This window comes from Strix uralensis, chromosome 28 (assembly GCF_047716275.1).
Source record: "Strix uralensis isolate ZFMK-TIS-50842 chromosome 28, bStrUra1, whole genome shotgun sequence".
NCBI lineage: Eukaryota > Metazoa > Chordata > Aves > Strigiformes > Strigidae > Strix > Strix uralensis.
In genome coordinates, this window is record NC_133999.1 from 3265474 (window position 1) to 3543373 (window position 277900).

The 277900-nt window shown below is 41.8% G+C and overlaps 6 protein-coding genes across 14 annotated transcripts; 3 read left to right on the forward strand and 3 right to left on the reverse strand.

Annotated features, from left to right (window-relative positions):
* The first annotated feature begins 60983 nt into the window (after positions 1–60983).
* On the forward strand, positions 60984–65784 carry NEFM (neurofilament medium chain). Its single transcript, XM_074852255.1, has 3 exons — positions 60984–62069; positions 62483–62607; positions 63855–65784. The coding sequence occupies exons 1-3, from the start codon at positions 61008–61010 to the stop codon at positions 65212–65214; spliced, it is 2547 nt and encodes an 848-aa protein (XP_074708356.1). The 5' UTR covers positions 60984–61007; the 3' UTR covers positions 65215–65784.
* Positions 65785–71430: 5646 nt separating this feature from the next.
* Positions 71431–76111, reverse strand: NEFL (neurofilament light chain). Of its 2 annotated transcripts, none has more exons than XM_074852260.1 (4): positions 75017–76111; positions 74362–74486; positions 73151–73401; positions 71431–72015 (listed from the first exon to the last, which is right to left on the reverse strand). In XM_074852260.1, exons 1-4 carry the CDS (start codon positions 76070–76072, stop codon positions 71837–71839), a joined length of 1611 nt encoding a protein of 536 aa, XP_074708361.1. In that variant the 5' UTR covers positions 76073–76111; the 3' UTR covers positions 71431–71836. The 2 variants fall into 2 exon arrangements, with proteins under 2 accessions (XP_074708361.1, XP_074708360.1); XM_074852259.1 differs by having other exon boundaries at positions 73082–73401.
* A 41228-nt stretch (positions 76112–117339) lies between these two features.
* On the forward strand, positions 117340–203557 carry DOCK5 (dedicator of cytokinesis 5). Of its 4 annotated transcripts, XR_012626598.1 has the most exons (53): positions 117340–117421; positions 134791–134874; positions 141788–141828; positions 142858–142913; positions 143774–143870; positions 147668–147816; positions 148668–148803; positions 148950–149107; positions 149819–149900; positions 150650–150779; positions 151488–151560; positions 153109–153251; positions 153961–154086; positions 154649–154773; positions 155144–155242; positions 155395–155467; positions 156327–156430; positions 157057–157249; positions 158625–158722; positions 159677–159766; positions 160880–160980; positions 163344–163478; positions 164213–164324; positions 165474–165544; positions 166504–166610; positions 167055–167191; positions 167913–168008; positions 168922–169020; positions 171755–171849; positions 172903–172981; positions 173530–173630; positions 174732–174790; positions 175284–175438; positions 177067–177152; positions 177656–177812; positions 178363–178403; positions 178516–178606; positions 179491–179610; positions 180380–180469; positions 181260–181364; positions 182699–182840; positions 185249–185330; positions 185532–185616; positions 186407–186493; positions 186963–187139; positions 189191–189274; positions 190035–190172; positions 190281–190447; positions 191241–191418; positions 193750–193888; positions 195374–195489; positions 197438–197898; positions 201534–203557. XR_012626598.1 is itself a non-coding variant. In XM_074852048.1 (52 exons), the coding sequence occupies exons 1-52, from the start codon at positions 117379–117381 to the stop codon at positions 197537–197539; spliced, it is 5634 nt and encodes a 1877-aa protein (XP_074708149.1). In that variant the 5' UTR covers positions 117340–117378; the 3' UTR covers positions 197540–203557. The 4 variants fall into 4 exon arrangements, 3 of the variants coding, with proteins under 3 accessions (XP_074708149.1, XP_074708151.1, XP_074708150.1); XM_074852048.1 differs by having other exon boundaries at positions 197438–203557; XM_074852049.1 differs by lacking the exons at positions 117340–117421; positions 134791–134874; positions 141788–141828; positions 142858–142913 and adding an exon at positions 143152–143642 and having other exon boundaries at positions 197438–203557.
* An 812-nt stretch (positions 203558–204369) lies between these two features.
* GNRH1 (gonadotropin releasing hormone 1) lies at positions 204370–207759 on the reverse strand. Its single transcript, XM_074852196.1, has 4 exons — positions 207713–207759; positions 207112–207253; positions 206350–206445; positions 204370–204411 (listed from the first exon to the last, which is right to left on the reverse strand). Exons 2-4 carry the CDS (start codon positions 207250–207252, stop codon positions 204370–204372), a joined length of 279 nt encoding a protein of 92 aa, XP_074708297.1. The 5' UTR covers position 207253; positions 207713–207759.
* Positions 207760–210534: 2775 nt separating this feature from the next.
* KCTD9 (potassium channel tetramerization domain containing 9) lies at positions 210535–219532 on the reverse strand. 3 transcript variants are annotated; one of them, XM_074852183.1, is made up of 12 exons: positions 219415–219532; positions 218213–218334; positions 217520–217563; positions 217243–217339; positions 216687–216745; positions 215965–216093; positions 215315–215382; positions 215117–215212; positions 214512–214661; positions 214033–214138; positions 213626–213759; positions 210535–212810 (listed from the first exon to the last, which is right to left on the reverse strand). In XM_074852183.1, the coding sequence occupies exons 1-12, from the start codon at positions 219460–219462 to the stop codon at positions 212694–212696; spliced, it is 1170 nt and encodes a 389-aa protein (XP_074708284.1). In that variant the 5' UTR covers positions 219463–219532; the 3' UTR covers positions 210535–212693. The 3 variants fall into 3 exon arrangements, with proteins under 3 accessions (XP_074708284.1, XP_074708283.1, XP_074708286.1); XM_074852182.1 differs by lacking the exon at positions 219415–219532 and adding an exon at positions 218807–218943; XM_074852185.1 differs by lacking the exons at positions 215965–216093; positions 219415–219532 and adding an exon at positions 218807–218943.
* A 365-nt stretch (positions 219533–219897) lies between these two features.
* On the forward strand, positions 219898–233728 carry CDCA2 (cell division cycle associated 2). Of its 3 annotated transcripts, none has more exons than XM_074852267.1 (15): positions 219898–220102; positions 220868–221460; positions 221977–222107; positions 222719–222872; positions 223682–223884; positions 224739–224817; positions 225629–225876; positions 226244–226331; positions 226845–227065; positions 227494–227572; positions 228213–228262; positions 229281–229421; positions 229998–230172; positions 230697–230911; positions 231316–233728. In XM_074852267.1, the coding sequence occupies exons 2-15, from the start codon at positions 220929–220931 to the stop codon at positions 232159–232161; spliced, it is 3162 nt and encodes a 1053-aa protein (XP_074708368.1). In that variant the 5' UTR covers positions 219898–220102; positions 220868–220928; the 3' UTR covers positions 232162–233728. The 3 variants fall into 3 exon arrangements, with proteins under 3 accessions (XP_074708368.1, XP_074708370.1, XP_074708369.1); XM_074852269.1 differs by having other exon boundaries at positions 228216–228262; XM_074852268.1 differs by having other exon boundaries at positions 222722–222872.
* Positions 233729–277900: the final 44172 nt, after the last annotated feature.

Consider the following 277900-nt stretch of genomic DNA (forward strand, 5'->3'; position numbering starts at 1 on the left):
TACAAGAACAATGCTCTTAAAACTATTCTGTAGCTACCCTGTAATGCTCTTACACCATCAAAAACAGGATATAGGTTGGTGTCTTATAAAGGTTAGATAAGTGATTTTGCATTTACCAAGGTAAAAACACATGCAGGTGGACAGTTACTGAGTTAGCAGTATGCTATGTGTTACTGTAGAGAGGTAAAGTTGTGTAAAACAACCTAGCTTAGCGTGCAGTGAACTTATGAGCTGAAGTCCCCCTGGATGTCATCAAAACTTTAAAGAGTAGATTTTCAAAGATGCAGAGAGTTTAAACATTTTCCACTGAAAGCCAGTGAAGTTGAGGAGAGATAGGAAAAAAAAAAAAAAAATTTAAGTTCTTACAGGTACAAATACCTACCAAGGGAGAACAGAGCACCAAGACGTTACCTGAAGCAAATGTGCCTTTGAAAAATCCCTTTTGTACCTACATGACATGGGTAACTTTAAAGCGAAATAACTCATGAAAACTTTATCTCTCATCTGATGCGAAGGCCTGGTCTTATTGAAGAGAACAGAATACCTACAAAGAAGGCAAGAGGCAGCCTTACATGTCACCCTCTTTTCATGTGTGACAGCTTAACCTGGCTACGGGGATACCCCTCTCAACGCAGAGCCCATACGCAGCCAGAGATACTGGAATGCCACATAAGATCACAAAAACAGTACTCAAATCAAAGCAGCCGCTATATAATTTTAAGGCATTTTGTTGCATCAGGTTTTGCTCAGCAGTGTGGTATTAAATCAACAAGAAGAGGTTTTTCATTTTATTTCTGAGCATGAAAGAACATGGGAGTTATCCTGCACTAATCAACCCCCAACCTCTACATGACAGGTTTTTTTACATTATTTCTAAAGAATCCATTTTGTTTTCCAGAAAATAAGCCCATTTGTGATAGTTAATAGGTATTGTTTTGTCAGCTCTCAAATGTGTGAGATTTAGCTAGGCAAAATGCCAAGTACTGATGCTTCCAGGCAAAGCCAGCTATTTAGCCCAGTGATGATGAACTTACTGATGCTCCTGAACTTTGTTTTTTTTAATTTTTTTTTTTTTTAAATCAATCTCTCAAGTCTGTCTCTGTGTTCTTCCTCCAGATTCATGGCAGAAAACTGAACTGTTCACACTGTATAAAACTGGTGTGACAGATTGGAGTAGCAGAATGGTGGAATTGCCATTTGGAGCTGTAAAGTCACATTTATTTTCAGCTGACTCCGACCTTTCAGCAGTTAAGCCTTCCTTCTTCTGTTTGTAATACGCAGTGCTGAGCTTTTATTATCAATAATGCAAAAGATGCGAGTAAAGCAGAAGCTGGCTAAGAATGGCCAAAAGCTGATTAAGTAAATTTGCAGATTTACTACACCTCTGACACTCACGCAATGCCTTTTACAACCATTTCATGGTAATAGGCCAAAACACACACACAAAAAAAATTGTTCTCAAGCGTAGTTCAGTGAGATGATGTGCTGAAGCTGGACAAAGGAAGCCCTAGATGAAGAGTAATTAGTATAAGCAGAAAAGGGAAAGTAGAGAGGACTCTTTCACTCAAGATCATTTCCAAATCCATTTCTTAAAATGGTGGAAACAACTTGAAGCAGTTTGCAATCAAGATCATTTCCCATATTTCCTTATCAGCATTCAACAACTATATTGTCTCGAGAACAAGAGTTTCCATTCATAAATATCATCACTAAAAGGGATTATTATGAGCATCTAGTTACTAAAACCACATCTTTTCAACCTGTATATAGATTAAAACATTTCAGTTCAGGATGAAGGAAGCTGATTTTTGCAGAAAATGAAAGTACAAGAACTCAACAGCTCTTGTAGGTTAGGATCCTTTTGGAAATTCATTCTGGAAAAAAAGCATATTAACAAAGTCTCCTCCAAAATTCTTTTTGGCCAAATTATTCTGGTTTCAATTTTTCAATGAGGTTATTTGCTCAGATCCATTCTGAAATAACACTTTTGTTAGATTCACATCCCATCTTGCTCCAGGATAACTTCTTTATAACAAGCTCTTGGAACATTTCTTTAGCAAAAATGCTACGTGCGGTACATTCAAATATGTAAATTATATTATTTTCCTACAACACAAGTAAAATTCTCCCCCCATATGAAGAGGATTCAAGATGCATAAGATTGACAGCACTGGATAGCGTGTATATAAAGCAGTTTTCAATAAGGGCTATGCATATGCAGTAGTCGCTGCCCTCTCAACTCAGATTCTCCCCTAAGAATGCTTTTATAAAACTTCAGCCACATTTCTCATCAAAAGGCAGTCTAACCTTCATTAAGAGAAGGGTGTACTATTTGCTTTCTACAGCAAAGTCATGTCTCCTCTAAGGCCACTGCTTAAATAATGACAAACAATGTGTTTGTCGGGGAAGAAGGTTAAAATACTTCAATTAACTATATTACTTTAAAAAATCCTTCTGTGAATGAAGAAATTTGTACACTGGGCCAATTCTGCCAATGCAGTGGAGTTCCGCATTCTTCACCCTTACCATCAATTATCTGATTGCAATGCCCTTGGCTTGACCACTGCTTTTCCCTGCTCAGCGCTGGACACTGACTGAACTCCTCAGCCCAGTGCTAAGCAGCCCCTCATTGATTATGTGCGTATTATTATTCCCTATAGCCATGGCACGATGTACAGACACCACAGATCCAGGATGTTGGCCCTAGAGACTTAACAGCCATCCTAAAACAAGACAATAGCAAAGGTGAAACTGATACAAACTGTGATAACTCAGCACGATCCTCAAGATGTAGCTGTATATACGGATAGCAGAGCCATTCAGATTTATATCAGTTACACATGATTTAGAGTGGACAAAACCCCTACCTGCCTTAGAAAAAGAATAAATAACTAAGTGTCAGGAAGCAGCTTTTCCTGAGAGCGAGTCGTTGTACAGATATTTCTCAAAGGACTTACTCCACTTTTTGCTGAAGCAGCAGATAGTGACCACAGTCACAGCAAGGGTATTGGACTAACTGAAGCACCGCTTTGATCAATATGGTAATTCCTATCTGGCTACTCACTTTACCCAAGGTGAGTGCTAACGGGTCCACGCAGCATTTTTTGATCTCTTGAAATGACAGATATTGTGGTTCATCAATTCAGTAATTTTATCAGGAGTGCCAGTGAAACAAATGCTTTCAAGAATAAACAGCCATCTGCTGTCTGTCAAGAAACGATCTAAATGTAAAACAGGAATAAAATTAAATACTCAAAAAAATCTCCATTAAATTAATTTTTATATCTTTTTGCATGATGGCCTAAATATATAGTATAAAGATTTTTAAAAATGCATAAGCATAGTACCAATTGCCCTAAGTATGTCCAGTGAATTTATATTATCAATGCAAAATGATGTAGGTATTTGGACAACGAGTATATGACATTTATGCATAGCTGATACAGGGCTTGATCCCGAGTAACCCGATGAACACGAATAACTAATTGACATGGAATTTCAGTCGAACTAGAAGTTATTGAGGGATACTCATACAATGAAGGAGTTGCAGGATTTGGCTCAGAGTGTAAGGGACTGATTTACAGCTGATTAAAGTCAATAGAAATATTTCATATGGCTTCAGTGGAGTTCAAATGGACTGTCAAAGCAGCCTCCTTTATTGAAGTAACTCAGATACTTTCCCATAATTTTGTCATTTCTTTAAACTAGCGAGGGATGATGCTGAAAAGGAATTAATATTTCTCTTGCCACTTTGATCCCAATTATTAAGAGTCAAGTGAGTAGGTTTCTGCAACATTTATACATAGGTGCAAAGCAAGAAGAGGAATAATGTAGCACATATATCTTCATTAAAAATGGTACTGACTCCAGCAATTTTGTATTGAAGCTGTTCATCCATGTTTATAAAGTGTGAAGAATATGTATATGGAAGGATAACATACGATTAGGACTGAAATGCAGTGCTGAGTAATCATCTTTCATACATAAATATATAAATACGTATGTGCATGCACACTGACATGCTATACTGAAGTTACAGCACCAGGACTGGCATACTATACAACATAAAAAGCATATTTGGACACTTTAGTGGAAAACATTTCTCTTAAGAGATGGGAGATAATGGGACATGATGTGGGAATAAGGACTTGGGAAGCCTGTATTGATTTAGCTTGGCTGGCTCTGGGAGCTATCCACGTAATCCTATTACTGCATTAAGGGCTACATTATTTTTTCTGTTGGAATCAAGTCTATATACATTATGGAAGTCAAGTGAGAGACCGAGAAAGTCTACGGTCCATTATAACATGCTTAGACCTTCATGCTCCAGCAGACAATTAGCTACAGCAACTCATTAACAAGGGAAGTCGTGACAATGCCTTCCTTGAATCGTAGTAGCCCTTCCTCAGCTCCCTCAGGCTGGGCATTATCATTTTACAGCCCTTTCCTTGTCATCTTTATATTTCAATTGCTGAAGCTAACTAGATAGAAAGGAGGCTAAGACCATGCTTTGACATATTAGAAGAAATGACAACAGAGAAAATAAGTCACATAACAGGGAGGAAAAGGAAAAAAAATAAATTAAGTTTAAGACTACTATCCTTTCAGCCACTTCAGGAAGCAGAGTTCAGTAGGTAGAGACAGGAACCTCCAGACAACAGTATGAGATTTTATATAAACTAACTTAGAATAGATTTTAGTGGAATATACCTCTTCTCTGGCATCTAAGAAGGAATATGTCACATCATTCCAAATGCCCTTAGATTTCCTTCCAAATTATAACCTGTATAAATACAGCCTTTGCATTTTTGCCATGGAGATAGAGAGCAACTAGATACCCAGAAATACCCACTAAGTGCAGCACACTGTTTCCTGGTTCCCTCTGAAAGATCACCATATTCTAGATATGGTAATTGAAGTTTAATCAAACTCAATATTCCCAGAGTGTTATAAGGACCTCCTGGCGGTGTTGGGGGCAAAAGCAGCTTAGAACAGTGTTAATAAAATGCTTGGGCATAACATTACCTTCATTCTGTCCTTGAAGGTCACTGACTATCACTCTTGAGCAAAGCTTCTGTCCCCATTAACCAAATTCTGTTCCTCAGGCCAGATGACTATAGATCGTCACCTTGCAGAGCAGGATTTGGCTTGATTTCTACTTCCTTCAGGTTTTTAATCTCCCAGAGGAATTTTCTCTGGCTACCCTTTGAGAATGTGTAAATAAGATCAAAAACATGTGGCAGAAACCCCATAATATTCTCTCACCTTCCAATGAGAAATGTTTCACTGATGCCAGTTTGCCTCAGCTGAGAAACCTTTGCAAATTACTATTTCAACCCTCAGGAAATCTCTGATCCTGGGCATTTCAACATGCTGCTTATTAAAAGCATCTTCTTAACAAGAAATTGAATACAAATATCTACAATTCTACCTGATTATCTGAAATCTCTGAAATTTAGCTAGGGTAAGAGATTTCTCCCATTTGTAGCACTTTTACAAGGAAGTGGTAACAGACTGGAAGAAAACTGTTGCCATAAATAGCTATTTAAAGATTCCCCAAAGAACTCCTTTTCTATACAGCGAATGAAAATTCAGTATAAAGACATGACGGAAAATCTCCAAGAGAGTTTTAAAGATGCTAAACAAGAGTTAAGATTTAACCAACCATCCCACCAGCTTTTCCTTTACCAATAGTTAAGGCCAGTGCAGGGATGCTGACTTGGTGCTTTTTCAGAGAATAGTGTTGCTAACTTTAAAGTAAACAACAGGGCTGATTAATTCATCACATCTCCCAGTTCCACTATAGAGTTTTTCAGTTACACACCTATGATACATGGCTGAGAACAAATGCAGAATCAGCAAAGAGGCTTAGATGTAAAATGCATGCTGAGGGTGTTGTACAGAGGCTTGTACAATGAAGTACAAGTGCATTTTTGGGATTGCTACAAAAAAAAAAAAAAAAAAAAAAACGGGAAATCATTAACAATGGGCTGAAAGGGCAGTTTCTATTTCCCATAGGATGAAGATAGATTATATTTTATGAGCACAAAGAAAAAACATATGGCTTCAATTTGAAAGCCTTTATTTATTCTAGGGGAAGGGAAAAAAAAAACCCAGAGCAAGAATCTTCTTGAAATAGCACAATATAAATCTGAGGGACAATATGCTGCATCAATTCCGCCTCGCACAAGATAGCTGTCCTGGAGGAACGAGCTTGTGTGGAAGTGCTGTAGAAAGCCACAGCACCTGTACACACAGATAGCATGAGCAGACCGCACTGCTGAGGGCTTTTAAACTCACTGCCCGGCCCAGATGAGCAGGCAGAGCACAAAGATGCACTACACAGAACACAGAAGACTATTTTGAGCATGAGGATATTGATCCCTGTCTCTATCAAAGCAGATCTAGCTTGTCATCCAGGTGATGACAGAGACAGCGGAGCCTTGGGTAGTTCCTCACAGCCTACCTGCACCTCTTTCCTAGCATCCTTTTTATAGCATCTAAAAATACATTTCTACTTCCAGCTCCTTCTACGCCCCGCACAATGTGCTGTGAGAAGGATTGATAGAGTGCCATCTACTGTTACAATTTAAACTTTTCCTGCGGTTAAAGGGAGCAAACTGAGAAATAAAACTAAAATCAGGAAGAGCCCCAAAGCGAGAATAAGCTGGGCTGGGGGAGCTCCAGAAATTTATGCAACAGGCAGCTCAGCACACAGGTGGCTGAATTCTCCATTGAAGTCCAATGCAGATGAGGTAACAGCAGAGTAAGGCTGGTTTTTGTGGCAGGGACTTAGAAATGAATGGTGTGCTGGTTTGTGGTAGGAGAAAGGAAGCTCTAAGCAAGGGATCTGTTTCCCAAGCCCAGCCTGTTTAGGCTTTCTTTCAACCCAAAGTTTCCCAGGCCTGGGATTGTCCCATCTGATAGATACTTTCCTTGTCCAGGTAAAGGACAAAAGCTGGTACTAGGTGGGAGTGGTGCAGATGGCTCAAAGTCAGACACGCTTCTCAGACTCAGAAAGCAGAAGCCAAACTCAGAACAGGCCTGAGGGCTGCCCAAACCACCAGTCCTTCATTAACTACACAACTCTGTCCATCGCTTAACTGCATCTCTCACTGAGACGGAAGGAGAGACAGAGGAATGAGACATGCTTGAACTAGAAAGACCCATTCTCTAGTATCTATCAAGGCACCGATACATCTCCAAAAGCCTAAACGTGTGATGCAGATGTTTAATACGGTTTTCATACATACAGGGTCAAATTTCCAATGGCTTAAACAATGCCCTTGTTTTCTAGAAGCATGCCATGTCAAAAACAACAGCAGAGCAGATAACCAAGATATCGTGCAAACAGCCCAAGACAGACCACTTGTACAACAGCTGCTTATGCTGTTTTGGTGCTTTGAGGCTAGTCAAAGCTTGCATAATTTCCATCCACTGCCTGGTCCTTCACTTTACCTCCTTTGCTCCCACTTAGGGACAGAACAGAGGAGCAGTTTAGTCATAAACAGTTAAGCACTCAGAGCAATGATGAGCCATATCACCAAAAATGGACATCTTGGCCCAACATGAACTGCTTTCAGCATAAGAGGGGATTAGAAGCCATGCATGAAGACACTGTTCTCCACCAATTCTTGTTAAAGCTGCTTCATGTCTTGCTCAGATGTGCTCCATTTAATCAAAAGAGAGCTAAATGATACTCTGCTGCCAGCATCAATCTGAAAATTTGCATGGCAAGATACACTGCTAAGGCTCTGAATACAGGAGGTCACAATTTTCACTGCCATATCTGTGTGTTGACAAAATGCTTATCGCCTGATATAATTCTGAGGAAAACAGAATTATTTGCTAAGTATGAGAGAATCCATACCAGCAGGACATTCAACATCTTCCTTCCACCAAGCCTTATTCTCTCTCTGAGAGGAGAAAAAAAACAAGATTAAGGTTCCCAGAGCTTTGAGAAGCCTAACTGGGAATTTGGCTTTAATTCTGTATATTGATTTGTGCATTAATATGCCATTATCTCCACAATATATGATAGTTGAAATCTAGACAATGTTCAAATTTATTGCTGCCTTTTTTTTTTTAATCTTGTTAAATCACTCTTATTATTTCTTCTATCTCCAGAGATACCTAACGAACAACCTTCAAGTCAGTCATTAAGTGTTCCAGTCAGGAAAAATGTTAACTGTGCAAAAAGCACATTGGGTTTTTTTATATCATAATGTTGTAAATCTTAATAGACTTAAACATTTTCGATCTTCAGGGTCCTTTGCCATTAATTTCATCTTGGCTTTGAAATGCTCAAGAGTTCTGAGGATCAAGGAGCTGGACCTGTAAGGAAACCATGGGGTGTTTTCAGGGAAAGGTTGTAAGTGAACGGATTGTTTATTCCTAAAATAGCATTTTGGAAATACCACTGTCATGATTGACCAGCAACACACAGAAAATTATTGACTTAAAATCCAAAAAGGAAGTTTCAACAGCTCCATGGTGTGAAGTAGAAAAGTATCTACATCAGGACTGATTTACAGCACCTGGGGATATGCCCCCTCGGTATTTTAGGTACGGATTATATGTAATTGTTTCTAAATCACCCTAGACGTTGAATACAGCACTTAGATTTGGTGCTTTCTGCAGGTTCTATTAAATGAGCCTAATTCGTTACAAATTAATCTAACCGCAAATTACTCAGCCTCCAGCAAAGGGAAATAATATTGGTTAGGGCCTTTCTTTGATATTAGTCTTTCCTACCTCTACAGCCTCCAGTATGATTAGGGTTATTTCTTTTTAAGTAAAGCTGTCTTTACACTAAATGCAGTGAATTTTCTGAAAGGACACTAAGTTTTTCGAGAGGCAGAAGCGGTGGATTGGGAGTGTCAGCTGAAGACTTTCCTACTCTAGTTCAAGGTTTCTGCTGAAAAGCAAAAGTCTTTAATAAACCTTGGCTTAAGAGCTCAGGTATGCATCTAGGTATAGCATCAGTTATTTCACTGAATTTACAAACCACATAGGCAAATAATTCCTGCAGCCTTTTCTGGTAACTCTTACTACCTTTATCATTTGGTACCTTTAAAAAACAGGACTCTTTGCCTTGATTTCCTCATCTAGACTTGAAGTGTTTTATGGGTGAACTCACAAATGGCCAAGAAATTGTTCATTTGTTGAGAGAAATGGATCCAAAGAAGGTCACAGAATTAACATGCAAGACACTTGACAAAAACCTGCCTGCTCTTCCTCCAGTTTGACAGAGATTTCTCATCACAACCACATCGCTTATGATCAACACAATCTGGGAGGTCAGGAAAAATAGTAGTTATGCGTTCATGAGCCTCAAACATTAGTGAAGGCAAAGGATTTCTCGTTTTAAACACCCAAGAGGCTTTTGATTATTGTGTTCCTTTGTTTTTATCTCCTTTTATATTCTGTGCTATAAAATAACCAGGTTCATAAAATGCCAAGGTAAATTATATACTGTGGCTGCCTGTAAAAGGGGCGTATTACAAAACCCAGGGTATTTGGCAAAGACTATAACCTGCACGAGTTCCATCACCCTGGTGATCATGCCTATATCTGTCTATTTATCTGGCTCTGGCTTACAATGCAATCTTAAACAAGCTAGGTTTGAAACTCAAAGCTCAGTTCATAAACTGATACAAAGTTCCAGCCTGGACCATCTTGTCCCATTCAATTCTTTATTCAACCAGCTCCCAGTTTCCCTTTCACTAAACCCTTAGTTGTTTCTGGGTTAACATAAGATCCATGAGCTCTAGCATTTTACAAGCAATGCCATTTTAATCCCAGATTTCCACTCTAGTTAATATTCCTCTATTTCACCTAAACTCCTACAGCAGATCAATGACAGACCAAGATGCAACCCATTCTTCTGCTCCATCTTTGGGATTGCATCACCTCTTAGCAGCAAAGCCAAAGTCAACACCCTCTCCAAGCACCTCCTCTTTGCTATTTATAAATGATCTAATACCTCCCTGAGTGTCTCAGTCAAATTCCTGGGATGCCATGACGTTGCCTTTCGAACAGCTCTGTGTCCACAGCAATCTCACATCACACCCCAAGTGCTGCTCTGAAGCTCTCCGTTTTCCACATCCTCATTAAACACCTTGGTGGGGTGGGAAGAAGCAGGTCAGCCACTTCAATATGGTTCAGCAGCTTCCAGGCTCTCCACAACACTATCAGCTAAAGCCACTCAGACCAAGCAGAGAGTTGCACTGTTCGGCGTTACCGTGACGGAAAGTCTACCAGGCTTCAATTCCTTCTTGTTTTATACCTCATCCTCCCCTCAGTGGGGAACAGCCAAACACACATTTGCTTTCTGGTTTATGCAAAACATTGTAATTAGGCATTAATATCTATTAGCAAAATTTAACCCTGATGAGGTAATGGGCTAAAGTCTTCCCAAGTTTACTTCAGCTCCAATATGAACTTCTCTAAAAAGTTTTTCCATATCACTATGTAGTTAAAACCAAGTCTAGGCCTCATGGATCTCATGGACATTTGGGAACAGTCTTGATGAAGTCCATGGCATTTGCACTGAGCTCTGCCTGGCCCCCACCACGAACTATGAAGACCTACATGCAGAAACTTTTTCTTTATTGCCTCTATCACACAGTTTTAATATAGTTTTAATAAGTGCAGTGGCACATAAAACGCAGCCAGTTCTGTCTCTGCAGCAGCATATATTAAAATAAAAAATGCAGGATATCTGACAAACCTGCCTTACGATTTTCTACCTCCTACTTTTACCCTAAGTCCTCATACTACGGTTTCAACAATCCCCAGAGCCAGCTTACCCTAAAAATCAAGCTTAACTGGGTGGTTCCACACACAGTTGCAGTCCCATCTCTCACCAGCAATTCAGACGTACCTTATGCAAAACAGGTAGGAACAAAGCATTCAAATGGCAGCAGATTTAGATGCACAGAAGCATCGACAAAAGATTTACATTTATCTCTGCAAACCATGTAAAATATGCCATTGCTCTGACAGAGCAATTCAAGGACTTCTTGATGCATTGGGCAGCCTTCCATTTTCCCCTTTCTGTGCTCTATCATAAAAATACTTCTACAGATAAACAGCGTCTCCTCATAGTTATTGTAATTTTCAGATAAGCTCAACATGCAAAGTTTTCCTTCAGGTAAAGACGCCTGCCCTTTGGTTTTTCTAGAGCACAGCAATTTGAGCACAGGGAAGCATCGGTTGGCTGACACACAGCAAGCCAAGAGTTACAGATGAATGCAGCATTTTGTTGGGGCGGGCTGGTGAGGTTGCATCTATGCACAGGCAATCAGAATAGTGCCAAAAAAGGGCTGCACAAACTATTGATGCATTGCAGATAAAACGTAGATCAGCCGAGCTGTTCTGGCAGCAAGCCTGTTGGAGTGGAGAGCAGGAGTTCTGTCTCTGGGGTGGAAACACATATGTTCCTGCTTCTCCTCCCTTCCTCGTCTCACATGGCCAACATTTTTTTAAATACCAAAGATTGGCTTTCTAAAGTACATATGTGCAAGTACCCTATAGCCATTTAACAGAGCTCGGACTTTTTGGATATTCAGTCCAGCTTCCCTTTCATATTAATGTAAATACTCTGTCTTTAGGAGAGATATAATCATTTAATTAGGCAACACTCCTATGTAGTTATATTAATTGCCCATTTTATCATTTATATAGCAGCTAATTGTATACTTCAGGAGATGGTATAAAAGTATCTTTAGCCCTATTGCATGCACAGGGAAACCAAGACAAAGGACTACAAGTGACACTACAGTCCTCTCCAGCATCCTAGGTCAAACAGAGCCCAAACCTGATGTCACTGAATTCAGGGGCAAAATTTACTGATATTAATAAGATCACAGGTAAGAGAACAGATAACATGGCTCACACCAGCTTTTCCATCTGGTCTCTGGGTCATGATGCCTCCCCAGCTAGAGTGAAGCCACTCAATAAGAAAGTGAATACAGATTTAGCTTCTCCAGTATTGCTTGACTTGAGCTGAAGACAACTTCCAGCATCTCTTCAAGCCCTGGGGACCCTCAGAAATACTGGAACTCCACAGCACCCGGCCTGAACAAACAGCCTAGTGTGAAGTCAGGTTCCACTTACACTTTTATAAATCAGACTGAAGCAGGTTTATTCACAATTCTTTGGCTCAGGGTAATTTCTTTCCAAATGCTCTTTGCTTTCCTAACATGTAGGCCTGAGCAGAGCTTGAAAATTTGATTTCAAGGGCTCCTCTGCATCATTTCCACCCCAATTTTGCAAACCCCAAAGGATCCAAATATTCAGAATACTGTTACTTTCAAAGGAGAGTGTTGTCCATCAAGACTCTGGATTCAGACTCTAGTGTATTGGAGAGATTTTAGGGCTGCTAAAATGTTAGTATTTTACCCTTAGCTTTTTTTTTTTTTTAATCACTTATGCTTCCTATGTGATTTTTTTCCTACTTTTCTTCATCAGAAAAAACCTCATGTAGTCTTACAAGATTTCAAGTTTAAGAAAATTAATTTTTCCCCAAACATCAATGTTCCCTACTGTTCTCCAATTAATTCAGTGAAATTCTAAACCCAGACCCACATCTAGAGGTCAACTCTGCATTTCATATGTAACACCACAATGTGCCGAAACAAAACTGACGATCTGAAAATAGACATCCTTTTAATCTGCAGCCAGAAATGTTTTCTCAGAGAAAAAAATCCTATTTCCTCACTTTATACTTGCTTTCCTGCCTCATGAAAGCAAATGAGAAAAACTGAGAATTTGAGAAAAACAGACCTACCATTTAAAAAAAAAATCTCTACCGTTTTATGACACCTGTCACAGCTATTGTTTCATATGATCTGCAAAGTCACAAAGAAGGGCACTCGGATTTCAAAGATTACTCTAACTGGAAAGCCTGGCAAGTTCTGAATTTGGTGGTGTGGTATGGTGGGGAGGTTTTTTGACTAGTGTTTAAATCTCACATTCTGCAGCACAAGTTAATAATGACAGCAGAAGAAATGTTCACTAGCACTTCACTTGGTTTTCATTTGTTCAAATTCTGAACTCTATTTTGCATGCAGAGGATTTATAGCAATTGGCCCAACCTGTTATTATACCCTCATGAGCTCAGCGGTAGCCTTGACTCATTAAAGGCTTTTCAGGATTCAGCTCCTGCTCCTTCCCATGCTACCATCAATGCTTTGCTCCATGGGTTCGGTTCTATTTGTGTAATGTTCTAACTCAAGTTCACTTAATTGCAGCATCAACCCTTCTGTCTGCCTTTTCTAGTAGTCTATGCAATACCTTGTGGCAGATTCCCTTATCTACTGTCATAAAGAAAACTTCAAGCGTTATTTATGTGAATTCCTTGACACCAGCCAACTTGATACGAAGGTTTCTTGCAGTGTTCAAGCCTAGCATGAGCACACCAGACCAAGATCAGATTTGAGGCAAAAAAACCCCACGCATCAGCAAAATAAGATTTCTTTAAAATCTCTTTCAAATGGCTGAACATTAGCTTGCTGTAAGAGCAATCAATAAAACCTATCTCCAAATCCTGGCATCCACAGGGTGATAAAATGTTGTAACCAGCAGAGAGATGTAACAGAACTGTAGAGTCATGCTGCTGCAACACATTAAGTTACATAATAGTGATAGCCCAGTCCCACACAACTTCTCTTTAAAAACTCCCTTTTACCCAAAGACTGTTTCTATCCATGGCATGAAAAACTCACCTCCTAATTGCGCTGATCTGAGAAGCTTTTCCACAGGAGGATATTTTAGCTGCCAAGCCTTCAGATGCTCCTGCTACACCAGAGGACCAGCTAGTATCTGCTCTGCACTGGGCACTGTATAGCACTGAAGACTCAATTTTCATCACAATAAGGCCCTTTTCACTGCTAAACTGCTGAGAAAAGACCCTTGCACCAATAGAAACAATTTCTCTCCCAAGAAAGGCCGGTGGAAACAGGTCAGACAATTACAGGTGTGATGGGTGGGAGGAGTGGAAGATTATGAGGTCCATTTTACAGATAAAGTAAGTGTAGAGAGACTAAAGCCCACAGCCATAAACTACTTTGGCTCTGAACTGCCACTGACCTCTTAGTTTGATAACCAAACAGTTCATGCCCCAAAACACAAAACTACAGGCATCACAATCTCATTGAAAGCGACAGAAGACAGAAACCTCTCAGGGACAGTTTTATAAATCTGGATTTAAGTTGCTCAGGATAATGAAAGAATTTCCTAGCAGAGCTGGTACCTGATGCTTAATGCCAGTGCTGCCTGTTTTAGGGATTTGATGTACTCCAAACATTTGCTTTGTAGCCTAAAATCCAAATCACTGACCATATCTGGAAAAAAAGGAATAAAAGCCTAGCCCGCATTATGAGACTTGAGTCTTTGCACAGAACTGAAGACATCTGATGTACAGGGCACATTAGGAAAATTTGGCATTTATCCCTGGGGAACAGTGACATGAATACTGCTAGAAAATGGACACTTTAGGAAGACTTAGAGGAACAAAGGTGGTATGGCAGGAGTTAAATCAATTTTTCAGAAGGCTTTATTAGTTCTCACGTGTCCCTATCCTCCTCTCCATATCTCTACAGGCTTGTTATCTCTTTACTGTGACTGCCTTTCAGCCATTTTGTACCATCGCCAAGTACAAGCATATGGCCAACGAGCCATTTCAGCCGGGGGGAGATGCTGCGTGTCATGAGGGTTGTGGGTGCTCAGCTTCCTGCCTGCTCCATGAACACTCTCCCCACACCGCAGTAACAGTCTTTCATACCTGCTGAATTTTGTGCCCTGCAAACTGGGAACGCAGTGAAAGGAATGACAAGAAACAGCGCTGGCAGCAGCTAGCATATTTCCAGTGCCAGAGGAGTTCTTCAAACATGTCCACGAGTCTGTATTTATTCTCTTGGCTGCCCAGATTAACTCCTGCCCCCGGAGATGAATGAGCAGAGTGAAGGGTAGTGCAGCTCCTGACTGAACCTCTGTGCTGAGGGCTCATTTGTGACAAGGAGTAGGTGCAAAAGGGGCAAGGGATGGACACCTTTGTATCTCGTCCAGCATTTGCTGGCCAGTGTAGAAACTCAGCGTATACAAGACAGCTTCTGTCTATTGCCACTATTAATCAGTATTAAATTTCTACTCCTGTGCAGGAGTGAGGAGAAAGCTGGGAGGACACTGATTATAATAGACAGCCCATTTTTGAGGATGGCCCAGGAACAGGTTCATTTGCTATAAACTATTGAAATCCAGCACTGGCTCCTTGGAGGAGATGGTTCTTCCTTTGTGCCAGCTGAGGATTTTCCCCAAAGAGACATATTGGCTGGGAGCAGCTGGTATATACCTGTGCCTATTAACATTGCTGGAAATACATCTTTAAAATATGCCTAGTCGATAAGAGTGGTTTCACTTTCACTCAGACTCTTCCTTATCAGTGATTGAATACACAATACAGAATTAACCCCAAACTTTAATGTTAATAAATACCCTACCTTTAGCTCTGACAGAAAGGTTTTCCTCCTAAGATTCTCCCCCACCCCACTCTTCAGAAAAATTGGTGTGTTAGTCACTTTCCCAAATTACACAATTTCTCTAATCTTGTTTTAGACTTTCTTACAAATTATTTCTGGTTGTTTAGATCACTTCAGAAGAACACATGTGCAGTTGAGAATCTGATTTTGAATTATACATCTCAGATTACTTCATCAGCTTCTTTTACCAGCACTAATACATTCTGGCCCAGATCCTCTCAAAGGTATTAGGAACCAAATCAATTTATGAAAAGGGTATTCTTCTACCTCATGTCCTTCCAGCTCCTTCAGGGAAAGGGCAGCCTGGGAAAGTCCTACCACAGGATTTTTCCACCATCACTTTGCAGGGCAAAGACTCTCCTCTTCCTCATTTTCCTGCTCTGCATCTTTCATACCAAAAGAAGCCTCCCCACAATCAAACAAAAGCAAAAAGTTCTGCACGGCCATGTCAGAATTGCCGATAGCCATTGTAATCACTCTACCTCTTTGTAAGGCATCTCATTGCAAAGTCATAGGCCAAAGCACGAGATCTGGCATTCATAACCTTAACAAAATTACACACAACACACCACACACAAACATAACAACGTCCTGACCATTGCTAGAAGTCAATGAAGTTACTCAAATCCACTTAGTACAACTCCACATTCTCTACCTAACGCCTTGAGGCAACCAATTCTCCCAATATAGTTCTCTGATCACACAATGGCATTGTTTTTCATTTTTAAAGGGCTTTGCTAAACTGTATGTGATAAGCCTCAAAACACCTGCGTGGCTGATCAAGCAAGTAACAAGGTCCCTGTTCAATATTGCACACAGCTAAAATTTTTGCCTAAAGAAACTGCTGCTACCAAGTCCAAGGTAATCTTTCTTGGTAAAGGAACTATTCTGTGTGCTGGTGAAAAAATCTTCTAAGGGGAGTTGCTTAGCCACCCAAAATACAATATCAAAAGGAAAATGGAGACCAAATTACAGCATAACAATATGACTACACTACTTAAAATATATAGCATTCGATTTCACGTTCAGAATAATAACCACAATAACTATAACCACCCAAGTGCCCTTCTCAATTCTGATTTAGACCAATCCCTTTTCACAAAGTACACCCATACAAAACCAGTGGTAAACACAGTGAAGGTGGTCCTGCAACACAGCCTACGAAATATCTATCAATGCAGTCTAAGTGTACCCCAAGTAGACAAAACTGTTACCCTACATGGTGCTGAGCTGAAATCCTTCAGAACAAAGGATCACATCAAAGAATTGGGGTTCATTGTGGGAAACTCGCCCTTTGTCTGTCATATAACCACCCTGCCCACTGATGTTCCCTTTTTGATACACAAATATTCTCCTGTATCACACAAGATGCAGAATGAATATTCATAGACCGCTCTCAGACCTCTGGTGAAGAGGCATTATTGCTGTATCACAATCAGTTCTGCAATTCCCTGGAGCAGATGGAATTTCAGATCATTCCAATAACCAACCTTATAAAGCCTTGTCCAGTCCTATTAGGGAATGGCGCATTTTCTTCCGCACAGCCTCTCTGTTTTAACAGCTTGAAATCAGACACTTGACATTCAGTTTGGCTTACCCTGTGCTGAAACATGATGGATTCAGATCACATTTAAATTGCTGCAGCTCAGTGTATGACTCCCAGTTTCTACAGTAGGTGTGAGAAGAATCAACCCCACAGATACAGCTAATTATAAGACTAAATAAGTGAATTTCACATTAAAGTCTGAGCAAGCCTCTCTGTTTCGCTGTTCACAATGTACAGATAAGAATTCCTACCACAGGAACAAGGAGGAAAAATTCCTCTGAGAAAATACATCACACCATCCCCATCTTACTATTACTCCAGTCTTCGAGCCTGTGATGACAGCTTAGAGGTATCTCCACTTCTTGTCAACCAGAAGTTCAGGTAACATTTGAGAAAAACCATAGGAGCTATCAGATAGATACTCAGCTGATACAAATTGGTGTTGCTCTGTACATCAGTGGACCAGTTGCAGCAGTTGTGGATTACTCCTGGTATCAAGACAGCTATTTTCAAAGCACAGGATGCCCCAAATGATGCTTCAAGAAATGTCAGGTAGCAAATCATCTTGCTAACGAGGGAGATGATATGCTAGCCTGCTAGACATGCCCACATTGAAATTGCCCTCCACACAAAAGGGATTTGAAGTCCCAGATACTGTATGCTTAGGGGCACAGCTGTGTTCTTTCACAGCTTCACCCTCCTAAGCATAGATTAACCCGCTCTTGCTCTCCTGACAGACAGGCAGCCACGCAGACAGGCAGCCAGCTCAGGATGGCAGTTACATAGATACCTTTGCAATGCTGCAAAAATACCTCTTGCTGAACCAAATGGGGCACAGTGCAAAAGTGTTGCCAGTTTGGCTGACTTACACACTTTACGTGATCTAGGACCTTCTAATTTTGATGTTCCTATTTCAGCTGCCTTTGAAAACTCAATAGATTAACAGAAACAAGTCAGCACTGGCTGGTGACCTCCCTCCCTCACTGCCTGCTTCATAAAATTGAATGACAAGCTGTCCAGAGGTGAGGAAAAAGATGGCAGCTGCCTGTTGAGTAGCCCCAGAAACACTCCTGGTTGCTCTGATCAGACTTCGAGTCAAGCAGCTCCGTTTGGAAGGAAGTCCTCTGCTCAGCAGAGACCGGTGAGTCAGAAGCGTAGGCTGTGCTGCGCTTGCAAAACAGAGCTCTGAAGAGAATAACAATGGGCTTTCACTTGTCTTCTTTTCTGTACCTAATTACAGCACCAAAGCAAAACCCACTGTGCCTGCATCCCTGCCCTTCTCCCAGTAGCCCTCAGGCCAGACACCTGCTTAGTGCTGTTCTGCCTAAGATGCTACCTGCAGAATTATTTCATTACTTTTTTAGACAACTGATACATATCCCTCCAGGACCAGAATGCTCCTAACAAGGGAACATCTCTAAAACCCCTCCAGGAGTTAGCTGTAGCAGCGAGAGTAAATAAACTCAATAGACAGGGAGAGGTAATGCCTTATACCACAGGGTCTACGAAAACATCGTGTTGCAGTTCACAACAGCCAGGAAAGCCAGACACCTACATTCCAGCTGCAGACAGGCAGTGGGAAGGCTGGAAGAGTGTTCTTCCGCATTTCACCTCTCTGTATCTGCTCGACTTGCAAGTCAGTGCTCTTCAGTAGCATCTGCAAGGGTAAAGTCAGCTCTGAAGATACTGGGGAAAAAAATGGAAACCCAGTGAGGTTGGACTTATGCTGGGCCCTTGAAGAGGCTATAGCTTATTCTTCTGCCTCTAGGCAACCAGTAATGTAATAAAAGTAATTACATCAAAGCAGAGAGGATAGAGGGTGCTATCCATCTTTAAGCCTTTTGTGTCCACACAAAGTAGAGCATTCAGGGAAAAGGTTGGTTCTTCAAAGATGACCTAAGATATGACTAAAAGGAAGTCAGGTCAGACAAATTAGGACAGTACTCCTCCTCTATCTTATTTCCTTGTTTAGAAATTAAGGGGCAATTAAAGCCTTAAATAGCTCTTTATTAATCCCAGGGGGATGGGAGGGGCTGCTGAAGTCACTGGGCCCCAATGCAGATAAATGAATTTGTAGCAGCTGAGGGTCTCACCCTTAGTTACTGCAATTCCTAGAACACTCAAAAGAGATAAACTGGCTGTATTGTAACTTGTCTTCAAAATTACAAACCTGTTTCCCCTGCAAAATGAAATTAATCCAGGGAGATCAATCAGCAGAACATTTTCTGTCAAACCAGTAACACCTTCTTATGTAGTTTATCTGGCTGCAGCCATTTCTGAATAAATTACCAGCCTGGATGTTATATGCAATGTTTGCCTTTCTGTCCATTTAATTAGAGGCATCATATATTTTGTAAGCCAGTCAAAAGCGATTTTGACAGCTCTAGTAACGAATGCCTTCCAGATGGAGGCAAGCCTTACCCATTATAAATAAAGCAGCCTGCCAGGGTGGGTAACACAGAGCCCACGGCCCTGCTGAAGAGAAGTTTTTCTTAACTACCATCTTGCCTGGACTCATACCCAAGATAACACTATTTTATTACAAAAAAAAAGGTGCTGGAGTCCCAGAGGCAGGGTAGGGGAACACAGTGCCAGATGAGGCAGCTCACAGCCATCCCACTCGCCTGCCCGCTCTGGAGGAGCTCTCCTAGGCCCGGCTCTGGCAGACCCCGAGCTGCTCCACACCTCACCAGCAAAACACCTCCCGTAACACCTTCGCACCCGCTGCCGCTCCACACACCGCCAGGACCTGGTGAGGAGAGGCCGGGGCCGCCCCGTGCCAGACGTGGCCGGTTCCAGGCCACAGGCTGCAGCTAGGCCCAGCTGAGGGCAGCTCTGTGAGGGCGCGTTTCAGGCAGGACCGAGGGCTGCCTGGAAGTGCGAGAAGTGAGGGAAAAAGTGTGAGAAACAGTCCTGTGAGCAGCGGGGTGAGAGAGGCAGTGGGTGCTCCAAGTTGCCATGGGCAGTATTGCAGCCCCTGGAGAGGACGAGGGGAAAGCACGAGGAGGAAGGAGAGGCAGAGAGGGGCTGTCAGGAAATGGCTGCAGGCCCCTTCCCTGTCCCCCCACACCACGCCGGGGAGGCAGAGGAGCGGGAAATGAAGGAGGGAAGTTGAGTCTGAGGGGTGGAGGGGAAAGTATGTTAGTGTTTGTCTTTGCTTCTCACCATCCAAATCTATTTGAACTGGCAATAAAGCACATTAATTTTCCCTGAGCCGAGCCTGTTTTGCCCATGGCGGTGATTGGTCAGCGATCTTCCTGTCTTGACCCCAACCTATGAGCTTTTTCATCTTATTCCTCCCCTCATCCAGTTGCTGATACGCAGTCTTCAGAGGTGAGCACTGGACTGCATTGACCCTTCTCACACCTCACCTTCCTCTTTGTTCACCGTTTTCTCTAGGAAAATCTTTCATGTGATTATTGGATTGCAAAACCTTTGGACAAGAACATTGCAGCTGAGTTGATCAGTTTAACCTCCAAGTCGTTTTCAAAACAAATTTAAAAGCACATTAATCCTCTTGTATGATGGATTTTTTGCAAGCTGCCAGCTCCAATACCTTGTTTATATGAGGCCTTTGCTAATATATCCCCGATATAAACAAACCCATCAAATGTAGTAGGTGGTGGAATACACATCAATCTGTTTTACTTCTGTTACTAAAAAAAAACCTCTTAGGCATTTCAGGATCACAGAAATTGGATGAATTATCCATATTTCCTCATATTTTTAGAATCAACGTTGGGCATACAAATGAAGGAGGCTTTAATATATTTATTTCTAATAAGAGTTTTATCTAATGGTCTTAAAAACAACTACAAAAGCAATTTCATCATCAGCTGCACTGGATTTTTGGATCCTGTGGCTGGAGTGCCTCATCCCATCTCACCCCCTACTCCCAGCTCTCAATTACTGCAAGTCCCATCATGATCTTCAATTAAAGATTTAAATAAACCCTGAAATACAAGATTTATTATTCTTTCTGAAGCATTTATCAAACTGCACTGTAGTAGTCTAGCTACTCATTTCATTTCCTGTAGTGCAGCACATCCCTTCTTTGAATCTAAGTGACAAACAACAGTCCAGTCCCCTCTTCAGATCCCAGCAAGTCTTCATATACTTCTCGACTTTCTGAGGGCAAATGTATTGCTTTTGAAATGCTCAGCTGGACACCAGTGACATACACCCTTAAAGCATCTGTTCCTGGTGAAGCTGATCCTGGAGTCCTAACAGAAGGATTTTAATCTCCTCTTCACTTCTTAAAACATTTACTTTGAACATTGGTGCTGGCAAACAGTTGTTTGAGAAGTTACATCCCATTTTGGCATCTGATAGGGTTCAAATCTTTTGAAAATCTAGCCCTAGTGAAGAAAGTTTGAAAACAAATTTGGGTCTTTATACACAATTTAACTCTTACTGGAGCATTCAACACCTCAGTGAAACCAAGACCTGGCCCATGGTGGAGAAGTTAACAGATCCCTGCTGTAGATACATGGAACGTCTGTCACACAAAGTCAAGGTGTTCTCTTCTTGATGATATTCTTTTTTGCCTGTATATTTTTTCTTAGGCTTTATATTTAGTCTTTGGCTGCTTCATGCCTGACTTGTTCTGATATTTATAGACACTCTTAGGCTGATAATATGGGAGAGAAAAAAAACAAAAGAAGATGTTAAAAAAAAAAAAAAGTTCAAATCCCTGAATTCTGCCCAGAATAAAAGAAGGGAGGAACAAATAAGATATAGGCATTAGGGCATGGCTGGGGATAGATACCACCCAGTCTTTTATAACAAAATGTTACAATGAAAGTATAACATTGGGAAATAATTTGCTTTAAGGCTGATGTATTTCAACTGCTTCAATAAGCAATTGAGTTTAGGTGGGTGAAGTTTTATGGCTCTAATAAGAAAGGCTAGTTTTCTGGCACTGCTAAGCACTGGAGACTTACATTAGCTTTTTATAAAGAGCATAAAAATTGTAAAAATCTTTGCATCAAATTCTACACAGGAAAAAAAGCGCCTTTCATTATATGTGCTTTAAAATGGCCTGTTTATGGGATTTTGATATAATTTGTTTACATTTTGGTTATTCTTTCAGGTTAGGTATAAAAAAAGAATCTATAGGCCTTCTAAGAAGACCTAAAATAATATATTTCTAGATCTTTTTTATGCATTTCCATATCTTTTATCTTCATAATCCCTCATACAGCCATGCGACCCTGAATCAGATCAGGATCCCGCTAAGACAGAGTGAACTGTGCAGATATTTCTTTATATTAAGTGTCCAACCCCATGTGATTAGATAAGCAGTATGCAGCAACTACCAGCTACTAAGGAGATGAGACGAAGATGGTCGTACTACAGTAATTTTGGTTATTGTGTAGGGATTTCTTAAAGAAGTCATTTATACAAATCTGCATAACACCACCAACTTCAGAAAGCCCAGTTCTGAACAGAAGCTAAAAACCAGCAGATCCTGAACTGGTATAAATTGCTGTGACACTGATTTTGGTGCTGCTGGATTTCCAACAGCTGCATGTAGCATACATCAGTGTCCCTCAGTAGAGCTTCCCCAACCTGTGGCTGCTGAGCATCAGTCCCTCAGTGCCCAATTTCTTTCTTCAGAGTATGACACCGTTCAAGATAAATGTTAGGATACAGGAGATACCGGTGTGAGCATGTCTGAGAGCACGCTGGGGAAACTGCCTGTAAGGGCGAGGAGAAAAGTCAGGTATCAGTCATTTCTCTTATCTCTTTTGCAGGCATTAATAATGCTAACAGGGTTGATGGGTCTCTGCCTGTCCACTAGCAGCTAAGTGGAGAGGTATCAAAGAAAAATCTAGGTCACAAATAACCTTTACTTATGCCTTTTCTTTAAGCCTGTTTGAACAGGACATACAGGTATGTTCCTTTATCTGGGGAATTATACCTTTCAAAAATATAGTCCTTGTAAAGTCTCTGGAATATCAGCTTTACTTCTCCTTTACAAAATGAGGACACCTGATTCTTCTCACTTTCTTTTCTGGTTAAAAGGACACCAGTTTTTATTAAGCCTGCACAAGTTGGGACAGTATCAGTTTGCAGTAAAACTGCCGAGGATTGAAATTCAAGTAGTTTCTTAAGAACAATTCAACTGCAGCACAAATACCACTCAGTCTTTCAAGTGTTGAGTAATGCCAGTTGTTTTATCTGACTTCAATGGATATGCAGGCACTGTAAGAATAAAGAGCCAGAACACACATTACTGCCTTAGTAGGACTTTGAAAACTTCCAGTGGTTTTCAATCATTTTTATATTTCAGCAGCAATTATGTTTCCAGATCCAGTAAAAATTATTTGGCAGATATCTGGCATATGATCACAATTATGCATTTAATGTCCATACACCAAATCTCAGTTAAAAAAAAGTAATGGGATTTCTAGCACTAAATCTTCCAGATTCACAGAACTCAAAGTCTTCAGGATGGACCTCACTTTTGAGAAAAAGAAAAAAAGAAAAAAAACAAAACAAAACAAAACACATTCTGTCATAAAACAGCAGAGTTTCAAGTTTTATTCCTTTTAAAATTTCAGGCTCAACACAGTTGCTCATGTTAGACAGCGTTAAAGTAGTGTCTTTAAGACTTGTTTTTGTTATGGTTATTTTCAACTTATGTTGACATTTTTCTTTTTCTGAGAAATATTTGGTCTTCTGTGTACATTTAAAAGTTACATAGCTTGCTGGAAAAAAAAAAAAAAAAAAGCAAGATTTATCTATTCTCTGCAGCACTCCATGGCGCCTATAAAAAGTATTCATCATTATCAGTATATGTAACAGCCTCAGAACTTGTAATAAACAGGGTGTTTAGGACAAGCATTGGCAAATGCTGCGGTGGTTTTGCAGAGAGCAATGGAGAGGAAACATTAAGCATGTTCAGCTCATACAGCATCACTGACTACTGACACGGCACCAAAATCCACGAGCTCTGGGTCCGGCCCTTGGGTCAGACTTATAAGCACACCACTTCAACAAGTGTGAATTAAGCGCAGTTCCAGAGAAATATGGTATCGCTTCAGACACTCAGGCGGTAAAACTTGTTATACCCCAGGGTAAGGAAGAAGCAAGAGATGTTTTATACAGATGAAAAATCTACGAAACTCAAATGCCTCTCACGGCTGCTGCCATCTTGCCAAAGCAAACACACCACCTCAGGCTTTAAGCTTTAGCTAAAAGCATGGCCTCGTCCTGCTTGGTTAGATTTGCAGCAGTCTGGTTTCTGTCTTCATCCTCTTCTGCCATTCTCTCTGCATGCCGCCGACTTTTACCTTGTTTTATTACTCTATCGTCAGTCTGGCAGTTTCCTCCCTCAGTAAATTTCTACAAATCAAATTTTGCTTTCACAACCAGAGCTATATTTAGCAACAGATCCAGAGCTTTTTTTCATCTCGTGGTTCAAAAGGTTTATTTTCCATTCCTGTAAATTGTGTCCTGGGTCTGAAGATTTATCAGGACTGAGTCACCCCTAACACACTTATCATGTTGCTGTGCTCTCTGCAATGACACCCAGGGTAATAGTGGTCCAACCCATGCATAGCTTTGGTGATCACTCCTCAAGAAGCAGAATATAGTGTCTGAGTTGGCATCCCCTGGAAAACAATTGCAGAATTACTTCTGACTTCACAGGGGGACAAAAATGAACCCTTCACTAATGTTACTTGTTCAGCACCATTTTTTGTTTCTTACCTGTTAATCTAATCGCTTTTGTTGTTAATCCCTTGTTGCTGAGGCAGGAAAAACTCATGTATTTAGAACTATCATTTCTGGCATTTCTTTTGAGAGCTAACCCCCAGAGGCACCATTTGCCTCTATCACTATATGTAACTTTTTTCTGCTCCTCACTGTTCCTTTCAAGGGCTTTTATTTCCCCTGCATCCGAGACAGATCAATCTAGTGGCAGCTAATGTCTGGTTATAGGAAAATCTGATATTGAAAGTCTGAAGTGATTTGTAAAAAACACCCTGTACTTTCTCTTCTGTTTCTTGCCCACCAGCACTCAACCTCCCACTCCAGGCAATAACTCCACTCTGCTTTTCTCCTCCTGCAAACAGCTCATTTCAGTTTGTGCCCTACTTGTTGAGTAGCAGCAAGGTAGCCTGTGGATTTGTTCCACTATAGCTAAAGTGGTCAAGCACGTGATTTTTATGCTTGCAGCACTATCCAGAAGTTTAGTTAAGCTGGGACAGCACTATGTACTGGTATACTGCATCTTTACAGAGATACTGATCACTTTGGGGGAAAGAGCAATAATTTTACTATACTAAATTGAGGTTGTTCGCCCCTAATTGTCTTCCTCTCTGAAGTTTGCTCCACTGACCTCCCCAGCTCCCCCTCCTGCTCAGTCAGAAGCTGCTTCCTTTGCAAAACCAGGAGATAGCTTGTGTGACAAGGTTTATCATTTAAAAAAACTCATTTCATTGCTTCCTTGATTGAAAACAGTTGCATTTCTATTACCCCTTCCATCTGTCAAAGGCCATTAGCTAGAAATCTCATCATAATTCCTTGCATAGTCCATGAAATGAATTTCTTTTTATGGCTCTGCAGTCTGAACGTTTCTATTGTAGTTATTGTAGTAGACAAAGAAAATCCATTTTTAATAATCTCTTTCCTTCCTCACTGCAAGGGAATGCAATTCTGCTACATCCATTCCTTTTGCCTCCTGAACACTCCTAGTTTACACAAGCTATAAGTGAATTTTGCAGTCAGGTCTTTGTTCAGACTTCAGGGCTTTGCTGCAGCTGGAACAGTAGTAGAGACCGGACTCCAACCAGCAAGTCCCCACAGCTTGTGATTTGAATAGCCTACCAGCTCTTTCACAGGGGCATGGACTATGCTACCATGGGCCTTAAGTCCTAGAGGATTTCCCTCACCTGTCAATACCCCAAATACTCAGGAATAAGAGAGTTTGGACGACTAATTCTAGCATTCCCTCAAAGCTAGATTTCTAGAAAATGCCAAGCACTGCTCCTAAAAGCCTTGTGAGTTATATTTTTAACCGAGAAGCACATTGAACACATTCTTGTTTCAGCTGATTCCTAAAGACGTCTCATCTAGACATCGGAAAACTGCTAGGACCCTAAATATCACTTCAGCCCCTAAATATTCTTTTTTTTTTTTTGGAAACTGAAAATCCTAAGCCGCTGAGAAAGAATTTTAAATGGTTACACCAAATTCCCAGCTGATAGCAAATGTAGTGGTAAAGTCTCTGAAGGAAAATCTTTATTAAGCTATTTAAAAAGTAAAAATCAATAGTACCTCCTGCCTTGGTTTGCTATCTCAATTATTTTGCTGTAATTTTCTTGAGCACTACCAGCCCAGTCACTTTTTATCAGATCTCCCGACTGAAGCACTCCAGGAGTTTAACTTGGAAGCCAAGGTTACCTTAAACCACATGCACAATTCTGTGCCTGCTTCAGCATTATTGAATGACTACTCCAGCGACTCGCACCATTTGCTGCACACACAGCTGGTTTGTCAAAGGCCGTCTCGCCAGACCCTGTAAAAGTGTTTCCAGCTCCGACGATCTGTGTGTGTTAAACACTTGAGATACCAGACATCAGGTTTTTACATTTGATTACAACACATGAGTAAATATGTAATGAGGCAGGACATGAGGATTTTGCTCTGGTTGAACCGGTTGTCTAAGATGAGAAAGCAGAAAGATCACCCTTGCTGTGCTCTTAGCAGATGTGCAGTCATCTATGTACTTTTCTCTTTGGTAGCTGAAACCCCATGGAAGATGAGGAAGATGAGGTCCAAGATACAGAAGCACTGCCAGTGGAAGCTTCCCCAACACATCTTCACCCCTTGGGTTTTTGCACTAGCTGGGCGGTGGCACTGAGTTTTTTCATAGAGACTCTGAAATAGAATATTGTTAAAGACTCCAGAGCTTCTGAGTAAGGCTTAAGACATCAGGATCTGTGTAAACTAACTGCAGCTCTTGCAGTTCATATATTTTACAGAAGAATTCTGCCCGCCAAGTGCCTGGTCAGCTTTAAGAGCTTGGCTTCACATAGCAGAGACTGAAAACAGTCATCAGATTTCAAGGAGGGTTTTTCCAGTAGTGAGAGCTTTTCCGAACACTTCAGTATGTGCTGAATTCCATACATCATAAGACTTCTTCAAGAGCAATCTGCACAAGTATTAAAAACACAATATTCAAGGCCAGTTGCATTCCAGTTTATTTTCTGACTAAGGGCTTTCAGAGACTCGTTGTTTCTGCATGTGCTTGTATGGAAGTGTTTGGAGTTGTAAGCAGGCTTTGATGGCTGTCGGTGCTATTGCTGTCCTGTTCTGAGGCTGTTACAGTGGCCAGAGAACAAACAAGGTATCTGTAACAGATATGGAGCACGCCAGTCCGTAGATCCCCATCCAGAAGTTTAACAAACCACTCCCGTGTGGTTTAAATCACATCTGAGTTCACATGGCCTCTGGTTAGACTGATAGGTAGGAGCAAGTGAAGGAAGAAATCAAAATAGGGTCTAACCCCACCCAAATATCACAGCTTAGAATCCTCTAGTTCATATTGCCATCTCCAGAAGCTGTAATAATGTCCAGATGAGTAATCTGTTTCAATTCTTCTTTATCCGCACAGCACACGTTAAATTCTACATTGCCTTGCTGACACCTCTGGATGACAGCAGCGTAAACTCCCTTGAACAGCTCATGCCTGACATTTTCTAGCAGATTTGCTAATTAGCAAGGGGCAAGGCTATTTGCCATGCAGGGCTTATTTCTGTTGTTTCACTATTGACATGTTATCTGCTTGCCATGGTGAAGCATCTTTCAGAACTGCAATTAAAATACATGAGTTGACTCGCCCTTCTTCCTCTTTCCTAGAAGAATTATCCTGCTGTCTAGTGTTTTCCGGCTGCTTATACATGCTGCTCACAGTTCTTGCAGAAGGGAAGATCAAATCCATCCTGAAACAAAACAAATCCATATTGCATTCTGGCAGTATGGATTTATTCCATCAAACACTTATTTCTGTGTCAACACTCAAGCCCACACGAGACCCTGCTTCAGTCTGAGTTGTCCAGGGCATCTTGGCCATATTTGAAGTTTCTGATGACAAGATTAAGCTTTTCACTAGAGATTTGAATGGCCATGATGTGTAGGGAAGCACGAAGCAGTCACTGTTTGGACTAGAGAGTCTGGGACTTTAAGGACTTCACTTTTACCTTAGCATAAACTAAGGGCTACATGTTTTAGCTACACTTTGTAATTAGAAATACACTGGAGCTCAAACAAATACAATTACTATAATGGACTGTATTACATTACCTGTCCTGTCTTCAGTGTTAACAGGTCTTTCCAGAAGAGCAGACATTGCTGAGTCTCTTGCAGAGACCAAGGACTATGCATCTCCTGAAGTTACTTCTGAAGAAATGACATGCTCTGAGACTCCAGAATGTTCAAACCAGTGTAGTGCTTCCTATTTTGACAAGGAGAAAAGCTGCAGTTGCACAAATAACCTTTGAAAAATGGTCCAATAATTAATTAGCCTGGATTTACTCCCATATACTTCATTTGCCCTCGGTTTGTAGGTAGAGGACAGAAGAATATAACTAAATCACTTAGCAGCATCCAGATACAGAGCACTACTAGAGATAAACATCACAACAGAATGCTTCCTGCTTGCCTCAATAAAATTAGATCATTCTTTACCTAATAAGCTAGGAAACAGTCCTGTCTCGAGACTTATCCCTTAGACTGCTGACTGAAGAGTTTCTTTTACTCCACATATCATTAACCTAAGTATATAAAGTCCTTTCCTGGGGGAAGAAGCATTTGTTTGCTGAGAAGTAGCAGAAACAGGCAGAAAAGATCAATTTTACACTTCAAGATTTATAAATGAATTGAAGAAATCCTTCCTGAAGGCCATGTCAAATAAAGACATCAACTGTAAGTCAGCTGAAGCAAGCCAGACACTAAAAATAGCCTGCTTTATGAATTGGTGTATTTATCTGGGTGTTCAACTGTTACTGCAGGTGCCAAATATGACATACACTTTCATGAGGAGAAAATCAAGACTACAGTTCCATTCACTGTTCTGAGCAATACTGCAGCAGCCTATTTTATGTATAATATATATTTTATTGTCTAATGAAAGAGGTCTGGTCCTTCAAGTCTCAAGTGAGAAAAATACTAATGACGTTTGCATTTTGAGCAGCATGTCCCTCAAGCCAAGTACCTAATCCTACAACCAGTGCCCAAGCGAGGGCAGATCAGTGTTCAAACATACAAAACCTGTGCACCTGACTTCAGCTGAGCAACTTTGCAGATCCACAAAGGTAGGTGCCCAAACGTGGAGAGATTGCTAGTGTTAATTTACTACCTTTTTCTTATATTGGAGGCTCATTTCAGAACCAAGACCAGCACCTACGCATGAACATTTTGCATATGGTGAGTCAAGCAAACTGAGAGAAACACCTCATCCATCCTTTGCGTCAGTACAATCAGGAAAACCTGATGGATGATCCAGAAATAAAAAAAAAAAAAAAAAAAAAAAAAAAAAGTCATTTATCAGCTTTCCTCAAGCCTGAGATTTTTAGCTTTTTCCACAGCTACTAATCTTTCCTGACAAGAAGCTTTTGATCAACTGCTTAGACAACAGAAAGTCCTAATTTGCAGTGCCAGCAGTAAAGCTGTCTGTTCTGGAGGACCAACACTTCCACACACTCCCGTACGATATCCTTGCTGAGATGGTGATAAAGGAAGAGCTGGCTTGTGAAATCCTGCTAGCTTGCCTTGCTAAAGAGCCATATCCAGCACTTGTGATCACAGTTGTGGCTTTTTACTTTGAACTAGAGCGTTAAGCATGTTTAAAGATTGAAATCAATGCAAGTTATCCTGCTAGCACAAAACAAAGCAAGTTACTTTTAAGCAGGCTCCCCTAATAGTGTGCATGAACAGAGCAGGGACAAGAATAATTTGGATCCTGTAAACAAAATATAATTTCCCAGCAGATCCTCAACAGATACCTACTGATCTGATACCATCTCAGACCACCCTGCCAAGCTGAAGTGCAGAAGAGAATTGTCATTGCAGCAAGGCAATCCTTGAGCTCTTGGCTTCCAGAAAAAAAATTACCTTCCCCTCCTCCCCACCCCCCCCCCCCAAGAAAAACCAAACTTGAAACAGATTTATGAAAGACTCCTGAAGATTATCTCAAATTGAAGAAACGGAATAAATCTCTGGATAGGCAAGTTGCTTGTGTGTACCAAGCATCTGTTTAGGGATCATTTATTTTTAGATGACTGCTAGCCTCAGGCAGGATCCATTTTAGATCACACTGTGAAGAACCATCCCTTATCTCCCATGGCTACTTTTTAATATCTCTCCAGGATACTGAGCAGGAAGCCATGCCAATTGCTTCTGCAATAAGTTGCTGTAAGAAGATTCAAAGAAGGTGAAAAGAAAGCATTATCACATAAGTCGAAGCAATTTTATTCAACCTTCAGGATGTCTCACCTGAAGTGAGCACCAGGGGCTGGGAACATAAGGCATCTTCACAAAGGTATCAGCAGTCTTAAACTTCACAGCTGCTCTGTCAGGGCAATAGCAAGCCAAAGCTCCAGGAAAGTTTGGTTTCGGTCTCAAATCCAGCGACTTTATGCTTACTCAGATCTTGCTTTGTCACCCCTCATTTCCTGAAGCCTGATCAGACACTACTGTGATTACATTAGCACATTTTCAGAGGTTTACAGCTCCCACCACGGGGTCACAGCGAGTCTCCGTTTGCAGTACAGATGAGTTAAAGCCAACCCCCTTCTCAACAAGCTGCACCACGCACACATGGAAGTCACCATCTCTCAGCCAGAAGGACAGAAGCTCATTAAAATATGCTAACAAGGTCTTCTTACTTTACCTTTAATCTAGGAAGTTGCTTCTGTTTTCTCAGTTTCCCTTAGAGTCAGTCACTCCTGCCTGGGAAAGTATTTGATTATTGTATCTTTCTTCCACCATCTTTTAATTTCTTAATGTTTGATTTCCGTCTTGGTAAAGAGAGAAAAGGCCAAGTTAAAACAGACAGAAAACATTTCCCCAGCGACCTGTGAAAGAAAGCTTAATTAACACTTGGAAATTCCTCACATATCTCAAAATCACCCAGCATTTGTGGATAGGCTGCTGCTCACAGCTGCCTTAAATACAGGCTTGTGAGTTGATTGTTATAGTTGAAATTAGTATTAATGTGTCTGTTCATAACAGCATCCCACTAGCCCTTGTAACCCAGCTAGCATTGTCAGCACATTTACTAGGGCTAACGCAGTTAGAAGCAGAGGAAGTCTTGGGTCAGGAAAGCAAAATAAAGACAGAAGTCTCTGGGTCCTGCTGTGAGATCAGAAGCAGTATTGATCAATTTTTTGGCCTTTAAGAAGCCCATGCCCCCAGCATTTGGCAGGATGAGTTATTCCTCAAGATGAGAAGCCCGTAGCTCCATTATCCTCTGTTCTACTGCTACAAAAAAATCAGAGATGACCATTAGCCCCTACCTGGGCACTACTGAAGTGGTGGCTGCTGCTTGTTTCCAAGCTCTTCCCTTGATGACAGCCCACAAGGTTATGAATGTCACCGAGCTAGAGATCAGGGCAAACATTTCATACTAGACTTCAAAATTTACACTATAAAAATTAGCCACAGATTACCCAGAGACACTAGCTCACCCAAACACCCCAAGGCACAAAGGCAACTCCTTCCTTCCCAGCAAACCCCTCAGGGATACATCACAATTAGCTGCCTCCTAAATTGCACTACCTAAAAATCCAGACTGCTTTAAGGCGGTGTAGCTATTCTCAGAAAACAAACACAGAAAATCACCTCAGAAAAGCTTGACCGCATTTACTGATTGTGCAGCATCCCCCCAAAAGAGAGAACTCCTGAGACCACAGAAGCAAATAAGCTCCTGTGCATGCAGGGGGCTTAAACAGCCAGAGAGCAAGTGTGGCTGGGTGAGACTGGCCAGGAGGGAGGGCACTGGGGAGGTCGGGCTGGGCACGAATAAATGCAGGTGGTAATGTAAGATGGGTCCGAAGTATCTGTCCTGGAGCAAAACCCCCAGCTGCTAAAAATTGGTTGAAGATGGGACTGCAGTTTTTGTACCGAAGAGATTATGAAAAGTGAACCATAAGGAATATCAAGTGCTTTATATGAAACTTTTAAATTGCTTTAAAATACAAATGTCCTTGATATGCCTTAGTTAGAGTCAAAATTTAAATTATCATCCTGGAGCGGGTTTTTTTTTCAAGGTCAGAAGTCCATTTATGATCTGAACCTTCCCAAAACTGAGCTTTGTTCTCTTCTCCATCTCTAATCACCTTTTTTTAAGCTTTCATGGCTCAGTCAAAACACATTGTATTTTAAGCCAGACCAAACAAGAGAGGGGATAGAAAATGCTACATTCAGGAACTGGCATTCACACAAAGAAATAAACAGAGGAGACTGCAGCTGACTTTCTGGTTTACTTCTTTTTGATTAGTTTAGAAAACAAAATAAATGCAGTATGTACAAAGCAATACAGGCTTTGTAAATCTCCTTTCATTCCAATGGCGTAGTAAAGTGTGTCACATTTTCCTTTATTATACTGTTTCCTCACGGACTTAAAACTTGGATACAATAAGCAAATCCACTCAGAACTGAAAGCTGAATCTTGGCAAACAGGAAAGATCAGTTTAATATTAAAAGAAAGGATTTTGGCTTGCTGTATAAAGAGTGGTGCAGACAGAATAGGAGTGAACGTGTCTTTAGCTTGATTTGCATTTCCACAGTCCTGAAATGTTCTCAAAGTTGCATTTTCCAGATAATTAGTATAGTTGCACAGAGTTAATTCATCATGGGATAGATATCCAAGGCTTCTCCATAGAATTAGGAAAAATCTGTGTCTTTAAAGACACTGAAATTCAACTGAAGGTCACCTGGAATAATAAACTAAGTGTAAGGAACACTTGAGGCTTTCCGGCAAAGTTCACGTTACTGTTCATGGGGTGGCTGATCTGGCCTTATACTGACCCAGTAGCACATTAGAAGCCCACTAAGGACTAGGTTTGGGCTTTTTGTCTCGAACAGTCAAAGAAGTGTATCTGCATACGCAGCCCCTAACTCTCTGCATCTCCTCTGCTTGTCATGTCCTGTTCATTTCTCCTTTTCATCTCCAGAAAAAGGTTATAAGCCTCATCCCCCTTGCCAGCGATGATTTTGCTATAGTCCCAGATTGTCAGGGATAAATATATTTCTTAGAAAGTCCCTGGGGTCTCATTCCAGCTTTCCAGTTGAGTTTGTGTGGGTTGAAATCAGGTTCTTCAGATTATTCTAATTTCTGGTCTTTCTCCATCTGTGACTTGCAGATTTGTCCCTCATAAAAACGGCAGTGGGGCAGTGAATGGTATTAATAAAAGCAAATGATATTACAAGCTTCAAGAAGTGCCATAAATCTAACCCTTAGAGCTAAATTTTCATAGCAATCAGAGTACAATTACAGCTGGGAAAGCGACTGTAAAAATGAACCCTTTTTCCTCACTATCTTTGTTCCTGGAGGATGAAATTAATACCTCCAGACCAGTATCTCTCAACAAAGAGCTCGAGTAGGTCCTGCAATATTCGGTCCTCAAATTGTGGCCAGGCTCCTGACCACCCCCGATTCGACAGCCCCTGTTGTTCCTGGGCTCACGAAGTCCTGGCAGATCAGCCTCTGGCCACACTTGTCATGCAAAAACACAGACCCACGAACACGCCCCGGCTGGCAAAATCTTACTGTGTGCAGTCCCAGTCCTTATGGGTTTTCTTACCTTCCAGTGCCTTGTGCTAAAAGAGAAAGAATTTACTTCTCTTTTATGCTATAATCCCTCAAATTACCATCAGGAAAAGGCCCAGCATGGACAGCTGCAGTCCCTGAACACGATCTGAGATGCCGGCAGGCTCAGAGAAAGGTCCACATGGAAATGAAGTGGCAGCACGGGTCAACATACGGATCATCATAACACAGCACAGAGATTATTCTGCAGATGCTTTAGCAAGAAATAACAGCTTGAATTTTTGTCTCCTGAACAGGAGCGAGGCTTTGGTGTCTAACCCTTGATGCTTCCACTTACAACTCAATTTTCAAAATGTCTTGTGTGTACCAAAACACTTCCAACTGCATTTTATTTGTCTCCTGAATTCAACACATCAGACAAGTTCAAGAGCTGCAAAATAAATTGCTGAAACATCCTTGCAGTTTGAAAGCTGTAGCATTTTTACCTTCAACTTCATTTCATGAAGACAATAAATACTTTCCTATTCCCATCAAGCCTCTGTTGAAAAGCAAAGCTGATGCTCCATTAATCACTAGCGTGATGGTTAGTCATGGGAAAGCTAACATTTCTCTCCCTGTTATAATCACTGAAACATCAGGGGACAAATGGCTAATTGGGAGCTTTTTACCAAATAGTAGAAACCACTAAGTGGCCAGCTGTCTATTAAAACTCTAATTCCATCTGAAAGTGATGTTGTTAACAAGGCTGATTTTCAAACAGCAAAGAATTTGAACTAAGAAGTTAAGAAATAGAAATTCAGTAGGAGAGCGACTGGGTGAGGAGCCTGGTTTGGAAGTCACAGCTCCCGCAGCCTGGCTACGGCTTCCAGCAATTTAACACTGCTGAAGGGAGGTTTCTCAGTTCCCGATCCCAGAATGTTTTACAAATATGATGGAGTGCTTGCAAGCAGAACAGCTGATGCACAAGAAGGGGATCCGCCTTCCCCAAGGTCAGATAATAAGGAGACGATGTCCAAGCACCAGCAGCAGGTGCCAAGTACTGCTAGGACTTGCCATTACTTCAGGACGGGCGCTGAATTACTCCATCTCCCTGTGCTGAATAAGTGATGTCCTTTTGCTCTGGCATGGCAAGCAGGACGTGTACAACCATGCGGGTCTCTGGGAGGGTGCAGGGAGAGGGCTTCAGCACACGCTTTCACCTTGTTCAAGACGGAGCGGATCTGCATGAAACTTTTATTTTGTTTTGTTGAAAATGCAGTCTTTGAAGTCAGATCGCCTTGATGGCATTTGCTCTTTGCCCCTCGTTTTAGTTTTTCTGCAACTGAGTGGTTCTGTATCAGCCCTGAGTCTAGTGGGGACCCATGGGTGCTCCCAAATTTCTACAACACCGGTTTGGGATTTGAGACATTTGGAAACAAACCCTGAGATGCCGTTTACTCCGTGTAGGAACTTTTCCCGTTCTGTCACACGCTGACATTTCTCACCCTCCAGATTTTCAGCACAGGGTTTTTTGTCACTTTGCTTCAAACGAGCCCACATTCCAGTGGTGCTAAATGCAGTTTGTGAAACTTGGGATCAGAGTTGCACAGGAAACAGCCTGGAAAACCCTGCTGTTGGCTGATATAGCAACAGGGGGACAAGTGGGAAACCTGTGCTGCCTTCAGAAACACCCTGCTCCGTGTCATCTGCTGCCCCAGTCGCAGGGAAGCGTGGCTCCACCCTGGTCTGCTGGTTTTCTGGCTTTACAAAAAAAGCAGTATAGCAAGCTGCAGTTTGACCTTCCAGATCTTACTGGGGTTGGGACCGAGGTAAACAGTTACTTTGATTGAACGTCAGTCTTTCCCATTAGATTTTCCGAGCGAGGTACGCGTGGACTAAGCAATTCTTTTCTGTAGAGTTCAAGGTGCCTCTGACCCAGCTTGCTTTCTTAGAAAATCAGAGATATTTCTGCACACAAAAGAAAATGAAGGAACACAAAGCCTGGCACAAACACTTTCTAATCTCATTGTTTCTATACCAGTTGGAATCCATTGCCTGTAGAAAACCAGCCGGTAAGAGGCTCCTTTCTGTTGGAAGCCTAAAACACAAAGCTGCAGATGAACAGGTTTCATACATTTTCTCTTTTTTTATGTGTGATATGGAAACAATAGATGCAGGCTCCAAAGTACAGAGCACATTTTTCATGATAGGTATAAACTCAATGCACTTATACTCACTTTCTGTTCCTGACAGTAATCCCTGTGTTTTCAACAACCAGACCCAAAATTAGGTTTTATGTTTTGCAAACACATTTATTTTTTCGTGCTTTATATGCTCCCCATGCTGACTACTGACTCCAACTTGCGTTAATATTTATGAAAAATCTCTTACTGATGTCGGAAGTACCTGGACAAAGCACAGGCTTTCTTGACAAAAGGGGTTTGCATTTTTGTATTATACTTTGCAAATATGTGACCTAAATAATATAAAGTGTATTATAGTGTTTATGCCACATTGTGGACCAATAGAAATATAGGATTCCTGTGTGCAACTGCACGTACATGAGCTTATAGAACAAAAAGGAATATTAAAATATGAACACCAGTTCTGGTGATTTAACATTTAGTACCAAATAAAAACTTAGGTTACCAAAGGATATGTGTAAAGTTGACATGAATTTAACTTGGCAAATAGCTGTACGAGAACTGAACCTGGTATTTGCACACAATCTTTTACCTTGATTTTTTTTTTTTTTACATTCTTACTAGGCTTGAATCTATGAAGCAAAATCTTAAAACAGGAAAGTCATTTAGGAACAACTTTAAGGCTTTATTTTAAACAGGTTTTAGAGTAATAAAAAAGAAAACACATTTTGAACAGAACGTTTCACCCTGAATGTTTTACTCTTATTTACTTATTTTTACCTACATGGGCTTTCAGAGAAGCTGAGGTTTCTGGGAGTAAGCAGCTCTCCAGGCTAACTAGTGAATATGGAGATGATGTCTGAGAAGAAAACATCCCATACAAATCCTTGTGTAATTATTTTAAAAACATGTTTTAAGCAGGAAACGGGACGTTTAAGTCAAACTAGACTATTTTGAAAGTCAGTGGATGAAACCAGCCACAGTAAATGCAGTGCTGCATCCCCTGCAGTGGTTGGGAGTGGCAGGAAAATGTCCCTCGTGAAAATTTCCTTTGGGCCACGAAGGACACGAGCAGGTAGCCATGTGCGCTGGTCATGCCAGCCCCAGCAGCTGTGGTTCGGTCGCTGCACGGCACCTGGCCAGCCCACGCTCCCGCCTGGCAAAGGAGGGACCCCCTGCGTTCCCCAGGGCAGCCCCTGCACCTCGTCCTGCCGGGGCACTCGGTGGTAAAGCCCAAATTCAGGCAACTTGGACACATGGTTTCTGCCTCCCTTGGAAGTGAGGGTGGGAGGAGGCTCGAACGCCTGATCAATATTCGTAGTCATAGCTGGGTTATTTAATTAGCTGGGGATGGGCTTGTTTTAAACCCGATTTTTCAACTCAGGCTATTAAAAAGCTTTTTCTATAAATATCCCTGCTGTATATCAAGACCCAGGGGAGGGTCTCTGCCCTCTCATAATCTAATTTGTGGGAGTGGGAGTTCAGCAAAGAAATGCATCTGAGCAGGAAGCTTTTCAGCCTGAAAGCCACCTTGAACCCCCCGCTACACTCAAAACCCTCCATTTAGCCCCAGCCTGCAGAGAAGGTGCCTCCTTTTCCAGGCTCCTCCGGGCCAGGCGCCTCCGGTGAGCCATGAGAGCAGTGATCCATCTCCCCCTGGGAATGTGGCCCCCCGTACGGGGTTGCTTGGAAGGCTGTCAAGAGCCACTTTGGCTAATTGCAATCCTGGCTTAAAAGCATCAAGGGTGCAAAGCAACAGCAACCTAATGCAGGACCAAAGGTTAATGCACAATTACACGAAAGCATTTAATCTTACAGAAAAAAGAAAGGCGCATTTTTTTATTTATTTGCTTGGGTTTGTCCCTTTAAAAGGAAAAATCTGCTCCACCACCAAGTAACAACACATTAAAAAGGAACCACCCCCTTTATCCCCAGCTCCTGCGTTCCCTGGCAGATGCCTCTGCTCTTTCTGCAGTGTCCTTGGCGTTACGGCCACATCCCCCGTCGCAGGGCACACTGACGCAGCCCCGAGCAGACATTGCCTCACTGGGCTGTGCCCCGAGCTCGGGGGTCCCTGCGGAGCCCAGGGCACCCATCAGGCTCTGTCTCTGGATAGCATACAAAAAACCCCCAAATGACAGTCAGCTACCAGGCTGCAGCACAGAGGAGCCTGAACTATTTTGATTAATGAGAGCTGATGCACATCCAAGCCCCACTTTCCCACTGAGTGATGCACAATAAAGAAGACTCCCTGCCAACGACGTGTCGGGGCAGGAGGGGGAATGAGAATAATACATCAACTCAGCAGCAACGCGCAGAAAGGGCAGCACGCCTAAAGAGCAGGCGAGACCTTTAATAACAGAAATGTTTTCCTGTGCAGGAGGCTTTTGCTTTTGTGACAGCCCACGCCAGGAAGGCGGCAGGGAGCCGAGGGAAGTTTGTTCTTAGGTGAGGTCTGATGGATGATGAACCATGCTGGCTGCAGCCGGCAGCTCTTGTGGGGACCTGCCACCAGGCTGGGCAATGACGTCTGAGCTGCAGCTCCTAAGTAGCAGCTTGGCTGCTGCTCTCCTTAAGGAGTTTATGGGTGCAGAGCCTGATCCAAAACTTAAGACTCACTGAGACTGGCAGCTCACAGATATTGGTCCATGTGGGCTTGATATTCCCCTGACATAAAACTGGGAAGTCCTTGGAACCATAATAGATTTGCAAACCAAAGCTAATTCGCACCAGCTAAGCATCTGCTCCCTCCAGCAGATCTGCCTCCAGAGGAACCAGGCAAATTTATGCTTTCAGGGAATCTGACCCTAAATACATGGGGGTTTCTGAGGTGGCAGTCATTCCCTGGTATCAGGGCACTGGTCTGTCTCCTGCATTCATCTTAAAATCTTACCTGCTGTGCCCATCTGCTCCAGACATCAAGATCAATATTGTCAGTGAATAGCATTGAGATTTGCACACAAAACCGTGCAGTCAAACAAAAACTTTGCAGAACTGGTTTTTCCCCATGCCTTGTCTGTTGAAGTGCCTGGAGGGTGTTAGCAGTGGCTAAAAGCACTGACCTCTCACTTCTGCACAGCTGCCGTTACAATGTGAGTAGTCTTATTCACCTCCCAAAGGGCCATATCGCATCAAGGCACTGCCTCGGCGGCACTGGGCAGGGGAGATCTGGGAGTCAGAGGTGGGAAGAACGGCTTTCTCAGACCCTCTGGTTATCAATTATTTAGTAAAAGGTGAGGCCCCAGCAGTACAGCCAGGGCAATTCTTGCCTGACAAAAAAAGCCATGAAGTATGAAGAAAGGAAAACGCCACGTGGTGCTCAGCACCTGGTGGAAAAGAAGATGGTCCAATGCAGGCCAGGCTGCAAAAGGGAGACAGAAACACTCTGTTGCCTTGACTTCAATCTTGTGCCTGTTTCATCCTCTCCCCTAAATTACCGGTCATTGATTTGTGCCCCTGTGCACTTACAGGCAGACAGTTTATCTGAGCCGGTGCCAGCCCTGGAGCCTTCCCGCAGCTGGGTTTTTTGTGGTGGTCAGCGTGCTGTGGATGACTAAGATATTTCTGATTAATGGGAGGGGGTAGAGTCTGCTCAAGAAAGCAATAAAACACTGAGCCAGGAAAGCAAGTTTTGGCCTGACACATGCTGTAATATTTCAAGTGGTGATAATCTACAGGAATGAGATATACTGTAAACCTGTGATGGGCTATGCAGGGAACTCATTACAAAAGCGAGTAGGATTCAGTGCCTTCCAGGGCATCTGGGGTCCAACACTGTCTAATGCATTTCTCCTCCTGGTAACTCTCTAAGGAGAGAATTACTGTTACATGCATTTTACAGGCAGAGAATTTAGGTTTATCCCGAAGAACATGTTGAATGGAACAGAGAACGAAACCTCAGTCTCCTTAACCAGAGCTTGGTGTCCTAGAGGCAGAGCCATCCATCTTTCGACAGGTGCCTGCAGAGAAAGCAGAAGGTGAGCAAGCTGTGAGCAAACTTTACATCCTTTCCTGCATCTCCTTTGACCCTTCACATCCAAACCATGAGCAGCACATCACGGGGCTGCTGGGGAGATGCCTTCCCAGACGCAGGGTCTGACACGTCAGCTGCATCTCCTGGTGAGCAGAGCTGCCAGAGCCCGCGGGGTGGGCAGGGACTGGCACCGAGGCCGTGGGGCTGCAGGATGGGGTGCAACGTTCTCCACTCCCCATTTTGTGACTGATGTAACGGAGCTAAAACAGAGCTGCCTTCAGGCAAAACACAAGCACTTAGTGGCTCAGAGTCCACTGGGTCTGATCTCATCTACAGCAATGTCATTTGACATCTGCCATTGTGTCTGACTTCTTTAAAGATCTTGCCAGAAATAAGAAAAACCCAATAGACACTGTCTGTACATACATATCTCATCCTGTCTCTTTGCCATATCTGAAATTAATATTACCCAGCTAAAAGCCAGAGGTTGAACTCCCCTTGAAGATCTTGGCAGGTACCGTGCTTGCCATTAGTGAAACATTGCTTTTACCAATAGATTTCTCATCAAGACCCTCCCTGCAATGCCGTATCGATCGCCGAGCAGGCGGAGGGGCCGGGGAGCACCTGCGCTCCTTGTCTCAGTCCCCGCGGCCACGGAGCCTTTATTAGGATGTACAGGAGAGGCTGTTGATAAGTGATGTCCGGGAGCCAGGCAGCCCCTTGGCTGATCACGCCGGGCGTCAATAAAGCTGTTTTAGCAGCACAGCTGCCATCTCCCCGGACAGTGACTGCCGAGCAGTGAGGCTGTTTCTGGTGGGGGGGGAAAGGGGGAGATCAGCTGGGCTCTTTTCCTCTGCGGTGCTGTCAGTGGGTCATTTTCGATCAGGGCGTGAGGCTCAGGGCACACAGGGCAGTATTTCCCAAAGGACAGTCGCTGAAACAAAGGAGACTCCTGCAGTTTCAGATGAAAGAAGGAACTGAGCCAGTTTACTTTTTAAAAAAAAAAAAAAAAAGGAAAAAGACACACTTTTGTGGATAGTCTGTTTCTAGAGGTGCAAAAGATAACAGCAGAGCCATTACGCCCACACAGAAACGCGCAAGCCAGCAACATCCGCCGATGGGAACAGACTGCCCACTACCCACCGCAGAATGCCTGTGATTGCATTTGTCTGTATTTTTAGGCTCTCAATCTGAAACAACTCAGAGAGAGTCGACTGTCGGAAGAAGAGCACTTGGGGTTTTCAAAAATGCGGATCTCTTTAATAGCCACAAAAGGCACCCACCTGATCTTAGCAGCCACCTTAGTCCTGGACCAGACCCAGATGAAAAACGTGATGCTGGACGTCTCTTTTAACCTCCCAGCTCCTCTCTGAGCCCATGGGGCACCCAGCACTGCTCCATGTCTGAAAAAAAAAATCAAAATGAATCAACAAGGAAGAACAGGGTGACTCTGTCATCTATATATAGCCCATAAGTGGTGCCAAGGCAAATGTAGGTTACTATAACATGTGAATCATCCTGCTTTGAAGAGCAAGGATGAAAATAAGGGATGCGAGAAGGGGGTGCGGGTAGAAGTGGTTATAAAATCCTGCCTTGATTGATTACAAGTTGTGGTTTGCCAACAGCCTCTAGACAGGAGTATGTAGCATGTGATGTGCCTGTTCCCACTATGTTGGAGAGGATCTGCCTGTAATTCCCAAGCAATGTGCCAGCAAAGTACTGTAAATATGCCAGCACTGACAAAAGAAACCAGAACAGCTTATCTGGTTGAATATCTATGGCTGGTTCCCCATAAAACAGGTGGAAGTGTTTCCTAATGGGCAGAGCAGGAGACTTGTAAGGCTCATTTCTTTCCTAATTCTCATTCTTCTCTTAGCTCCACCTCTATGTGTGGAAGGGGCTTAAAGACGGTGACCCACCTTTTAAATCTCTCTGAGACAGAGAAACGAAAAATGCAATAGAAGGAGGTAAGTACCACGAGTAGTTAGTGTCAGTGGGTACCTGCAGTGCTGAGAAACAGATCCAGAAATTATGAGCAACTTGGTATTTTAGGTTAAATGCATCCCCCTGCAAAGGGCAGCATCTGCTAGGGACCTCGTGCAGGTCTCAGTGCCACGGTGTGATGTCTGTTCTCTTATGGATGTTTTATGACCCATGTGCAAATGAGGTGATGCAGGGGGTTACTGTGACTGTTACTGGGAGTTTGGGGCGAGCAGTCCCTGCTCCTGGTGCTTTTTTAATTGGCGTAGTCAGTAACATATAAATGTGTGTGCTTTCTCCCTGCTCCTCTAAGTGTGATGTTTTTCACACTTAGCAATAGTACAAAGGTCCCTCGAGCTTTGAGCACCACTGTAAAGGTAGGAGAGAAAGACAGCACGCAGGGTTAGCAAAAATAGTGGTGATAAACAGCGAGGGGAGTTTCTCACAGGGAGGCAGGAAGGAAGCGAAGAAATGTTAGTGCTAATGTGCCAGAGCACAACTGTATAGAAGCAGAAGGAAAGAAAAAGGTCACTGCATGAGCAAGTAACATCCCCTGCCAGGAGCATCACTGAGTTTTCAGAGAGGTAAAACAGACAGGTCTGCGCCTTTCCTGCAAGAAAACACGCCCTGAAAAGAAACCAAGAGGCAGAAACTAGGACACAAGTTTCCCCTTCGGTAACATCTCGCAGGCGGAGGAGAAGGGGGAGAGCAGAGCCTCGCTGACATGCGGGGGCCCCCCGGCTCCCGGTGCCGTGCGATCCCCATCGCATCCCTCCCACTCGCCGTGCCGCTCTCTGCTCCGCAGCGCCGAGGGCTCCGCATCCCGCGGGCCTGCCCTTGCCTGGGCAAGGTCACTCGGGGTTTGGTGGAGTGTGTCCCACAAAGCATCACTGATTTAAAGCTCTTCCCCCGGATTTTGGGATTGTTTGTTGCTAGAGGCTCCCCGACAGGGAACTGAAAAGATGTGCCAGGAGAAAGGACAGACTGTATCTGGGAGAAGAGAAAAAGAGAGAAAGAGGGAGCACATTTGGGCTAAAAACACCCTCTGGAAGTGAGGGTTAGCTCACACTCTTATATCACAGCCCTGTTTCAGGAGCGCCGTCGAAGCAAGCTACTCTTAGAGGCAGTGAAGGGGATTTTTGCTCCTTAGGGGACTCCAAGATGTAGGACTGCTGCAAACCTTGTGGCTTTTGGCATTTTCCTTGACAGCTACCCAACAGCTTTCCATGCTCCAACCTTTAGGGATCAATCACCCACTCCAATGCTTAAGGTAATTCTATTCCTGCCTACATCAAGGAAGGTGTGCCATTAACCAGGTCCAAGGACTTAATTAGCACTTGTTCTGCAAAACTGAAGTCATCTAATGCAGCTGGTGTTAAATCTGAACTCTTAATCCCATCTCAAGCTTTGGTCTTTAGGGTCATTGCAGAAGGGGACTGTAAAATGCTAATGGTCAGAAACCTGATGGGAACCATCAATAGAAAGGCAAAAGGTCTGAGGAGTCTGATTCAGCCACCAGAAAAAAAGACCTTTATGGTTATTTGTATCACCTGCTTTTCCTGGACTACTTTAGCCTTTAATTATTTGTCTCACACATTAATTTCCCTACATATTAATAGCAGCTCACCAATCTAGCATGATCTTCCTCCATGTTTGGAAGAGGAAGTGCACCTCGTAGTAAGTGCCTTTTCCCTCGTGGGGTTGTCTGAGGAAGGGAGGAAGAAATACAATCTTGTGGTCTGCAGTGCAATAGCGTAGGAATAAAAGCTCTTTGGGGCACACCGCGTGCATGAGGGACCAGCACTCAGTACTTGTTTTTCAATTTTTTTTTTTTTTTTTTTTTAAATCTCTTCAGCCCCATTTGTGTAGTCCTTCCATAAATAAACAGGAACCCTTGCTTGCTAGCATACAGTCCCTTGAGCAGGGGTACAAAGATTAGCATCTGAGTTGTTTGTTTTTTCTAAAATTATATGAAATTAAAGTTCTGAAGAATTCAATACAACAAAAAAAAGCCCATTCCTCTTAATATTCTCATAAAGCTCTGTGACCATTTTTCTTTTGAAAAAATCATTAGCCCTACACAGTAGACAGCAAAATTCAATGTAATGAAATGTTTGCCATAGAAGGGAAATAGCCTGGAATATGGATGGTAAATATTCATGGAAAGTTGCTAGTTATGAAATATTTGGTGGAAAATATACAGTGAGCGTTAATAAATTTATACCCAAGGAATACAAATCAAGGCAAGTAGTAAGTATTTGTGCAGTCTAGCTGGAAGTATTTCATGATACAGACACACAGATCTTTCTCTCCATGTCCTGTTACCAGAGGAGAATTATTCCGTATCTATAAATACCGGGCGATGCCCGGCCAGCCAGGGCGGCAGCACTGCACAGGTACTACAGCACAGTCCCTCAAGAGTTGTAGCATCACTGCACATGGGAAAATGATGTTTCTAGTCTCACAACTGCTGTGATGAATCATGACTAGTGCTGCATCAGAGATTTCCAGCCCCAAGAGCATCCCCATCTGCCATCTGAGCCAGAGGGGAGGCTCCACTCCCTTGATCCTTCCGGGGACCGAGTCCCCAGGGGACCGCTCTGAGAGAAAGCGGCACAACCAGCACTGCCAGAAGGGCACGAACCGATGAGTATTTGCAATCACACAGCCTCATTTTACTAGTTCCCTCCTCGCAGCTGTTAGTTACTGCCTCCTCCCTGACATTTCATACCCTTTGCAGAACACATCTTTATTTTTATTATTCTGCTTCTGATCGTCTTTGTTGCTGGATTTCAATGCACAAAAATTAAAAATTTTAGCCTTACCAGCCTAATGATACTGCCAGGTAGATGGAGCATCCCTCATTTGTCAGGTTGTGAAAAAAATTAGGCCACACATTTCTCAGTCCCCACAAGCTTCTAAAGAACAAGGTTTTTCTGTAGATAGAATGCATAAAATAACTGCACAGTAGTTCCCATGCCTAGTCCTCAGAGCTTAAAACTTAATGTCTTAAAAAAAAAATAATCTATTTTTGTACCTATCTTTCAGAACGTGTTCTCTGCATTACATATAAATGCTAGCCATTAACATTAATTATGCTTCAAGCCCATTATCACTTAGACATCCATTATCATCCAGAACATCCTCCACACCTCTCTTCTTCCTGTCTTCTGATTCACACATGTCTTTAAGATGTGCAGCAGCACCACTCAGCTGTTCAGTTCAGGAGTTTTTCACAGTTTCTTAAGGATAAAATGTATAAAACCCCCTTCTGTAATCAGGAATTTAAGAATATACCCCCCTGCCAAGCACACCCCTGCACGTAGCTGCCTTTCTTCTGAAATCGGCATTTCCCTGTAACTTCCATCTTCACAAATGGCACATCAAGGATTTCCCAGTTTCTGTCTAGTTTTCTGAAGGTGGAACATAAAAAAAGCCTCGAAAGCAGTCTATGGGAAAGCACAGCGCTGAAATGAACACTTGGACATGTTTAATTCATCAAGCAGTAGCTGAAATTTTTGGAAGGAGAAGCTCCAGCACAGACTCTTGCTGACTCACATAAGTCCAGCTTAAGAGCATCTCAGGCTTATCCCTGCAGAGACACAAATGGGAGAGGGAGAGGAGTGACCCACATATCCACCCATAGCGACAGCAACACTCAAACCTATCGGAATGGTTGGACTAGGTGATCTTCAAGGTCTTTTCCAACCTGGGTGATTCTGTGATTCTGGAAGGAATCAAGTGGGTTTCTTGCTCTTGGGGGTGTCCCTTTACCTGAACCTTGATAAAAAGTCCTTTTTTTTCTTCTACTCCCCCTCTACAGATAAAACCTACTTATTTCTGATGTTAAACAAAAATTGCCTTAAAATGGCCTGATACAAAGAAGTGTCTTCAGGTAAGGGGAGTAGGGAACTCAGACTCTCCCCAAAAGTGAACTCCTCTGACGTGTCACATGTGTGGAAATAAAAATGATCTCTCTCAGCTGAACCTGTTGGGCAAAGCCTCAGGTCAAGCCTGAAGCCCGAAGCCCATCCATCCTGCCAGCTGCTGCGGGACGCCGTCCTCCCGCCAGAATGCCTTTCTACATCATGAACTTCTCTGGTTCTTGGTTTTATGCAGAACGATCCTTTTGCCAGCACATTTTAATCCTGTTTTTCAACCAGCCATGTTAAGCACCCAATTTGCTCCAAAATCACCCAGCCTGAACAAAAGGCAATAAACCCTTCCAGACCGTTCTGTTGAGGTAGCACAATTACCTGTAGCAAATGGAAATGACTGTGAGAGAAAATTGCTCTGAAAAGGGAACTATGTTGGGAAAGTCTAATGAAAGTGTAGAAAATAGAAATGAGCCCCCAGCTGCTGAAGAACAGGGGGGAACTAGCAAAGCCTGAGGACAAGCAGGGTGAACAATAGGATCCTTGTCCAGCATTGAGGCCATGGGTGCTGGCTTACTGGTTGGACTTGGTCAAGTCACTTATCCTCCAAGATTTCCTTCAAGTGCACGAGCTTTTGGATGTGCAGCGAAGGGAAATGTCTCATCTGTGAAATGCATCTCTAATCACACTGGCTTGGAAGGGGGGTCTACTAGCAACTGTGCCATTTAAATGTCCTGAAGTACAGATAAAAAAATGAACACAGTATTCAGAGAGAGAAACGTGCCGCTCTGCTGTGTAACAAAAGGAAGGAGAAAGCAAGGCAATTCTTTACAAAAATTCCCAAGACCATGGTATACTGTCAAGTCACCACGGTTTTGCTTCAGGGACTGGCAGTCTCACACGCACCACAGGAGTGCAGTGCTTTGCCGTGTAAAACAGAGGCTCCAGATGCAGGATGCGATGCGGAAGCTGGCACCGTGGAACGAGAGCTCACCCAGCACGGGGGGCTTTTACCGACCCCACTTCATTTGTCACTGCTGATCTCACACACATTATTTATTTAGAAAGAAAAATTTGAAAAGCACAGAGGTTTTTGCCTTGACCTCTGGAACCTATTGATTACTGCTCTGTAAAAGAAATTAGGCTCCATTTATACTTATAGAATATCCCTCTGCTGCTGCAGAGCAGCATTTGAAGGTTATATTGAGCCCCTACATGCCCAGAGTTATCACACATAGCTGCTCCAAATGAACCTGCCTCCATTCCTTTTCATATCGCTTTCCAAACGTCTTCATCCTAATTAAAAGACATTTTTCACTAGCACGCAAGGATGTTAAAAACTGCAAATGAAGATAAGATCTGGCATGTAGAACATTTCTTTTCTGTGTTTAAAGGAGGTAATGCAGTTCCTGTGGGTGAAAAATAACAGTCTGAAAAGAATCCAGCTCTTTCTGCGGAAGGAAAAAAAAAAAAAAAAGCAGTTCTTGGCATTCATATTTTAACGCTAAGAGTGGCTATTCTCAGCCTCAGTCCACAATGTCGGTGTCATTAAACAGGGGATCTCTGAGCAGGATCCTGGGTGACCCCACAGCCCGGCTCCCCGGGCAGCACCGGCGGCCCAGGGACTCGCCCGGAGCTGCTCTGCTGCATCAAGGACAGAGACAATGTTTAAAATGGTGTCAGCCATCATCTTTGTCTCTTTTATTAATGGTGAAAGGTATGGGATCAAGGAAGGAGCCCAGAACTGTCAGGAAAGAGGATGGGGATTGCTCCAGACAACAAATAAATATTATTAATCTATTTCTATAAACAGGATTCAATGCAAAAAAGAAGCTGTACAAGTGTGTTGGTCACAAATGGGGGATTGAAGGCTCTTCGGGTGTGAAACCAATCAACCTGACCAATGCAAAATGCTAATGAAGCTTCTTTTGGAAAAGGCAAAATACTTTGGCATTAATCCCAGAGTCGTTTCTCCTTGTGACCAGCCTGTATCAGGACAAAGCATCAGAGAAGCCAGACAACTGATGAGAACCATTAGCTTTTCATTATAGCCTTTCATCTTGACAGAAATTTTCATATTGCATCTTTTGATTTAATGACCTGTTCAAACAATTAGCTGAAACAATTAAAATCGGGGACTAGAAGGGGTGTTTTTGGCTTATGATGGAAATGCACTAAAAACTCAATCCAACAAATTTGTTCATCCCCCTTTTCCGAAAGTTTCCGACACCACTAAACTCACAGCGAGAACTTTCTTTTAATATTGCTATAATTAGGGTTAGCAAAGAGGTGGAGAACATTAAGATCTAATAAATGCACCACACAAGAATAAACAAATTACTTTGTTGGATGCTGCGCAGTGGAGTTATTAACTCAGCAGCCTCAGGGGCAGCGCTGCACTGCTGGGAATGCAGAATAACACAGCAGCAATTTCTTGGGGCCAGCTTGGAGCTGTGCTGGATCTGTGCTTTAAGTATAGATTTTCTTTACCATATTTTTTTCTGTTAAGTAACAAGATGTCTGTTCATCCCTACTTCTGATGGGAGCAGTGGGGATGATGTAAGACTGTTACCAAAATATTCAGGAGAAGAGAAAGCTTTTTTTTTTTTTAAAAAAAGATACAGATTTCATTTTACACAGCCCATGGATCCTTAGCGATCATTTTTGTTGTAAGCTGAGAAGCATTGGGAACACCAGCCTATGGTCATAACTGCGCTCATGTGGTTCTACAAGCAAGTTACACAAAAGGCAGCACCTCTGATGCATAACCCAGCCACTGTAAGAGAGAAATATTGGAGACATGATAGAGAAGTGGCATTTCTTCCAAAGGAAAATTGCTAGGGTTGTTGATGTGCCTAATAAATCCAATATTTTCAATTTTTTCTCTTTTTTCCTATTGCATTTAGCAGCCTTAGCTGCATGGCATCGTTAAATACACCCTTCTAGCCCACGCAGCAGCCAGACCATGTGGCTGCTTGTCCCTGAGACAATCAGCTCCCAGAGAAAGGTCAGACAAGCGAGCAGAGGAGAACCAGAAGGCCGTTGCCCCTGCGCCATCACTCTGGGCAGGGCTGTCTTGATGAACTCAGCAGGAGCTCTGCATACGAAATGACGGCAGGTTACGGCCCATAAAATTCTGTTTTAATAACATCACGCGAAGTTATCCTTGGTTTATTGAAAGGCATTTAATCACCAGAATGGGCACCAGCATGGCAGCCAGTTCTGCAAACCCTACTCAGAGAGAGTAAAATTGACTTTGTTGTAGGGGATCAAGACGAGACCGAGCTACAACTTAAAGCAGAGCATTTCATACATGAGCTGTTCTCATTACTGAGAGATGATGAAAAACACCTCCCTCTTATCGGGTAATTCTCATCAGTGGATCTCAAATGCATTGCAACAAAGATGGTTTCATTAGTTTCATTATCTCCACATTCATTCGGCAGGAACAGAAGCACAGCAAGATGAAATGCTGCAGCCACGGTTCCCCAGTGAACAAGTGGCAGAGCTGGGAAGAGGGGCCGTATTCAGAGACCACACAAACCGTGCTGCCTCAATACTGGGGGAAAGATTTTATTAGCAAGAACTACAGTTATTGAAATAAGATCTGCTCAGAGAAAAAGTTTGAAGAACAAGCAGGCTCAGTTGTTTTGCACCATGCACATAAAAAATGCGCCACGGATTGCATTTCTGTTGTACAAATAACACTCATGCCACAAACGGAAGGAAGTGCACAATTAGGCCAAATTACAGCCCACGGCGGGTGCTGCAATTAAGCAGCTACGGTGTGCAGGTACTACTGCTCCCTGGCAGACAAAATACATGGAAGATGAGACTAATCTGTGCACGCACAACCAGGCAGGGTTTTCTTTGGCAGCAGCTGGTGGGACGAGTGGCTCTGGGTGCCGGTGCGGTGCTGCAGGCCATAAAATGGCCCAGAATTTGCTTCATCTGACGGGACAGACCTCGCCCTGGGCTGGCGCCTCCAGCACTGGCACCACGGTGTATCTGGGGGCTCCAGTGGGCTCCCCATGACCCATACCCACCCCACTGCGTGACCGTGCTCGGTGTTAACGAGTCAAATGAGTAACGAGTGGGAGTGTAGAGCAAAAGGCGGCGTTAGGGAGTGTGCTCTGATGGGGAGAAAAGGGCCGCAGTGGAGAAAACAGGGAAACAAGCTGGGGAAGGTAAACTATGAGGTGTGTCCTGGGTAAGGTCCTCATCCAAGCCTGGCTTAAAAAGGAAGGTTACTTTCCTTTCCTTCTCATTAGGGGGCTAACGAGGGCATGCCTTTTCTGCCCATCTCATTGACTTGCCAGGCTCCCACGCCCCTGGAAGAAGCCGCCTGGGCAGGAGGCTGCTCTCATTTGCACCAGTGCCACTGACGTTAGCAACCAACCCCTGGGATTTTGTTCTCTTTCCACTGCGGCTCTGCAGCATGTCACTCCTGGCAAGGGCATAAATTTGCTCCTGACTTTCCTTGGGCTGAGCAGGAAGACTCTGTTCTGATCCCCAGCGCCAAAGTCAGTCCCATTCGTGACATCTCTTTTGCACGACGTGATGCATCAGACCCCTTCCTGGAGGGTATGTTATCACTGGCTCTGGGATATTATATTAATGCTTCTAACAAAATAATGTGTAAAGATTGCATTCCCCAAATGACACCGATAACAGAATACAAAATTTCATTTAGAAAAAGCTTTTGAAGGGGGGAAACCTGGTTAAGGAGACTGATTTATGGCAGTGCGAGATGTGTCATATCAGAGGTGAGTTTTGTTGATGGAAAGGATCATTAAAATCCCAGTGAAATCTCGCTAGCTGCCCAAGTCTGACCACAGGGAAACTCCGACTGGATTCTGTTCGAAGGAAAAGCTGTGTAAGGCTGCCCGGTCTCTGCCCACTGTCTGGCTGACTTGGGCAATCGATACCACGCTGCGGACAAACCAGGGAGCTGGTGATCCAGGGAGAGCTGTGGATGAGAAAAGGTGGGAAAGGTTATCACAGTCAGGCTGGGTGGAGTTTTCTATAAACTGAGACCACAGCCTGATCGCTGGTTTGTGTTCTGAAATTATAACTATTAGATGCAGCTAAAATAGTGAAACATGGTTAAACTTTATGGGGGACCAAGAGGGTACAGCAGCATCTACAGACTGGGTGTTGTTTCTGCCATTTACAGGAGATGACATTGCATTGAAATAGGAAAAAAAAAATCAGTAGAAAAACCAGCATGAGTCACTGGAACAGGTTTGTTGCAATCCTGACTGCTGGCATAACGATGGAGAGGTCACTGCAAGGCAGAGACATGGGGGAAATGGATGCTTTGATGTAGAGGGAGCAGACTGTGGCATCTCAGAAGAAATGAGATTATTAGATAAAGCTTTCTCTCATTCTCCACAAACATTAAATAATTCCCATCGGCTATTTAAGAAAATCAGGTTAAGAGATGGGTTGGGAGAGCTTTGTTTGCTTTATTCTTTAATTCTAAAACCTACAGACTTTACATCTGACAAAATTTCAGACATAACCTGCACTGCCAAGGCAAGGAGCATTTCAAAAGATGATGCAGAATGTTCTGACCTTGAAATTTACAGGTGATAACTTTTAAATTCTTTTCTCAAAGTGTTTTCTAAATGCATTTAATTGACACGGAGTCAGTTAATGAGAGACAATGCTAATCTGAAGCTCGGAAATTAAAAAGAAAGCAATGCAGCAAATTCCACCAAGTTTGCATGTCATGGTCTTGCGGCATCACTGTGACCACAGCGTTACTGAAGGTCACTTGAATTTCTGTACGTTGATATCTTTTCTACTCCTGTAGGTCCTTCTCACACTCACCTCTGATGGGAGTAGGAAAGAAAAAAGTCTGAATGGTGAACTTGCTGACGGAGGATCAGCTAGACAAATACTTACAAAGCAGAAATGTTGGAGTCTCGAAGCAATGAAAAGCCTACAGGACTGCAATGAATATAACCCTTTAAAAGAATATCGAATTACATTTTATGCTGGCAAATTTAGAAAAACACATTTTTGATGACCTTTCCTGCTATTCCAAATGGAAAACAAGCTCCTGTCTTATCACAAACTTAGAGTCACTGATATAATCAAATGTACAGCTGTCCAGAACAGTAATTAATTTAAAAAAAAAAAAAAAAAGCACTAAAAATTACCTTTGTTTTTTTCCATTTTTAAATCACATTATGGAACAATTTGCAGCTCCCTATAATCATCTCTCTTCTATTTCATCCCTTCAGGATGGGTGGCCTTCCTAGCCCGCCCTGTGTGCATGTTCTGTACACTCCAGCTTTTATTTGGCATAAACTGACACCATTGCTTTTAAACTTTTTTAAAAACCTCTGAACTTTAGTGCGGCTAAGAACCTTGAGACAAAAAAGGAAGACTTATAGGTCCTGCTTAATCAAGACTTCAAAGGAGCTATATATATTTTTTTACAATAAAATGAGTTTGCAAAATGTATTACTAAAATTATTGATTTTCCTACTGTGAGTGTCTGCATGATTCGATTTGATTTGTATTTATTGCTTCCCTCCTAATCGGCTTATAGTTATTTCTACTAAGAATATTCTTTAGATGTTATGAGACTGGAGAAATTGAACTGACATTCCAGCCAAAAAGCAGCTCAGATTTCTGTATGTAGCTTTAAAAACATCAGAAACATCTTACAAAGCAAGTCCATCCCCGTAATTCCTTATCCAAGTCAAGGAGAGATCATGAGCGTGAGATGCAGACTTCACATTTCTCTCCTAAAAGCCCCAGGGTGATCATCTCGGGCCATGGCGTATATGGAGCAGTTGCACAAGATGATGCAGTAAAACACAGACTCTGTTGTTGCATTTTGTGACCACATATAAGAAAGTTGGTCCAAGTGCTACAAAGAGCCATCTGTGGTTAACTAAGGCCCTCGTACAATTTAACGTTTGCATTTTAACATGGCGTTCTCATCCAGCAACATTTGATAAGCTCTTGGAGGAACGTTTGAATCTCGCAATTTGTTTAGCCCAGAAAGCTGAAGCAGGTCACAGCAAGGAGTCCTAAGAGATGAAATGCCACCATGCTATCGTAATTCAAAGAAAAGCAGAATGACTTGGCTGCTCAGGCTCCTTTGAGCTCCTTTTCCAAACTGATAATTCATATAATGAAATTCTCAGATTTTTCACCCATAAAGCCTTCGCGTGAGGTAAGTCCTCCTAGCAGGACTGCTTTAATTGTCCCTTCTTTCTTAAATTTGCTGTAAAACATTCTTACCTGAAAAACCTCTTCAGCTCTTCTCAACATTTACTATCTACATCATAAAAATAAACTATCTTTATATACAGCATCTAAATGATAACTGATCCCTCGGAGATCTCAGTAGCCTTCTGCAAGGTAGACTCTTCCTTTAGCACTAATTAAACAGAAAAATAAGGAGTCATTGCAGTTATGTAGAGCCATCACTGAGCTACAGCCTTTCATTGGCTTTCTCTACACAAATCAATTAAACATCCAGCATGAGAGCAATTAACCTAGATACAAATTAGACTAGCAGGGAGAACATGTTTCCTTGTATCAGGCGTTTTATTTTAGAAATAAGAATCATCCATATTTAAGTGCACTTTTTTGCCTCAATTAAAAACAAGTCAATAAAGGAAAGAAAAGTCAAATGTCACAGGGAGGAAGCAGGATGCAGCTGTTGCTCTGTGAGTAGTAAGTACTGAAGTAAAGCGGAGTGGAAAAGCTGAGTGACAGTAAACAGAGGAGAGAAACACAAATGCATATGGAGGAGCCAAGCCCACAAACAAATTAGTAACAGCTGCCATATATCGTCTAGTAACTGCCTGCAGAGTTAGGTCTAGGCATTATAAGCATAAATCCTCATAGATTATAGGGTTTATTCCCAACTAGAGCCAACATAGGCATCTCTCTGAAACGAGCGGAGCAACACTGATTTATATTTGCTTTCAATTCGCCCAAGAGCTCCCCGCCTCCGAGCCTCGACGCTACACAGAGCTCTCAGCCCATTGACACGATCAGCAGCTTTGCTGTCTTCAAACCCACTGAGTTTCGGGTTCTGTGTCCTGTGTTCAGGCCCAGGATATTCCGAGCAAGCTAGTCCAGAGAGGAGGTATTTTGTAAAACTGAGCCTAAACGTAGGTGCGGTTTGCAGCTCAACCCCGCGGTTAAAGCAGCAGGGAGGGTTCCTTGGCAAGACCTCCCCGTCTGTGTGCTGCCACTGCATTGAAAAATGGGACTTCTGCCCCAATAACACCTCTAACTGCTAGTGTGACATATGTGTTGTGATAACCGATGTCAAAGTTAGCTGCTGCTGTGGCTAACTTTCTCTGATTTCCAGGCTGCAGTAATTTTTCTCTATTTTTCCTGGGAAGCAGCACTCAGAATAGTTTTGCCCTATGGCGGCGTTGTCATGTGGTATGTACGACTCCAGGAAAAGTGGTCATAAAAAGAAGCATTGTGGCTACTTTTCAAAGTTGTATTTTTAGAAAGGGAGGGCTAGGAAAAATCCTTTCAAAACAAGGTAGGAAGAGCTATTTTTGATCACTTTATCACTAAAAGATTGCTATCCTGACCTGTGCTATTTTCTGGATGGCAACTTTCAGAATAGTTCAGTTTGAAACATCAGATAATACACATAGGAAAAATGACAAGTGAGCCATAAAACCAAGCAGAGCGTAGAAGCATCAGGGACAAAGCCATGTTACTTCCTTTGCTTTTCATCTGAGCCAATTAAATTCGAGTTTTTCTTTGCCTGGGCTGTGGCTCAGAGCTGATCCTTTGCAGCGTCTGGTCTATTGTGTGCCTGAATCAGCCAGTTCTACAAAAGACAGAATTGGGTGGTTTAATGCCTTGAATACAAACAAATTTTCCAAGAGAGACCAGAAAATCTGAAATCAACCATTTCCTAACTATTGATTAGAGCCCACCAGTATACGATCCCATCTCACTTCTCCGCCATCCTGCTAATCCTACAATTCAAAGTTACAGCCACCGACGACAGGTTACTGCAGACTGCATACAATTCCTGCTAGAGTTACGGCTCTTAGAAGATGTCAGATGTGAAATTCAGCATGTAGTTCACCATGGGATCAAGAAACTCTCGGATTTTAACCAAACAGGCAAGGCAAGTTAAGCTAATGGGCCTCAGTTGTGATGTCCAGACCCGATGCTATTCCAACCCTGGGCACATACCTCTAAATGTACCGTAATACCCCAACTCCCCCATCGTGTACCCCCATCAACTCCAGTTCTCTCTGACAAATTAATTTGCAACAACCCACTGAAACTGGTTTTAAGCCATGTAAACTCTGCAGATGTATCTCTGCTATGAACTCTTTTGCCAATCCTGGGATAAATCAGTCTCATCAGAGGCTGCGCTGGATATTCACTGGGGTTGAATATCCATCTGAAGCATCGGGACACTCTCCACACTCATTTATGCTGCTCCTGGATCGACTCCTCCCAGCTGGCACGCAAGTTAATTCTACTGAGGTACCTGGATAAAGCTGGCTGTGGTGAAATGGTACTACTACGGTTAAAAGACAGTAATATTAACAGAAATACAATCAAAGTCCTTAGAGCGGTCTTAGAGCTGCTACATTTTTTTCAGTATTTTCTGATACATGGGCAGAGGATCTAAATCCAATCCTGCGCCCAAACCCACCTACACCACTCTGGCATTAGAACAGGACCCCAGCATCAGAGGTGTCCAACTGATGGAATAGAAGAATAGTACCAGAAAGGAAACTGAGGCTCAGTGTCTTCATTGAAGCTCATCCCTTTCTCGAGTAGGTGCGAGTTTGTTTCTGACTATCTCATTAACTTTCACCTCCAAACTCTTTCTGCCTAAAATAAGCTGTTCTAGGCAGTCTTATTTCTGCTGTGCCAGTTTTTTGCTTCTCTGATAGGGGAATCTACAAAGCAATTCTCTGGTAGGAACCAAGTTTTCCAATATCTGTCTAATGTACATGGCCATCGCTTCAGAAATGTTGTCACTAAGAAGGATCACGTGTTCGTTTGTGTGCTGAATCTGCTTCTCCCAGAGCAAGTTCATCACCCATCTGTAGTTAATTGGTCAAAGAGCAGTTTAAAGAAGTGGCAGAATGGAGTTCAACATCCAGTTCAAGTAGCATGGACAGCGGTTTTGCTGGCCAGGGATTCCATATGTTGCTTGAATATAGTTGTGAAAACTGGGAGACAGGAATAGCTCTCATGGAGATGGAGGCAAAAAATCTCCCTTCCCTCTCACCCAAGTGCGTGCATTATCCCATATAACACCAGAGAAAGATGCAATTATCTATAGCAGGATCTGACACTTTTCTTGAATATCTTCCTATTATTAATCATAAGACTCTAAGCTAAGTCCTCCGCTGGAGTAATTTGGCATTCTGCTCTGTGAATTCACACAAGCTAAAAAATTGGCCCTTTGAAACAAGGCAGGAGGTGGCCGTGAGAGAGAACATTGCATTACAGGCATTATAAAATCAGTGTGCAATGCAGTGTTTTAAAAATGCAAGAAAAACACCACTGAACAATGTAGGCAGTACGGTAAATGTTTAGCTTTTTTAAGTTAGTAAATGACTGAAGTACGCTTGTAGCTGTGAAATCATCCTTGGTATTGACACTGAAGGAAACTTAGGGCTGGACATTTAACTGCTCTAGCAGCAAATAAATCCGGAAAAGCGAAAGCAGCAATAAGCTCAGTGATGATCTGTAGGAATTTGCAAGAAATTTTCATTCGCTGGTAAATTGAATGCAAATGCTGCTTTAGGACTGTGTTTTCAGAAATTTATTATCTTCCAATGTAACACAAAGCATTTCTGCATGAAGAAAATAATGCAAGCATCTGGAAATGTTTGATTTAAGGTCCTGAAATACAACCGTTGGCTGAATGGGAATGATGAAAAGGGGGACGTGTTAGGAAAATGTTATTGTGTTACAGTTCTGTCTTGAGAAAGTGCAGCTGAGAGTGGAAAGAAAATGAACATATAAATTTTTCAAAGCAGAAGCATTGCCCAGTAGTACCTTTGTGTTTTATGCTGGGGCACGCTATCCAAAAGCCTGGCGTAGCTGCATGAGGCTGCGTGGCCTCACCATCGCTCCCTGCATGTCTGAGAGAGATGGAGGTGAAATGCCCACGGTTCAGTCCCCTCCCCTCCGCTGCCTCCCCTTTCCTGCCTTGTCCCAAGTGTCCCCAAACGATGCTGCAGATAAGTTGTGAATGATCATGATAACCCACCATTAACCACCACCCCCCCGGTCTGATATTTCAAATCTCAAGATCCTGAGCAAATTACAAAAAGAAAAACAAAAAGTAAATGCTTTTAAAAGTTCAGCTTCCCACGAAGCTGGACACCAGCCCTGCTGATCACGTCTTGGCTTCCTTAGGAATGAAGGTCCTAAAGCCTTTTTCAAGAAGCATCCAACACTAGGCCCTTCGTGCATAAATCAAAGTGCTTTCTTCCATAGCTGTGGCTGTGGAAGGATTATTAGGACACACCCTCAGCTGGACTGAAATGTCCGCCCTTGCTCTCTTGGCTCTGCCAGAACGAGACCAATTTACGCCAGCTGATTATCTGGGCCATTATTTATTATGAGTTTATGGCGAACAAATAAGGTTCTAGGACATCAAGGTCTTCAGCTGACAAAAACCGGTACAATTTCCTTGGCTTGGAGAGTCACGCCAATTTACATTAGTCTGTGGTGTGGAACATAAAAAGCGGACCAGATTCTCATTTCCTTACTCTTTTTTCACTCTGACAAAATTCCTTCTGATATTACTGTTTGCCCTCCTTGCATGGATATCACTAAGACCTATTCAGGTTTAATTGCTTAAGCTTAAATCAGGCTTATGCTGAAAACAGGCAGCCACTTACCAAGAGAAACCCACTTTAAGCTGATAAATTTTTTTAATAGTTGCAACCAACTGCATTGTATCATCTCTCTGGTCGTCTTCATTCTGCTGTCTTCCTGTAACATAAAAAGCCCCACCCAAAACTCCCTTTTCTTCTCTTCATCTGATTCTGTCATTTTAAAAAAGATATTGAAGTTAATTCATTCTCATTGGATATATTGTAAACTCCTTTATCTGGAAGCAGTCAGGCTGTTGTGCAACTCCACCTTCTGCATTTTCTTTCCTTTTTTTTTTTTTTTTTTTTAAGGAAGCTGCAGAACTCAGTCTCGTCCTCCTGTAGTACTTCTTTGTTTGTCAATAGTGTATAATCAAGATTGAAATCAATGCTGCTGCTTTTCCATTCTGTGGGAGCGCCTGGTCCTTCCCTGCTTCTGCTTCAGAGCCTGAGACATCAGGTTGCTGTTTGCTCCAAAGTAGCAATGCTTGTTTGTTAAACTTTGAGGCAAAAAGTTCTCTATAAGCAGAAATATTACTCTGCATTTCAAAATCTCCAAAGTGGGTATGGATGGAAAAAGGGGTTAGTTGCTCATCAGAAAGAAGGCAACATTTTCCTGATTTCCCTGACTCATTCTAACCTTCAGATCACCTTCAGGATAACGTGGCAGGAGTACTGTCCACCTGCATCTGATTATAGATCAGAAACAAACATTGCAAAACTGTGGTTTAAATTAAAACAATGAATTTTATTTCAGAAGGATTTCTGTATGTCCTTGTAAATGCCTTTGTGAATGCAAACTTTTTCTCATCTAAATATCCTGATTTTTAAGGTAATCAATATGTATTATGAAAATTACAGTATTTTATAAAAGTTTGCATTGCTTGAATTTCAATATTAAATAAAGAAGTCAAATGCTACCCCTGCTTGATTATAAAGCAACAATTTATTTTGCATACTGGGTAAATGGATTTAAAACAATCCATACATCAAGGTATTTAATGACAGGGAGTTCTATTACAAAGTTCAATATGCCCCTCCTTACTTGCTGTTCAGCACCATTCACTTGTTTTCAGAAGATTAAAAGGATAATAAAAACTCCCAAGCACCTCTGTTAACCATATGTCTTCTTTTACAGTAAGTTTTGCATATGTATAAAAGCATGATCTGTTCCCCCTTCCCAGTCTTTACTTAACAGGGAAAAGAAGCAGTAATAAACCAGATCGTAACGTATCTTTTTCCCTAAAAGGAAACAAATGCAATGCCATAATAGACAGTAATTTTGTTTTGACTTCCAATTAAATCCAGGGGGATGCTTTTTGCCTGTGGAGAAAACTCTGAGTAAAATTAATGGAACAGATTTAGAACCTGTGATTGCTTCAATTATAATAAACCCTTTTCTCTGTGTTTATCATCTAAAACTCCGGCGAGGGGAAGCAGTGGATCTCACCGTCTATGTTTGCAAATAGAACCCAGCAGATACCTCGGGTAATCCGGAGTTCTCCGCTGACTGCAGTGCTGCAGTCCTATGACAGCATCATATTAATGAGCCAGCATAGGACGGGGCTCCATGTGGTTTGCAAAGTTTAACCCTGTCCCTCAGACTTCCCCAACTCTCCACAGTGAAGGCACAGCAGCAGCAGCAAACCCGGGAATTGTGCCTGGCCCAGGCTAAAGGCAAGAAGGATTTTGGAGCAGGATTTTGCCTGGGAACAAGATCAGCTGCTTAAAAATTCACAGACTGCTGAACACGGGCGGACCCTTTTCAGCACCTTTCTGAACGAGGAGTTAAAACCTCCCCCCTCAGCATTCCTCCGCTTTGAACCGGAGCTGTAGCAGGGCTTTTTCTAGCACCAGCAGGGTTTTTTTTTTTTGTTTGTTTGTTGTTTTTTTTTTTTCTTTGCAGCTCACTAATCAATTGTGCGTGTAGCTGTAATCCACCCAAGAGGAGTTCAAAGTCTGGATGGCAGCTAGTCACTGTATCGCAACCCAGACAAAGTATATGGTACCATGTCAACATCGTTTTAAACAAGGTTTCAAAGGAGAATTTATTTCTAAGCGATGCACCAAGCGTTAGATTAAAATGTGAGGGTGGGAGGAAAGGGGAGGAAGAAAGAGAGGGAAAGAAGAATCAAAATCAAGGATTTTGGATGCCGGGGGTGTGGGGGGGTGTCTTTCAAACTCTTGTTTACCGCCCGGCTGCTCCAGCACCGCAACGGCTGCACCCCGCCTCCTCCTGCAGCCACCCCCCCCCCCCTCCCCGCACCCCGCGGAGCCGAAGCCGTTGCCGGGAGCTCCGGTTGCCGCAAAGCGCCCGGCGAACCCCCCCGCTCCCCCCCCGCCCCCCCCCCCCCCGCGCCGGTGACCTTCAGATGTCAGACCCCGCCTGGGGAGGGGGGATCCGGGGGATGGGGGGGGTCTGGATACACCTTGGGACCCCCGCTGCCCCTCGCTCGCCCCGGGGCTGCCCGGCGCAGGCGGCCCCCGGCGGCCCCGCGGGAGCTGCCCGTGGTGCTGCAGCCGCCGGCCCGGCCCCGGCCCCGCCACCGGCCCCGCCACCGGCCCCGAAACCGGCCCCGCCACCGGCCCCGGCCCGGCCGGCCCTACCCTGTGGGCTCCGCCGCCCCCGGCAGCGGCCCGGTGCCGGCACCGCGCTCCGCTCCGCCATGGCCGCTGCGGGAGGGGGGGCTGGGGCGGGGGAGAAGAGAGAGAAGAGAGGGGAAAGAGAGGAAAAAGAGAGAAACGAGAGGAAAGAGAGAAACGAGAGGAAAGAGAGGAAAGCGATGAAATAAAGAAAAGAAGGAAAAGGAATTAGAGGAAGAAAAGAAAGAAAAGAAAAAAATTAAATAAAGAAAAGAAATAATTTAAAAAATAAAAGAAGGAAAAGAAGGAAAAGAAAGAGGGTGATGGCCTAGGGAAGGGGAGAGAAGGGAGCAGGGGCAGGAGGGAAGGAGCAGGGGAAAGGGGGAGCAAGGGGGAGAAATAAGGGAATGGGGGAGCGGGGGCAAGGGGAAGGGGATGGGAAATGGGGGGGGAGGAGCAGTGGGAAGGGAGAAAGGGGGAGCGGGGGAAGGCAGCGAGGGGAAGGGAGGACGGGGAAGGGGCATGGGGGGGCACCAGGGGCTGGGGGCCGGGAAGAGGAAAGGGAAGGGGGAGCGGGGCCGGGGCGGGAGGCGGAGCGGGGAGGCGGGGCCGGGGCAGGGCCGGGGGGGGGCCGCCCCCCGCACACGTGTCGGGCCGCCCCGCCGCCGCCCGGCCGGGCTATATAAGGGGGCGGCGTTGGCCGGAGCAGCGCTGCGCCGCCGCCCGCCACCCCCCGAGTGCCCCGCCATGAGCTACACCATGGAGCCCCTGGGCAACCCCTCGTACCGCCGGGTGACCGAGACCCGGGCTACCTACAGCCGCGCCAGCGCCTCCCCGTCCAGCGGGTTCCGCTCCCAGTCCTGGTCGCGGGGCTCGGGCAGCACCGTGTCCTCCTCCTACAAGCGCCCCAACCTGGGGGGGTCGCGGGCCGCCTACGGCTCCACGGTGCTGAGCTCGGCCGAGAGCCTGGACGTGAGCCAGTCCTCGCTGCTGAACGGCGCGGCGGAGCTGAAGCTGAGCCGCTCCAACGAGAAGGAGCAGCTGCAGGGGCTGAACGACCGCTTCGCCGGCTACATCGAGAAGGTGCATTACCTGGAGCAGCAGAACAAGGAGATCGAGGCGGAGCTGGCCGCGCTGCGGCAGAAACACGCCGGGCGGGCGCAGCTGAGCGATGCCTACGAGCAGGAGCTGCGGGAGTTGCGCGGGGCGCTGGAGCAGGTGAGCCACGAGAAGGCGCAGATCCAGCTGGACTCGGAGCACATCGAGGAGGACATCCAGCGCCTGCGGGAGCGCTTCGAGGATGAGGCGCGGCTGCGCGACGAGACGGAGGCCACCATCCGCGCCCTGCGCAAGGAGATGGAGGAGGCCTCGCTGATGCGGGCGGAGCTGGACAAGAAGGTGCAGTCGCTGCAGGACGAGGTGGCCTTCCTGCGGGGCAACCACGAGGAGGAGGTGGCCGAGCTGCTGGCGCAGCTCCAGGCGTCCCACGCCACGGTGGAGAGGAAGGACTACCTGAAGACCGACCTCACCACGGCGCTGAAGGAGATCCGCGCCCAGCTGGAGTGCCAGTCCGACCACAACATGCACCAGGCCGAGGAGTGGTTCAAGTGCCGCTACGCCAAGCTGACGGAGGCGGCCGAGCAGAACAAGGAGGCCATCCGCTCCGCCAAGGAGGAGATCGCCGAGTACCGCCGGCAGCTGCAGTCCAAGAGCATCGAGCTGGAGTCGGTGCGCGGCACCAAGGAGTCGCTGGAGCGGCAGCTCAGCGACATCGAGGAGCGCCACAACAACGACCTCAGCACCTATCAGGTAGCGGGGAGGCCCCCGCAGGGTGGGGGGGATGGCCGGGTACCACCCCCGGGAGAGCTGGAGGCGATGGCTGCAGCGGGAGGGAGATGGCAGCGAGGCGGGGGGGTGTCCGGGTACCACCCCCGGGGGAGCCGGAGGTGATGGCTGCAGCGGGAGGGAGATGTCGGGGAGGACCCCCGGAGTGGGGGGAGTGGTGTCCGGGTACCACCCCCGGGGAAGCTGGAGATGATGGCTGCAGCGGGAGGGAGATGGCGGGGAGACCCCCCCAGGAGCTGGGAGTGTGGGGGGGGTCCTGCTCTGATGCTGGCACCGCCTCTCAAGGTGGCGGAAAGAGTTTCTGAAAGTCCCGTCCGGGAACTTTTCCCACGAAGCGTATGTCTGTGTCACAGAGGGTTTCTGCATCTCTGTTGCAGGACACGATTCATCAGCTGGAGAACGAGCTTAGAGGAACGAAGTGGGAAATGGCACGTCACTTGAGGGAATACCAGGACCTCCTCAATGTCAAGATGGCCTTGGATATCGAAATTGCTGCATACAGGTACAGTAGGATCATTGCAGACATGTCTGGAATATTAATAGCACTGCAGATGCTGCTGGCTTGGGGAGCTTTACCACAGATAGGAAATATCCGCATGCAGCGAACAAGTAAAATTAGAGCCTGACTAAATTATTACAACCCTCTCAAAATCTACACAGACCGTGGAGTAAGCACCCAGAGGTCATTAGCGACCAGCTCGCTGGTCATCGGGGGCGAAGCTCCCGGCGAGCTCCGTGGGCACAGGGTAGCACGACTGAGTGCAGTGGCACCCCGCTGCCGCATTCTGCCCTTGTTTACAAAAGCAAAAGATGCAGCAAAAGACAAGTTTATTTTTAATTCGTGTTTGCTTTGTATATGCCGTGCAAGCTGTGCTTGTCACTTGAATTCCCTTTTATCGCTCCAGAGAGACAGCGCACTTGCTTGATCATGGTTTCAAGCGGGGAGTGCTCATCTGCTTGTCACAAACACTTTTGCTTTTCTTGCTCAACTTTCCTTTAAAGGCAGCCACTCTAATCTGGAGCAGGAACGTTGCTTGCTATTGCCATCACCTGGCAGGTTTTTTTAGTCTCCTTTGCATCACTTCAGAACTCTTATCAGAGAACTACTGATTTTTCTGGGTCACAGGCTTAGATGAAAAACATGCATTTGAATATAAGAAAAGCAAAACCAAAGAACCCATCTGCAGATCTGCCTAAATTCGTGAGGTTGTTCAGGCAAACACACAGATAGCATTTGCTGCCAAAGTCAGCTGAACAAAAGTCTCCTCTGTTTTCATAATTGCACAAGGAAGGTGGGTGCCCAACCTATTGACCTAGGACATAGGGTCTTGTTGGCTTTGAATGTCTCGTCCACAATATTTGATCTGGGTCGGTTGGCTGTGTCAGATTCTCACTTTGCCAAGGTCATAATGCATCCTATGAAGTTAATCATTTTTGCCATACTCTGTGCTGACTTATGCCATAATGAAGTTTTTGGCGTTAAGGATGAATTTCAACCGATCAGCGAAAGGTGTTACACTTGCCACATGCAAGCCAAGCTAAAAGCTCTTTGCTGAATATGAATTTTGCAAAAGAGCTGATTCAAGGAAAGCTGAACTGGGGCTGTAAGGGATGGATTATGCTGATCAGCTCCAGCATATTCCACATACAAACTGGTTTCATCCTGCTGACAGGGAAATATTCTAATAGCTGTCCCTTACATTAGGTTTCTATGCTCATTTTTTTTTTTTCTCCTTCTGATTCCCTTAGGAAGCTACTGGAGGGTGAAGAGACAAGATTCAGTGCCTTCTCTGGAAGCATTACTGGACCCATATTCACGCACAGACAACCATCTGTCACAATAGCATCCACTAAAATTCAGAAAACAAAAATAGAACCACCAAAGCTGAAGGTCCAGCACAAGTTTGTAGAAGAAATCATTGAGGAGACGAAGGTAGAGGATGAAAAGTCTGAAATGGAAGATGCCCTAGCAGCTATTGCAGAAGAAATGGCAGCCAAGGCCCAGCAAGAAGAACAGGAGGAAGAAAAAGCAGAAGAAGCAGCTGTAGAGGAAGAAATTGTTTCTGAGAAGGCTGCTGCAGAACAAGCAGCTGCACCTGAGGAAGAAGAAAAGGAGGAAGAGGAAGCAGAGGAGGAAGAAGCTGCAAAATCTGATGCAGCAGAAGAAGGTGGTTCTGAAAAAGAAGAAATAGAGGAAAAGGAAGAAGGGGAGGAGGCTGAGGAAGAGGTGGAAGAAGCTGAGGCCAAGGGCAAAGCTGAAGAGGTAGCAGCAAAGGTGGAGAAGGTCAAAACACCTCCCGCAAAGTCGCCCCCTAAATCGCCCCCTAAATCCCCTGTCACAGAGCCAGCCAAGGCGGTCCAGAAAGAAACAGCTGCAGAAGCAGGAAAAGAACAGAAGGTGGAGAAAGGTGGTGAGAAACCAGCCAAGGAGGAAGAGAAAGTGGCATCTCCGGAGAAGCCAGCGACACCAAAGGTAACCTCTCCAGACAAGGCAGCAACCCCGGAGAAGCCTGTGACACCGGAGAAGCCTGCAACCCCAGAGAAAGCAGCGACCCCGGAGAAGCCGGCGACGCCGGAGAAGCCCCGCTCCCCGGAAAAGCCAGCGACCCCAGAAAAACCTCGCTCTCCAGAAAAGCCAGCGACCCCGGAGAAGCCCCGTTCTCCAGAGAAGCCGGCCTCCCCAGTCAAAGATGAAAAGGCTGTGGTGGAGGAGACCATCACTGTCACAAAGGTAACAAAAATTAGTGCAGAGGTAGAGAAGGAGTCCAGGAAAGAAGACATTGCAGTGAATGGTGAGGTGGAGGAGAAAAAGGAAGAGGAGGAATCCAAAGAGAAGGAGATTGAGGAGGAAGACAAGGGAGTTGTCACCAATGGCCTAGATGTGAGCCCAATTGATGATAAAGGTGAGAAAATTGTAGTAACCAAAAAAGCAGAGAAAATCATTAGTGAAGGTGGGGACAGTACAACCACATACATCACAAAGTCGGTGACAGTCACTCAGAAGGTAGAGGAACATGAAGAAAGCTTTGAGGAGAAATTAGTGTCCACCAAGAAAGTGGAGAAAGTTACTTCACATGCTGTAGTAAAAGAGATTAAAGAGACCGAATAAAATAAATCATAGCTAAATTAAAAAAAAATAAAGAGCTTGGGTCGGTGCAAAAGGTTAAGCCATATGACAGCTGCAAAATGCATGTGAGTGACGGCTTCAAAGCAGAACGGGTTCTCTCATGGAGGCTCCAGACACACAGTATTTTACTTTTTTGTGCAATATAGGGGAGGGGGGGGGAATGCATGCAGGCTCAAGATGTACTCCCTCCACAGAGCTTGGGGATCTAAAATAATACTAATAATAGTGCATGAGATGAAATGTGCAGAGGAAGCTTTTGAATTTCCTGAGCTGTTGGAGGGACATATCTGAGGAACGACTTAAGATGTATTATGCAAAGAACCAACTGAGCCAAAAACAAACAGAAAACAGTAATAGAATATTCATGAGAACCAGAACTCTCCTAGCCTTAAAAAAAGCTACTTATAAATAATTATGTTTACCTCACTGGTGCAATTAGGGTGGACTTTTGCTCATGGGAGAACCTAGTTGACATGCACAGTATGCAACCTTTTGTTGTTTGATGTAAAAGTCACAGCAGTTCTTGCTCAATAAAGGTCAATACTGAAAACATGACTTGTCTGGTGACTTTTTTTCCAACTTGGATCCTTCCCTGAAGTTCCATACTCTGTCCTGAACAGGAGCACAGTTGCATGGCTTGAAAAGTTGCTTGAGTTTTATCTTGGTGTCCTCATTTAGAAAACAAGTTTGAATGGGATATGCTGAACAAATTTCTTGTAATGTAACACAAACACTTGAGCTGGTTTAAGCAAATAATTAAGAACCATATCCCATTCTTTCTAGAGCAAAGAGGACTCTATTGAATCCCACTGCCTGGCCTTCAGGTGCTTGGAGGGCTTGCAGTTGCTTTTGCTAGCAAGGGGAGGGTCTCTCAGCCATGTGCTGCTAACATCACTTACCTCAGCAATGCTGCTTGTACCAGGTGTAAAAGTGTTAAACTCTGCTGCAAGTATAATTTTCCTCCCTGCATGCTAGTCTCAATGTGCAAGGAGAGCCTTAAAGATGTGGCAATTTCCAGATCATTCCTTGATGTTCCTGGGAAGATTGCCTGGCTGTGAACCACAACTGCTCATGGTATCTTCTATGACACTAGCTTGTCACTTAAGTGTGCAAAGACTCATTAAGTAATCTCAACCAAGACACCATGTGTTCATCGAAATGGGGCAGTGTCTGATTATTTTTTTCCCCTCCTGCCTTAATTATATGGGAACATCCTTATCAGTTCTTTGCCTCAAATGATCAACAGGTGCAATCTGCCTCTAAACACAAAATTCCAGAATCAAGAGCAAATAAATTCCTGGAAAAAGGAAACTCTGCCAGAGATGATACTGATATCATATATCAAAAATATTCTTAACTCCTTTTTTATATATTTGTTCATTTTTCAAAATAGCTGTAGAAATGAGACCCTTCCAGAATCTGAACTGAGGCTGGGAAGGGCTCAGATTATACCTGGTATGACTGACAGATAAAACCAAACTAATGTATTTTAAAATTTCCAGTAGAAAGGCCTCCCAAACCTTGGCCTATCTCTTCTGCCACAAACAGGTTGGCTTTATTAAGAAGAAAGCCAATTAAAGGGCCCTCTAAAATCCCACCAAATGGAAAATAAATGGAGACAAATGAAACCAAGGGGAAAAGAGGAGGGCCCCAACTCCAATTTGGGGAACTAATAGGTCTTATTATGGGATTAATAGGGTGTTTATTTCTATCATGTTTCAAAGGGAAAATGAAGAACGCTGCTACTGCCTTACCTCCTGTAACTAGCAAAGAAGTGCAAATAATTTTTACACCTGGGTTCAGTCCATGGACTGTCCTGAAATCTGTTGGCTAATTGAGGGTCTGATCAAAATCTATGATTTGCATATGCGTTCCAATTCTTTACCCTATCAATAATTGAAGATCAAGTAGTTTTTAATTGAAAGGGTTCTGCATGTTCTTCACTGGAGAAATTGTAGAAAGCCCACAGCAGATAAGCCTTTCAAATAAATCTGAATGTCTTTGTGTAGCAAAGTAATGAATGTTTCTCCTGCTGATATCAATAATGAAATCTGTGCTCAACAGCTTGCTGGTTGAGTGACGTTTAATTAAAGCAGAGGTAGCCAATTAAGTGGCAGCTTCTCTGTAGCGAGCTTATTTGTGAAAGTTACATGTGCCTGTGACATAAAAACAACTCTATCTTTATGATTAAGAAGTTAAGTAGCCCAGTCACACTCACCTCTTGTCTGTATGTGTTTGCACCAAGATATGCTTAAATATAGAAATGCCCAATGGTTTGTGAGCATCGAACCTATTTTCTCTTGGGTTTAATCAAAATTATCACAGAATCGCAGAATCATCTAGGTTGGAAGGGACCTTGAAGATCATCTAGTCCAAGAGAACATCACCACTAAAACCAAAAAGTAGACCAGAGACCAGTATTTAACATAAAATGTTCTGTTTACGTGCTTCCAAATAAGTTCTAGAATCTGCTAAAATGCCACAAACTGCAAAGCCAGTGGGCTTAGGAAGTTGGGCATCTTCAGCATCGTGATGAAGAAGGGTGACCTTGTACAGTGAATTCAAGTTCAATGTCAGTGGGAGGCTCAAGAACACGTTGTTACCGTGGGCTTACACAGGTACAGATGGGATCCCAAATGGGCTATTTCTCCTGTTATGCTTTCTTTTCAGTTCTGGTAGGATACAGCTACAAGGACCTAGAGATTACTATTATTTGTGTGGTTTTGATTCTGCTGCACATTGGCAGTCCAACCAGGATTGCAGTTTCTTGTACAAAGGGGCTGTATCAACACTTCAGCCCAGGATACCTCGATTTTCCTGAACGGTTTTGGGAATTCACTGCATAGCCTGCGTGAGAAGCAAACTCCTGGGCTCCATGGCACCATGTATTTCAAAATATCCTCATTTCCTCCCCCCTTTTTCACCCAAAACATATTGCAGCCTTTAGTTATTACCCACAACTGAATTTCTTTTTCTGCTCTAACACACAAAATAAATTTATGAGTTTAGTTTATTTCCCGCTGCAAACGTTTCCATCAAATCCTGAGAGAAATAAGCAACTGGTTAACACATTTCTAAATATTTATAAAACTGTAAGAACCGATTAACATTTAATGTTGCCAAGAGGTTTTGTCTACTGACATCTGCAATCACACAGTTTCAAAAGATAGCATAATTCCAGGGCAGAGATGCATAAATAGTATGTTATTTGCCTGTTCCACACCAATTATTTCTTCAGACTCTGCATAACCAGTGAAGGGATTAATTACTTTCAGACACAGAAGTTCATTAATCAATACGAAAGACTCCGTGAAGGGAAAAACAATAATTAAAGGAAGTTACTGTGAAGATTTATGTGTCTTATTTGAAGCGGGCTATCAAGATCCCTGTGACTTCAGGAGCTGGAGGGCCCTAAACCAGGATTTTTTTACTGTACTGGTTTGCGGAGATACTACGATTCAGGGATTTGCAGCATCCCAGAACCAAATTTCAGGTGGAAACAAACTGAGAAGTGTTACAAAACACAAATAGGTTGCACTTGCCAGGGAGCTGAGTGGGGCACTAGAATTTTCTCCAGGCATCGGGGTCTATGCTCTTCCCACCCACACGTGGGCTTTCTTCCTTCTCTGTTCAGGATTAAACTACCCTTAACTAATCTAGGAAGGCAGCAGATGATGAATTGCCAATTACTTAGTTACTAGAAGGTAAATTGCTAGAATCTGGATATTTGTACAAATTTTCCTCTTGCTAAGTGGAAGGGGAGTGCGTGTGTATGTGTATCTCAAAAAAAGCCTTCAGGACCTCCTTGTATTTGTCTTCCCTGTGATGAAATCTCAGCCTGATCCAGACCCCGTCTGCCCAAACAGCAAGAGAAAATTCAGGGACAGACTCGTGGCTTTATTCGAAGCTGCAACTTGGGTTAAAGTTTCTATCGTGTCTCCCTCTGCCTGCTTTTACTGCATTGCGTCAAAGCGAGCTCCTGGATTCCCAAAGGTAAAACAAGTGTTGCCAGTAGGACCCCACAACCCTGAGAGCATCTTGGCACGCAAACACACGCTTCCATCCTCGCTCCCACCAGTTTACCTTAGCAGCAAGGCAGGCCTGGGGGTGACAAACCAGGCTGGACAGTCACTGCCGCTTGTCCCTTTCTGCAGCTCATTGCCACGGCTGTGACTCACACATTTCCTGCAGTCGTGAAATCTCTCCTCTAGCTGCAATACATTAAAAATAACATAAGGAGCAGGGATCGGACAGAGATACACTGCAAGGAGAAACGTGTTTGCTGTGTATCTCTAAATGTGCTGGTTTGAGAGCATCCCTAGCAGCCTGGTTGCAACACTTTGGAGAGCTGCAAGCTGTAAGGCTGCCCAGAAGTGAAAGGGATACGAAGGGCTGAAAGAAAGAGGAGTTTATCTGCAAAAGCAGACGTGAAAGAGGAAGCAAAATCAGGTATTGAAGTTAAAAGGAGCTCCGAGTGCTTGCAGGAAGGCAGGATGGGGCACTGGTTTTAATACATGCCCATCTATTTAACAGTGGTTTGGCTTTAACGGCTGCAATGACCTCTGATCTGGTGTGTAACGTGTTTTTTGCTCTGTAGGAGCAGAACCTCTCTCCCACCTGAAATGCCACACTAGGCACTTAAGTGAGTTTCCAAGCACCATCTCTTAGACTCAACATTCCGCTGTTTGGACTGAGGGTATCACGTACCAAAAGGAGCAGGTCTCCTGCAAGCCCATCAATAACTTTTAAAAGCACTGAGCAAAGAGCACAGTCAAGTCTCCGGCCCCTGGTACTGCAAGTACCCCCCACAGCTCATCACTGCTTTCCTGGTGATAGAAAATAAAATCTGCTTTGTGAGTCTGCATAAACACATGCACAAAAATCTCTATTAAAAGCAGCAGGGAAATGTGAAAAGAAAGACTTAAAAGAGATGTTGCTGAAGAAGGGGAAAATTGTCTTTTGGTTCTCAAAAGCATCAAAAACTCCAAGAAAGTGTGTGTGTGGGGGGGGAATTAAGCATTTGGAAATTATACTAGAACTTCCTGAACAGGAGTTACTGGAATTATTACATATGCATACAAGCTCTGTTTCCTGAATAGTTTTACAAAAGTTTTTTCCTACCATTTTTCTTGGGAACATGGAAGGAAAGAATTAAGTACTTACCTCATCCATCATCATCTTCTTTGTAACTTTCGGCACTGAAAAGGGAGATGCTTTCAGAACACCCCTAAAGACACTTTTTCTCTCTGAATGTAGCCATCAAGGAAAACCAACAGAAATCAACTGATACCATGAAGTCAGCATACAAAATTAAGTTACCCCAAAATCCTATGCAAAAATCCACCTAGCTAAATTTGACTGTGAAGTTTCAGCACGGCCATGTAATGCCCCTTTTAAACTAAACCCACGGAAACCTGTTATTTAAAACACTTTGATTTGCAGCAATAGGCTAGTACTTGCCCTTAGCACAAGGTTTAATTCTATGCATCAGCTTTAGCTAATTAGGCTCAGAGCACAGGCTATTGACATTGCTTTCAGAATTGCCAGGCTTTGCCACTGCTTGAGCTGTTCCTAGTTTGTGCCTGATCACAGGTTAGACCTGCCTTTGGCTCAGTCAAAGCTTTAAAAGGTCCTGACAAATTCTCAGAAGAAAATGCACTTCTTCACTCCCTAGTGGATTGACTTAAGGCAGAACCCTGGAAAGGCAGCTCAATTAGCAGGAAGAACACCCCCAACATCATCCTTCCCTCTAACACCTCACCACAGCTTGCCTTTTTTTTTTTTTTAAGAATAATTGCTCCAAACCTCAGCTACATCCAGTCATTCTTCCCTTTCATCACTGATCTGTCACACATTGAACAACTTCCTATCAGTATCCAACAGCCATGTTTGCTTTGGCTTCTGTACTGGTTTGTTAAAATTTCTTTTTTCAAGAGGCAAAAGGGGGCTTGTGCTTGTGTGCATCCAACAGCCCAGAGAGACCCATCACAAAGCAAACAGCACAGTATTTTTACCGTTGTAGCTTTTCCATGTGAAATTTTACAGCCCCATCAAGAAATTCTGTCCACCTATTAGTCCCCAGAGCGTATCAGCTAGAAACAGAAACCAGTATCCTCTATCCTGTTACACAGGCTTGAAAGATGAGCAGGATACAGCACTTTATCAACCTTTTAAGTGACACACGACACATACAAGGAATCTGTGTAAGCATTTCTGTAACTTTATTGACTAGCTTTATTGCACATACTTATTGAAGCCTCCATTATTTTACCCACCCAAGGTTTCCATAATTATTTTAAATACAAGTTAAAGATAACTTTCATTCCCATGACTTATTTTTTTTCCCCCGTTTTAAATTTTAAGGTTCTGAATCACCCAAGAAAGACATAACCCCTGAATTCATACGTGTAGACCATGCGGCATTCAGGGAGCAAGCCAGTGGGTGCTCTGCAAGCATACTGATACTCTGCACAGAGAGAAACATCATAAATCATTAACTTTAAACCTCAGTGGTCACTGAATTAAATATGTGAGACTGCAATTTTAGCTCAGTCAATCATCATTTATTCTGTTGACCTGATGAGAAGGCTAGACTGCCTAAAAATTAAGCCTTCTTCTTCACTTCACTCTCTTCCTTTCCTGCTGCTTCTTTCTCTTCCTTCTCCTCCTCAGCAGTTTCCTCAGCAGTTTCCTGAGACTCCTCCCCTTCTTCAGCTGCTGTTTCTTCCCCTTCTCCTTCCTCTTCCTCACCCTCTTTGGCTTCTTCAGATTCTTCCTTAGCACCTTTGAAAGACAAAAAGAAGTATTTCACACCTATGTACTGTTTCTCACCCCAATTTAATGGGAGCCAGCATACCTGCACCCTCCAACCCCACGCGTTCGGATGACAGCCAGCTAAACGTGATGGGCTGGCAACTGATTTTGCATGAAAGCAGGGACACTTATCTAGGACTTGCAAGGGAGAACAACAGAACAGCACAACCAACTTGTCCTAGATTTCAGGACTGAAACGCTTTATAGGTATTTTCAAAATCATGGCCTTGAAAGATATTGCCTGTGGACTCAATGCTTTAAGCCTTCTCCAAAGACTTGAGGTCAAAAAGGAGTCTTGCCATTGTTCCTCAATTGGCTCTTTAGCCATCATTTCATTATAATTAATCTTTACACTAATGAACTCCCTGAATAGTTCAATGGTAACCAATGCATTTCAGGTATGTTTAGCTCTGAAGGACTTAAGCTACACAACTCAAGTTGGGAAAAGCCACTCTGGATAACATTCCTTTTACATTTTCTTTAAAATGTGAGTTCAGTAAATAAATTATGGGGGAGCAAGGAAGTGGCAGATACTTTGAACAAGAAAACTGCCTAGACCTCAGGCAATAGATGCTGCTATCCACTCAAGTTCCATCCACAGACATCAGCTGATGTTCCCGTTATCATGGGCTACTCTGGGAATTAGTATTTAGCTCAGGATGTCTTTGTTCCTCTTTTTGAGGATGTCTGTACTTAAGTACTGCTTGCTGCCATATGAATGTAACATCACATGCTATTCAAGCATTATCACGTTCTTGTTTTTGGAAACTTGAATGGAAAAAACACCAGTGATTTCCAAGGGAGTGTAATCAGTCCTATAATCTGCCTGATATTGAACATTTACCCTAACTTCCATTCAATATTCAGGCTTTCCTGCTTAAATGCTGTGTGCTGAATCCCCCCCAATCCTTTGCCCATGTGAGCAGACAATGAGAGCAGTCTAATCATTAGACTTTATCATCATGATTTCTGGGTTTTACCCCCTATGAGCAGGATGAAGCATGGAAGAGAGGGATTTGAAAGTAACTGTAAGTACCTTCCTCCTCTTCTTCAGCCTCTTCACCTCCTGCTTCTTCCTCACCTTCCTCTTTCTCCTCCTCCTCACCTTCTTCTGCAGGGGCTGCCTTGGCTTCTGCCACTTTAGCAGCCTCAATTGTTTCCTCTATTTCAATCTGCTCTTCCTGGACGTGACTGGAGTAGTACGTGGGGAAGGAACGGGTTGTCATCAAGTAGGAGCTGGACTGGAGACCACTGTAGGCAGACCTGCCAAAAGTCGGGGCAGCCTGGGTGTAGCCACTGGTGATGCTTCCAACACTAGTGAAACTGAGTCGGGTCTCTTCACCTTCCAGCAGTTTCCTACCAAAAAAAGCAGGCAGAAATGACTTGGTTATGCTGCAGCAGTATTCAGAAGATTCAGCTACGGACCAAGCTACAACAATGCTTTGAGCAGCACAAGCCCTAGAGACTGCATACTTAAAAAGTGCAAAAACTAGCCCATAATTAATAACCATGTGGCAACGTTACCCTATCTTCTTGGAATAATTTAGAAGCTTGACATGTGCATTACTGGTGAATGAATACTTTTCCTTGTTAGAAGAAATAATGGGCAAAAACCCCTCTTGGATTAGGTTCCTACAGCAGGTGAAGTTAAGAGCTGTATTTCGGTAGCCTGCAGGGTTGCAGAGAACAGTGCAGCTGTAACAATCTGATGGTCTGTTTAGCTATTAGACAAGGTTTAGAGCAGCTTTCTCAATATTCCCCCTTGTGGCATTCCAAAAAAAAACCTGTTTCAGCATTTGCTATTTCTAACAGTATCTGAGACAAAACATTAAACAGCTACTTAGCAGCAATTCTGCTGTAAAATATTTGCTTTGCAGGAGATTGCTTTTGTGAGTTAGAAACAAAGCCCGTTCTCAAAAGCATGCAAGGGATTTCCGATTTTGAGAACAGAGCCATCTGTATTAGGAAGTTCCACTGATAAAATCTCTTCACTGTAAGTACACAACAGGTATTTTTTATCTGTAAAGACGGAGGACTGAGATCGCGTATGGCCAAACCAAGGGTTCCATATGCATACATGTACATGCTATTATACTCACTGAAGTTTGTTGCACTGAAGATTTTGCTTTAAGCAAATATTTTACCTCAAAAGCACTGCTTCTTCCAACAGCAAGACAATGGAGAAGACCTGATTAAACTCTGACATCTACCTATGAAAATTTCTGCTGAAGGAATGATAAATAAAACGTTTTCTCTTAAGAAAGAACTGGAACCTGATCTGAGTTCTGACTTACTAAAACATTCCCCCCATCATACCTATATGCTGCAATTTCGATGTCCAGGGCCATTTTCACATTGAGCAGATCTTGATATTCCTTCAAGTACCGAGCCATTTCGCTCTTCGTGGTTCTCAGCTCATTCTCTAATTTGTTGATTGTATCCTGTTGGAAGCAACAATATTGACAACGTAAAATTCTTAGTTCTCCCATGTCTAGCAATAATACCTTGCAGGGCACTTCTCCAATCCCGTTACCTTAACCTTGCTCTAGCAGACAGAGAAAATGAACAGCTCCAACTCCCCTCTAAGCCCAAAAAGGGGGCATTTACCAGAGCTCACCTTCCTGGCAGCGTTTTCCCACCCCTATATCTACCCTGCTTTACTATTCCATCCCTACTCAATGTTAAGAGCCCGATTTGCTGCTATCCAAGGACTGAAGCATGCATGAAACTTGTTTCACTTTTAACCTCCGTGTGCTTTTGCTAGTTTTAGCTGAAGGATATCTTCCATCTGAGGCTATAGTTAAGGCTGAACGGGTGTATGGCTAGGATGGAGCATGCATCATGCTCCGTGGCGTTCTGCACGACCCCTCCACGCTACCTCACGGTTCAGCCACGTCCCAGGGTTTGTGGATGAGCTCGTTGCGATCCCCCCCACCACCACCACCACCACCACCCCCCCGGCCCCCCGCACCTGCAGGGCGGAGATGTCGGCGCTCTGCTTCTCTTCCAGCTCCTGCAGCTGCTTCTCCAGCGCCTCGTTCATGCCGCGGGTGGCCTCGATCTCCAGCGTCTTGGCCTTGAGCAGCCGGCGGCTCTCGGACACCTCGTCCTTGGCGGCGCGGACGGCGTCGGTGTTCTTGGCCGCGCTCTCGCTGAGGACGGTGAAGCGGCTGCGGAACCACTCCTCGGCGTTCTGCATGTTGCGAGCCGCCAGCTTCTCGTACTGGGCGCGGATGTCGCGCAGGGCGGCGGAGAGGTCGGGCTTGGCCGACACGTCCATCTCCACCGAGAGGTGCGCGTACTGGATCTGCGCCTGCAGCTCCGCCAGCTCCTCCTCATGCACCTTCTTGAGGAAGGCCAGCTCGTCCAGCAAGCTGTCCACCCGCTTCTCCAGCTCCGCCCGTGCCAGCGCCGCCTCGTCCGCGCCCTTGCGCACCTCCAGCAGCCGCGCCTCCGCGTCCTCCCGGCTCAGCACCTCCTCCTCGTAGCGCGCCTGCAGCCCGCGCAGCGTCTCCTCCAGGCTCTCCCGCTCGCCCTGCAGCGCCTGCTTCTCGCTCGCCGCCTCCTCGGCGGCCAGGCGCAGCTCGCGGATCTCCTGCTCGTAGAGGGCGCGGAAGCGGGAGGGCTCGGCGTGTTTCTGCCGCAGCACCAGCAGCTCGGCCTCCAGCACCTTGTTCTGCTGCTCCAGCTCGTGCACCCGCTCGATGAAACAGGCGAAGCGGTCGTTGAGGTCCTGCAGCTGCGCCCGCTCCTGGCTGCGGATCGACTTGAGGTCGTTGCTGATGGCCGCCACCTGGCTGAGGTCGAGGCTGTCCACCGAGTGCAGGAGGGAGCCCGAGGCGCTGGAGGTGGCGTAGCTGCGCCGCACCGACACGGAGGAGACGGGCGCCGAGAGGCTGGAGTACGCCGAGCGCGCCGAGCTGTAGCCGCCGCCGCTGCTGCGCATCGCCGAGACGTGGAGCCGCGGGCTCTCGGCGTACCGCCGCTTGTAGGCGGGGAAGAACGGGTCGTAGCCGTACGAGCTCATGGTTGCGGGCGAGACGGCGGCAGCTCTGCGGAACGGCGCTGCCCGACCGCCCCTATTTATCGGCGGGAAGGGAGGGCGGGAAGGCGGGAGCGGCCGCCGGGCGGGGCCGGGGCGGAGCGCTGCCGCACTGAGGTACGGCCCGCTCCGCGCCTCGCGTAGCGCCGCTCCGCGCCTCGCCGCGGGCGCGGGGGGCTGCGGCGGGGCCGGTTGGTGCTCCCCGGTGACTTACTCAGGCTTGGGCCTGCTTTGCGGCCTCTCTCGGGCCCCTCCGGGCCCGCCTCAGGCCCACCCCAGGCCCGCTATGGACCCGCCTCGCCTCAGGCCCACCCCAGGCCCATTTGGGCTCGCCTCGCCTCGCCTCAGGCCTAGCGGCTGCCCCCCAGGGTTGTGCCAAGCACCCCTCGGCCTCCCCTTCCCACAGGCTGCCCTGGCAGGAGCCCTGGGGGGCTGTTGCGAACCCCATATTGGGGCCGGAGTCTTTGGGAGGCCCAGTGCGAGGCTGGGGTGCACACAGCCCTCACTGCACCTCAAACCCCCCAGACCGCGTACAGAAATGGCGGATTTTTTGCTTCTATTTGCAGTTTTCACAAGGTGTGTGCGCTCTTGGAGCTCCTGCAGTCCCTGCCATGTCCTTTATTACAAGTGGTTCCTAATAACCAGGTAATTACATGAATGAAGAAACAGAGCATGGTTTGCAGTCCTAGCAGAATACATCAACCTCTAGTTACTGAGCTTTGCTTCCTCTGTTCCTTGAGATTCTCTAGAGGCAAGTCTGTCTGAGATCTGCGCCGTGGGGACTGAATATCCTTGCCTAATCTGGCTAACACAGAGACTAAAATTTGATTGCTACCTCTGAGCCAGATTATTAGCCACTGGTTGATTAAAACAAAACAGTATTTATGTAGTAGAGATTCTTGAGAAGTAAATGAGGAATATATTGAGCACAGACTTCATTGGCTGCTCAAAAACGCAATGATAATTTGAGTCAGAAGGGAAAATATATTATGAAACAAAGTTTTCTTGAGGAAAGAGTAAACATAGGTGTGGGTTGGGGGACATATATTAAGAGAGACATACCACTAAAATCCTTAGTTGCTTCTTAAAGGGGAAAGACTGTACGTCTGTCACTAATTGCAATGGTAGTTAAGTATTTCTGGCACAAAGAGGTGTTTGCTTAATACCAGTTATCTACGAAAGGTAGAGCCGGGTTGATTTAATCATGTTTCCTACTATCTTCTAGCGACCTCAAATAGAACATTACCTGTGCGTGGTATCCATAGTGTTTCCATAGGTTTTAGGGTACTTGACTATGAGGGATCTTAAGCTGTGAAGGGCAGCAGCCTTTCAGAGGTACAAAACTACAATCTCTTTCCATCTGAGCTGATGCTAGATGGAATGAACTGTACTAAGAGCTAGTAAAGGCTCGTGCGTCACTACATCACAGTAGAGCCGATGAGAGATGTTATTTTGCAAATCTGAAGTGTCCCCATGAAGATCAACAGAATTGCTCCCAATTTACAAGCACTGCAAGTGAGGCCTCTACTCAAAATTTTAATCCAAATTTGTGATTTAAATTTCCGTAGCAGTTGCATTCATGCATGTTAGAACAGCTATTCATTATTCAGACATTGAATAAGCAAAGGACGACAGCTCAGGTATAGTTTTATGTGCTAATATATTTTAGCTTTAACTGAGATTGGGTTTGGCTTTGGCCCAAAAGAGGTAGCTTAGGTAGCTTGCAGAGCACCCAGGGAAGACGTTATAGCAGATGGAAAGCTTCCCAGCAGGCTTGGTCAGAGATTCAGTGACCTTCTAAACGCAGATTCTTCTGGGATACTCAACTACTGCAAACTGGCATACCTTGTTTCATGCCAGTGGATTTATGCTAATCTCCCCTCCATTCAATTTGAGCATAAGATTTAATTATTAATGGTATCATTTGTTATGCCATGTATTAATAAATGAATGTACCTCAGCTTCTAAAAATAACTTCATATCCCAGGAAAATAAGCTTTGTAATTGTAGGCTGTTAATATTCTTTCTCATACTTCTTTAGAGAGGGAAAATGAGTGGAAAACCCCTTCCTCTCTGCCAGCGGTGTGTGCCAGGAAGATGGGAAAGTGTGTCTGCAGACAGCCCTGCAGTGTTGGGTTTCAGTGTGACTCAGAGGTAAGGATGAAGCTTTGCTACTATAAGAAAAAGAAAGCTACTACTGAAGGCATCCTGCTTCGGAATTTTGTATTTCCAGGTTCAGGGTAGCGCTGACTACGATTTCCCCATTCCCTTTGTCTCCCTTTTGTTGCTTTGTGCCATAATGCAGCGTGTAATCTAGCCTCTTGATATATTATTAGAAACATCATTGAAGTAGCAGTGAACAGAGGAACAGGATAAAGACTGGCTTCCAACTAGAATGAAATGGTCTGTGCTGTTTGTCTCATCTTTGTTTAAGACTGGAGATGCGCTGAGTCACCCAGCAGCTCAGCATCGTGCCCCTTCCCATCTGCTGAAGCTAAAGCCGTGCTCTTGCTGTTTTCGTTAGGTGTGAGTATCGTGATTTCATCCAACACAAACTTGAGGTACAAAAATCCCAAGGCCAGGGTCACCCCTTGCAAACCTCCCCTAGGTTGGCTGACCTGAATAATGCAAATTATCGTCACGAATGATAACAGAAATAACAGTAGTGATGTGATAAAATGGCAGCTGTGCAGTCACGTGCTACTGCTGCTTAGGCAAAAGCGGGCGACTCCATGACAACACGTTCCTGTTTGTACATTTTCCTCTGCTACATACTATATAATTACCATTTACTCATCCACAAATGGCGTTTCCTTGAGGAAGAGTTTAGGCCTAAGGCCTGTGCTTGGGCCTCACTGGGCACCAGGAAGTTACTTGAACGCCACCAGAATCAGTGAAAGTTCCCTTATGCTGCAAAACGCTTGGGCACTGAAGTCGATTGGGGTTTGCCTTTTTTAATCAAGGAATGGTTTCCTCAGAAGAAAGTGTAACAGGTACGTTTGGGTTGAGGTGGATGGCAGGGTGAAGTCTGCATTGTCTGCTCCTAGTCTTATTTCAGAAGCATAAAAAGAGCTGTGCCTGCTTATTTTGAACTTGCACAGAAATGGAGTAGTCCTAAGTCAGAAAAGTAAAAGCATTGTTTGTACTTTTTTTTTTAACTATTGTTCCTACTTCATAAGGGCGCAGCTCTGAGAGAGTGGGGAATAGGGCACTCCCACTGATGAAAATGTTACGTAGCTCTGATGTGTTGTGCAACATCATTTTTTTTAGACAATATATAAAATGAAATGGTAAGAGCATGGTACCTATACTCACAAAACAGGCAGCTGAGAGATACTATACATAGTAAAGTATGATTAAGCGATTTCCTTTCCCAGTGTTCTGTAACTGTTAATAAATTTACTGCAAATTCAAAAATCAACATATTGGCATTCAGTGGCACCATGTTTTATGGATTGATTTATTTTTATCGATAAGATTGATCAGAGCAGTTCTGAAGGAGAGAGGGGAGAGCTGGAACGGGTCCATTGTAGCAGTCAGCACTTTGTGCCAGTATTTAGTGCTACAGGAACGCAGTAACACGTGCCTACGGCCACGCTGTCCCTACAGGTCCTCTTATTGATCTTACCACAGAGAGGTGTGTTGCAAAAACTGAAAAAGAGAATTCTCATTGAAACCCCTGGGAACTACATCTGAAAAAAAGTCTCGTTTAGGATTTTGAAGTTGCCCTACGATGCTTTCTGTGTTTATAGCTACTTCTTTCTTTAAAACTTCTGGGGGCGGGGGGGGGAACCCTGAAGACGTTTCTTTGGGGTTTATTCTCATGCGTGCTAGAATTTCTACATCTGTCTGGGCTGGTTTGAAATTTTGACCCTGTGCAGAACACGCTTGAAAGCTGCTGTTTATGTCATTAATATCAGGGGAAGTCACCTATACTGCTGTTGTATGTCACCTATCAGGGGAATATTTTGAAAGTCACAAGCAGGAGTAATGGGTCCCCTTTTCTTTCCCTTGCCCTGAAGTTAGGAACCCAGATCTTATGTATATGTCTAAAATTATACCAGAATCTCTGAATGAGTTCAACTGAAATGTGCAAATGAAAATGGTCTGTTCTACTTTGATTATCTTAATCCTGCTGCATTTTTTTTCTATGAATTGGAACGAATCTTACGTTTTAGGAAGTCTTCTTCGTGTATTCCAAACAGCCCTTTTAATATGAGACAACGCTAACATGAATTGTGAAAGCCCATGCAGAATTTTGTCTGCAAGGACTGAAATACAGTATCTGGAAGACACAGAAGAAATGCTAATAAGTATTTAATTTATTGCTTTTGAGCAGCTATTTGCTTTGTTTGTGCCATATATAGTAAGTGCCTGAGCAGCTTTCATTATTTTATTATCGCTTACACCAATTCTGGTTTGCTGTGCACAGTAACATTAATTTGCTCACTTTGAGTTTGTTCTGTCTCTTGATTACAAGAGCTAGAGGAAACAGCCAGCCACTTCTTTCATCTGAACTCTATCAATGAATGCTTAATTAGAAGATTCATTAGCTTTGTTTACTCTTCAGATCAGGACTCCAAACTAGGCCACAAAATCTGATGGCAGATTCCTCCTTGCAGTTTCAAGGGTTAGTTCTTAACTCCCAACCCTAAATAGTTGTTCTGCTTTTGTTTCATTCCAAGCAATTAAACATAAACAAAAAGGTTCTTGGACAAATAAAACTCCCCTACCTTGCCAGCTGCAGAGCAATGTAAGTGGTTTGAAAAAAGCCCACTCAGCTCATTTGGAAAGAGATCAATTACTCATTTGCAAAGCTTTATTGCTCTGGATGGGTCTTCAGCCAGCTGAGAAGGGAGGGCTTAGACTCAGGAGGCCGAGGGCCACATCAGAAGCTCGTAGTAAGTTGGCACTGGGCTGTAGGCTTCGCTGAAGTCCTCTTGCTTGAGGCTACCTGGTGATCTGAGCTTCACCTGTTCCTTTTGTGTCCTTGTGAGTGATCTTACCTGTCTTAAAGCTGTCACCCAAAAAGTGGTATTTTATGATGCCATAAAATACAAAATAATAATTGTGACAGTTCTCAGCTGAATCAACCTCTGATGAGTTGCAATAGAGATTCCTCCCCCCCCCCCCCCCCCCCCATTTGGTGCGTTATAGAACACAATTTTTACTCTGTATTCATTAGTATTAATTCATCAATCTTAATGGTTGTAACATCCAGTTTACACTGGATTATGCAAGATTGGAATCAGTGAGTTGGATCTTATGGTACATCGTAGAGCAACTGATAGGCATATGGTGTAGGTGTCTTGCAGCAGTGGCATGCTGGGGTTGGAACAAAGCAACAGAGTCGATGTCTGTCTGTTCACCTTGCTGTTTTTTATAACCTCTAGCATGTTCTTTTTCCCTTCCAGTGGCTTATCTAAGTCACTCCTTATATTTTTGTCTTGGAAACCTTTTTCACCACATGAAAACGCTCTTCACAATGTGGTTGTAATAGTTTTCCGTCTTCAGTGTTTCTGAATTACTGTTCTTACCCAATTCCTTCTCAAAGTAATAATAAATTGAAGTGAATGCGATTGTTTGAGCTGGCTGAAAGCAGAGTGCTCTGCCTACATATCTATCAAACAGAATTTCACATGTCTCTAAATGCCCAATTCCCATTGAATCCCAAATGAATTTGGGCACAAAACTCCTTCAAATTCCTTTGAAAAATTACAGCTTGTTAAAATTATTCTTGCAGGAAAAGATGAATTACATGTCATGTGTCTTTATCTGTAGGGGCAGATGAATATGTACCCCTACAAATCTTCATTTCCCTGTGCCATTACACAGTGGTGTTTTCTCCTTATGGTCTGTCCTCGTGCCTGTTAAGCAATGGACTCGATGAAAGACCTGAGATGTTCACATCAGCACAGTGAACTACCTGCACATTAAGGAGCAAAGACAAACCCTAAGTGTTGGTATGCCCCGAAGAGTTGCTCTGGGAAACCAGCTCTATGACTACTGCAAAGTTTTAAATGCTCAGTGACAATAACTATGTATATGTAGTTTTGTTCAAGGGATGTATGTTGTAAGAACATGTGCTTGAGCAACTGTAGATGATAACAGGAGAAATTTAATATCCCTCATTTTTTGAATACTCATAGCAGCAGCAATACCCAGAGGCAAGCAGTGTGAATATTTCCCTGTTTTCCCATTTCTGCTGACCACATATTGGCTGCGCCAGCTGAAGTTAGTTCTGTTGGTGAGAGTGGGTAGAAGAGAGGAGACTGCATTTATAATACAGCTGAGAGCGTATGAAAGGCTCATAATGCAGCTGGAGACTCTATTTCCTTCGAAAATCTTTCCAGTATGAATGACAGTAAAGATAAAATGTGGGTCAAAATGAGTATTCATTTGTGGACTGCATGCACAATGAAAAGACAGAGAGATCTTACATCTGTGGTCTGCAGGGAACTTAAGCTTAGTCTGAATTCCCAATTACCACGATATGTTCTTCCTTTGATCACAAAATCTGGATGAGCAATTGAGGAATACTTTCCCTATAACTCAATTATTCTTTAAACCTTTGAGAGATTTTTCTCCTTGTTGCATATGCAGCAATAAAATTGATGTGGAGTGCACACAAAGCCACCTCTACCTTTTAGTATGTGTATAATCTTCCCCCATGCACATGTGCAAGCATTTCTTAGCAAGATATAAGCATCCCATTATTTAATAGTCTGGCATGTACTGCTGACCATAAAACACAGAAGGAAAGTGAGCAATAAAACTGTCTGACTGTTGTACTGCAGTGTGTTGACTAGTTAAGTTTCACAGCAGCGAGCTGAAGCTCAGCTCTGCAGTATATGAATAAAAATTACTAAACTTCTGCAGCCAGTGCACCTAATTTCCTACATCAGATCTTCCTGCATGCATCAGATTCTTGGTATTATATTTGGTTATTAAGGATGATAGTCAAGGATTTATGCATGTGTGGGATAGAATACAAAGTGCAGCCTATCGCTCTGGTTTTACGCCAATATAACTTAATTGAAACATTTGCAGAGGTCTGCAGGGGTTTAATCTCTGGCACTACTTCTCCTAGAGAGAAAATAGCTTTGCACCACTCTAATACATAGATTAAATTATAAATTATACAGCCTGATTGAGAGGCTCTCATGGCATATGTTAGCCGTGAGAATTCAAGTGTTTTCTTGATGCTACTAATAAAGGCAGATGAGAGGTGGTTGTTTTTTCTTTTTATTTGTGCATTTTTTTGAGGGAAATAGAAATGTGTCACTCCCAATAAAACTGCTGTTGGGTTTTTCTTTTTTTTTTTTTTTTTTCTTTTTGAGTGTGGGGGAGTGAAAAGGGAATTGCTCAAAACTGGAACCCTGAAACTTTGTGTCACAGGCAGGTCTTGCGGTCTTTCATTGCTGAATAACAAAAATATTTAATTTTTCAGGGTTTGGAGTTTTGACAAGCTCGCAGGCTTTTGTCTTATGTTACTGCATCTGAACAGCTATAAAGTTATGTGACAGCCATCGCCGTCTATGAAGCCTAAAATATAGTTAGTCTCATAGTGTGGGAGGATCAGCTCAGCCTGGGAGTAGGCTGTTCCACTGTTAGCGAGAGCATGATACATGTTTTGGGGAGCCCTGGGCAGGTACTAAGGACTGCCTTCTGCCTTTAGGCATTCCATGATCCTCACAACAGAAGGCAAGGCTTGGTTAGATCAGGATCAATCATACTCACTCTTTTAAAATTTCTACTATCCTGATGAGAAGCTCTTAGCCCTTTCTGTGACTAGTGGTGAAAACTTAAATGCTGAGCTAAATTTAGCTGTTCCAGACATTTTGTTTGTATCTTCTATGCATTTGCAAAATGTTTACATGAATAAATCTTTACTGATTCTTTTCAGCTAGGTTAATCATCATAATCATATTTTTCTTGTTTGCTCAATGTACATTCATGAACTCTTTTCACAATCTTACTCTCTGTCTAATCCTATTCCCAGGATAGGTTTCCTCTGTAGTTAATTGATGCCAGTAGGAGTTTGGAGTTAGTCTCTGTTTTTCTGGACATCTGGACCTTAAAGTCTTTTAGGTTTAGTATTTTCAGCACTTGCATTGTCACTCTCTTGGACCCTTTAAAAGCCCTCAGGTTAGCAGAAACTTGCAGCACGACTTTGGCTTTTGCGTAAGACAAATGTGTTATTGAAATAACTTCAGAAGCACTTAGCATCTATAACTAACTGGTCTCAGTCTGTTTATTTGGCATTGCCAAAAGCTACTCAGTCATTTGTTTTAGTTACTCTGAAGTCTCAAAGGGGTGTTGTGGCTGTTGAGCAGATGGTTGTAAGTGTTACCTTCTAAGTGATTGTCTGCTTCCTGTCTGACAGCAGAAATGGTGAAATGTGTACTTACACGGCCCCAGTAATTAAGCAACAGGGGGGTGGGAGATTATTTGCTTTACCTACCTGGTCCATTGCAATTGGGATGAAATTCCTGCAGCAGCTGAAAGGAGTGCAGTTTCTAGGCCTCCACACTAAAAAATAAAGAGATAAATCTTCAAGGGTCTGCTGATTCACAAACACGACCATTAGAACTGACTAGAAATGGTATTAACTTTGCTTTTCAGGGAGAATAACCTGGCCATTTATTATGAGGTAAGATAAAGTACTTGAGAGGGTGCTGCAGAGAATAGCTCTGAGTAGGCAGAGGATTAGGAAAGATGAGTTAGCCAGATACATCGTTTTATCTCTCATTTTTCTCTCCTGTTGATGGAATCCATAAGGGGATGTTTGTGAAGCTATAATAAGCATATTTCAAATACTGAAGCCAAACATGAGAGGTCATGTTTCACCTTTCAGTACAGTGGTCTGCACTACAGAATAATACAGCTGGGCAGCAGTGGAAAGCTGCTATTTGTTTGCAGTGAAGAGTTTTATGGGTGGATTCTCACTGCGTCCTGGTCTGTGCCTGGCTGCCGATGGGATGACCTTTGGGAAAGCTGAGAGAGCCCTCTGACATACAGCACGTCAGAATAATGGTTATGTGTACTTGAACAACACTTTTTCTAGTATATAGATATCAAAATGATAAAATGGATGGGAACAAGAAGTGAGCATAAGGAGATTGTAGGAAGGGGTTCTCAAGTATGTAATTTGCTAAACCATTAAACCAGGAGGGTTTTTGTGCCAGTTTGAGTTGCTACACTTGCATCAGTTCATGCAGTATAAATCCAGCCAAGGTTCTCTCTCCCAGTCCTGTGCTTTGAACTGGAATTCCTGGAAACTTTCACTCGGTAAAGGATAAAGTCAGAGGATAAACCGCTGTGTTACTGCACCACATACTGTAACATTAAGGAGAGTGGATCGCATCCTTCAGTGACACCTCAGAATGGTATGAGGAGTCTATATGCTATCACTGTGTTTAGAGGAATAATCCTGTGTGGATACGTTTCTGTTGTATTGTTGGGAAATGTTTCCTTTATGCTCATGGGCTAAAAAGCCCCCTGGTATCATGAGAAAAACAGATCTAAGCACAGTCCACAGAGACAGCCCAAAAATGGTTGTAACCAGGTTTAAGGAAGTCCTTGTGCTTTGTGTAAGCTTGGGCAAGTCAGGCACTACTCCTGAAATGCATTTGCAGCTCCTTTGCTGTGGAAAGCAACAGCTTAGAGGCTGGGTCTTAAGTGCCTCAGATTTTCAGTGAACATTTTTCCTTCCCAGCTTTTGCTTGCCTAATTACATTGCAAGTGCATAAGAGCAGGCTCTCTCTCGATTTATGTACATGCAGTATCTGGCAGACTGATGTGGCTCTACAATGTGTGGCAATATCATTAAAACTAAAGCATAGAAGTAGCACTTCTTGATCAGTTAAGACAGTGGTTTGTCATCATAAGGAGGAATATGCTTTAAAAGGTTTCAGTGAAGACATTTGTACAAGCCCTAATATGTACTTGTGCTTTTGAAGTACTGGGAAAAAGATTTCAAGATAACTTTATATGATTTCAGGAAAAGATACCTAGTTTGTTATACCCATTGCACACTCAATGTGGAAAGGAGTTTGATTAATTTCTTTTGGTTTTTTGCTTCGAGTGGCTGCGTGTAACTTGCTTTTAATCTTTCTTTTTTTTGAGTGTGTACATAGAGATAGCAAAGAGGAAGTTGTCACATTATCCACAGCGTCTAGGGACGTGTATAACTTTCTCTAAGGTTGGGATGCTCCTTCTGTTGTATTTATCCAAGTGATTTGTGAGCATGGCAGTGCTCTTGTTTCCACTAATTTGAACAAAGAAGTGGCACAACCTGGATTGTTCATGTAACTAACATGATCTTTAAATCTGGTAACATCTGAAGTTTGGGTTAAGACCAGTCAGTCTGGAGATCAGATGTTCAGAAATCTGATCAGATGCTATGAGTCTGCAGATTTTGCTGCAGAGAGAGAAGCCATTCTGTCAGCTTGCAGCCCTGGAAACAGCTGCTCCTGCAGTACTGCACAGCCAGTAGGAAGCAAACGCCTTTATTTGTAGGCACAGCACAGTCGGAGTGGTGAAGGTGCATTTTTGGGCTGTCTCCTCAAAGTGCATATGTGTGGGATAGCTGAGGGGGAGGAAAGAGAAAGGCAGTTATGTCTCATAGTAATGCAGCCTGATGAGTAAGACAGGAGGCAACCTATTGAGCTCAGTGCCCCCCGAGGTTTGATGCTGCTGTGTTCAGAGATAAAAAACCAACGCATTGCAGATTTCATTTAGGCTGACCAAGACTGTACAACTGCATCCAGGGCTTGCTTTAATGGGCAGTTACTATCCATATAATCTGACCTAAATCATTCATTCAGGAAGCTTGCCATGCCTCGGAGCAGCCTGCAGTGGACTGAGACATGCTGGGCACAGTGGGAAAGGAAAAAGCTGTGGGAAGGGTTTTGCAGCTTCTGGGGGAAGACTGCAGTAGTTTGGGGCTCCAGACTCCTCCGGCGCCTCCTGCTGGGGATTTACCCCCAGGGAGCTGCAGTTCAGGGGGACAGGGGAGGGCAGGAAGGGAGCAGAAACTTTTTTTTTCTGGACTTTTCAGGAAAGGGCCTGGGACTGGTGTGTCAGGGATAGCAACAGAGGCAGGTGCAGCCCAAGGGAGAAACTTAAGAGAAGTTTAATCCCTTCCTTAGGGAGGGATGGGACATGGTAAAGGGGAATTTGACTTTTGCAAATGGAAAGGAGGGAGAAAACTCTCTTGCATTAGCCCCTGGCAGTGTCCTCTGCCTGTCACTGCAGCAATGTGATGGCAGGACCCTGTGCTGCGTTCTCTGTAGTGGGAATTTATGGATGTGCTGTAAGCAGAGAGGGGAAGGAAGAGGGAGAAGGGATGGATTGACTAGCTGCTGTCCAGAGGAGCTTAGAGAAAGCATTGCTCCCTCTGCCTCTTCCCTCCTCCCTCTGGGAAGCTGCTGCTTCTGCAGCAGGTCCAGTTCCTGGCAGAAGTTCAACACTGCACCAACTTTCAAAGAGCGAGGAGAAGGGAGGGAGAGAGGAGGAGAGTCCCGCATAAAGGAGGAGCTACCCTGTCCCAAGCTCCCTTTGGCCAGAAGCCTAACTGCTGCAAGCAAGAAAGGAATCGGAAAGAGCAAGGTTCCCCTTCCCCCTTCAGCAGCAGTGCCTGCTTTGCCCCAGCTGTCACAGAGTTAACAGGCTTTCAGTGGCGTTACCACCTCCAGAGCTCACCCAGGAGCTAGTGTTTGTGGTTTATACTTCATAAAACTCTCCCCCAAGTAGCCAAGAAGGATGCAACAAAATAAGGTGTTTGGACTATCCGTGGGATCAGAACAATTTTGTCCCAGGGAAGGTGTGGGGTTTTTCCTAAGTGTTCTGAGGGAAAGGGCCAGGTAAAACTTGGTGAGGGGAGAGAGGAGAAAAAAGCCCAGTTACTCCTCCCCCCAAAAAATCAACAACACTCAAGATGAAGGTGTTAAGTAAGGAATAGACAGGTGGGATGGGAACTGATAGGAAATTAAGACAAAACCCAGCGGAACATGAGCAAACAGCTGAGGAGCAAACAAGAGTGGGCTTTGTCCCAGCTGTAGGTCTCTTCTCCCACCGCTGCCTTTGCCCACACGGACTTACAGGCAGTGTTTGTGGGCACCAAGAGCTTCCTCCTGCCAAGGCCAGATTGCGGGAACTGGGCCCACTTCTGCAGTGGGAGTGGGAAGAGCCCAGTTTCCCAGTCCGGTCAGCATGAGGGGATCCAGTTCTCTGCCCTTGCACACTGAGCAACTCTTGGGTGACGGTGCAAGCAGAGCCTGAGGCTCTTTCCCCACGTGCGCCTTCGTATGTACGTCCCGTAGGAGAGCAGCTTCGGTTGTGTGGGTCTGGACATGCAGTTCTGTTTGGCCCTTTTTTTTCCTTTTCTGTCCTATGACAGTTCTTAAGGTCAGTGGTATACAGCTACGTGAGCATGAGGTGGGGTGCGGGAGAGGAAGAGGAATCAGCTGCGTTGAAGGTGACCATGGCAGCAGGTCTGCAGCTCGGAGGGAGTGTGGTGGTCTCTGAGTGCGTGGGGAGGGGGGAGCACTGGGATGTGGGAACACAGGGTGGTGGGGGCACAGGGAGGTGGGAGCGTGGGGAGGTGGGGGCATGGAAGCTTGGCTGATGTTCTCCCTGGAGCCAGCCCTCGGGAACAGCCCCACGGCTGCACTGGGAAGGCAGTGGCTATGGGGGGAGCTGTGGCTCTTGCAGTTATTTGCGGGGAGGTTTCTGGGCAGAGGGAGATTGGGCAGAGCTGGGTGGCCGCGGTGTCTCTCCGGTAGGTATTGCTGGTGGGGAAGGGCAGGCCCTGTGCTGGCAGCCGGGGGAGGGCGGCTGCTGGCAGCTCCCCTCTTGCCGCAGAAGGATGCTGACTCACTCCTGCAGCTCCTCCTTTTGAACTTCCAGTCTTTCCTAGTTTCCCGCAGTGAAACTGATGGAGGCAGCTCAGGCTCTTCTTTTCCTCTAGCCTGAGTTTTTTCTCTCTCTTTTTTCTCTTGCTCTCTCATCTTTTTCCCTTTCTGGGTTCCAACCAAAAGAAGGCATTGCTTTAAAATAAAAATTTGTCTCTGTAGCTACCATAAGGTGATGCTGAATCTATTTCTCTTTTGGTAATGGATCTTCCTGTTCCTCTAGAGAGCAGCAATAATATTTGATGAGTACAGTGAATGCTGCAGCAATTTTCTTCTTTAAAGGAGCCCTCCCGGGCATTGAATCAGCAATGATTATCCATCGGGCAGACATTTCTTGGAAGAAGGGCTGGGGCAGGGGAAACATGATTTTTTTGTGAGTTTTGCTGGAATAGGCAGCAATAAAGCACTCTGTACCTCTGCTTTCCACTGCCTGCTGTACAAGCTGTTCCTTTAACCTCTTTTTCCTCAGGGATTGCTGCAGAACATCTCAGTAAAACTCTCAAAAATTGCCCAGCTTTGGGGAGGATGCTCTGCAGGAAAATTGGAAGGTGAAAGATGAATCTCAGTGCAGGACTGTGCTTATTTCACAGAGGCAGGGGCTTGGGGAGAAACGGGTGCTGACTGAACACTGACAGCTGGTGTAGAAAAAAACTTCCATCAACATTTTGCTGTTTGTCCTTTCCAGACATGAGTGGCGGTTAACATCTGCAATACCAGATAGGAATTTATTAAATGAAGGGTCCTGGTCTCCTGAAAGTCAAAGTACTTGTTTGAGCAACCTTTCTTGTCAGTGGATGATGATTCGTTGCTTCAAGTCTTACAGCTCTATATTATTATATCCTATAATCTTACTTCAAGTTATTATAAAAAATGTTAGCACTGCATTTTTTTTAAGATTAGCTCATACTTTCTATTTTAAAATTCTGTTTTCATTTGTTCAGAACTTCTATATTTAATATTAAAAAGAAAAATCTAACTTGCTTTAGAAGCTCTTTTGCCTTCCCATATTTTAAAGCAGGGTCTTGAAATTTAATAATAGTGGGCATTATTGCACAGTGGTATCATGTTTCATTATGATGCGTTATGATTAAGTCTTTTAATTAAGTGATCATGCACAGTTTTTTCCAGAACACTTGGAAATTTCTACAGTAAACTAAACTTTATATATTTATTTTTTTATGCTCTTCCTGTAGTGTTTAACCCCATGTACAGCATGCAATCCAAATTCTGCATGGAATGCCTTTAGTTTTTATATCTGTTTTTTTCCCATGGTGATCACACTGTCATTAATTCTAAAATGCATAAAATGATGAAATATATGCCAGAAGAAGCATTTTGCCAATTCACAAACCATTGAAAGCCAGTTCCTCGTCCACCATGTTTTAGGACTGAGCAAGGCCAGTTGTGGCCAGTCCCACAATAAATCTGGCTCATTAGCACTTCCTGGCCTGAAATCTAACTATAGGCTTAAAAATAGCCACGAGATCAGCAGGGTACATTAGCTACACACAAAAAAAATCTTGATCATTAGTCCCTGCTGCTTCTAACTCTAGCATTTATTTTAGTTCAGTGACCACTGCTGGCCACAAATCTGAATCGAGGCAGCCGTCCTTGGCACAGACCTGCTCTAAATCTTATCAAGTCCTAATCCTAACTTGTTTGGGAACATGACTTTTGGGAAGAATTTGCTAGAAGGAGAACTTGAAAACTTGTTTTTGAGCTTTGAAATTCTGGCTTCTCATGAGCTGTTGGTCAGATGCAGGAAAAACCTTTTCCTTTTTCTCAGCCTGTGTTCCAGAATCTGCTCACATACTTGTTCCTTTTTAAAATCTGTTTTTAGCTCAGCCATTCCTAGCCGCATATCTTTAGGGGTATGCAGATGTTGCATAATGAATATGTTATTTTTCTCATAGAAAGACAAGAGGGTTACAGCGGAGGCTTGGGATTAGGAAATCTTTTTTGTCAAGTCCTGCAATTTTCATAAAGTTATTCATATAGACAGAAGTATCTATCAGTCTGCCTGCAACATCAGTTACATCAGGCTTCAAGATTTCATTTGAATAGCTTTAAGGGGATTACTCAAGTTAATAAGGAGTGTGTGTAGGAAGACTGCCGGTCTTCCCTTCTCTGTGTGTCTCTGTCTTCCTCCCACACTTACCATCAAAGTCTCTGAGCCTAGTAAAACAGCTTTTGGAACTGATGCCTGTGAATCTTTTCTGGTAGCTAATGGGCAGATCATTCCTAATGCACTTTGTGTAGCTACAAAAGGAGTATTAAAAAACAGGCTCTTGAAATGTAGCAGTTTATCAAAGAAATAAAATTAAAGGATGGAGGAAAATAAAGGGGAGAGGAAGCATCAAGGTTTTTCCAGCGATTTAATTTCCATGTGTGTTTCTACACATTTGATTGACTAATAATAGAGTAAATCATTGTCTTATTCTGGAGCGTTTAATCTGCAGATCTCAAGATGCATCACAAGTACTAATCAGCTTCAAAGGAGATTTGGATTGTCCTACCTAAATATTAGTTAAAGAATGTTTAAGTGGTACTGACAATGTTTTCTAAAGATGGTCCTATTGCACTTGCTCGTCATAAAGACCACGGTCACCTAATGGCTTCTCATGACTTGCTCCAAAATTACACCACTGCAAAGTGAAACCAAAATGAGGACATTTTTGTCTTATGTTGATACATTTGATTATGGATTCTGGTTAAGAATCTGATCAGTGTCTTTCCAAATAGATACTAGCTGTGTCTTTCCTGCAGTCTGTCAACATTGGGAATGATGATGTGCAAAATGAAAACTCCTATTTCCCCAGGCTAGTACACCAGATATGTAAACCCATCCTATTAAAGGAGTAATTTACTTAACAAGGCACAAAATTGGCTTGCCATCCCATGAATAATTGGAATAAATATCTGCCATCTGAGCCCTTGCTGCAGCCACTAATACAGATTGAGATTTGCAAGGGTAAAAGGGCTCACATGTACAGACTCTTGCGGGCTGGGGAATTGCAGATGGGCCTCATCAAAATCCCTGAACAAGCCCAGTGCGCTTGTATGGCAGAACAGGCAGCTGTGAAGGGGGGTGTAGTGAGGGTAGAGCAGGCCATGTTTATTCTAGCCTTTATCAGCCCAATTTAGAGAAAGCTTTGTATTCTGTTGGGGTCTGAGGATTCTGTGTGCGTAACATCCTGTGCCGTGGAACAGTCTATATATGATCAACTGTGTGAGGGTGGAGGGATATATGTACCCTTTCACATCCTGACATTCACACTTTATGGGATCAGAGGTCTGGAAATGGGACAAGAATGTAGAAATTAGAACTTTTCATTACATGAATCTTTAATTTCAATAATAAAAAGTAGCTTTGTTTTCCATACATCATAAATCCATTATTATGGTCAAGAAGGAAAGAGAACACAAAATTTACTTGAGGTATGGCTCAGTCCCCCCCTAGCTCTTCATCAGGATAATATTGCCAAGATTAATATCATAAAATGTTTAGCACACGGACCTAAGGAACATGTAACCCATGTTTGGATTTCTTCTGGGTTACTTTACCCTGTGAAACATTTATCTCCCTATTTTCCACCACTGCCACCCACTCACCAGAGACCCACTCTCAAGGAACTGTATTTAAAAATGATTCACTACACGTGTTTGGAGCTGACACGTTTAATTGCAGTGCTCCATCTGTGTGAGATAGTACAGAAGAGCAACTGAGAAGAGTCAGAGAGGTGCTGGGATTCAGATTGGATCCCAGATGTTCTGTGTGTGAAAGCATGATGCAGTTTATCAGTCAGGGAGTTTATAAATGGCCATCAGGAGGCACGTGGTGACTGTAATTACCTCATTGGAAAGGAAGGAGGCATGAACTAACCGTACAAAGTTAGGGGCCTGTCTATCAGCATGTTAAACAACATTCGTTTATTAACATCTAAGGATATCTATACATTATGGATATGACATTGTCTGTTATTACCCGCTGCCTTGCTCAGGGCTAAAATTTGAATCTGTGAGCTTCAGAGCCAGGGATGTCAATGTAAGTAGTTCAAGGTAATGAATTTAGTCCCAAGGTCAGTGTTACCAAAGATTTATTTCTGTTGATCAGGCACTCACTGAACAGGCAGTTTTACAAGTTTGAGTAGTGAGACCAAATCTTCACCCATCCTCCTCAGAAAACCCAAGCATGAATAGTTGTTTTAGGAATAGCAGTAGTATTATATAGGGAAGCTTTCCAGGCAGGAGCACCCGCCTCACAGGGATATAAGCATTGCTGCTAGACCTCATGACCCAGACATGACAGGAGTCTGGCAGACGCTTGCACGTTGGTTCTTGCAGAAGTTGGGTGTTCGTTTGAGGCTCTGGCTAAATGTTTCAATTTATTATTGTCACAGCAATAAATAAATTCAAAGACAGACTCAGCATGATTATTTTTGTTTCAGACAGGTTGCCTTCCAATTCTTCAAATGTTGCCTTCCATGATGAGATTATTCCAACCAGTGTTTTTCAAGATCTAGCGCTTACAAGTCACATCACTGGACTAATATTGCATCTAAGCAGATAGGTAAGTGCTGCAGCTTTGCTGCTTTTCTTGGCAACATACTGTGAATTATTTATGCCAACTCTTTGTCGTTCTGGAGGCTTTGATGAAGGGAGAAAAATGCATGGGTATGCGGCTTCACTTACAGACGACAGTAAAATGGTTTATGAAACAGATGCATCAGCAGGTTGTAGAGTTGGTTACAAGCTGTTGTAAGGATAGACTGACCACCTACATGGATGTCACCTATTAGCTGAAATTGTAGCAAGAGGAAATTTGCTGGATCCTGTCATAGAGGATCTGTTATTACCTGCTTATAACAAGTATATTTTTCTCTCTCTTATATCTCTGTGAATCTGGTGTTATATTGGCCGTATAGCTTGGAAAAACTCTCATGCACTTCCTGGTTTAAAGAGGGGTGTAAACACGAGCTTGACTTTAGAAAATAATGTAAAACCGTTAATGAACACTTTATCGGAGCCTGAACCAGCCGACTCCCATTTCTGTAGTATTTGAACTTCATAAAACTTTAGTGCACGTATCCTCTGTACACACGTCTCTGCGATGGCACACCCTTCCCTGTTTAGCAGTTGGGAATGGCACACGTTTATGGACTTTCAAGGACAGCTAGTCATGTAACACGCTTTTATGCATTCCTGTGAGTCCCACAATACATCTTTTATCAATTTTGTACTTGTAAAGATCTTTGTAGTAATGGCTGTAAGTGATTTTCTGAGGATGTCCGTGGGGGAGCAGGAACCTGAATTTAGTTACATTGTTACCCCAGAAATACCCTATTATTGTAATATATAACTAATGGCTCTAATAAAAAATGAGAGAAGACAAATGCTTGGATAGCTACATTCATCACAGAGGCAAGGTAAGAGCATTTAACTGTTTTTATATGTGGTATTATAGTGAAAGGCAGGTGTCGGATCTTATCGATTGCCCCAAATTCTCCATGTCTTTCCTTATGCACCTTCTATTACTGCCCAAAACAATAGTCCATAATAAAGTAGCTTGCTGAAGAGCGTGTAGATTCTATTACATGTGCAGCTGCTGCAACGTTTTTAATTCAATTTGTTAAGGGATATAGACATCAGGTCTATTAAATTATCTGCCTATGAGAAATGTGGCATAGGAGGGACCATTAGCAAATGCCATATGCTAACCTCAGCCTTGTCCACACCATAATATAAGTTATGAACAAAGGAATATTCCCATTTGTAGTTACCTCATACGGAAGAGACTTATAGGGTCATCACATCCATTGTTCATACAGACTAAGGGATGAGGTTTGGGCGAGGGAAAGAGGACACAGACAGATGCAAAGCTGTGTGATGGATATGCCTGATTACAGCAGGAACAATAGCTGAGGAGAGAGGATCATGCTGAGCTTGCTGCTGCAAATTTACTCAAAATTTAATGAGCCCAATCTGCCACCTTTGCATCCAGCAGGAGTTTTGCCATTGATTGGAAGGACAGCAGAATAAGGCCCAATATCCACATCGGGTAATGTCATTAGTGTAGAGATTTGCTGCTATTCTTTGCCAGAGATGCAAAGCCACCAGTAACAGCACTTGCACATGCTCCTGTCACTACTTCAGACAAAGGTAAGCTAGGGTTTACAACATTTGATCCTCCGCTCTAAAATGACTGCTGTACAGTTACACCTTGTGAAACACCCATCAGATGTCATGACTTTCAGTTTGCTTCTCCCACGTAGTGGCCTCATTACTAGCTACCTTCTGTCCAGAGAGTAAAACGTAATCAAAGGGTTCTGAGGCTCCTCTAATTAGTCCTTACCTTCCAAAAACTGGGAATAAAATCCAGAATTTTCTACCAGCAAACCCCTGTTCTAGCTATTTGATTATACTGTTTCCTTCAAATGCTTTTTATTGGAGTGTTTCAGTCCAGTTTAGACTGCTTTTCAGACCACCTTATCTTGCTTTTCTTTAAGAGATATTCAGTATCTCACATTATAGTTTCCTGGTTTAGGACTAGACTCTAGTGTACCTCCATAGTAGAAATAATCTATGACGTCAAGAAGGAAGCTGTCTAGAACGTAATTACTTGCAGTCTTTCTAGTAACTTCGAGTCATATTTAAGGTTAAATTTCACTCTACATAGTCATGAAGGCCAATCTGATTAGTAGTGTTTGTGCACACAAGTTGTCTTTGATATTAGATTATTGCTGCTTTTTTCCCTACCAATTTTTTGCCAGTGTTCATTGATTAAGTGTGCTGCTCCAGGCACAAATAAATAAATCAATAGAATCACGTCCTGCAGCTAATCAATGGGCTGGTTTTTAAAAGTCTGCAGATCACATTACAAGGGCAACTGCTCTTGCAGGTTCAGCAGATGTGGCTGCAAGCTGTGATTTTGCATGCAAATGTGGTTTAAAAATAAAACAGTGTCTCCCTGCATCTCAGCCCTCTGGTTTCAAAAATGGCCTGTTCACTCAATCTTTTGCTAGAATGCATTTGTTTAAACACCTTTTTATGTGATGAGGCTGGCACAAACAGACATTTGTTTCAGCTTTTCTCACTATTCTCTTCTTTGCGCAAGGCAAAAAGAATTTTGCATCAGAAAAGCTTAGTTTAAGCCCATCTTCACTGATCAATATCATTGGACACAGTGCCCAAATATACACTGACAAAGCAATTAACTCTCATTATTTCCCTGATTCCCATCCTGAAGGGAGTAGGTGGAAGCAGTGTTGACTCAGTGCAGTTGTAATGGAGATGAGCAATTCAGTGGATCTTTTAACATGCCATAATCATGATTTCTTTCCTTTCATTTGAAGTGCAAAAGTGTACATTTTATTTTTGCCAGTGTGTCTCTCTTTTGTCACTTACTGACATTCTTATATGTGGCATTTTGACATTCTAGTGTTAAAATGATACTAAAATGCTGAGAATGAAATAAACTGATTTGTGAAAGTTTTGTAGTAGGAACTGTACAAGCACAGATTACCACAGAGATAATGTTTTAAATTGATAAGGTAATGGAAGTATAGTAACCATAAAGTAATGGAAGAAGTTTTGCCCAGAATGGCGCAGGGCAGTAAGAAAGACCAGTCTGAACCTCCTGTTATTTCCAGTTATCCATTGACTGATGCTACTGTCCCTCCTTACAATCCCACGTAATAATGTAGCATCCATATAAGAAAGCAGATTGCAGTGCTGACTGCAGTCTCACCCATAAGTGTTTAACTCCATCTTTATCAGCAGTATGTCCTAATATATTACTATATCTTAAAGTAGCTAAAGAAAGTTGGACTCTTTTTATTGATTTCTATGGACTTTTAATTAGGTCCTCACGCAAACCTGCCTGAATCTGTTAGGGTTACTGGGAGCTTTGTCAACAATTCCACCCAGTTCAGAAGAATGTTTATGCCCATAATGTCTTATGAAGTCACCAGGAGACTTGCTGTGGAATGGGGGACATCTCTGTGCACCCCCGTCCTCCTATATAAGGGTCATAAATGCTTAGAAAATTTTGAGCTGTCATGTCTGTGCTTTTAAGTCAATAACAGCAGCAGCTGAGGTCCACAGACATTAAACTAATCTTGAGTTCTAAATACCTGTTTATTAAATACTGTGTTTCAGTGCTCAGTGATGCTTATTTCTGCATACCTAAGTGTCCTTACTCTTTTCCACAGCTAATACTTCCTATAATTTACTCTTTCACATTTATAACAAATGTGCTCTTTTGAAATGCAAAACAGTGGCAGAAACTGTTGTGTGGAGAGAATTCTGAGTAGAGTCTGTAGCTGTGATGAATCTTTATTTTAATAACAGGCAGGTTAATAAATGTGAAAGGAAAAGCTTTTGAGGAAGAGAGGCTTGTCTCATTCTTACCAGGCGCTAGTATACTCGTTCTCAACCACAACTTCTTTAAACCATTATGTTCCAGTATACATTACATTTCAGCCTGAACTTCTTATAGATCCTGTGATTTTTAAAGGGAGGGGATATCTGACCATAGACCACAAGACCACTGTAAGTGAGGTTATAAAATGTTACATGAAAAAACAAGAAACATCCTATCGGATTTAAAATTTTAGTACCAAGTCACCATGGATGACATCCTGCTTGCTTTACTTCTGGTTTATCCAAAGGGTGTTTTGTAGGGATAGGTTCAAGAGGGATTTGGCCTTGTGTCCTTCACAAGATCATTTTTGTCTAGCCTAGCTGTGGTGTGTCTGCAGAAGCGCCAGTGTCTGTGACTTGTCTAGTGATCAACAGTGACAGCAGAACATGACACTGTTGTGCGTTGGCAGATAACAGCAAACAAATTGACCTTATGTATCGTATGTGTCAATAAACCAACAACTCTATTCTTTTGGAAATAACTGCTCTCTCCTTCTCTTCCCTGCTTTCTCTCCTCTCCCTGCTCCCCCCCCCCCCTTTATTTTTTCAGTAGGTAGCACCAATGGTGTGTAACGTAGACATTTCTGGTTTGATTTAGATAGTCTTTACATACCAAGCTACAAATCTTCCAGTTTTGAGTGCTTATTCAGAGAATGAGAAGCCAAGGGCTGCTGCATGTTCTTCCAGGCTCTGAGACCAATAGTCCAGTCATGGCTTAGTACATCACCTAACCTTGGGGTATCTTTGAGGAGAGTCCTTTGCCTTTAGATGTCCTTTATTCCTCTCCAAAAGACTTACAGAAAAGAGGATGATTTCTTTAGGGCAATGCAGGTTCACGCTTTCTCTACCACATTCTCTGTTTCATGATATTTGTCCTATATGCTATACACTCCTTTCTGTACCAGTCACCTCCATATACTAGCTGACCTCTTCCTGAACAGTTCCCATTTTAAACTGAAATACATCATGTCATGCAATTTCTGTGGAATTTTTTTATATACAAGGATAAGTAAGGAAAAGGCTCAAATGCCTAAGAGCCTGCATATCTGAGGCTTCAGGAGTTCAGCATTGGAAGGCATCTGTAACTTATTCAGAAAGTATTAGGCAGACAACTAGTGAGTAGGATCAGGGTATCTGGACTCTAATGGCAGTACCTTTGTGCTTCTTGCTAGCGTGATTTACAGTGCCTTAAATGAATTAGTACCTGAGCTTCACTGGTCTTGAAGGAACACCTATGCATCATCTTACTTTGACAGAGCAGCTAATGACATCCAGGAGAATTAACAGATGTAGCCATAAATTCTGGCATTTAAACTTCAGACAAGGATTGGAGGTGAAAAACTGGGTTGGGAGCCAAGTAGATGCTGTAGTTTGCAAAACACATCCTAGGCAAATCACAAGGTCAAAGTGTGCAGAAGTTGTTTTTAACTCTGATGATGAATACTTCCTGCCCTAATCACTTGTTTGCACTCCCAAAGCTTATTAAAGAAATCAGGAATATTGATCTTTACGTCTCTTTCCCCCAAACATTAGACCCCTTTTCCATTCAGCTTGCTGGTGAAGCAACCAGAACTTCAGTGGTCAACCCCACACCGTTCTCATACTGGATGCCCAGGGGTGAATTACCTAGTAATGAAAGCCAGCTTTTCAAGTATCCAGCCAACAACTGAAATGGAACAAAATAAGGGTCTCAAGCAGAGCATCTTTAGCCAGCAGAGGTTAAAGTGTCAACAGTAGGAAGAAACCAGTTTCTAGTCCAGTTAGCTTTGTCCAGTCTGGTCTGGAGGAGAAGCACCAGGAACAAAGAGCCTTTGAGGAAGGAATAAAACAAGATGAAAGAAACATAACCTTATCTTTGCTTTCTTCTCATAAATCACTATGGGTAATAAAGTGTATCATCGGCTGCAGTGAGTTAGAAAAGCTCTACAGAAATCCTGTTTTTACCAGCTTGAAAGTCTGGGACAAAACACTGGTTCTGCTCTGCAAGTTTATATTTGTCAGTATCAAATAACTCCCTGCAAACATCCCCGAGTTCCGAGTCAGCTTGGACCTTTATTTTTCTGACTGTAAATTGTAAAGTAAATGAAAAAGTAAATGTCTATGTGTGGCCTGGATTGCAAGTGCTCGAGTGCTCAAGGAACCGTCTGTTGTTTCCTTACTATTTCCTTACCAGCCTACAGCATCAAGTCCTGTATCCAATAGTCTCTATTATTAGGCAAGGGGTTTGCTTTCACTGGCACAGTTATTGAGAAAGGTATCTGTAAATATAGATATAAAAATTGTACAGCAGTTTTATGAGACACAGGCTGCTTTGAATCTCTCTCTCGTATATATATGTGTGCCACTGGCTTGACGGAATCATTGCTAGATTACCTGAGTGTAAAAGGAGAACCAGACCCACCTGCCTAGCAGAAACCACTGTACTTTATTTTCATTCTGACTGAAGCGAGAAGGATTTGGTGCTTCAGCTGTCAGCAGTGAGACAGTAGATATCTCCCTTGGAGCTGCTAGAGACAAGCAAGAGCACTGAAAAGCTACTGACAGATTTTTATTTCTGTTAATGGGAGGTTTAGGCATTGATGTGAATACAAAGAACACAGTTTTCTCCATTCAGTACGTGTGCCTGGCTTATGCATAAGGGCTCAATGTCACTTTTGTTTGCATTTTCACAGGGCATCTGTTTTTCTTCTTCCCTCTATAACTGGACACTTTCTGAAAGGAATATTTCACTGTTTTCCTCCACACTGTACTACATTTTGTCTTGATTTTCTTTTCTTTCCTGCAGCCTCTGGCAATTAGACTGTTAACATGGTTACTTGTGATGAGGGATGGGAGGAAGGCAGAAATGTAGGCTCTGAAACAGAACAGGAAGCCATATGATTCTGCAGTGCATCCCTCTTGTCCATACTGCATAGTCATTAATAAACTCCCATAGGTTTCTCATCGTGTGCTCTCAGGCTCAGAATCTGGGCTGCCCTTCACAGGGGAGTAAGGGTAGTGCTGGTTTGGCTCTTCCCAAATTCAAATAGGTCTAACCTCTGGGACTGCTCTAATTTATTGTCTACAGCAGCTCTCCTGCAGGCCAGTGACTGACAGCCCACAATAGGTGAACTACAAAATATTTTGTCCAGGTTTCCTCAGATCCTTGCTCCGTAGCTTTATGCAGTGGCAAGGAAGAACGTCAATCAAAGATAAATATTTGTGTGTAATAGATTGATTTGCTTAGTCATCTGTCGCAGACAAAATTTTGATCTTGGAAAGAAATTCAGGTCAGTTGTGAAATTAAAAGTCAAAGGCGTTCCTTTAGAAAATGTTTCTCTGCTTTAGCTTCAGCAAAGTTCCACTTTTCCTTCATTCTTCTGATTGAAACTGTTTGCTGAAGTTCACCTGGATTTACAAATAGCTGATTTTTCATGAAAAGTTTAATCAAAGCCTGTAAGAGAATTTGTGTGGAACCTGTGCCTCAGTTTAGCATATAACCCAGATGGGTTTGAGAAAATTGCACTGTCATGCTTGCCTCTTTGCAATGAAGATCCAGGAATTAAGATTCTCAGGCAGGCATTTGCAAGCCCTGTTCTCTGCGGCAAGCACTTCCTAGGTGAAAAACAACAAACCAAAATAGTCTTCACGCATATGCACACACATATTTATTGAAACTTTGTTTGGAGGAAAGGAGGGTATCTATAGCAAATACAGATCACTTATATCCTAAGTTTCTAGCTTAAATACTGCACAGTTTGATGCCTGCCTTTTTGAGGCAGTTTGCTCTAAAAAGAGTTAAGCTTTGTGTTTGTCGACAGCATTGCAGCAAAGGGGATGAAGTAAGCTTGAAGGGCAGAAATGATGTACTGCATCTTTAATAGGGTGTGTCCAATCCACTTGCTGCAGTCTCTGCTGCAGTGAGGTTTAAATTGGGCTCTGAGTGTCTGTCTTGTTAACCCTCCTTATTTAATGATAATTGGAGATAGTGATCATATTCAGGCATAGTGCTGGTGTGGCTGTTGATCTGAACCCGACAGTTAGCCTGTGAACATGGGAAACTTTGTACAGCACATGGCCCCAGCTTAGTCACTCATGATTTAGTCCAAAAAAACTTTTTTACTGATTCTGTGCTTTAGTGAGTTAAAAGGTTCTGTTGTATATAAAAAGGAGCTAGCCAGAGATTTCAGCACTCGTAGCATGTTACTCACAGTAACCTCACATGGTCATCAAACATTTTCTGCAGCAGTTGCTGGATGCGACCGAATCCATTTGGCACTTACAAGGAGATTATTATGCCATTGAATTTCCTTGAGGTTTTTAACTGTTCCTTAAACTCATTTTGCAGGTAGTCATAAAAGATGCTGGCTTTTAAAAGTACCGAGAAGCAGTTTTTAGAGGATTAAAAGACAGAAGTGATTCTGAAATTGTATCCTCTGCGTTCACAACTGCAGTGCTCGCTACACTGTGCTGGGCAGTCATTGGTGGAGTATTGGTTTAGTTATGCAAAGCTTTCCGTAGTCTCCCGAGTGCTTGTTCTCTTTATATAAAAACATCCATCTGTAACGGAAGTATCATTTAAATCTTGTGAATTTGTGTACTATGGGCTTGGTAGACAGTGTTTGCAGTTATTTTTTATGCAAAAAGAAGACACTTTCTTAGCCTACCTTGTGATTTATTACTACTCTGACACAAAGTGCTGCTATAAGAAGAGTTCCAATGTCACCAAATGTACTTGCTGTTTCATGCTCAAATCTCATCCTTTTTTAACAGAGGTTTTGATCATAATATGCATCCAAGTCTTGATCTTTCTTCTAAGAAACTGAAGTAGTGGGTGATGTTTTGTTAACCTAAATCCAAAGGTAATATTTAACCAAAACAAAACTGTAATTTAGGATATCAGCTTAACAGCAACTTTAACATTCTTACAGATTCATGCTGCTAGCTCATCTGTATGCACGGGCTCCTGCAGAATATGTGGAATCCAGATAAAACTGGACTGATTGCAAGATCAGCCTCTGCAGTTACAACCTGGCAGACATAATTTCTGCTTGTCTGTGAAGCGTTCACTGTACTTTTGGCACTAGAAATGAGATAAGTTGTTCAATTTCCTCTGATGTCGTGAGAATTCGTAAGTCTAAATCCTGTGGAGACTTCAGGGAAGATTGCAGAAAACTGTAAGCGGACAACATTTCACTTAAAATCACACAGCACATATATTTTCAGAGGAAGTGCAGAGCCAGACTTCAGAGCTCATTGAGCGATGTTACAGAGCAAACCGTTTTAGACGCCACAGTGCATCAGCTATATGAACAGTGAAATGCTGATTCATCTGTAGCTTTGCTTCCACTTGTGTGAACTGTAGTGCCACCAAGTGCCCATCCGCTGTAAGAAAGCGGCCCTGCCTGATTGACACAGACAACTTCAGCTGAGCTTTTTCAGGGAACGCAGTGATCCGCAGCAGGTGGGATCAGCGCTAAAATAATCTCTGAAACATAGAAATATGAAGGCTTGAAGTTGGGATTTACAGCGTGGATTCTTCCAGAGCCTTAAACCTTATTGCAACTTAGCTATTAATAACAGATTTAGTCACATTCTCAGCTTAAAGTTGTTGACTGAAATGATAGAAACAATGATTCAGTAGTTAATATACCAGACACAGATCCTACAGCACCGCTTAAACCAGAAAAGCCAGATGCTTTGTTCGTGATCATGTTCTTTTCCTCACAAGCCAGAGATTCAGCAGTGTTGTGAAGGGGTGGCCTGAAAGTCAGTGGGAAGTTGCTGGGCTGGATTTTGCATACAGGGAAAGAGCTGGAAAGGACCTTATTCTGTTGGCCTCTGAAATGCTAGTTCTGAGTTCTGCAGGTGACAAAAAAAGGAAAGGAGAAGGGATACAAGAATGAAATTGTGGCAGCCTTAAAGCAATGGTGGATGAGACAATACATCATATGAATGCATTAATCTTATGTAATCCTAGAGAAGCAAGCTTGCCAGAACTGACGTAAATAGAGAGCTGGAACATTTTTAGGTATCTACTCTTCTTGATTCTCAAGTGGACTGTATCTGCCAGGACTCACTGTGCTAGTATTTTTTTTCTGTACCACTCAAGGTTATCCAGGTTTGTCCTGCATTCCTCCTGCTGTGTTTTGAGAAGGGAATAGTGCCTGGGGTTTAGAGCTCTGGTGATATAAACTCTTGCTATTCTCTTCCCATTAGTAGAGCTTTACTGACCTGCACCATCTCTGGCAGTGTATTATCAAGAGTTGGGTCTTTTTTTAGTCCTTGATTTCTTTGAACAAAATTTGGAAGATTTTATGTTGGCTGATTATCCTGTACTACTGCAGCAGTCCTGTTAATACGACAGGAATACTTGTATAAGAAATTAAACTTATTGACTGCAGTATGAGTACGTAGCCTTGAGTCTTCTGCAGGAGATCCTGCTAGCCCGGTGAAAAATTGTTCCCTGCAGTGTATTTTCTAATTGCTACTTGCATATGAATCCGACATATCCTAAGTAGGCAAAAACTGGAAGTAGCCAAGTGATAGATAAGGCTCTATGATTTTTGCTTTTCTGTCTTAGAAGAAAGAATGCAGAGTCCCCTAGCCCAGCGAGACGATCGTGCACCTCACCAGGAGATCAGCCTGTTCCCTGCAGTGCTAAACAAACGTTTCCATGTTCATAGGGCCGGGGATGGCTTCATCAAATTGCAGATGTAAGTCTGCTTCTGCCTTCCCTCCCATAAAACAATACGTTGAACTGCTACCTATGAATCAGTCATCCCATCTGGTACTCACTGAAACCAAAGAGAGCTGAATCACCAAATTGGAAGGAGTCAGAGCTGGTCCCTTAATTGATGGATTTATATCTTAAGATGTGAGAAACGTTCAAAGGCCTGAGCAGTGTCAGCATGTCATTGAAGGCAGCAGAGTGGTGCTGATTTACAGCAGCTGAGATCCAGCATTCTCATTTGCTTTCTAATACAGACTTCAGACTAGTAATTACAGATTGCACACGAGCACACATAAGAAATGCACATATTTTCTCTTAGGACAAAAGGCTCCATCCTTTGTGTGCAGTTTTGTGGGTTTTTTTCCATTTCTTAAGTAGTGTAAGTGTGTCTCTTAATTTATATCTCAAAACTGAGCTAATGTTCTAGGCTAAAGGCTGTCATCTCTCCATTTCTGTTACTGCATAGGCTTATAAATGAATGTGCTCCTGATTCTGGAATGCCCCAGTGCTTAATTCTCCACCCTGAAAGCTGGTGTTTGATCAAGCACTTTGTCTTACTCTGATTAGTCTTTGATGTCAGTAAAGCAATAATATAATCAAGTCTTCCTGCCTTTCTTGTGGTGCAGTTTTGATGAGCAAATTAGTTAATGTTTTTAGACTGCTGTATTAAAGATAAGTTTGGGATGAATTACTTGGACAGGGTATTGACAATCTGTTCCTCTTCGATGTCTGTGCTAAACTCACTAATTAAAATCCAGACAAATAGGAAGACAGAGGGAAGCTTTTTCTTACCTACTACAGAGAGTTACCAGTTGCCAGCAAGTAATTTTATTTTCTTTTGCTTGGTTGGTTGACTCTGCCTTGCTACAGGCAGTGCATATACTTCTAAATGCCTGGCAACAGTGATCTGACGTCAGTCCAGGCACGCTCCTGGGCAACAGAAATAGAGTGCCTTGTTGACGTGTTCTTGTGAGCGAGCTACCGTGTGCTGCTGCAGGGAGAGACTGTGTCTTGGATTTCCTGACTGCATAGAGAGAAGTGAAAACATGATGTTTGGCCTGGCTAGAAAGGGGGGTTATAAACAGTGCTGGCGGTGGGCACGTGGTATGTGCTATGGGCTTGGATCTGAGCACAGCAATAGCTGCTTCCCTACAGGAACAAGTGACTGCTTCTCACCTGATGACAACGTCTGTGCGTAGCAAAGTGGCAGAGCCACCGTCTTCCACACAGCAAAATACTGTTCCATGCAAGGCCATGGGTCCTGATTCCCGTAGGACCTGCGGAGTGAGTTACCACTTGGTCAGCTGGCAGTATCCTGTCTCAGTGACTCCTGGTTCTTCTGGGCTCCCACAGTTAGTCAGAATATAAAGTTTTACTAAAAAAAAAAAGCATGACATCTTGAGAATAGAATGGGGTTGGCACAGTATACAGAGGGAAGCCTCCAGAGGGTACTTGTACACTGCTATGAAGTTTGTCCTCAGTGTGGATTTTAAAAATCCAATGACCACTTAATCACTTTTAAAATTTTGGACTGCCACTTATGGCTTTGAAAAGTGAAGGTGTTTTGAGTTGTAGGTCATGTGCACATCTATAGAGGATCCTTATAGAGCATGACTCTGCAAATGCACTTTTTGTTTTTGCACAGCAAATACCGAGAGCAAAACTGAATGACAGTTTTATCTCATGTCTCTGTATTGGAGGAGGTAGTTTTTCATGTAGAAGAAGATAAAATCTCTTCTTGTTTACTGTTGATGTTTGCTGTGGAAATATTTGAGGCAGGCAAGGACTTTAGTAGGAAATAACTTTGCAGAAACTGAAATACTGCACGTTAACTCTTCAGCTGTGCAAATTGCTCCTTCTTCGTGGATTTATGTGGCGCAGTTTTCATTTGCTTTTCTTCTGCTGCTGCCAGGGAAGCAGCCCACTGGTCCAAAATATCAGAAACTGTGCTGCAGCCTTGCCACGGAATGGTCCAGGGCTGTCTCCATTCTGCAGTGAAGAGCATTCTCTTCTACCAGAGGTTGGGCTACTCCCTGCTGAGTCTGGGCTAGCACGATCGTTCTTCATGCTGATCTCTTAGTGGCATCTAGTGTTTAACACATGTTATAGCGTCTTCTCGCAAACTGCAGTAACCTTGAGGACTCGCGCTGAGATAAAGCATTTGTGGATCTCTTTTTACGGAGAATAACCACTCCCACGTGAGGGCTGTAGGTTTAGACCTTTTAAAAGAAACCATTTCTAATACCCTCCTCCTACATCCCAATGCTTGCCTTTCATTTTGGTATTTAGTGAGTCTTTTCTTAAACTTACATATTTGTCATTAACTCTCACTCTTAGGGATTTAGGATCTCCACAGCCCTCAGTGCTAATCTCCATTTCCCCATAGAAGAGATTTTTCCCTCCCAGTACAGTTGTAGAAGTTTTGCTTTTCTGGAGCGATGAAACAACCTAGTGGATTCTTTGTTAGCACAAACCTCACAAACCTCATGCTATAGAAGCATCAAGACAACAAAGAGGGTGTCTGTGAACATTACTGGCAGGAAGTCTGTGTTCAGGGTCTGTACCCCTTTTGTGAGGTTTTTATGGGAAAGGGAGGGGAAGAAGGTGGCACGTGGAACAGCCACGAGAAGCAGAGTCTAAGTTAAGAGAGATCTTAAGGGTTAATGCCAGAGGTGTTCAAACCCCTAGACTATACTGCTCATAGGTGGTCATTATTTAGCCTGTTCCACCCCATTCCTGCAAGCAGTGAGAACTAAACATTCCTTGCTTCCTTTTTTCTCTTTTTTGGTCCCCTTTGTAAAAGAAAAAAGCTCTACATTCAGTATGTTGTATCATGTGAGTGATGCACTGCACAGAGCCAGCGTACTCTCCTGAAGGTCTACAGATGCAAGAGAGCTGCAAAACTTCAAATGTCATCTAAACTTTTATTTCTAGAATGGAAGGGTTCCCAGGAGAAGTATTCTGTCTCTGGAGAATGAAAACTGAATGAGACATTACAAGAAATTTCCTTTAGAAATGAAAGCCTATTTCAAGCCAGAGAGAAGTGACTTACACAGAGGACATTTAAAGCTCTGAAGACAGTCTCTTATCAGCAGTACTGCATGCATCAGGCAGTACCCTAGAAAAAGTGATTATTGTATTGGTACTGTTTCTCGGTTTGGGTTCTTCATATTGTGAATATGTCTCTTTCCTCTTTTTCAGTGGGAGAAAAGGGAAATAAGAAAGTTGAAGGAAAAAATTAGAAAGCTAAAACTCATTAAAAGAGTCAGTATTAGATGAATGGATAAATTCTTAGGGCTATGAATGTATCATTCATGTGTTCATTTATTCCTGTGCAAATGGAACTGAGTCATAAGAAGCATACAGTCTTTATTTTTTCCCTTCTAAAGTGTGCATCACGTAATAAAACTTTGTGCTTGTTCAGAGCATTTCTTATAAAGATCTCTAAGCTGCTTATGCAAATAATTGAAGCCCTGCAAGTAAATACGGGGGGTTTGTCTTTATTGAGGATGCAAAGAATATGCTGTATCCAGAACCCTTAAGTTGTAGATTAGTACTTCTGACGAGTTGCATATAACCATTAATTGTTTGCAACAAAATAAAGCACATCCACATCTTTATAGGCCCGTACTAAGTGGAGATTAGTCTGAGCCACAAAATATGTATCTGGGCGACTTCTTGGGTGCCTTTATTGTTTGTGATTAGGTCTAGAAACTGCATCATTTAGTATTAGCTTGAGCTCATCGGTTCAAGATCTCAGTTTGATTTTTCTTTTTATCAGCATTGGTTTATCATTTGAGAAATAATTACATATGACAGTAGAGACAAGCAGGCATCAAACTCCTGTGAGATCAGAGTCAGATCCTTCCACTGTTGCTGCTCTCTGTCCATCTGCATCTACATCTCCCCATCACCAACACAATGTCTGTGACGTTTTTGTAAGGAAGCAACCTCTGAATCAAGGCAAAACAATTACTGGTTTTCATAAAATGTGTCTGAACTCCTTAGGAAAAAACACTGTACTCCGTGTAACAGGTTTCCAACTTAAATAGGTGTTTTTAGCTTTCTGATACCCTGACTGCCAAAATCAGAGGCTTGATTTTGTAGTAATACTTTTCATATAGACTTCACAAGTGCAGAGGAAGAAAAAGAGTGCTTTTAAAAAAGGAATTATTGATTGCAGTCTGCCGAAGACAACTCCTAAGAATTATTGGAAGCTCATTTCCAGCCTTGGAAATTTTGATTAAATCTGACCACACTACCCCCTGCTGAGGACACTTTCGGGAACAAGCTCTTCAGACATTAAAGATGTAAGAGATACATTAAATATAAAATAGTCGATATCCATGGTTCAGCTGTGATGAATCGATACCACAGGCATTGCAAGAGGGCTTCTACTAATAGGCACTTTGGAATTAGCCAGTGATTCTTAATGAAAATGCCTGCCAGCACTTCCTCCTTTGAATCTTTCACATGATGTGAAAAGGAGGGAGGAGCAGGATTACTGGCACAAAAGTAAAATACAAATTCAGAGTTTGCAAGTCTCTTGGTACCTGTTGTTTTGTTGCAGTTATGCCATAGTGACTGCAGCTGAGGGTTCTGCCCTACATGATAGCAGAGAAGCCAGAATAAGAAAGAGAGAAGAAAAACTCAACCTGGATTCATACTGATGTAACTAAGCAGAGTTCCTGTCTAAAATACCAAACTACTGGCTAGAGCAAAACATATCCTTCATTGATTAACACTGCTTGTAATCCACAGAATCACAGAATCATCTAGGTTGGAAGGGACCTTGAAGATCATCTAGTCCAACCATTACACCAAGAATTTTGCTGAAATCTTCATCTTACTAAAGTTAGTCTGACCATTACTGCTGACTTTGTGTCTCAGCATCTCAAGTGTTGGCAAAATACCTGTTTTTAGTGCTAAAACAAACTTTCATCACAGCTTTCCTCGCTGTTCCATGCATTGTAAATATAGAGTAATTATGTATTCGGTAATCTTTTCCTTTGTCCTTTAGTCTTTTGCAATGAATGTCTCTTATGGGTTGGTGAAGAATGCCACAATAGCAGCAGTAACAAAGTTTATTCTTCTATCAGGATATTAACTGAGCTCTGTTGTATCTCACTGATTATAAAACCAGTTTAATTTTCCATAGTAAATGGGAACAATATAACATAATAAACCCTACAGTACATTGGCATTGAAATTAAGTATTTTATCAGCAATACACTTCTACAAAACATTTATCTCCACTGTAATTATTCAGCTAGATAGCAAAGGGGGCCCAGGCATATTCACAGTGTGAATGGTGTCATGAAACAGATATTGCCCTGGGGACACTTTTTTGCTATTCCAAATCTAGCAGAGTTCTATGTTTCCTTTTCACAGTTCCAAACCATTCATGGACCTGCTATATGCAATTGCTTACACAGAAAACAACATTTGAAAGTGTGTGAATATGTTTTTTAATATAGTTAGGAACAAGGGCCTGAAAACATAACCCTCTGACCATTTAGTTCTATAGAAATGAACAACTAGATGAAAGAAAAGCCATCAGTATTATGGCTTTTTCATAGACAAATGCCAGTTTGAGAAAGAGAAGTTTAAATCAACCTACCAGTTGTGAAAGTGATCTTTCTTGAATTTAGAGTTCTTCCTCCATCACCAAATGCTCTTTTACTCCAATAAAATAGCAAAAGAATAAAATAAAATGATTAAAACAGAGTGTGGGGATTTGGATTCCCTAGGTTAGGTCCCAGGCTCTGAAAATTTCTTTAACTCAAAGATGGAAACAAATGAGATTTTGCTTTTCCCTTCACAGCCATTAGCCATGGTATATAGTTTTAAACGGTGACACCACCTCAACTGTTCTTCCTCTACAAGTTCGAGTGTCCTTTTAAAAGCCAGTGAAATCAGTTCCTTTAAGCCCATTTTCTGTATTTTCCTACGCCTGTTCTTTAGGCTGATTTACTGTGAAGAATGGAAAGGAAATGACCAGTATTTTTGAAGGAAGAGTTACTTGCTGCTTGCTTTTCATCATTCTTAATTTGTAAAGCTTAAGTCAGTAGCTGAGGGAGTTTTAAATAACCCAGAGTTTAACTAGATACAAGACTGAGACAGGTACACAGATTCCCTTCTCTGGTCATCTAGTGATGAGCTGATAATGGTCATTTCTTGTGGAAGTTTCTTTCAGTCTGGAAGCCTTTTTCAGGCACCTACTGAAGAGATCATTTTTCTGCCCCTCTGGCAATAGATTAGAACCTCAGTTAATGTAAATCCTCACAGAAACACTGACACTGGTGGAGAACTGCTTATTTACAGCTGCCAACAATGTGTATTCTGCTGTTTCCTTAAACCTGCTGACTTTGCTCACGTAATTTTATGGCAGGTTTCATTTGGGGAGCTCATACCTCATCAGATCCGTTGTTGACAGGACAAGGTAATGGAGATCTTTATCTTACTTCACAGATTTTGAAATAAAAGCTTGAAGTACTAAAGGTCTATTTCTGTCAAACTTTCTGTTATTCCCTAGAAATAGTCACAAATACCAGTCCAGCAATTCTGATTATGAGATTTTACCCCAGGCCACTGACTTGCATAACCTCTCCTCAAACATGCAGCAGTCTTTCAGAGGGAATTGCAAGATAACCTCCACCTATGCCTTCTGCTGACCTTCTCAAAAGAAGCTCAAAAGCAAGATAAAACAGTTTAATATCCAGCTGTTGGGAAAGATGTTGGCATCATGACTTGAAATATATCAGTCAGATGATTTCCAACTGAAATGAATGTCACAACCCTTCGACATTACTGAGACCAACATTTGGTGCATGGAATGTGAAAAGCAAACAAAACAATTTCTTTCAATGAGGCTGTGCTGATTTACATCCCTTGAGGATCACGACCACTGAATGAGTTACTAGTATGAATAATAAAGTCTGGCTTCCAGCAGTAATTCATTCATGAGCTGAAGAGCTGAATTCGCTGCTGGCCTGTGAGGCTCTTTCTCAGTGCATGTGGCAGCAATAAATGGACTCAAGTGAATTATAGATGATGAAGATAGTTAAAAGCAATTTTACAAGTGAGATCTCTGAATGCTCTACCACTTGAGGTATCATTTCCCATTGTGTTTCATTTCAGGAATATTGGATTTGGGACTTTACCTAGAGGAGTAAGGTATTGGTCTTCTCACATTGTGTTGGTGCAGATCGGTAAATGAAGGCATTTGCAGCATTGAACATACTCTTAAGTGTTGCAGATGTGGTGTTATACCTTGTATTTTCTAATGAAGCAAATATCCTACTGAGCTTTGCAACTAATGCAAAAGTTGATTGTGTGATTGATGCTTTGATTTGCATGGATAGAATTCATGCCTGAACAAAGGGAGAGATCACCATCTGGATAAAATGCAGATAGATGGGAAAATTCTTCTGTCTTTCCTTAAAAAGAAACAGATGGAGGAGGGGTAGAGAAGCTAAGCTTTGAAATTTTAATAAACTCAGACATAAAAATACAAAGCTATTAAAATGGAAATGCCAGCTAACTGATTACTCAGAACCTGTTCATCTGACTTAAGGATACATCAAGGCAGAAATTTTCAAAGCTGCCTAAGGGTTGTTATAGTCCCCATTCCTGTTTAATTGAAAGGAGTCAGGTTTCAATAGTCAGATGGCTTCGGAAATATTTGCACAAAATCATGAAACAGAGATGGTTGTGTTTCATCTAGAATTTCTCTTGAGAACGTGATAAACCTGTCTAACAAACTATTACCCTACTCAGCACCGTATTACCCCAACTCAACAGTGGCAAAATTGCATTGGAAACAACAGCTCTGCCCTGTTAGGACTGGGGAAAGCCTGGGCTGCTGTGCAGGGAATCTGGGGGCACGACATAGCACCGTGTCTGCAGACGTGTCCCGTGCGAGGGATGCTAGTCATGCCACTTGCTGCTGATAAGGGGAAGTCAAGTCCTCTTGACCTCTCCAAGAAATCTGCGCCTGCCTTTTATTTGACTACAGATCCTGAAGTCATTAAAACTGGGAGATTTTGAACATTGCTGAGCCCGACTGAGTAAACCATGTGAAGACAGTATCTATGCAACTTCTGAATTTGAGCTGAGGAGCCTGTGCTGGGAACATGCAATAACTTAGACATACACTAGCACATCTAAGGCTGGATGGCTGTCTGAGAAACTTACCGTTCCTACATTAATTTCAACAGGAATTAGCTTTTACGGTACTTTTAAATTCCTACTAGGCACCTTTTGGCATCATTAAGCATCTAAACACCTTTACAAATCTGTCCCCAAGACATGTACCAGTTTCAGACACAAAATCTCCGGTCCAAATCATGGAATTGTTTTTTTGTATTTTTACACAAAAGCAACAACTTTACGTAGCATCTTCTCTATTACTGGTCTTCTCCGAAGCATTGTTTACCCACAGTTCTGCTTGTTTGTCAGCCTAGAATCCCCTGCAGGGTAATGGTGTGCTATCATACGCAGTTAGCCTCCCCAGGAATTTGCTACTCTGTTCTGTCAAGGAAATACTATATGCCCTGCTTAAGAAACAATTTATACTGTAAATATTTATGTAAATAAAGCAAGGGAACAGTGAACACGCCTTCATGTTAGACTTTGGGTCAATGACAGGTGCACAGAGCTGCTCTCTATTTCTTCCAGTGAAAAAATTGTTTCCTTCTATCACCGCAGGAAGATGGAACATACTGAAATGTATATGCAGAAGAGAGGGACCTTGCAACGGTGCATGTGCTGGTGTTGGTTACACAGTCCTTTGCTTACTCTTGGGTTGTAAATAGGAGAAAGTATTTCAAGTTTATCCTATCTTAGCTCCATGTGCTAATCAAAAGGTGGGTTGTAGTAGCTCTAAACCTCAGTTTAGTTAATGAGTGGTTGCCCTTTCTCATAGCTGTGCTGGTCAGAATAATCCAGAGGGAAAAAAAAAAAAAAAAGGGGTGCCAGTGAAATCAGTGGCAGGTAAATAGTGGTTCTGTTGAAACATTGTTTAGAAATAACCCTGTTACTTTAACAGAACAACAAAATGAACTGTCAGGGTAAGGCAAACTAAGTAACAAAACTGGTGTTATCATACACGCCTTATGTGGGTAACAAAATGTGTGGTGAAATATTCAGCTGTAATGTGTCTGGGCTATGAGATTCTCAGATAATATGTTAAATATTGTTCCATGATAAAACATGTCCAGGCAGATGGATAAAACCAGTGTTTTCCTCCGTTTGTGGGGTATGTATGTATTTGCATACTTAACTGCTTATCTAGCTTACTCGGCTGCTTTTTATTTGTTTCTGCTGGTGATCGGAAGAGTCCAGTTCTTAACCAGACCTGATCATTCATCAACTAGAGGGACTGCCTTATTAAACTAGTGAACAGATGGCTTTAGTTGTAGTAGCAGTTTTTTAGTTGGTGCGCTAAAACCAATTACTATTTTGCTGAACATCATGGTTTTATTATTTTATGTTTTTCTCCACACCGTTCCACGTCCTTCCTCTTGCTCTGAATGTAAATCGCTTGATTCAAGTGCCATCTTTTTTGTTTGTATATGCAGAGAACCTAGCTAGATAGGATCCAGGCTGGTGAACAGAAGAGTTTTTCTTTCCCTTTTCCATTCATTCACTGAAGGTCGGTGTACTTTAGCTATTGTAGTTATTCTTTGGGACACAGGAGGGCACTAGAATTACGTTTTTTAAACTTCAGTAATGCCACAAGAGCTACAGTTAGTACTTCAGAAATGTTTCTGAGATACGGGCTTCTTTCTAATGACTGTTAACTTCACATTTTGAACTGCTAAGGTTAGATGAAGGTTTTACTTCAGCAGTCTGATAATTTGCAAATAGGCTGTTCTTTCAACTATGAAGTAAAAGACCAGGAGTAATACTTCTTAGTGCACTAAAAATGTGAATGAACCTTAGTCACTCAGATTCTCTCCACCTCTGATCTGCAACATGACCTCAGTATTGTGGTTTTGATGTGGTATTTATATAAACGGAGTTAATTTCTGATGTAGCCTCAACTAGAATTTAACTATCCTGCTCCTGTTTGGGGCAGAGACTGTTCACCATTAATGGCCCTGTTAAACAACACTGGAGCATTAAAGAAAGAAAGAGGGAAGGAAAAAAAGTATTTGGTGATATTATAAAATTAAATTAAAAGCTTTCTGAAATAAAATCTACTTTCAGTGATAGCTGAGATTGCTTCCTTCTTGTGCCCCTGACATTTGCAAATCATTATATTTAATGAAACATTCACCAACTTTCCCCACTTCAGTAATAAAACCAGCTACTCTAGTTACTACTTGTCTATCTTTCATGCTTTGCTCTGTTTTTCATTTGCTGCCAAGAATTTGCTTTACCTGGGTTGGAAAATACTGGCACAGCTCAGCCAGCTTAACTACAAAATCAAGAATCTTACAGTAAAATCAAGGTTCCAGGCTGTCAGTTAGACTTGATTAGAGAACCTTTAGCCAAAGGCCTTGGCAGCCAGAATACAGGTGGTCTTTCAAAAACTCATTTCAGTGTCTTCATGAATACTTTTCTTCTTTAATAATCTGGCCTCAGATCTAAGCATGTTCCACAGTCCCTCTTGTCATCTACAAGATACTACTCATCAAGCTGTTCCTCTTCTTTATTTGGGAGGATGCTACAGAAATTCATGGCTAAGCATAAGCAAAATGGAAAGAAAGAAAACTATGTTTGCCAGAAAAGAAATAGATGTTTTTCTCTTTCTAAGGAGGGTCACTTCACCTAACTTTGGATGTTAGCACACGCATAGCACCTTGAATTGCAGCGAGGAATGTTTAGCTCGAAGCACTGAAACTTTTACAAGACTAACACTTCAGGCACTGCTGAAGCAGCCCTCCACGGAAGGGAATGCAGGGTGGTACAAAAAAAGCAGTCTCCTCTGCACCACTTGTTCTGCCACACACTGCAAAAGGGCCACAGAAAAGCCGTGTCCCATTCGTAGCAGGGAATATTTTGGAATCCAGGCAGTCCAAGGTCAGAGCAGAGAAGCCTAGAACAACCATCACCCTGTTTAATTGTCTCGATAGCCTAGTTACGTTGCTCTGTGTTAAGATCTCAAAGCACTTCAAAATATTAAGCTTCCATTAAAAAAGTCTTGGTAAATCTTCCCGAGTAGAAAGATTTGCAAAATATCTAAATATTTGCCCTTCATACAAGCTTGGCTGCCCCCATCCTGTGGTGAAGGGCCTGGCTGTGGGCAGTGCCCTGTACTCCCTGTGAGCCCTCAGCTCTACAGAAACGCTGCAAGGACCACGTTTAGTGGCACTGCTAAATCTTTAGCTAGAGGAACCACAGGGTTTTGTGCGTAAGAACAATGATTTCACATATATGCCAGTACAGCATCTGATCGTGGTTGGCTGGGTTGAATTAATGTTTTATAAATAACAAATTAGTTAACCAGTTCCAGCTTGCAGATCTTTTCTTTTTTTCTTGTAACTTGTTCCATACTGACATACTCTGTGTTGAAGCTTCAGGTGCCGTTTAGGTATTGAAAGAACCCTTGTCCACATTTAACCTCTAAGCTGCCGTCTTCTCTTGGTCAGTGATTCAGACGCACACATCTGAATATCGTTGGGAGCATCTCAGTCATGTCATGAGCAGCCCTTGGGAGAAAATCAAAACCTCGTTTCAGAGAAGGGTTTGGCTGTCTGGTGGAAACTGGGTGTAACGTTACTGCGCATCACAGCTAGATGAGTAACACACTCTGTGTGTAACAAATTCATGGGCCACACATTTTTGACAGATGACAGATTACCACATATTGTTAAAAACCCAGTCTATTGTACAATGATACCGTGGCTAATAGTGATACCAAGTGTCCTTATGTTTAAAATTCTGGCTTGCAAAGAACAAGTTTATTTGTTAGAGCAAATTACCAGTAATTATTTATATTACTCTGCCACTCAGAGACACCAGTGAAGATCAAGGCAAATTAAACTTATTAGAAACACAGGTGGGAGAGTGTGTAGGATGGAAAGCTGTTCTGAACATGCACGAGGGAAGTAGGCTGGAAATCAGAGAGATATGAAGTGGTCTGCCCAGGGCAACAACCCCTAGTGCTTCTCGCTTGTAAGGTAAAATAATAAAAATTATGATCTCCCCAGATTTTCATGCATTAGCGCAATTAAACAGGTGCTTAGGTTTTAAAATATTCCAAATTATCATAGTTATCGTTGTCTTCCATGGGAGGTGGGCATGCAGCAAAGCTCAGGCACTAACAAAAAATCAGATCTTGTTTCTTGCAGCCTCAGAGACATGAGGAAAACCTGGATCTCCTCGGTTTGAACCAAACGCTTTGTAAAGAATTTGCCACTGTGCTTTGCAATGGTGCTGCTTGATTAAGGGTGTAAGTAGGAGCTGTTGCTGAATATCCCTCTCCCAGACAATTTGCCACCCCCCAGCCGACCTAAGGCCGGCAGCCAGGCAGGCTGGGTCGGCTCGGTGGGGCAGAGCTGCCTTGCGGGATCCAGGGACGTACCGGTTGTGTCTCCGCATCACCCGGTTGAAATACTTGTCCGAGTCCCAGTTCACAACACTGGGGTCGAGTAGGGGGTTTAGGTCACCGGGTGCCAAGGCAATCTTACAGACAAGAACATTGCGTCTGTGGCAGAGTGCGGTCCTGTGACCGTTTCTCCAGATGCCTGGAGTACTTTTAAAGAACCCTTTTGTTTTCTTAGTTATTAATGGATTACTTTTAAAAAAATCTGCATTTCTGCTAACAGCGGGGAATCGTCTGCACGCTGACACATCGGCGTGTGAGGCGGCAGTAACGGGAACCATTCACCGTAGCTGCCCGCCCTCCCCACCAGTGTCGGGGTGTGTCCCCCCGTGCCCCTGTCGCCCCCCACAGCAGCACCGCGGGGCTCCGCTCCCCGGGGCGGGCCGGGAGGGGAGGGCCGGGCCGGCAGCAGGTGATCCCGGCCGGGGCGGGGAGAGCCGCCCGCCTCCTTCCCTCCCTCCCTCGCTCCCTCCCTCCCTCGCTCCCTCCCTCCCTCGCTCGGCTCGGCTCGGCTCGGCGCGGCGGGGGAGGCAGGAAAGTTGGGCGGCTGCCGGGAAGTTTCGTAGCATGGCGGAGCGGCCCGGGGCGCCCGGCCGCAGGCAGCGCGGCGGGGCGGCGGCGGGCGAGCGGCCGCGCTGAGCCGGGCCGAGCCGAGCCGAGCCGGGCCCAGCCGAGCCGAGCCGCCGGCATGGCCCGCTGGATCCCCACCAAGCGGGAGAAGTACGGGGTCGGTGAGTGCCAGCCCGGGCCGCTCGGACACCCCCGCCCCGGGCCCTCCCCTCCCCTCCCCTCCCCTCCCCTCCTCTCGCCCCCTCCCCGGGAGCCCTCTCTGCTTCCCCGCTCCGCCGAGCCCCCGCGTTCCCGGCACCGCACGTTCCCCCGGCTGGAGGCATTCCTTTTCTTTTGCAAACCCTTGACTCGTTTCTCCTCCACGCACTTTCTTAATTCTTTCTTTTTTTTTTTCCTCCCCCCCCCCCGCCGTTTGTGTTCTCCTCCACGTTCAGGTTTCAGCAGTTGTATTCACTCTTTGACCCGCAGGGATGGAGGCAGTGGTGTGTGTCCAGTTCGCACACGGCGAGCGCTGGGTTTCCGGAATCCCACAAGTTCGGGACTGACCTTTATAATTTTGCCTCTCCAGCATGTTTTACAGCGAAGAGAGCTCTAACATAGCGGCAAAAATGACGATGTGGGTAGAAAAAGAGATGACAGGCTAAGATGGTTGTAGTGAGCGGATTCAGGACTGTGGGTGACATCTTTGCAGGGGGTGGATATCTTGCCGTAGGGCGAGGAATGGGGAAAGCTTGGCTGACACTGCCCAGTCCTCTTTACGTTTAAAAAGAGCCCGTTGAATGCTGGCTCACTTTCCTCTAGGAGGAACATAACCAATGGTGTCGCTGCTAAGTTCTCCTTTTCTTGAGAGTTTGACAAATTGAAAACCACAAAATTTTGAGGTTGCTTGTGAGAATTGGGCAGGAACAATAGGCAGGAAGCCACTAATAACACAAACAACTTATAATAGTTTATTTTAATGAAGAGTGATCTTCTGTGCCCCTTGCGTTCCACAGAGGACTTCTTGATGTGAGAAAAAATTCTAATTTCATGCTTGCAAAGTGTTAATTACCCCAAGTCCCATAAGATTGTTCATTCAAGTTCAGTCCATGAGGTTAAAGGTGAAGAACCGCATCCTGCACAATTTTTCACAGAGTGAATTTCAAAGAAGTTACCCCCTTGATTTCAGAGTGGCTTTGCAGAGAGGCAGCCCACTTCTTGCAGGACTGTGGCTTAAGCTTCAGAGATATTATACGCAGCACAACCTTATCTAGTTTCAGCTCTGGTAACCGGGAGGGTGTGGAGTGTTGTACACCCTGAACTTTGTTTCTTTCTTTGTAGGTAACAGCCCAGGCTGTGTATATATGGGAGCCTGTATGTGTGACTTTGTGGGATTACTCTGAGCATCAGGAATTTAAAAATGGTGGTATTATAATCAAGTAAACTATATAATGCTAGTATGATTGGCTGTGCTAAATTATGGTGGTTTTTTTTAAAGCACATCTTTGAGCGAGGCTCTTCTACCTCAAGAATGGCCTTAGGCAGGAGGATGAATCAGAGGCACTCCTCTAGCTGCCTTTTTATTAGCTTCCGGGGTGAGTTTTTTGTGCTGGCTTGAGCCAACTGCTGTGGCTGAGAGCTCCTCTCCCAGAAAGGGCACTGGCTTGTGAGTAAGCAGGGTGGAGGAAAAACTGCCTCTTCCCTTACGTTACCAATCAAAAAGTGTGCTGGTGGGAGGTATCCCCTTACTTCTGTGTGTTCAGACAGCTGTGTGAAAAAAGATACTTCTTCCCCCTGTATGCAGAGACATGGACCAAACTGACACAGAGTCTGTAATGCTTCAGCTCTTGTGTTAAATTTGCACCAGAACTGGTAGGGTCAATCCACAGGCCGTAAACAGAATTATTCATGCAGTGACTGGCTTTATCAGGCGGTGTTTGATACAGGGCATTAATGGAATCGTAACCGTGTCAGTTTGATGTTTGCAGACGTGTGAGTTTTCTGTCTATGACTGCATCCTGTGCTGTGTTCAAGCTTTGCGCTCAGGTACCAGTCCTCATTAGTTTTGTGCTTAATTTGAAGCAGTTGATGAGGATTGAAAGGAAAGTGTGAGCTGCTTGGGCTGTTAATCTGCCTGCTAACCAAGGTGCCTGTTAGTACCAATTATGAAGGTGGTTGTAATGAGGGTAACCCCACTATTTGTGTGATACAGGCCATTAGATGGTAACAGCTTCCATTCACTGGTACCATGAGTAAGCTGATAGTTGTGAAGTGTAAAGATACAAGTTACTTCTTTTCAGCAAGAACACACGCACTGTGGCTGTTAGTAATCTGTGCTTTGGAAACTAATACAGAACTACTTGCATTTATTTTAAACACAACCCGGTAAATCTTAGCAATGCAGGAAGAAGTTCCAAGAAGTGCACATGTGATTCAATGTCAGTTGTCTGATTTTTGCATTTCAGTTCAGAATGGTTTATGTCCTGGGTTATATTCCACAGATTTGTTGATTGTGGGTTCGAACTGATTTGCTGCCTTCGAGTTTTGTCCTCAGTGGGTTAAACCTGGAGAGTGCTACCTTTAACATGGATAGTACAGATGGCACATGGGCTGAGTTTGAAATGGCAGACAGCAGAGACTGTGAGATTGGGAATTGCAGCATTTTTAGGGAAGCATACGTGAGAGACAAATGGCTTGCAGTTTCTCACTTGCAATTTTCAACCCAGCAACAGATGGGATTTTGGAAGCTTCGGCCTTGTAAAGGGACAGAACCACTGCTGATCATCTGATGGACAATGTCTCGCCTTTTTAAGCAACAGGATTTTCTGGGTCTCACAAAGCTTCCTTGCAAGACGCTTCACCTCTAATTTGGGAAGGAAAGATACTATCTGGTGCATCTTCCTTGAAAGCTGGTCAGTTTTGGGGCCAAAGGAAATGAAGTAACCTATTCTTGGTTAAGTGCTTCTCTCAAAAAGGTGTCATTTGCAGAATGCCCTTCATGCAGATCCAGTCAAAAGAGCATGCTCTGTAGGAAAGTATATCTGAATGACTCCCCACGATTTTTAACTTCTATTATCTGCTTGTTTTAAAATTATTAACTTAGGGCATAAGGAATCAATTATTATAATTTTATAATTATTTTCTTTTTCTGCTGGCAGTAACACAGGCTTGATTAACTTATGTATTACACTTCAGTTGTAAAAGCAATTCTTTAATTAGTCATCATCTGTTCTTAACATGTAAGTGTCCTTTGTGGGCTGGAGAAGACTGTATTAATGTTTTCAGTACCAAGTATGAGAGAATCTGGAGTCTGTGGAATCATAAACTATTCTGTTCTTCTAGAAATCCAGGCTGCTATCAGAACAAGCAATTGTACTCCTTTTTCTGATTCCTTCCTGCAGGCAATAGCCCTGTGGTAAGCCAGGTCAGGGAACTGACCTGGCTCAAAACCAATTCAGAAATGAAAAGTGCTGAGTTTTCAGCCCAAATGGTTTCCAGGTGACTGTAAGGATGCATCAGGTACACACGTGCTTTATATGTCACCTTTGACTGTGAACTAACAGGATGTGAAGTGTTCGTTTATAATTAGGTAGTTTGGTCTGTGTATGTGTCTGTTCTGCCAATCCACAAATCTGGTCTTCCAGAATAAGAAATTAATAACTGAAGTTTTATTGAAAGAGCTCTGAGACATGTGGTCCAGAATAGTTTGCATTTTGGTGAAGATGGATGCACTGGAGTGACTATCTCTTGAAACGTAAATTTACCCTTATTTTTGGGGTAGTGGCTGTTTCATAGAGCTTGTATGGTAGGACTGGGGAAGGACCAGGCAAATTATCCTGATGGTCCTCTGCAGTTGCAGGCCATAATGGGCCATTCACTCCACATACCACAAAGTGCTTCAACCCAACAACAAACTTGGAGCTTGCAGCAAAACCCTGAAAGCCACAAATTGTGATGTTCTGCTTAGAAGGAGCAAGTGGAAGCTTAGCAGTATTTGTTTCCTATGATATCTCCAAATTGTTAAATGCGTAACTGAAAATATTACCGTGAGCCCAGAAAAACTTCACTGGTCAGTAAGGTATATCAATGTATTTTTTTGTATTTTAGTAATCTTTCTAGGCTTTGAGTAAAACCAGAGCCATGTTTTGTTTAGAAAATATCTTGAAATGTTGGGGGAAGCAAATTAAACAAAGCGTTGCTCTGTGGAAAGTGTCTTGATCTGGTGCATTTATAAAGGCGGGGGGCTGGGAGGGGAAGGCTGACAATCTTTTGGGCAGCTTTCATTCCCAGGCTTTCCCTGCCTCTTCACATCCCATTCCAGGGATTCCCATTTTGCACTTCGGATAGATGGATGCCTATTTGAAAGGGAATGGCTCGATTTGATCTGGTTCCAAAAGAAGCTTGGCCACTTGCTATGGCTAAAGTACCTTAGCCATAAAAGAAGCTGTTTGTCACAGAGGCAAGAAGCAACCTTTGAGTTTCAGTCTATCATTTATTTTGTTTTCTTTTTAAATAGATTTTTTTTTGGTAAACTGATGGGTAATTACCCCTAATAGTTATTGGTGGCCTCTTAAACCCATTACATTTTTCCCTGCTGGAGGGACCGGAGCATAGGACTGTTCTTGTCGTGAAGAAGTATTTACTTTGTCAAAATACCATGTGGTGGTTGAGTTACAATCAGCTGCGTCATGTCTTAGGAATGGCAGTAATTTTTCAAATGTAAACCAGTGCCTGCCAGCTACATTTGTGATTTATGTGAGCAGAAATGCAAAGGATCAGAGAGGAAGAGAGAGTGCTGCAGAATAAGATTTTCTTACTAATGGTTTGATTTGTGATAACTTCTGATACGCTGGGCCATCAGGTCTTGTCTTCATGGTCAGACCTCATACATCTTCTGCAAAGTTGTCGTGAAATAGAGTCTGTGATCAAAGGACTTTCACGGGACTGATAGTAGTACATCATGTCAAATTAGAGCAAAATTTGTATTTGTTTCAACTTGCTGCTTGCCTTACGCCTACCATTTCTGCAGAATGCATCTAGCTTGAAATTTAAGTCCACTCTTGTGCAACAAGGGCTCTAGAAAGATGGAAGAGCCCATTCCTGCTGCAGAAGTGGCTGCCATTCTTTCTATTGATAGAAACACTCTATAACTACTCATTTTCCCTCCCATTTGCTTTATAACGATTTGGGTCTAAAAATCGTGTTGATGGCAATACCAACAAAACTTTCAATAGGGAGAAGTAAAAACTTGGCATTGTTGACAGCAAGAAATTTTGAATCTTCAGATTTATTTCTGATTTAGTTCCCCAATTTTTACTGCTGTGTCTACAGTTTATTTGATGTGCAAGTTGGCTGTGCTACTTCTTGCTTCCACAGTCCTTTCTATTTTTCGTTAATCCATATTAGCCTGAGTCTGTCTTCTCTTACTTTTGGTGATTACTCCTTAAGTAGTTTCCTATGAAACTAATCCAGTGGACTTCAAAGGCATTGCTGACATGAACAAGACTTGTAACTGTTCCTTTTCTTATTCTTTGAAAACCAATATTTCTAGAAGTGTCTTGTGACTTCTGGGTGCTTTAGCTCTTGGATATCCACCTTGAAACATCACCAACAGTTCTGATGTTTAGGAACTATCATACAGTTCATCTTTACTAACAATCAGGTCCCTTTACAGAGGCTGTGAATCCTCCCTTGAGGCACCCAGAACTGCTAGTTGCCTTCTGGAGTTTTGGCTGAGCTGTCCCTGCTGATTAGATGTGGCCCTAATTGTTCAGAGGCATCAGAGGCCGTAAGTACCAGCTTCCGCTCGAGCTGGGTGTGTGACCACGTCTGAATTTCATACCAGTCTCTTGAATATTCTTGTGGTTCTTCTTTTGGCATAGGACTGTATTTGCTAGCACAAATGCAGATAGGAATTCTGGATTAAAAGCAAAATAATAAAAGTTCAGGAACTGAAAAAACTTGAGCCAATAGCATATCGATCAAGAAGCAGTAAATGTGTAATAATTTTTCCCTATCATTCAAAAGTTGGAAAATGTACACCCCTTCTACATGGAAGCTTGCCAAAGCTCCTTTAATTGAGGAATTGAAAGTCAACTTTTTTTTTTTTTCTTTTTCTATGTAACTTGCACTTAACTTGACTGGTAGGACATTTCTGTCACTTAGGGCTTTTAGGGGAGGAAAAAAAAAATCCTATTTATGCTAGCACGTTAAAGACACAACCATGGCCAAGCTTAAAACTACCTTAGTCCAAATTCATAAACGCGTTTATCCCCTTGCTACCAGAATGAGACTCTGTTTTCAGGTCCAGTGCATTTAACTTATGATTGAATGCCTAAAATACTGTAATGAATTTTGGTGCATTTGCCAGGAAACATGTGCTAATAAAACTGGAACATAAATATAAATTACTAACCAGCTTTCTAGGTGGCCAGTTCATGGTTGTCTTCAAAAACTGAAGGTGTTACAGAGTGCTAGTTGGGCCGGTTACTTAAATGATAAAAATGTCTCTTTGGTACAGTACAGACTGTACCTCCTAGGAAGATCTCCCAGGTTTAGAGGGGGGACCACTGTTTCAAGGATGAAGTGCTCTGGCAGCCTCTTGAAGCTTTCAGATTGGTGTCTGGCACATTGTCAGAATGTATCTAAAAAAAGTAGTGGTTGTGCTGTGGAGATTGTTCTTTGGGCAGTTCTTACACTCTCAAATTTTTGGAGGTGTTGCTGCAATAAAAGTGGACCTCATTCTGAAAAGTGCTGAATCTGGGCAAAAAGTTAATTGAGATACAATGGAGATAATAATAGCTTTCTGCTCTTGGGAAGCTTGGTACTTTGATCCTCCATAATAATAAAACAGTTTATAACTTCAGCTCTAAAGTTCTAATACTGTTTCAGAATGTCATGGGCAAATAGTGGCCAATTAATTCTGAAAGAGTGCTTTTTTTTTCTTTTTTTCTTTGGTTTTTTTTTTGAATGCAAGAGTAACTAGCTTAAATATTAGAGACCTGATTCTTGCAGCACTTCCATTCTCATTGCTCTTATGATGTAGTGGGGGCTTCAAGCTGCAGAGAGATGGAGCTTAATGTAAAGGAATAAAGTAGCTCTAGAAAACGGGAGGGAAGGCTACAGTGCATGGTACCCAGTTCCAAATTCTTTATCTCCTTGCATCTTAAGCAGTTCAATTAAAAATGATGTGCTTACTGCAAATTCGGGAGTAGCTTGTTCTTCATTCTCCTTGACAACAAAGGGATCAATATTCTTGTTTGGCTTTTTTCCTTCCAGAGTACAACCCTTAGTTCCCAGCCAAGATTTCCTGTTCCTCATTTCAACACTATTCCCCTGTTTGCCATTTGCTTGTTACCTGAGATAGGTGGCAAGATAAAAATGCTTTGGAATTCAAGGTCTCTGGAAATGTGAAACTGCATATCTCGCTGCGCAGCGTCAGTTCTCTGATTGGGGCGTGTGTCATTTTGCAAACATGAATCAATGAAACCACAGGCATCCATTATGGGCGAGTAATCTGTTTTGAAGCCCGTGTTGAATGAGAGGACCGAAGGTACAGAGGCCAACCAAAGTCCCTATGGTTATGCATATTAGAAATCCTACTTGTGTTAGCCCTGCCAGCATGAGTTAGCTCAAGCCTGGCTTCCACAGAGGTGCTATTCAATGGAGGTAAAGAGTTCCTTGGCTGCATATCCCAAGTTTCTTAAAATGCAGTGGGCCAAGCCATGCTATGAATTCTTCTCATGCAAATTGTGGGAGAGCTTGTCTGTCTTTCTGAGCGCATGGATGGAAAGGGGAAGGTGTTGGAGGCCTGAGAACACTTGTACAAAAATTTACGGCTGTGATTCTGGTGGGTTCCGTTTGCAGCTGATGAAGTGGGATCCCTTCGCTTTATGTTCTCCGTGGGTCCATCAGCTTGAGTTTAGTGTTGATACGTGTAGGTGTGATGCTAGCAAGGGACAATGCTGAAGTTTTAACTCAAGTGAACTTTATGGTGAAGACTAGCCTGTAGGCACAGTTGGACTCCACGCTCAAGTGCTTTACTCATTAGACCTCCTCTCATCTCTCCACCCTCACTCCCTCTGGAAGTAATGCATACAGCAGATAGTAAAGCTCCCAGTTCTGTACAGTAGTATTTCCAAGTTTTCTTTCTACTTACTTTGATGTTTTGCCCAGTAAGAACTAGGACAGTAACTTAAAGCCAGTGGCAAATTCATTTAATTCTTTTGAAAGTGCCACACGCTTTCAAGTTGGGAATTAGCTGAGTAGTCCAATTTATCAAGTGATAGTTTGGGTTTTTTGCTTTTACAAATCTGCTTGAAAATTTCATTGCAGAAGTTACTCTTGTACTTAATGTATCCAAACACAAGTTGCACATTTGCAAGCTTACAGGGGAAAAAAGGTGATTACAGAGTCTTGGTAAAATTCAGTTGCGATTGTATGCGTACTGTAAATGAGCATTTGTTTCTTCACAGGCCATAAAAATGGAAACATTCAAAATCAGAGGTTACTTTTGTGAAAATCGGATTTCAAACCTCTGGTAGTTATATGCAGGTGTTAAAACCAGAATGTAAGTACCACAGCACTCAGAAGGCTGTAGGTATGAACCCCTCCTTTTCTAGAGGACAACCCAAAGAGTGGTTATGTGCCCATTTTCTTCCAAGTCTCTTTCTCTGAAATGCACAATACAGAGAAGATGCCTAATATTTTAAGTTCACTGAATTCCCATGATACCAACAGGCTAACCTGCATACAAACCATTACTGATTCAGCTAAAGCCAATGCCCAAACTGTTGATTTCTGTGGTTATGATAGTTGAAAACGTTACAAGGTTAGAACGATTGCTCTAAAGGACATGCTATGATTTCATAGATTTTTGGGAGAATACTAATCATTCAGGCTAGATGTTACTGCTCAGATTTCAAAGAGGCAGAATAAAGCTGCAGGGCTTGGAAGATACGCACCTTACAGTAATATCAAGCACCCTTTACCCTAATAAGATCTATAAGCCACCTGTCATTATGGTATCTCTTTCTTGTAGCCTCGCCAGTAGATGAAAAGGAGCAGTCTTGTCTTGTATCCTGCATGTTGAGAAGGTCACTGTGTCACAGTGAAAGCAGTTGAATGTATATCTTGGTAAATGAATGAAGTAATTAAACACACTAGGTGGATGTGTTTTGTGAAATCAGAGCTGGTAAAAGATGCAGCTTTGATAGCACCAGGATCTGAGGTTTCTCTGTAGTGCGATAGTAATAACGCTGCTCTTGCTGCACCTTTCCTCCCTGAGCCAACTTGATGCTGCTCAGAACTGAGGACCTCTGAAACAGGAATGGCAATCCTGAAAGTCAGGGACCCCCTTCCAGACCTGACAAGCAGTGTGTTGTCATATTTTTGCTCTTGGAAGCAGCTTTTGGCCCGTGAGTTCCAGGCTGGGTACTCCTGCATCTGTTCATTCCACTTGAACACTGACATGCTACTGCATGTTGTTTAGTTTGGAGCAGCCAGACCTGAAACAGACTGTAGCCTTAAAAACTGTTTTACACTGTGGCTAACACTTCATTATTTTATCTTCCCTTTTTATGTTTGAACGCTTTTAGGCAAGCACCGTTTTCACTGACTGCAGGAAGTAGATGGAGGCTGGCAGTGTAGTGGGAACAAAAGCCCAGGGCATTCCTCTAAACCACAGCCTAGCTAATCTTGCAGACAGCCTTAAATGGTTGTAGAAAGAGGTATTGAGGTAACCTGATAAAAGTTTGCAAAAGTGTGAATCTTCAAGAAGAGAGGGTAGGCTATTTTCTTTTTCCATCTGTGTATCTGCAAAAGGGGACATTTCATGATGTTCAAGGAGACTGGAATTGCAAGTCTAGGGTTTTTTGGTTTTTGTTGGTGGGGTTTTTTTTGGGTTTTTTTTTGTTTTTTTTTTTTTTTATCAAGCACCAGATTAAGTAGGTGTAGTATATTCAGGAGCTGGTTGGGTCCTACACTGCTAGTAGTGATTTATTCCTTCATTGGCTCACAGCCTCCCTCTTACTCCAGACATAAACTGAGTCAGCTAATGTAGATTAGTTCTTTATCTGAGCTTAAAATCCCTAAGAGCCCTTTAGAGTGAAAATAATAAAAGGAACTAGAGAGCCTAGTGAAGAAAATAACAAAGCTAACGATTTGTGTATGCGTTGCCCACATGTAAAATAAAACGCATACTTACTGTTATGTACTGTGACTCTGCAATGTGTTATTCTGGTATGTGTTTTCAGGAAAATGGTTTAGAAAACTACATCTGTAAAAACAACAGAGCTTTAAACTCCATGTTGAGATGGGTGGAAGGGAAAATTGGACTTTTGGAGAGGGGGGTATTCGTGTAACTTTCGGGGTCAGAGTGGGTTATTGCAAATCCTGGCAGCTCTGAATTGAGTTGATTAGGCAGAGGGTGAAGTTGGTGGGTTCTACCATAGCGGGATTTTGCCCAGAGGGTCTGTAGGAGTGCCTGCCTGAGTGTATTTGGGGAGACTTGTTTTCTGGTGGTTTTCCTGCTGTAGGTTTTCTTTGCCATTGGTTTCCATGGCCTAGTTGAGAGGAGGAGGCAGAGGGGCCAAAACTTTAAAGTTCTTCCATCCGGGCAGAATGTGGAGCTACTTTAAAATGTGCACTTAGTGACAGAAAGAGATTTCAAGATTTTTCCAAGTGTCTGTCTGCTCCTGTACAGCAAATTCTGGCTTAGTACACCATAATGCTAGAACCAATGCGCTGTAGCCTTGCTCTGCTAGCCAGTGACATAAAAGTTAAGTCCAGAAAAATCACTGGTCATCAAGACAACTTATTCTAGAGTCTCATCAGTATAACAGAGGGATTCTGTGCAGTTCCGATCACAGAAACAACTATGGTTTGGCTGCTTCTACCCCAGGCACACTTACAGAGAGACAAAACACCTTATGCTGGGATGACATTATTACTGGTATCCAGTGTATGTTTAGGATGTGTATCTCTTGTCCTGTATTGCAGCATAGATGCACTCTGAGAACAGAATCTCCCTTGTTTTCTTAGAGCTACTGTGGTATAAACACTTTGCAATAAGTGTTTGAGGGGAAGATCTGCAGACATGAAAAAATCGAGATGATTTCTTTTTGCTTTATAATCAGTAGGTCTCTTGCTTCAACAGTTCTGAATCATCTCTGTTTGCCTGATCTGAATCTACTAAGAAGATCTGATTAAAATACATGGGCTACTTTGTCACTGGGTCTGCCACTTGCTCCAGAGCATTGTTGTGGAACTGACTGTGGTTTTAGTCTGTAGAGTTTAAAGCCATAAGAGACCATTAGATCATCTAGTTGGAGCACTTGTGTAACGATTGTGAAGCCATCCATATTCCCATGGGCTGAGGTTGTTAAGTTGTTTTTTTCTAAAGCAATCCAGGCTTTAAGAGATTAAGCCATTGATCCTTGAATCTGATCCAATCTATGATGGAGAGAAAGAGACAGGAATATCTGAAAGCTGATGATGGCATGACTGAAAGATAAAATCTGCCCCAGTCCCAAATTTGGAAATTAGTTTGATTTAGACTGTTTGTGCAGGGCAGACTCTGCGAAACCTTAGATTATTTGCCTATCCCATCTCCAGGATAATATTCTGTTATTCAGAGGAAATCAGAAAAATGTTAGCAGACTTTTGATCAACCGTACATCTGGCAGACACACTTCCTTGTCCTCAGCAGGTGAGCACGTGACACCCTTATTTGGGTTTGCTTATTGGAATAGTCTTAGGTTGGAACTGCAAGTGCTGGAAGCGTGTTGAGGATGGTGGATCTTCCTGCTTTTCTCATAGTTCTCAAAAGAAAGGAATGAATATAGAACCTGACAGTTATAGAATCCAAATTAGAAAGGCTATGCTGTATCCTCCTGCGTAGGCAAATGGTTTAATTTCTCAGTTGATTTCATGCCCATTTTTAAAATAATCCAGCTTGAAAATTTTAAGAATAAGTAAAAGTCCTTCCAAGTGTGTTCCTGTGTGTGAGGTCAGCCTGAAACAAGATGCTAAAGGTCCACCTCTAGATCTTCAGATGTTTGACTCTGAAGTCTAACGATAGTTGTTAAAGCATTTCCATCCGCGTAATCCTGCTATTCTGGATTATTTGCATTCAAAATGCTAAACAGTCACTTGGAACTTTGTAGAATTGAGACTGAATGTCAGCATCAACCGATTCAGGAGTAGTAATTTTTTTCATAACAAGCAGTTAATATGCATGTTTCACAGTGTTGAACCATGACTTACTTTTTTTTTTTTAAGTAGTCTGACATATAAATCTTAATTATGCTATTCTCAATTTTTCAGACACAAATTCCTGGGAAGTTACAAGAACGTTTTTGCTCAAACATCAAAAAGCCTTTGTTCCTATTAAGAATTAATTCCTTGGGCAGTTCCTTGTTTTTTAAATAAAGCCACTGTTTTTTTGGTTATATCTTGGCAACAGATAGCATACCAGGCTTCTCCAAATGGGGCTGTCCAGCATAAATGCCATTTCTTAATACAGGGTTGTCGCAGCATAAAAGCACATACTTCTGTTTCCGTACAATAGTTTTTGACTCTTCAGCTGAAAGATGCAATGAGCTGAAGTCTGGTTATTGCAGCAGCACTGAATGTGATTCTTTGTTCAGAGGAAGCAAGGCACAGCCCTCTCCTATCAGATAGTGGCGAGGACAGACTTCAGAGAAGTGGGACATGGTATTTAGAAGCGGTTATCGTGTCTTTGTGATGGGTGGAGGGGTGGTTATTTTGAGCCAAGTTACAGATAACGGATCTTGCAGTGACTGTGTTTTTCAGGCCAATAATCCACATTTGAAATGCATTTAAACAAGTTATTGAGGGAGGGATTCCATTTCACTCTGCTTTGAATTACACACAGAATACTATGTGAGAGTTTCTGCCTCATTCACTTTAGTTTCAGACATTTTAGTCTTGAAAATGAGTTACTGTCTTGTGGTTAAAACAGGTCTAGGAATTAATACTTGGTTTTCATCTTTGAACATGCTGCAGATGAACAGTATGACGTTCAGTTTTTCTGCCCCGAGTTTCTCTGCATGCGAAAGAGAACATTTGCTACCTTTCTAACGTGTCAGTGGTACTGTGTGAAAGACACTGTCTGCGTTAGTGCGGGAGATGGCTTGTCCAGGTGTGTACTGGGTCTTTAAAGCCCGATCTGTATGTGGCATTGGAGCTGAGGGCACCATCACCTTCCTCCCTAATGAATGGTGTTGGTAGGCACTGAAGAAATGAGCCTGGCACTGCTTTCATGGAAACAAATGCCAAATCTCTCACTAGTTTCGCTAAAAGCTAGGTCGGGCTCAATGAGTTGCTGACAGACCTCTTGCCAATTAAGGCTTCTCCCAGGACTCTTAGTCAAAGTGAAGCTTTGTGGTTTTTGAAAGTGTTTTGGGTTTGGGTTTTTTTTGGTTTTTTTTTTTTTTTTTAATATAATTGTGCTTCTCATTTTCTGCCGCATGCATGACATCGAGGCTTCTTCCTGTTTTAAGTGCCACTGTCTGGTATTTCACTGCTCAGGGACGCGTGCTGTGATTAATCTTGTGTCTTCATAAAACTGGAGGGAGTGACATAGCTAAACCTGCTCTTCCCATCATAATACTGCCGTGTGCCAGCCCACATCAAACTCTTTGTCTTCTCAGAAACTTCCAGCTCACCGTTGGCTATTACTCAGAGCCCTGGAAAGCCCAGGCTGTCTCTGGTTTCCTTTGCCGTTCGTGTAGTCCTTGTTTTCAGTGATGACTGTTGCGTGATGCTTCAGAGCAGAGCAGTGTGTCCCCCGACATCCAGCGTGCACGCCCAGTTGTGCAATACCTCCAGAGTTCCTTCTCCATCCGTTTTGAGGAATCACCTTCTGCCCTGAAGGATGAAAATTGCTTCTCCTTATCTTCACCTACGTTACTCTGGCTGCTGTCACCAGTCATAAAGTTATCTGTTGCCCTTTTCAAACCAGTCCCAATGTTGACTCCTCTGACCTTCCCTCCTAATGAATTCCATAGGCTGGATGCGCTGTTGAGAAAAGCATTTCTTAAACTTTCCACTAATCAAACTGGGGGACTGTAAATTAAATAAATACGTTGTCTCTAGTAATGCTCAAACAATATGATCATTAAAACAAACCCACTATCTTCTTATGGATCATGTTTTCCACCTCTGCCTCTTCACTTAGATTAAATTGGCTAGACTTCAGTGCTGCTTTTCATTCAGGATAATAAAAGGAACAGGATCACCATTCTAAAGTGAACTTCAAATGATAGAATCTCAACTAAAGTTTAACTTGAAGCAAAAAGTCTTAACTTCAGATATTCCTGCAAATGTGGGGGCAAAAGTCTGGGTTTTTTCCCCTCCTTCCTTTCTTGCTGCTCTGTAAGGGTTTTATATGAAGGATTTTTATTTTTTCATACCATGACCATGTTTGTCATGTGCAGCTTCCTTTTTCTTTTAAGTCTGAATGAGGTCAGATTAAATACACACAATGAGAAAGAGGCTAAGCAGTTCAAATAACTGCAGATGGACTACTTCGGACAGGACTGACTTCAAGCAGCAGGAAGCATCAGTTGCAAACAGTAAAGCTCCCAGGGAAAATATGCCAGCAATTTGTCTTTTATAACCTTGTGCATAACCATTGGGTAGGAGGTTTTATATACAGTGACCCTCTGTTCTTGCTTAATTCAATCTAGCAAAGCAAGATACGACAAATCTTGCCTTTTTCTGATGTGCAGTGGCAGAAGTGTGTTCCTTAAGCTTCTAAATGACGTACATTGGGGTCTGAAACCTTTCTGATAAAGCAGGGAAAGAGAAGGGAAAGGAGCTGCAATGGTTAGTTCTCCGTCCTGAGGCTGCTGTGATCTTTGGTGAGGGGAAGGGAATGGCAGTGTTTAGTTCTCCCTCTTCTTTTGGCTGTTGTGCTCTTTAGTTTTGAATTAACTGTCTGTGTTCTCAAAAGAAAGGCTTGTCTGATGCCCGCCCACCTTTCTGTTAGACGCTTGGTGCTGCTCAGACTGCTTTTGTCTGAAGCTAATGCAGCAATTTATGGAAAAATACAGACTGGTATTTATATAATGTCTGTTTGTCCCAAAGAAACCCAAGGCATCTAGAAATTGTATGTAGGAATCCCTATACACATAAACACACGTGCATTTCTAAACAGCAGCCATTTCTCATGGTGAGCACAGCCACGAAACAGGAATCCCAAACAGCAGTTTAGGACAGAAAGTAAGGCAGTCCAGCTGTAACCACAGGAGGAAACTTCAGTAGACAGAATGTAATCAGCCAAGTTAGAATTTGGCTAAGACACTCTGCTTTAAATCTTCTAAGTCTGTTGACAGTGCTATAGGATTATTAACGTCTGTAGACAGCTTGATGCCTGGACTTCACCTGAGGAATGACACCTCCTGCGTAGCACGGTGTCCCCGTAGCACGTCAGGGCCAGCAGTTCAGCAGTGACTCCGAAGGGAGCCTGGATTGTTTCATCCATCCACACCGCTTCCTGCTGCACCTTGGGGAGGTTTGGAGATGTCCCATCCAAGTAACGGATTGCAACATCCCTGCGTAACGTTAATGATCTGGCAGGTTTACTGCGACAGAAGGCATGGCCGCAGGGAGTTGCTTTTGGGTTGGGCACTGCACTTTTATGCTGACCTCTGCAAATCCTTGCAGAATTACTTTTTATATCTGGCAGAACGGTTTCTTTTTAACTGAGTCAAATACCAGTTCTCCTGTCAATTTATGGTCTTGGCGTCTGTCAATACAAGGTAGTTCTTAATGGATTTACTCCTGTATATGTTCATGTTTGAATGTAAACATTATGCAAATTTTTCTGTAAAACTGTTGATGGGATTTTTACTTTTGGGCCTATTCTCTGAGGCCTTTAAAGTGTCTAAACTGAATATGCAGATCACCAGTCAGTTTTTAATATCTTGGCTTACAACACTGTTGCAGGGAGGGAGAGGAAACTGGATGTCAAAGCAGCTCGTGCCTTAGAAGTCCAGCGACATTCCTGTAACCCTCTGGAAAACAATGTACTAGACTCAGTGCACACTCTGAGTGTGTCTCTGCAGCCTGAAGTTACGGTAGGCATGAATTAGGGCCACTGGGAACAAACACTGCCCCTGCAGCATAAGAAAATAAGTATCTGTTTGTGATTAGGGTCTATTTCTGATACTGCAGGGAATTCACATTGCCTGCCTACTTCGGTTGGATTATTTATAGTTACAATATTTTAAAGAAAGCTGGTATATGTGAGATAATTTCCGGTGTGGTAAGCCACAGTCATTTGTTTATGCTGGATCCTTGCCAGGAGGCAATATACCTCATCTTGACGGAAATGATAGGCATTTGATGCGAATTTCCTGACATAAGAGCTCAATTTTTTTATTTATTTATTTAATTTTCAGAGCAAGTTCTTCAAATACAAACCCTCTGAAGTCTGAATAATTTTCCCAAAGCCCCCTGAAAATCCTTGCATGATTTATTTGCCTTCTTAAAAATAAATATTGTGCTTACTTCACTGATATGTTTGCTTGGGGAACAGATTTGGATATGTAAATATGACACTTAGGTGTGTAAGAAGATTGCATCGCTGCATTTAAGATGTGGTCTGTACTCAAACCAGTGTTTTAAATAAATAAATAAGATAATCTCATTTTGGTAGAGGAGTGATCTGTTCTGACTTAGCCGATCAATTCATTGAACCATAGCAAAGCATTTTCCTGACTGCTTTATGTCTTTTTACTTGCCTTGGTTTGGAAGCAAATTCAAATTAAACTTTCTCATCTTGACAAGGCTCCAGCAGCTCTAAGGGAGGGCTCTTCTGCTTTGTCCAGCAAAACTGCACCTCAGGAAAGTTCCAGAGAAAAGGCAATTTAGAAGCGTGGGCTTCTGGACTTAATCCTATTCCCACTGGAAATCCGATAAGCATTCAGATTAGCTTTGTCTTTGGTAGGGATTAAATTTGCGGAGGATCTCAAATTTTCATGCTAAGATTCATTCTTGTCTGGGAAGAGCCTTTAGCAGCAAATAGTCTGAGGCATTTAGTATGTAATAGTGGCGTTTTTTCTTATGACATCCGATTTATGTTGTTTTGCCAGTGCTTGTGAGCGCTGTGTTGCAGTTAGTCCTGTGAAATGCTAATAAAAAATGACAATTACCTAATTAATCCATAACCTCTGCCTGAGGTAATAGTGACCTTTGCTGGACAGGTTGTCAGTAAAGTGGGAAGATGCAGCTTCTTCATTTAGTGACACAGATCTGTATGCTTAAAAGTAAAAGACAAACTTTGTTGGCTGCTAAGAATAATGTTTCTTATCCTTGCAGGAACTGATGATAGAATCTGGAGATTTGCTATATAGTTTTCCAGTGTATTATATACACAGGATAGCTTAGTAACTTTACAGTGCTTTTTCAAAATCATCTTCTGCCTTTGTCAGGTGCCATGATACCAGATTTCAAAATCTGATTACCTCCCAGCTTCCGTGACTGTGTTTTTCATCTCTCTCTTCCCCCCTCTTCCCCTTTTTAGCAATCTACAATTATGATGCTGTCCAAGATGTGGAGCTCTCCTTGCAAGTCGGCGACACTGTTCACATTTTGGAGATGTATGAAGGTAGGTTGCAGATCACTTCCAAGTACTTTGCAGTGGTTTTTGAAAGTGAATATAACAAATCAAGATTTTTTTAAATAATGCAAATTTCAAATCTCAATTTTCAACTTCTGATATGCCCAAAAGCGCAAAGCTTGCTATGTAGGGTTTGCTGTATGCACTTAACTTTTAAAATGGTATTAAAATGCATAAAATAGAGAAGTAGAAATCATATCTACGCTGTTCCTGGAAGAGGTTTGTCAAGGTAAGATGCCACCAGTATCTCAAGGCAGCCCTGCAAGAGAAAGGAACACTTACTTCTGGCTGTTCATTCCTGTTTTCACACCACACCTGTTTACCTTGGCTCCAGCCAAGCCAGGCCAAGTGCTTGTACAGTCATGTGATGGACTGATCCAGCTGGAAAATAATAATAATAATTTTTTTTTAAAGTAGCTTTTAACCTGAATTAGTTCTTTGATCTGAGACAACAGAGGCAGTGGATGAAAGAAAATGAGAGGGCAGGTCGAACTGTTTCAAAAGTGATGTTGGTTTAAGCCATAATATCATGAACTGGCATTATGTGTTTTAAAAAACCTCCAGTTACAGAGCTTCCATGCCCTTTTTAGGCTTTCTCCCAGTACTTTCCTGGGAATTTTTTCATAATATGTACCTTAATGTAAAACATCTTGCAGAAAGGAAAACAAAATTCCTGTTTTAAACAAGATGAAAATTACACTTGTGTGTTTCATGTCTACTTATTAAACTAGCCTGTTTAATGAAGATTTCAATATTAGGAATGGAACACAGCCATTTAATTATTTTAGAGAATGTACTAGTCACTGCTTCATTTGGAAGGCTCTCGAAAATATAAATACTCTTTCCAAAATATAAATTCAATCATTTTCACAAGCAGCATCAGTTTGAAAGACTCAGCATACAAAAACTCTTTAGTATCTCTGCTGGGAACAGCAAGCTGCTTGTTTAGCAATTTGTTCTTAGTCAATTGTTCTCTTTCCACTTCTCTTTGACCTTGACACTGGAAACAGACAGCCAGTTCCTACATGTCAAAGCAGATTATGTTGCTGATGTGTGTTTTTACACTGATGTGTGTGATAGTGGTGAGTGTGTTTGGCAGAGGGGGAGAGAGAGAGGGAGGAAGGGAAAAAAAATCCGTATGTAATAGTACTAACATATGAACTGGTTTTGCAAAAAGACACAAGGAAGAGGGAGTGTCAGGGATGAAGATTGCCCTCATGAAAAGGATGCATCCTGTGCTTCCCAGAATGTTGGGGTATTTGTTTCTCTCTTTTTTTTTTTTTTAAAGCAACATTGTTTAATCCTACTGCTTGGTCTGTAACCAGCTGTTTAACAGAGAGACAGTCAAGAATAGGAAATGAATACCCAAACAGCATCCCTGTTTTTACCTGAAATGCCCCAGTTTGAAACTTCAGCCTGAGAAGATTGATTGCAAATTGTTTGGCAAAATGAATGTGTTTTGATTGTTTTCATACGCTCAGCCATCAGTGTGGCATCCTAATTTGTGACTGAGGCACCTAGAAATTACTGCAGTAGAACTAAATACTTCTCCTGGAAAGGCCAGCCAAAAATTCAGGCCAGACATTTGTGAATCTAAAGGAAAAGATGCAGATTGTCTCTGAGATGGTAACTGTTGTGGGTTTGGTCTTATTTCGCATAAATTCATCTTAAAAACTCCAAATTCTGATATTCTGTCTGCTCACAAGGAAATTTTCTTGTCTTATTGTATCTATTTTCCTTTCTTTTGGGACATCAGCTTTCAGCTTGCTTTGCAAATATCCGTGGGTTGTGTTTTGGAGAATTAGTGTTCTCACAAGAAGCCTTTTCTGTTTCTTCTCATGCTAATGATGTATACTTACAAATACAACTCCAGTCTGATAGAAGTGGGGTTTTGTTCCACTAATCGCTGTTCTTATCTGGATACACAAGTCTCAGTTTAGAAAAAGGTTCCATTTAACCAGGGCGTTGGCTTTGCAAGAAGAAAGGCTCAGAGATGCCTTGTGAGGTCCTTTTTTCAGTCGGTATAAGCTGTCCCCGCAGCTCCTGGCTGAGGGTGTTCCTTAGGCTATCGGTGAGGGAATTAAGGGGGCATTTTTCAGGGTTGTCTAGAGGCTCTCCTGTAATGGTAATAGCCACTTGGAAAAGCTTTCTGTTGTTCCCTACCTCAGGGTGCAGAGGAGCATCTTTTGTGAGTTACTAGAAGGTTCTCAGGGCTGTTGCACCACAGTTCGCTTCCCGCTCTGTCAGTCGTCTAGAACGTGCCTCCTTTTTCCTGCTGGTTGAAGTCACCAGGTGTTCATCCCTCAGCCCTGTTCGGTGAAGGCTCTCTGTGTATCAAACAGCCTTCACTTGAAAGCTCTTTGTATTCTGCATCTGGGGTTTTGGCTGGCTCCGCTCTGTCTGTAAGAATTGAAGTGCACAGTTTGTTCCTTGACAGCGAGGCAGCAAGGTTGAAGCTTGCGCTGGGTTTTGGTGTTAACAGTAAATGTTATCTGACTCTCAGCTGGCTGAATGGCTTTGAGACGGAACACTGATACAGCTGAGCTGCTGGGGGAGGTGTGTGAGAAGCAAAGAGCAATAAAGAGAATTAAAGTGCAAGCCAGAAGGTATGGATGCAGTTTGGTGCAGGCCTCTGTACTACGCAAACTTCTAACTTTATGTGGCTTTGCCACAGACTATAGTGACTTGCAAACCCCTAAGGTGGAGTGCCTGCAGTCAGGTGCTGCTGTTGTACTGCCTGACGGCCTCACAGTGAGGGAAAGCACCTTTAAATTGCAAAATCCCTGCTCATTTATGCGAGTGCATGCTGTCAGGAGTTAGAGCCCTGTTGCAAAGGCTGGAAGTCCTTGGAAAGTGGGCCAGATTTGGGATGAGGCTCTAGCATTGCACTTTTGTTAGTAAAGCTTTCTTTTCCCATGCTATAAACTGATGCTTTGCCTAATATTTTATAAGTCCCAGTTACAATTACACAGTTAGGCCTGGATTGTGAGTGCACGAAAGAAGATAAGGGAGTGATAACGTGGTAGATTATCTGTTCGTGTTGCTGGACTGTGGTTTACCTATGTCAAGGATTCGTCAAAGGGTGATCATCCCTGTAAATGTAGCTTCGACTTGGACAAAGTACACAACATGGAAGTGAAGGTCATCAGAGCTGAAACCACAGACTGAGCCATTTGAACTAAAGGTTTCAGATATTTCTAGTACAAGCTATAATGTGCTGCTGGCCAACACAGCTCGAATCTATCCAGGGACAACCTGAGAGCTGTTTGTACTGGGTTGAATAACTCCATAGTCTAGGCTGTGTAGCATTTTCTTCAGTCCAGGAAACAAGATCGTGGCAAACTGCATCTTTGTCAATCTGCCCTTAGGTGCAGTTGTACGTGGGGTTTGCACTCTAGATAGGGTCTAAATTTGCATGTTCCGAGTTATACTTTGAGACTGATTTGAAATAAGTTTTGAAATGTCTCAGTTGGGCTTCAAGTATGCTTTGAAACACTGTGATGTATTATACTTGCAGGTCTGGAGGATACCAATTTTCTTAGACTTACCTTCCCTTTAAAACAAATACACACATACCCCCTGCAAAGCATGGTTCTGTTGGTTTAGGTGTCTTGGTCATGATACACTTGTAAACTGCAAAGCAAGGGCCTTTTTTCCTCCTTTCTTTGGTTGTCTGGTTGCAGAAGGGCATGAGGTCTTTGTACGAAATTACTTTTTCCACTTGATAATAAGATAAGCAGTGTGCATGTATCCTTTTGTTTGCCAAATATTGTCAAGACTGGGCATAGCTGCAAAATCCAAGAAAAGAAGGAAACTTGCTGCGTCCAATACTTTGAAGGCTGCTTCAGTGCAGGATTTACTTACTCTCTGGGAATCTGTCCTTGAGTCGTGAGCTGGGGAGGTTACATTTCTGTTTAGGAGAATCTTTTCTAATCTGCAGTATGTATTCGTTCAGGCAAGCTGTGGGAAATAGTAAAATAAGAGGTTAAAAGGAATGTGTGCCCACATACCGTGTTTCCAGTCAGTTTCTTCTCCTGGTGAAAATAAATTTGCATTGAATTTCTTCCTAGTTTCAGTCTTTTACCTTTCCTCACTGTAGGTAAATGAAGCAATCCCTTGTTTTATTTCAGTCCGGTGCAGTGGTGTGTGTTGTGGTGCCGAGACACGGTACGCTGCAGTGGAAGAGGAACAAAGCTTGTGGTTAGGGGTTGCATCACCGTGCATAACTTTTCATCGTCTAAACTACTGTAATTTGAATAATTTTTCTTAGATTTTCCGATTCTTTCCATACTGCATAAAATCCTTTTAATGACAGGTAAAATTGAGGACCTGTATTCCATTTAAAAAAACCCAAACAAAACCAAACCCCAAACTTTATGGCATTTCTTTGCAAGACTCAGTCTGCTGTCCTTGCGTTCTTAATCAGACTTCAGTTTGGAAGAGTGCTGTAGTAGGTGAAATTTGCAGTGTCATCTTCATCTGAAAAGTCTTTCTTCATTTAACACATCTCTGCTTGGGGAAAATAGTCAAGAGAAACACTTAAATAGTCTAGCATTCCTCTGAAGCTTTAGACAGATTTGGTTGATTTTTTTAAGAAGAAATCAAGTAATAATTGACCGCTGCCAAAAGCTTTTGTTCCTTTTAAAATTATGGATAAGATTATTGAAAATTGGATCAGAATTCTGAAAAAAATGCATGAGATGCTTGCTGAAATAGTTTTGCATAATAATATACGACATACTTTTATGCAATGATTACAAAATATTTTACAGGAATGTGTTAAATGCCAAGAGGCCATTTTAAATATGAGGAAGTTGTGGTATAGAAGGGCTGAGAGCCTGTGTCAAATGGAATTGAAATAAAGGGGAAAATATTCTTGTTATGTTCCATGAGCTTTGTATCATACCCTAAATAACTTGTACTTGACCATTCAATTAATTACAACTTAGATAAAAATAGAACCTAAATCTTCTCATCCCTAATCCAGTACCTTATCCATTGGTCCATGATCAATGTATAATCTTATTTTCATCCTGTGGAAGGAATGGAATTTCTTCTTTCCTCCTAACTTACTACTGGAATTTTGGGGTTTATGTGGTCAAGCTGATTCAGCTGCTCATTGCTAGAGAAATGGGACAAAACTGTGCTTAAAAGAAGGGAAGAAAAAAAAGACCAAACACACCACCACCACTCCAAAAAAACCCCATAAAACAAAAAAAGCCACCCTAAACTGTAATTTATGGTTGAGGAATCTCAGATCCATGGCTCTTCATGGAACCTTCTTTGCTAAATATAGAAATATACGGGGGTAAAACCAAAAAGAAAAAAAAAAAAAAAAACAACAACAAAAACCTTCCCTCCTCTCTTCTTTGCCTGATTGTTCCCTTCAATCCCTTTGCCTCCTTGATGCTGCTGCCTCTGCCAGTCATCTGAACTATAATTGTCCAGGATCAGTGATATTGTCTGTCTGGATAGCTCTGAGCATCATTCATGCATTATAGAGCATAATCTATACCCTTCATGTTTGCGAAGATGTAGGGTCAGTGTTTGCAGTTTCGGTGCAAGTAGAACCTTCGGAGAAGGGTCAAAAAACGGTGCTCTGGGAGCATGGTTAATTGAGAGTTGGGGTCGCAGAGTCCTGACGTTTGGAATGATGCTTTTAGCGGCCAAGAGTCAGTGAGAAAGTGCAGGTTTGCATCCCAGAACAATATGAGGGACGTTATCTCTGCACATCAGCATTTCAAACGGAGCAGGTTCTTCTACAATGTTGAGTTTGTTATTTCCAGTACGGTAACTTCAGGGGACTGAAGGGGATGGGAACTGTTGCTTATGGCAGAGAACAGGCACCCCGTGGGAAGAGTGCTTGGTCACGCACAGCTCTTACGTAGCCGAGACAAATGACGATGGTGAGGGTGGAGAGGAAAAGCCCCTTTGTCTCACACAGTTTGGAGGTGGTGGAAGAAGAGTGGGAGTGACTTGCCCACCACTATGCTTCTCTCCTCTCCGCTCATTAAGCAAGGCTCACTTGAGGACATAAAAAATGCAGCATTTTTTTCATACGCTTGCATTTCAGTGACCTTGAAATCTCAATTCTGGTCAAACCCCAGGTGCTGAAGAGAGAAGAATTGTACGTCTGAGAGTGACGTATGCTTCTGAGTCTTGGGGATCACAGTTATTACTTTGTATCTTATACTTTACCAGATCTTGTCAAGATAATATTAAGAAACAATATCTGTACCAGGGCAGGCAGTTCAGGGTTGTTCGGGTTTTTTTGCCTTATCTAATAAAACATTCTGTTTTAGCCTTCCTTTGAAGGAAGGCTTTAAACTGAGTCATAGAAGAAAATAAAGAACCTGTACAGTGTGGAACTCAGACACAATCTATAAGATGATTTGGGTGAAAATGCACTTCATAGGAAAGAAAATTTTAAAGGGGTGGAGTGGAATTGGACTTGGGACACTTGAAGATACTTCTCTTTATCCATGCTGTATGACCTTGGGCTGGTAGTTCCGCGTGCATGTCTGTGCCTCATCTGTCCAGTGATTGTAGCAGTGCTTCTGTGCTGTGTGTGTAACTTGTAAGCTTTATGGAACAAGGACTGTCACGTTCCAGATGTCTAGCCTGGAGTCACCTGCTTTTCCATCGAGCCCTGTCAGTGCAACCTGAAGGGACAGGCAGAGTAGGCAGGGTGTCAGTTCGTGGTAGGAAGAGACAGCCCTCTGCCCTGCTCTTGGGAACCGAGCCTCCTACAAACAGAGCAGGAGTGTCTTCACAATAGTAGATCTCAAATGAGCAAGATTATGTTGTACAAATGTGATGAGAATGACAATGCATATTTAATTGCTGTAGACAGGAAAAAAATAAATATAAATATATAAATATTTTTATTTCCCTTTGATAGGCTGGTACCGAGGATACACACTCCGAAATAAATCTAAGAAGGTATGACCTCACTTTTCAGTAACTCTGATTATTATTTTTTTTTCTACACCTTGCCAGACCCCATCCAGTGCTGTAATCTGCTATGCTTCTGCTGTTTTTCCTTGTCTTAATATTGTGCAGGTCTCCTGATCAATATGTCCTTTTTCTCAGGGATAGAAATAAATGCCCTTGAGCTAAATGTTTCAGAACCATTAACTGGGTACTCCTCCATTGTGAGCATGCGTAATGTAGTTTGAACTAGCAAAATTGAGTGTTGCATATCTGCATACACTAGCTTATTGCTTTATTATTGTGGTCTTGGACCTGTACACATCCAGCATTAGTTATATGTAATGGTAAGATTAGAGTTTTGATTTGACTTGGAAAATATTCAAAAAATTATGCATGTGTGGATCTCAGCCAGACTTCTTGAGGTTTGTGAAACCAGTCTGAAAACTGCATGGAAATCTGGTTTCCCATAGGAATCCTGGCACCTCTCATGTGGTAACATCCCTCTCAGTCTCCGTTTTTCAGGCGTAAAGAGGAGTGAAAAGAAAATAGAAAAGAATTACAGTACTCCTAGAAGGTTTCTCTTAAATAAAGGAAACTTGGGACTGGTGAACTTCTACAAATGCTGTCATGTGTTGTGAGCTCTTCTAGAGAACCACAGGTCCAGGGCAACTTGACAAGTGACTCCAAGAATATTTCGTAGCAAGGGCAAATGAGTATGACTGATAGTTTCCAAGAGTTTACAGCATTTCATACAGAAAGAAGAGTGTCATTGCAGTGAAACAAGGACTTGACTGCTCTGAGGTGCTAATATCAAATACAGTGCTCAAGCATGCAGCCTGGTGCTCCTTACTGTCATTTTTCCCTGTGATACTGGGACTGGTGGACCTAACACATTTCTGTTACAGGTAAACAGGAAACATCAGTCACTGTTCTGCTGATCATGCTCTTACCCCTTTCCCCTACTTTCTGTTGACTGCATTTTTTCATGTTATGTCTTATGGTGTGATATATTTATTTTATTTCTGTGTTCATTTTCAGGGCATTTTCCCAGAAACATATATCCATTTAAAAGAGGCAATCGTGAAGGACCGGGGGTAGGTTGGCACTTCTTGAGATGTACTTCTGGTAGCAAAAACAATGGAATGCTGTTTCATTTGAAAACAAACACAACAAAACCCCAACTTAAGTAGTGGTGGTTGTAATGAATGCTCCCGTCAGTGTGTGCAGCAGGGCATGCCACCTGTGCTAGTCTTCTAGAGCTGCTTAACTTCTTTTTTTCAGAGCATTGTACATACCAAAACAGTTGTAGGCATAGGTGCAGGAGAATACTATTTGCAAAAATAAGAAAGCTCTGCTAGAGAAGTTAGGAGTGAGGCAGGTCAATCGAGCTACATTTAGCTCCTCTGGGGACTCCTGCAAGTCATAACACACTCCTGCTCGCAGCCAAGTAGCCAGCAGGAGTGTGAATTCCTTCCTGCCTTGGAAAACATTTGAGGAAATGACTCCTCATTTGTTTCTTAGAGCTGATTCTGTGATCGTTATAGTGAGAGGAAGACAGCAGTTGCAAAGGAAGAGACTTTAGAAAGTACTTTCTCTCTCTTTTTTTTTTTTTCTTTTTTTTAATAACAGTGGCCAAGTTACCATTGCAAGTGGTGATTCTTCCAAACTTAATTTCTGTGTATTTAGCATGTTTCTGGAATGGATCCATTGAGAAGAACAAGACTGAAAGAAACTTGAAACATGCTTGCATTAAAAATGGATAATGAATGTGCATGTATGTGTTGGAGAACCAATTGAGCAACTTAAGAATCTTGGCGTCGTGTGTGAGTGAATTGTGTGAATATCAAGCCCTCTGAAATTTCTATTTACATATTCATCAAAAAAAGATGTTTTACTACTAAGTTTTAATCTTGAGTATAACACCTTTTTTCTATTTTCTCCTTTTTTTCTCCAGACAACATGAAACAGTGATTCCAAGTGAGTTGCCCCTTGGCCAAGAACTCACTTCTACCCTGAGGGAGTGGGCAGTTATCTGGCACAAGTTATATGTGGTAAGTTTTCTTCAGTGGTTGGTATTTTATTACATGACCTCAGATGGGCTTTTTGCAGGGCACTTTATTAGAACATTATGCAGAATTGTAAAACTATAATTATTGTAAAATTGATCTTGAGAGCAGCTAAAAGTTTTCTGCAGTCCCTTGAATGGGACGTGTGATCACAGACAGAACCGTGGTTTAGTCCGTGCTGCAGCGTTCACTGTACTTGAATAATTGTGTGATGACACAGCACTGATGAAGCATTGACTGGCACAGGTCACACTCAGCATCAAGTCAGCTGGTTGGGGCTGTGCGTGTGAGTCACAGTTCACTAGTGCAATAAGGGTTCCTGCTTTGCCTGTCGTGTGTCTGTCCTGTATGAGCGCAGTATATCTCTGTTGGGCGAGAAACCATGGTGGTGTTTTAACAGAACCTTTAGCAAGTGTGAACTCTGTTTTTCTAGAAGTATTGTAGGTACTTAATAGAATGGTTGATCCTCACCCCAGAGTGCCTAAAGCTCAAACAGGCAAGATAAACAAAGGACGGGAAGAGAACTAGTGCTGTGTGTGGTGGGGGAGGATTTGACTTGTCAGAAGTCACATAATATATTTAGTTTTCAGTTGCACGCGGGAGATACCTCTTGTCTACTAATAGTAGCCTGACCGTATGATAGTCACTTTAGAAAAGTCAGAAGCCAAGGTAACGCATGGATTTGGTGGTTTTGCTGAGGTAGGTGCGCTGTTGCTCAAAGAAACCCAACTGCAGTTCACAATGAATTGCCTTCTTTTGAAGGTGATTATTAAGGCACATAAAAGAGAGTCAAACTTGATTTTTCTGTGGTTAGTAGTGAGTTCAGCCTGTGTAGTATGTGCTCTGAGACTTTAATTAAGATGAGAGAATGGTTTTAAATTGGCTCTAACCATTCAGTTTACTCAGAGCAAGCTTTCCTATTGAAAATTTCAGCAGGCCACAAGTACATTTTGTTTGTGCACCACGAAACCACAAGAATTTGTTCCACCCTCTTAATTTAATGAGTAGCTGTATGTGACGGTATTACTGTGTGAAAAGAGAGTTTTGTTCCTGGCTTTTTTTTTTTTTTCTGAATAACTTTAGGATCCTAGCCTCAGAATCTATTTTTCTTAAGCGCAGAAATCTTTCATGTTCCTGTGTTTAACCAATATAAGTCTTAAAATAGTCTTGGAAAATGTTGTGGTTTGAAATGGATTTGAGTTTATTTTATTTTCCCCTGCAGTATGTATAAAAAGAAAAAAAAAAAAAAAAAGAGCTAAAGGAGGAAGGAGGTATTTGAGGAAAAGAAGGAAATACAGGGGGTTTTTTTCTTTGGCAACATTTCATTTCACTTCTTTAATTTCTGTGTTTTTCAGCAAGCATTGCACTGGTGGGTATATCTCCACTGTAAAATAAATATAAAAATGGATGAAAGTTTTTAACTTCCTTTAGTTAATAGGAGTTAGCTAATGTAAACAGCTGGAGAGATAACTCAGCTTTAGCTAACTGTCAGATTGAGATCTGCTGTGTATTTCCCTGAAAGCTAACACAAGTTGCCTTCTCTTTGCAATTATTTTTACGCAAGTTAAGAACACATTTTTTCTTTGTTTGCTAAATATGTCTCTAATATCTTCCGTATAGGAACTAAAAGACTCATCTAGCCTCTGTCAGCCCCTTTGCATTTGCTTAAATCAGAAGGAAGATGGCTATTTATAACTCCCTTTAGATTTGTGTTCTCGGGGCAAATTACAAGTAGTTTATATCATTCATGTTCTTTGCAGAGACCAGAATGGGGAAATAATTGAAATGAGTCTCTCTTTCTGCTGTGTGGGAGCAGTAGGGCTTCATAGTTAAACATTAACAGCTTTGATCCAGAGAACTGACACTGGTCAGCTGCTGCCTGAATGGACCAGCAGTGTACCATTGCCCAGTTCCCACTAGCTGTTGGGTGAAATGTAGTCAAAAACCTCTTGACAGTCATTTTGGAGCTGCATAACCATAAATGTTGTCTGAGTAGATTAAAGTTTAATGTCCTTTGATTTGTGGTACTTTCCTCTGAAAATGAGCTGCACTTGATGCTCAGTGCAAGTCGGAATCAGCCTAGTAACTGGCTCAATATGCAGTGGTGAAGAGAGGATGGGGCCTGGGTTCCCTTTTGAATGGTATAATTGGTATAGCTGACACTTTTAAAGGCTTAATTACTTACACATATTGCTACAAATATGGCAGGTTACCACATAGCGATCCAGTTCTTAATTACAGCATCAGCCTTGGAGCCTGAAACTGTAGGAAAGAGATGTATAGGTGTGTGACTGATTTTATTAGGGAGGAACCAGTAAATAGCATGAGAAGTATTTTCATTAATCAAAGATAATAGTAGAAGTGGCAGGAGGAGGCTCTTCACAGAGCAGGTTTTGATGTCCTGTTCGGTCAGTGCTTTATCATTACAGATGCTGCATGAGATGAAAATGCAGTGACTGCAGCAGACTGGAGCAAGTACCTGGGTAGATTGGGGAGATGGTGTCTGGGAATCCAGACGTGATATTTTTATTGCATTTTTGGACAACCTCTGGCATGGTGGTTTCAGTAGTTCTGAGCAACTACTGCTGGGGTAGTGCTTAAAAAGCGTGGGATGAGTCAAGACTGTGTTGCATTAAGTTCTGCACAAATGTAAACAAAAATGAGTGCCCTGAAGAGCAGATAATCTTTAGCCTTATTTGCTGATAGACACCAGCCAGAGAGATTATTGTGTTTCCACAGAATTACTCTGATTTCCATGAAACTCTTGTCTGGAGGTCACACATGGACATGACAAGCCATGCGTGAGTTACCAGTGGTTAGAAAATGAACCTTGAAGTATAACATGCATACTGGCAGGGAAGCAGTATATCCTAGATATTGATGCGTTTTGTTGCTGTTTTGTTTTTTTTTTTAATGTAATGGATTTTGAGTGTGTGATGGGACAGAGTAAGAGAGCAGGGAGCCATGAAAATGAGTCCATGGGTTCAATTTGCTTAGTGTTCTGGCTTTAAAACATAGTTGCTAATGCTGTAAACAGTGGTGAGGGCAGAGATTCCAATTAACCGTGTTGTTAATGTTGTCAGTGTTGTATTCTGGTGACAAAAGGCCTTTTTTATATGTAACAAAGAGGCTGAAGAGTTCTTCAGGCTGGTGAAAGCTATAGGAGGAACAGCCATGAGAAAAAGCCTATGTGGGCTTCAGTGTTGATCATCTGTCGTTACTATTTCTGTTTTGGCATCACCTTTAGACTTTTAAAAGCAACTAAAGTGTTTGCCTCAGAGTCTTACTGTCTAAATAGGCAAAACAAATGGGAAACATGCATAAAAAATGACTTGTCCCATGTCACACATTCTGAGAGCGGCAGAGGTAAGGAGAAAGAGCCTTTGTATATTAAGTTGGTGTTCCTGTCTCAATCTGCTGGAGCACAGATGCGATCACTTAACGTCAGCTCTCTGTCCTGTATATAAAAAGCACCCATCTTAGCAGTTTAAGTGCTGGAAAACACCAGAAGTCTATTTTTTGTCGGTGAGGTTTTTCTGAAATAATGTCCTGAGGAAATGGTGAAGACCCTGAATCTTGAGACACTTGAACCTTGGCAGTGCAGAGTACTGGAGAATTTGTTCCGCGGGTCTAATCCTGTAGTGTCATACAGTGCTACTTTGAGATATTTTTAGTTAAATATAACTAGTATGGTAGATTCAGTTGAGTACATTTCAGAAAGCTTACTGAGCTCATTGTTTTCAGGCTATCACTAGTTTAAAATTGTCCCTTTTTTCCTGTAGGACAACAAGACGACGCAGTTTCGGCATGTCCAACAGATGACTTACAGCCTGATAGAATGGAGGTCACAGATACTGTCTGGGACCCTTCCCAAAGATGAGCTAGCTGAGCTCAAGAAGAAAGTCACTGCTAAGATTGACTACGGCAACAGGTAAACTCCAAACTATGTCTTGAAGGCAGAGCAGACTCCCCAGTCTCAGTAAAGGCTGTAGGTGGCTGTTAATACAAAATGGTGTAAACGGCCGCGCAAGGGGAGCACTGAATTAGGCTTTATGTTTTTCCTTGGAAAGGGGATGATTACAGCTTTCAGTCTCCATCAGAATGTGACTAGCCTGGCAGGTGGGCATGTAGCAGTTGGTTCTTCATATGCCAGCAATCTCTTTGGCTTGGCAGGAAACATTACCTGTCTTAATTCTGCAGAAATGCTGGCACATGATTGTATTTCCCGTGGAGCACAATTTGTGCCTGACTAGCTGGAGCCAGGATTTGGCTGCCAGTTATGAACTAAGCTGCTTTATCAGCAACTGAGTAATATGATTCTATACACCAAAACTCCACCTTTCATTGGTTTGTACGGAGCAAGGATTGCCTCCAGAACTCATTTATCTGCCTGTCAGACTTGATTCAGGTCAAACAGTCAATTAAGAAGAAAGCTTATGGCAAAGAATAATAATTAGCCGTAATCCATAAGCCTGATAGATATACATACCTTTCTTTAAAAAAAAAAAAAAAAAGCACAACCTTTAAGCGAGAACAAAGATGTCATCTTAGAATTAAGTTACCTGACTAATTATTTTTCCCTTTAATGGGAAAATGAGGGGTGAGAGATAAGTATTTCAGGACAGGAAAACAGCAATGTGATTATTACAAGGAATGGAGTTGGTGTGCACTGGCTGCCTAGTGCAGTCCACAGTTTGATCTGTGGTTTGTGCTCATTCAGTCCCCTTTGCTTCTTAAATATTGTGTTGCTTCTTTCGTTCTCCTGACTTGCATGCTATTTAGGATTCTAGGTTTGGACCTGGTTGTACGAGATGACAATGGGAACATCTTGGACCCAGATGAAACCAGCACAATCTCTCTCTTCAAGTCCCATGAAACTGCCTCCAAAAGAATTGAGGAAAGAATCCAGGAAGAGAAGGTACATCTCGTGTCGCTGGCTTTTTCCTCTTCAAGTAACTAGTACCCACTGTATCTGTGCATTCCTCTTAAGGATATTGTGCTACTTTGGCAGCAGAACTACTCTTCTGTGTTTGTTTTTAATGGGAGTTTTCTCCTTCTTTGCAGTCCCTGCAACAGAATTTGGACCTCCGAGGGCAGCCAATATTCAACACAACACATACGTACAGCCTGTATGTAAACTTCAAGAATTTTGTCTGCAATATTGGAGAAGATGCAGAGCTGTTAATGAGCCTCTATGATCCTGATCTCTCTAAATTCATCAGGTAGGAGTTTTTTTGTAGGGGCATGAACAATTTAGCCGTCAGAGTGGTCATTCTAAAGAAGCTGGCAGAGCTTAGAAAGGAAGATCCAGCAGATGAGTTGTTCTGTTCTGTTGGTTGCTGCCTCAGTAGTGATTTGGAAGGGGGGTATTTAATTTCAGATGAGATGGGAAGTCAAGCCCGTGCACTGAGCCCATGCACTCCCCTTCTTAAAGCTGGGCATTTCTGTGATACATTAGTCAAAATCCCAGATTGTCTCTTTATGTTCCTAAGTTTCCCTACTGTTGCCACTAGCCTTGATGCATTTGATTAATTGCTTCCTGTTAAATCATGTATATGCATGATGTTTGCTGTCAAGTCAGTACAAGTTCACACCTAAGAGTTGGGCATCTGGTACTGGTAGGAGAAGATATGAAGAACTTTATCAAGGAAGCATGTACGTGTCAGGCACCCTCTGTCTCCATCATTGAAGTTATCAGGTGTGGACGTGGAATCAGAGTTCTGTAGGGGAGTAACTGAGAGTGCCCATCGACATCGTGCCTGCCTTCTGCCTTCTCTGAAATGAGTCACTTCAGAATCACTTTGGGATAGAAGATTTCGGCAGAATTTTTCAAATATTCCTAAAAGATCAAAATATTTTTCAGCTTTTGCCCAGGGAATGGGAATGTCAGGTGTTGATTTATTTAATATCTTTTTTCCTTCTTTTATTTGCAGTGAAAATTACCTGGTCCGTTGGGGCAGTAATGGGATGCCTAAAGAAATTGAGAAACTAAATAACCTTCAAGCAGTCTTTACTGTAAGTTATTGTATTTACATCCTGGAAATTCTTCCCCCACGCTGCAAACATCTGAGTTTTGGGTTCTTTCCTTCTCTTGTCCTCCCACCCAACAGAGAGGGATCATGTGGCATTTTGGGGTGTTTTCATGGATACTTAAGATCTTACAGGCAGCCTCAGAGGAATGCTCTGTAAAGTACTTTTTTCAATATGTCAGTCCAAAGCAGTAGTAAAGTATTACTTTGCAAAGTACTGTCAGTGGGTGTTGCTTACCTGTGCATTTCTGAAAATCCTATTAAGCACTTCTCTGTTGGAGCCTAAATGTACCGAAAATCTAGGCTTGAGATCATAGTTGGTTGTTGTCCATTGCTTTGCTGATCCTCCTCTTCTTCTTTGCAACAAGATGTTAATGGAAGAATTGCACATGAAGGGAATAACTTCTGACCAGTAGCAAAGGTGGCACAAGCTAACTGCTTTGTCATCAAGACCTACTATTTTGGCAATTAACATCACTTAACTCTCCTTTCAGTACTGTTGCTGGGGTGTGTTATCAAAGAGTAATGGGATGTTTAGAAATTGCTGTGTGGAAATTGCTAGTGTTTTTGTAGTATGGTTTTTTTCTTCCCTCAGGCTTGAAGGGTACTTGTTTTACTTCTTAAAAAAATAATTTCCTTTTATATATGTGTACAGTCTAACAAAAAACCTTACTCTCTCTGTCCTTTTCCATTCATAAAGTAGACTGATATAACTTTATTTTAAATAATTTCTAGGATTTAAGCAGTTCTGACTTGATCAGACCGAAAATCAGCTTGGTGTGTCAGATTGTGAGGGTGGGGCATATGGAGCTGAAAGATGGGAAGAAACATACCTGTGGACTCCGGAGGCCCTTTGGTGTGGCAGGTACGACAGATCCCATCAGTGGAGAAAATGGCATGACCCAGCGGCTGGGACAGCGGCCAGGAGTCCGTCAGCAAAGCCTGCTGACCTCATAGTGTCAGCAGCTCTGGCTTCAAAATGGAGATGCTGATACTGAGCTGCATATAGTGCCCCTCTGAGACCTTTTAGTGAAAGGTCTGTGTGAAGATGAAGTTCTGGTCCTGTTCACTTTTTGGTTTGTGTCCCCCCCTGAAAAGATAACACACTGCCATCAGTGCAGTAGACTTTTCAGATCTTTATCAAAAAGGGATTTGCTCCTCATGACTGATGGGATAAAGCTGGAGATTTTAAAGGAGCCTTGGTGAATGAGACATCCAATTCCTGTTCAGTTCCTGCGATCTCTTGTGAAGAGACTGCTGGAAATTCGTGGTGGAAAACAATTTCAAAATAGTCAGCATTTGGAATCTAACTGTAATTTCTTTGCTTTGAAATGCCAGAGTCCCATCTGGTTTTTATCAGAGAGTATATTCACCTTCACTGTCATAGGCTGACTTATGCATCAATGAGAAGGTGCTTTTTAAAAAGTTAAAATGAGAGGGGTGCTCTCTGTTGCTGTCATGAGTGGCACTGGGCCAAAATAAGCAACTGCTGTTTCCATTCTGATAGGAGAAAGCTCTCTCTGTATTCTTTAGCAACTTGGCAAACCTGTGTGATGAACTTGTGTTGTTGCAGTGATGGACATAACTGATATCATACACGGAAAGGTGGACGATGAAGAAAAGCAACATTTTATTCCATTTCAGCAGTAAGTACTGGACTTCAGAGTTCATCACATATCTGGCTTATTTAAAGCAGTTGTCCTTTGGAGAAGGACAAATTTGTGTGGGAGCCTGGCAGTGTACCAAGGTCTCTACAAATAGATTAGCTTATGGCAGTAGTCAGCTCTTTGAAGGAAAAGATTTTTGTCAGTCCTCTGAAGCTTTTGTTCCCCTTGATTTACATGTCTGTATGATAGGCTAAATTGCTTGGGGAGTTTTGGCAACGCAGCTAAAATTGCTGGGTACCCGTATCGTCTGAGGTAAGAAAGAAGAGCAGAGTGTGAAATAACATCGTGGGGTCTGGGGGATGTGACCTTCAAAACTATGAGGGGGTTGGGAGGCAAGATTTTCAGAAACACCTGAGCACAGAGAACACAACTCCTCCTTGTCACTACTTGTGGTCCCTGTGCATTGTCTGCCTCTTAACTCCCCAGTACCCGGGAAGGGTGAGTCAGAGGGCAATAGGAAAGGGATTACTCCCTCCTTCGGGGAAAGAAAGCCCGACTGTGTTTTGCATTTCTGTATTGCTGGTTAGACGTGTGTGTTCTGCCTGCTCTCTGATTGCTCACTTTTTCAGCACATTAAAATAACTAAAACGAGGCTTGTTTGGGTAGACTCAGCCGTGTTGTTACAGTCCTAAATACAGCAATCCATTTGGTGTAGCCATATGTTATTATAAGGTATTTTTGGGGGAGATTGTGTGGGTTTGTTGTTTTTTGTTTTTGTTTTTTTTTTCCCCCTTACCCTTTCAGGGCCTGAAAGGCTGGAAAGAAGGATGTCTTTGCAGAGTAATGTCGGTCTTTTTTTCTTTTTTCCATCTTTCTTCTGTTCTGATGAGGCTGAGTTTAGATCCAAATCTGGACATCTCTATCAGCATGGGGAACCTGTGAGGACATCATTTTGTAAATGCTTTGGTTCATTGTTGATGGTGTGGGGACAGGAGTAAAGTCAGATTTGAGATCCAAAGCTCTGTAGACGTGTTTGTGACTAGGGAGATGTTCATCACTTGTGTGGCCTCACAGTAGTTGTTGGTTACGTTAATTTATAACTATTTAATCTACATAGTCTCTTAGGGCCAGCTCTGAGGCACACCTGAAGACAGGGCTCAGCTCTTATGGGAGCGCAAGGCTCTGTGCTGAGCTGTTCCTGCGTGGTGGCCCATAGCTGGGCTTGTTCTCGCAGGTCTGCAGGGCAGCCTGTGGATGGAGAGCAAGAACAAAGCAGAGCTGGCTACGTTTATGGTTGTCCTGAGGGCTCTTATTTCAGTATGACACAAATAGAGTCATGGAGCCTTTAGGTCAGCGTTACTTATCCTAAGCCTGAGCTAGCACTGTGATGTATTTCCTAGTGTAAGAGTTTAAATGTATTTCCATTGGGTTTGTCCAGGTTGAGAAGAAAAAAAAAAAAAATTCCCATGGAATCCTTTAAAAAAATACATTTCTTTGGAAAACAGTCAGCTGTCAGCCAGCCCTCTTCTTGCAGAGCACATGTCTGATGTTAGTCTGCTTCCCAGTCTCTATTGTTGTCCTTCTCAGGATTGCCATGGAAACATACATCAGACAGCGACAGCTAATCATGTCCCCACTGATAACTTCCCATGTGATCGGAGAAAATGAGCCCCTCACTTCTGTCTTCAACAAAGTCATCGCTGCAAAGGAAGTGAATCATAAAGGGCAAGGTACAGCAGTTGGGCGAGAAGCTCATGTAAAAACCTGGTGCGGGGAAGGGTTCCCCTTGCTTACGAAGGAAAATAAATGGCTTGTGAGAGTCCAGAGATCAAGGCTTCCTGGAGTTTGCTACCTTCCCTGAGCCAAACGTATGGTCTTTGTAATGGTTGTCACCCCAGCGCATTGGGAACTAAAAAAAAGATAAAACCAGGAGCTGTTCTTGTGTGAAAAGAGCTTCTCTAGCTGCTAACTCATTTTCTAGTAATGTAATATTTTTAAGGTAAAACTCTCTATATGGACATAAACTGTTTTTAAGTGAACACGGCTGATTGCGTATTCTAAATGGCTTTGGGTTTAAACTGCATTACTCCAGGTTCTTCTGCTCTTGCTTGTGTCTTTAGTCAGATACGCTAGCAGATTCATCTCAGAAAGTTTGTATTTTACTTCAGAGAATCTACTTGCCCAGTAAGACCTTTTAACGGTTGGACTAGATGATCTTCAAGGTCCCTTCCAACCTAGATGATTCTGTGATTCTGCCTTATTCAGCATTAGGGACAAGGACGACTGGGCAAGTGAGGATCAGCTTGGGATATGTAAGGCACTGTTGCGTGGAGATCACATGAAGAAATAGTTTTCTGTTAAGCATAGGCTTAAATTTCCTGTTTTCATACTTTTTTTTTTTTTTTTTTCCGTAAACAAGTGCTACCTTTCTTTTCTTAGGTCTTTGGGTCTCCCTGAAACTGCTTCCTGGCGATCTAGCGCAGGTTCAGAAGGATTTTTCCCACCTTGTAGACAGATCAACTGCTGTGGCTCGCAAAATGGGATTCCCTGAGATAATCCTTCCTGGTAGGTCCCATATGCCTTTACACTTCTGTGGAGTGAAAGAGACAGCTGAGCTGAAATTCTAGAATTTCTGCTATGAACAGATTTATTTTAAAACTATCCGAAAACTTGTTTTCATTTTTCTTGAAATTTCGAACGGATCTTTTTTTTTTTTTTTTTTTTTGGTCAAAGAAGTGAAAACATGAGCTTCCTTTCTTATACTGAAAAATGATAGTGTGTGTACTTTTTGGAAGGTTTCAGTTTAGTCAGAGAGACATTTGTGTTACATATAGGTTTGACCCTTCTCTATTTAATCCATTTAGAGTGGATTTAGCCCTATAGGGCTCATTACATTAAAAAAATTTACATAAAGGCAGAGGTTTGTAAAAAGAAGAGTGGTACATTTTAAAAGATTTTGTATAATTTGAGATGCAGATGAAATGGTGTGATGTTGGGTGTCATTAATTAGCTGATATCAGTAAAGGCTAAGAAGATGATAAGGATAACATGGTACACAAGGATGTTAAATGTTAACTGTAAAACTGTCTGTGTGAGGAAAAAACTCATTGAGTGCTATGAATTTTAGGTGATGTTCGAAATGATATTTACGTCACCCTGATACAAGGGGAGTTTGACAAGGGGAAGAAGAAGACTCCCAAGAATGTAGAAGTCACCATGTCTGTACATGATGAAGATGGCAATCTCCAAGAGGTATGATGGCTTTTGCAGGGGGTCACAAGGGTGCTGTGTTCGCTGGGTGATAGCTCCGGTCCCTGGGATCAGATGTACCAACTGTATGCAAGAACTGTGTGATAATGAGCAAGAGATGTTATAGGTGATCTCAGTGACCAAATTTAAAAACTCACTGATTTATTTTTTTTAATTTATGTGAGCAAATCTTTAAAGATTTTGTAAAACTTTCAAAGAGGTGACATGCACTGAGTTCCCTTGACTGTGAAGCGTAGGCTTTGAGTAACTGACAGTTACATGCTCTGAAAATTTCTGACCCAAGACACTTCTTGCTTTCATTCTGGACCTTACCTTTTCTTTTCCCCCCCTGCCCTTGTCTTTTTGTCCAAAGAAAGCTATCCATCCTGGTGCCGGTTATGAAGGTGTCTCCGAATATAAGTCTGTTGTTTATTATCAAGTCAAGCAGCCTTGCTGGTATGAAACTGTAAAGGTAGGAGTGTGTAATTTACAGTCTTGCTTTCTTTGTGTGGAAAACGGAACTACTTTAAAAATCGGTGGGTGCATCAGTAACAGAATCTCTTGTAAATTGGCTGGCGATGGAGAATGCTGGTGCTGCAGTTTTCATTGCATTATCCTGTGCAGGTGTCCATTGCAATAGAAGAAGTCAGTCGTTGCCATTTAAGATTCACTTTCCGTCATCGGTCATCACAGGAATGTAAGTATCAGAGAAGGAGGAGTATTTACTCTTCCTGCTCTCATTGAGATTTTCTCAGCATCCACCAAAAGTGTAGCGCTTACATTTCTACTTATTTCCAGTGTGGTGGATTTTCTTGCAAGTACAGAAAAATAATTCAGACTTTCTACAGCCTTAAAAAAGGTTTTTTGGTGCTGGTTTTGTTCTAAAACTGAAACTAGATAGGGAGCAACATGTTAGCCCCACTGAAAGACAACTGTCAGTGCTTATTGCTGCTTTGGCTTCTCAGTGTATGGCGTTATTTTTATTTCAGGACCTTCACAAAATTCAATGCAAGGCCTGGTGGACTTCTAATGGTCTTTCTACAGGAGGATTTCTAATTAGGTTAACGAAAGGCTAATGAGAAAGTTGGAGCCAGAAGTTTCATCAAATGACTTCAGAGCCCTGAAACAAGAGCAATAATGTGAGACTAAGTCCTTGGAGGGCTCTCAAAAAAATTGTCTTAAGGTACCTGGGAGATGCAGTGATGCAGTCCCACAGCCATACCTCACAAGCAGATTTGCAAAATCCCAACCAAAATATCTCTACAATTATATCTGTCCATCTAGCAGCACAATTAACCCCTGAAATTGAGTGGCAAAAGATGCTTCAGAGAGGGTGTTTTTCAGTGTAGTTGCAGATACCTGCTAAGTGCCTTTTGATCAGAGGGAAAGAGAGAGAGCTCTTTCTACTGTGGATCACAACGTTTGCTGGCTCCATCACGTTACCGTGTGATGCTATTAAATACAGAAGAAGCTGTATGTAGTTAGAGAGCTGCATTATGGATACTATGGGCATAAATAAGACAATTCCTAATGAAGATTTTTCTTTCTGTTTGCAGCTAGGGATAAGTCTGAGAGAGCTTTTGGCATGGGCTTTGTGAAGTTGATGAATGCAGATGGAACAACACTGCAAGATGGCAAACACAATTTGATTGTTTATAAGGTAGCTGGGGCATTTGCAGTCTTCACCTTTGTTTAACTAATCAAAACAACTCTCTTGGCTGACTTTTTTCCTCAAAATGTAAACATCATAATTGCAGAGATTTTTAACAATTTTTCTAGGATAATAGGGCAGAAATCCCTCGGCTCTGCTTTCACTGATGGGTTTTCTGACTGCAAGTACACAAATCCTTGTGTGTACGTGTATAGAACATTTTTTGTCTAACATCATCCACTTAGCGTGCAACAAACAGGCCTGGTGCCTACCTGCTTTGGAGGATCAGTGTGTGATGGGGAGAGAGAGATGGTGCCTTTCACAGTAAGAGGAAAAGTTAATGTATTGCAGTAGAAAACTGTGAAGTGAGATGTGGGGGCAAATCCTCCTAAACTCTGTGGCTTGAATCATTCTGAAAAGAGCTTAGTTCGTTGGCAGTATGGGCAACTTCTGTTCCCTAAAGTTAGAGGCCCAAACAGACAAAGTGAGTTAACAACTGTAGACATGAAAAGGTGTTTAAATCCCTCTCTGGCTGTGACTGTGTTGAAGTGTGTCGGCAGATGAGAACTGCGAGAGGCCAGATGAGGTGTGCTCAGCCCAGGATAACCCTTGTCTTTGCTGTGTTCAACCAACAGGGTGATAACAAGAAAATGGAAGATGCTAAATGCTACTTAACTCTTCCTTGTACCAAAACGGAGATAGAGGAGAAGGAGGCCCCATCGGGGAAAAATCTGCACCACCTAGCCAACTTCACACCCACTAAAGATAGTACAAAAGACAGCTTCCAGATTGCCACTTTGATCTGCTCCACCAAACTCACCCAGAACGGTAGGTCTGGCATTAGCAGCCTAGCTGTATCACGCTGTATATTTGAAGTAGAGAGGGCACTTTCTTTAAGCAAATCTTTTGGCGTTGCAGCAAGTGTAGGCAAGGTGCTTTAGCTTTAATCTTGCTGTTTCAGATGTCAGTGGCAGCCTGATCCCAGCATTGTTGGCATCATGTTGCCAGTACAAGCTACAAAGATGCTTACGCAGCCACTAAAGACCATGTCGCATGAATATTTTATCCAAACTACCAATGTTAAATTGAACAGGTTTGTTGGCATGTATAGAAATGGCACCCATCAGTGACAGTGTATATGTGTTTTCAGAATGATAAATGTTTAAGGTTAATTATCTTCTTTCCTCTGCCTGTTAAGAATGTAGTAATTAGAACTTGAACTCTTCAGGATGCTGTTATGCATTAACTCTGCACTGCGTGCTGGCAAAGTGGTCAAAATGAAGAATGATGTATATGTGAGAATGAGTACAGTACATGCTGGTAAATGATGTGAGATTTCCAGTAGCTCTGGAAGGCTCTTGGTATAACCTACTCTCTGACTTTGGGAAAGAAGCATCTGAAAATGGCACCAGCTGTGGCTCCAGCGAGGTGTAGCTGCTGGGAGATGAGCCTGAACTGTTCTGCCCGCAGGTCGAGCTTGGCCAGTTAGCTGAAGTTAAATGCCACACTGACACATCCATGCACATGAGGGCTGGATCTGACTTCCATTCTCCTGTCTGATGTGCAGGCCGAGCCCGTTTGCATCTTTCTGCCGTCCCACATGTTACCTCTGTCTCTGAATGTGGCATTCTTGGTCAAGGCTGTTAAGTTTCAAATGTATTCTTACATCTGAAGGTAGTAAATTAATTTAGTTTCACAACAGAGATGATCTGTACCTATTTCATTAACACGGAAGATGTGTGTGAAACCTGCCAGACTCCTACAACTGTAGTTTGTGATGAAACCTGAGGTCCTGGGGTGTCCCAGAACTGTGACAAATAGCTCTGCAGCTTAATGTCATTTATACAAGAGGCTTCAATTTTAACTTTAAGAACCATCTCCAAGAGGCTGCTCTAAAGTAAACACAAGCGTTAGTAAGAAAAGTCATGCACAACATAAAATTCCTAGCTTGAGATGCCTTCTCTTGAGTGAAACAGAAGCCTACAAAATTGTCTACCTTACGTTATCAAATTACACCAAAATTAACTTTCTTGCCAAGACAAAGGAACCATCTCAAGGTGGTAATCTGTACATCAGTGTGACTTTTCCTTGTAAGCTGATTCTAAAAATAACCTCTAGTGCTTGTTCTGTATTGTTCTGTGGCCGTTAAGTCAGCTGTGTTGTTGTAATCTGTTTCTAATTGCTGATGTTCTGTCCTTGCTAGTTGACCTGCTGGGTTTGTTGAACTGGCGTTCTAACTCTCAGAACATAGCTCACAACCTAAGGAAGCTCATGGAGGTGGAAGGAGGAGAAATTGTCAAGGTATGCATAGAGACTTGAATCTCCTTGTTATGCAGACACTTATGTATGTGCTTGAGGATGACCTTGGAGCGTTGTATCTGGGTTGTACCCAAAAGCTCTCTGTATAGGCTAGGAGAGCTGTTCTAGCTGCCCAGCAACAGGAGAGCAAAAGATATACTTTGCCCTAGGAGCTCTCATGAGTGGAATTCACCAGAACTACAGAAGTTAAATGTTGCCAGCATCAGGGAGATAGTGGTGACTTTATTTCCCCCTGTATCCTTATGAAATAGAAGCTACATTCAAAGCCTAACTTTTAATTTTCAGTAGTGGCTCTGGGCCTCCTTTGTGAACAGGGACTTGCTGTGGGTCTAGGAACAGAGTGCAGAGAAGGCCCAAAGAGCTTATAGTCAGAGTACCATGGGCAGCAGACCTGAAATGTGGAGAAATGCCACAGAAAATTATCTGCTGGAGGATTTAGTAGGTAAGACTACTGTGGTTCCAAGCGTGGATCTTCTGGCGTTATGCAAGGTCATGGATTTACTTAACGGCTGAACAACTGCTGCAGTAATTGCTGTGTCATTGCAGACCAGTCTTGATGTAAAATGTCATGCCTTAGTACGGTGTATGTGGTTGATTTGGCCCAGTGCAAACTTAAACGATATGGACAGAATTAAGTGTATTCGGTAGGTCTCTTGCTAGATAAAAAGGCAATAGAACAGAAAAGGGAGGCCATTTGGAGCTGATAAGCAAAGAACCTCTTTGCTGTAGTGAGAGAGAATAGCGTGATGATTGTGACAAGCATGTGAATGAATAGAGGACTAAGATCCTTTTTAAAATGTTCTTTCATGGACAGCTTTTACAGTTCAGCTGGGCTAGTCTGCAGAGGCAGAAGTGATCCAAAAGAGCAGGCTCTCGTGCAGGAGTCCAGAAGTAGTCGTCTCTTCCCACCCTTTTACTGTTCTTTTTCCCCTCTAGTTTTTGCAAGACACCCTTGATGCACTTTTCAATATAATGATGGAAATGTCAGAAAATGAAACCTACGACTTCCTTGTGTTTGATGCACTGGTGAGTGAGTCTTCTTTTGTGAATTTAGAGTGTTCGTTTTTCAGCCACATTTTCAGTCTGTTCCTGGTGGTGCTTTCGATGAGTGGTTGGTATTTTGCTCTGAGAAATAAATTATGTTTAAACACTTCTTCAGGCATTTTCAGGAGCTAGGACTGAGATACACATTGAGCTTTTTAGTAACCACAGTGAGAACAGTGATAAATGTTAAATAATTTATAGTAATTTCTTTAGATAACTTCTTACATTAAGGCAGTTTACAGAAGAGAAAAGCCGTATTATCTAGCTGAAGCACAAAGTGAAATGATTAGTTCAGGGTCATGGTGGTGGAGGATTTGTGGCTGTGGTGGGAGTGGAACCTGTGCACCCTAAATCCTAGCCCAGTACTTAGGCAGTAGGGACAGCTGCTCCTCTGAACCCTTACGGAAGGATTGTAATGAGTAAAAGAGTTCACAAGGAGTTTTCTGCTTCTTTGGAGAGCCTGCTTAGTATTTGTGTGAAAGGCTCTGGCTTTGGTGAGCAGTGCAGTAACAAGGCTGTGTGCTTCGTGCCGATCCACAAATACCTACTTGGCAGTTCAGGAAGAAATAAGAAGTCAGATGTACCCAGCTGGCACTGGTCGGAGGAGTGAATATAGGAGGACAGAATGTCCTACAGGTCGCTGTAGGAACAGGCCTGAATGTTTGCTGTGAGTATAAATCATCAGAATCTCAGGTTCTAGCTTGAAAAGTGTCATTTTTTAGCTTTGAAAAACAGCCTTCAGCAGCTCTATGCCTGTGTAACCTGTGCTATGACAGTGTCACATAAAGACTGTGATTAGTGCTGTTTCCTGTATCACTGCTGCTGCTTTGAGAAGTAGCTCCCTTTTATCTCTTAAGATTTTCTATCCAAATGCTGCGATGACCTACCTTCCCTCTGAGCAATGAGGTAGCTGTGCACCCCACAGTATTTAGTCACTGTTAGAATATGAATAACACTAGCATTGATGCTATTAGAAAACCAAACAAAAATATGACCCAGCAAAATAAATGACATGCAATTAGAGACTGAGTTCCGTTCGAGTTAGTTAGAGGTTGTACGGTTCTGTACATCTGTTTCCTTTTGAATTTTTGGCAGGTATTTATTATTTCTTTGATCGGAGACATCAAGTTTCAGCATTTCAACCCTGTACTTGAAACTTATATTTACAAGCACTTCAGTGCGACCCTGGCGTACGTGTAAGTATTGGTCACCACGGGCTGTTGGTCAGATGGCGTCTCGCTGATCCTGTCAGTAAACTACACCAGTGTGATAAAGGCAGCATAGACCAGACAAGAGTGTTCTGCCTGATTCTTCTCTGCTTTCAGGAGAGAAAGAAACCCTGTAATTACTCCTTTACCCTGTAAAAAGTTTGTTTAAAGAATTTTTTCTATATAGAAAAGACACTGCTGTCATGGAGAATCATCTATGAGACTGTGTGATTCTCTTTTGACCTGTAGTCCTCTGTGTGTGGGTGTTTGTGTTGTAAAAACATCTTCATGTTTTTACATATTGATTTCCTACAGAAAATGGGTTTGATGAGGTCAGTCTGTATACATCTCTCCCTTACAACATTTGAGTGCTTTGGTCTAGTATTGCTGTAGAAGACTGGCGGGGTGCGGTAGGGGTGGTGGTTATGGGTATACGCAGAAGACAACAGAAAATACCATAAGTTGGTGTGTGGGGGAATTGAAGGAACACAAATTCGTAAGAAATCTGGTCTGATAGGTATTGCTGCTTATGGAACTCTTCTGTCTTGCCAGTAGCTGCTTCAATCGTTCAGTCCACCCCACCCCAAAAGTACTTCGAGCAGAGGAAAGTTTGAAATAGTCTGTATACTTTGTACTCTGGGCTACAATTTTAGGGTTATGGTAGGCAGAAGCAGAACCGTATGTGGCTGAAATAAGAAGAGCAATGTTGTGGTTGATGGTAGCAGGGATAAGAATGGTGTTCACCTCCACTCTCTGCCTACAACCAAGCAGGTTGAGCAGGCCACAGACTTCAGAAAAGGGTTAAATGTCATGGTGAGGTTTAAACATGCAGGTTACATGAGATTACACTCAGTACTGAAACTCTCTCACATAGACTGTCATTTGTTTAGAAGAAATTTTCAATTCTTTGCTTTTGGACGTGTGGGTATGGACAGTGGGAGTAATTCTGTTTCCCTGTAGCATTTTTTTCTGTGGAACTCAAAGCAGTTTAAAAAATTCAGTTCACAATCTTTAGTCCTATTTTATCAGGGAAGGAAGAGCAGATGTGCAGAATTTATTTAGGTACGTGTGAAAATTTAGTTGGCTTCATGTGCTTAAAAATGAGGCATCTGTTTAAGTGCTATAGCCAGTCAGAGCTTACGTGGCCAAGGATACCCAGAAAGTTGGTGGAGAAGCCAGGAATAACACCAGGATCTCTTGACTTTCAGCTCCTTCATCTAGTGCCCCTCAACCTAAGGGTCATTACCCTCATGGTAACAGGCAACTAAAATGTTAAAACTGAGGCCAATAGGGAGGGTAAAACCAGAAACCAAGCTCCTTTTCCCCTCTAAAAGTCTATTCTTATTTTTACTGATAAGCATGAATTCCTAGTCCTGAGTATTCAGCCTCTTTTGGTGGCTGTCAGCCTAAAGATAGTTCTGTGAGGAGACACAGTTCCACAAAGCTCTCACGTCCCCATCTCCTGGAATGCTTTCTTCTTCCCTGCCCTGGCCACACAATCAGTGCTTGCATATGATTTCCCTTCCTTCTTCCCTGTAACCTATGGAAAAATCATCATTCTGATTTCTCTTCACTATAAATAAACTTCTTTGTCTGATTAATGCGCACGCTGTATCTTAGCTTTGTTGTTCCCTTGCCTTTCTTTTCAGCTTAGCTTAACCATGTGATAGCTGCATAATGCCAAGTGGACTGTGATATTATATAGTGTCCTTCATGTGCTCCACATGCCAGAATTTGACCGAGCAGGGAATTGGATGCTGGGAGTGTGGCAAATAGAGCAAGCAGGTGCAAAAGCTGTTTTATACCTGGCCATCACTCACACACCACTTCAGGTGCTGTGGGTTGTTTAATGAAAAGAAGAGGATTTTGCCTGAATATTAGCTGCCATAGCACTCACAGGTCCTGATCTGATTCAGCAGAGACTAGACAGCAAATACTCACAACGTGTTTATGCAATTTCTGTTCACAGTTCTCAGAGCACTCAGTATTGCTTTGGAAGCACTTTGTGCTCCACACGTGAGAGTTGCTAACGTGTGGAGGTGTCAGTCCGCTTTCAGTACTAATAGGTTTTCCAGCTTCCTGAGCACTTCATTTTAGGGAAAAAGAAAAGCAGCTCAAGAAGCTGGAATGTGTAGACAAATTTGTAGACTTTTCTGTGAATTCACGAACTGGTTATGAAAATCTGGCATCCCATGAAGCCAAAGATTCCAGAAGGAAATAGGCTGTGGAGAGGAACCCCTGTCTGATATCTGTTTATTAGACTGTAGTTCCTCTCTGGCATAAGGAAGCTGAGCTTACACAGAAACTTAACTGTGTCTATATTTATTCTCCTTTTTGTTTTATTTCCAAAGGAAACTCACCAAAGTACTGAACTGTTACGTGGGAAATGCTGATGACTCCAGCAAGACAGAATTGCTGTTTGCTGCTCTGAAAGCCTTGAAGTACCTATTCCGGTTCATTGTTCAGTCACGAAAATTGTACCTGAGGTGAGACCAAGGTCATTGCCATCCTTGTATCTCCTTTTGGAAGTCAGTGAGAGTTACTTCCAGTCAACACCACTGGAGGGTATATTCTTTCAGCATATCCTCTATCCTTGAACTATTAAGAGGAGTATCTTTCTGCCCTTTGTCTACAGCTGGAGCAAATAAGTTGAGTAAAAATTGAAATTGCTGATTTGAAGAGGAGAATCCTTTCAGTCACCTGTAGCATGCTATAAGCAGCATATGGTAGTGCTGAAAAGGAACCCGTTATTTATTAAGAAGTTAAAACAGGGAATTACTTCCTCATTTTAAGAAACTTTAAGAAACAAATGCACTCATGGTTCAGTGAGGTGAGGATGACATGTTGTCCCGTTAGGGTATGGTCAATGACAGTGGTTTTACCATAGCCTCAAAATACGTTTTCAAAGATTTAAGGTGAGTGTTTGGAATCCTTTCCTCATGTTCATTCTGGCTTTTTTATTTAATACAGAATGAGCTACTTGATTCTTGGAACGCAAGCAGAATTTGATGCAATGGCAGTTTAAAAAGTGCAGCTTTTTCCTTATAACAGATTACAGCAGGAAATTACTGCAGAATCCCTGATGCCATTTTTACATTTATGTCTTTGTGGAAGGAGATTGCACTAAGATGTTGTTCCATGGGATAAAATCATATTTCAACTACTATGACACTGTTAGCCTAGATTTATGTGTATAACTAGCTCTTTCTGTCCTTTGTAGTTTTTATGGGAAAAGTGAAGATGGGAATGAATTTAATGATGCAATACGCAAGCTGTTCCTCTCCTTCAATGTCCTCATGGACCGGCCTTTAGAGGAGGCTGTCAAGATTAAGGTAGGCATAATTTGCAGGGAGAGGTAATATCTTTTATTAGATCAACTGATACAGTTCGGAGGGGGGTGGGTAGAAAAAGGGACAAGATTGAGGCACGTAAAACCCATGCAGATGAGTCACACCACCTCTGAATGTCTGTTTTAATGAAGTGTGTGTGGCAGGAAAGGAATATTTAAACTCCAAAGTTTATCAAATAAAGATGAGAGCTGTGGCTTTGCTGAAAACCCTTCAACATCTGCTAGGATGAAAGCTAAGAACCAGTGAAGGTGTAATCTACTGCAGTGAGGAAGACACTTCAACCAGTAACACCAAGCTTGAGGGTGATGGAGATAGAAATGTTAAACTACTGCAAAAATCAATGTAATGCTGGGAATGAAAGTAATGACAAAAGAAATGGTTTCTAAATGTATCTCAGATCTTATCCTTGTTTTTCCAGTGTCAACTGGATTACGACCCTTTTGTTTATGCTCTGAGGAAGAGCAGAGCAGCCATGCAGTGAGGCTACTAAATTGCTAAAGGCAATGAGGCCTTGAGATTGCTTTCTTCATTTCGATTCTTCTAGCCAACGTGCTTTTCTCTGTTTGAAGGAAAGATTGATTCTAAACTTTTAACTACTAGCACTTTGGTGGTTTAAAGCCTGGCTTTGATTCTCATGCAGTCAGAACACCTGCTGGCAGCAGCCACAGAACATCACAGAGGGACCTTTAGTTGCTGTTGCACTTAGTTGTCTGGATGTTACTACCTAGATAACTTACTACTGTGTACATGGACATGCTGAAGTATGCAGAACACTGAGCCAGTTTAACTGACTAGTGCTTTTCATGTCAGGCTATAAGGAGCTTAATCCCTGGAACTGCAGGATGGTTGCAAAAAATAAAGAAAAAAACTTGGCTATGAATCCTTCCTCCTTCACCTTTTCCGCTCTGCACTGCAGATGTGTGGTTGCTGGAGGCTCTCTGGATTCATAAATTTGATCTTAAGCCAGTTTGCTACAGGTGTCTGCATATTTGCTTCTTGACAAAAACTAGATTTGCCATGTGAGCTATGGGCATTGTTGTTGAGACTTTATACCCTTTTAGAATGAACTAACTCACTCAGTTTCCATGTGTGTTTTATGTCCTTGTTTGTTTGTTTTTCTTTTTCTTGCAGGGTGCCGCTTTAAAGTATTTGCCAAGCATCATAAATGATGTCAAACTAGTATTTGAGCCTGTTGAGCTCAGGTAACCATATTAAGTTTGTTTGTCCTCTAAACCCAGCTTGTCTGTTGGGAAGAATTTTGGAAACTTTCCTAAAAACAGCCACTCTGATTATGACATGACGATGCACATACTGTGCATGAATTTGAGGAAGCGCTTGCAGGCTTTAAGAGAAGTCAGTTTAGTTCAAAGGAATCTATGCATCTCACTGCTCGCTCTTAGGCACTTTGAGATTTTACCGAAAACCAAAATTTGAGGACTGGGGAGTGATATCTTGAAATGCTGTGCTAGTTTCCACCAGTTCTAAACCGAAATGTGTGACAAGGGCATAGCCTTGGTCAGGAAAACAAAAGTTGTATTTATTCAGGAAATTCACAACACTGTGTGGATTTCGGTTCTTTGGTGCTCATAACTTTGCCCAGAACCTCCCAACCGTGCCTTCTTGTTCTGACACAAATAATTTCCTCATAAACACTAGACAGACAGCAAACGTACATGGAATTTAATTTAATGGAATCTCAGATTGAAATGAGTCATCACTCTTGATGAAAGGGGCATCTGGAAGGATATGCTCTTGCCATTGTATATAGCAGTATTTCAAGTCTCAGCAGTGGTCTGCTGAAGCTTTGCAAAATTCTGCTTTCATTTTGGATGAAAGTAAGTATGATTATCTTACGCTGGCACTGGAGGGCAGATAGTATTGCCTTTTTATAAGCTTTTATGATGTATCTAGTGTGTCTTGGGTTGCAAGCTTCAGTTTAATAGGTTTGAGCCTGAAGTTTCTTAATACTGTTCTGTTTTACTATAAGTCCTGTGCTAAGTTTCTTGAAAGTAAGTTAAGACTCCCTAGTAATTTGCCTGGAGACCACCTGCAGGTGCCACACAGTGACAAAACACCCAGGTCCAGGACAGTGTAAGTGTAGGACGGAATCACGTTGGGTGGAAATGCTGATCATCTGCTTCCTTTATGGTCTGTACACTAGTGAACTGTTCAGCAAGTTTATCCAAAGTATTCCCGACAACCAGTTAGTTCGACAGAAGCTGAACTGCATGACCAAGATAGTGGAGAGTGACCTGTTTAAACAGTCTGGTAAGTAGCAAATTGACATCTCTGGATTCTGCCTGGGGCCACGCACCCTTAAAAACAAAAATGTCTTTCAAGTTCAATGTCTGTCAGTCATCGGTGGTAGTCTACCATTAAATCCATCTTTAGAAATATTCCCTGCCGTGGAACAACTGAAACTGTTTTTGCTGTTCAGTCTTTATACAATGCCTAATACTGTAGGATCCTGATCCAGTGTGTTGATTTGGAAGGAGGCAGAAGGTGAGAGTGCCCTGTTTGATGCAATACATATAATTACAGGTTATTTATGACTCTGTCTAGCCTGTTAGTGGTAACTCAAGCGGATTTAAGCATGTTTTGGTGTCCAAGATAAAGTTATGAGCAGAAAGCTAATATGTGGTACCCCTGTATACTGAACGCTGAAGAACTTCCTGAGGCCAACAAGATGTGGTGCTCTGTTTCATTTTTTAGAATGCAGAGATGCTCTTCTGCCACTGCTAATAGATCAGCTAAGTGGCCAGTTGGATGACAATTCAAACAAGCCTGACCATGAGGCCTGCTCACAGCTACTTAGCAATGTTCTTGAAGTCCTGGATCGGAAAGATGTGGTGAGCATGAACTGTCAAGGGTGCAAATTAAGGTTAATTCTTCTTTTGAGAAGTTATGGCAAAGAAATGTTCTCATCTTGTGCTTTAAAGAATTGCGAAGTTCTGACGTTTACAGAAATTGTGTTGCATTGCTGTAGACTTCTTTGAGTCTCTTTGCACATAAAGTAGCTGTGTCTAAAAAGGAGCCATGAAAGGTTGAATTAGTGGTTATCACTACAGTACAAAAAGCAATTGCTTTCCTTTCTAGAGACCAAAATGTTATTCCCAGCTACTTTGGTGGCTTGTTGAATTATTTGGAGCAAGTCATAAAAGTGTTTGGTTTCTCATCTTCTCTGCTATGACATAGGGACAACGATCATTATTCAGCAGGAGAATACAGTTACTCGCCACATTAGTGATGGAAATTGATTCTAAGTTGCTGTGAAAAGAATAGTTTGAACTGAAGAGCTGTTCGGGGAAAACAAAGCCAAATCAAAGCACCAGCTTTGGTTTAGCTATGCCAGGATGAACTAATGAAGCTGCTGTAGATCAATTATGCTAGTTATCCACCAAATGTATACGTAGAGTATTTGAATCGATTGCTCATGGGGTTTAAATCTCCTTTTTTGTATCCTCTGATAACAATTAACCACTGTCAGGGCAGTCCTCCCACACAGGGAGCACTCTATAGAACAGTATACATTAAGAATTGTCTCAGACTTTCCTTATTGGATATCCCCAGGGTCCCACTGCTGACCACATCAAGCTGATCATGGAACGCCTGCTAAGGAGAATAAACCGCACAGTGATTGGAATGAGCAGACAGTCTCCACACATTGTGAGAGCCTTTTACTTGCTTCGGTTATTACTTTACCATTTGTTATAGTGGAATTTATTCTCCTGGGAGATTTCAGTGTGTAGCAGTGGTTTATGAAATCATCTTTCCGTTTCCCGCAGGGCTTCTGTGCCACTAAAACATGGATTTTGGTGGTTTTCTGAGACCAGGTATTAGGATACAAATTGTCCTGCTCCAGCAGCAGTTTGAACGGAATCACAGTTGGCTGTGATTTCTAGTTCCTTTGGGCCTTTGTGCACAGAGAATTTGGTTTCAGTGCAGTTTCTAATACACAAGGAGTCTTTGCCAAAAAAATGCTCTTTTGCCACCTTGGCTGAACAAGATTAAATGCTGAAGGATGAGGCATCTCTAAGGGGCTTTCTGACTACTGAGTGGCATCTTAGAAGGTGTAAGCAAGTTGATATGTTTTAATTTGCCCTCACGTACAGAATGATGGAAAAATCAGGAGCTTGGCGTACATAGATGTATCTTATTTTTGATAAATCTAAGGTCAAATTAATGCTGTTACCAATATGTTTGCCCTGAGAATTACAGTTGGCCATAGTAAATACTAAAATTAAATAATCATTTAGGTTGAAAAACACCTTTAAGATATGATGGAGTGGTTTTTATACATATATATATTCTATTGTTTGGATGATGTGTTTTTCTTGCAAACTGTGATCCCTGGGGAGAAAGACAGCTAAACCAAGACTTCCTACCTGAAATTTAGGAAGTCTTGACTGGTTTGGGGTAGAGGACTAAACAGTCGCACAGAATGATGTAAGGACATAGATAAGCTGGATTGTGATCAGTGATATTTGAGTAGGCAGAACTCTGAAAGCATATGCCACCCTTTGACCTTAGAGTGCTTAATACAGGAAAATAATCATATGTTTTGTTTTTGCTATTCTAGGGTATCTTTGTGGCCTGCATGACGGCCATCCTGAGGCAGATGGATGATTCCCATTACAACCATTACATCAATACTTTCAAAACCAGGCAGGACATTATTGTAAGTCAGCCTGGCTGGGGGATTAGCTCAGTCCATAAAGAATTACACTTTGCTTCTGAAAGGTCATTTCAAGTTACTGTATTCAGTTTGGAGTGATTATACTGCGTTCATCAGCAATGACTTACAGGCACCTAATGCCGCAGCCACTGGGGATATATTCACATCACCCCTGCTGGGTACGCGCAGTGGATGTTGCTGACTTGGTAGAGCCTGAGAATAGCATTTGTAGCATTGGGTAAAAACGTGTTTAAGTCTGTGCAAGTAAAAAGTCAGGGAGGAGAAGAGTGAATGAAGATGAAAAGGAAAAGCATTTTCCCCTCTCTTGCTTTCACTCTCTCTTTGTGATCCTCTTCTCTCTATCTAATTCTTTACTCTCCTCCAGAGTTTAATTAAATGCTTTAGTCTTACTTTAGTGGGCAGCAGTGCAAATAGTTCCTTCCATGTTAAAAACTGTGTACAATTCATGTCCCCAAAGATTTTCAGTATGAAACGAAGTGAAACATAATGTTTGGAGTTTTTTTCTGAGGCCCTTAGAATTAGCAGCTGTGCCCTGATTTTTCTCCAAACTACCCGGAAAAGACAGAACCAAAGCCAGTATTTATGCAAGTCTCTGAAGCATGACACAGCAACTGTTCTGGCTTTTTTTTTGTCCCCATACTCCTTGTTTTGCTTATTTATTTGCTTATTTAAGTACTGGCTGGAGAAGAGCCTGGAGTTGTGTTCTTCCTGTAAAAGCCAGATCAAAACCCACAAGAAGGTGTTGGTAATTCATTTTGGATGGCAAGGTGATCTCTCTTTCCCTGTGCAGTTGGAATTGCTTGCAATCTGTTGAGCAACGTGGCCATCTACAGGACACACACATTTCTGTCACGTCTGCATCGAAAAGGCCATCGGCTGCATTGTCTATAGAGAGCACCCATCATCTAGTTTTAGAATTGCTTTTTATATTACCCAAATAATTTTTTGTGAAGGAATTAAAAAAAAATCAGGTAGATTCAGGAATGCTGCCAGTTGTTCATCAAGTAAATGAGTGAAAAGCTTTTCAGCAGGGTTACGTAGAAATACTGTGTCTGAGGAAGAAGGGTGCTAGGAAGACAGATCCAATGGATTTCAGAAAAAGGTGAATTCAAGGCAGAATTGAAACAAATTTTATGTTGAGTGGGCCTTAATTCAGAACTTCTTTTTCCCGAAGAGCAGTTGAGGTAGTAGGAGACCATTGTAACTTAAGTTCAACATAAGGTTAAACAGGTGCTTAAAAGCTTTCCTGAAATGTAAACTTCACATTGAAGCTCAGCTTGCAAGTTGAAGATGTCTTGTTTTATCATATAGTTCTGCATCTTCTGACTCAAATAGGAGAATATTTCTTCTGTATTTCTGTGTGTACACGTAAAGCTTCTATATGAGGACATATCAAGAGAGTGAATTATGTAACCATTAAAACTACCTGCTTATCATTTAAACAGATACTGATTGAAGATTACAATTTGTAATCTAATTTTTACAAATCCTTAAATCTACAGAAGCAAGCCCATGTTTGTGGCGGTGAAGTAGCTGTTAATACCAGTGGAACACTGCATTTTGTTTTACTGCAATAATTGTTTTTATTTTTGTTGTTTATTGTTGGTTTTTATTTGCTTTGGTAGTTTCAGCCCTGGCATTGCACCGTTGCATGGTTGGTTTAACACCGTTATAAGTTAATTCATATCTTCAAGGTGCCCCATGTCAAGTCCAAACCTTTCCATCAAGCTCTGATTTAATAATGCCTAAAGGATTTTTACTGAGGCAGCACCAACTGCCCATTTCTCTCTCTACATCGATGTCACTTGCCAGTTCTTTAGAGCAAGCTGTTCAGCTCAACAGAATGGGGTTTTTTTTGCTGTGATCTTTGCAAGGTGGTGATTTCTCATGTGACCTTCTTTGTGTCCCTCTCATTTTTGAATGCTAATGTGCTGTCTTTGTAGAGAATAGAATCCATTTAAATGCTCATAGGTAGCATTCATATCTGCAGAGACCACAATATAGAGATCAATATTCTTGATATTACCTTCTTTGCTCATCTCTCTTCTTTTTCCTTTTCCTTTTTTCTTATTCTACGATTCAACCTTGCCTTGTTCAAGTCTTAAGGTGTGACATAGCTTTGTTTGGAGCAGTTTGTGCAAAAAGCAAAAAGCAGTTAGTGTTTGTGCAAAAAAAGTGTATTTTCTACAATAATGTTCTAAACCATGTGTCTGTCGCCATGTTCACTACCTCTCTTTAACTATCCTTCTTAAACTGGACCAGAAAAGACTAAACTAATTGGGGAAGTGAAAATACATTGTAATTTCCATCTTTGTAGAAGATCCTGCATAGGGCTGTTACACCATCACCATTTAGACATTTGGAAACAAGTCCTTGGAATATCGGGTTTACTTTTTAATCCAGCTTGTGCACCAGAACTCCCTACAAGGCAGCTTAATTCAAAACAGTAAAGATAGATTTAATTAAACAGATCAACATGTTCTGTGGAATTATTTCTCCTTCTGTAATTGAATGGATGAGATGTCAGAAATAATTCAGTTATCAGAATATACCCACACAATAGCAGATCCTTCTTAGGAGGTACAGTGTATTGATTGCTAATCAATGCAGTCATTAATCAGTGCAGTTGCAAACATTTGCATTTCCCTGTATTTTCATGTGAATATAAGACTAGCGTATTCAACTTGATGGGCTGTGGTTTTTATTTTTCCAACAGGACTTCCTGATGGAAACATTCATTATGTTTAAGGATCTGATTGGAAAAAATGTCTATGCCGCTGACTGGATGGTCATGAATATGATGCAGAGCAGGTATATGGCTGCTATTTTAAGTCCTTGCTACTGCTTTGGAGCCTTTCTGATTCTGAAAGGAGGGTGACTCACACAAGCAGGCTTGCAAATCACTGGAGTTACATGACTTATTTTCTTTTACAGTTTCAGAGTGATTTAAATTAGATTTCAGTAAATGGTAGTGCGTGCATGTTTCTGTTGATGGAACTGGAAATCTTTCTTCTCCTGCCCAAAGCACACAACCACAACCATGCAGTCTGTCATCCAGTCACTTATCTGCTGGAGAGTGCAGCATAAATCAGAAAAGCCTTTTTGGTTTCAATTCTGGGGGAATCACATGGCAAATGTAAAGCTAGAGTTGGACATAAGTGTGGTCTAGGGTTTAGTGTGCTCTCCTGTAAACTAGAACTACCCAGATTCACTTGTGTCCTCTGCTGTGGACTTTGTTTGGCCTTGTGTGAGTCAGTCTCTCCTCAGCCTGTACTGCTGGAACGGCTTTGGCTGTGCTGGGTAGCAAAGCATGGCCTAAACCTGCCATCCACCACCCAGCGGGGCCTGTACGCCTGTGAGTTTAACATTCCCACGGGTGGTATCAGCAGAACTGGGCAACAGAATGAAGAAACAACATGTGTGTGACTCCTGTTTGCATGGCACGGTCATGCAAGTCATCTTCAAAATGGAGGCAGTGTAGCTCTGCTGTGTCGTAGGGGAGCAGCGTGGAGAAGGACATGAAAGTGGAGGGTTCCTGAATGCTTCAGTGGCGAGGACAGGCTAAACTTAAGGGAAGCTACTATCCAGAATGGGGCTGCACTGCCAGGGAGATTGGATGACCCAAAAATGTTTGGTTTTTCATCCACCTCTGGTCAAGGTTTCTTTTGTTCAGAAACAGAAGAATAACTTCCCTGGATGTCTCTCTACTGGGAAAGAGGTGAAGTAGCATTCTAGAGGAATACCTGTCTTGTTTGGGAGCATCTGTTCTTGTCTTCTGAGCTTACGTGTAGGACTCGTAAACCCAGAACTGCAATGTTATTTTTTCAAGAGCCATCTTTTATCTGATGTTTTTATTTCTTCCAGGGTTTTCCTCCGGGCAGTGAACCAATTTACCTCTGTACTCAACCGTTTCTTTCTGGATGAAACAAATTTTGAGCTCCAGGTAATAGTTTCATTTCTTCTGGATTTTCTTACGGACCCCAGTCCTGAAAGGCAGGAAGAACAAACAAATCCCACTGTTAATAAATTTGCTGATATGGAGGATCCCTGTGGGAAATGTCCATAGTCTTTTATGGAAAAGCAGCAGAATGCAAAGCAGTTCTGAATTACAGAACTGTGGTTAGTACAGCAGTAAGTTGCAAGCGAATACAACGGCTGCAGGCTTTACAAGGTCAAGTTGAGCAGCGTGCTGACTATAGCTGATTTGTAGCTTGACTAGCTAAGAACAAAATACTGTATGGGTGTACCCACTGTTGTTTCATTTAGTTGGAAAGCACAAGCTAAAAAGAGTGAGAAATTTTAAGTTGCTGTATGCTTCTGGCTTGCCTGCTGCAGCTGAGAACACAGACTCATCTCCCAGCTCACTGTTGGTACGCTTCCTCATTAACGCTGACCTGGGACACTGCAGCATTTGGGGCTCTGGAGCTCTGTTGTGCTGGTTGGTGCTTTTCCTTTGTCTTCTCCTATTTTAGACTTGTTTCTCTTCCACAGCTCTGGAATAACTATTTCCATTTGGCAGTGGCCTTTCTCACTCATGAGTCCCTCCAGCTGGAGACCTTCTCACAAGCCAAACGCAACAAAATTATCAAGAAGTGAGTTTACATTTAAAAGGTTTCCAGGCCTTTCTGCTTTTAAGAAGCTTCATTTGTACTGTTCCAGACATACCCTGTACACTCTTAGAATGAGAGGAAGCATGCCATGGAAGTGCTTGATTAATGGATGATGATGATAAAGGGAGGAGATGAGGACAGATGTCAGGTCTTTGCACTGTGGATGTCTAAGTCTGGTCAGACAGATCCTGAGTTGTTTGAGCTGAATTTAAGCACCTTGCCAAAAGATTCTTTCCACTGTAAAGTTTGTAATAGAAGACTTGCCATAGTTCTGAAAGCAATACCTTACGCGATTCCTCAGCCGTTACATAAGGAAGGTAAGCAAGGATCTTAAAAGCCCTGAGACTCCTTAGTCCCCTCTCCTTGCTTTTTCTGTTTTGAAAGCGAGAGAACTTCTGAGGCATTCGGAACCCAAAAGTAGTAATTTTTAATATTATGGCCAAGTAATTTTAACTTGGCCAAATTCACAAAGACACTGAGCAGCTTTTATTTCTGCATTTAGCTGGTATCAAGGACCTAAATATCTTTGTAGATCTTGTCATAGAATTTTGTTAGGACTTACATAGTTAATGGTTGCTATCTTTTTTTCTGCAATAATGACAGTTTTAAGAAGCCTTATAATTAAATATTTTTGCATTCTCTCGATGTCAGCAGTTAAAGCTTTAGGGAAAAACACCAAATACAACAAAATTCTGGGTAGGATTGCATGAAGCAGCAGGGCTGCAGCTTTATTCTGCTCTCAGGGAGTCTGCAGTCTTCTGTCATAATGGCATGTGTCCATTCTCTGTGCATTGAGGATTAGTGCTGGGCAGGGTAGAGAAGAAAAAACATGAGGTGAACATCTACCAAAAGTATGTAATATCGAGGAACGTCCTGGTAGACCCTTAGTAAGGAAAATTGTCTGTGAGACCCCTTGATACATATGCCCAGCATATTCAGGTTTGTGTGTGGTGGGGTGTTTTTTAAGGAGGGGGTAATAGATTTTGTGGGTTTGCCATCAGATTTCCTCAGCAACTTTGCAAAGGTAGTTTTCAATGTGTAGGCCTTTTTCATCTTTTTCTTTCTTAAATACTTTTTTTCTAGGTATGGGGACATGAGGAAAGAAATTGGCTTCAAAATAAGGGATATGTGGTATAACCTGGGTGAGTTCCAGCTCAAGAATCATCTTTATTCAAGCTCTCAAGCTGGGTTTCAAATCCTTTATTTCTTTATAAAAGCTGCTCATGTTTAATGTGGGGAAACACACAAGGTTCAGCTGTTTCAGTGCACAAAATCTCTTTTTTTGTGAATAGTTTGCAAAAGCTAATCTTTTCTCATGTCAGCTGCTGAGATAATTTCTTAGATTTCGTATAAAGGATGTTCTGCCATGTGAAGGACGAGAGTAGAATTTTTCAGAGAGCCTTTGTGATTTGCCATATTGCATGCAATTCAGCTCAATTATTTCCTTGGACTATTCCTGAATTTTGGAGCTGTAACATGTTAATTCTACCTTAAGTAGCTATTAGCCACATAAAATGTGCATTCTAAGCAGAATATCTGTGTTTTATGGTCTTTGCTTTATGTGAATAATGTGCTTAGACATTTGGATATCCAAATCCTGCCATTAGGATGTATCTGACTTTGACTTTCTTGCAGGTCGCCACAAAATAAAATTCATTCCAGCAATGGTAGGCCCAATCCTGGAGGTAACCCTGGTCCCAGAGCCTGAGCTACGCAAAGCTACCATTCCCATCTTCTTTGATATGATGCAGTGCGAGTTTAACTTCAGTGGGAACAGAAACTTCCATATGGTAAGGGAGCCTGGTATCTTCAGTACAGATGTTCCACAGTATGCATTGGGCAAGAAGAAGAGAACATTTTAACAAAAACAAAACAAACAAACAAAAAACCCCACACACAAGCATTGTGCCAAACACCGGGGAGTTATTGTCAAGTGGTGTGTAGGAGTCAGGACTCTTCAGTTCTGTCCCTGACTGTACCTTTGCATGACTTTGATAGGTAATGAATTCCTCTGTTTTTATACCTTTCTGCATTTGTAGATGTGTGAATGTCCATGTCTTAATTGTGAAACAATTTGGAGACTCTAAGAGAGTACTCTAAAAAGTAATGTCTATTTGTATTTATAATAACAATATAAATTCCCCCAAGGCAGATCTTTGGCTGTAAATGTAAGTTACTGTAGAAGAAAATTGCTGCACAGTCAGGTGTCAGGACTATGTAGTTGCTTACATACTGACTAGTCCCTCATTAACTACCAATCTGACAACACGTTTGTGAATACTGATACCACCCTTATGGAAAGGAGAACAGTCATACAAAGGACAGACATGCTTTGCTTGAGGCTACACAAGTAAAAGGACAGAGCAGGGAGCAGGACCTGGATCCCTGAGTTCCAACCCTGTGCTAATTTCTCCAGAAGTTACCTTTTATTGCTACTGAGAAAGCACCAGAAAGTAAGGAAGGAAAAAGAGGAGCTTTGCTTTTGCCCTGAGGTTAAGTTTCACTGCAGTTTCTAAGGACTTATTCTTGCATCTTTCCTCTGGGGATATCAGACATTAACATCTCAACTGGCAGGCAGGGGACACTGTAGTTATGCTGTAGACAGTCTTCTCCCTGGAGATGGGTCGGAGCCATCCATCCAAAAGGCAGCCACCTTGGCATTTCAGACTGTTGTCAGATGTGACGTGCGTCTCCCTAAGCACCATCCTCACACCAGCTTAGGCCCCAGCTTCAGTGTGCATAGAGGATCTTTCTTCCCTTGGGGTCATCAGTCTTTGGTGTGGTTGGCCCCAAGGTCTCAGGGGTTTTTGGAATCGGTAGGAGGAAGCAGGATGTGTGTGGCATGGATTTTCCATTCCAGTGGCATTTATATACTAGCTGCAGTTATAACTGAGACTGTGTACTTGACCTGCTTGCACATAACAGGGCATATCTTCATGGCTAGACAGTCACACAGGGCTTGGTTCTTGCATCATGAGAAGTAGCTTTAATTAGTAGACACAAGTGTTTATGATGGCCAGAGAGTTGTGACTTGCCCTTAACTGCTGGTAGTAGTTTGATTTCTTTAGGGTGAGTGAATGACCATTCCATAAGCTGGCTGCTAGATTGCTTCTCCATCCTAGCAAAACTGAGCTGCTGATGGATGGGGGAGAAGGCGAGGAGTTACCCCAGAGCATGACTCTCCAGTGGCTGTAGGATGAGAGACGGAGGACTTGTATTTCCTCGCTACAGTCTTGTCATTTTGGCTTCTTAACCATTTTTATTCTGCTCCAACAATGAAAGCATCCTCTAGCTTGGCTTATAAAACCAGTGTCTGATGGCAGGGCAGTTCAGAAACACCAGCCACAAGCATTACTGATCTTCAGACCACACTCATGAGAGTTGCTGTCTATTTGATTGTGGTTTTTTGCCTTTTCAGTTTGAAAATGAGTTGATAACCAAGCTGGACCAGGAAGTGGAGGGTGGCCGAGGGGATGAACAGTACAAGATTTTGCTGGAGAAACTGTAAGTTTTATAAAGAACTTTTTTTTTTTTACAGCTTAGTTGGCTATTTTTCTAATGCAAAGAAACCCTAATTCATTACTCTGATGAACAGGGAGACAGTGCAGTTGACAGTGATCTTAATGCTATAGAGGTATTCTGAGACTGATTGTCTTAAAATGATGCTTTTACTCTGGAGCAGCAACTTGCACAACTACCCTGCACTTGGAGATGAAAGCCCAGAGGCAGGTGTCAAACTGGCAAGGGGGTTGTAAGTGGAACAGCAGGCTCAGAGTTAAAGCAAAATCAGAGCCTTTTTTTAGCACCAAGAGTAGAACCCAGGTTTTTGACCAACAAGACATGCTTTGACCTGCCTGACCTGGGTATCTGTCTGAGAGTCTCTGTTCGGGAAACGTGTTTGACTCCGTTGCTGAGTGGCTCTTTGGGTAACTTTCACTGAAGTTCTGCTTACCACCTCTCAGAACATACCTGAGTGTTCCCTTCTATCTCTCTGGGTACCTCTGCAGCCTCCTGGAGCACTGTCGGAAGCATAAATATCTGTCATCTTCTGGAGAAATGTTTGCTTTGCTGGTCAGCAGCCTGCTAGAGAACTTGCTGGACTACAGGACCATCATGCACGATGAAAGCAAGGAGAACCGCATGAGCTGCACTGTCAATGTGCTGGTATGGGGAAGGCTGGATTTGGATCTGGGTGCTTCTTTAGTGACCTGGCTGTTGTGGATTCTGAAGGATTTTTTTTGTTGTTGTTGTATTTGGTAGGGTTTTAAGTAATTCTTATGCCATTTCTGGGTAATGATGGGCACAAATCAGGTCACCAGCTATTGACAGCTATAAAATGTAGAAAGATGTACAGTTCAGAATCAAGTCACATGGCTGGTCCTTGTCTACGTGATAATCTGAAGCCCTGAAATACAGACAGGAAGGATGGCTAGCTGATAGTTTGGGAAATGTGGGCTTAAGTCCCTGTTCCACTCCAAAGAGCCTGTATAACTTTGGACAAGTCACCTTCTCACTTTGACTTACCCCTTTTCCAGAGGTGATAGTAGCCCCACTTTACGTTAAAGGGTTGGTTGCAGGGATATATGCACCTGAGTAGGCAAAAATGACAGCAAAGGTCTTTGAAATATCTAAAACTGATGCTTGTCTAGAGATGATTATGCAAATCCATGGTGCTTTACATTGTAAAAGTTTGACTTTTTTCTATTCTTGGCAGAATTTTTATAAGGAAAAGAAACGAGAGGACATTTATATCAGGTAGGCTGTTTCCCTCCATAAACCTGTAGAGAAGCCTTTATTTCTCTTGGTGTTCTGTAAACTGATACAGGAGTCATTCACATCAAGTAACAATTGCTTTTTGTTTATTTAGGTATCTGTATAAACTCCGGGACCTGCACACAGACTGTGAGAACTTCACGGAGGCAGCATACACTCTCCTCCTCCACGCAGAGCTGCTCCAGGTATCACACTAAAGCCAATTTTAGTTTCCACTGTCAGGGTATGGGTTTTAAATGAAGTGTAAACAGCTCAGAATAAACAATTCACCTTTGTTTTTTCTTTTTTTAATGTGACTTTGCATTACCTAGGTTCTGGTGGTCATTAAGAAGCTTCACAATTTTGCAAATTGCACAGCAGCTAAATGGATGAAAGCAAAAATGTTATTAGCATCAATTTGTTATCTACTCTTGGTGAAACAGAGTGCTGTAGTGAGCTGGGAGAAAATGTCCATGTTTGGGATCATAGTGCAGTTTTTTCCCACTTCTGTGTGAACAGTGTAAAATGCATTAGCCTAAGCCATCTTAATTGGGATCTGTCAGTCTCTTCATGTCTTCCACAGATTAATAAAGCATATGCATTCCGTTAGTGTCTCTACATAAGACCTTAAGCCAAAATCACACCAGTTTTACAGATATAATTAAACTTGTAGTAACATTTTAAAGTGATTTTTTAAATGACTAAAAAAAATTGTAGAAGTTCAGATGAATTCTTAAACTGATTTAAAATGAACTTTTAATGTAGAAACAAATTTGCATGGAACTGAAGCTTTCTGGCTATTTACGTGTGTAGCGGGAGAGCATAATCAGATGTTTTCCTGAGCAGCCGGCTGGAGTGGTTTAAGAAGTTACTGCTTACTGGCTACTTGTTATTCTAGAGTTATTGCTGAGATGCAGTGTTTGTGTGTATGTTCCTTATATCACTGCAAAACTGCCTTGCTCTCCCTTTGCACTGACGATGGATTTGTCCTGAATGCGTCCCTGCAGAAGGTGAGGCTGGCCACTGTAAGGATTTGTTACTCTGAAAATGTTCCTGTTCTTTCAACTTTGCCTTTTTTTCTCTGTACCAGTGGTCCGAGAAGCCATGTGTCCCTCACCTCCTGCAGAGGGACAGCTACTACGTCTACTCACAACAGGAACTCAAGGAAAAACTCTACCAAGAAATTATCTCCTTCTTTGACAGGGGCAAAGTGAGTCTCTCTGCAGTGTTCTTACAGCTCACTGCTGAATACTTGGCTTGGTGACCGTAGCTGGCTGAAGTTGGTTTCAAGGGTAAAAGCAGGTGTGATTCCCTAACAGGCCTTTGATGCTTAGGCCTGGCTTTTTAATAGGGATCACAATACTGGCACGAGCAGGGCATGTTGTCCTGGTCACGTTTTAATTCTTCAGTTTCCTTGTTAAAGAGCATCTGAAAAATTAAACCTGTTCAAGATACTGGGTAGACGAGAAAACTCTGTTTTCCTTTCTTTTTGTGGGTAATGGCTTTTGTCAGGTTTTTGGCATTACAGTGGGCACGGCTTGTCTGGCTGGTACTGAACTTGTGTTACTTGCATGTTGGGTAGATGGTTCTAAATGAGACAAACCCAAGGGAGCCCGATGCAGGGAATGAAGTATTAGTGTAGGAGGAGACCACCTGGGCTTCTCTCGTTTGCTGTTTAGACATGTCCTTCCACCTCTTTGTGCCTCAGTTTTTCCCTATCAGGAGTAACAACAGAAACCTTGCTTTGTAAATCCCTTTCAGATCTACAAATCAAAAGAGCTGTGTGACTGTAACAACTATTGCAAAAAACATGCAGCGTGGAGTCGAAGGGAAAGTTGGCAGTGCATTAAAGTACAGCCTGAATTAAAATCAGCTGAATTTTTTGTTTACCTATCTGTGGTAATGAATGCTTTTAACAGAGTCTTTTATTTTGCTTGTGCTCTTCTTCCCCCACCTGCCTCCCTTCATCCTCCATGGAGATGTGGGAAAAAGCCATTCAACTAAGCAAAGAGTTGGCTGACATGTATGAAAACAAGGTCTTTGATTATGAGGGACTCGGTAATCTCCTGGTAAGATTTTTTTTCCTCCATTTTCAGCAGGCTGCTGACTGCTTAAATTAATATTGTTGAGCAGGAGAAGCCCAAATACATTTTATGTTAAAGACAAACAAGCCAATATAATCCCCATGGTTTTGTAAAGCTTAGTATAAGAAGAATGTTTTCGTAATTTTTTTTAAAGTGTGTGATTTTGACCTTGTAATTAGCCTGACAATATCATGAGCAGATGTTTAGCATTCTTGGTGTTAATCAAATAAGGTAACATTTGCATGGTGTACTTTCAGGCTCCATAAATCTCATCACCTTGTTATTTCTGTGGTAAAACTACTGTGTATGAAAACAGAAATATAGAATCATCTTGGTTCTGAATTATGTTTTTTAGTGGTTAAAGATGTAACCAGATGGTCTTTATGTTCTTGCATATGAGAATCATCTGCCCAGTTTTATTTCTGCCAGTTCTCTGACATTTGTCACCATTTGTGTCTACTCAGTTTCAGAACATATTTATTTTTAATTTGTGTTGCAATAGTTAAGGATTTCAAGTATCCTCCTGGAATCCTAAAAAACATGGCATTGTTCTCATGTTTGCAGACCAGGAAATGAAGTTGATTCTGGCCCAGACAAACCAAATATTTAACCAAGTAAATGGATAAGTATGAGATACAGTATCAAAAAAAAATTGTAAAAAGTATTCTGTAGGGGAGAACTAATAGATCAGGAATTGTCACTGGGAATGTGAGCTACAGTCTGGCAGTATCCTTGAATACGCCAAAGTGAAAATGCTGGTGACTTTCTTTTTCAGAAAAAACGAGCTACTTTTTATGAGAATATTATGAAGGCAATGAGACCACAACCAGAGTACTTTGCTGTTGGATACTATGGTCAGGGTTTCCCCTCTTTCCTCCGGGTAAGAATTCTTCAGTGCTCAACCTCTGGAGTGGTGGGTACCCTAAAAGTCACAACTTCTGCAGAGCTTCCAAGAAGATTCATATGCCAAACTCTTTTTCCTTTGAATGACACTGAGAGATCTAAATCCCTTAAGTGTTTCAAAGCATTTCAGTGTATAAAAAAGAGACAAGTAAAGAGACCAGATTTTTTTGTGTTACCAGCTTTGATAAAGTTAGTGTATTGCAATAGGGTTTGTTAGATGATTGGTGTGTTCTTATATGGGCTTAAACAGAATCTGCCTTTTGTATTTCTGCCCTATACACTTCCTCAGAAATATGATTGTTGCCATTAGAAAATGTTTAGCTTGTAAAGAATTTATCCCATTGCTTTTCAGCCTGAATCAACCTAATTTTCAGGATGTGGATCATTTCAGTGCTCAAGTACATTAGTGAGAGTCTGTCCCACGCAGAATTAAAATGCAAAGGTGCTTCCTGTTTGAGATTGCTGCTAAACATTGCTAATCTATGCTAGCTGTAATACAAGAATCTAGCCAGGGTGAGTCAGATGGCCAGGGTGCAGCATACTAGAAAATATTCCTGACTATTACTTAAAATTAAGGAACATTTACATTTTCAGACTGGAGTTGTTTGAAGTTGCCGGCCTTAAATGGAAGCCAAGCTTAATAAAAAATGAAAATGTTAACTTGGAACTGTGTAAGTGGATGGCATAGAAGGCTTTCACCTCCAGGTCATGTTTTTTGAATCCATCCCTTCTAGAAACCACCACTGCCTGGTGGCCAGTTCGGAAAAATAGTTGGCCATGGTCTGCTCTTAAGTCTGTAGTGCAAAACTGCCATAGCTGGCCGTTGTGTTAATGTTAGCTGAAGAGGGTCAGGAATGGAACAGAGGTAAAACTTGTGTCTTTGTGCACAGGGAGATCCCTCAGTTAACTCACACCAGAAGTGGTCTGGCAAGGAGCATGCAGTTCCCCACATTAAAGAACTTTTTGGCACACATGTTCTCTTAAAATCGGTCCCCTGACTGAGATTTTATGTGTTGAATGTGTGAGTTCTTAGAGTGCTAGAAAGCATGAACCTGTTCAGTAACACTTGTATGTGGAACAATGAATTTTCTACACAAATATGTGGTTGCCATTGCAGGGCCTTGCTCTTGAGAGTTGCTGTGTTCTCACTCCAGCCTCTGTTTCTTCTCTCATGTGTTCTGATTGTCTGTTAAGCTAGGAGACAGCCCTTCCTACAAACTGGATCTCTGAGACTACTCTGTGTATGTTTGGAAAGCTCTTTCTCATTGATTTGTGTAGTGTTAATTCTCTTTTTTCTTCTGCTACCCACAGAATAAAATTTTTATCTACCGTGGCAAAGAGTATGAACGAAGGGAGGACTTCAACCTGAAGCTGTTGACCCAGTTTCCTAGTGCTGAGAAGATGACCAGCACTGCCCCTCCAGGAGAAGAGATCAAGTCTTCTCCTAAACAGTGTATCTTTTGGTTTTAATACTTTTTGGCACATTCAAGATCTGCCTCTTTCCTAGAATAACGGAATTGTTAAACAAAAATAGTAAGCAGGGAAATTTGCTCCAGGGGGACTTCGAAGGCAGGCACTGGGCATAAAAATAAGACTATCCAGAACTGCAGTAGTGAACTTAAACACATTGAAAAAGAGAGACAGCTTGATATTGTCAAACTAGTTGCTGTTAAGATGAAACCTTAACAGGTTGCAGGTCAGGATTTCTTGTGCCTTCTTCTCAAGCAGGTGGTGCTGGCTGCTGTAGTATAGCTGTGATCCAGTTGGATATTTCTAGGTGAAAGAGGTAAAATACAGGCAGTGAAAGTGGGATGCACAGAGAGTGGAAGTATGCTCTTCCTGCATGCAGTTAACCAGCATTTATGAAGTGGCTGGTGGTTGGGGTTTTTTTTTCCCCCTAGAAGTTACTTTGTAAGAAGTGTGAAGCGGTGATGTTGATGAAGGTTGTTGGGTGAACAGCCCTTTTTAAAAAAAAAAAAAAAAAAAATGTATTCTTCCTTCATGCTGGTGAAACTCCAAACTCTGCATCACAGCACACCACTAGGTTTAAGATCCTCTTTCCCTTAATTGTGAGCATGACCAAGTGCAACCTAGTGAAGATGCTTCAGATTCTTGTTTGTGACTTCCAGTCGATAGCAGGTGTGCTCCTGGAAGATGTACATCAGTAGAAACCAAGTTACTGGGCTTCTAGCCTATGTTATACAAGCCAATGTTGTTCAGGCCAGACTAGAGAATCTGATGGTCCATTTTGGCCTTAAAAGTCTGTGTACAAAGGCACAACTCAAGCAGTGATACCAGATGCTTCCCTTGCAATAAGCCTGCCAAGCGCTAAATCCACATAGGAAATTAAAATCCATTCAAGACCAAACTTGGTATCAAAAAATGCCTCTTCTATTGCTGCTTTGTTTCAGCTACTTCCTTTGCATCTGTTTGTGTTTGTTCTAATGTTTTTGGCTCAAGATGAACCTGAACTGCAAAATTTGGATCCAGATCTGAACTCTTCCAAAAGTTTGGGGGTGTTTGGTTCCGGGTCTTTGGCATAGCCCCATTATAAAGGGGAGCAGCTGCATAGCTTGGATTTGGTACAGGTTCTTCTCGGACTCTTGCAAACACCTTCTGAAAAGATGAGAAGTTTGAGTGCCCAAATCACTGTTGTGTTAGGCAGGGTTGGTCCTGTAGTTTGTTTTAATTTCATGCTTTTTTAATCTCCTTTGTCTCAGGCTCTTTTTTACTTTTGCTTACAGTCTGTTTCCTTGCTCTTTTATAATAAAATGCCTTGTTCACCCTTTGGTTGTTTCATAACAGTGTACTGGAGATACCAGGTGAGCCGTGCACAGTCTCAGGGAATGCCTACACACGTAAAGAGGCTCCATCTTCCACCAGTTCTGAACTGGAAGCTGTATAGCGTGCTTAGCATGGCACGGAGCCCAAGCTAATAAGCTCTCCTGAGAGAAAGAATATATTAGCTTGGGCTCAGTGCTTGATCTAACGTGGCGATGTGGTTTTGGGTTCAGATTTGGCTGGCATCCAGCTGGCTCTTCAGTGCAGGCAGAATGACCTTGCCTTTGCTTTCAAAATACTGTTTGGAACTACCCTCAGTGAAATAAAGGATGTATGGGGCTACCCTACCCTCCAGTAAATCACTGCCATTTCGAGTGCAATTGGTAGGTGATTCACAAAAATAATCTCTTAATGTGGGTCAAATTGTTTATGCTTTCCTTTTCCATACTTCTGTAAAGCCCTCAATACAGTCCTTAAAACAGAACTCTGGAGAAGGAATAACATTGTAAGCTGTTGTGCTTGGGGATACTATTACTAAGTTTTTTTTTCATTTCTATCTTAGTTCACAGGTGCTAAAGCTGAAGGTGAAGTAGATATTCACTGATTAAAACCAGCCTACTTTCTTCACTTAGCTTTATCGATCTAAGAAGTGGGAGGGAGGGACAGCTTCACTGTGCTGGAGGAATCTGACAAATAACCGTGGGGTGGTGGGGCAGAGAGAAGAGACAGGCACATCCATTACAGAACCTAGTACAGAATATTGTTTTCCTGTCCCCAAAGTAGAAATCAGTAGCACCCAGGCTTCCCAGGTATTTCACCAGGGAATTTCAATAGTTGGAAGTGTTTGTACAGCCCTTATCTTTTTGGGCTTTTAGTTCATGAGTAGCATACAAACTACAAGAAGCAATATAATGCCTGTGATTGTTGATGAACTAGTAAGTATTTTTCTTCGAATTTGACAAGAGCGCAGGGAATTGTTGAGAAGTCTGACATTTGATGAAAACAGGAAGGGTATTTCTCTCCCTCTCCTATTTTATCAAAAGGATTCATAGTTTTTCATCCTTAACTATAGCTTCTCAGATGTGCAGTGCTTTATTGTGAAGCCTGTGATGAACCTGCCACCTAATTATAAAGATAAACCTGTTCCTGAACAGATCTTAAAGTAATTTCTTTTCCTTTTCCCTCAATATTACCTCTGTGTTTTTCTCAACTAGCCTAGGCACAAGATGGAGTGCCTTTGTATCTTGTGTAAATGTTTCACAGGCCCGTTTAAATTTGATTGTTCTTGGGAGGAAACAGAAGAACATTTGTGTAAGGAGGATGGGAGGTGAGTAGGCTCATCATTTACTCTGCTTCTTTCTAGCTACTACAGAGCAAACGAGGTGCAGCAGTTCACACACTCCCGACCAGTCAGGAAAGGAGAAAAAGATCCAGACAACGAGTTTTCTGTGAGTCCTTTTGCTTTTGATGCCAACTGCCTTGGGTGTCTGTGCTATGAGAAAACTGTTCTGTGCATTTATTTATTTTGTTGGTGGCATTTTGAACAACGCTTTCACAATTTTTTTTTCCCTCCACCTGTAGCAATGGAGTTTTGCTGTTAAAATGTAGGAGAAACAAAGGGCTGCGCTTCGCATTGCAATCTTTCCATAAAGCCAGTGTAAGAATGTCAAGGGGCTCTGTAGCTGAAGTTGTAACATTCAGAATCCTCGATCGAGAATCTATAAATATTGTGCTGTCTAACGCAGCTTCCTACAGAGTGCAGCTGTGTGCCTTGTAGATGATGAATGTTCTGGCTGTCCTTAAGGAGGCCAGCCTCTAACCATGAAGGATCAGTTCAACTTCAGGCCAATTTTTAAGATTTGCAGTGGAGAGTGAGCCGTGGGTGTAGGGTAACAGCATGTTTCCTTGCTGCCTGTGAGGCCTGCTGTTGCTCACAGGTAGTGGTTGGGCCTGTTGCGTAGAGCTCTGGCTATGTACACCATGATCTCAGTCCTGCTGATAGTGGTCCCCATGGAGGGTAACAGCCTGCTGCTGGAGATGTTGGTACCATTTAAATAGAGGTGGTTATTTCTTGCCAAAAACACTGGCTTCCATCCCAGTTAGTGAAGGTGAAAATCATTGTGTAAGTTCTGCCAGGTAGTGCTGGAAGCCTGGTTCCATGCTCTACCGTGGAAGAGAATTGAATTGCAAGACTGATATTTTCCTTACATCCTGGAATTTTTTTCCTTCTCTAACTAGAATATGTGGATAGAAAGGACAACCTACACGACAGCATATTCTTTTCCAGGCATCCTCAAGTGGTTTGAAGTCAAACAGGTTACAACGGTGAGTTCTGCATATGGGCTGAGTCTCATCCCCCCCCCCCGTAGCCTTTCATGAAGTAAAGAGTCTTGTGACAGTTAGGGCCACTAGTCCTTCCACTCCTGGATATGGCACACCAATAACTTCTGCTTCAGATAAAAGCAAATGTGTATCTTTTTTGATGTGCTTGTCTTTTTATGCCATTTTGCAGACAGCTCTACCCAAGGCCGCAAAGTTCTACATCGACTATATAATGCTTGGGAGAGTGGTTATTTCTGTAACATACTCCCCAGCCAAGTCCTAAACTGTTGTTCCTTCAGGTTAAGTTGTAGAATCATTCTTGCATTCATCTCCAGATTGCAAGCTAGTTAGCCCAGGGGATCCAAAATCCTCTGCTGGAAACTATTGGGTTGCCATTCATATACGAGGCATTACTTAACTTCATATTCCATGGAGGTGAATGAAGGTTTATTCTGTTTCTTCTTTCTGTCAGGAAGAGGTCAGCCCCTTGGAGAACGCCATAGAAACGATGGAGCTAACCAATGAGAAAATCAGCAACATTGTCCAGCAGCATGTCTGGGACCGGAGTCTTCCTGTACATCCTCTCTCTATGCTCCTGAATGGGATTGTGGACCCCGCGGTCATGGGGGGATATACCAACTATGAAAAGGTCTTTTTCACATTTATCTCTGCCTCAGTCTGTTGACCTCTGCAATGTTGGAAGATCTGGCTTGAAACATGGGAGATTCAAGTTCAATTTTCAGCTGTTACTCAGACATAGTGCGTTCTGTAGCTGTATCTGCCTGTTCAGAGCTCAAAAAAGAGGAGAAAAGAGATTTCCATTAGACTGCAAGGTGGAAAACCCCCAGATCTTTAGTGTTTAGTTTTAGTGCTGTGTGTTGCCACAGAGATGAATGATCCGTCTCTTTTGGGCCTCATTTACAGTGGTGATAATAACATGATCCTACCTCGTGGGGGCATTGAGGTGCTTGGTCAGCCCAATGAACGGTGGAAGTAACAAAGAAAAGCAAATGAGCTAGCATTTCTCCATTCTATTAATATCAAATGGTAAGGCAAATGAGGATTTCTCTTTCCAGCAAATAATTTGTCTTTGGAGTCTTGCAGTAAGAGCATGTATTACAGGAAAAAAGCAGTATTTCCTACCCAGGTTTATTCAGTTGACTTCAGTTGAATGGTGTACGTTCTTCCTTTTTTTGTGATGTTTAACTTAAGCTGTTTATTCCCAGCATCTAATGTTGGTATTCCCAGCACAAAATATATTGCTTATTTCCATATACTGAATGGATGGTGTTAAAACACATTTAATTCTTCTCAGATGTGTTCCAGTCATATGAAATGAAGTGCAAAAGTTAAATGGGAGAGGGTCTGATTTATCTGGGGTCTAACTCTGCTGATTCCAGAGGAGTTGCATACTTTGCCAGGACTGAATTTGGCCTTAAATCCTCCCATTTTATGAATTAAGGTTGACACAAAGTTTAGAATTACGAAAGTGGGAAAGCAGTTAAAACTAGGAAACACAAAGTATCTGTAACCACATCTGGAAATACTCATTTCTGGTTCATATTTTCCTATTTCAACTGAAGATTGAACATTTGGCTTTTGTGGGCGGCTAAAATCTTGAGTTTTAATTGTTTCATTGTAGCCAAAAGCCAAAGTCTGCGTTTTTAACGTGGGCTTTCTTCTTGCAATAATTAAACACTTGCAAGAAAAATCTGCTGGGACCTACCCGGCAGTCCTTTCACAGGCTAACCTCCTCTTGACATCGGCCTTTTTCAGAATCATACCACTAGGCCTATAAACACTTGTACATACAGTCCAGTTAATGGAACGCAGAACTAAGAAATATATGCAGAGGCTGAAATAGATCAGAGACGCGTTTTAAAACCAAATGAAAAATTATTAGGGATTTTTATCTAGGAAAAAGAAAAATTAAATTCTTCTGACAAGGAATTGTGATACGTTTCGACGCAATACCTGTAGCACATAATGTGAATTGGCACAATTTTAAGGCTTCAGTCCAGGAAAGTGTAGTTTTGTTTGTTCAACTTTAAACCGATACCAGATTCTGTTAATTAAAGGTAAACACATAAGAAGCGTAGACTAAAGGTGCTTTGTTGAATCAAACTGTGAGTCAAAATCTCAACACAGTCTTTATTTCTACTGAGTCTTCGTAACAAGCCCCATGTGAAAATGTTGTACTTAAGGGCTTAAATCATAGAGGAAATTGCAGGCAGGAGATGCCCCGTTCACCTTTCCGCAGCTGAGGTTGTTTGCATGTCGTTGTGTACTGTAGGTCACTCAGTGCTAAAAATGAAAGAGGCTTTTTGAAGTGAGAACTCAAGAGACTGGGTCTGCTACTCGCATTTGAGCGACAAGTAATTATTAGTTATTCAGATCCAGACTGTTTTATGAGAAGGGCATTGGAATTGGAGAAAACCCTTCCAGTGAAGTTACTTGTTTTACATATCTCTGTTTCACTGAAAAAAATAATACTTTTTATTTTAAACATAAAAGTCTCTTGTGTTCCCTATTCTCAACAAATAACCATAGTTCTTTGCTATCTCCCTGACACAAAGGTGAGGGACAAAATTTGGTTTTAATGAGGAATAATGGCAATGAATTGCTTTTAAAGTACAGGGATCTTTCACTGGGAGTGAACTGTGAAAGCTGTGAAACTGTATCATCTCTCCTTGCTTTCAGGCCTTTTTCACAGAGAAGTATCTTCAAGAACGTCCTGAAGATCAAGATAAAATTGAACTGCTTAAGCACCTAATTGCTCTACAGGTATGGTATTGGGAAAGAAGTGGAAGCACTACATGTGAGTGCAGATGTTTTTCCGTCGTTGTTTTGGAGCGATAATGCAGATAAATGCTATAAGAACTATCTGGATATGTGTACAATTGTTTTTTATTTTAAGGAAGCTGCTGTATTCTAAAATTGTCACCTAGAATGTTCTATGTAGCTTGTGTTGCTCTGAAATATTTGCCAAAGTTGCAGATTTTTTTCCTTTTGAGTGTAACAAAGTATCTGTTACCTTTTCGTTAAATCATCACACCTAATGTTTTGTCAGTCTGACCCTGAATGTTGCCTATTTGGACCAGAAAAATTGCCCTGTTTTCTTGTAATGCAAATTACATCCCTATAGACCAGTTTTTATGTGTTTCCACACAACAGAGCCCAGTTAAAGCTACCCCACTATCATACAGCTTTGGAGACTAAGAAGTGATACTCCAACATTGAACATACTGTGTTTTCCAAAGCAGAATGTGGAATCTGAGTGGGGAAGAGAGAACCATCGGTATAGACGGGGAAAGTGTTCGTGTTTCTTGAACACAGGAAGCTCAAACAGTCAGGTTACTACAGTGTCACAAGTTATGAGTCAGTAGCTGAGCTTCCTTACTGTATGATTGCTTTTTTTGCCTCTGCAAACTCAAATCACATTGATTTGAGTCTATCTGAGATGTGTAACATGCATAGAAAATTCCTGCCTGGAACAGGAGAGCTGATTTGTGCTTTTGTAGCTTAATTTTGTTCCTCCTTTCAGATGCCATTGTTGGCAGAAGGGATTAGGATCCATGGTGAGAAGCTGACAGAACAGCTGAAGCCTCTGCATGACAGACTGACAGCCTGTTTCAGAGAGCTGAAGAAGAAGGTGGAGAAGCAGTATGGTGTGATAACTTTGGTAAGCGTACCTGGTTCTTTAGTGTTTTGCCTTAAAGCAGCACAGCTCTCCCCTTTCCCACTTGTGAGTTAGTGTTACATGATTTATCACAAGCGTGTTTGTCTGCAGCCTCCCTCTCTCACCGAAAGGAAACAGAGCAGGTCAGGCTCTGTCGTGTTGCCCTATATCATGTCTTCCACGCTGAGACGGCTCTCTGTCACATCTGTGGCGTCTTCTGTGGTCTCTTCATCTTCCACGTCATCTGATAGCACTTCCTCCAGACCAGGTTCAGATGGGTTAGTAATCAGCCTTTACATGTGATTTACAAGAGTGGGGATATGCTTTTGCTAGAATTAGTTACTCTTAAAATGAAGATTTATTCCACACACAACAGTAATACCTACCTATTTGAAACTTTAAATGGAGGCTGATGTTGTTACTGCATTTTACAGAGAGGGAGTTTGAGGCACAGCTGGGGATAGTTCTGGGAATTGAACCCACAACTGTGTCTCTCTGGAGTCCCAATTATCTGCATGATACTGAAGAGGGATGGAGGCAGTGTATTTCAGATGCACACTCCTCTGTTTCCCAGGAATGCTGGAAAACAGAGGTGTAAGATACTACAAGGTAATTTAGTTCGATGTGGTCCACAAAGAGGTGCGTAGCGATATGGTGCTTGATCCACCAGCTGTTTGCAGCTGCATGCATGGCATTAAAAGGGGCTGCCACATGTGGAAGCATTTCCTAATGGTACTTCTCTGCATCTAATTTGCATCTGTGAGAACCAGGGAGTTTAGGTGACTTGCTCAAGGTCACACAGCAGACTCGGTGGCAAGGTTCAGCATAAAGTGCAGCTCTGGCTCCCTCTGCAAGTAGATCCCACTTTATCCTGTACATAAGACATAATACTCAAAATTGCTAGGGTGACTTAGGAGCACAAATCTCACTGAAAATTCCACGGTCATAACTCAGTTCTTCACAATAATCTCTTATGTAAACTAAGAGATCACAGCTTTTTAACAGACAATGCTTTAAATGTCTGATGGACTAATGTTTCATGTGTTTTCACTCTTTTGGTGTGGGCCGCAGATCTATTCTGGAGCCTCTTTTGGAGAGAAGAATATCAACAGCTTCCAGAGCTGAGGAGCTGCCCATGAAAGAGGATGGTGATAACCGGATTAGCAAACTCAAGCGGAAGGACTGGAGTATTAGCAAGTCTCAGGTTATTGTAGAGAAGGAGCCAGAAACGGAACTGACTTCCAAAATGGTAAAAAAAAAAAAAATTAAAAAATAGCAATAATAAAATCCACAGCAGGAGATTTTAGTGTTTCCGTTGCTTTCGGCCATGTTTGTCATTGGGAACTTCATTAAATAGTGGGAGGGGTTCAAATACCAAAAGCCTTGGTCATCTGAGTAATTCTTGCTTTTTTTATTTGGAAAATTTGTGTCACAGACCGAACTGCAGTTTGGCTCAAGGTGCAAACTGGAAACATGAGGCACTGATGTTTCATCTAGGTGTTCAGTGCCCTCATTTCTCGTCGGAGCGGAGGACTGCGTGATGCACTCAGCGCCATGTAGAATTGTTCTGTTTTTGTTGGAGCAAGCAGATACTGCTAGCCCACTCAAAAATCCAGCTGGCAAGCCAGATGTTCAGCTGCTATCAGTCAGCATCACTGCACAAATCAAATGTACTGCAAGGTGAAGATCAGCTTGATAGATTGGGGAGTTGAAATAAAATGATCTGGTAGTTAAGTCACCAGTTTGGGACTTTGAAAAACTTGTTCTTCCAGTCTGTACTCTGCTCCAGACCTCCTGCATGAGGGCAGGAGTGTTTACTCCTTGTGCAAATTATTTGCAAAAGAGGAATAGAAGAGAATCTATACCCCCACAGGAGTCCTGTAATGAGGAATATATTGGAGACTGTTAGGCATTAAAGTTGACAGTGGGATTCAGAGTGATCACCTAATACAAACAGATAAGTTTCAGCCCAAAAGTAGAGTTGTATGACCTTGGAGTATTATCCTGATTTATGCAAAGACTATGTTACACTGTGAGAATTAGGCATCTGAGTATTTAAGCTGGTGGCTCAGTGATACTAATTTGACTTAACACAGGCTGTGTAAATAATGAGAAAACATGAGTTCTTCTATTTCCCTTTCTCTCCCAAGATCTCAGCTGAATTTGGCAGGAACAGGTTATGCTGCTATATATTCAGGAATTCTCATCAAATCTGAGTAGTGCTGCCAGCACTTGGAGCCTGCAGAATATTTATAAAAAGGGGAACTGTGGTTCTAGAATCATGTCATTTGGTATTGACAGGCTTTCCACTCCAGAGGAAAATCTGGGGTTGTAAATATTAGTGGTTCAGGAGGCCTGGCCCTCTGCCTCTGGAAGAGCTGCCATTGAATTAAACGGGTTTAACCCACAAAGTGTGATCTCAGCTGCTGATCACTTTATTAAGTAAAACTAGAGGGAAAAGATCTGGGAGAAAGCCCATTTGTATCGACCACTTCACTAGGGCAGTAAGGCACGTCTGTCCAAGACTTTGCATTGCAGAGAGCTGAGAGATGCAAAACAGAACACCCACCCTCCCTTCTACCCCCGTATCTCTGAGGGAAAATTACATGTGTGATCAGTTTACTGAAGCGAATGAGCAGTCGAGGGTTATAATCGTGCTTAAGAACATCGCAAAGTCCAGAGAAAGCTGGTTTTTATAGCTGGTCTGTTCCATAGCCACATAGTGCAGCACGAGAATTGGACAGAGTGATTTTATGCAGCTCTTGACTAAGCTGCTTGTGAGCTAGAAAGCCAGAGGGAACCAAAGGCTGGCTGGACATCCAGCAGCTTTGGGCTTTATAAGTTTTATATTCACTGTACACCAATGTGTGGTCCCCTCTGCACAGCGAGAAATACTGAACTGCTCCATGGTGGAGAATTGATCTCTGAAAGAGCCCAGTGAGTTTAATTACATGTGTAAGGGACAGCCTTCTCTGAAAAGCAATAAACTAATATTTCAAAGGACCATAATATTCATGCCCTGGACTCTTGGGACCATATTCAGATGGCCTCGTGATTTGAGCGAAGAGCACAGAGGACACACGTGACGCTGGAAGGAGTTGGAACAACATCTCCCGAGTCCCAGATGCAAGGGATTTGCTCTGTAAAGCCTGAAGTAGACTTGTTTCAGAGCCCTAAGGCGCTTGATGATATTAGCAGTCCTGACTTGCACCCAGAATTTCATCTTTTTTTCTTTTTTCCCCCAAATTTATTCACAGAACTGCTAGTCAAATGCAGCAGTTTTTCAGCCTGACGTCTTCGCTTAGTTTATACAATAAGGTTGTTAAAAACAGTTTACTACTGCTACCCAGTTAGTGAGGGCCCACAGAAGACTGGATGTGTCACAGCAGCCCAGTGTATGCCTTTTGACATGGCTTAGCCAGTGCAGTGGCTTGACTCTTACGTTTCACCTGAATGCACCTTTCTTACGCATGGCTCTTCTGGAGCATGTTGATGCCTTTGTGACAGGTCTGAATATCTGATACGTGTGCAGCAACCTTGCTGACTTCTAAAGGTTTTGTTTACTCTTTGTTTCAACCAGGGCATGTCAGGAAAAGCACAAAGGCCAAAGAGTCTTCAGTTAGGAGACAACAGACTGACTTTGCTTCAGGGTTCTTCTCTCCAGCAGTCAACGCCTCGCACCCCACCACCGATCACTCCCAAAACCCCAAGAACCCAAAGTAAGTTCTATTCTAGAGCAATTGCCACATCCTTCAGGGCACTACCTGAAGTCGTTGGAATTACTATATATTTGCTGAGGTAACCTCACTGGGGAGAGAGGAACTGCTCTGAAGTAGTTCACAGAAAGTGGCTGTTAATGTTTGTAGACGTTTTTGTCAGATAACAAAATTTGGCAGTGTTATCAAAGGCTCTACACTCATACTTGTGACTTACATATCACTTGTCAAAATTAGTATATAGGAGGAATTCCAGAGAACAATTTTCATCTTTTTCAGTTTGTTTCTTGTTTTCTCCTGTATTGACTTGTGGGAAGGCATATTAAACCTCAGGGTGAACGTCACATGCCATCAATGTAGATGCTTGTCAGTTCATCCAGTCAGGTGGTTACAGCACATACTGGAGGAACATCCCCTCTGAATTCACAGGATGGAGCTGCATCAATCCAGCATGGTATTTCTGATCAGCTCGATGGCTAAATTTTCTGGGCAAGCCCTGAAGGCTTTGTTAATTTATGACCAGTAACTCCTATCACGTGGTAAAAAGTCTCAGGTTGCTCTGTAGGTCTCTGAAGTTGCTCTGTAGCTTGGAAACTCAGCTAATAAATGTTACACCTGAAAGAGATGGAATTTATCTTGAAGAATTAGCAAAGTGAACAATTTGTGCAGTCACCTTCCTTGCATATCCAGTAAGCTCTGTAGTTAATTCTGAAGCAACATATAAATATGGCTAAGGTAAAAACACAACTGTGGTGTCACCACTGACAACTTCCTTGCTTGCTTTTGCATTTCTCACTCTACTGCTCTTTCTTTAAAGTGACAGAAGTTCATATGTAGAACCTGACTGTTCTTTCTCTTACGTGTATATAAATTCAGAATCCAGTGTAGATAATGAACTAAACTAGCAGAAAACTGTTGTGAGAGGATTAAAACCAAAAAACACGCATCAGGGTGGGGCGACAACCAGAAATACAAACAAATGCAGGAATACTATATGAAGAAAGATTCATGAAAGTAATGTGAAACCTCACTCTTCTACTTAGCAAGCAGTTTTAATTGCCATTAGTAGCAGGACAGCTTCCCAGAAATTCTTCTGAAGTTTGGGTACTTATCTACTCCATCAGCTGGAGTTAAAATCAAAGTGAATTCTCAGGTTGAGGCCCAGGCTGACAGGAAACCCCACTGAACATTGCAGATGTGATAATGGATTCCATTTTCTGTTCTCTCAGGCATGCATTTTTCACATAAACTTAGATTCATTTGATGAAGATAGAACTCTTCTGGGCATTTTGAACTTAAGGGAGATACAACTGTGATTCTATTTTGACATATCCATTCTGGTTTAGTTGCTAAAGCAGAGAAGTGTTAGTGGATAGAAAGCAGAAGATATTAAATGAATCTCCCTTAAAATTCTACACGGTCAATCCCTTTTCCCATTCCTTTTCTGCCTAGTTTAACATCTTTTCTTGTTATTGTTGTTGCTTCTAGGTTTTCCCTCACTGCAAGCTGATGGATTGGCAACTGCTAGCTTACAGAGCACCCCGCCCCCACCTCCGCCCAAAAGCAAACCCTATGAGAACAGCAACCCGAGGAATTCTGTGGAGGTAAGGAAATGAGAGCTGACATTTTTTTGGAAAACAGCTTTTGAGAAAGAGACACCAGTGGAATTTTCCAGGCTGCTTCTAGGGTGGTGCTACTTGAAACTTGTCTAATCATTTTACTGGTTCACTCCCTGAAACCACAAAAGAATAAAAAGTTTTTTGCTTCAGGAGAAGGCTATCAAGTGCAGTCCCTTTTTTTTTCAAGTAGGAGTTGGGTAGGACACTTGGTTAGGCAAACTGTGTGTGGGGGTGGGAAGATATATTGAAAACAAACAAGCACAATGATAGAAAAGTTTCAAAAACATGATCAGGATAAAATAGCGCAGTAATCTGGTCTTGAAAAAGAAGGGAAAAACTCACACATTTTCAGAAATGATAAATGTCTTCTTTGAGTCCTCAGCTCAGAAGAATCTAATTTTTCAAAGTATGCATCATTAGTCACTTAAAACAGCCTGTATTTATCACTATCTTAGCCACAGCCTTTTTCTCAATTTCATGAAGTTGGTTTCCTTCTAGGAATGTCAAATTGCCACCTTTTTTAATGCTTTATCACTAATGGTTCTCTTATACTATGGGATTCCAAACAGCTTGGAGATACTTAACATGCAGATACTCTGGTCATTGTGTCAGAATCATTTCATCTGCCCCTGAAATGTAGGTACTTCTGATATGAGACCGTAATGGCTTACCAGTGCACAGCAACAGAAAGCATCCTTTGGTAACTGTGTCTTTCCCAGTCCAATTTCCAAAGAGGATTTACAGAGTACCTGAGTGAGATGAACTGGAGTTTGACCAAGAAAAATTTAAAGAGTGATTGCACTTAACAAAGTATGTTACCTCTGACAGCACAGGAAGACAAGAAAACAGCTGATCACTTAATTCTTTTAGAGAGAGATGTGACACTGGTACAGAGCCTTGAAGCATGGGGATAAATGGGAGTTTTCTACTTCGCCCTTCACTTGGTCAGAACTGACTGTGCTTCTGAAAAGGGGCAGCAGAGCTGCTGTAGGTGCGTGAATGGCGGAAATATGCCAGCTCTAGGGATGCTGTGGGAGTCACCGGTTGAAGCGGATTAATAAAAGAGTCTCCTTCCCCTGAGTCTTGTAAGAAAACTAATTACTAACATGTTCTGACTTGCAACAATGACCTTGGCTTGCAGCCAAATGGAAAGGATTTGAAAGTCTGTGAAGAGAGATTGTAGAAGTTATTTTCTGAAGGGTTTTGTTACTTTGTTGTTGTTGTGGTAAAGTTGACTCTGTCTTCCTTCAGTTAAAATAGTCCTTAAATCTTGGCAGTTTTGGCTAAGCCAGAGGTGAGCCACACAAGCTTCTTGTTCCCCTGGCCTTTCACATCTCATTTGTTTACAGGGTACCCCTTAAAACAAGGAAAGAGCCAACTTGAAAGAACCCCCTAGTGCAATTTCCTGCAAGAACAAGGAACACCCTACGAGCCTCTGTGCTGGGTAGGAGGGCTGTGGCTTGCTGCCATTGTATGGAGTTAGTTTCACAATTCTGATTTGGAAGCATTTGACATCCTTTTGGCCCCTACTTGGTGCAACTTGTCAAGCCAGCAAGATAAAAATAGTTGAATTTTGAAACCCTGAGGGAAATGAGTTTATTGCCATTTTACTGAAAAACAAAAGGTGGGACGGAGGGACAAATGGCTCTGGCTCAAAGTCAGGCTGCAGGTCAGAAGCAACTGAAGTATATCTGCAGCTAAGGTGTATTCTAGCAGCTGAAACCTTCCTGTTACTGTTGTCCCCTGGTGATCTGTCCGTGTTTGCCCCTCTCATCGATTGCATGGGGCACTGAAAGACTGAATTCAAAGGTTTGGTCCTGAAAGAAACATCAAGTACTCCAGGACCTTTTGGATTTGTTGTCTGGTAAAGCACAATGTCTTAACTTGCTGGTAATGGTTTATTTTCCTGTGTGTTTTTGTTTGATCTTCTCAGGTTGCTCCACCACTACCCACCAGACGAGAAGCCAAACCTCCCCCCCCACCCCCAAAAACCAGAAAATCCAGCGTTGTCTCTTCAGAGCAAGGACTGCAGTGAGGATCATCACTTGCTGGTGTAGCAGCAAGCGCCTAGAGTGAAACGGCTGCTTTCTTTTTACTGACACACTGGGGCTCTCTGACCCTAAAGACTAGTGATCTCACCTGCCATTCCATTCACTCCCCTCGGAGTTTTCTCTGGGAAATACCAAAAGGAACTGTTATTGTGACTGTATTCCCTAACCTCTGGTTTACCTTTCCAGTACTGAGACACTAATCACGTAGCAGAAGTCGCCCTACTGGAATTCTTGTCTGTCTTAGTCTTTGTCTGTCCTGAGTTTTTTCACTGATGCAATTGCAGCAGCTCATTCCTAGTGTAAATCTGTCACGGTAGTGATTTGCACCAGTGTTTGGAACGAGGTAAGCCACACCAGTATGAGAAGTGTCCTACAGTATTTTCACAGAGGGGCATTACAGCTTTACAGCCGTACTGGCGCACCGACCCCGTCCCCGTAGCGTAGCCGAGCCCTGGTTTGCGTGAAGTGAAGCAGATCCCAGCCGTTCCCAAGTTGTGAAGTGTCGGCTCCTGAGATGTCAGGTGCCGGTGTATGATGTGCAGTCTCCTAAGATTCTTGATTGCAGGCAGAGACCTGAGCATTGTTAGCAGAATGAGAAGTCTTTTTTTCTGCTAGTCATCATACGTATTTAAGATGAAGTGCAGACGTTCTGCCTTCCACCGTCTCTGCTCGAGTAGTGGCAGTTGCTCACTCCCGATGGAGAGTTTAGGTTCACCAGTACTTTGTCATAATTTCACTGTTGATTCTGGTTTTAACACTACAGAGCAGTTGATACTCCTCCCTGAATTATGTTACCTCCTTGGTTTGTGCTTGCATCTGGGACCTGGTACAATATTTCATCTTTGTGCCTTTTAATAGGGTGTAAAAAGTTGCTTCTCCTGTGAATATGTGAGTAGAAGCTGCGTTGATACCAGCACTGTACTGGTACCAGTGACTTTGAGAGGGTGGAGTATGCAAAACTAGTTACACATCCTGACCTCAGAAACAGTCTGATAGCTACTGTAACCTTTACTTTGGCTGGACAAATTCACACAAATACAAATAATTCTCATCCTCTTTCTTTTCCTGCACCCATTTGTGGCAGTACTTGCACTTTGTTTTATAGCCTCCCTTGATGTAAGTTTTTAATAGACACTAGACTTTAAGGAGCCATTTAGATCTGGGATGCATGTGAAAGACTTGACAATTAACCACCTAGTTTCCTTTTGTTTGGGTTACTCCAGCTCTCTGCAGCTTTTCTTCCCTTGGAGGGTGGGATAATCTGTTTAATTTTTCTTTTAATTTATTCCCTGCTCTGTCGGGATGTCAGCATCAGTCTTTCTATTTGTATAGAGAGAAAAAATTAGATGATCTTAGGTTCTACTGTTTTTAAATTCACATGATCCACGCAGGAAAAGGCTGTTGTGCACTGTTAGAACAGCCTGTCCTCACAGTTGCATAGTGACCGAAACTTCAACACAAATACCATTGTTATTTATGGACCAGATGGGCCTTAAACACAGCGTTCCTATGTGCCTGCGCTGCCACTGAAATCTTGCTGGTAAAAACCAGGACGTCACCATTTGAGATTACAACTCCTAATGCTGGCAGACCCGTTCTGCCCCTCTCGGGGCGGGTGGTCTCGGAGCTCTGTCAGAAGGGCTGCAACCCTGGAGTGAGGACTTGTTCTTCTGCAACAGGCTTACAGGAATTTGTGCAGCACTGAAACCAGAAAACAATTCAGTTTAAAATTCACTTGCAGTATATTTCTACTCTGGTCTACTCTTAGAAGATCTAGATGACTCCAAAGATAGTTACAGCAGCTCTTGCTTTGCTGTGTGGAGCCGGACTTTCCTGAGCTGCCTGTTTCAGCACTAACGCATTGTGAAGAACTTCACTGTTTTACTGTCAAGGAATTGAAACTTTCTTTATATATCCCCCCCAAAGTTGCAACTGCCTGTTGGAGCTACATTTCCCAGCAGCAGCAAAGCCAGTGAAGTTTGGTGTTTTCTTGATTTGTATGAATTATTCTCTTGTCACATTCAGGCAGACTATTTTGCCATGCTATTCTGCCTGTGTGACCGGCCTGTTCATAAACATAGCTTTTGTCATGGCTGGTATTTCTCACTGATGTTTTCCAGGGAAGAGAAAAAAATCACTCGTCGTTCTGTTTCACTATGGAACTTGGGAAACTTGGGAGTTTGCCTGGAGAGTTTAGATTCAAACTTTTGGGAAAGTTCAGAGTTTCTTAAAACTCATCATAAAGAGGGACCAGGTGAGGAATTTGGATCCAAGTTGATTTCTGAACCTGTATAAAATTTTGGCAGTTTGGTTGCAACTTGTGGCCTGTTTATCATCGGTATTGATGAAGATTCTGTCATGGGCTTTTCTTCCAGGAAATAATTTTGCTTGTTAACTGGAATTGTCATTTAGCTTTTGGTTATCTGGTAGAAGATGGGGAGACCCACTAAAAACCCTCACAGTTCCTCACAGTAGTAATATAATATAAAAATATCATTGGGTTGGGTTTTTTTGCAGGCCACTGCACTATTATTCTGCTCACACAACTTAAATGGGTTTCATTACCTTACCGAAAAGAAGTTCTTTAAACCTTATTAAAGCTTTTCTCAGCAAAGCCCTTTTCAGGGATAAACAAACCCAATGAAACCCTTGGGGTTTTTTTTTTCGTTCAGACCAAAGTGGTGCTTTCTTTTGTTCCTAGACATTCCTTTGGCTTCAGTGTGACTCCAGTTAAAGCAACCTGCAGAAGCTGCGCTTGCTGCGCTGCCTGCATGGCTCTGTAAAACAGATTGCTGTCATCAAAGGCTCCTACTGGATTCACATCACTCTGGAAGTCTGCAGTCACATCACATACATCTGCAGTCGTGTTCGCTATAGCACACATACAACTGTCTGCTGGGCTTTTGCCTTCTCAGGGGAAATCTTTGAAACCTTTCTGGACAACTTGACCATGGTTCACCCCCTCTCTCTGGTGCATTGTAGGACTTGTCAGCTCCACATTATGTTCTGGGACGTAGACGCTGCTGACTTGAAAACCACAGGGTTTTCTGGTCTTTACTTTTTGTCCACTTCTTCCTCTTCTTGTAACCACCATCCTCCTTCTGCTGCACACATGAACTAAAGGACCCTCTGAAACTCTTCACTTAAACTTTTTGGTGAGAATTTTGCTTTAGGCAGAACAGCAGGATGTGGTCTGAATTGTAGAAAAGTTTATTAACACCACCTATTGTTAATGCTGTGCCTTTCCCCGGTCTGCATCTGCCCGTTGCCTCATTCTTAGGTGCATTTCCTTTTCAGAGCAGTTTGGTTTTTTTTTTTAACTCCTTTGGTAAATGAGCAGAAACAAAGAAGACTTTGCAGGAATCCCGGCTGATGGTTTCTTTCCCCTGGGTAAACAAACTAGCTATCAGATTTGGGTATTTTGGTTCCAAGTGACCTTTTCTAGTCATATTTCCCTCTTTGTCTGCTTTTAATAACTTTTAACTCATAGCTGTACCTTGTACATTCAGCAGGTTGGGTTTTTTTCCTGGAGGAGAGAACTAGTCCATGCAAAAAATCTCACGGGAGGAAGTCTGACCTTGGGAGGAATTTTTCAGCTGATCTTTCATGACCCTTTACATAATGGTCCTTAACTTCAGGTGACTTGGTTCTGACTGCTTTTTTTTTTTTTTACAGTTTTATGGACTAGGTTTGTGAGCAGGGTACTTAGCATGTAAGTGGTTAATTATCCTCTCCCCTTTCCTTCCTTGGATCAGCCAGCTGCCGGTCTTTAGGAATAAGAACAGTTGCTGTCTCTCCTGGGTGCTGCCCCTGGGTGCTAATACCTGAGCCAGGAGGATGCCCGGGTCACCCAGAGTCAGGGCAGTGGCTCCAACCCATCCCAGCGCTGGCTCTAGGAACCTTCAGTGCTTTGTGTAATTTGAGCAATGACTTAAACAGGTCTTTTATTTATATTTTGATCTTTGGCTTTTACTGTAGAGCCAGCTCCTTAAAAAGCAGCGAAGATACGATCTGCCTTGCAGTTGCCTGTCTCACCCGGCAGGTTCCTTGACGTTCATCTCGGTGTGCTGTCCACACAGCTCAGGCTTTGCTCTGAGCTGCCTTTGTTGTCTGCTCTAAGCTGAGGCATCACCCTAACTGCAAGGAAAGGAACAGCTGATGCCTAAAGAGTACAGAGCGACATTTCCCTTCCCCAGATCGTTTGGGCGTTTTCACTGGTAAATTTTGCTATGCTAGAAAGGGGTTTAAGGTTGGGGGATTTTTTTTCTTTCTTAGCGTTATTTTTGTTCTTGAGTCTGATGTGCTGTAAACTCTTCCTGCATCTCCTTCTTGCCTTTTGGCAAACTAACTCACAGACAGGAGTTCAGTTTTCCAAAATGTATTACTGACTGTGGTATGTGAAGAGTTATGTTCCTAGCTGATACAAGTCAGCACAGTTTGCTTAGAGGTACAAGATGCAATCTCTGTACTGTGCCTAAATGACTTAGGGCTTCGTGCCAGTTTTGGAAAAAAGCATTGTCTTCTAAGTGTCAGATTTTTAAAGGCAGTTGGGCATTTAAGTGTGTGAATAAGCATGTGACCTGACTGATTTTAATTAAGTGGAATTAAGCACCCACACTCCTACAAGAATTCCCACCAGACCCCTGATTTTTTAAGTGTTCTGCACTTTGCTACAGTACCTACCTGACTTAAGATCTGAGATTTAATTTTCAGAGACAATGTAAGGTCTCACTACTTAGTTTTCAAAATGAGAATCATCTTTCCATGTTAATTAGATGCTTTTGGAAATGTCATCTAATGTCTTTTAAACTGGAGGTTTAAAAATGGGAGTAGGAGAACAGTCCATAATGATGTCATCTCTGCATACCAGAAATGAAAGCAAACAGCAGCATTTCTACCCAATTCATAGTTTTGAATAAAACAAATCTCAAAGTTAAATATCCAGTCTGCAGAGAAGACAAAATCTAATCCCATTTCATAGCCATGCTGTTCAAAGCTAGTGTTAAATTTCAAGTCTTGGAGGATTTTTTTTCTTTGGAGAAATGTGCTCAACACTTGTTTTCTGGAGCTTTTAATTAAAATTTGTCATGCTGTGATAAATTCCTTTAAAAATGTTACAGGCTGTAATCCACATCAGGGGAAGAGAGAAACAGACAGCTTTCCATTTCAGTGGATTATTGGATTAGGAAAGGACACCGATTCCAGTGAGAACAGCTCTGTGATCTGCAGTGGCAGAAAATACTGTAATGTATATGCAGTGGGGTTTGAGAACCTGCATCTAATAACCTTCACACTGTGCAGCCCAGTGTATGTTCCACAGACTAACAGTGAGTTAGACTTGGAGTGATAATGGCTCAGATTTTCTCTCCTTATTTATTTTTATAATTGTAAATGGAAATAATAAGTTGTCTGTAATTTAACTGTAATCTTTTTTTATAGTGAAAACATTCCTGACCCATTACTGCTAACTTCTTCCCATTTTTTTCTTTTAATTAAAACTTCTCTGTGTAATGTTTACTGTTGCAGACCAAATTATCTAGTGGACCAGGGTGAGCTTTTCCCAGGACTACATCAGAAAGAAAAAGTAAACAAATAATGTGATTTTTTTGATTGCATGGCAGGAGAGGACCCTTTCAAAAGCCCATGAGGTTCACCTAATTCTGCTCCTATTAACATTAAAGCACCTTTAGGACAGTATGTGTGGGCACTACAGAGAGTACACAAAGGAGTATAGAGGAGTTTAACAAAAGGTGAAAAGCATTGGTTTATGCTGGATTGCTCTGACCGTTCTGGTTTAAGGCTGGCATTGAAACCCCTGGACATGCATGACTGCGTACTTTGAACCTGTTTTTCACATGCATGGTCTGCAGTTTTTGTATTTTTTAAACAGAAGTGTAAGTCCTCAGCAGCTCTGGAGTTCAGCCCCAATATGCATGGTATTAATTGATACAGTTCTTTGTTGTTGGTATTATAAAGGTTTAATGACATGATAAACCTTGGGACATGTTTGTCTTGAATTCAGAAGAAAATGGATGTTGTGTAACATGGTTTTGTGAGTGTTTTGAGATCCTGGATGTGATGGCTTAGTTATAAAACCCACTTCTGCAGACTGTAAATACCTTCTTTTTTTTTTTTTTTTTCTCTGTCTTTTAGTCCTCTGCAATTCAATCAGCAAAAAATAGAGCTTTTAAACTGGCTCTGAAGGAAGAGTAGGAGCTGAGCTTTGGAAAGGGAGTCTGCATCTCTCTGGGTAAATGACATATGATTCACTAAGTCTGTAAAGCAAGGTGTATAAATTTTCGTGGTTTTTAAAATGTATTAACTGTTGTAAAGTTTGTAAATACCTTTTTAAAATAAATGTAGTTTTTATGAGTGAACCAGTAAAAAAAGAGCATATAAAAGTCTTTCATACATGGACTGCTGAAGTGCGAGTGGAATTACATTCCAATAGTAAGTTTATTCTTGATTTTTAACAAAGTTGTATTACTGTTTTATCCAGAGACTAGTGAGATCAGACAGTGCCTTTGTCCAGGCATTGTCTGTCCCTGTGAAACAAAAGCTGTCACGTCCAAGTTCTCATTGCAGGGGACAAAGCAGACCCTGCGCTGCTGAGTCCTGCCACTGGACTGGAATTCGTTCGCTTTTACATATAAACTAGTAATCTACACAACAATTATCTTCTGCTACTTAAATGCAGCTTCAGAGTATTTATTCACATAATGCAATCTAAGCAAAGGCCATTTGAAGAGGAACTGATTTTAACATAGCTCTGAAATTTTATTCTGGGTCCATTGTTCCGTTTGGCTTTGTGGATTTAAATCTTCTTTTGTCTAGCTTCTCCTTCGATCAGACTTTCCTGTAAACACACATCATATACTTTTTTTTAAAGAGAAGATGATGGAGTTTTAAAGCCTGGTCAGATGCTAAAATATTCATATTGTGGTCTCCGTTGGAAGGAGGATTAGAATGACATAAATCTGACCCGACACGATCTCTCTGCCACCTGCCCATGGATCTGATCATACAGTATAATGTAACTGACACTTATAATGGCCCTTTTCATCCCAAAGTGCATGACCAACTTTACATCTGTTAACGGGTCCACCACTGCAGCAGTTTGTGGAGTGCAGCCCCACAGCTGTTGAACACTGTGGGCTTAAGCAGTTGGCCAGGAGACCAGAGACAAGAAAGCTGTGTGTGCAGAAGCGTTACGGGGTCATTACGGAGTGGCACAGTTGCCCTGTCACCTTCTCTGTGTCCTTAGTGCTGTTCAAAAGGAAACCATGTTCCTGTGTCGCATCCTGCTGGATCTGGTCTCTTACATGAATATTTATTTATGTTCTTACCTCAGAGTTGAAAGCCTGAGGCGTTCTGGGTAGATGCACTATCTGAACATGTTATTTTTTTCCTGTACGTGTCTTAGCTAGGTGTATTTTTGTTTGTGCTCACTACCAGCTTCTCCAGGAAATGATGAAGGTAATTTGAAAGTTTTTCCATGGGGTGGACCATTTCCAGACACCTCCCCTTTCATTGCATAATATTCCTGTAACAACTCCAGGAATGTGTTACACTAGAAAAGCTGCATCTGGAAAAAATTCTATTTGTTTTCAGTGTTATTAAGCAGTTAGAAATAAGAAGGCCACATAGTTCAGATTGTGCTCCAGGAATAAGATGCAAACTAAGTGTGTGATGCAAAGGCTTAGAAGTTTTTACACTTATGTGCAAGATTAGCAGCAGTTTCTGAGCAAACCTAAGAATCTGCCTGGGGCGGGGGGTGCCTTCAGCTCTGCAAAGAAAGGCCAGTTTCCCTCAGTGAGCAAGAAGGACTCATTTCAAATATCCTGATAATTATTCTAATATCTTTTCCCGCCTAACATAGTCTCTTGAGGTAAAAAAGAAAAATGTCTATAAACATACTAAGTTACTCTTGCTGGCTGTTCATTCTGCAAGTAGTGCTATTGGAAGCCAGTCATGGACAAAGATTCCATTTTATGTTCAGTACAAATAGGATTAAATATGACCTAAAAGAGATATTTTTGGGGTAGTTTGGGTAGTTTCTGCATGAAAATCCAATGGACACCAGACTATGACCTGTCTGCCTTCCTCTTACGGAGCTTATGAGCCTTTATTCAGGCCAGGGTCCTCAGTGAAGGGCTAGAGTGTGTACTTGACACTTTTGGTCTTGGCTTCAGAAATTAAGTACAGATTTGAGTGTTTCTACTTCTAGGACAGCTCAGAGACACTTCCCAGAAAGTGGCGACCATCTGGCCCGATCAAGGTGTTGCTATATTAATTAAAGAGCCCATTTTTGCTTGAGAGTATTCTTTCTGTGGCAGTTAGTTTGTATGAGAAGTCTCGGCTGTCACTGCATTAGAGCATCTAATGGCAAATACATTTCCCAGTCTGGGGACCTTGGGAGCAGCAGCTTCCATATGGCTTGATCCTTCAGCTGGCAAAGTGTGCCTTTGAAGTTAAGCATCTGTGAATGCTGCATAGATTTGTATTAAGGTAGAATGTGTTTGACTTTATTTTGTTTTTAATTTAGTGAGTAATGACATTGCTACAAGGGGAGCCTAAGAATAATGTAGCCCTGTCCTAGAGCTGTAACTGAGGTACTTGAGAATGATGCAGATAATAAGGGCAGGGCCAGTATTGCCACATGTGAACTAAACATACATGCCTCTTCCTCCTCCTCCTCCTCTACCTTTTTTTCCTCTTCCCTCCATGTACTTTCCCAGCCTGGACCATTCTCCTAATTTTCCCATACTGATAAAATTAAAAATATGTTACTTACCACGGCTTCCTTCAGATCGCTGAACCTGGAATGCTGATAGGAGGCTGGGCATTCAGGCTTCTGCACGTCCCCTAACTTTTCCATTTCACCTGCAATCTGAATTGGGAAGTGATACAGCCTTCATGAAGGGAGATTTTTCTGCTAAAACAACTCTACCCTAGTTACAGATGAAACGGTTCCACTGCACAAGTTACATTCCCCTCGTTCCCAGGTGCTACGCTTGTGCTTCGGAGGGTAGAACTGCTGTTAGGAGGGACTGCACGTGAAGTATTGGAAAGGATGGGAAAACCACTGGTGGACAGAACCTTCCACGTCTGCTTTGTCCTTTAATTGCTTACCCTCTAATTGGTTACCACATGACAGCTGCCCATTGCCACATTCTCAGGGAAGTGGAGGAATGTTGTCATAAACCAGCCCATCAGAGTGTTGGCTGCAACTTCGGGAGAGGATGAAATTGAGTTTAACCTGGAACTCAAACTCCCATCTCTCCTTTAGAGCAGCTGCCCAAGCTCTCTGCCCGCAGTCGACAGCACTGTTCTTTATGCAAGGCTGTCGGATGTCATCTTATCCTAATGCCAATTACTTTCCAATTGCCACTGTAAAAAAATGTGTGTGTGTGTGTACGTATGTGTGTATACGTATGTGTGTATGCTTGGGGGGAAAGAGACAGATACACATACACGATGAAGCCTCTTTTTTACATCTTTTGTAGATAAGGGATCCTAGCTAAAACAACAGGGTGTTTGACAGTCTAGAACCTACCTCTTGAACGGATTCCACCAGGTTTTCAGCGTTCCTTTTTCCTCCTGGTTGCAGGCCGTAAGACCAGTGTTGAGCCAAGCAGATTTCCACAGACATGACAAACAGGAGGACACAGACAAAGATCTTCCTGGACTTTTCCATCCTGTGAGAGAACAAAACATCTTTCTGATCATAATGACATTACAGCCCCATTTTTATCTTACAGAATTATGAAAATGTTACATTTCTGGATCTCCAGTTCTGATCTTCTGCACCCCAGTGGCATTGTGCCTATGTGTGAGTCACAGCTGGATTTGGAGCATCTCAAAGTGTGGATTAGCTCATTATAAAGAGATTTAACATCTGAAAAATTTGGATGAAGATCTAAATTAATATTTTTGAACACCCTTTCAGAGTTTTAGGAATGTCTGGACCTCAAAGGTTCCATGAAAGTCCCTGTTGATATTTGACAGATGTGTTCGGTTTAGCCCATTTCTGTTCGAATGTCCCTGCTCCTTAAAAAGTGCTCTTTGCAGTCTCTTCTAATGCAAGTTTCTTCTAATACAAGCATCTGTAAGCACTAAGTAAAAAAGGAATACGGTGTGTTGTTCAAGCACATCACCTGCTTGCTGAGAGAGGTTGCAGAGTAACTCCAAATCTTCTCTGTTTGAAAATGTCCCACAAGTATGCTTGTCATCTCGCTGCTTATATACAACCACCCCAACACCAAACCTTTCACAGCAGGTAACTTTATCTAATTCTATCTCACAGGCTGCAATTTTCTTCTTAAAATTGCTGTAATGCAGCAGAAGTAAAGCACATAATTGGAACACCCCCGGTGTAGCTATTAAATTCAGCCGTTTTCTCCAAGAGCCGTAAAAGTAACAGTCTTTCTTTTAAGAGGCTGTAAATCTGACATTCAAACCTAGCTGACTGCTGTTGCCCTGTGGAAGATAACACCATCTTTTCTTTCAGTGACTTTTAATTTTTAAGTAGAAGTTCTTGGGTGAGTTTGAATTTGTTGAGAGGGGCTTACGGGAGTTGAAATGGGTGAGGAATTCAGCTTAGTCTCAGTCTCTATCAGGCATGAAGGAAACAGTCCTTCGGTGCATAAAGAAGAGCCAATGATTGCCCAAGTGCACAGAGCATTTTGCATGCTGCTTTCAAAGTCCTCCTCCTTCATGTTTAAATTAAAGTGCCTTGATATTCTTTGCTCTATAAAATAAAAAGTAGTATTAAACTGGTCGAATGGACGAGTGTGTTAGATTGTAGACAGGCTTTGTTGTCACGACTCCCAGACACCACTGTTATTTTGGATTTATATATGTGTGTGTCTGTGGTTATGTATGCATATTCTTCATTCTTGAGAGTTTTTGCACTGCAATTTTGTAAAGGAGTTGATAGCTATTTGCATGCAGGAGTTAAATTCAGTAATTTTGACTACAGAAATCTAATTTTTTTTACTCACCTCACAGCTATTTTGACTTACTATGTACTGTTTTATGTGCAATTGAATGTATCATGTTTAGTGTTCTTCAGACATCCTCTTCCTGCTCCCATGACCTCTTTGAGATTAATGGATTAAAAGTAATTTAATAAGTAAATAATTTAAGGAGGATTTAGTGACTAGCAAAGAGTAATTCTTCCTGCTGTAATGCTCCTCCTACTCATGGCAAGAGTAGCCAACATTCATTTAACTTCAGCTGATAAACTGATCAAGCTGTGAAAATCGTTTGTTTCAGGGGGAGAAATGTTACCTCAGCGTAGGCACATCACTTTAGAAGTGAGCTTTTCCTGTAACAGTGTCTTAAGATTCCTTCCTTCCCTGATGAGCCTAGCAAAAATTAAGGTGATTTAAAGGTAAATCGAAGATTTCTGTTCATCCTGAGGGATGACATTTAAAGGTGCTTAGCCCTATAATTGCACCTTTTATTAACCCACCATTTTAATCTAGGTCTAATGACAGCCTACCCCTACCATCTTTCCACAACTATGTTTCTCTGCAGGTTTCTGTGGTAGCTACAAAGCACGTCAGAAAGGGCCTGCAGCTGCACTGGTTAGTGAGCGGTTCCACGTCTTCTCTTAAACTCTAGGCTACAGTTGTAAGTTACATAAAGGAGTTGGGAGCTTAAAGGAATGTTTACAGCTGGTTTTGTTTGCCCACAAATCCTTTTAGGGGCCTGTGTAACAGAAACCAACAAACTCCTGCGATTTTGGCAGAGGCAGAGTCTGAATGGAAGTTTGATCCAAGGTCGGGGAGTGCCTCAGTCTGGGCTTGTCGGGCAGGTGCCAGCTTTGTGCTCTCCAAAAATCAAAGTGTGAAGCTGGGTTTTTATCACGTGAGCTCTCTTTAGTTTTCAGACACTGGAATATGGTTGATGTACGCTTTTCAGATGAGGTCCCAAACCTTCAAGTGCAATAGCTTTTCTGGTTTGGGGAGAGAAATCTTAATGCCTGCCAGTGCTGTCAAGTACCTACCTGGGAGTCAACGACTTGTCAGGAGAACCTGGGCTTGTGGATTCCCATTCTAAGAAACAAGATCTCTTCTTATCTGAAGCCTTGGAAAGGCATTTCCTAACCTACTGAGTCTCTTGGGCTTTTTAGACACCATTCCTAACCCAAAGGAGCTGAGAAACCGAGGAACTAGATTTTTGTCTGATTTTGTTCTCAGGGTGCTCTACAGCACATACACAGACGGGCTGTATTTGTATCATCACTGTTGTGCCCCAGAGTCTATTAGACCGAAATCACGAGCACTTTACAGACCGAACTCAAGGACAGTTTTTTTCTTCCAGAAACTTTAGCGCTTCCCTACCGAGACAGAGTTTGGTTGCTTGTTCTGTGTGATGATCATCTCTGATGTGGAGGGAGTGTTTTAAATAGTGCACATACCCATGTACATTGTGGTTAATGACTTCTGGCTCCAAATACTTTATTAAGCAAATATGAAGGGCGGCCACAAAGAAAAGCTTAAAAGTGTTGCAGATGAATGATGAGTCAAAAAAAACCCCAACCCCAGGAAAATTCTCAAACTGAATGTATCAGAAACATTGCAGCAATCCCCCCAACACAAGGTACACTCACTTGTTTTTCTAGCAGGTAAGATTTATGCTTGAAAATTTTTTTGCTTTCTGCCATAGTGCAAATTGCCTGTGTAGAAGGACCATCTAAAATCAGTCTTCTCATACAGTAAGTACTCAACCATCACTAATTCCTAGTTTACAAGTAGCCTGTTTGAGAAAGTGCTGGTTACCTACAAGTCCAGGCTAAGGTGAAAGTCAAGGTCTCACGAAAGCCAAACCCAACTTTCACAACAGTATTTTCAAGCTTGTATACAAGGAGCTATCGAAGGGAAAACTTGCATTCTCTTCTACCTTGCTGTCCTTCCCGTGTACATCAGGTAAGATCGAGATTGTTTTTTTTCAATTAAGACAACCAAGACACTTTTACATTTCACACTTTTATTAATGCAATTTAAATTAGGCTGGAACCTGCAACTTCTGAATAGGCCACTTTGGGCTATTCATACAGCTTTGTCATAGCAAAAGAGGTACCTTAAATTCATCTGTGAATGAATGATGCCACATGCTGTGATTATTCAAAACATAGTGCTTCAGTGAAAGTTCAAATATATTTTATACACAGTGATTATGAAAATAGATTTTTTTCCATACAATATTTTACTTCTGCCAGCTACAAAATATGATAAAGAAAAATAATTCATTTATTTCTCTAGCCCTAGGAATCTTCTTCTACTGCAACATATACATCACTCTCAGTGAAAGCGATGAGGTGGGAGAAAGAACTTCAAAACCACGCTGAAATATTTCCCTTGAATCTATAGGTGTATTTCACTGAGGACACGGTGTTGTCCTAGAGCCAGATCAAGAGGCCTGGGAACCTGGAGGAAATAAAATCCCAGTTCTGAACCACACTGCTGTGGGATTTTGAGTCCCGGAAGCTCATGTCATATGCCTGAGTCAACCCAACTTGAAAATAAGGGAGAATTCCACAATTCCCCCCAAACAAATCGTACTGGTCCTGAACCAATTCTTTCTAGATTGATGGCAAAGCAGCATTTTCATAACAACTACTGAGACAAGACAACTTCTGTTCAGAGGACAGGAAATCTGCACTGCCAAGTAAAAGCTAAGCCACTGAAGTAACTGTGGAACTCAACCTGCTGCTAAGTGTGTCCCATTTTGTAAGTTTTAGGATACATTGGTTCTTAACTTCCAGTAATAGCTCTATTTCCTTAGATTCAAGGTTAGTTTTAACTTTGGGGTGTTTTAATTAAGCATCTGAGGTAAGAGTTCTTGATGCACCTTTTTTTTTTTTGGTATAGTTTGTGTGCTTTTTGATTGTGTACAAAATAAATGTTGTGTTAGATGAGAACTAGATTGATACTACAGTGGAAAGAGCTTATTAAATGAAGTGCACCACCACTTAAATTGAGGCTTTCTGCACTGCAGAAGTCACATAGTTCCCTATTTGCTCACAGGTAAAGCAGTTGTGCAAAGGGCACCCTGCCCTCCGCAAGATGCTTTTACAGCCACTTTAAGCAGGCCCAAAGTGGAGTACTAAGATCTGGATTATGCCCCCTGCTTTCAAGGATTCAGTGTACACGAGTATTTGCATAGTATGTTGAGGGGAAACAGGTGCCATTTATTCATATACTGGAGTAATGATGGGAGGATGGAGCATGTGCTGTGGCCCCAGTGCTCATCTCTGCTTTGGTGACAGTACTGTATTTTCCTCTGTACATTTAATTCCCCACAAAGAATGAAAAAAATCTATAGGTACTCCAGTTTGGAGTGGTTAGGACAGTTGAAAGCAGGAGAATTTTTCTTACCAGCTGTGATTGATAGTGCAATTTCACACTAATTTGGAAAGGATTAAACAAGACATCCCATTGCTGAGCCGGGATGCTTTAGTTGTAACTAAATCTGCTGTGCAGGCAGATCCCTTCAGGGGAAGCAGCTTCCACTGCGTATTTTAGAAGATGATAAAGCTGTTCTATACCTGCATTCAAGCTACTACAAGGCAATATATTACCTATGATGACAGTTAACTTCTGTTTTCACCCCAGAAGAGTACCTGAAAACATCCTGTGGACATTGTCTCACCCACATCTGTCTTTTAATCCACTGTGCATGAATGAAGAAACTAACTGTAAATACACTAGCCTAACTGTAAACCTGAACTTTGATGCTACTAGACATGAATAACATTTTCTATTCATATTGCAGCTACAGATTTAATAAATAGAATTGCATATATTGTGCTTTATAAATTAAAATGCATTCCAAAGTGAGGCAATGCTAAACAATGAATCTATTTAACCCTCCCCCCCAAACCAGCCACACATTCTGGTTCTAGAAGCAGCCCACTTCCTCACTCTGTTTGCAAAGGTAAACGCTGTGTCTGTTTCTACCTCTTAAACAAAAGCTCCCTCCCCCAAAAGTGATCAAAGAAGAGTTTACTTAGGCACTACTGCAGATGTAAGTTGTCTAATAACCATTACTTCTAACTTAATAAGGGGAGGAGGTGAAGAAAGTCACAATAAATGTTTTGATTCCTTCCTCTTCAGCATATTCTCTTCCCTATCTGACGCTCTGAGACATGTGCAAAGGTGTCAGCATCTCTTCAAAGATAGCTCCTTTTACATTAGATCCCCTCAAATTAGCTTCTTGCAGATCACAACCTGACAGATCACAATTCTAAAGGGTAAAAGAAAAACAAATGTTAATTGAATACACCCAGAATTTAGTTCAAAACTTTACCTTAACTACATTTATACAGAAACCACATATACTTCCATAAATTTCCATGTAAACTTCCAGTCTGTCACCTCAATTTAAAGTTTTAGTTACTTCTTCTAAGAGAATAGAGTCTTTTCACAGTAACAGCTGGATTTATTTTTAAGTTGTTAGACTGACACTCTTTATATCGAATTATCTTCCAGGAGTTACTAACACTTGCTGAACAGAGCGAGAAAGAAGCCACCTCTTGCAATCTCACCAGACATTACTCTGAATACTTCTCTCTCTAGTACTTGGGGAAGAACAGCCACGTACGCAGCTTGCAAAGTGAGCTAGTTTGTCTTTCTAACTAACAGAGGCAGCAGTGTATCACATGCCACCAGTCAGGTAAGACTCCATCATTACTCTACAAATGACATCTCAGGATCAAAAAAACCAACCACCCACAAACCCAGGCCACTGCATTTCTCTTGAGTTCTTCCGTGAGGGCACAATCTCACACTAAGAGTTAGGTTCAGCAGTATTTCCATGCATCACTTTGAGATGATACAAGCCATTCCTGGGGCTTGGAGGTGCTGGCAAAGCCAAGACTTTAGACTCGCCTTCCAAACTGAGGCTAGAATGAAATGTGATTCCTTAGGTCAGCCATAGCTCACTAAGTCTGAAAAAAGAAGAGTTCACTCTGTCTAGTTGGAAGCTGGAGAACTCAGCCAAAAGCCAGCAAACCCCACAATCAGTTGACTAGTTAGTATATAAAATGAATCATAACTCACTTCCAAATCAGTTCCTGCCAAAGTTGCTCCTCTAAGATTACAGTTTTTTAGTTTAGCATTTTTCAGCGTTGCAACTCTTAGATTAATTCCTGTCATTTGACTGCCTTCCATGTCAACACCTTTCAGGTTAGCACCTAAAACAGACAAAGAGCAGTTTCATGAGGAAAAACGGTCAGAAACACAGTAGCTCCAGAATGATGCTTCCTCAGAGCCATGTAAATTGATAAGAGGTCAAGGTAGAACTTGGAATTTAATAATTATACGGTCACACACTCAGGCTGGTTATTTGTGGCCTCTTGTCATGAGAACATGGACTGTACAAACACCAGCTAAACCTTTCACATGCCACATAGATTTACAAACACATGGTTCGGTTTCCAGAGAGTACCTACCAGGCAAAAACTTACCTTCCAAATTAGCTTTAAGGCCTGATGGATCTTCAAAATTACACCCTTTTAGAGATGCTCCTTCTGCGTTGGAACACAGCATCTTTACCCCTTGAAGGTTGGCACACTGAGAGAGACGGACACGGCAGTGAGATTCATCAAAGCGCGAAGATGAACTGTTACCGAAAATGATCAGAGTAGAGTTTTCATTTCTGTTTTGGAAGTGAATCCCATTAAAGCACAACAGCCTTGTTACTGTGAGGAAGTGTAGGAACTTGCTATGCTATTACTTCTGTATCATCAGGAAGGCAGATAATTCTCACCCACTGCCATTTTTTTACTTAAGAGAGCTTCGAAAAGCTTTTGAAGTCATCTAACTAGAACAATTGCAGAAAATATTGAACAACTACATGTTTTACACTTATCCGCTTGTTCCAATTCCTCTTCCCTTAAAATAACTAAAGGATACCCCAGACTTTCCAAGATGCAACAGTTCTTACATCGAGCACTGATCCAGAGAGGTCAGCTCTTTCCAGATTGGCACAGCACAGGTTGGCGTGCGCTAGGTTGCAACGGCTTAGGTTAGCCATCTTGAAGTTTATGTATCGAAGATCGAGACGTGAAAGATCCGCTCCGCTGAAATTGAGACCCTAAAACCAAAACAATAAACCCCTAAAAGTTACAGAAGAGGAGGTGTAGCTCTGAACACAAAACAGTTGAGAGAATCATGTATATGTATATAAATATACACAGAGATCTAGATATACACACACAGGACCATCTATTCTACTACTTAAGACTAATGAAATGTAAGTGCAAAGCTATCAAGCACTATCCTCGGTTATGCTAGTGCATTTTACATTTAAATAGAATAGCTTAACAAATTGCTTCTCCAGGAAACCTTCAACCTAAATAAGGAAAGCAGCCCAAGCAGCGTGCTTGAATTTCATGTTAAGGTCACTGCCACAGTTTGGAATCAAAACTCAATTAAAAAGCAGGGGGGAAGCACACATTGTTTGGATTTCATGTTGTCACATGATGCTGCAGGATATTTCACCACCAGACACCGACACTACAGAGCAAGACAAAGTCTGCATCTTCGCACCTGACATCGCAGCTCAGACTTGGTTGGGGTTGCCAGCAGGAATCGGACAAACTCCTTTCGAGATATGGGAGAATGATCCTCAGCTGGCTGGGAATTCTGTTGAGAGAGTTGTTTAAAAGCTAATACGGACGGGACTAAATTATATAGTGCCTGGAAGAACAGGACATGTGCATTCATGTATTAAAGAAAACAAGTTACCTTAATAGCTATTTCTAGATGTTCAATTAGTGAATCGATACCAAAAAACCTGGCTTCTTCCAAAACACCTAACAAAACAAAGCAGTAGTTATTTACAGGGAGTCGCTAAACAAGAGGGCATTCTTCTTCCCTCACTGGAGAAGGCAGTGTGTAGCCAGGAAGTTTGGGTTAATCCATCCTTACTACTGGAGGAGCATCAATTCAATCAACTTTCCCTACTTGTTATACATTTTACCTACACTAACAAAGATGAACAGATCACTCGTTGAAGTTTAAGGAGTCTTGAATAAATGCAAACACTAATTAAAACTGACAACCACATTACGTTAGATGTAACTGGATAGGGGAAAAGCAAGCTTGCTTGCAGCTAAAAGGAAAAAATAACTCAGAAAGGATGTTTCCAATACCAAGGTTAAAGATACTGAATCCAGAAGGGAGAATTTTTAATGCTCTCAAATAAGTTTAAACAGTGTATCTTCATTAAACCAAGCATTGGAATTGCAATGCTTGAGAATAAATTCACCAAAGAAAAATCCCAAACATTTAGATGAGCATACAGAACTCCCACTGACTTGATCATGTTTACCTGAGGGCAAAGTTTAACTTCTAAAGAGTAATAATTTAGGAGATGTCATACAGGTAATACCTACCTAGCAAATTAATGCCATCATTTACAATGAGCTGTCCGTGACGCAAATAGTTCAAAATTGGCTCAAAATACTCTGGGCTGCGGTCAATTAGGAATGCTCCTCTATGATCTTGCTTATTTCCCCAAGCATCTGTTTCCACAACATATATATAATTAAATTTGATATATTAATAGAAGAGCATTTGCTTCAGTTTCAGATTTTTACTACCAAAGGGTACTGGATTATGAAACATTCCACTTGAAAGGACGTTTCTTAGAGAAAAGGAAGGAAAATAAGAGGGGGTAGGGGGAAATCACCTTAAAATGAACTCACTCCTGCTACAAATAACTAAAACCTTTTATCACATACATAAGAATCATTGCTAGAATAAAAGCAGCATTAAGATTTTAGTTTCCTAAAGGCTGTCACGTAGTGTTTGCCCATTGATTCTGTTGACAAAACCGAGCAAGATGCAACACTAAGATGAAAATCTAAACTCAAACAGAGGCCCCAAAATAATAACTATGGATGGCAGTTATACTTCCAGTTTGTGAGATGATAAGCATTACGTGGGCAACGGAGAAAGAAACAATTATTTAAAAAATGATTATACGTTCTGCTTTGATACTTTAACATACTTTTGATACTTTAACATATGAACAAGAGTCTCAACTTGATAGTGCCTTTTGCCTGCTTTGCTAATTTGTTAGCTTGAAAAATGAAGTTTATTTCAGTATACTAACCTTTATCTTTAAACATGTGGGCCAGCATACTGTCAGGTTCTTTATTAACCAAAGTGCTCCTAGAAAACAAAGGCAGCACAGTTTTATTTTTACACTGGAGTGTCTTCCACAAGAGACAAACTTGCTGGCTGGAGTGTCTTTTCTGCCCTCGGTGTGCAATATGCATTGCAACAGCTACAACACTGTACTGATTTCACTTCATATAGTGTGGTAACAAAATATGTTTCTGACCTGAGGTAAAGGTATTTTAAATACAAAGCACTTAGTTAACTGAAATATTCCAAGGATAAATCCAGGCCTGTTCAGGTTTTTCATCAGTTTTACTTCATATGTAAACTGTTTTAAGAATTAATTTGTTGCCAAATTGCGGTAGCAAATACGAAATACAGAGAAAGTTGCAGAAGTCAAAGACCTCCTACTCCATAGTAAGTAACTTTTCTAGCTCTTTCGCAAGAGCATGTGGAGCCTCACCAGCTGAATGTACACTACCAGCTGCTGTAACTACTTTACTGAAATCAAGTGCTTTAAGAACAAAACCAACTAGCTGCATTTTTACCGTGTAGTGGTGAAGTATCGGCCTCCAACATTGAGGGTTAACCAATCTGTGTGTGACCCTGTTAGTTCTTCTTGAGGTCTCCCATCAGTCTGAGGATCTACACAGATGAGAAAGACACAGTAATTACTAGAAAAAAATTGTGAATATTTCTGAATCCTCCATATGGTAAGGCATGTCTTCTGGAAACACCACAAAAGAAAATTTTAGATTCATATTAAAGCAAAACTAACCCTCTTTCCATTAAACAGAAGGTTAAACATAAGAATGACAGACTTACCAATGAATGGTTCCCCTTCACAGACAAACAAAACATCATCATCCCTGAAAGGGGAAGAGGAGGAGAAAGGAAAAAAAAATTAATCATAATTTTTCGTTCATCTAAGTGACAGTGGGAACCCCTCCTGATTAGTTTAAGGTAAATGATAATCAGTTGCCATTAGTTAGAACTTCAGTGTCTTTTATCTTAATTTTGCAGGTTCCAGTGGATTGTAATATGCTTGACTTCACTAGAGATGTTATCTGTATCAACCAGGTAGGGAGCACTTGTTACTCAACCAGTTTAGTTTCACAAAATAGTTGCTTTTCTCCCCGCTCTTGGGAGTATTCTGTGAGGCCGAAGCAATGCTACAGTTTGTCTCCATTTCAAAAAAACCCCTCATCCAAGTGCTGACTAGAATAGTGGGATTTTCCTGGTACACACATTGCACTGTAAATCAACACAGGAGGATGTTAAAAGGCATAAAATGCAGCTTGTATCAAGTTCTGATTCATCAAGATAGAAATGCTTTGAAGTTCAAAAGACAGTAGTATTTTTCCTTGAGGCATGAAGGCACCTTTGGGCACACTGGATGGCAATGATTAGATCTGTTTTTAAGGAAAGCACTGGTTATTGCTTAAGATCAGAGGACTAACAGGCTAGTAACTCTCTTAATCCCCATCCGTGACTTGACTTTTATTGGAGAAGCCTTACCTAATCAAAGCGATGTCATCAATGAGTCCACCTTTTCCGTTGTAAACACTGGTGGCTTTTATTCCAAGCTTATTACTAGCCACAGACAGCAAATCGGATAAAGTCCCATACACAGCCACAACCTGCAGAGGAGAGAGGCAGCTACAGGCACTGCGTGCAGATAGTTTCTGCCATTTCAGAGTTGTTACCAGGGCTATCAATATCTTCTGTGGGGAGGAAGAGATGTATGGATCTTCACTAAAAAAAGGAAACGAACAGACCAACTTTGATGTTAGAAACACAGCTGCCTTAAAATGGGGCGACTTGCACATCTCTCGCCCAAGACTCAACGGGCCGAGGTGGCAGCAGCAGTGGAAGAATGAACGTTGGTACTACGGGAATATTACGATTCAAGTATTTATTTCTCTAAGGAAATACTGCTCTTTGTTCTGTTCCAAGTCTCTCCCGTATTTACCTCTCTAAAACCAAAGACTGAGCTACTGCCACATTAACTGTCTCCACTCCAGATGCGTGGATGGGGACAAGAGGGACCATTTAGAACCGCATCGCTTGGCCTTTTCCTGAGCTGTTTGTGCACTGCTCGGGCCCAGAGACCTGAACTGTTTTCACTCCTGAGACATGAGCGCCCAGGCTCTCACAAGCGAGCAGAGTCCGGACCATTCCCTGGGCTGCCCCGTTCCGCTGGGCGCGGCAGAGCGCTGCCATCCTGCGGGACTGAGCTGCCGCGCTCCCGCCGTTACCGAGGACGTGCCCAGCAAGACCCGACTCAGTAACGACGATCCGAAGGTGCCTTTAACTGCGACTCCAGCAAGAAGTTGTCGGCTTGTCGCGATTCCCCTCAGCACTCCCCAGCAGCCACACACACCCCCCGCGGCACCAGGACTAGGCCCCGGCAGCTCACCCCGCGGCCGGGGAGGGGGCGGCGGGAGCAGCGCGGCCCCTCCGCCGCAGCCAGGGGCACTGCGGCCCTGAGGGCTCCTCCTTCGTGCCGAACGCAGAGGCGGGAGCCCCGTCCCGCACCGGCGGGAGCCCAAACGCGGCCACCGCCGCCCCGCCCCTGCCAGCGGCTGCCCGCCGGCTGCCACCCCGGCCAGAGGCGAGGGGAAGGGAGGAGGAACAACCCGGGGGGGGGAAGCGAGCAGCACCTCCCCGCGGGCGGCGGGACTCCACCGAGGGCCCGACCCCCCCTCCCCGCCCCTCACCTTCCCGTTCCGGGGGCTGCCGTTAACGAACAGCGTGACCCGCCTCATGCTGCAGCGGCGGCGGCAGCCCCAGCCCGCTCCTCCTGCCGAACCCGGAAGGCAGCGCCCGCTGACCGACATGAGCCGCAGCCAATCGCGGCCGCGCCGCGCTGAGCCCGCGGTCCAATAAGAAACGCGTCCTGCCGGAGTAGCGGGGCAAGGGCAGGTGGGCGGGGTAGGCGGGGCAATGCTAGAGAGGGGCGGGGCGTTCCGGCCGGAGCGCTGCCGGCAGCCAATCACGAGAGGAGTAGAGCCCTAAGTTAGCATAAAGCATGATTAAGGGAGAGTCGCCTTTGATTGGAGCATCCTGTCACGTGGGCGCTGCTCGTTAATGGACTTTTTTTTTTTCCAAAAACGGTCCTTCAGCACGTGACCAAAGGTTTGTGATCCCTCCGCGCTCAGGGAGCAAAAGAGTCCCCCCCCGGCCCTGAAGCCCTGCCAGCTCCCGGAGCGTGGAGGGGCGGCCCGGGGCCTGTTCCTGGAGCCGCCTTCCTCCCGTGCACCCTCTTCCTCCCGCGCACCCGCGGCCGTGGTGCCTGGCGGGCGCGAGGGGCGGGCGAGAGGCGCGAGGGCGCGGAGGAGTACGCAGTAGTGCGGCTCGGTTTGAATGTGGGAGGCGGGTGCGGGGTCTGGAGGCGTCTGGGCGGAGGTGAGGGGGGTGCGCGGTGAGGCGGGGTGCGGGCTGTGTGGTGCGGGGATATAAGAGGGGGGGGACGCTGGAAGGGTGTCTGGGGGCGCGCTGCGCTGTGGGGGTCTGGGGGGGCGGGCGCTGAGGGGACTGGGGAGCCCCTGTGTGAGCAGCGGCCGATGTTGGGCCCTGGCCCCTCGCACAGTCGCGTCTCTCGGTTGTATAACCGGGTGGGTGCAGGCATCGCCTTTTAGCGGGCACTTAAAACAGTTAAAAATTAAAAAAACAAAATGTTGCACGCGCGCGGTATGTAACAGCTTAATTCGTGTTCCACAAAATACGGAGAAATACATATACTTGTGGAGCCAAAGTTTCAGACTGACGTTATTGAACTCTACATGCTTAAACCCAAGAAACTAAACGCAAAAAATGTTAGTGTCTTGAATTTTCCAATTAGTATTAAACTGCTAATACTTGTTGCAACACATAGAGCAGAATGATCACAGTGTGATTGTGCTTAACATATTTTATACTAACTTGAAGTTTGATTGAGTGAAAACATAGCCTTGTATTTTCTTGCTGACGAAACACTTCTGCTGCAGGATTATATTGCTGTGCATTTTCCTTTATAGTGCTGGGCTTTTGTGTCCTTTCCAGAAATACAACTTTCCCTTTCCACCGCACCTTGTTCTAGGAAAAACCTAGGTTTGGTAGAAGTTTGAGAATGGTAGCAAACTCTTGCTCTTACCAAATACCTAATAAAATCTCTTTTTCTTTTTTTGATAGGTATCTGTAATTATAGGGGAGCAAAGGCTGACTTAATGTTTCTTAAAATAAATCACTAACAATGCACAAACAATCTAAGAGTATAAACACTCCGCTGGAAGTTAAAGAAAATGAGAGTAGATACACTGAAGAGAAGGAAGAGGCCTCTTTCCTCGATCGGTCAAAAGGCCAGAAGATTTGTATAGTGACCAAATCAAAAGTTATAAAGGCATCCAAGAAGGAGAATTTAAGTGATGGGAACCAGGTGCAGTTGCAAAAACACACCCTGAAGTACTTCAAAGGCCTCAAGAAGGAATCACACCACAACAAGGAGGATGTTGTTAGCTGTCGGTTTACTGAACGCTTTTTTGATACGCTAAAAGGGGATGTGGTTGGTGAACCTACCTGGCCTTTAAACAGTAAGGAAAATTTTTCAAGAAGCAGACCTGTTGCTTTGGGGGATGAATGCTACTTGACACCTAATAGGGACAAAGCAGAAGAAACATCTGATTGTGGAATGTCAGAGAAACAGAGGAAAGAACCTGTCGATTTTGCATCCACAACAATTGCTGAATTTGGGATTACTCAGGAAAGTTTTACTAAACGATCTATAGGTAAGGCTGGAGCGACTAATGGCTGTTGTCCTTCTCAGAGGGCCGTCTGGAGACCAGCTTGTCCAAGCGCTTATCAAAAGCTTCAGTTTAGGTCAGGTTCAGGTTGTCTGGCTGAGTTTGAATATGCCCAAGGATAGAAGTGTGATAGGGTGTTGCTTTAATTCCCTATTTAACTTTTTTCTGTCCAGCTGATTGGGTGTCAGTGAGTTTCCCAAGGGAGTAGCAAGACAAATTCTGCAAGTATTGGCAGACAGTTCCTTAACTATCAATTGAAAAAGTAAAAGAAAGACAGGTCCTCACTTGGTATATAGTTTAGGTAAATATTAACTTGCTTTTAGGAAGTTAGTTTGCTTTTGCTCAGGAAGGTTTCTTGAGCTGAGCAGCTAACTTTGGATGTTTTCATAAATAGCATAAATCACTCTTAAAAAGAAAAAAAAATTCCCATTTTAAAGCTTTCTGTATTCTTACCAAAAAAATTATATTATTTTTTTTCCTCTCTTCCTGTCCCCATTTCAGGGAAGTCTCCAACTTCATTAAAATTTAGACGAAGATCGACAATTGGAGTACGGGGATCACCAGAAAATAACACCCTTATTCAATATCTTGCCCAGCAGAGGAGTGACAGGCAAAAAGAAGCTTTTACACAGGTGAGAGTCTTGCTCAAATACCTAATGTGTCAGTTTAGTTCCTCCCAGGAATCAAATATGCTGGCGGAAAGAGAAGGCAAGTCTCAGGAAGAAGCCACTAGAAGGAATAGCCGTGGCCTTAATGACCTCCCTTGGACACCTTACTTGAGAATAAGGCAATCTTAGAAGTGGTGTTTGTGTAGAGTCTGGAGTCTTTTCTCCATGCTCACATATTTTACCTTTCATTTACCATAACTTTTACTTTCTGCATTTGCTATGCTTGATTTTTTTGTTAATTAAAGTGTTGATAGTTCAAAGTGAAGTAAATACTACCATAAGTGACTTGGTTTTTAATTAGACTTGTTCTTAAGTGAAACTAGCAGAGACTACTCAGAAAACGGATATGGTATAGAGGGACAGATTATGAAAGGCAGTAAAACTTAACAGATTTCTTGATACAGTTCCTTTTTTGCATATTTTTACCATACAACTAAAATTGCAGCCACATTAAATACAAGATTTACTTCTTCTCTGAGTTTGTTTTATGCCAAAGTATAAATACAAAGTAATAAAGCCCATGTCATCCTGGGGCGGGGGGGAAAGAAAGTCTCATGAGGTTAATTTTGTTTTAGCAGGTTAGTCCCTTTAGGCATGAGAACGTCAGGTCGCTGAAGGACAAGATAGATGCCTTCCAAGCATCTTTTAAATCAGTACAAGAAGCCGAAGGGGAATCCGGCTTCTCTGGCCTGTCACGAGTGGATGATGCTTCCCAGGAAGCAGGCTCTTGTAAGTTGGTTGTGTTTCTGGTCAGTGATTTATCTTAAACAGCAGGTCTTCCTTTAGGCCAAAAAGTACAAAATTACAAACGCTTAATATAAGCCAAAAAAATCTTCTTTTATAAGGATTGGCACAGGTGGTTTTTTTGTTTGGTTTGAGGTTTTTTGTTTGTTTAAACCTGTTTTATTTCTTAGTGCATCTTGAATAGCGGTTTCTCTGAATAACCCCTGAAGAAAAATGACTAGTATTTTTCATGACTGTTTTCTTAGTTTTACTTTCTAGACTTATACCCTTTAATTTACTTTTTCACTAAGCATTAGTGCTCTCACACTCCTTCCATGACATTGAGAATGGTTTTTATGACAACTGGTTTTAGCTGTTGTAGCTGTCATCTCATTTGATGGTGATGTGCAGACTTCTGTTTCATAACTTTTAAGTGCAGTAATTTTAGAAGTCACATGGCATTACTGTGGTGTTAACATCCTTATTTCTTAACGAAAATATTAAGTATATTGAAAAGCAGGTCCGGGCAGTCTGTGGTAACCATGAGAAGATGATAGTGTAGAACAAACTACAGTGCTTTACTTCTCTGGTACTGGTGGTCTTAATAACATTTATATGAAAAGAATAACCTGCTTTGTTTTGAAGATTTGGTAATGTTATTTTCAATGCATGTGTTTTCTTTTTCCTGACTAGAAAATTACCTAGCTTTTTGAATCTCACCATCCTTTTGATGAAGAAACACAAAAAGAGCATTCATTGAAAATCTGAAGTTTGTCTTTGTGGTTTGGTTTTTGTTTTGTTTTGAATTCATGCAGCTCAGAACAAAGTACCTTTTACGAAAGAGCGGAACCTGGATCAGTGGAGTGAGAAGTTCATGTCAGACAACAGTGGAGGTGATTTGAAAGAAAATTTAAGACAAAACTTAATCACGAGCAGTAAGTCTGATACCAAGACCTGCACCATCTTGTCTTCATGTCAAGCTGTGACTGTCACTGAACCTGCTGCTGCTGTTTCCAAGGTACTTATATAAGTGCGGGCAAAGCACATGGAGGAAACAAGTTGCACAGCAAATCTGCTTTGTAAGATTTTACATCTTATTGTGGCAAGTCGAAATAAAGTCTGGCCTGGATGCTGATCCATCTGGCCTGATGGTGAATACAGCTTATCTTATTCTATTAATAAAATCTAAATAGGTCTTGATTCTTTTGAATCGGCAGCTGTAACTATATGATATGTCAAATGCACAGATTGGGCAAATACAGCTTTTTCCAGGTGTCAACACCAACTTTATTGATCATCAGGATGACTTCGAATACAATTTTTAATCTTCACTTTACATCTGTTTGGCAGTTATTTGATATTCCATGCAAAAAAAAAAAAAAGGATGTACTTGTACACTGATGGAGAAGTTAATTTGTCTTCTATATAAGTGTCTCTAGTGGTCCTTTTATTAGTGTTGTTTATAAGGAGAGTGGCGATGGGGCCTGTTCTGCTCACTGTCTCTCTGCTGCTCTGGACCTAGCAGCTTCCCAGTGATGAAACAGCTGTGCTAGTGCAACAGTTGTATGGCGGTTAGGAAGAAACTGCCTAAATTGGTGATTAAAATATACAGGTTTTTCATTCCATCTTTTTTTTCATTTCTGATGTCTATAATCCTTTCATAGCCTTGGTGTTTTGGGAAAATAAATTCAACTAAAGTAGCGGATGATTGAGAAAACTCTGCCATCCTTGTCTATGGCATTAAAACCCTCCGTAGTTCATGTTATTTTAAAAGGAAGCATTTGCAAGTATTTTTTTATTTCTTTATCCTATGAGCGTGTATGTAAGTAGATGAGAGAGAGAGATAAATAATCTTCCAACTTTTTCCTCTAGGAATGGGTTTATGAGCAACACAATCCTGTTGGGTCGTTGGAGGCTGTTCTAATTAGAGATATTATAGAAACAGGCCATGGTAAGAGGATTCATCACTATTATAATCTTCATTATATTCTTAATAGAAAGTAAAAATACTTAGACTATATGTAAGGAAATGCTTCACAAGCAGTCATCCCATGTCTGTATCTTGTCTACAATTTATAATACAGTAGAGACCTGATACAATTTTGACATAAAGGCTGATGGGGGAACAAAAAAAGAAGGACTGCAAATAACGATCTATTTAAGTGCTGCTGCAGAGGAGGCTCAAGTCCCAGTTTATGAACTGAATTCAGATCTTGTTCAGTACAGCATTAAACATGTTTTTACTTAAGCACAATTCATAGGAAGGAAATAGCTTTTATGAGAGGAGCTGAAATATTTGGAAGGTGGGGTAGGGCCTCTTGGGTGGTATGCTAGCAGTTTGATTCTGGTAGAAAAAGCGAGCTCAAACTGAGACACAGGCTGGGAATAATTGTTTAGTTTTCTGTAATTTTGCTAGTCAGGCTATTTTTATGGAAAAATATAATTGAGTAGTTCATGCCTGTGAAGGAGAGAGGGATGTTAATGTAGAACCTCTCTGTAAATTAGAATAATTTTTTTTTCCCCAATTTACATAGGTGAGACAGAAGTTTCCTTCATGCAATGCCCCACTTCAAATTTCTGAAAATATGACACGTAAATGTGGCACAATAATAGCAGAAAATTAGAAGATGAAGGGATTTTTTGTGATGTTCATGCACAGAATCTGTGGAGATGTGTACGTTTATAGTTCACGTTGCTAATACTAAAGTCTTCACAATTTTACTTCAGTGTTTAATTGTCATATCTGTCTACTTGCTCTAAAGATTTCAGTTCTGACCACGTCACTAAAGACATTAGAAGTACTGCTATATCAGATCAAAGCAGAAGGAGAGTTAGTTTTGTGGAAGAACTGAGCCTGGATATATTTGATGAAAGCAAGCCACCTGTCACCCCCCCTGTCACGCCACTGCAAACGGGAAATATTTCATTAACTGAACATAGACAGAGCGGCTCCCGTCTGCGATCCGTATTGAAGAAAACGCCAATGAAGCAACTCTCAGATAGCCTGAAGGTTGGTTAACTGACTTCCATGGAGGTGCTGATACTAAGGGAGAACTCCTGCAGTCGTTATTGAACTACCAGAAGTTGAATGGTGGTTAAAGATGCTTTTTGAGTAATGGACATGTATTGAAAAGAGTTTACTGCTGTGAATGGATGTCTGTTTGCTGTTGGGTCATCTTGGAAGCTTTGATGTTATGAGAAGATCTGTGTGTATGTTGCTGAGTTTTATTAATTCAGAAAACAAATAGGTTTTTTTAAAACAGTAGGACTGATTATTAAATGTTGCTTACAGAAAAGGTTGTTTTCACTTTTGATTTGAACAAGGACAATATTTTAATTAAATGGTATTGAATAGATGATTGTATCAAATTTAATAGGAATACTCAGATGATGCAGTTGACAGAGGAGGAGGTGAATCTCGTGCTGTTGCCAATTGTGCAAAAGTCTTTGAAGCATCGCAAACAGGTCAGATTCCCCTTTGTTTTTTAAATTGGCAGAGTATTCTGTGGGTTCATAAGGTTTTGCCTCTTTGGTAAATCTGAAGAATGATGTGCATTAAGCACCACTGAAGTAGCTCATGTGTGGCATCCTACTGAGTGAAGTGGAAAATCACATTGCCAAGAAAATAATGTCTATTAAAAAAAATCCCACATCAGAACTTCAGAAAGCCTCTAATACCAAAATAGAATCCCCTGTTTTTCAAGAAATTTTACACTTGTCAAGTGAAACTTGTGGAACAGATTGTCATTTCTAGTCTTCTGTTTTCTTTCTTCCTTAATTCTTGGGACTGTAATAAAGTTATAGTGCAAATTCAGTTGAATCCACAGGACAGGTAAAGGTGGTATCTTGCTGTTTGGTTGGGGGGTGTGTGTGCTTTTTAAGAGAATGTTAAGGCCTGAAAAAGACCTTGAAAAGTCTCTGCTCTATGAAAGTTCTGTTTTAAGTTCAATATGCAGTCTATGTATTTTATTACAATAGATGGAACTGAAAGATATAGCTCTGAAAAGCCAAAGAAGAAAAAGGTTACTTTTGGAGAAGTTCTAAGCCCAGAAATATTTGATGAAACTTTGCCTGCAAATACCCCATTGCGCAAAGGAGCAACTCCAGTCCGTTCTCCGGGATTACACAGTCATAGCCCTTTTTCAAGGTCAAGTCTCATTGAAGAACCATTGTCCCAGCCAGACTTTGATTGTGATGATGTAAGTTTTTTGTTGTTTAAGCTATAAAACCAGCCTCTTAGTCTCTATGAATGTTCAATTTTTGTCTAATTTTTTCCCCCAGTCTGCTTGGTTTTGAAAAGAAATTGCTCAAACATTAAAATACAGTCTGCTTGAAACTTCAGAATGGCGTTGAGAACTTCTGCTTTATGAATTTTAAGTAGCATTTTGCCCTGTAGAGCTATGTTTAAAGTTGAGTACTGGTAGCACATGAAGTGTTTGTGCCTTGGCTTATTCATATACTTTTGCTCCTGTATTTCTTTTTGCCATATATAGCAAATGAGCTGCTGCATTCTTTAAAGAAAAAAAAGAAAATCGCCTGGCTCTTCCGAACACTAATGGACCAGGTGTTTTTCAGTATATATCTGGTATAGTATATTGCTAAAAAATTTAACTTTCTTTGTTTAAAGGAATGTGTTGAGCCTCTTGAAGAATTAGTAGAGGGTCCTGTTGCTGCAGAAGATCCATTACCTGTTGAAAATGCAGAAGGTAACCCCAGCTTGTATTTTTGTCATTAGATAATTAGATATCTGTATCTGAAAACTGAGAGATGACACAGGGTTTCTTTGTTTCTGTGTCTTTTATACAGTGAATATATTTCAGTTGTGCTAAAATTTAAATGCTCTTGCTTTCTTCTAAAGGTCTCTGCAGTAGCTGCAGTGTTTACCCGTTTAGGTTAGCTGGATGTTATCTGACCGTGTAGTATTTTTCTGTGAAAGTGGCTGCTCTAATTAGACTTACTGCTTTAAGTAATTGGGCTTACTATCTTGATTGTGATACTGTAATTCTGATGTTTTTAAAATAGCAAGCAAGACAACAACCACAAATATTGAAAGGGGTTGTGCATGTGTATTTATCTCTATGAAAGCTGTGTAAGTGCTAAGTATTTTGTTACTAAATTATCACAAATTTTGTGTTCCTGTGTTGTAAAGCAAGCTGTTAAGTTTGTTTTTTTTTCTATCTTGCCATGTTTGATAGTCCTCAAGACTAAGTTATTAGTTACTCAAGACTAAGATGACTAAACACACTGTGCATAATATTAGAAATTATGTGGATAATTTCATCAAAACTTGATTAACTTTTTGTGTTGAAACTGAATCAGTGTTCTTATTTTCTTCATATATAATAGCAGAAACTGACAAATCTGGTATGACAGCAACTCGTTCTAGTAAAAGGAAGGTAAGTTTCTTTAGTGATAATGTTTGATTTTATTTTTTTTTAACTTCTTCAGGCAGAATTTTATCTTTTATACCTCCTGATGCTTATTAGAGTTTTTACAGCCTCAGGTATGAGTATTGTATATATTCAGCTGTATGGAAATATCTCATGTTGGTGCAGGTAATTGTCTTAAGGAAATCTAATTTTTGAGTGAAAGTGATTTTCCAGTTACTAAAAACATTTTTGGTTATAGCCTGATACTTAAATTTACTATTTCTACTGACTTTTCCAGGAAGTTTCCTAAACAGTCTGACAAAACTTTGAAGAGATTTATTCATAAAGTTTCATTCATAGGATCAGGGACTTCACTCATGGGAATCTAAAAACTTATAATCACAGAAAATTGAGGAGAATGGAAACAAAGTTTTCTGTCCGGTTTGGTTTGAAATATCGGAACATGAGATAGAGGCTAATACAGTCAAGTTCATTCTACAAACTGTGATACCTGTTGGTGTCACTGAAAACAGGGTTGTGTTCCCAAGTCCAGTGCTCGCTAACCTTATTGTCTGCTAGCCATAAGGCAGACAGAGCATCACACAAGTGTCTCTTCTGGTTGCTGGAATTTTAAGGTGCAGAGAATTTATTGTACAACAATTTCTATAAGAAGTGCTTTCAGACTTCAGTGTCAGACAGTTCTGGTGTGGTTTATTGGAGGGGGAAGGGGAAAAAAAAAAGGCAATATGAAAAAAGTAACACATCTTCTCTGAAAGAGATAGCTGAAGATGAAAACTTACTATTTTCTCCTTAGAATGTCCTTTTTGTACAAATAGGGCTATATGTATGAAGAGACTAGATCTGTAAATCTTAATTTCCGGTTGTGAGTGTCTAGCTCTTACGGCCTCGTATATGAAATAAAGGAGATTAATTACAGTCTGATTCTTCTGACTGTTGGACTGTGGTGTGTTTTTAAAAAAGGCAAGTGTATGCACATGCACGTATACCTGCACCCCAGCAACTTAAAATTCATGTTCCTCAACAGTGTAGCACCATTTCAGAGGAGACTGATTTTAGCATCTCAAGAACCACAAATACTAAGAATGCCAAAGAGAGTAAAAATCCCAGAAAGAACAGGTTTCAAAGACAAAAGTACGTAACCACATCTGCTGCCAAAAAGACACAAGTAAGTGACAGCCCACTGCAGTTGGTGAGTGCTGCCTTTATTTCTCTATCCAAGTGTCTCTTCTTGTGTGTTTTACATGATTATTTTGATCTTTATTACAAAGATTTTCTGAAGGGTGTTATGTTTCCTGTTGTTGTCAATATTCTCTTCATGCCTATCTTGTTTTCCTACACTTACTGCCACACAGCTCTTTCTTACTGCTTGTTAAGGCTGACTAGCAGGGTTTAAATACTTGTTAGGGCAAAAGGGATACTTCAGGGAGGTAAGGGGGGGGTGTCATTTTTCAGACTTCAGGGACAGAAAATGAGTTCATGGTGATTCTCTTACCAAGTGCATACAGTAGTTAGATTTGGTTAAATGAAACAAAAAATCAGACCTCATGTTTGAGAAGTAGTTCTTCTTTGCTTGGAGTTTTTAGATTAATTTGTAGATGGCAGAACGAGTGGAACTTTCATTTTAAGGAAAATAACTGTTATCCATTAAAATCCAGTAATGCTGTCACTTATTTGTTCGAAAATATTGTACAGGATCGTTATAATTACTTTGTGCTCTATTTGGTCTTCTCCCTCTTTTCAGAAAACAAAGCATACAAGCTATGGGAAAAGAAGAAAGAAAAAAGTAAAAAAATCTTTATATGGGGAAAGAGAGATGGCTTCTAAGAAACCTCTTCTCAGCCCTATCCCTGAAATTCCAGAGACTCTCTCTTCTGCCTCATCTTCAAACTCACCAGACACAGATGCACTTTTTTTGGGTAATGTGGTTTTTAGTTTTGGTTTGCCTTGCTCTTTCTGTTGCTTCTAATTTTTTACTTCAACAGTTACATAAAAAAAAATGTTGATAGACATCTTGAGTTCTGTGCATAGAGAGCCCAGTATACATTTTTTACTTCTAATTGCTTCTGTAATAGGAGAGTCCAGAGGATCTAATAGATTAATAATCTGCAACTGGATAAATGTAACTCCTGTTGGACTCCACTGTAAAAAAAACCAACCAACCAAATAAAAAAACCCCCAAAAAACCCCCCAATAAAACAAACCTCTCTGTACTTTGACTGGATACTGGTATTTTCATAGTCTTTAAAACTGGTAAATTGGGCATGAATAGTGATGTGCAGTAGCTTTCTGGGCTTTTTTACACTAGTTGTCTGGAATGATTCTTTAGAAGGTTACTTTTATGTGAGTAAAATACTAGAAAGCCTTTGTTGTAATATTGAAAAAAAGATTTTTTGTCCATTCACAAGTAGAGTCAAGTAACCACATGTTTATTGTAATTCAGAGGACATAATTTTAGATGATACCAGATCTGGGAATGCTCACAAGGATGTTCAAGAGAAGGCAGTAGCTGAAGGAATGAGAGGGAAGGCCATCTGTGCAGTTCGTGTGTGTTTGAGCTCTGAGGACCTGGACCTCGTGGAGGCCAGTGGCTCTGGTAGCTCAGTGTTTCAGGTGCCAGAAATGGACTTCGGGTCACCATCGGACATCGATCATGAGGTAACCAATACACTTAAGGATACTGCTAGAAAATAAGTCAGAATTGTGCTTGATGTTGTTGGATCAGAAAAGTGATGTTTTAGGAGAAGGAAAAAAACTTAGGAGTGATTAAACATTGGGACAGGCTGCCTGGAGAGGTCATGGAGTCTCCGTCCTTGGACGGGGGTATTCAGAACTCAACTGAACAAGGCCTCGAGCAACACAAGCATGGGCCCACACTGGAGCAGATTCCAGCATGCAGAATTCTATGTGTGTGTTGGTTGGGGTTTTTTTGAGAATGACTAGACTTGGTGAGGAAAACAGTAGCAGTTGTTTAGTTGTCAGCTGTTTGAAACCAGTTTTTTTGTGTTCTACCTTTTGCCCGTATTTAAAAAAAAAAATTATTTTTTTTTTTTCCCCCCCAGTTTTCAAACATTATGCCAGATGCAAAGTGTGGTTTTGATACATCTGGCTATTTCCAACAAGGTAAAGAGACTGCATGTGTAAAAGAGGCAAAAGAAAGTGGTTCTTTGATAGAAAATGACAAATTACAAGGAAATTTCCTAAATAAGACAGAGCAGCTGAGCGGGCTAGAATTTCTGGAACAACGGGACACTCGTGTACATGAGGGTGCCCAAGGAACTCAGTGTCCACAAAAAGATTCTATAAGAAGTAGTCCACCAAGAAGAAGAAGAAGACGAAGAAGTAGTGCCATCTATTTTCCTCCTGTTGAAACATTGGAAATAACTGGAAACGATCTTCCAGTTTCTTCTTTTAATGTGGAAGAAGTCTTATCTGTTCCTCAGCTAAAAAACAACTCCTTTGAGCCTTTTAGAAGAAAGAGCAGTAACAGTGGTGAAAGAAGAGTGAGGCGCAGCATGAGATTAAATAAAGATGCAGAAATGGAAGGACTTGCATGGATTCAAGTACCCGATGAGATTCAGAACCCTCCCCTGCTAGCTTCTGCTTGCAAAATGAGGAGAAGAACCACATCCATCCTTACAGAATCTGAGAATATTCACCATAGAGAACAAAATCTCATCCCGTTCTCAGCACCGGGGAAGGAGAACAATGACTCTGTTAATCTTGCTGATGGTCCTTGCAAAAGATGGAGGAGGAGGAGAAGCATGTGTGTATCCACACCTCAAGAAACAAGAACTTGGTCTCAAACCCAGAGGAGCATAACAAATTCTGTATATGGGAAGGACAGAAGTAACAAAAAACACTATGAAGAAGTAGAAATACCTCTTGAAAATAACTCTAACATTTAGTGAGGTTTCAGCTACCTCTGATTTTCTAAAGTGAAGGTCAGTATTAGATTCTTATGTTCTGTTTCTTAAGTGCTGTGTTCTTCTCTCTTCCACTTCTATTTCCTTACTTAATATTTCCCTATTCATTTTTGGGATAACTTAGAACTGATTTTCCTTATCTTGATGCCTAAAATGCTTGAAGATCAGAACCGTGTGGAAGACCTAGCTTGGCTCAGAGCATTGCTGTGGTAGACAGTCATGGCAGGTAATCAAGAGGATAAAAAGTCTTTCTCCCATCATGAACTGACTTTGACATCACCTCTTTATTGTAGTCTACATTCTGGCTTACATGTTTTCATACTTTAGTGCTGTCTACAGAGCAATAGCAATTAAACTCTGCTAGTGTTATAAAAACCTCAACAAATGACTGATTTGTCTCTGTGCCACCAAGTTCAGTCATTTCAAGAAGGCAAAGACTGATCTTTCTCAGCTGGCAGGATTGCTCATAGGGGCTAGTGAATTCTGTTGCAAGACAATATAAAAAATTTAAATAACGCTTATGCATGAATTTGTATGCATGCTATCACAGTCTGGGATTTTCTTGTGTCTAGATAAGTGTTTACAGTTGTAGCTGCGCAGTAGTGTGGGATTTTTGCCCTTGAAACTTAGTCATGATTGTTAGACAGGATGTGTTTAGTGAACCATCTTGCTACACTTGCTCTGCTCTCAAACGCACAAGCAATATATGAAGTTGCTGAATGGAGACGTGTCAGTAAACGTGTGACTTTCAGCTGTTTTAAATAAAGAGGAACAAATTTGATAGTTCAAAAATACGGTCTGTGGTGACAAGTTACTTTTTAGACGACTGGGAGTTGATACTAATCCATATTTTGCTGATAGGGCTCTTTCTATTTTTTGAAAGAATAGCATTCCAGCTTAAGATTTTGTTACATTTTTGAAGTTTAATTGAAGTAGATAAAACATGAATTTGTCTTTAGTAGTTAAACCATGATGTTGTGAAGTATGCCCTTTCAGCTACAATTGCTTCAAGTGTTGATGTTTCCTGTGTGCTTGATCATTCCTTATAAATTGCTTTTGAAATCTGCATGAATTTTCTTCCAGATTTCAAAAATATCCTCAAAACCCCCTTGAGATTCTCTGCAAATAAGAAAGAAATCACTTCTGGCTTGAAGGGGAGGAGTAGAAGGCAGGGAAGCAGTTACCATCTTCTGAAAAGACTTTGCTTTACTTTCTGGGCACGAGCAGGGGTAGAGTTCCTATAAATAAGTAAGACTGAATTTTGCGTTAGAAAGAGTTAATGAATTCTGCTTCTTGGTCGTGTTTTTTTTTTTTTTTTTAAAAAAAGGCTTTTAAATCTTTATTGTATATAACATGAATTTTAAAAAATTAAATTGGCTAAGGAAAGCAAAACATTCATCATACAATAAAGCTGTACTTCATTTCTGGACACTTCCAGACTTTGGTGTACGTGTACTAAATACAGTACATATTATTCAGTAGTTGACCTGTCATCTTACTGTTTTCGTTTTTCTAGTTTGAACAATGTAATAAAAAGTGATGACTGTAGGTGGTCTCCTTAAACATTCGCTGTTGCTTTCATTTTTCATACTGTTCTGTTTCAGCCCTAGTGAAATACCTGTGCCAGCTTGAAGAAAATAGCTTTCTGTTGAAAATGATCTCTTCTGTGACCTTGTTTTTAACATTATTGATGTGGAATAAAACACTTTATGTACTTGGCTGCTTTTATAAAGCTTAAAAGCAAACAGAACAGTTTCATTTTTATGCACGTTTTGCTTTTCTCTACAGACATCATCAGTTTTTCCTAAGAACTCCTACGGCAACTTGAAAGAAACTTCACTACTTAAATGCTGTTCATCTTATGCTCCTTTAGAAACATTACTGAAGTTATCAAAACAGTTTCCTTGCTGTTTTATTTTGGGGTTTGCTTTTGTGTCGCAATGAAAATTTTAGGTTTGGAAACAGAATGGTAAGTTACTCGAGTTGAATCTTGTGGCAGCAGTATGTTGGTTTACCAGGAGAGGGCAGTCTGACATGAGGTTTTATGGTTGTAACTGAATTGGAAAATAATACCATAGTGTACAAAATCTTTGAAGAGATACCAGCTAAGATTAAAATCTAAAGCTCCTTGACATTAAAATTAATAATAGGTGCTACTTCTAACATTAAAAAAAAAAAAAAAAGCTGAACTACACACTGGAATTAGTCTGAAAAAGTGAAATGCTTCTGCGCTGTATTCAGATACGACTCTCTCTATGGAAATCACTTTGCAGTCTTAAACACAGTGGAGCCCTACAGTTGCAGCTGAGATGTTAGGGTTTACCTAACAGCTTTTAGATACCAAATCTAGCAGTGAGTGAAACCTTTAGAGACTGTGGGTGTCGGATACTGAATACTAGACTTGAATAGTCAGGTCAAGTAAAGAGTTGTCCTGGAGGAAGAGGCAATAAACTGCATCTGATACTAGAGGGCTTAATCTAAAATACTGCCTGGAACGTGCTCTTTGTGGTGTTGCTGTCCTGTGCATCAGTCACAGCAGCACTAGAAGAGAATTCTCCCTTGAGGTTTCTTGAGTGGATAGGCTAAGTGCACTTTAGATGTGAAGTGAAGTGTAAGTAAAGTCAGAAATAGAAGAGCAAGGGTAGGGAGAAAAAACAAAGCTTGTATTTTCCTCCTGGCACAGCTTGCTTGAAAAGGATTGTTAGGAATTATGTGTAGATGCTTGACTGCATGAGGTGAGGTTGGAACCTACAGAGAAATAAAGAGGTTGCAGTTAACAGCACTTAATCTGGAGAGGACTTGAGACAAGTCTTCAATTATGCAGAAGGCTGTTGTAATGGGGGGGGGTGTGTGTGTAATAATCTGTTTTCCATATCTGTACTGAATGGGGCAAGAAATAATGTGTTTAAATTAGAGAAAAAAAAAGCCTCTGTTAAACATTAAGAAAAAGTTCCAGCAGCAGAGATAGTTGAGCATGGGGATACATTGCCTTGGGAAGTTGTGGAATCTCCATCACTGGAGGCTTTTAAGAACAGATTAAACAAATATCTGTCAGGAATGACATATGATCCTTCCTAGGGGTAAGGATAGGGCCTGGATGGCCTCTTGAGGACTCTTCTGGCTGTGTTTTCTGATTGCTAGAGATTAGGGTTGCAAGAGGTGATTTGGGACTTGCCTAATAGTTAAGACCTGAGATAGAATCTGTCGTGGAATAGGGAGCTGGAGAATTGCTGACACCGGGGGCTGCTGAGCATGGGAAGGAACTGGGGAATTTGGGAGAGCGCTCCTCATGCAAGGCTGGCAGAATGGTCGTGGTACTTCAGACATTCAGATCTCGTGTGACTCGCTGCGTCTCCTCAGAAGAGTATCTCTCTGGACTCCTGAAATAGTGTAACCTACAGCTTGGTGGCTGTGCTGATACAGAGGAAGAGTGAACAATCAGGTTCCATTTTCAGATTTGCTTTTCTAAAATTGAGTTAACATTAACCTTTGAATGACCAGTGACTTCACTATCCCTATTCAATCAACAGAAGAACTTTCCAAAGTCATCTTTTGTCTTCGTTACCACGTTGGGGTGTAGGAATTAAAATAAAGGTATATTGTGTGTGAGTGCAGAAAGATATTTTGAGTTTGTGCTTCTAGTTTTCAGCTGTTAATTGCAGCACTGTCTGAAGTAGATTTTAGTGGTGTTCTGTCATATTAGGTTGGCTTAGTCACTGTAATACAACCTGCAGTTTTATTTCCAGCAAAGTTATCAGACAAAAGAACGCACAAAGTCAACGGTGTAAAACTGAGTCGTGGTGTTTGATCAGTGAAGCATCGCTGCGCAGTATGTCAGACTGGGGAGCCGGCTGATGCAGGCCCCCAGGGTGAAGGCTGGCCTTTGTAGCCTTCAATTTAAGTCACTGTTTTGACTTTTTTTTTTTTTCTTTTGTGCAGTACTTGAGCTCCATGTAAGTCTGTGCACTATAGTGGCATCTAAATAAATCTGGTGTTGGCCAGTCTCTTTCACCTCTCATTTACTCTTCCTGCTCTTCTAAAGGGATGCTTTTTCTCTCTAGAGGATTGTTATAAAGATTACTTTGTCTTTAAAAGTACTTCACTACCATTAAGCACTGCATTGTATAGACTTTCAGTGGCTTCAAGTATGGTAATAGCTAGTACTAAGTGTATATTGCCGAATAATTGCATTTAACAGATTGCCATGTAATTATCGTGCTCTGACTGACATAGAGGACGAGTGGTGGGTTCTACAAAGACTGATTATTTTGCCACTTTGTAATTATGGTGTCATTAATAAGTAAGAGTAATTACATATCACTTTTCTTGCGCTATCCTATGAAGTGCCCTCTTGATGCATTTTCAGTTAGCTGAATATCTGACAACTAGCAGTAAGGAGTATTTCACAGTTGGAATGGTCTTCACTTAAATTTGCTTAATGTTAGTGAGCTGAAGATACAATGAACAACAATACTTAGACTTGAATTCTTCAGTTTTAAAGTGAAACTGTTAGTGGTTTCCAGGAGTTATTTTATGCCAATATTTTGCCATAATTAAGATGCACATAAGTTACAGAAGTGGAAATGATATGACCAAGTTTTCTCACGTGTGAGTTAACGGAAGTAAAAGAGTTTTCTCAGCCTGGCACTCATGGTAAGCAGGGGAAAGAAAATAACAAGAATTGTACGTGCTGCTTTTTTTTTTTTTTTTTACTTTAAAATAATCCATTGTAAGTAAAGTTCATCTGGTCTTCAGCTTATTTTTCTCTACTTGCTTTTGACTAATTGGGCAATAGAAGGAGATACTGAAACGCTGAAGTCACCACTGTATGTTCATCTGCTCTAGTTGCTGTTTAGAAATGCTCTAAAACGTTTGTGCTCTGCTCTTCCTCCTTCTCACTCTGAATCCTCTAGCACTCTTATAGTTCACTTAGACCTGGAAGGACTTTAGTGATGAACTGGTCTATGCACAAGGAAGCAAACAGAAAAGCATTGTTAGATCTGTGTACATGGAAATGGAGAGAGGGAAGGAAAAAAAAAAAAGCCATTGAAGTATGCCAAGTATAGCTTAAACACACAGGAACAGGAGTGAGCAGTGAAAGAAATTTCGTTTTCAAGCTGCTAACAGGTAGGTAAGCCATGGAAATAAATCTAAAAACAAACTGTAAAGTGTAGTTGGGTATTCCTTCAAATTGCACTGTTTTAAAATTAGGAGGTAAACAGTGCAAACCAAAATGTTTTAACTTGAAATAAGGTAAGGTCTCATTTCACCATGTCCCAGTGGAAAAGATGAAGTTGTGCCTGTGACTTATAGACAAGAAGGCTAATGTATTAGTTTTGTAATTAAGTCCTGTAAATTGTGCATAACAGAGCAATTAGCTACTTTAACCAAGCTTTGGAGGGGGAAGAAGAAAAACCTGTGTGCACTGGGAATGAGGGCATGGAACATATTCCCTAACTCAAACCTGAAAAACCTGGTGTTAGTCTTGGGTTATTTCCAGTGACCCCTTGACTCCCATCTTCCTGCCCCCTGCACAGATTTGGAACTGGTCAGCCATTTTTGTTTTTGGAAGGCAGAGGAGACAGATATAATGAATGGCTTTTATTGTGCAATATTTCAAAACCTTTTTGACTGCATTCGGATGGGATGGAAAATGTTCTACCCTGCGCTGCAGCCAAAATAAATAAAACATATTCCCTAAACCTGGATGTGTGTTTCACTCAAACTGGCAGTAGTTAGAGCTCTACTCTTAAACAAGAATTTAGTTTGACAATTTTTAGGCCTTGTTCAGCTGAATATAACAGCCAAAGAAAATACTTGGAAAAAAATTAAATAATACACATATTTACAGCTTGCAGGTGGCATTAATTTTTGTGGTTCATAGCATTTAGTTTTAAGAATCGCTGTTAGTTGGGCAGTATTGTAGATTTTTAAAGAATATTCTTAATTGTCTTTTTTTTTTGATTGGGTTTTTTTTATGAGAATAATCATTCTGAAGGAAAATACATTTTATGTAGCTCCCTGATGGGTGATAAATAGTTGTGATTCAAGGCTTTAAAAGTTTAGGGTCTACCAAGAAACTGAAAATTCTACAAACACAAGACCCAGCAAACTAGCAGTAAAACCTCTTGATAGAAGCCTGCTATGGACTGGCTTCCAACTCCACTAAAGTTTAGTTTAAATACCCTCTTTATGGCGCAGGCTTACTGCTGGTTTTTAGCATTGCCAGTCAGTTCAGTGAAGACCTTGCACTGTGTAACCGAGATATTTCATGTTGTGCAACATGTTTTATAGTCTGAACAACCATATTTATTAATAATAGTAATTTTTCATTTAGTCATTTATGCCCAGAGACCTCCAAGTATTGTAACAATGAGGGACTAAAACTAAATTATCAAAATACACCATGCCTGAACAACCCCCACTCTGCAAACAAGTCTCTTATTCCTCACAATCCCACCCTACAAGCAAAAATCCCTTTGAACAAATAAAATGCAAAACTCTTAATGTTTTTTAAGCAGGTAAATGAGCCTCATTTTTTAAATCATTAAAGATTACAAACAAGGTATCTCAAGGTCTGAAGAGAAGCAGCAAGAACAAATAGTGATCGATCCTTGAAAGCCCTCATGTTGTAGTAAACTAAACAAGCCCTATAGGAATCAGAAGATTGGGCTTTTTGTTCCCTTTGTGGTCTGGGTTTGGTTTTGTGCTGTTCTTGAATTAAGTTGTTACTCAGTTTCCTTGCTCTTTGTCTTTCCTTTATTTGCCAGCACTTGTAACATCAGGGTGAAAAATATGGATCTAATATCACCATCCATTAAATCAACTGAGTTATACTGAAGATACTTTTGAAGCCATGCTTCAGTCTGTCATAAATAACCTGCCTGTGTCCTACAAATGTTTGGACAAACAAATGCACTTAGTCCCATGTTCAGAAGGTCAGTAACGCTGAGTTTTGGTAGTAAATAATATTCACTAATGCAAATCTCTTAAAGTTATAAGGGAATTCATGTTTGAACTGTGACTTGGATATGTTGAGTATCCTCGTGTGTGCTATTGAGGAAAAAGTAATTGTGTGGGTACAAATACTAATGATGAATAAAAAGGTCATTTTACTCCCAAGAAAAAAATCGTAAGTACCCACGGTGTGTTTCGCACAGAAAGCTCTGTAAGGTTTATATAAGGAGTAGGTAATGTACATGTAGCTTATCTTAATGCTAAGCATTATACAATACAAGCTATGGAATATAAGCCTCAAATGTTCACCTTACATTTGTCTTTTGCATCTCTCCCACTGCTTGCTTCTCGCTGTAGATAGGTCTGTTGTACCTTGCCCAGTTTTTCTGCTTCCCTGTGCTCCACCGCTTTGGGTTTGGAGTTTGCTGCCTTCTGCTCTGCCTCGCTCACCTTCTGTCTTCCCAATGCTCCCTCGTCTTGCTTAATACACCGATATCTGGCTCTTGCCAGTCACAAAAATGACAAGTTGGTTCACAGAGTGATGATCCAAAAAGGGAAGCAAAGCTGTTGGTAGCACAGAGAATGTATGCACACACAAGATATTGCGAGTTAAGCAAATTAAAGCATCGCTGCCAGGAACTTTTCCTAATGCTTGGCACAGTGCCTCTTAATAGAGCCACAAAAAGCCTTAGTCGCAGCCAGATCTGTGGTGTTAAGTGCTTTGGAACTGCACCTTTGTATAAGAGCTATAGAAAATGATAAGGCTATAGGCAGAATTAAATATGTGGTTTCATACTGACACACAGAATAGCCAAAGCCTTAAATTGTTCCTCTTTTATTAGCAAAGAAAATCTCTGCTTCTGAAAATTTCTTTTTTCTCATTCCACTAAGGATCAGCAAAGGCTAGGGACTTGGGGTGGTAGTTGAGGAGAAGTCTTAAACTAAATCCTAAAACTTTCCATTTCCATATTTTTAGCCTGTCTTCTGCTTTCAGTATTGAATGCAGCGCAATGCAGCGTATGACCGTGCCAAAAGCTGTTTAAACAATATTAAGATGTTTTCTTCAAACTTCTCCCTAGGAAGATACTCTTTTTCGAGAGGAATGTTTTCCCTGGAGCATTACATCATGAATTGGTTCAGTTCTTGGAGTAAGAAATTGGACCAAATGGTGGAGAAGGTCTCCAGGGGAAACATACTTATGCTGTTAAGTATTCCCACCAGAAAGCTTAGAAACCGCTTACATATTACCATTCTGTCCACATTTAGCCTTTCACCTTACTGCAGCTGAACAGAGGGAAGGGGGGGTGGTTAGACTTTTTTAAGGAAACTTGAACCTTCTTTGTTTTTGTCATTACATTTTTCCCTGCTCTTATTGTATCTTGTGAACTGAACTCTGGTAATGGAATGTCTCATTTTTGACAGTAATGCTGCATAAAGATGCATTTGTTTTGTATGCAAACTGATAATGAAATCTTAATTATGAAAGCTCCCTTGGAAACTCTGAATTTAGGGGTTTTTTTGAGGATTAAAATGAGAGGAACCTCTGAGAAGACCAGAGGATGGAGGGATTTGGGTGGATTAATGGGACAGCAGCCATATGAACAATGTCTGAGCTGTAACAGTGTTGTGTTTCCTCTTGTGTATGGACTGGTTCCCCATCAAAGATGGAGGCACCTGATATGGTTTCCTATATCGAATGAAAATCTCAGAACAAGGAGAAATACTCCTTTAAATTTAGTAGTGCTGATCAACAGATTTTTTTTTTTTTTTTCAATATGGTGGTGCTACTCTGTAGGTTATTCTTTGAAAGCTGATAAGCTTGCAATTTCACAAAGGTCTGCATTTTGCTTAGTAGACAGTTAAGGCCCTAAAAGCATATTCCAGGTGCAAGTTGAATTTGGAAAGTTTTGAATTGTTCATCTTGAGTTCACACAATTACCTTGCAGGATATAAAACAAAAATACATACAGGTGTAATAAAACTGAGAAGAATAACTTCCTGGATAAATATGTCCCAGGGCAGGACACTTAGTGGTTCATGAGTGGCTTGAATTGGGCCATAGAGCGGAATTAGAACGGACCCTCCTGTGATATGTCTGAGTCATGTTCCTATTGGTGTTTTGGCCAAACCATGTTCTACTGCCCCATGTTTGTTTGTTTGGGCAAAGAGAGGATTTTTGTATCCCAAATCTTGTTTTCACCTTCAATCACTCCTTAGAAAAACAAAAACAAGCAAAAGCTTAATTGTTGGGGTTTTTTTCTCACTCAAAGGGTATGATAATCTACAGTCATAAAAGGCTGAAGATAAGGTCAAGCCCTACAGATGCTTTCTCTATTCCTAATCGATACCTAATCTTTCTAAAAAGTGTTGTGGTTTTTTTTTAAAGAAAAAAAATCACAGGCAGACTTTAACTGTTCATAACAAGAAGGGCCATTAAGCTGGTCCAGCTGCTGAGGGACTGGCACTAAAATTGGTGACTGGAAATTGGCACAGGATTGTAAAAGACTTCTGCCAAAACATATTTAAACTATGTAATCATATTAAATACACACTAATTACACTGTGCATATTATTGCTATATTCAGGTTATGAAATCATTCAATAGCGAAGTATATAGTAGATAATGCAAGGTTGTAAGAAGGGAGAGACTGTTCTGAAGCCCACGACGGTCGGTGGGAATGCTCCTGTTGGGCTCTAGGTGGGAGCAGGCGAGTGGTGCTGTGTCGTTGCAGCAGCAGAAAAAGGCACGACGGTAAGATCGGCGCGTGGGCCTCTTGTCCAGAACCCTGAGGCTACCAGCTATTTAGATGTTTCATTTCTGCCATAGAACAAATGCAGCAAAGTCACAAATGGTGCAGACTTCTGACAGTGGCAATTCCCAGAGCTTCCGGAGCCTCTGAGGCAGCAGATGGGCTGTTTGCTCTGCAGTACTGATGCCACTCCAGAGAAGTGACAAGTCACGTTCCCTACTGTTGGTGCTTCTCTGGAAATAAAGCTCAGTCATCTGCACGGCATAACGAGCTCGGAGGCTGGACCAGAACTTCTGCTGGAGTTCCCTGTGTATGCTCCATGCAAAACAGTAGTCCTGCAAATGTTTCCACCTGGAAATCACCTTGGTTTGGAGAATTTGTGTTCTTAGGAGTTTGAGAGAAATTATGAAGTTTAGATTCTACTGACACTTTTAATTCACAAACTCATTCCAATTCAAAAATTGTCATTTGCAGCAGACCTTTTTTTTTTTTTTCCCCCACATCTCCCAGAACATGTGGCTCAGAATACACTCTGCTTAAAAATTCTGAACTCTTATGAATATGTAGTGGAATGGCCACTTAATCTTCCTGCTGCTGTTAACAAAATGTAAAAAGATATATTTACTTTTGCTTCCTTTCTCAGCCATTTTTTCACTGCAGAACAAACTTTTAAAAACTGATTACACCAGATGATTTAGCGGTATGGCCAAATAGTCCCTGCTTGATTAAGATGGATGGTAGCTGTATTTGGAGCAGTAGTAATTAAGACTCCCATGGCAAGCAAGGAAAAATAACAAATTAGTCTAATAAGAGCTTATGGGGAAACTTAAAATGGAAAGTGTTCTTAAAATCCAAAATTCCATAATACTAGTAAAATCTTAGTTTAGTAAAGCTCACAGAGTAATTAAAATCAAATTTTTAAATTGTATGTTTTTACATTTTGATGTTTATAACTTTTAAAAGCTACTAAAAATGTAGCAGAAGCTTAAGACCTGAATTTTTCAACACAGACACTTTCAGTTAAATCACAAGGTTTCTTTAAAATGAGAGGAAATATGTTTGTACTCTAATAGTCTTTTTATCTGATACATGCAGATGACAAAATGCCTTTCTATCACAAGAATATTTCATTTCTAGATTGCATTTTCTGTCTTGGTCAGGAATAGCTTCTCAAAACACATGAAAATAAAGACTGCATGGGCTAATAAACATGACAGGGACTCCTAGTCCTGAGCTTGTTTTGCTCTTGACATTCTAGAGCTCTCTTGATATTGCACAAGTCCTTTCACAGTTTGGTGCCTCAGTTTCTACACGTGTAAAATGAGATATCCACCCCTTGAAGGCAGTGGAAAGTATATTTACAGTGTGCAAACCCTTTGACACAATCACGGCGCTATTACTGGTTTTAACTATTTCTGTACCAGTCTGGGTACAGAGGTGAAGCATTTAATGTCTGATGGTCAACAGCGTTAATGTTATTGCTGTTCAGGTGCGACTGACAGAAAAAGCCCAAATGATTTAAGGGTGGTACTACCTCTAGAAGAGAGGGGGCTTGTTCAGCTTTTTAAAGTCCTTAAGATAACGTCTTTTATATCTATGATTGATTTATTTGATATTTATGCAGTTGGCAGTGGGATTTGAAATATAACATAAGCACTTCCTGAGATGTCAGTACTCCGATGTTAGTGGTCTGAACAAGGATGTAATTCATATCTGCAGGTGCTTACTCTGGTATCAAACACTTCAATAACATCATGCTTGTGGAATCCGGCACTCCCCAGTGTCCCATTTGTATCCTGATATGCCCACGTCTTTCCTATGTGTGTTTTTCTTTCTTAAGGAGCTCTCATTTCCTTCAATAGGATATGTTTTATTTCATCCTTTTTCCTGCATTTACTCATATTAATGTCACCGCATTCACTGGTAATAGCTCGGCTTGGAAATAACCCGTATATCCCTGAAAACACTGGGCCTGAAATTCAATGCCTGGGATACTTTATTAAGAAAGAATAGATGTTTAAGTGAGGGGAGATAATCATTTTTTGGACTCTTAATTTGATCTAACCCGTTTAAAGGTGCATCAGGCATGCTTAAGCACAGCCTGATGGCCCTCTGCATTGTTTTGCCAGGCGCAGTGATTGAGTCCTGGGATGAAAGTGTTCTGGGTCTTTTCTGCTAAATGGCCATAAAATTTGAAACTGCGTGCTGCCAGATAGAGGAACTTACTCCTTTCTAAGCTAAAGAGAGTGTAGACACCTTTAGGCTCCTTTTACGAGAATTTCTTCATAATGAAGAGGACAGAGGTCAGGTGATGGGCTCTCGCTCGTGAGCGAGTTCTGGGAGAGGACTCGGTCATGGTGGTTAGAGCACCTGACACTCCTGGGACTGTATTTTCAGCTACACAGCTGATAGGGAGTTTTTCTTGCACTTTTTGTGCCATGAAACAGTATCTTTTTGTAATTCCTTTCCTTTGTCTCTTTCTCCCATTCCACTCCGTTTATGAAAAGCATGAGCTTAGTTTACAACCTCTTCAAGTGATAGCAGCCTCTTCACTTGATTTGTAAAGCACCTTTGCACCTTTTGTGTTGTGAAAGAAGTGCTAGTTAGCACTTCTCTGAAACTGCATTCTCCCTTTTCCAGTTGTTTCATAGACATGAGTCTTAATAAGCCTCCTGTAGACAAGGGAAAAAGTATCTGACGTGGAAGGACTTGAGGCTTACAGAGGTTACAGAGTTGATTACCAAACAGGACAGTGGCAGGAGCGATCCCATCTCAGAAGCTCCAAAATGCCACAGCAAGTTTTAGTTAGGAAGCCACTTTGGAGAAGCATTTTGATTAAATATACTAGAGTGTTCAGTGCATGAAATCTTTTTATTTCCTGTCATTATCTTGGTACAATCACAAGTGCCTTTTTTATTATTTTTATGGATGTGCTCATCAGCTGTAGCTTTTCCCATCCCTGGGGGAATTTCCCTGCCCTGAAAAGCTGAACTTCACAATATCTAGTAGAAACTAAATTTTTTTCCCAGCTGGTAAGTAGCGCAGCACCGGAGTCTCTAGTTAACAGTACTCTACTTGGGGAAATTTTACAAGCCGTAATCTGTTTGAACAACTCACTTGGGTGAGCTAGTGCTTCACTCTAAACTCTCATAGGTGACTCACCTGGGAAATTGCAGTGAACAGAAATACTACAGAATAAAGGGTCTTGCTTGCAACTTGAGCTACCCCCTTTACAAGGCATAGGATCTGTATGTATACATATTACTATAAAGCCAGCCTAATTTAATGTTTGTTTGCAGCATGAAGTGATTTTTGTTACTAATCTTTAGCTGGTGGAGTAACCCCACATTTACAGTGGAAGCAGACCCGTTCCTTTTTGTTGCTGCAACATACGTATTGCAGTGTCGGTATCTTTTTTCTGAGACATTTTTGCATTGGGCTACATAGAAACTGGCTTGATTTAGAGATAATCCTTGCTGTGTTAGGCTGACTCCACCCGGGACGGTGTGCTTTGTTATGTTGTGGTTTTGATACGTGTGAAGGTACAAAGTGTGAATCAATCCAGGAGAAAACAGGCCCTGTAAACAAGTTGTAGCTCTGTTAGGATTTTATGACTCTCATTCAACGAGCCATGTGGTGACAGAGTCAATGCAGATAAAACAGCCATCTTGTTCCAAAAGCACTGGCTCCTACTACTTGAAATAGAGAACGACTTTAGCTTGAGCTGTCCAGGAGCTATGACCCAAAAGGTAATTTACCCAACTTAATATAACGGAAGACAGTGGTGCAATTACGCTGAACCATGTTACGGGTTGGTATGATGAGAATGCCCTTACAAGATCTGAGACGCACACTCTAGTGGGGGTTATAAGATACTTAAAACCCCACAGATGGGGTTCAGGAGAGGCATACAGTATTCGTGTTACTTCACTCTCACAGTTTATAAATAGCAAAAATGCAATTTCCTGCTTTCATTCAGGGCAGCTGCAAGTCACACTGGCCTGTGGAAAATGGCCAGTTTGACTCATGGTTAAGCCCAAGTGCCACATGCATCTTACCTGCTTCAGCCAAAGCTGTGCTTCAGCAAAGTGCTTAATATCTCTGTCTTTCTCAAATTTCCCCTTTCTTCCCATCACCATACAACTTGGTTTTTCATTTTAAACATTTTCTTCTATGGTCCAGCCTAGAAAATAGGTAATTCTTTGCTACCAGCAGGTGGGGACAGGGAATACAAGATGTTGGCTCTACTATAAAGGAGGAAGAAACAAAACAAAGAGGAATTAATTTAATTTCCTCTCTTCAGCAGGTGGAACAAGTCTGCCTGCCTGAATAAAGTGTATGTTCCTATCCTCCCCTTTATGTAGCCTCTTTTTACTCTTTAGAATTTTTTCTTTTAGCTGGCAGGACTTCAGTTAATCTCTCCAGAGAAGTAAGCAAATGCAATTTTTTTTGTTTTGCCTTTATAGTGTTTCAAATATCCTAGAGCTTCTAATTCTGGGAGAGGACAAGTTTTCCCTTCACAATTACTTACCGAATGTGCTGAAGGGAAGCAAAGAAATAAACAAGTACAGAAATCAAACTTTCATGATTGCCAAGGGTGTGCACTTCCTCTGTGATGTGCTGCATGAATACCACACCTCAAAACAGTAAATCTCCACAGACAAAAGCTTCTTAAAGATTTAGCAGTTACTATGCATAGTGAAGAACACTGGGACATCTTTGACTTTGCCCCTTTCAGGCAGATTTAACAAAGTCAAAGAGTAATGCATGCAGAGAAATGTATGCATGCATAGAAATCAATAATGATTAAATGACTGTGATGAATCCAAAGAGATTGAAAAAAAATCACAAGTTTTTAACTCCCCCTTTCACAACAGAGGTGGCTGTAACTCCAGCTATGCTAAAATTCAAGAAGCAGGATACTATATTCTCATTTTCTCCTTTTTTCTGCTTGAGTTTTGTGGCTAAATGGCCTTGTGGATGCTTTTCCCAGCAGAGGGAATGGCTGGGTGGAAGGAGATCCCAGGCAGGGCCGCTGTGACCTGAGGAGCCACCTGTGGAGGCAGCCAGGCTCAGGTGCCTCCCATTACCCCTAATTGCAGTCTCCTCCTCAGCGCTGGGTCTGGTGACACCGGGCTTTGCAGAGGGTAAGTTCTCTGAGAGGATTTTCCCCTCAAATTACTTTTTAGATTTACCTTTTTCCCATTTCTGTGACCTAATGAATGTAGTTTTGATACCTGAAAGCAGGAGGGGAGAAGCTCTAAGTTTTCTGTTGTCGGGGGTGCTGTGTGGGGGACATTGTCCCCCCGGAGCTGGCTCAGAGCAAATCCTGCTTTGCGCTCGGTGAAGGGGATGTGGCGTTGCTTTGTGTGTGAAGAAAGCCATAGTTTTAGATAATAGTGATAATGCTTGTCTTCTTCCCCACAGTGGTTCTGCTTAGTGGGTGCTGGAAGTTGTCTGAGTGGTGTGGCTCTTTGGCTTTTCATGAAATCTGTTCCTTGAAGTGACTTTCCTGACTAAATAACGCCTGAAATAAAGGACCCCAGCTCTGATAGCAGGGTTGCCCTTATCCTGCTTTGAGTTCCACTGGGTTTCACAGGCTGCCTAGGCTTATTTCCTTGGAAGGTTGTAGAGGAACGATGAAGTTTGGCTGGCCGTACAGTGGAAAAACTCCAGTGCAGAATGCTCTTAGATACTCTCTGCAGCCATGATAAGCTGTGGGGTGTCTCTCAGTAGTACCCTGGCTCTTCTTCAGTGATTTTGCTCCAGTTGCAGTCCTAGTTTAACTCCCCTTGGGTTCACCATCTGTTCTGCTGGGAGCTGTCTCCTTCCAGAGCAAGCCACCAAGTCCACTTTCAGATTCTCCCCAGATTTCAGTCTGAGGTCTCATTTCAGTCTGGTTGCAATTAGGACAGCAGGGTATTGGGGCGTTTGGTCAGCAAAGATGTAAGCCAAACCTGACATTGGGCTTTGAATGAATTTCAAACATGAATTTGAGCTTTGAAGGCCTTAGAGGGCATATTTTTGCTTCGGTGGTGCACACTGTCTATAAAAGAGCAAAAGGAGAGACCTGGTTTTGGTTTGGGTTTAAGCACAAGACCTAGGAAAATTAGGTAACATTACTTCCTCTGCACAGTGCTGGGTTTGAGGTAAGCTGAATTCAGGCAACCATCTTGTCTTTCCATCCCTTCCTCCACCTTTTGTGCTGCGACTCACCAGCTGCAAAAGGTGTCTATTACTTCAGATTTAAGACACCTGGGTACTTGGTAGTTTGAGGGGGAGGGAAGCAAGCAGATACACATCTTATGAAAAGCAACTTTTTACAAAATTTGGCATAACTAAGGAATTACTTGTGTCTGGGAAGTGAAAATAATGAAATAGCAGGTTAAGCACTAAGCTGATCCAAAGTTATACAATTGTTAGCTCCAAGTATAGCCTATAAACAGTAGATAGCAGGTACCTGTCCTTAATCCTCTGCGTAGGCAGGAGCCAGGTACTAATAAAGAGGAACTGGCTTTTGTGGAAAGAGGATGACTTAACTACATCACCGTACAATATTGATGAAACCTCTAAAAGCCTATAGAAGGAGAGACAGCAGAGGAGGCTTTATTTCCCATGTTGATTTGTAATGAAGTGAAAACTTAGAAGTCTCTAATGGAATCAACTTTGAAGGCCTCAGTGTTGCTCCCAGATCTGTAGGGAGGGACTTCTGTGGGTATTCTGGCTCTTCTACATGGGCCTAGAGAGCTCACGAGGACACATTTTCTTGTCTTGTTCGCAGCACCACACCCTGAGTAAGGTGTGAAGTGGTGGTGTGTTTTCTTACAGTTGTCCACTTCTTACCTTTGTTTCTCTCTACATCAAAATGTTCTGAATAAAGTTGGTAGGTGCTTCTCATTTTCTGCTTTCTTCAGACACACCCTGCGGTGGGTTTCAGCAGAATGGCTTCCCCCCAGTTGTACTGGTGTAGCAAAATAGCCAAAAAATAAAACACTACATAGAAGCTTCTGAAGATATAGTTCTGTCCCTGCTGTCTTTCTCTGGGAACTCTTAAAATGCCGTTCAGTGATAGGTGTTTTAGCTTCTTAAGGCTGTAGAGCTGCATTGGCGTGATGCTTTGCTCAGACTAATTAGCCCTTGTGCCGAGTACGTCCATTAGCCTGAGCAGAATGGCTTGCTAGTGGGACTAAACCGCTTCCTGTAACTGCAGGGTTTTTAGAACTAGTTCAGGTATCTCTGGACAGTTGTTGCACTGTGCCATGTGGACGTGACTGCCATGACACAGGGCAAGTTAATTCACCTTTCTGACCATCTCTTTTCCCTTTCGCCCTTTGCGTGTTTCGTTCCCAGTCTCATAATGACTTAAACACGTGCTTAACTTTATGCACTGTGCGTAGCCCTATTGATGTGCATAAATCTTGCGAGAATAGGGCTCACACATGTGCTTCAGTAAATTTATTCAGTGTATAAACTCAAGCACATGGGTACGTTTTCACAGGATCAGGGCCTCGGATGCAGGGCAGGATGGTCTTTTACTGTGTGCCTGGACAGTGCAATTTATCATAGCAGGGAACAAAACACATACATAAATGAGTGCAAGGTGTCTGCCAGCACAAATCCATTTGCCTTAAATTGCAAAGGTGGAAGTAATCTTTGAGGATGGGGAGGGGTGGAGGGGAATGAAAAGTTATTAAAAGCAGAAGAGATCTCAAGGAACCCAACTTCGTTTCATTCTTATGAAGAAGCTTTGAATACAATAGGGAAAAAGCATTGGGAGTAATTATCCAAAATGGGTGGCATAAATCCGAGCAGAAAGTAATACATCAGTTTTAAAGCTACTCATTTCAAACTGTGAGTTAGATTTATTTGACCTGCATTTGGGAGCAAATATTAATGAAAGGGCGAAGGCAGCTTATGGCTCTTTCAGTTCTTTCATTTCCCACTAGATGTCTCCGGTGTAAAAACTAATTATGAATGTTCTTGATTTAATTTGGAAAAAAAATTGGATGAAGCTTTTTTTATTATTTCTTTTAAAGTCTTCTGCTATTGTGCAGTGTGCAGCTTAACCCTTGATCTTTCTTCAGTAACTACTTCAGCCTCAAGTATGACAAGAGGCCACTTAGAAATGATGCAGTTAATGGAATACTTTTTTTTTTTTTTTAATAAAGAGTTGTCCAAGTATTATGAGACTCAAAGCTTTATTCCCACCAAATCTTTGGCTGGTATCTGTAACATGTAACTTATCTCCCAGCTCTGATGACACATGTTCAGTAGGCTGTGAAACTGCCCTGGTTTTTTATTTATCACTATATCAGCATGTTGTATTTGAACTTGGACCTCCTTTTGGAGTTAGGCTCTTCAAGAGCAGCTTTATAAGAAGAAAGTTCTGAGTGAATCTGCAGAAGTGGTTTCTTTTGTTTCACTTACTGTTTGTTAAAATTAATGGGGCTCTAAATAGATATAAGAATCCACCCATATGCATCTCGCTGCAGAGTTGAGGCTTCATCCTAGAAAAAAGCAGAATTTCTTTTGGCATTTTTCTGTTGCCTGCAAATGAGAAGCCATTAGAAATGCACAACGTGGGGTAGCATTTTGGGTAACATTGGTTTAGTATTGTAGAGTTATTGACCTGTTCACACTTCATTCAAAACGTTTGGTTGTCCTTCGTTCCTGTCCTTCGTTCCTGTCCTTCGTTCCTGTCCTTCGTTCCTGTCCTTCGTTCCTGTCCTTCGTTCCTGTCCTTCGTTCCTGTCCTTCGTTCCTGTCCTTCCTCCTGGAAATTCATTGTTGAAACGTTTCCATTAGCACTGATGGTGTTGTTATTACTGGAATTTCATTGTCCTCGTGTCCATTATTATCTTCAGCAGAAGTAAAATTAGGTCACTACAAGACACTTCTGGAAAACTTCATATTTGTTTCTTTCTTGCACCATTTCAGCATTTAGCTACCAGCCTGCTTGATAGTTAGAGCTCTGAGCAAGACCACTACAGCTAACGGTTTGTTAGTGTCAGAACCAGGGCTGGAGCTCAGATCTACCAAGGCCCTCGCCAGGCCCCTGCAAGTTGGTGGCAGCTCCTCAAATGGAATGTAGGGATGTACAAATTCAACAGCTGTTTTATTGTCCTTTCCAGTCCCCTCTTACGCTTGGCTATGCTCTCCCAAGATAGACATGCCATTAAACACAGTGTAATCACTGGCACAGCAGGTGTATTGAGATACAGACATCTAGTAATGTTTTAAATAAAAGGCATGAGTAATAATAATAATATAAAAAAGCAAACAAAAAACCCCACTGCCAGTCACCATAAGAAAAGGTATCCACTGGGAAATTAATAATTGCCCTCAGTGGACTACACAGCATATGCTGGCAGCGTCCTGCTGCCATTTTCATTTAAAACCATTGAAGTTAAGTTATAGCATTATAAGGAAACACACTTCAAAACCTATGCTTAAAGGTACAAAGGCACCAACAATCTGAACTGTCTTCACAGCTCTTACATAAATATAAGGCTTATGACAGATAGCAGAAAAAAGGTGAACAAACGATTCTTCTCCCCAAAGAACCACAAAATTTTTTTTCCAGTTAATGACAATGAACCACAAATAAACATTTCAAATAAGCTGGTGACATTTTTCTGATCGCTTTATTTTACTCTGCTGTTCATATTACTGGGTGCTGGGATGCAATTTGTAGTGAATGAATGTTCTGTAGTTGGTTCTGTATTAAACATCTCAAAGATAATTTCCCAAAATGGTCAGGAAAAAGATTTGCTGTCCCATCTAATTCCATACTCCTCAGTTTCACCTCTCTGAATTTAAGCTGTGTAATATTTGCAAGCAGTTGACTTCTTTGAATATGCTGGAGAAGATATTTCAAACTTCTGGTGCATTTTTCCATTTATGTTTGCTTGGTTTTTAAAATCTGGCTGCTTAAATGGGAATGGAGTTCCTAAATAGTCTCGTCTTTCCCCTTTAATGGCTTCACTACCGTGTGCTTGTGCAAATATGTAATGAGGAAAGGTGAGTCCTTCCAACCCACCTCCCCTTTCCCTCCAGAAATCAAAGGCTTCATAATTCAGTGAAGCACCCGGGCGTGTAGTTACATCCACGTGGCGGTAGGACTGATCTGATATATCCTGCCTCTTGGCAACGCTTCCTTGCTTGAAGTCAGAACTGAGCGAGCGGCTCTTGGCGTAGGGGCTGGCCGAAGCGTGGGCAAGGCGAGCGCCTGGCCGCCTGCGAAAGGCACCGTGGTGGCTGGAAGAAGGGTGTGGAGCTCGGACGGCACCGCGCAATTCCAGCTGAAGCAGGCCTGTGATTTCTCACCGGCGTGGGTGCTCCGCTTAGAGGACGGACCTGTTAGATGATGAAACTTTGAGTGGCTCTTCCAGCATGCGAGGTGCTAGCTGGGCCGTTCCTGTACAGAGCTTTGTTAAACGGTAGAGATACACACTAAGCAGCTTTGTTTTCAGCTGCTGTGGGGGGTGGTACTGATTAAATAGCACACAGCTAGCCTAAAACACCACCAGCAGGGACCTGTCCTTCTTCTGCTTTCTTTCTTAAGCTCACATATTTCTTTCTTTCACTTCTCTTTCTCATACTGATTTAGTGTATTGTATTTCAAATTGAACCCTGTTCTTCAGTCCGGCCTTGCAGAGTCATGGCGAGGTAGTCGCAGGTCTCGACACTTGCGCAGTGTGCTGCTGGGAGACCGGGGGACTCTGTCTGCATCTGTTCTCTCTGTAGCACCTCACAGAATCCCCAGGCTTGACAGGAATCTGTGGGCACTATTATAATTAGATAATAGAATAATTTCATATGCAATTGAAAGTGCTGCAGGGAAAGAAGAGGGGTGTTTGGGAAAGTAGATTGTAATTACTTGAGCTGGAATTTGGCCAGGATACAGAGGTTAGTCTTGTGAAAAGTACCAAGGGACCTTCAATGAACACAACTAGTTAGGATCTCAGTTAGACTTCTGATTTAAAAGATGCAGCCCTCACAGCCTGGTGCCCCCACAGTGTACTCGTTCAGGACTGAACAGAGCTTCCAGAAAAAGCCACAAGCAATTTTCCATGATAAAGGTAAAAAGGAAATAGAGGTGACTGGGAATGATTTTTGTTCTGCCTCAAATTGTCCTTGGCATTTTCTCCAACACTTTCCACATGGAACAGAAAAATTGATTCAACATAAAATGGTGTGGGGAGGGAAGTACACCTCTGCTGAAGGGAGCTGAAATTTTAAGTTTAGTGGCTAAAGTGATTATATGGTCATGTGAGAGACCTCAAAAAATTGGGAATTTGGCACCATTTTCATTGGAAGATGAGCACAAACCCTATGTGACCTAATAGAAAAACCCAGCATAAAATTTGAGCCTTAATCAGACTGAGCAGTCCAGTAACAGTTCAGTTTTCAGTCATGGAGAAGATGCTGGTGTCATTAAGGGAGACTGACTTTTACTTTCTGAAAAGGACCCTTCTTATTTTCATCTTTACTGCTAGTCAGAAAGATATATACTCTCCAAATAATAGCAGTTTCCTTGTGCTGGAGTTATAGTGGCTTTGTGATACAATAAACAGCACCCTGTCATAAGTCTTGTATAAAAAATGGCCTGACATTTCTTTAAAAGTAAAGAGAAACACTACTGCAGTGATGACCTCTCTGCAAGGTCACAGATGTTTTGCATGGTGGGGGAAACTATGGTTACATACTTATACGCTAGGATATATTGCTTACTTTTCACAAAGCGTTTTCCTGAGAAATTACAGTACATTAAAAAACGTCGGGTGAGCTCCGCTCAGCCCTTTAGTGCTCATTTTTTAAATGATACAAAACAGAATAAATATGGCAGGGTGGGTTGCTAACTTTTTGTTCCCCCTTCCTTTCACTCACTTTGCACTTATAAAAAATGCCTAACCGTCCAAATTGGATGGAATTTTGAAGAATAAAATGGAGCAGGTCTTGAGAAGGTTTGTAATTCAGCGTAAGTTTGGAGAACTGCCTCAATGTTTGGATATTTATCAGGACATCTGCAGAAATTGAATTGGAGATCTTGCCACAGTGGATTATTTACTAGGTTTCTTGTACCTCCCAGCATGTGGGAAGTCAACTGGTGGAACTTAGTGCCACCACCCACTGCTGAAGTGCTGTTCGGTGTGTGCAAATCCTGGATAAAAGGTTTGAGGTCCTGCAGTGGTGTAAATGGAGCTACCTGATTAGAGAGGGCTGTTTCATTTGATGCTGATGGATCCAGTTGTGCGTTTGACCCCTGTACATATATATATTGAATGCATCATCAACGAGGAACTCGCTAGGGTCACCAAAAAACATTTCCCTTGGGACATTTTACTTTACTGGTCCATTCCCTTGAGATGCTGTGCAGCTGGGTTCCTACTCCTGTGTCAGCTTAGACTGAGGGTAACAGAACTCCCTGAGCTCTGGGGGAATAGTGAAAACCTTGCTGATTTACCAGCTGAAAATGTTCCTGGACACTTAAATCACATGGAAAGAAGCGTGCCAGGAATCCATTCTGGCAAAGTAAGGATTCAGACTGATTAATTTAAGTTGAAATAGCTGTGATAATTCCCTTTTCAAACTGCCTAATCTTAGGTATTAGGGTAATCCAACATCAGTGCTGGTTTATCTGAATGTGGTGAGCTGAAAACTACGTTGGTTCAGCAGCTGCTCTGTGAGTATTTGGAGATCTCTATGGTAAAACCAAGAACTAGATCTGAGGTCAGGAGCCCTTTTCAGAAGTTAGAGCCTGGGTTACCACCCAAATAGTACCAGCTGAAAGACAAATGAGTATGAATGAAGGTTTTGGTTATTTATCCAGGTTAGCACAGCAAGTTCATCTGAGCTATTAGCCCAAGTTTCCCCATGGAGGCATTCAGCTGTAGTACAGCAAGGCCAGTTTTCCATTTCCACTTCTACAGTTGGCTTCTTCAGGGTAGTTCACTGCCTCATAATGAGTCTGCATTTGAAGAAGAAAAGTGTTGTTTTGTCCGTACAATAGGAAGCATTTCTTCCCCAAACAGCTTAGCACCTCAGGAAATGTTATGAAGTACACGGGAAGCAAAAAGAATGTTGTATTTATTTTCTTCCTAAGATCATACAGCAAAGCCAAGAAAAGAACACGGTTCTGTAGACTTCTGCTCTGGTGTTTTATCTGTTGGACCAGGCTTTTTCAGATGCTTTCAGCTAGTTGAAAGGCCAGGTAGCAAAGGAAGGTGAATAAAAACCAGATTCTGCTGAATAGCATGTTCTTTGGTGAGTACCTTTGAACCTGATGGCATATTTGCAGAGTAAGGCACTAAGGTAAGCAAGGATGTTCTGTGTAAGCCATTTTGAGGCTTGATTCTGGTCCAGCAATGAGCAAGGAGTAATCGCTGTTCTCTGAGTCTGTCCCACTGTACACTCTGAACCGTTTCTGATTTGTTTTGCAGTCAAATAATGTAGAAGTTTTAGTTACCATGTGGGACTAGTAAAGCACATAACCCAAAACTAATTTGTCACAATTTAACGGTGTGATGCCCTTCCTAGTAGGGTAGAAAATTATCATCTCCATTGCCTGGGGACATAATATAATGGGGAAGCATTTCCCCCGCTCCTTAAATACTGTCCATTGGACATTAATTTACTTAACTGACATTCTGTTTAAAGGGCAAACACTGTTAAACATCAATACGCTTGTTCTCAGAGATCTGTGGGTGTTCGATATTTGACTAATGGGTAGTGGTGGCGATCTGGTCATTTCTAATTAAGATTTTTCTTTAAATAATACTGTATTGTGTGTTCCCAGCATGTCAGTTGAGGGTAGTGATGCCCTTAGGAAGGTCTTCCCCCATTTTTATGCCAGAAGTGCTTTAGAAGTACCAAGTAAACCATATGAGCAAGCCCTAGTTAGTGCTGCCAGGTAAGATGTAGGAGTTCTGGGCATTGGCATTCCGAGCATGGGTATGTGGGACAGAGTCCCAGCCAGTGACGATTAGACCAACTGTGGTGTATTATTACATCTCTGTAGTGATGTTCCACACTTGGGCATGGAACCGTGTTGGCCCCCCTGGTTTTGAGAGTTAGATTTCTGTGTAGAGCTATGCCATGTATGGATACCAGCTTGATTTGACATTAACTTGGGTAATCTCCTTGTTCTCCCTTGCGTGCACTTGAGAACATACCCTTTGCAGCTGGGTTTCTATGTGATTGACCCAAGTGGTCAAAAATGGCCTGTGGCTTTGGGGGGGCCCCTTCTTTAGCTGCCTAAATATGAATTAGATTGTTGGATTTTTATCTGCGCCTGACTTGTGGCATCTTTCTTATATATTCCTCATTCCTTATTTTTCTAATGTGGATACTGTCACTGATACTGTCTTCTTGACCTCATGTTGGCACCAAAGTTTAGAGAATCTTTACAAAAGATAACATGTTAATAATAGTTAACTCTTAGTAGGCACTTAGAAATTTCAAAGGGTTTAATAAATCAAGGTCAAGGTATCAGTTGCAAGTTCTTCTGTGGGGAAACTGAGGCAAGGGAGACTTTTTTCTAGATTATATGGCAAGTGATGTAAATATATTAGCTGTTTTTACTGGCAGACTGCTGAGCTGGTCTGATTTTGTGATCTAAAACAATATACATAAATCTCCAAGGGTGGGATTAGGAATAACAACTCCTACAAGCAGAGCTCCCACTTCCCTCTCTTGCTGTTCACTCTTGTGAACTGGTGACTTGAAAAGGGCTGCCAGGCAAAAAAAGTTCCTATTTTACAGAATTAGTCAACATAGTCCCATGGCTTGGCATTGCATAAATTACGCTTAAACACTTTCATCCCTGGGTAAACTGTAACAGGAGAGGAAGAGCCAGGAGGTGACTTGAATCACAACTGTTAATGACAAAAGAAAACTTCTAGCTGGCTTTCCAATGTACGTTAATTTAGTGCCATTTAAAATTTTTCAGTTCGGGTTTTCACCCTTTGACCACTGCTTGATCCATGAAATTGCAAAGCAAACCTGTTTGCATTTGGTGCAGGAGTGTCGTCTGCTTTCCCTTTCTCTTTCATCCCTCCCCCTTCTTCCTCTCAGCTTTTCAAACTAATTAAAGGAATTCTAGATTTGATCCAAGATGATTTTTCACTGGATTTTTCAGTCAACAAGAAAAAATTATCTTTATCTTAAAGGCAAACAACAAGCAGCTGATAACATAGTGGAGTAGGAATTCAGAGATAATCCAAAAGGAAAGATCCTGAATTTTTTTGAGAAGGGGACTCTGGACCCTTACTTACTCCTCTGATTTGGCATATATTTTTTTGTCCACTAGATGGCAAGAGACAGCCACCGACAGAGCCCTCTTACCGCTGCTGGCAGTCTCTAGTTTAGGTTTCTCCCCTTTATCTTGGTTACTTTATTTAAAGGTATAGTATACAGTGACCTTTGCTGCCTTGAACTCTATGGAGAAATGTCTGAGACATGTACAATGTGCTTCCTTTGTTTAAATAGACACTGTCAAGGTGTTGTACGCTCTGTCATTCAAACCCCCCTGGGAAGCTCACCAGTAGAACAAATTTTCTTATAGGTATTTTATCCCCTTCGCACATGTAGAATTGTTTGGGAAGGCCTGTCATTTCATGTGTTGAGGGAAAGGATGCATTTCCAACTCATCAGCAATTTAAGATGTGACCTTGTGGGATGTCTCTTTGCTCACCCGTCTCTTTGCCCAGCCTCAATTTCCCACCTGTAAAATGGGGATGCTCATGAGTCATTGTTGTGAAAAATCTGTCGAAAACCTGGACTATAATATTGCTATATGAGTACACTGGGGGGGTTTTTTTGTTTGTTTGTTTGCTTGGTGTTTTAGGAGGTCGTATGTGATAGGAATTTAAGAGCGTAACTTGCTGAAAGATGCTGTGGAGTGGCAAAATACCGTAGCATATATTTGAGAATCAAAAGCAAGAACAGTGTGAGAAATACCTTTCCTGCAACTCTGCTGGAAGGAGTATCTCTACTGAGGCACATACATTTTCCAGGCTGTTCTGTCACAAGAGCCAACAGGGTATTCCCAATTTTGTGGACTTCTGCACTGTCCGCCAGAGAGCAAAAGCTGTCTGTGCGATACATCTTCTGTGTAGGCCTGAGGCCATTAGCTCTTATCCCCGATCTACAGAAGCGCAGGCTAGAAATGGAAAATTCTGCCTATTTCCACAATTATTTGCAACGGAGATCATGTTGTGATTTTTCTTTATTTAGATTGAGCTGTATGCTATCACTTTAAAAACAACAGACTCTTGGGTGGGGAGGGGGGATGTATAGCCTTCAATAATTAGACTAGAAAGTGCCAAGGGACATGACAAATGAATCTTCGCTGAAAGATGGGCTGAATATTTAAACTGAATGCACGCAGCTGGTGATCTTGTTCTTCACCACAAGGCCAAAACCTGCTCACCTTATTCCGAAAAGTCCTACTGACTGGCAGACGAGCAACCTGCAGAGAGTTTGGGTCACACAGTGGTCTTAACCGTATATCCGCTTACATATGAATCATCTTGATATCACAATGTCAGTTATTTGATTCAGTGTGTCCAGTTTGGGGGACTGTAGCAGTCAGAGATTTTGTGAAGGACTCTCAAGTCTTCTAGTAGGCCAGAAACTGTAGGCCAAGATTTTCAACAGTAACCCTTGATTATAGGTACTGAATCTGAGACCCTTCGAAAGGCTTAATATCCAAAACAAGGAAAGAAGGCAGCCTTAAAATCAGGCAGATCTGTTTGTCAGGCAACTGTTGTGTGAAGCACTGAGAATCTTTAGCTGTGTTTTCAATCTCGGACGCAGCGTGCAGAGGTTGCTGTGCCTGTGTAGGAGATGCTTTGGTAGGGCTCTGTCCAGACCTTTGTGGATGGCACGTCTGCTTCAGTGTTAATCTCTACAGAGCTCTTGTTGGAGATGTGGGAATGGATGGACATGGTTTACTTGGCTTTTCTGCCTTAGATAGAATGCTATCAGAAAAAAATAGGGTTCTGTTCAGAGGCTGAGTAGGGGGAGCTACCTGCTCTACACCTGGAGAAAAATACTGTGCCTTCAGGGCTCTTAACAGACGGTTTCCACCGTCACGATTACCCTGTCCAAGCAGTGTTTGTGCATATACTGAAATGAGTGAAGCTTCATGGTAACTACGCTCTGAATATAGTATAGTTACAGTAACTTTAGGAGTGAGCATGATCTTAACGTAAATATACATGTCCTTTTGTTGGGCTTCTAGTAACGTGTGTATTAGGTATGAGATCAAGGGTATAATAGCATCTTGTTTTCTAATATAGTTTACCTTCCAGTTGTATGAACTAGTGATAATTCTTGAATAAGAAATCTAGCTGCCATGTAATTGCACAGTTTTTCATTGTGATGCTCTTCACTTTTAACCACTATACCCCAATGTGTTCTGTGAAATCAGTAAAATAAGATTTCTATCTTGTTTGAAGCCAGTTAGGTTTCTTTACTATGTAAGCATTGACAGTGTGCTCCTGGGCAAATAGCAGAGCTAGGCAAATAATTTGCCAGGATGAATTATTTCACTCTGCAGAATTTAGAGACTAGTAATGTGTTTACTTGTCAAAGTTTGAGGGTTGCTTTTGGTTTGTTTGGTTGTTTTTTTTAAGAACAAATTTTGGCTCTGGGGTTCTTCTTGCTGCATTCAGCGTACGTTTGTAATCCGTGCCCTCCGTAAGTACCACAGGCATTATGCTCCGAGAGAGGGGCAACTCCTTTTGTGGTAATAAATGCAGTGGTACTGTCACTGCAGTACAGATGATGCAATATTGACTTCACAATTGAAGTGTTCTATTGCACTATTATGATGAAACTGCCCCCAGTGCAAAGAACTGCCCTGAGAGCTTCGCACTAATTAAATTCCATTTAAGCTGGTGGATTATACACAGAAGTTTGTTGGGGTTTTTTTTTTTCTGTAAAGTATATTTTGTATCTGACATCTAACAGGCTGACCATCAGGCACAAGAATTTCTGCAAGAAAAATGTGAATATCATAAAAATACAAAAAAATTGTGATGAGCTTTAGTTACATTTTGTTTCTTTTCCTCCAAATGCATACAGTTCCATTGGAAAAAGAGAAAAAGAAAAAAGGACATTTCCTCAGTAGGGCCTGATTTTTCTGTCCTATTAATATGAGAATAAGTTCTCGGTATTTTTGCCGTTTTTGGCTTTTGATTCTAATGGACTTTGATTTTACTTCTTGGTTGTATTCTGGCCTTTTGCTGCAACTGCCATTGCATTGACTCTGAGAGTTCGATCAGTGTAAATGAGCACAACCATGCACTCTGCTTTAGTGTAGTTCCAGGTGTTGCTGGTATTTTAAACAATTGTTTAAACTAAAGACAGGGCTTGGCGGAGAGGATGCATGTTCAAATCACTTCAAAATAATTAAAAAGTCCAAAGCAAGTGAGCAAAGGTATCATAAGCAAACCCTTTCAGTGTGGTGAACTCTCTGTAGCACTCGGTGCGAACGTGAGAACTTTAACTTGGCCCCCTGCACTGCCACACATACAGTCTCACACATAATAATGTGACATGCTGCACACTGAGAAAATATTTTGTTGAAAATATAAGTAAAGCAGCATCTTTGCTTTTCCTGGATAATTAGCAGTGGAATATGTAGTTGATTTGTTTTTCTTGGAGAGGCTTTCCATAAAAACTACCTCTGTTTAATATGGCAAATACAGATGTAATCTGGGCACTTGCTTAAAGCTTTCATTTGCTTTATCTTGTCCATGCAATTACCACGTTCTTTGGGACATGGATTGTCGTCTTCATATTGAAAATAGCTTGGTTACTTGACTAGTAGTTGTCCTTTATATTCACCACTAGGCATCAGCAGGCTTGCCTAGTGGTAATGCCCATTTCTAGGAAAAGAAAAAGAATAATTAAAAAAACTAAGAAACATACAGCTGAATTCTATGGTCTCTCCTTATGTTTGACATCATGGTTTTTCCTCTGTGCCTCAGATTCTCATTGTGAAAAACTGGGATTATTTTCTTTTCCCTCCCCTTTTAAAGTTCTCTGGGATTTGCAGGTGAAGTGCCATAAGTTTATCTCTGATGATCTGAATGTCCCTTTTGAGAAGAGGAAGACATTGACATCTGGCCTGAATACCTATTGCACTGTAAAGATGTTTGGACTTCGAATTAAAACTTGTCAGGCTCTTGGAAATGTGTGTTAGAATCTGGATTTTGCAGCTGGAGCCTGTGGGGGTTTTTTGGGAATCATGGGAAAGGTCTGGATTGAATATTTGGTCTTGGTCTTTAACTGGTAGAGGTTAAGGATGGTGTTTTAAGGTTCAGTAGTTCAGGGAATGCTTTAGTTGCTTGTCAATGTAGCAGTGCAGTGTTCTGACAGCCTTTTCATTTGAGTATCTTCTGATGCTAAAATGTGGCCATGACTTGGGGCCTGAAACAGTGTTTTGGGGTAGCGAGCAGGAGAGAAACCTACAGGGGCTGCAGAGCACCTTAAGGTATGGAAAGTAAACTGTGTCAGTTGGGTCCAGATTTATCCCCCACATGCTGTATTGTCTACGTGCACAGAAGGGGATTTGTTAGCATTATCATTTACCTAGGTAGTGCTGAGAAGTGTGATATTGTGGAACATATGGGCTGCAATATCATGGCAGAGTAGCCTGTGTGAAGGATGCAGCAGCTCAGAAAATATTCTTGTTTTTGTCAGTTTAAATACATGCTGTTTAAAACTGAAGTAAAACATTTGGATTACTATAGATTGAAGAAAATGCTTTACAGTGCCTGACGTGAATAGATTCCTTCCTCCATCCTAACTCTTGTTACATTTCAGTGACTACTGTTAACAAAAGACAAACCCAGAAAAGTTTGTTACTCTAAAAAACCATCCTTCTAGTGCTAGAAAGTAACAGTGGTGATGAAGCTCCTACCAAAGTGAAGTCAGTGAGAGTATTCCTTCCCTGATGGGAATGAATTCCAAAGAACAAACGAAGAGTCTGGTTCTGAAAGACCACGAGCCCTTTCTTTACTGTTAGTAGCAATCGTACCTTGCATCTAAGGGTAAACGCACTGTGCATAAACTGTAAAACTCACGTAGACGTTCTGATTCTAAACCTGTTGATTTGGAGGATATTTAATTTATTTCAGTATGGGTTAGATTGTTGCTTTCTGAGTAACTAGAAAGAAATTTTATGATTTTAAAAGATGTTGTGTTTTGAACTGTTTAAAGGTTTGATCCTGAGTCACTGAAATCAGTGAGAAGCACGTAATTCCAGTACTACGCTGTCACTTGTTCTCCCTGCGTTAGCAAAGCCACGATGCAGCTGAACCAAACTCTAGCTATTGTCACTTCTTTAGAGAATTTGTCTTCACATGCCTTTTGGATTATTGTAACCGACAAGTCTAAGACACTGTCTAATGTTAATTCTGCTCATTGCTGCCAATTATAATCAGAGCTAGTCAAAATAAACAAATTAAACAAATAAACATGTCAAAACATCTCAGTCGTAGAGAAAATAAGCCAAGTCTGAACTCTATCAGTGCTGCAGTATAACCGATGTGCTGCATATTGTAAAATGTTCTATCACATTTTTCACCTTTTGTTGAGGAAAGGAAAGAAAAGGTGGGTCAGTTTAGAATTACAGTTTAGTTCTACCCTGCTAAGGAGTCTGCAACTGAAACCAAATGAAACCCAAATGTTCCTTTAGCTCCTTCACTCAACCTAACGATCATCTGCTGTATGTTTTAAATATTTTTTTAGGATTTGGGGTTGTTGGTTTTTTTTTTTTTTTTAGTTGATTCTTTGCTGTGAGAGTGCCAAGATGCTAAATCATTGTAGGATTTCGACAAGATGCAGGTGAAAATATACCAAATGCAGACATACACTTCAGTGTAAAACATGCTGCTGTGACATAACACCATCCAAAATGGTAAAATACTATGCAATTTAAATTAGAAAGTACCCCAGGTTTAAAAGAGAAATACATAAAACATGCTTTTGCTACATGGAGGGGACATCATAGCCTGGATTTGCCAAGAATCAGTGGTAATGGGAGGAGGGGGCAAAATTATTATTTTTTTTTTTTTTAGTGGTATGTTAACCTTAAAAATATGTTCTGAGGTTAAAGGAAAAAGCTGTCGCTTTAGACAGGTGGTTCTTGTAAAGAGGTGATCTTTTAAAGTGCAGTCTTACAATGTCAAAAACAACGTCTCGGCAGAGATAAAGCTATAACGCAGGTGATTGCTGGGACTCTTCTGTTGTCTGTCACATAGCTTTAAAATCTGTTTCAAAACTTGCATTTGGAAAGGGACTTGCTTTTTTAATATGAGACACATGCACCAAATACCTGTTTCAAATAGTTCGCAAGTTAGAAATGGATCCTTGCAATGCAGTGCATAGAAACTATGGCCTTGCTTTTACAAATCTTAGAATATCTCTTGTTATTGTGTGTAATCACGAGACAAACTCCGTGCTGGTAACTGGGGGTGGGACTGTGCCTGAATTTCTTGGGAGGAAACAATTGTCTGTTGTAAATCAGTGTGATCCCACTGAGCTCAGCTATGCCAAGTTCTCAAAGGGTATGGGGGGGGTGAGGTGAAGAGAGAGACACGTCCTTAACACAAAATGAAGGGGAATGCCCCAACAAACGGCCGCAGAGATTGACAGAGCTGTTCAACAAACACTTCCTTGCTCATCCTGAAATTATGTTGGAAAAACGTAGCAATATTTTGCTCAGCCCTGAAGGAAAATCCAAGCAACTTCCTTGAGGTGTGTTGGATTTTGCAAGGCAGTTTGAAGAGAGTGTGAATCCCCCACTAAAATATACAGGACTCTTAACTGCCGAGGTTCTTCCTTCTCTCCCTCCCTTCCTTTTCTTCCCCCCACAATGTTTTTAATGTACATAGGGTCTGGGGAGAAAAGGAACACTGTGCCTTTGAAATGTTGTTTGCTGAAGACAGTATATAGAATCTTGGTTATTAACAGCCTCTCACAAGACAGTTATTTTTGGAGTGGCCTCTGAGGAGGCAACCTCTTGGAATCGAACTCATTTATTCTGCGTTTCACTGTCCTGCCATTTCCTGCAGAGAGAGGGGAAAAGTGAAACCACATGTTTTGAGGAGCGAGCGTAGGAAACCCCACTGAAGACAAATGACTGCTCCTCTCCCCTGGCAATTAGTCAAACCCGGGCTGTGTGCCAGCCCAGGTGTTCCCGACTGTGTATAAATTTGCCAAAGAACAATGAAAATAGCAGCTGATTGTGCTGACAGATTCTTCTGGTAATTTCCTGTTGTTTGGCATCTTCAGGTTACTTTCCCACAATTATGGATCCTGGTGAAGTCCAGGGCCTTCAAATCCACTTTTTAACTGGATGCACAGTAATTGTGTGTGTGTGTGTGTGTATGCACATGCGTAGCCCTGTTCTCCTCTCAAGCCCCTAGCCTTTTCTCCTAGTTCCCAGATGTTTTAATTTAATTCGTTTTGCAAAATACATATTTTAATGAGTCTGAATTTAAAAAAAAACTATTTGCACCTGCATCATATAGAATTTCTTGGCAGTCCTACCATGGCTTTTGCCAGGATTCATGCTTATTCTATCACTTAAACCTACCACTTGGAAGGCTTTCCTCTTGTGCCTTCCATTATCTTCTAAATCGGGGCTGCTCAAGAAACACTCGCTAATGGAACAGAGCCTTGAGCTGGCCACAGGAGGGGGAGAGAGTGATTTGGCAGCTTGAGATGCTGACAACAAAGTGGTGTTAAAAGTGAGGGGTGTCTTCAGATACCAGGCATTGATTCTGGATCTGGGGGAGAAATGGCTGTCCCTGAAGAGTTACAAGTTTTATCGTCTAGAAGGAGAGAGGGAGAGAAAGGAGGGAAGGCAGACTTTACAGTGATCTTAAAGCTTCACGCAGTCCAGTCTGTCAGGAAGTTATAAATACTCGTTTGGGTTTCTTGAGCAACTCAAATTCTTTTTTTGAGTTGGAACAGAGCTGGATGGGCACCAAGGGACATTAGCCCCAGGTCCGTTGTCTCGTTTCTTCTCGGTGTGCATTCCAGAGAGGAGAACAGAGCGCACGGGGGGGTGTTGCTGCAGTATGTGTAAAAGGGAGGGGGAGAATTCTGTCCAGCCTTTCCTCTGTGCATTTCCTGCTAGTTTAGTTATTCCTAGAAGATCAATTCTAAGAGTAGCCCTGAGTTTTGAAATATTTTGCAAACCTTCAGTGATTAATTTTTTGCTTTTTTTCGTAGTTTAAGTGTGCACTCCAGAGAGATCTGACTTTTGTGATTTAAAATTATTAAATGTCCTGCCTTGGCTAGAGAATTTTCTACCTTTTTGTTGTCCTTAGAGGGTGGAAATTTCTCATTATTTCTGAGGCAGGTGAATTAGAACTAAGGTTGATCAAAACCACCCTGCTTTTTAACTCTTTTTTTCTCAGAAAATTACGTGTTTGGCTAAGTGAAAATTTCTGTCAAATATCTTCCCTTAAAAAACCAAAACCAAACCAGTACCAAACCCCAGCCAGAAATCTCAGGGATATTGTCTTAGTCTTGTTCCTTTGGAGGAGGGGAAGGGTACGTATTTCAGCAGATTGAGGACCTTTTCTTTTTGCCTCAGGTTAAGGCAACAGCAACTCCCAGCTGCACTGTGCTGGGCTACTCTCAAATATGAAAGGAATTGTTGAGGTGCTAAGGTTGTGTTCAGTATCCCAAAGAGGCCCCTTTTTTGAGGGCACCGTGTTGATCCGCTCACGTAAACAACTCGCAAAGTGTCTTGTGTCTCACTGTACTGACTGGGCTGCTAGATTCCTTTTAAACTCCTTAGTAGAGATCTCTATTTGTTCCAGAAGGTCTCTAGTTCAGATTCTGCTGACAGCCTTTGCAGGGCCCATCACAGTTCCCTCCGTGATAATGGCTGTTACCAATGAGTGTCCCATGTGTATTTCACTGAGCAGGTTAGGAAAAGGAGGGAAATAATGTTGTGAAACTCCCCCCTCGCCCTCTGGTTTTCATCAAAAAATTCTTTTCGGTGGAAACCTTCTCCCAGCTGGAGTGTCGCCTTCTGTTCAAATCCCTAAAATTAGACTGAGAATCTTCTCTCACTTAAACAAATCCATGCTGTCTGCTTTACAGTAATTATCCTTCTGTAGCAGTGGCAAAGACATGCAGGTTTGCAAAATTCTTTGAAGATGAAAAGCCCTGTGCGGCTCGTCTTGGTCCTCGCGCACATCGGTAAATAGGTAGAACACATGGGAGATGCGGGAGGGTTGAAATGCTTCTCCCCATAAGCAGAAATATACTTCCCCGTGCTGCGAATCCACCTTACAGCGACTATTTCAGGTTTTTGGCTCTGGGGAACTGGCAGCTATCTACCCACTCAGCCTGCTCAAAGCTACTGAAGTCAATTAGAACCTTGTTGCCAATTACCAATGAGATCTAAAGTGTCTCGTGTTATCCAAACCCTCCTGTTTGTAGGTCCCACCTTTCCGCGTGTCCCATCCCCCTGCTCAGGCGTTGTGGTGACTCCATGGCACAGGGGCTGCTTGTCCCTGGGAAGGCTGAGCCCTCTTAATGGTCTCTCTGCGTGCTTGTGCGAGATCAGGCAATAAATACTGCATGAATATGACATCCCTCTAATAGGACCTCGCTGTCTCCTAATCGATTTACAGTGAGTGAGTGACATGGAATCATCCAGCCTCCGTAAATCAAGGCTCGTGTTCTAATTTCATACCGTTAATGGCGTGTCGGGGGGCTTACTGCTGTCGGGCTCGACGTCGCTGGCATCATGATTTGCAGTCTCTCGGTAGCCCCGTGGAGCGTTCGTGAGCTCTGCAACACGTCGGGTGTGGGAGGTCTGCCCTGCTGCTGGGCCAGCTGCGCTGGGCACGGCGTCACTAGGGAGGGCTCTGCAGGGCCCTCATTTAGAGGGGTTTTTGGTGGCTTTTTTTGAACTGTCTGTTTCAGAGAGTTTTGTGGGTTTTTTCTTTTTTTTCCTTCTTTTTTTGACTCGCCTTCAGTCAATCAGATGGGCCTCAGACTGGATGCTTCCAGTTTGATGAAGCGGTGGATAGAGGAGGTTCGTTTCTGTTCCATATCTGCCACTGACCAATCCTCCCTCCCGCTGCCCCCCATTTTATCCGCTTCCCCCTTTCCTCTCTGTTTGTTTGGAGCCTTGTTTTTCAGGACAAGGACACTCTCTGCCCGCGTTTGTTCAGTTCTTAATGCAATGTGACGACCGTTTCATCTGTGTATTTGTGATATTCCAAAGACTTTAAACACTGTTGGATTCTGCCTGAGCTAGTGGAAAGAACTGAAATGTGGATCTGTCAGAATCTGCTTCTGCTTCTTTTACAAGCTTCTGATATGACTTTGGACAGGTCGTTGTGCAGCGCTCTGCCTCCATTTCCCTGTCTGTGATAGAGTCCTACACACTGCTTTAAAATCTACAGAAGAAAAAGATTTTTGCCGGAGCTGAGCATTGTTTTGTTCAAATTAAATGAAAACGTAAATGTTTAGGACCTAGTCTGTCTTGTGGTTCAATTCTTCGACTATTAGCTTTAACCTGAAAAAAATTAAATGATGAACAGTGGTTCATAATGAAGGCCCTGGGTCATAAATTTGCCCCTAGATTAACAAACCTAACAATCATAGAGTTCTGGTGAAAAGAAACCGCTCTAGCAGGTGGTTGGCAGAAGTTGAACCGTAGACTTCAGCACCAACACAGACTTCTGTGAATCGTGTGCTGAAGGTGTCGTTTTGTTAACTGGCTGCGGAAGTGAGCTTTTAAAGACCCTTTCGACCAACCACTGCGGCTGAGGAGGTGACATGTTCTTTACAAGTATTTTACTTTCACCAACTGGGATTTTTATTCTCGTTATAATTCAGTGAAAGTGTTGCTTTCAGAATGTCCCACGCTGCCCAAGGAATTTGATCACCCAGTTCCTAATAAAATGAATGCAACTGGAAGTCTAAAGCGTGGTGGTTGCAGTAAAAATTAGTACTGGTGTTTTGTTCTTTTTAGATAACAGCCCTGCTTTATTGGGAGATAGGGCTAAAGGAGCTAAGTGGAGCCCTTTGTCCAAATTTGCTGTTTTCTGAGAAGTTTTCTGGTTTTAAGTCATGCTTACCATGTAATTCTGAAAAACACCCGGGACTTCTCCAGTAAACAGCAGGCTGGGTAGCTAGAGATGGTTTCTCTTCTGAAAAATATCTTAAAGTAACCTTCATATTTAAAAAAAAAGAAAAATCAGACCTTTTTATTAGACTTTGTATAAAATGCAGCATTCTGACAAAGAGTTTGTGTTTCTAGAAAGAAAATATACTTTCTATTATCAGGACAATACATCAGATTACAAAACATACTTCCTGTTTATGACTATGAAAAAAAGAGGGAGTGATGTCTACTCTTTCTTTTCCAACTACTGTTATCTTTGGATCAAGCAAAGAATGTTGAAATACCTGGGAAAGGTTGGCATAGGCAGGGGAAGGAAGACCGGTGGGCGAGGCGCTGTGTAATGCCAGACATAAAATGATACTCCATAGGTTTATTGTTTCACCTGGCTGTTCAGGGCTGTGGAAATGCTGTCCAGCTTTTTTATATGGGTACATCAGGCTACCTACCCCCAGCTATTGGCCTTACTTAATTATGTGTCTTCCCTTGAATTACTGCCTTTGCTCTGAGAACGCATCAACAGGATTTGATTTTTCTTGCTATTGCTGAGCGTTCTCGCCATGGATTTTGAGAGTGGGAAAAGTGGGGATGGGAGAACTAACTGGCAAGTTACATTCCTGTATAGAAACGCTGACGGTGATAAAATGCAAAATCTTAAATGATGTCTGCGTTGCATTTTTTTGTAGGCATTTCCAAATAAGCTGCTGGACTCCTTGTAGTCTAATCCGCTTCTATGGACATTCCAAGTTTATGTTACAATCTCCTTTAAAACAGGACGTAGTAGTATGTTATTGATGTACTTTCCTCATACTTATCCTCTCTACAGAAGAGTGAATTTATGATTTGACTTCATTAAACATGAATCTTTTCTGTTAGAAAATTTTTAGCCCTATAACTGCACAGGTGCAATTTCTTTGCATGTACACTCCTAGAAGATCCATAAAAGAGTCATACTGGAAGAATAGATTCCATGGGGAGGTTTATATTAGTGTAATTATTAAGAGTCATCCATTGGCTTATGCTAGCATAGCTTTTCCCTGTAAAAAAGTTACTAATGATTAGGCTTGTAAAATAGGTAGGAATGCTAATAAAGATTTTTAAGCAGTGCTGATTTTGGTGTCATTTTGAAAACTGTAGTCTACTGAAAATTAGTGATATTTAGGTCCCTAAGTGACAGCAATTTTGAAGCACGGATTTTCAGAACAAAATGAACTTTTTAATAGAAAAGGAAACTTGTAAGGGAAACTGAGTTACTTAGTAGAAGGTAATCTCTCACAGTAATGGGACGTGTCTATAACATAAAAGGCTCAAGGTGCAGACTACACTGCAAATTGGTTGTGGTTGGGGGATGTAGTCAATTTTTGGTGGAATTGCTTTCTGTTTAGAAGAAGAAATTTTGTCAAAATTTAAACTTCATTTGCAAACAGGTCAGGTACTAAAAACTTTTTAAAAAGAAGACTTCAATGCAAAAATAATTGCAAAACCTCAGGTTCTTTTTGGATTTGGTACTAACCTATTAATGTCTTTCAACCTTAATAAGATAAACTGTTTTCTCTACTGCAAATGAAACTTCCTTAAAAAATAATGAAAACTATCATTTTCCCCTCTCAAAATAGTAGGAATTTCCATTCCAGATCTCTTCTTTCAGCTGTAGAATTGGGTGTATAATTTTCACTGGTGTCTTGGGGGGGGAAAAAAAAAAAGAGTAAAAAATTCCAGTGTCCTGTGAATGAGACTTTTTCAAAGTGTGGTTGTCAGATATTCTAGCTGAGGCCTGCAACTTCTAAATTTTTTGAAACAACTTTCATAAAGAGATCCATGTAAAACATATTACTTACTGCTAAATTATCAGAGGAATCATTCTAGCTTTATATTGCTGTAAGAAAGATCAGAATCTTTCCCTCCCTGTCTGCGTGTGTTAATGTTCTTCCACTACCTTTCAACCTCAGGCTTATGACCTCTAAACACAAGCTCAAAAATTAATGATTTTTTTTTTTTTTAGCCAGTGCCTGCATTTCTTCAAGTCAGTTATCATGTGTCGCATGACAAATGAGCTTCTAGAGCACTGAAACTTCTAAGAATATTATTCTTTTTTTCTCTATTCTGCCTGAAAAACAACTTGCTGCCTCTTGGTCTTGGACAGAAACCTCATGTACAGAAAATCCTTCAAGATGTAGCTCAGTGAATTTCTTTAACCGTGCAATGGCTTTCAGGTGTGTGCTCCAGATTTTGTCGTTTGTTACCTCTGATACACATATTTAGCTCCTGATTCAGAAGGTGAATATTCCTACAAACCTGAGTGGAGAAAAAATGCTTAGGTTTGGTTTGTCCTTGTACTGCCTGCACTGATTTCCTCGGATACGACGCAGTCAGCCTTTCATCCGCGGGGCAGCTGATGGTAGCGTTGTGTGTTGAAGAGCTCTGTGCAGGGGTAAAAGCTGAGCTTCATTGCCGTGCTGGTGTCTGCTGACAGAAGGTAGCTCTTGCAGAACACCAAAGCGCTGGTCTCCCAGCGGGGTTTACATCATGTGCTGTGTTAATCCATCTCTAGAAAGAGATTCTGGTGCTGGCTACTCAGTGTGGCCACAGCTGGGAGGCTTAGAGGCATTGCTTTAATTGAGGAAAGCACGAATCCTGCGGTCGCTGAAGAACTTACAAACGTTTTTATGGGTGTGGATGCGGGACCTGTCATGCTGGTGAAACTTTCTGCTAGTTAACGGTTCTACGTTCTTAGGTTTTTTCCTTGAATGGACTTGCACTTGGCCAAGATACCTGATCCATTGCCCAGGTGGCCCCTGGACCTCACTTGAGCAGAGAGGTTCCCTCGTGCGCTGGTTCTGAAACACTTTGTGGCTATGTTAGGGATAAGAAAGATTGATGTCATTTTAATGGAAAATCTGGGAGCTAAGATTTTTTTCAAAGTGCAGAGTTTCACTGTAGGTGAATCTGTTCCAGGCAGTCCAGTTTGACGTATCCTAAAGGGAATCAGTTATCAGTAAGGCAGGTGTTTTTCAGTGTATTTCAGTCTGGGTCCCTGAAAATCATTACTCATGACTGGAAATCTTGTTCCTGTGTTTTAAATTTTCCTTTTTCCTTTTTTTTTTCCTTCACAATTTTTGAAGCTAAGCAGCCAAATTGTTAGGAGTTACTAGTCTCTTGGAGACACAGAAGATTTTCAAATGGTTTTCATGTTTTTTGGAACAGTTTAAATTTGGCTGATCTCTTTTAGTAGGAATTCTTGGATTATTTTTTTTCCCCCCATTCTCTTTGCCGTTATGAAAAACAGGTTTGCTGCCTTGGGGGAAGGGAGCAGGATGAGGAAAGCGAGGCTGGGAAGCAGAAGATGAATTTATTCTGACTTTATCTTTATTTCATTCTCCCAAGTTAAATTCTACACTGTTTCACTGAGGCCAGCTGGTTTTAATAATTTCAAGAGAACACTATTTATTAAGTGTCTGTTTCAGGCAGTGTCAAATCCTTCAGCTCCTTCTCTATTCTCCATTGTAAGCAAGAACATCAGTAGCCCAGGTGGGCTTTGAATAGCTTCAGAAAGTAGGTAGGTGAGAATCTATTTATTACTTACTGTAGATCTCAGTAGACAGAGACTCCAATTAAGGCAGGAAACTGACATACTTAGCCAACTCCTTCCACGCAGAGGATGCAATATGAGTGAATAAAAAATTAAATAAAATACCCAAACTTCTCTGCATTTTCTTAGACAGTCTGGAACCATAATTCCTCTGTGCTTTTCTTTTCATTCTTTCTTTTCTGCACGTATGAATGCAGAAAGCAGGGAGGAAGCTGGTTTTGTTAAGCTTCACCAAAGCACAGCTGATACTAAGTAGTGGAGAAGTCCGTGATCCAGTGGGTAACCTTCAAATTCATTTGCTGTAGGACTTTATCCCCCTTTGTCCTTGTGCCTGAAGTAAATGAATTTATACTACTGAAACTGCTGCAACTGGCACCATTGTAACTTAAGATCAAAATCACATTTACAGTATCTCAATTTTAGAACCTCAGATAACATTTTGTATTCTTATTTGGTCAATATCTGTATTCGGATCCACAAAAGAAGCCTAAAATATTGAAAGACAGATCATTTATTGTAGTAACAAATGTGCAGATGGTAAATACACTGAATAGCGTGAGGAAAAAAAATTGCTGGTCGATTTTACACACCTCTTCTGACATCTAATCCAGAGTCGACAGAATCTACTACAGCTCTGACAACTCCTGCTTTCATTTTGAAGAGCTAATTCAGTAATTGGGGTATCAGCCCAAGGTGATTACTGCAATCTCATTTAAAACAGCTTGATTGGTAAAAATAAGATTTTGTTAAAATGTGTTATTGTTTTGTGTAACAGCAAATATATTTGGAATTTCAACATTTACATACCTGCTTTCATGCTAAGACTGGTTAAATATAGAATTTTTTTTCATGCTCAACCTCCGTTAAATTGCTTTGAAAACAAAGCATTAAAAAAATGGGGGGGGGCTGGGGGGGAACCAGATTAAAAAAACCCCACCCATCATCAAAATTTCAAACTCTGGATGCTTTCCAGCAAACTGTTGTTGGATGAAAGCGATATGCTGTCTTCAGTTTAACATTGGCTGTAACACAGATAAATCAGTGCATGCAGTTACACTGCAAAAAATCCTTAACTGGGCTGGGGGGGGGGAAGAATGATCATAATCATTAGCATTTGTGTAACAGCTCAGTAGGAATTTGTGTTTGTTAAAGCACAAGATGGTACTTGAGGAGGAAGTAAACTCTATACTTTTCGATTCTCTTTTTTCTGGAAAACTTGGAGGACTCTAAATTACTTGCATTAAGCCCTAATTTTGGCCAATAGTGCAATACAAGATGGTATATATGTCTTCCTCCTACCTCCCTCCAGCTCCTCCAGAAAGCTATTTCTTCAATTAAAAATAAAGATACTGCCTATATTGAAGTGCTTTCCCAGACCTAGATTTCGGTGTTTTCTTTCTTCATGTGTTGTTCGAACATAAATTCTCTATTTTGAAAAGTCCTTGACTTGGGGTTTCAATGCTTTCTCAAGCTTTGAAATGCTTAAAATTCAGCTCCAAATTTTCTGCCATTAGCACTCTGCTTCAATCTGTGAAACAAATAAAAATAGGAGAAGCTGTAGAAAGAGCACCATAAAATAAATGAATAATTTTCAAACAAATTCACAGAAAGACTATTTCAAGGACTGAGGGAAACACTGATTTTTCTGGAGGCATTTAAGTAATGATACTTCAAATTGGTGTTGATAATATTAGGGATAACTATCTTCAAAAACACATTGGTGACAATTTTTTAATTGGTGTAGAGGTTAGCTGCGTTGAAGTAATTTGAGCTACAGCCACTGGGTTTGTACTCCAGCCGCTTTGCTTTCCAGAATCAGGTGTAATCTGATTTTCAGGAATTTAAAGTACTTGTAACTCCCAGCAACTTCTGTAAGAGTTGAAAATGAGCCCAACAGTTCGTACTGGAAAGTCTCCCTCTGACAGATCCCCAGCTGGTATCTGTTTGAGCATCATCTAGAAGCTGAGAATCTCTTGGAGCCCTGTATGAGGGCCTAACATTTTTATGCAATGTACTTTTTTTTTTTCTTTTTTTGTTTTGTTAACGGAGAGCTGGTGTGGTCCAGAAACATGACAATATATAAATTATTGAAGCACATCAGCATGTTAAGAGGACTTCATTGTTCACACACATCTCTTCCACTTGACATTTCTGCAACCTTGTGTCATTCTGTAGCATATCCTCTTCATATTAATAGCAATTTATCATTAATCCATTTGAATAATACTTTTTTTTTTTTCCAACAGAAAGAGACAGAAAACATCTGCATATTGAGTAATATTAGCTACAGTTTGTGTCTCAAGTGAGACTAACTGACAACCCTCATTTATTATGACTGTGTAGGCTTAATTGGGTTGACGTAGAATTTGGACTTTGTGAAAGGAGAAGCAGTTTGAAGATCTCTTCAGAAAAAAAAGCCCCACTTTTAGAGAGGAAAAGAGTAGGGAGAGGAGCGGGGGAGGAGGGAATCAAAGAATAAATATGTAAAATAATGATGCTGAGATGTTCTGTTAAGGCCCAAACATTTAGGAGGTGTTTTAATAACGATGCTTAAATGAGAGATTACTTATTAAGCCATATGGTTTGTATTACAGCTCTCATCTTTTGTTTCCTGCTTATGCTGTCAAGCATTAATGTGATTGTTTTGATTCTTAATGTCTTAATGCATCATTCCTCCCGATGCATTAGGCTAATAACTTTGGTCCTCTTAAGGGCAGTGTCGCCATTCATTACTCTTCCTGTTTTGGCTGACCATAGAAGTTGAAATGAGGGACTCAAAAAATATCTACGTGTTCCAACGTTTATGAAGCCAGCACATTGAGATCATTGAGGAAATCTGAAGTGCATTAAAGGCTGCTGACTTCCACTATGCTGATGACATGCATGTCATGCCTAGGTTAGCCTCCCCCAAGGCAGTTTAGAAGCTCTTCTGTTACAAGTGAATGTGATTTGAGTTTGTTGTCTTAACTCTGGACTAGGTTTCAGGTAGTTCCTTGTACAACTGCAGGAAAAGAACATGTTAAATTAATTGTGATTCCTGACTGGTTGGGCAAGTGACTGCATCTGTGTATCTGCAGTGCATGGTTTTATATTAAAAGATGTCTTTTATACCCTGATACAGGTCACCTTTTGAGTGAAGCATAGTAGTAACAACCCAGCAGTACAAGATGATTCTGGTCTGCTTTTCTAGTGCTGCCACTGTTGAGAAGCTCTGAAGTCAGTGTGCTTGATTAAGCTTGATTTTAAAGAGCATTGACAAAGCTTTGCTTTCAAGCATTTCCCCCAGATGAGACCTGGGATTTCCAGTAGAATGGGCATCTCTGAGTCTGGTAATAGCCCATACTGGTTACCCTTCACAGCATAAGAATTTCAGTGTACCCAAGCAGAGTAAACTGGGGACTTTGCTGGAACCGATTTCTTGAGGAAGAGTTTATTTTTTTGATATTCTAATAAATTAGAACAGTAGCAAAACAGGTAGCTTTATTCTGCAAGGTCTGCTGTGAAGGCTTGACCTTGAAATGATAAAGTTTTGATAAATGATAAAAGTTTTGATAAAATGATTAAGTTTGAATGCCTGTGTAGATGTATATATAGACAGAACATACAAAGCAGGCACAAACAAAATATTTTGGCTATTTGTACTATTTCATTATCTGCCTTTACCTCTTGACAGCTCAGATGCCTTGTCCTCTATGTCCGCTGCCCAGAGCGTGATTTCCTTGAGCATGCATCATAAACTGTCCTTAGCAGTGGGGATTTGAAAAAAATTTCCAAAAATTCTTCAGGGGCATTTTGATTGGCATATTTTTATAATGGGGTTATTCACATTCTTTCTTTCTGAAGCCTATCCTGCAATTTCAGACGGTGGTAGCCTCATGTAATATGAGCATTGGCTCAGCCGATGTTCTGTCGCAGAAATGATGCAGTGAATCATATGTGAAATCTGTAAATCACTTAGGAATCCAGTGGGATGAAAAGTAGTGCATCAATGTGAGATTATTGTCATTCTATGGTCACCCCAATTTATACAGTAGAAATAGCAAATGCAGCAAGGTGGAAGGAGGATGAAAGGTGTGACGAGCTGTTCACAACATTAAAATGACCAGTGTCCGCTAGGGAGTCTGTTATATATTCAGCATGTCACTGAAACACTTGTGTGATGGGATTGCATTTGAGAAAGTGTCAATATGAAAGACAAGTAAATGATTTAAGTACAGGATATACCCAGTAGTATTGTCACACAGACTGAAATTTAAATACACAACGGTTCACATGATAGGAAGAGCTGGGACAGACGCTTTAGGGAGGGTTTAATATTTTGCCAGGGAAATTATCCAGATGATTGGGTGTTGGGTTTGGGTGGTTTGGAGGTGGGGGATGTTGAGGGTTTTTTTGCTTTTCATTTTTCTCCCCACAGAACTTCCTAGTGTATCCATAAACAAATTGGGTGTGTTAGATGCAGGAATGCAACAGACTTACAGAGACTTTAAGGCACTGAAGCTTAAGTATTCGACCTGTTGAACAGAAGATGAACCTCGAGCAGATAGTACAACATGTTGTTGGGCCCAACAACTGTATGTGCTCAAAGCAAAGGAAAGTGGGTGCCTGTATTTTGTTGTATCAGTGTTGATATTTCCTGTTGCTTGGCAGAACAATATCCTCTTATACAGGGACAGTGGAGGAGAAAAAACTTGTAAGATGAACTCGGTGAGTACAACCAGCATTGCCTCCCTCCCCTTGAGCCTGACTTACAACCCAGCATTCCTTTTCCAACAAATGATGTTCCTGTTGATCAGGTCTTAGGTATAGTTATTCAAAACCTGTGATGTATGAGGGGAAAAAAAATAATTGTTTTACCAGAAGTGGAAAAGTCTTTCTTCCCCGCCCCCCCCCAGTGGAAGTAATTCTGCAAATTCTAATGCAATACAGAAGTGGCCCCCCTGTTATCTCCAAAGCACAGAAAGGTAGATAGGAAGGTATCTATCAGACAGGATTCACTTGAAATCTCTTCAGGCTGCTCAGTGTTGCAGGAGGAGGAGGGGAAGATCAGCTTTGAGAGAGGAGAGGGTTAAGACAGCCCCAGAAGCACGAGCTGAAGTGATAGTTTTCCAGTTGGGGATAAGGGCTTGATCTTCTCACCAGCCATCTTCACACAGTTCATCAGTTCTGCAGAGCGTGTCATTTCCCTAAAGCTCTGCACTCCTTTTCACCCACAAAATTGAATCTTGCACAGGTGTGGGCAGCATGTATAGGATTAAAGGCTTGTTTCCCCTAAAATCTAGACCTGTCTGTTTAAATGAGCACCTTCATCCTGTGAGTCCTTGCTGCGTGTGAGAGTTTGAGATAGTTTGCTCAAGACAATAGCATTAAGTCATCTCCCACACTGACTCTACATGGCTGAGACCCTGGAGAGAAAGGCTTCAGCCTCTAGTGGCTCACGAATTAAACAATGAGGAATATATGCCAGCTCTTTCCATTTGCTTATTAATAGGTTCTGTGTCTCATGCTCCAAGGGGATTGTCCTTTCTTTTGAATTGCTAGCGGGGAAGCATTCAAGCATTCAGTCACTGTAAATGGAGAAAAATGGAGAAGGAAAGAGGAATGTTTCTGGAAAGATTGGAGCATGTCTTCAAAAATGTAAGACTAGGAATCTGACTTTGCAGAAATACTGATACTCTTGTTTCCAGTAGCTTGCTTCAAGTACTCGGGATCTTTGAAAATCAAGCCCTGACCAACTGTCAATTCTGTAATTTCCTGATACCCCAGCACTGTAGTGATTGCTCGAGCTAGAAAATTATTCCAAATCTGTGCATTTGTGGGACACTATGCTGTGAAATCCCTGCAGTGTAACAGTGCTTGCTTAGGTGAGCAGGTTCAGTATGACATACTGTGTGAAGACAGGACTGTAGAGCTCCTAAATATCCTCTTCCTGAATTTTCAGTGATTTGTGAATATGGTTAATTTTCTCCGTGGCTGATATTTGTGAATATGTACATGAGTTTTGAGCTCCTCATTCACTTTAAATCCTTGGTTTTCAGTAAATCCTTTGGGTAGTTTTGAAAATCTTAGCTTTGTGGTGGTTGTTTCCCCAGAAATTCCATGTGGTTTAACAAACAATTATATGTTCATGTTAAGATCACTCCAATTTCAGTGTTTAAAAGGCTGATTTTCATCTATCTTAAACCTTTTCTAATAGAGTTATAGGAAAATTTAAGTTGGAAAGGATGTCTGAAGGTCATCTGTTCCAGTCGC

Excerpts from the sequence above, each read along its gene's own strand:
- NEFM (XM_074852255.1), top strand. The coding sequence starts at position 61,008 with ATGAGCTACACCATGGAGCCCCTGGGCAACCCCTCGTACCGCCGGGTG. Across the intron at positions 62,070-62,482 it reads ACGACCTCAGCACCTATCAG|GACACGATTCATCAGCTGGA; the intron begins GTAGCGGGGAGG and ends TCTCTGTTGCAG. Across the intron at positions 62,608-63,854 it reads ATCGAAATTGCTGCATACAG|GAAGCTACTGGAGGGTGAAG; the intron begins GTACAGTAGGAT and ends TGATTCCCTTAG.
- NEFL (XM_074852259.1), bottom strand. The coding sequence starts at position 76,072 with ATGAGCTCGTACGGCTACGACCCGTTCTTCCCCGCCTACAAGCGGCGG. Across the intron at positions 73,402-74,361 it reads ATCGAAATTGCAGCATATAG|GAAACTGCTGGAAGGTGAAG; the intron begins GTATGATGGGGG and ends TTTTTTTGGTAG. Across the intron at positions 72,016-73,081 it reads GGCTGAAGAAGAGGAGGAAG|GTGCTAAGGAAGAATCTGAA; the intron begins GTACTTACAGTT and ends TGTCTTTCAAAG.
- DOCK5 (XM_074852048.1), top strand. The coding sequence starts at position 117,379 with ATGGCCCGCTGGATCCCCACCAAGCGGGAGAAGTACGGGGTCG. Across the intron at positions 134,875-141,787 it reads CATTTTGGAGATGTATGAAG|GCTGGTACCGAGGATACACA; the intron begins GTAGGTTGCAGA and ends TCCCTTTGATAG. Across the intron at positions 177,153-177,655 it reads AAGATTTTGCTGGAGAAACT|CCTCCTGGAGCACTGTCGGA; the intron begins GTAAGTTTTATA and ends GTACCTCTGCAG.
- GNRH1 (XM_074852196.1), bottom strand. The coding sequence starts at position 207,252 with ATGGAAAAGTCCAGGAAGATCTTTGTCTGTGTCCTCCTGTTTGTCATG. Across the intron at positions 206,446-207,111 it reads TGGTGGAATCCGTTCAAGAG|ATTGCAGGTGAAATGGAAAA; the intron begins GTAGGTTCTAGA and ends TTCCCAATTCAG. Across the intron at positions 204,412-206,349 it reads GCGATCTGAAGGAAGCCGTG|GAAAGTCTGATCGAAGGAGA; the intron begins GTAAGTAACATA and ends GTGTGTTTACAG.
- KCTD9 (XM_074852182.1), bottom strand. The coding sequence starts at position 218,917 with ATGGCAGCGCTCTGCCGCGCCCAGCGGAACGGGGCAGCCCAGGGAATG. Across the intron at positions 215,213-215,314 it reads ATCTAGAAATAGCTATTAAG|AATTCCCAGCCAGCTGAGGA; the intron begins GTAACTTGTTTT and ends CTCTCTCAACAG. Across the intron at positions 214,662-215,116 it reads AGTCTGAGCTGCGATGTCAG|GGTCTCAATTTCAGCGGAGC; the intron begins GTGCGAAGATGC and ends TTTTGGTTTTAG.
- CDCA2 (XM_074852267.1), top strand. The coding sequence starts at position 220,929 with ATGCACAAACAATCTAAGAGTATAAACACTCCGCTGGAAGTTAAAGAA. Across the intron at positions 222,873-223,681 it reads TTCCCAGGAAGCAGGCTCTT|CTCAGAACAAAGTACCTTTT; the intron begins GTAAGTTGGTTG and ends GAATTCATGCAG. Across the intron at positions 230,912-231,315 it reads CATCGGACATCGATCATGAG|TTTTCAAACATTATGCCAGA; the intron begins GTAACCAATACA and ends TTTCCCCCCCAG.